The 249,921-nt window shown below is 38.5% G+C and overlaps 11 protein-coding genes across 18 annotated transcripts; 7 read left to right on the top strand and 4 right to left on the bottom strand.

The window, feature by feature from the left end:
• Positions 1–9,210: 9,210 nt before the first annotated feature.
• On the bottom strand, positions 9,211–37,787 carry LOC121507273 (complement C1q-like protein 4). Its single transcript, XM_041783523.1, has 2 exons — positions 37,227–37,787; positions 9,211–9,461 (listed from the first exon to the last, which is right to left on the bottom strand). Exons 1-2 carry the CDS (start codon positions 37,764–37,766, stop codon positions 9,282–9,284), a joined length of 720 nt encoding a protein of 239 aa, XP_041639457.1. The 5' UTR covers positions 37,767–37,787; the 3' UTR covers positions 9,211–9,281.
• A 55,179-nt stretch (positions 37,788–92,966) lies between these two features.
• Positions 92,967–107,178, top strand: pfkmb (phosphofructokinase, muscle b). Of its 3 annotated transcripts, XM_041782789.1 has the most exons (24): positions 92,967–93,104; positions 95,843–95,914; positions 97,156–97,260; positions 100,334–100,407; positions 100,737–100,814; positions 101,110–101,299; positions 101,772–101,937; positions 102,023–102,067; positions 102,240–102,348; positions 102,443–102,538; positions 104,054–104,146; positions 104,270–104,395; positions 104,531–104,595; positions 104,686–104,749; positions 104,832–104,978; positions 105,088–105,158; positions 105,236–105,323; positions 105,435–105,587; positions 105,675–105,839; positions 105,921–105,982; positions 106,057–106,168; positions 106,252–106,351; positions 106,456–106,561; positions 106,910–107,178. In XM_041782789.1, exons 1-24 carry the CDS (start codon positions 93,023–93,025, stop codon positions 107,049–107,051), a joined length of 2,511 nt encoding a protein of 836 aa, XP_041638723.1. In that variant the 5' UTR covers positions 92,967–93,022; the 3' UTR covers positions 107,052–107,178. The 3 variants fall into 3 exon arrangements, with proteins under 3 accessions (XP_041638723.1, XP_041638724.1, XP_041638725.1); XM_041782790.1 differs by lacking the exons at positions 92,967–93,104; positions 95,843–95,914 and adding an exon at positions 97,049–97,089; XM_041782791.1 differs by lacking the exons at positions 92,967–93,104; positions 95,843–95,914 and adding an exon at positions 97,068–97,089 and having other exon boundaries at positions 97,160–97,260.
• Positions 107,179–110,465: 3,287 nt separating this feature from the next.
• espl1 (extra spindle pole bodies like 1, separase) lies at positions 110,466–126,041 on the top strand. Its single transcript, XM_041783165.1, has 32 exons — positions 110,466–110,607; positions 110,762–110,850; positions 111,124–111,426; positions 111,524–112,267; positions 112,402–112,503; positions 112,649–112,760; positions 113,026–113,153; positions 114,113–114,306; positions 114,404–114,646; positions 114,834–114,978; positions 115,098–115,257; positions 115,405–115,544; positions 116,872–117,006; positions 117,104–117,220; positions 117,299–117,470; positions 117,587–117,715; positions 117,816–117,972; positions 118,171–118,280; positions 118,563–119,698; positions 119,779–120,190; positions 120,423–120,554; positions 120,690–120,903; positions 122,674–122,879; positions 123,042–123,169; positions 123,520–123,642; positions 123,762–123,911; positions 124,005–124,172; positions 124,351–124,455; positions 124,551–124,666; positions 124,750–124,833; positions 125,179–125,343; positions 125,549–126,041. The coding sequence occupies exons 2-32, from the start codon at positions 110,770–110,772 to the stop codon at positions 125,748–125,750; spliced, it is 6,513 nt and encodes a 2,170-aa protein (XP_041639099.1). The 5' UTR covers positions 110,466–110,607; positions 110,762–110,769; the 3' UTR covers positions 125,751–126,041.
• Positions 126,042–128,311: 2,270 nt separating this feature from the next.
• Positions 128,312–131,745, top strand: pfdn5 (prefoldin 5). 2 transcript variants are annotated; one of them, XM_041778388.1, is made up of 6 exons: positions 128,312–128,415; positions 128,774–128,876; positions 129,169–129,200; positions 129,317–129,391; positions 129,501–129,609; positions 130,622–131,745. In XM_041778388.1, exons 1-6 carry the CDS (start codon positions 128,350–128,352, stop codon positions 130,705–130,707), a joined length of 471 nt encoding a protein of 156 aa, XP_041634322.1. In that variant the 5' UTR covers positions 128,312–128,349; the 3' UTR covers positions 130,708–131,745. The 2 variants fall into 2 exon arrangements, with proteins under 2 accessions (XP_041634322.1, XP_041634330.1); XM_041778396.1 differs by having other exon boundaries at positions 128,362–128,494.
• An 897-nt stretch (positions 131,746–132,642) lies between these two features.
• On the top strand, positions 132,643–144,289 carry larp4ab (La ribonucleoprotein 4Ab). 2 transcript variants are annotated; one of them, XM_041783028.1, is made up of 15 exons: positions 132,643–133,047; positions 134,785–134,923; positions 135,306–135,465; positions 136,140–136,276; positions 137,525–137,628; positions 137,935–138,045; positions 138,211–138,264; positions 139,029–139,241; positions 139,813–139,916; positions 140,118–140,351; positions 140,512–140,563; positions 140,717–140,881; positions 140,993–141,114; positions 141,207–141,354; positions 141,827–144,289. In XM_041783028.1, the coding sequence occupies exons 1-15, from the start codon at positions 133,045–133,047 to the stop codon at positions 142,202–142,204; spliced, it is 2,124 nt and encodes a 707-aa protein (XP_041638962.1). In that variant the 5' UTR covers positions 132,643–133,044; the 3' UTR covers positions 142,205–144,289. The 2 variants fall into 2 exon arrangements, with proteins under 2 accessions (XP_041638962.1, XP_041638961.1); XM_041783027.1 differs by having other exon boundaries at positions 135,219–135,465.
• Positions 144,290–144,731: 442 nt separating this feature from the next.
• On the top strand, positions 144,732–153,847 carry atf7b (activating transcription factor 7b). Its single transcript, XM_041783528.1, has 12 exons — positions 144,732–144,877; positions 146,006–146,067; positions 146,471–146,567; positions 146,678–146,805; positions 146,935–147,072; positions 147,226–147,383; positions 147,955–148,051; positions 148,185–148,304; positions 148,778–148,927; positions 151,352–151,540; positions 151,641–151,746; positions 151,882–153,847. Exons 2-12 carry the CDS (start codon positions 146,020–146,022, stop codon positions 152,115–152,117), a joined length of 1,467 nt encoding a protein of 488 aa, XP_041639462.1. The 5' UTR covers positions 144,732–144,877; positions 146,006–146,019; the 3' UTR covers positions 152,118–153,847.
• A 4,602-nt stretch (positions 153,848–158,449) lies between these two features.
• dip2bb (disco-interacting protein 2 homolog Bb) lies at positions 158,450–220,173 on the top strand. Of its 2 annotated transcripts, XM_041783012.1 has the most exons (39): positions 158,450–158,721; positions 187,550–187,621; positions 189,775–189,927; positions 194,939–195,064; positions 195,175–195,495; positions 196,100–196,246; positions 196,901–197,020; positions 197,325–197,522; positions 197,772–197,863; positions 198,417–198,527; positions 198,616–198,739; positions 200,127–200,236; positions 200,427–200,529; positions 200,653–200,717; positions 201,468–201,561; positions 201,644–201,763; positions 201,853–201,967; positions 202,239–202,378; positions 204,255–204,391; positions 204,512–204,592; positions 204,688–204,815; positions 205,032–205,146; positions 205,571–205,772; positions 206,369–206,481; positions 206,738–206,761; positions 207,202–207,282; positions 207,388–207,511; positions 207,620–207,741; positions 209,027–209,138; positions 210,801–210,910; positions 211,727–211,857; positions 211,950–212,118; positions 212,621–212,791; positions 212,955–213,016; positions 214,674–214,731; positions 214,841–214,915; positions 215,024–215,198; positions 215,678–215,801; positions 217,188–220,173. In XM_041783012.1, the coding sequence occupies exons 1-39, from the start codon at positions 158,637–158,639 to the stop codon at positions 217,438–217,440; spliced, it is 4,863 nt and encodes a 1,620-aa protein (XP_041638946.1). In that variant the 5' UTR covers positions 158,450–158,636; the 3' UTR covers positions 217,441–220,173. The 2 variants fall into 2 exon arrangements, with proteins under 2 accessions (XP_041638946.1, XP_041638947.1); XM_041783013.1 differs by lacking the exon at positions 206,738–206,761.
• A 2,496-nt stretch (positions 220,174–222,669) lies between these two features.
• atf1 (activating transcription factor 1) lies at positions 222,670–229,654 on the top strand. Of its 3 annotated transcripts, none has more exons than XM_041783762.1 (8): positions 222,670–222,839; positions 223,638–223,741; positions 225,396–225,518; positions 225,645–225,742; positions 225,830–225,963; positions 226,159–226,341; positions 226,566–226,719; positions 228,816–229,654. In XM_041783762.1, exons 2-8 carry the CDS (start codon positions 223,643–223,645, stop codon positions 228,958–228,960), a joined length of 936 nt encoding a protein of 311 aa, XP_041639696.1. In that variant the 5' UTR covers positions 222,670–222,839; positions 223,638–223,642; the 3' UTR covers positions 228,961–229,654. The 3 variants fall into 3 exon arrangements, with proteins under 3 accessions (XP_041639696.1, XP_041639699.1, XP_041639698.1); XM_041783764.1 differs by lacking the exon at positions 222,670–222,839 and adding an exon at positions 222,999–223,420; XM_041783765.1 differs by lacking the exon at positions 223,638–223,741.
• A 92-nt stretch (positions 229,655–229,746) lies between these two features.
• Positions 229,747–231,695, bottom strand: LOC121507438 (methyltransferase-like protein 7A). Its single transcript, XM_041783766.1, has 2 exons — positions 231,171–231,695; positions 229,747–230,034 (listed from the first exon to the last, which is right to left on the bottom strand). The coding sequence occupies exons 1-2, from the start codon at positions 231,666–231,668 to the stop codon at positions 229,798–229,800; spliced, it is 735 nt and encodes a 244-aa protein (XP_041639700.1). The 5' UTR covers positions 231,669–231,695; the 3' UTR covers positions 229,747–229,797.
• Positions 231,696–232,080: 385 nt separating this feature from the next.
• Positions 232,081–234,618, bottom strand: LOC121503340 (methyltransferase-like protein 7A). Its single transcript, XM_041777683.1, has 2 exons — positions 234,021–234,618; positions 232,081–233,311 (listed from the first exon to the last, which is right to left on the bottom strand). The coding sequence occupies exons 1-2, from the start codon at positions 234,606–234,608 to the stop codon at positions 233,078–233,080; spliced, it is 822 nt and encodes a 273-aa protein (XP_041633617.1). The 5' UTR covers positions 234,609–234,618; the 3' UTR covers positions 232,081–233,077.
• Positions 234,619–234,835: 217 nt separating this feature from the next.
• LOC121507055 (methyltransferase-like protein 7A) lies at positions 234,836–239,184 on the bottom strand. Its single transcript, XM_041783197.1, has 2 exons — positions 238,631–239,184; positions 234,836–235,447 (listed from the first exon to the last, which is right to left on the bottom strand). Exons 1-2 carry the CDS (start codon positions 239,123–239,125, stop codon positions 235,214–235,216), a joined length of 729 nt encoding a protein of 242 aa, XP_041639131.1. The 5' UTR covers positions 239,126–239,184; the 3' UTR covers positions 234,836–235,213.
• Between the last annotated feature and the right edge of the window lie 10,737 nt (positions 239,185–249,921).

Genomic DNA, 249,921 nt, shown 5'->3' with positions numbered 1-249,921 from the left:
ATCTCATTTGTATCCAAATGTGTGAAAGTAAAATATCTTATTCCTAAATGTTACATAAATCAACTCAAAAGTAAGAAAATAATGCAGGGTACTTTTAGGATTGAGAGAATCATGAAGAGTGGTTATAGCTGTGTTAGTTTATGGTTGTGCTGGCTCATTTTTATGACAACATTTACATGAGAACAGTATTAGATCTAGAGGTACTTTATCAATGAAGTGATCATATATGGTTCCTTGCCAGTTTATGGTATATATTTAAAAAATCCATAAAGTGTGTGCATATTAAAATATCAGTAATGAAAATAAACACATGTAGAGCCTAATGAGTATTTACTTGCATATTAAACAGTTATTTAAATAGCCTACAACACAATCATTTTACAAGACGTGGTGAGGTTGCCCATAGATTCTGACCTTTTGTATAGGCAGGATATGACTGGCTTCATAATCTTGTATAATGGTGGTACCACCAGTTCTATCTTATACTTCTAACAGGGGCACTAACATAATCACGAATAATGAATTTTAGCTGTGATTAGTCCCACAGTGAAAAAAAGAACTGATTTAAACAAACCACATAAGTATAATTAAACTATTCTAAGTTTTATTATACTCTAAAGAGTGTAAAAAAAAAATCACATTTTTTTACTATCCATACCTTGAAAATTTCTATAAATTGGTCAAATTAACAAGTGGATCATTCTTTATTTATTTATTTATTTATTCATTTTACAAACCTGTGGTAAGATCTAATTAGACTATAGAGTCCATATATAATTACTTATTTGTCAAGAAAATCCTCTTAGAATTATTGCTTGATGCATTGGCCATATGTCTTAACATAGACACCCTTTTACACCCCTAAACATGCGTATGTCAAAATACACTTGTAAAGGGGTGTAATGTTCCTCCATTTTTTATGCTAAAATTTCAGTAACTGCTAGAAATCCCACTACTGTTCACCTTTGTAATGTGAGTTATATCGGCTTATCATGATTACTTGTGATTTTAGGGCCATTTGTTTGGGATCAAAGTAAAAGTAAAACTGCATTTTTAAGTTCTGGAGGAAACAGGAAGTTTGAGATGCTGTGGGCCACTTCTGATTGGTCAGATGGTGTGATATCACTTTCTGTGCTGTTGAATAATCTCCATTGATTGGCTGAGAAAAATCATTTGGTTTATTTGGGGGAAAGGCCACGAAGGTAGTCAACCAAAGAAACCATGTATGGATCCTTTCCCCCAAAGGGTCGTGCTGTGTTATACCTCATGGTATCTAAATCTGTAATAATAAATCATTATAAGAGGCATAAGGATAAGAACTTATTTTCATTAGTAATATTTTTGGATAAAAACTGTCACAGTTCATCATTAATTGTATCAGAGAAAAATGAAATTGTTATTTTTATTTCTAACATTTTAAAGGAATATCTCCAAATTGCTTCTTTTGTCACACTATCATTTTTATATGCATGCATTCTTTATTTAATTGCATAAATACAATTTAAAAAGTGGAAGATCTTTAAATGTAAGAAGTAAGAACAGTTGAAAGTTTGAAATTATGCTTGAAAAAAGACATGGAAAAACTTTAGTAAGATATACATTTTTAATAATCTCAGCAATGACTTTAATAATTGTAAAAATAGATGGCAGTTAATTTTATTTTAAGTGATTCGTCAGAAAAACGTTGAAGCTATAAGATCAAATATATTTAGATCTAATGAGGTTAATATAAATGCAAATTTAATTCTTTATTTTTCTGATGCTTTATAAATGAAAAAGAGCACAGTGGTGAAAGAGAGCTTGTAGAGTTTAGAGAGGTGGAAAAGCGCTAAATAAAAGGGCACAATTTTTCTCCACAGGAGTCAGCATATTTCTCATCTTCAGAACAAGAGCCAACATATCACTGTGTCTGTTTTCTTTTTTTTTTTTTAATCACTCAGTTATTACTGTAATACTTGCTCATGTTTTGTAAGAAACAGTATGGATTGCACGCAGTAATAAAGATGGATTATACAGCTGTGTTATAAAAGAATCACTATTTAGATTTATGACAGTTTGTTACCTGTAACAGGTGTCTTTAGATCAGTGCATGTTGCCTCTGCAGGCAGTTTGAAGCCCCACGTAGTGTTGTCAGAGGCAATTGAAAGACGAGTGTCTGCTTGGAAATGAATTATGATGCCGCCATCTCGGTGCGTTCAGGTCTGTCACTCTCTTCAGCCTCACTGAGGGGGATTTACAGGTTGATTAAACTTTACTGGCTTAAATAGACAACACAAAGAAGGCACCATTTAAATCAAATCAGGCAATTTCCACTAATGTTGAACTTTTACATTTTGTTGTATATCTCATTAACTTGCAATAGTTGTACATAATTATGAGAGACAACTAAAAAGTGTTCTTGGGCTTTTTTATTCTTTTAACAAAAAGAGGTGTTTGGTGTTTTATGTAAATATGACAAAACAGAGAATTATGGTCCTACAGTGGATACTATGATATCCTAATGGTGTCACCTCATGAAAAGATAAATATGCCGAGTTAATATATGTCAAAATATATGATGACAATTTAAGATATATATATTTATAGCCCATAGACATTGTACCCAATAGATAACATTCATGATGTCCATAAAGTCTTATGAGTTGATCCAGAGAAATAATGAAATTAAACTTCAGTATAAAAGTTGTTTTGAAAAAGATTTTCATCAGATGTGAGAGTACAGAAATAACTTAACAGAAGCATAAACTGTCAGAGTGTTTTCATGTCTGTGACCTTTTCACTGTAGGCCCAAATTAACCTTCATTAACACAGGATAGGTGTGTGTCGCTTTGTGTGAGTCCACATGACCAGGGCTAATTTGTGAAAGTCCAAAGGCAACATTTCATAGCACCTTGAACTAGTATTACCCAGACTGTCCGAGTATTTGTGTTTGCTCATGTGCGTGTGTGTCCATATCAGGTTAACCCTGTGTGTGTGTGCTGAAGGTAGGAGAGAGAAACCTATTGATTATTTTAATCCTCCTATTTGTGAGTCTGTGATCCTCTCGGCTTGGCCTCCTCGGGGGGATTGCTAATGGGGCTGAACGCTTCCCTCCTCAGCCGCTCTCTCTGTCCAATTAACTTAACTCTGGAATGTGCTAGGAGGAGCACTGGGACTCTGAGATGGGGGAGACACTGCTGAGAACACCCCCCTCGCTTCAAACCTTTCCTGTGCACCACATTCATCTAGAACCTCCTCATCCAGCATAGTGTTACCTCTCACCTTTAATTAAAGAGTCATCTCTTTGTCTGATCGTGGCGAGGTGAGAACTTTCTTCAGCCAGCGTTTCATTTTCAGCAGTCGGCCTTGCAGGTGCAGGCTCTCCGAGATTTAAATAAGAATTTCTCAAATTAAAATCTGTGCCATCTCTCTACTCAAGCGTCCTTTCAGTAAGAAAAACCTTGAATTAAAAGATGCTGGGGAAAAAAACCTTGTGCTCCCCTTCATTACAGCTGGGGTCACATTATTAAACTATACCTTACTTTTACCTGTTACTATTTTTTTTTTACATCTAGGCTCTATATTGACTGTCTCAATAATGATAAAAATAAGAAATGATGATAAACTATGAAATAAAATAAAGCAAAATAACCCTTAATTTTTATTTCAGTAAATCCTTGTATTTATGTTATGATATTTTTTATTTGACCTGTTTTTAGTGCCATTTACACTTCACAAAGCACAGTTATTCCATATGAATGAGTTTATCAGTGCTCAGGTAAAAATATATTTAACCAAACCTTAATAAAGACTCAAATGAGAAGCTGTATGGTGGCCTGGAAGTGCAGAGCAAAATTACAAAGTCTAATACACTTGTAAAGCTTGAAAAAACTTTGCATCAACCAAAACATTTTTACATTTTGTAAACACAAATTTACCCTTGCAAAAAAACTTTTACAAATGATGAAACAATTTACATTTTACAGAGAAGATGTACAAAAGGTCCATTACAGAATCACAATGTGTTAAACACTGAAAAAAAACTTGAAAGAAATTTAAAAAGTCAAATACGAAACGACAAAGTCAAATATTTTTAACAAAAATAATTTTACATTTATTAAAACAAATTAAAAATAAAAAAGGAATTAAGAATTTTAAATTTACACTTTACAAAACAAATTTACAAAACAATTTCACTGATTCAAAGGAACAAGTTGTAGAACACTTTCACAGAAAGGGAATGTACCTAATGGCGGGGGAAAAAACTTGTTTTGTGTTTTTAAAAATGTTTCAGACTTTGTGATTTTGTATCAGACTTTATGTAAGATTGTTTTTAAAATATATAATTTTTTGTCATTTGTAAAAGTGTTTTGCTAATTTTAATTTGTCTTATGAAATGTAAAAATGTTTTTGATAATGCAAATTTGTTTCAAGTTTTGTAAATGTGTTTCAGACTTTGTAACTTCATAGTGGAATGTTTGTAAATTTGTTTTGTAAAATATAAATTTGTCTTGGCATTTGTAAAAGTGTTTTGCTAATTTCAACATGCTTTATGAAATGTTAAATGTTTTGTAAAAGTGTTTTAAACGTTGTCATTTTATATCAGACTTGGCATTGCACTTCCAGGCCACCATAAAGCGGCAAAGAGTAAGTAAATGTCATGTATAAAGGGAACAGAAAACTGAGTTATAAAAATTAAAACCCAATCTTCCATTATCAGTTTGGGGTATCATTTCCCAGAAGAAAACTCTAAATAAGAGCCATAATAGCTCCATCCCATAATTTCTGATTTTAAAAACCTCATGCATTTACATCAATATTAACATCAATATTTTGCTCTTTTAAGTTGGTTCATCTTCATTTTGTTAGTGGAGTCACACAAAACACCAGCTTTGATTTTTGATCGCTGAAAAGATTTGGATGATTTTAAATCTCAAAACACACTATCTGATAACCAAATCCCCCTTTCATATTTTTCTAATATCTAAAAAAAAATCAAGATCAGGCTTTCAGACATGATGTAAAAAATAGAGGTTGCAGTTGTAATTTGCAGGAGTCACAATAATCTCTGCATCAACATACATGTATTACATTGGGATATGATGCAGTGTGAAGTATTTGATTCTGATCTCATTTAACCATAATTCTCTTCATGACATTAGAAATAAAAGATAACCACGAATCAGAAAAACAAACCTCAAAATTTCAGCTAAATGTTCACTCAGTCTTAGCAATGTGTTCAATAGGCAGCTATGTTATATTAAACAAATCTATCAATATGGCACTGGAAAGAGATCTCCTTTTTTTCCCCATTTCAAGCTTTCTTAGGTAACATAAATTAGTGTAATAAATAAAACTATACCTAATGAAATATTCACAAACTAAATCAAAGTTTACTTCTTTATCAGTCAATGAGACAAATCTAATTAGATAATAACCGACTTGCGTTTAAAGAACTGGATGATTTTTAAACTTGATTTAATAGATGTCTTATTCTTCCCAGGATCTTATGTCACATCCAGAGCAGTGAAACTGATTTAATCAGATATAAGTCTCATCATGATTCTTGATTTTCCTGTAAAAGGGAAAAATAAAGGCTCTTCCAATCCAGCAACAGCAAAACAATCCTGAAGTTTTCTTTCTGTTTTTATTGTTTCATGATCTTCAAGGGCAGAGAAAAAATGATGTTGATTTCATACATAACAAATACGCACACACACAACTCAGCCTGCAGAGTACAGTGAGCACAACGCTTGTGAACAAAGGTAACAGAGTCAGAAAACACACACAGTAGGATGCAACATGGCACAATGGGTGGGTACTGAAAAATAGGGACAGTTAAATATCATCATTTGGCTACATCAATGTATTTAAATATTTCTTAATATATTTTTAATGTCTTTATAATTCTTTAACTACACATTGACATGCTTCTGTTGTTCATTCCCACAGGTGTTCCTCTGAATAGCTGGTCTCCAGTGACTTCCATCAGTTTACATACAAAGATTAACAGTTGATGTCCTTTGTTAACTTACATTATTTCATAAAGAAATCAACAACTCTTGCATGGACATCTGTTTGATACCACAGAAATCAGCTCGTTCACACAGCCTAAAGAGAGTGTAAGGCACAGAAAACCTGGAGGTATGGTGTATGGCAGTAAAACATCAACAGTCACCTGCATTTTAAATAATTCTTCATGTGAATGTATTTGCAATTAACTAAATGAATGAAGATTTCAACACATTGTTTTCAAGAGTTCACCTTAATTTGCTTTATTAAAGCTAGCTAGATGAAGACATTTAAACCACTCTTCTCTGTATGCTACATACAGCCAGAAAGAAGGGGGCGATCCTAACATTATGCCTGGAAACAAAAGTCAACAGCTAGGCAATCTCTTTTTTGTTTCTTATATGCTTAGAAGAAAAAAAAATCTGTTCATCAGACACCTAGGTTTGATAAAGTAAAGTTGTAAAATAATATTTCATGAGCTTTTAAAAGCTCTGGCAGTTGGATTGCATTACCTCCATACAGAGCCTAGCTGTGTCCCTGTGCTTCTTGTGCTGTGTCGGCTTTAACCAGTCAGTCATGTTCCACTCCACAATGACTTAACACTGCAAGTTAAATAAAAAGAGCCAGGGTATGAACTTCCCTCTATATCTCTTTTATATCTGCCACAAAATTTCCCAGTTTTAGATTTTTTTTTAATTCGACTTTATTCACAAGCAAAGTCTGGCAGTTACATTTATGAAATAACCACATTACTAACATTACAGACTAAGAAACATTTCATAAATAAAACAGAGAAAGAGGTCAGATGTCTAATCTGGGATTAATTAAGACTCATTTTAGAGGAAGTTACAGAAACTGTGGCCTGCTTTAACTGTGTTAGCTTTAGCTAAAGCTAACAAAGCTACACTAGCTATATATCAATATCATAACATAAGCCAGTGTAGCCAAGTCGGCTTTAGCTAACGTAGCAAAATCATATATAGCCAAGTAGATAGCGTATATACGTTGCTTATATAGCTTAGCTTTAGCTACTTTAGTTATGTTAGCTAAGCAGCTCTGTTATTTATGTAGCTTATGCAGCTAACAAAGCTACGTAAGCTACGGTTTTTGCTATCATGGAGGATGAGGTTTTTCCTGTAAGCATACTGTTTATTCAACTTTATGAAACATCTGTAATCAGGTTTTTATCTTTTGGTATTCTAACCCTCACCTGAACCCTTACCCTAACCCTGAATGGAAGTTTATCTGTCAGAAATGAATGGTCGGCAGCCAGACAGTCTTAAACAATGGTGGAGTGATAAGCCAAGCATAGACTGTGCAATTTCAAGCCAACTCTATGTTAGATGTGGTGGACTGTCAGCACATACTGTGCAACGGAATCGCTAATGACGCACAACCATTGTGCACAACCTGAGTGCTCACACTGTAGGAGGGAAGACAGGACAAACTGTGACAAAAATCTATGGAGTTTACTTTGAAAAAGTCTGACTTACTGGGGATGGAGACATATCTAGTCCCATCCTCTCTATCTAGCTGTCTCTCCCTCTATCACACCAACAAACAGCTTCACATCCGTGCAGCTGGAAGCGTATTTCCTGCTCGTTTTTCCCTTTATTACAGTGGGGGGCATTAGAAAGTCATTCCTGCTGTTTTCATGGTGATTTGAGATGTTTGGCAATTAACAATGGAAAAAATAACCCAAAGTGGAAGATTCCACACGTGGCAGTGCTTTCACTGCGGGAGTTGTCTGCAGTCGTACAACCAAATATTAAACATGTCAGAAATCCATCTGACCATCTGACTGCTGGTTTGGCTGTAGTCAGGTCCTGATTAGCCATCATATCCCTCTGTATACAGCAGGACAAACAACGCCCGGTCTGACTGAAGGTCAGTGCAACTTCCATGTGAGTCATGCGACTCAAAAATCATGTCTGAATTGGATGATGTTTGCAGTGTACACCCAGCTTTACAGATTGGATCTGACCAAAATGACTCAAAATAAGCCACAGAGTGAGTAGAGTCACTGACGTATCTGTATTTCTTCACTGTGCTGACTGTGTGAGGCCACATGTCTCGTAAACTGCGTGTGTCATATAATGATGTGATGATGTATCCATGCTCAGGCCTGGTTGGGCTTGTAGCAATGAAAGTGCAGGCCAGCAGGGGACAGGGGAGGAGGGACAGTCATGCTTCAGCTCTGGTGCAAGTAAACCCTACAGTCTGCACAAGAGAACAAAGCTAGGACTAAGAGAAAAATTAATGCTTCTTGAACCCACATGTTTTCACTTGCTTATTCTGTTTTCTTCTGTTTTCAGACTGTGTTAATATTTAGATTATCTCTGTTGTTGGCTAAACTGCCAAAAGTGCTAAAATGAAATGGCTGTGCTTTAAGTCATGTCATTAAACTTTCTAAGAATAAAGCAAATGTGTATTTCCTAACATGTCAGACTATTTTACTGGAGTCCTACAGCAGCGATAGGTGCAAGGTGTGAGTGACATAGTCTCATCAGGTCCTGCTCATTAGCAGGACATCATGAGTCTCTGTCATAAGCTCCGGCTCAGAGAAAATCTCAAAGCTAAACCTCAGTATCGACTTACTGTGTGTGTTAAGGGACTGTTACCGACAACTTGACACCCCCCTCCTCTCCTTCGATAGGACTCGGAGATTGTGCAAGCCCAACATAACGGCAACGTGATTTTTTTTCGACACAAACACACACACACATATGCTCACACACAGCATGAAGACAAACATACAACACACTGGATTATGTTCACGGTGTTGGCTGTATTATCAGCTGTGATCAATATATTCATGACTTCTCTGTTTGGAAATCCATCTCGCAGAGGAGGCAAGTGGCTGCAGCCAAGTACACACACTTCGATTTACAGGCTACATTCAGAGATCATTTCAGTCGATTTCAGACCGGTGGCTGAAATGGTCTTCTTGTCTCATCTGAGCAACCAATAGGAAAGGTTTAATTCATGTGTGTGCCTGTGTGTGTGTGTGTGTGCATGTGAAACAGATGTTTTAACATGCTTACACACTGTACATGGCACAGAGTAATGGTTACACAGGTGTGTATCAGAAGTTAATGTTAAATATATACATGACTATATTCATTTTTACACAAATTCTATTTGACTCTATTTGTTAACATGTTATTACGTGTTTTGTGTACTGGACAGCATGAAAATGGGAATTACATCATGGCAGCATGTTGTGTTAGATGCAGAAAGAGCAGGAGACTTTTTGCTTGATTACAGAGTACAGAAATGTGAGTATACTGTCAGTCAGGGTAGATGAGAAAGCCAGAGAAGGTGCTGTATTTGTTGGTGTTTCCACCGTGAACTTTTCCTCCATCCAGCTGCACACACACTTCGTCCCCCACGTCCAAGTGCAGGATGACACTGTTGGAGGCGTAGTCATAGTTTTGATCTGCATCTTGAGCAATTGCACTGGCCCTTACCTGTCACAGAGACAAAGTGAGAGATGGTTACAGCAAACAACAAAAATCTATTCTGACTAGTTTAATGGAAAAATACATTTCACCAAAATTAGGTATTTATTTGTGAAAGGTGGTTGTGTTGTACAAGTTTACTTACATAAATGTACCCCTAACTGAATACAGTACCTGCTTGACTCTTAAAGGCAGCAGGTTAACACATCTTGCTTATACAGTGCCTGTAGAAAGTATTCATCCCCTTTGATGTTTTAGCCCTTTATTGATTTCATAAACCAATCATGGTCAATATAATTTGGCATATTTTGACAAAAGAAATGACAGAAAGAACTCTTTAAAGTCAATGTGAAAATAGATTTCTACAAATTAATGTCAATTTTTTTTAAAGCTTTTATTTAATTTAATAAAAATATGTAAAGCAAAATAAGTGACTTCATAAATACCCCACAGCATGATGCTGCCACCATTATGCTCCGTGGTAGGGATGGTGTGTTTGTGGTGATGTGAAGTGTTTGGTGTCAGCCAAACATAGCCTGTTGTCTGCTGGCTTTGACTCATGAAGAACACTGGGTAACAGTTGCTGTATTCAGAGTCTCTCCCATCTCAGCTGCTGAAGCTTGTAACTCCTTCATAGATGTCATAGATGTCTTGGAGGCATCTCTCACTAGATTACATCCTGATTTAGTCAAATTTACTCATGTGGCATATTCCCTCCATTTCTTAATGGGATGAACTGAACTCCAGGGAGTGTTCAGTACCTTTAACATTTTTTGTATATCCATCCCCTGACTTATACTTATCAATAACCTTCTCTCTGAGTTGCTTGGAGTGTTCTTTTGTCTTCATGGTGTAATGGTAGCCAGGAATACTGATTAACCTGTGACTGGACCTTCCAGATACACATTCACTGCACCTATGTGCGCTCATACTGTGAGACTGCTAGCACCAATTGGCTGAACATCTGTTGAATTAGGTCAGTCAATTTAAAGGAGGTAACTATTTATGCAACTACTGATTTTACATTACATATTTTTATTCAATTGACCTTACTTTGTTGAAATCTGTTTTCACTTTGATGTCAAAGAGGGTTTTTTATGTTTTGTCAAAAAATATATATATATTTACCATGATTGATTTATAAAATCAATACAAGAGTTAAAAATTCAAGGGGGTGAATACCTTTTTTATCGGTACAATTTTAAGAAAATCTGGGAGCCATAACCCCAATATTTCAGTTATGGGAAACTAATTTATTAATCCTGCCCCAAACCTCTCAACTATATTTAATCCCTAGTCCTCTTTAGAAATCCCAAAACACTTATCATCAGAGGTGGAAGCAGCTTCACTATAACCATCTAAATGTTAATAACCAGGTTAAGGCTATAGACATGGCAGAAATGTGGAACTCAACATGACATGAGCAGAGCATGCATTTCACAAAGTAATCTTCTTATTAAACATGCTAAATTGTACTATCCAATAGACTGAGAAGCATTATATCACCTAAAATTTTCTTCAAATCAAATTTTTTATACTAAAGGCTGTCGATAGGTTTTTCTATCTTGTCTTGTCCCTTTTTTCAATCAGTCTTTTCACTCTATCTGGAAGTAACCAGTGCCATTTATTTCCTGTTTCCTTCTGTGATCTTGGTGTAATGTCATTGGTACAGATGTCTTCCCATCCACTGGGTAGATAGATGAGATGTGCAGTGATCTTTGGCCTCAAACCTCCATCTTAGAGCTCAACCTTTTTAGCTGCTATCAATTTTTTTCCACTGAGTTGTTGCTCTCACACCTGATCCACCTGTTGCAAGGAACAGCCTGATAGGTACTGCAATGTCAAATCAGGGAGGACATTGGCTCAATTTTTAAGTTATTACAGCAAACAGTGACAATGCTTTTCCATGAAAAAGTCATCAAAAGTTATTGGTATGATGGTTATCTAAAAGTTGGCACTCTTGGCAGACACATACCACAGAAATAATGGGAACTGCAGTTCAATTACTCTTTAATGCAAAGAAACTAAGTTAAATCTACAGCCAGTGAGCCAATGTCTCATGTTCAGTTGAAATTAAGCACATTAAAGACATTCATATCTTTATTCACTCATGAACAAAACTTCACCGACATTTTAGGCTAAGCTGCATATTTGAAAACGTACAGGCTCATTTTTCACCTGGACTCTACCATTTTTTATGCCACCCCTGTAATTTAATTTATGTAGGAAGTTGGGTTGGGCAGATGTATAAAAGCAGCTGATAACATTCAGGAAAATTCCCCACGAGCAAATATAGGAGGGGACATGACATTTACACCCTGTCACCAAACTTTTATACCTTATTCTGCTCAGCAGTTTGCTCCTCTCCTCTTTTGGGTTTATATTCTGAATATGCCCACTTACACGAAGTGCTAATATAAACTGCCATAGCATCTGGCTCCACTGCTTGTTGTCTGCCAACTTGCCATGTCTTTTTACACCATACCCTGCCCCTTGAGACCTTCCCCCATCTTACAGACCCCTTCCCATCATACAGAGAACTACCTGCTGTTTGTAACGTGTATGAACAAGACCCTCAGTAAGATTTTTCAGGAAGGCATTTACAAAAATGGCATATTCAAGTTTAGACAAACCTTAGAAAACCAGAACTTTGGATATGTTAAAAGCATGCGACATGAATGCTGGTTAAGCTAAGTTGGTAAAGTAGGGGCCCATATACAGTGACTACATTTGACACACTGGCCACAAGTGTCAACCCCTGATCCTGGTGCTGCCTGGTGCATGTTTTCTCCCACTCTCTCTCCAAATAGTTCCCCTCTCTCCAGGTGTCATATCAGAATGAAGGCAAAAGTCCAAACAATAATCTTAAAAAACATGTAATGTAACAAAGAATAAAAGAAACAATTTAATAAAAGATATACAAAATGTGAATATCAAAGCTGGAACTTTTGCATCTGACATCACACATTTGTGTCCAACACAACCCTTGCTTGGACCGTAAAAGATGCTTTTGTTACCTACAGGATGCTAAATAAATGCCTCTGTTTGCCACTGTAATCTGTGTAGTGCACATTTTGAATGGAGAATCTAGAAAGCTTGAAATGTCATTAATAGGTGACTACAAATCATTTCATGGAGTGTAAAATGAAGTATTTTCATAGCAATGTCTTTTCTGTAACAGAAGAACTGAAAGGGTTAACACTAATGCTGACAAACATCAGTATTACAGTATAAAACATGAACCTGTTTACAGTAGACCTTCAACCAAATAAGATGCTAAAAAGAAAACTCATAAATGTCTCTTTGTGTAGTCTGATGAGTATTTTTGACATTTTAATTAAACACTGAAAAAAGAGGTATTCATGTGGACAACAACATAGGTATCAGGGCTTTTATATGCTTTAAGATCACTGCCTGTGTTATCCGAGAAATGCCGTGAGATGAATAGGACACGTTTGTGTCCAATGGGCTGATTCTACTTGGCTACCTACCGTTCCTTTTATTACTCCCAAACACACCCAGAACGTTATTATCATTTAAAATGTACAGTGGCCTATTGTTAACAGCAGTACTATCCAAATTGATGAGTAATAGTGACATGTCTGCAGGGGGTCTATTAATAACATATGCTAAAAATTACAACAATGCTCAAAATCAAGTGAATTGGCCCTCCCCAGTTATGATGTAGGGCTGTCAAAGTTAACACGTTAATATCGTGTTAACTCAAATTACTTTTAACACCACAAATTTTTTTGTGGCACGATTAACGCATGCGCGTTCTGTGACCCATCCCACGGTTTGCCAGATCAGGAAGCGGCGCCGTCGTGACTCGAGATGCAGTGCAAGCGAGCAAAAATGGATACAGGACAGAGACTTTTGAATGGCAAGTTCAGCTTTCAGATCATGTCAGATAAAATGAAGTTATTTGCTCGTACTGTCAACATGAACAGAGATACCAGGAGTTTGTAGAGTCTTAAATAGCCCATACTAGTCTTTGGCCCAGCCCACCGCCAAAGCAGAGAGCCGTCCCCCTAGCCATGCTGGATTGTTTACAGTGGAGACGCTCAGACAAACTCTGCAAGCAGGGACTCGCTATCTGGCATACCGGGCATTTCCCGGTGCATTGATGCACTTTTTGGCCAGTATGATTTATTAATTTATTCATTTCTGTTATGTACCAGCTCCATAGTGGCGCTGACCCTTTATATTGACTGTTGACTGGTCTGATCATGTCTCCTGACTGATGACAGTAATTTCTTACTATCAGCATTTATTTTACATCCGGACATTTTTTAGTTTGAAAATAAAAAGATGATGAATAATAATAGACATTTTTTGAGTAAATACTTGCGTTTTCTCTTGAGTAGGGCAGATGTGTCCACCATACTCACCTCTGACCACATCAGAACAGTGAAAAAAATGTAATCTATTGACAGCCCTAATTAATAATGTCAGTGCATGTACGCTGGACCAGTAGCATTGGTGCCAGCATCTTGGCTAATGGTTACTCCATTTTGTAGCTAAAAGTTTGTCAAGCTGTTATTGGGGTTTGATGTTGAAATTATTAAATCAAATTAAATCAAATCAAGCATGATTATGGAACTGAATTTTATGTTAAAGCTAATCTAAAAAGAAGTCAGAGATCTTTGGTTGACCAGTTAAGAACAGAAATCCTTCCACTGGCTCTCGAAGTTAGCAGGTTTAAAAACGTCCCTGAGGAGCAGAGATTGTGTGAACTATGTGATTTAGGTGAAGTCGAGAATGAATCTCATTTTCTTTTGTACTGTCCTTTCTATGATGATTTAAGATTACCTCTGATGAATGAAATGTCTGTAAAAAAGTCTGAAATATTTTGGAGCACTGAGGATGATAGGATGGAATGGTTGTTTACTTTTAATATTCATAAGTTGGCCTCTTCTGTTGCAAAAACCTGGAAGAAGCGTCAGGATGGTTTGTTTAACTAGTCTACTGTATTACTGAGCATCTACTTTTGGTTTCTGGTATTATTTTAAAGATAATGGTGTCTTGTAACCGTATTTGGGCTGGGCTTATTGTTTATGCATGACACAATAATAAAAGTCAATCAATCAATCAATTAATTTGTGCCACTGTCTAACCTCTTTTCCCCTGTACATGGTAAAACAAATATTAGGGGCGAATGTAAAATAGTAAAGTACCAAGTTTCCCCACTTTTTTGAGTTGAGGGGCCCAACTTAAAACCTCATGTTGCCATTTAGTTGGCTATTGTATGCACATAGTTAAAAATGCAGTTAAAAAATTCATTTCATTTGGCAGTAGTTGCCCTCACTATTTAAGGTGAGTCCCCCAAAGATGTTGGCTCAACTGAAATCTGCATTTTCACTTGGTATTTATCTGTCATTATTTAAGGAAATAAATATATTGTGTTGCATCAATTTGTTATCAAAAATGCACCAAGTTCTTCATATCTTATAAAATAAACATTGCATTTTTTTTTTCAATGCACCCATTAACGCCATTTTTGCCACTCTAATTACTTTTCACTACTTTATCTGGACATTTTGCAAATTTTTGGTCAGTTTTACCCATTTTTGATACCTTATGCCCCTGTTTGCCACTTTTAAACCCTTTTCACAACTTCTTCCACTCTATTGCCTGTTCTTTGAAGTGTAGCAAGCCATTTTTCCCTTTTTTAATCTCATTTTTCCTTTTTTAACCCATTTTGCCACTTTTTAACCTCTTTACACTTATTTATCAGGTCATCTTTGTAATATGTTTGCCTATTTTTAACCATTTTTTTTGCCATTGTTACATGCATCTTTTTGCACAAGGACCGTGCAAAAGATTTCAATTATTTTTATATGTCCAGAGATCTAGGATCCAGAGACTAGTTTTATATCTATTTTAAGTAGGGCTGTCAAAATGAACGTGTTATTGCAGATAATCCATCATCATGATTAATCTGATTAAAAATTTTAACACAATTAACCCATCGACAGCGTAGATTGACTCAAAATCCCTGAAACATAGCCTATCTGGCAATGCATTTTGGGCAGTTTGTTCAAGTAAGTTTACCGTCGAGCATGCTGCTGCACATGCACAAATGGGCCGTTGATCCGGTAGTGACCAACCAACTCGATATGGAAGATGCTAAACAGCACGTTGGCCCTCTCGATGGGAAATTTGAGTACAAACAAAAGAAAACCAATATGGAACAGTCGATCGACATAAAGAGTTATGCACATTCTGCAGGACGGAGTTTTCTTTTCACCGAAGCACTTCCAGCTTAAAATACCACATTAACGGGAAGCATACGTTCGTCGGGAATTCTGCTAGCACTTTGGCAAACGCATCGCCAAGCTTGCAAAATGAATCACGATTAATATAGATTAAAAATGAATGTTATTTAAGCATGATTAATCGAAATTAATCCACAGCAACCCTGTGATTAATATGATTAAAAAATGTAATCGTTTGACATCACTAATTTTAAGGTTTTCTCTTTTGAAGAAAATGAGCAGTAGTATTGTATTCAAATTTAAGCTCAGAGATTGAAGATCAAAAAAGCAGTTTGTTTTAATTGAGACATTTCCAACAAAATATATATTTTTTATATTTAGCATGTTCTCTTCCCAAACACTTGATGTGTAACATTTTTAGTTATCAAAACTGTTTATTATAGTATAGCCAGTAATTGAAGAGTGTGTCCCACTGACTCTCACTGAAGCATTAGAGAGAAGGAGACTCAATAAAATTTGAGTTGTTAACAGTGAAAACCTATATAGAATTGGTAAAGAATTGAATTGATAAGAAGAATCGATTATGGCATGGATATCAATAAAATCTTATTAGTTCCCATTCCTATGGTTCAGTCAGTGTACCCATCAACATTTATTACCAAAAAAAGTAATTCTGTTTTAAGGGGTTTACATTTTGTAAAAATTACTGCATAAAGTAAAAAAAAGAAAAAAAACAAACATTTTTGTTGCTTTGATAAGTGTCATTACTCCAGTTAAAATAAAAGATGGTTACAATGGACCATGATTTTGCTGACCTCTTCATGGGCTGCTCATTTGGCTGCCCCAAGAGTCAATCATGTGTGTTAAACTGAAAAGCAACACACACAGGAAGGCACTATCTGAAGGACACGCTATAACCTGAGGCATTCAAAAAACAATTATTACATAATAATTGTCTAATGCATCATTCCTCACTCTTTCATTCACATGCAGACATGTTTATGTGAGGAGAATCACACTCCCTACATGATGCTGGCTCTTTAATGGTATGACCAGTCATTTAAAAGAACTCATTACATGTAACGACCACTATACAAGTTTACATACCAACCAGTGAAAACATATCTAATAATACTCTTTTATTCTCCTATCATTATACTCCAGTTTATATGTTGCTTTAGTTGATGGTGTCACAGTTGTTATTATAAAGTCAGGTTTCCTCTTTAATCAAAGCAGAAGAATGATCTATTATCATACTTTGATCCAGCTTGGGTTCAGTGTGGGTAAACAGCTGTTTTAATGGTGAGTAGTGTATATCTATTCATCATAACGTAACTACTTTTTTTTTTTGCAGCCTAACATTTTTAGTCCCTGAGTTGTTTTGGCAGCCAGTAAGCAAATCAGCTTATAATAAATGGCACCATCATTGGGTAAGTAACCAACTATTCGAGCAGGCAATCCATTTAATAGAGGGAAATAAAGTACACAAGCGCATACATATTAATGAATGCAAATATGATCCCCTCACTCCATCCTTGTCTCTCGCTCTGGGTCTGGGTCTGCCTGAGGATATGGTCCATCATCTCCACCAGTCATCAAGCCCCCCTGACTTTCCCCTGATCACCAAGACAAATCAGACAAGACTAAACTTCCCATTTCTCCCTGTCCTCCATCCAGTAATGAGTCTTTTTCCCCACCCATGTCATCAATTCAGCTCTCCATGCAAGCGTTTTGTCCATGTTGCGAAGGTGAACATATTTATCCCCCACCTCCAGACACAAATGAATCGATACATTTCCTTTGTTTAATTCCACTCACATCACTCCATTAATTGTTGTCTCTCCCTCCACACCTCAAGACCCCCCTTCCATCATCCTGCCCCAATTGCTACACCATCGCTATCTCTTCATTCTGTGCCCATCTATCCATCTTTTTGTGTCCTTACACCACAATGAGATGCAGGTCACGCTCGCATTTTCTCCCTCTTCTCTCCGCCATGGCAGTGCTGGCGGGAGAGGTGACTAAGTGTGTCCCTGTCCGGTCTAAATCGGATTGATTAACGTTGCGCTGCTGTGGCAGGTCTCCTGAGGAACATCCCCGCCCCCCACCCCCCACCCCTTCTCTACACACTCGACCCCCCTTTTTCCTTCCCCCCTTCCGTGCCTCCAGATGCGTCGGGGCAAGCCATACACGGCTGCAGGCTACGGTAATTGGTAGCTGGATGGCCATGGCAGCTCCCGGGCCTAATAGGTCCAACTCCTCAATAACTCCATACAATCACAATAAATGGGGGCACAGGATAGGCTACAGTGGTCAAATAGGCCCATGAAATACTAGCAGGAGGTCACAATGAGAGCACAAACACACACTCCACTCGCTCTCCCGAAGAGCATTCCTCTTTGTTTTTATGAATCTCAAGTGAACACCTGAGAAAAACCACTTGGCATATAAGACATTTTGTTGTTTGATACTGTTAGACTGCTCTGCTCTGAAGGGACTGAACAGCTCCCCTGAGAAGGCCTAATAGGTTTTGGGAAAAATATAACAGCAAAGAGAATCTGACATCTTGTACATCCAACATCTGTCTACATGGTTGAACGGCAGGATTCCCCTGATAGCATCTTGAGTGGAGTTACAGGCTGAAAGGCTGCTATGACTTTCTACAAAAACAGTACAAGATCACATTTGTCAGTGCAATTATTTCTCTGTATCTTTGAACAAGGATATCATAATCCCACATATTTAAAAGTGTCACTGAACTGCATGCAGCACATTAAAAAAAGAGTATACAGGCTTCTGCTTATCCATCACCCTTGTTTAGGAAGCAGAAAAAAAACACTGCAGCACTGGTATTAATATGGTCTCATTGAAATGGCCTTTTAAACGTGAACATCAGCTAATTATATTTACCAGCCAAAAGGACACAGTGTTATTTATGGCTCTTTATGGCTGACTTCCTTATGAGACACACAGGTTTATTTAGCCTTGCCCCAGACAGCGAAGATGCTGACATTTAATGTGTTATGTTTATGATTAATTCATGGATGCATCCTCCTCCTGTATTTACTGTAACCCTGGGTACAAGCTAAACATTTTATGCACATATTTTTAAGAGTGTGACATTTAAAATATTATCATAGTCATTATCAATGTAACTGCTACAACAGTGTATAGGAGCATATCTATTTTTTAATTAGCCATATGATTTGATCTCTTAACGATGGAGAAAGAAATGTGATACATGGGAGTTCATGTGTAACTGATTGATTTGTTTTTATTACTTCAAACTAAATCCCCAGCCTAGAACATGCTTACAAGACAGCATATTTAGAAGATACCAAAAAAACGACAGTTTGATTATAAACAGTATTAAACAAATAAACTGTTCTATACTTAAGGCCCACAAACACAGGATAGGCAAGAATAAAGTAAGCTTAACATCATCTTCTGAGGTTTCTACACACAATAAAGCATTAGCAAAATATTATGTAATAAATGCATGGATCATTGTCTTTAAATTTTTAATAACTAATTTATCTGTTATTTATAAATGAATGCTTTATTGATTGATCCACAAATATAGGAGGGTATAAAGTCTGTAATAATGAAGTCCTGTTAATGCATCTCCATCTATGATTTTGAGGTTGAGTTTCAGTAACATTTTACAACAACAAAACATTATAAAGTATCAGTACATCAGTAAAAAGAATGAATAATCAAATCATCATCTGTAAAGCATTATGAGCTAATTTATGCTATTTGTCACTTATTCTTGCAATCTTATATGTTTATTGAAACATGGGTAAAGTGTTATTATAGACATAACTTGTATAAATCTTTACTATCTAATTCAGTGCTTCCCAAACTGTGGTCCACTGGTGGGCCCCAGAAATACTGTAGGTGGGCTGGAATAGGTCACAATAAATAAAAACCATAGAAATGATTATAAAACAAGTTTCAATTCATCAGAAAATATTTGATTACATGTTATTATTTTAAGACTCAGAAGTTAAAAACAGCTAGAAGATTAAACTCATGCCATCTTTTATCATTCATTTGGCCATTTTGTTTTAAAACCAGTGTCGAAGTTTATCTGGTCATGGACTTACTGATGACACTCTTTTAAACATTTAAGAATTCATCAGTGTCTTCAGAGACATAAGTGCTACTTGGGAAGAGATGGGCCATGCAGTACATTGGCAGAGATAAATATTAGAGAAGAAAATCTAAGTGACTTTGCAGATGCCTGATTAAAACAAAATAGATGGTGGGGGCTCATAAATTGTACTTTGTGACCCCACAAATACTTTCTGATTAAGTGTTAATGTATCTGAAGGCAAAGCTTTTGCATAGAAATTTCCTGTTTATGAAACAAAAATATGATAAATGAAAGATGAGGGTTTTAGTGGACCCCAGAAGATTTTCATGTCCCAGACTGGGCCACAGCATACTGGAGTTTGGGAAAGGTTGATAAAGTAAAAAAGCAACATTTATTAACACAGCTATAAGACAGGACTGTTTCAACATGAGTTAAGAATCACAGTTAATATCAGAATTTCTATAATCATGATTAATTTCTCTTTTTTGTCACATATTAAAATTCCACTATTTTGAATACAAAACCATTTTTTGTTCAATTTTGGATTTTTGTACTGTCTAATATAAAGGGTAATTAACATCCTCTTTGAATACAGACCTGATTTTATTTTGAAAGTAAAAGAGGATTTTCAGGTTGTTTAAAGATGATGGCATTAATTTAGCCATAGAAAAGGGAACTTGTTGAGACTCCAAAAGTAAAATGAGTTAACAGTAACAAGATAAATGTTTGATAACATCAGATGCAGAGGACTTTTGACTTGCCACTGATCTGTCTGAGAGTTTTAAAGTAGGGGTTGACTGATATTGGTTTTCATGGCCAGTACAGATCACAGATACCAGTTATTGGTAGTCCATGAAATTGATAACTGATAATTGGAATCAATACGAATTTATCATGATGCACAAAATGTAAGCAAAATTGCATAATCAAAAAAATAAGGGGAAAAAAAACAATTTTGTCCTGGCATGAGAAACAGCACAAAGCAACACAGTAACGGGAAGTGATGCCTTACGCTGAGTGATGATTGGCTGGTACTAATGTGATATCTACCCAATCAGATTGTGTTGTATAAAGGATATTTGTTAAGACAGTGGAGAGTGAAAATACAGCCAGAGGGGAAAACACACTTTGCAGTGGAACCAAAGTAGTGCACCTTTTGGTTAATTAACTTTTTCAATTATTGATTGAATAAAATGCCGATAATACCGATAATCGACCAAATGCCAAATATTGGCATCTATAATCAGTCAGACTGATAATCAGTCGACCCCGGTTTTAAAGTGACTTAAGACATTAGGGCACAGTGGTGTACTTATTTTATTTCACTACTGCTGAAGGGAGATGTTGCAGGGGCTTAGGAAAAGTGTTCTGAAAGAGACAAAACACACAATTAATGTAGTTTTTCAAAATGCACTAATGATGGGCCTTAATTAATAGCCATTAAATAATTAATGCTGACAGTTCTACTATGAATGCTTCAAATAAAGCATTAGCTGATAATAAGCTAATCAATTACCTACACTATTACCTGTTTTTGTCATTTAATGCATCAATAAAGTATCTATAGCCGAGTTTATATTTGACATAAAAACAATTATCAATGCTTTGTACATCATTTGGTATTTAATAATGCTTTTATGCTTTATTAATGCTGAAATTGTTTAATTTTTAGTGCCATGTGCATTTCTTGATATTTCTTCTTATCCAAATGAAAAAAAAAAACATGTTTTTACTCCACCACATCAATCTGATATTTTCATTCATAAATATATCTCCAGATTAATAATGATATCCAAGAATAAAGTATGAATATAAAATGCAAAGCACATTTCTAGGTCAAACTACCCAACGGTATAATTAGTGAAACTTACTTGATACCACCCAGATACAGCAGTATAAGTGTTATTTTATTATCATCTATTTTATTATAATTTATAGGACCATTGCTCTTCCTGAACCTTGTTGACATTATTTATAAATCATTATTTTCCACGTTAGGACATTTTATAATTCTTGATCCAAACTCAATCTTGTGACATCACAGAGCTCTGTGGCCCTGAAAGCAGCTCAGATGAATCTGCAGGTTTGCTGTCAGCAACAATAACAGTGAACGGCTGTGTTCTTAAAGTGGGCGGGAGGCATGGGGGGACTTTGGGAGCGAAAACAAGAGGGAAAGGCAAATCAGGATTATTGTCAACAGCTGCGGAGATTGATAGCGACAAGGGAGTGAATTTCTTTCTGTTGGCCCGACGCTGCTCTGACTTGATCTGCTGCTGGTGGGGAGAGGGTGAGACCCGCGGGACAATGGAGAAGATTACACTGCCTACACTTTTCATTAGGGGGCAACATTAAATGGGGAGAGAGAGGCAGGGGAAGGTGAAAGATAGTTTGAGAGAGACAGGATTTTTACAGCATGGGCATAATTCACTGGTGGTACTAAATGCTCAATAAAATCTACATTTTCAGCTGTGTGCCACTGATTTGTGTGACAGATTTAAGAGCAAATGTACTGTTTATCAAATTTATCTCACCAAAGACTTTTGATTTTTATGTACATCAGGCCAGTTTTAAAGTCTGACTTCATCATGTGTAAGTCTAAGCTTTTCTTCTTTTTTATAAAAATCATGAAAAAAGGACATGAGGTGAGGAGAAATGCAGGAGAGTGAAAATGAGCAGTGAAATTTGGATTAGGACTCACAGAAGGCTGAGCAGGTGCATGCACTTTTAACAGTCTAAGCACAGGATGTGGGTAAAGGAAGCCAAAGTTGAGCGGGGCTTTGAGTGATGGGGAAGGAGCCCGTTGGATAACAAACTGATCAAGCATGCCTGCTTCAGAGGAGGGCATTGAAATGAGGCTGGGGAGGCGGGCTGTCCACGCACGCACTGTTATTTTTTCACTTTTGTTTTGTGTTTCGCAGCAGTGCCTTGATCCTCTGGTAATAAAACTGACAGGATTCATTCACTGTGATGTACAGACCTCTCAGAGCGGAGCGAGGCGATTGAGATAGGGTCTCTTAAACTTACCTGAGGGACATCTAAGGGGGAACTGGGAGAGGGAGAAGAAGGAGGACAATTGAAATGGCTGTCTTTGAAAAAGCCATAGGGTTCTCTCTTTTTGTATACTGACCTGAGGTTTCCTGCTTCTATAATGCAGGTCTACAAATTAACCTTCCACAGGACTCACTCACACACTAATTGGCATGCTAAATGTTAATATTTGTCCTGACACTCAAGACCCAAGGTGTCAAGTTGTTGATTAGAAGGTCTCTAATTGGCTCTAGACTGAAACCTTTGAGAGTGGTGGAGGGGCTCCAAGTGGATATAAATCAGTGTCGTGGATAGTCTACAGAACCTGCAGAACATAAGAGCATCATCTACAAATTACACTATTTATATGAGATGTTTTCTGCAGTAGATAATTGAATCTATGTGTTTTTATGTGCACAAATACCTGGAAAATATAAGGAGAGACACTTGCGTTGTCTTGTAGTCTTACAAAACCAAATCAAGGTTAGATGTAACTATCCCTTTAAAAATGATATACTGAACCTTGTTAATTTTAATAATCCATTTTGTTTTTACCATTGTTGGTGTTGCCTCTAACAAACACTGCTTCTGCGAGAGACAGAATCCTGCTTCCTTGATGAGCAGAAATAACGATATAATAGGGCAGCAAAAGGAAAGCACAACAAAGGCATGACAAAGCACAGTAACAGCCAGCCCAGTCGTTTTAGTCAACAGAATATAATGGCCCCGGCCATTATAACAGAAAAACATATAGTAAAATAATGGCCGTGTGCATAAACATCATTGTGTGAGTGTTCTCAGGGAAAAAGAGGAGCGGATAAACAAGGGTGAACTGCAGGTTGTAGGAGAGGATTCCTTGTCTGAAACCTTTTTTTTTAACAATAAAATGTTCCATCATTAAAATGTAGGACTATTGATTCATGAACTTAGGCAGAAAAATTACTATGAATCATACTATCTACATCCTAAAATGTGTGTGCATATGTGTTGTGAAGAGGAGGGTGGGCAGTTCCAAAAATACCAAAATACAACACACTTGGACAGTCTAATAATGAGTCACATAAAGAACATATTGACACCTTGTCTGACATACTGTAATTAGCAGCTTCCACCTCTCACAGAAGCCACATCACACCTAGCTACTGGAGATGAGAAATTTACTTCTCTAATTGAGTCAAAGCTTGTCATCACTTTAACTATAAGGTGGTATTTCTAATCATCTAATAAGCTCTTTATGCAGTAGAGATCCTGCATGTACAAGCATACAGCCTGAGGACTCAAGTGAAGATGGAGAGATGCACTTTGCATTATCTTTTCAATAATCATGAAGCAATTAATTAGCTTTAATTAGAAAATGACCCATACACTATGATAAAAACCAACACATGCACATTAAACCAACCTTTCACCCAAACCTCTGTTAGGGATAAGAATTTAATGTAGTTTCAGTGCTCGCAAATCTTAATTATCACACAGGGCGCTTCAGGTGGCTTGCTAAGTTATCTTTATCCCCTTGCCCATCAGCACTTCAAATCCTAGCTCTGAATGAAGTAAGAGATGATAATGTAACCGAGGGCTATCAACTGTATGTAAAGAACACATCTATACAGAGCCTTTACTGTCAACTCTTCCATAGCCCAAAACACACTACTCTGAGAGACAGTAGCTAACAGCTACATCTGACTCCATGGAAAGTTCTGCCTCAGAGACTGACATACCTGTCACTTTAGCGACGCCGTGCTCTTTCCTCGTACAGCTGTTCCACTCTAGTAGCTGTTGATAGGCCTGATGGCTTTTTCCCAAACATCATTGGCTCACTGAAGCCTTCTCCTTCCACAGAAATCAATGTGAGCTTATATCCTGCTGCCAGTTTTATCATGAGTAGGCTAATCTTGTTTGCTTTTATCATTACAGTATGTGCTGCACAGTGCAAATGGCTGATGTTTTTTTTTGCCTTTTGACTCATGGCCCTTGAGAGTTACCGTAGTTGTCATTAAGCAGTTGTTGATGCTGGAATTCGGCTTGTTGTGCACAATGTATTATTTTTAGTGCTGTCAATTGATTAAAAAAGTTAATCAAGTTAATCACATAACTCTGCTGTCATTAATAATGGTTAATCACAGCATAGTGATGTGCTCCACTTTAGCTGCCTTTTTAGCTGTCATACGGTTCATGGATTCTTGTGACGGTAGTTCTCACAGGTGTTCTGTGGTACGGGTCATCAGAGGCGACCCGGATGATGTCTTGAAGCCCCTTGTCGTCAACGATGTCGATGGTCTGCAGTCTCTGGCGACCCATTAGCAATCGCATTAGTTAGCTTAGATGTCGTTTTGGGGACAAACCGGGGTCTGCTGAACTCTGCTGGTGTAGCTTTACGTTATGGCTTGATCCCGTGTTGTTGTTAGTGTCTTTGCTAGCATTAGCAACGTTAGCTATCATAGCTTGATCCCGTTTTGTTGTTAGCATCTTTGCTAACATTAGAAAAGATGCGTTTTGCCGGAGCTGGTGCTTCAGACTGGTTGTGCTTTGGAGTAAAGACAGTTCATCACCGCAGTATGTACACACAACTTTTGTTTCATCCAGACTTCCATTAGGCAGCTTTTTCAATCGAAATTTGCTGTGAAGCAGACCTGGGTCTGTCTCCTTACTCATCACTGCTGGCTGTGTTTGACCCGCATTTAACCTTTTCACCCAAGGGACATAAACATCCGCGCAGGAGGACTACGGGAGGAAGTTGTGGTCAAACTTAGTCATATGATTAAGTTGCGTTATTATTTTTTTTAACACTTTAAGCTGAACAGATTAATCATGAGCCTTAATGCATTTATATCAACAGGCCTAATTATTTTCTTACTTTTTACAATTTCTTACCAAATAGCCTATATTCAGTTAAACGAACCCGGGGAGTTCTAACATACATGTACCACCAAACCAGTTTAAATATTGCTGCACTGTGGGTGAGCAATGAAACAATACTCAAGTAATGACAGCAACTATGAGTACTCGAGTACTCGTACCCATCCCTAACCAATATAGTCGTTTCTTCTTTCTTACAACCTTGACATCACTGACTATATATATGACATATCTGCTCCCCCTTCTGATATACAAAACTGACGCTAAAGCACGCTAATGACAGGAACTGATAAATTATGGTCATGATGTCATTTAGAGGCAGGACATTTACAGAAGGAATCTGGCTGATGGAGCAGCGATATTCAAGTCCAGCCCCTTCTGTTAACCAAGCAAACAATAAAACCTAGCTAACCTAGCTTACCAACTGAATGGCACATATTTTTCAAGTTGGTACAATCAACAGTAGAGTAGACTCTTGTCAATCTGAAGCAGATACGAAGCAATGGAAACATTATTTATGCTCCATTCTGCTAATTTGATGCAAAATGCCAAATACTGAATTCAAATAAAACTTCTCACTATGAAAATTGTTTGGACATAAGTCAACGTGATTATAAGAAACCCTAATGACAGAAAATATGGTGGCCTGGGAGTGCAAAAAAAAAATTTATTTGGTCCGGAACCCTTTCATAAAGCTTGAAACAAACTTACATTAACCAAAAAATGTTTGATATGTCATGAAACAAACATACATAAGCAAAAACACTTTTACAATGAAGAAAAAAAATTACATTTTAGAAAATGGACAAAAATCCAATACAAAATTACTGGTTTGAAACACTTTAAACAAAAACCTTTTTAATTTTCATGTAACAAAAATCAAAATTTAAAAACATTTAAAATTTAGACTTACATTTTACAAAACACAGATTTGCTGACACACATTTATAAGTTGTAGAACAGAACCTCTGAAACAAATTTACAAACAATGGTATCTTACAGAAAGGAATGTACCAAATGCTGGAACAGACCCAAATTTCAGGCTTTGTTAATGTGTTTCAGACTCTGAAGCTTTGAATTAGACATTGTAAGTTTGTTACAAGCTTTGTGAAAGTATTTCAGATATTGGATTTTTTTTGTACATTTGTTTTCTAACATTCACATTTTTTAGTCATTTGTAAAATTGTTTTGCTGATGAAAATTTGTTTTATGAAATGTAAAAATGTTTTGGTTAATGTAAATTTGTTTCAAGCTTTGTAAAAGTGTTTCAGACTCTGTAATCTTGTATTGCACCTCCAGGCCACCATACAAAAAACATGCTGGAGTAAAACGTATTTCTTGTGTACTTTGATTCTACATTTGACCTGTGTCCCATCTGTTTACATGGAGGAAGCACTTAACTTAAGATCTACACTTCAGCCACCAAGCAAGACAGCTCTAAATATTTTGGCTTCAGGAAGGAGTTGTGCCATCCATCTTATAAAGTGATGGGGAGAATACATTGTAAAGTATTAAAAAGGCACAGATTTATCTAACAGTCTGTTGCCGATACCACTGCAAGGTTAATGTACGTCCACCGGAGTGATGTCATCTTAAATAGAGAGAGAGAGTGCGTGTGTGTGTGTCAGGACACTACAAACGGAGCAACTGACCAACCAACCTGGATCAAGCTATAAATATTCATAGTTCCCCTCCATGCTCATCACTGCAAAGGGCAAAGTACATATTGGTGGTGAATTATATATCCATTGAAAAGGTCATCCACCTCAACACCAATCTTTTGATGAGTTATGGGACAGGAGGAGCAGGGAAGATTCCTTGTGTTGATTGATTCTGCTCTGCAAACTTCATGTTACTTTAACATCAGTAAGACATCATCACACGTTTCATTAGACAACACTTACAGTGCGATGATTGTCTAGCAACATAAGCCTGATTTGTTTCATATTTATCTGCCAACAGAGCTGAATTCCTTCTCATCAACTCTGCCCTTCAACAGAAGATGCTTGTAAGTGGCATTTTCTCTCATCCTCCTCCACCCATTTTCCTGTGAATATCCATCCATCTCCTTCTCTCTGTCTGCCCACATGTCTGTGTCCTGTCTGATGCTGCTCTCTCCTCACAATGTGTCTTATTCTCAGCTTCCTGTGACAAGAAACTGATCAAAACCGTGCATATCTGTCTGACAAATCCTCTATGTGCACATATCAAGCCATGCTGCAAAACACACTATAGAGAGCCAGAAGACTTAAGGAAATGACATTTTTTGAATCATTTTTTCACTTTAAATCCCACTCTTTGGTCTATGTGATAGCCGGAGCAAGCCTGTTCACTTTGATAAGAATAAAAAAAAATGCTGTCATATTTAAACATCCAATTTTAGACTTGTTGGACAGGATGAGGGGTGTTAATTATGAGCACTAGTTGTAGTTTTAACTTTAGTCAGAAACAATGTTTATGTGGTTGCCTCTGTCATGAGTGGAGACATAGCTGTACGATGTTTTAGCTCATTCTCCAATCCAGTCAAGTCCAGTTTCAGGATCACTGTATCAAATAAAAGCTTATGAACATGATCTGTATGGTCTTATAACTTTCACACTTTCAAAGCCCTTAATACTTTAATGATAGGGATCAATTCATCAAAAAACTGGCAAGTATACAACACATTAAGCAGTTTCTAGGCACATCATCACCTGTTTTCGTTGAGTTTTGCAAAATAAGTCCTGCTGTGTTTGAACATCGCCTCACCCTGTCTTTAGCTAGATTTAACCAGTGGGCTGGCAGGAATAATCCTGCAAAGGAGAAGGATTGGTGGAATTCCATGCCTGTCATCAGGAATATCCATCTTGCAAAGCTTCAAGCCAAAACACTTGTTCACAATTAGAGAATATCTGGACCAGTCAGCATCAGTTTTGGAGAATGAAGAGGTAGCTGTGGGCGTGGCTTAGTGATAATGCTAATTGGTAAACAATGGCTGCTGGTTTAGATTAGCACAGATGCAGCTATAGCAGTTGTTTAATCAAGACTGGTCCACCTTTCTGATGCCTGAGTTTTTTGCATATTTATCACACTTAAATGTTTTGGATCATCAAACTAATTTTTATATGGTACAAAGACAACCCAAGTAAATACAAAATGCAGTGTCTGAAAAATTTTTACATTTTTTAGGGGGGAAAAATCCAAACCTATCTGGACCTGTGTGAAAAAGTAATTGCCCCCCTTGTTAAATCATGAATTAACTGTGATTAACCACAGTTCTTGGAAAGCTGAGTTCAATTTCCCTGGCCACACTCAGGCCTGATTACCGCCAGATTTGTTGAATCAAAAAATCACTTAAATAGAAGCTGTCAGACAAAGTGAAGTAGGCTACAAGATCTCAAAAAGAAATACATCATGCCACGAGCCAAAGAAATTTAAGAGCAAATGATAAAACAAAGTGATTGCAATCTATCAGTCTGGAAAAGGTTACAAAGCCATTTCCAAGGCTTTGGGACTCCAGTGAACCACGATCAGAGCCATTATCCACAAACAGAGAAAACTGGGAACAGTGGTGAACCTACCCAGGAGTGGTCAGCCAACCAAAATGACTCCAAAGAGTGCAACGACGACTCATCCAGGAGGTTCCAAAAGGTCCCAAAACGACATCCAAAGAACTGCAGGCCTCACTGGCCTCAGTTAAGGTCAGAGTTCGTGACTAAACCATAAGAAAGACACAGGGCAAAAATGGCATCATGGGAGAGTTCCAAGGCGAAAACCACTGCTGACAAAAATGAACACAAAGGCTCGTCTCCCATTTGCCAAAAACATTTTGATGATCCCCAAGACTTCCGGAGAAATATTCTGTGGACTGACCAGACAAAAGCTGAACTTTTTGGAAGGTGTCCGGCCCGTTACATCTGGCGTAAAAATAACACAGCATTTCATAAAAATAACATCATGCCAACAGTCAAACATGGTGGTGTCAGTGTGATGGTCAGTGTGATGAATTGTGCAGTCTACCAGAAAATCCTGAAGGTGGACATCCAGCCATCAGTTCATGCCTTCAAGATCAAGCGCTCTAGGTTATGCAGCAGGACAACGACCCGAAATATACCAGCAAGTCCACCTCTGAATGGCTCAAAAAAACAAAATGGAGGTTTGGAGTGGCCAAGTCAAAGTCTGGATATAAATCCATTTGAGATGATGTGGTGTGACTTTAAACAGGCAGTTCATGCTGGAAAACCCTCCAATATGTCTGAGTTAGAAGAGTGAAGAAGACTGGGCCAAAATTCCTCCACGGGAAAGACTCATCACCAGTTATCACAAACGATTTCAGTTATTGCTGCCAAGGGTGGAACAAGCAGTTATTAGTTTCAGGGGGGGCAATTACTTTTTCACACAGGGCCAGAGAGGTTTGGATTTTTCCCCCCCTCTAAAAAAATTAAAAAATCATTCAGACACTGCATTTTGTATTTAATTGGGTTGTCTTTGTGAAATATAAAAATTGGTTTGATGATCTGAAACATTTAAGTGTGATAAATATGCAAAAAACTCAGGCATCAGAAAGGGGGCAAATACTTTTTCCCGGCACTGTAAATGAACTGCACTGCAAGTTTTTCTCAGTAGTAAATATGTTTTTGTTCTTCTACCTAAGCAAGAGTTTGATTTACCGACCGCTTTCACTGATAGTGAACCACGTCAAGCTTGTCTGTCAAGCTTGCACTACATAGTTCATTCCCTTGGGCTGTCTATACATACTAAGTCATGCGTTTTGTTGCTGCCTACAGTGAATGTGACAGAAAGAACGCTTGCCAAATCACCTTCCACAATTTTTTAAAGGTTCTGTCTTTCCCAAACTCAGACTATGGTCTGTTGCCCCAATGACCCATGCAATATACATGTGAAACAATGTTTAAGACATGTCAGATCATGGCAAGAAAAATTCAGAATAAAGTCAGGGATGAAAAATTCTGCTGTTTGCCTTCATACACAGACAAATCATTCTAAAACAAAAGCTTTTTGTGCATGCATTAATTTGTCTGTAAAATAAGAGGATCTAGGTATAGAATACCTGGTACTAGAGAATTAGCATAGCTTAAGTAAAAGAAGAAAACTTGATTTTAATTGGTGGACGAGCAGCCAGGTGTTAAGAAGTCATAGGCTGAAGTAGAGATAATTGAGTAAAGTTCTGGGGTACTTGTACTTTTTCTGAGTACATTTTGAAACCAATACTTTTAATTCTACTTAAGTTTTAACCAGAGTAACTGTACTTTACTTTGGTGATATATTCTTTTACTTTCTCCATCTCTGTTGAGTACACAGCAGCACACAGCGGGAGAATGATTCAACATCACATCCCAAAACAGCTGTTGGACACAGCAGAAACTAGTGTTGATATCTCAGGGTTAAACAATTCGGAATTGATTTTTACTCCCAACGTGTAATTTTAACTCTATTTTGAGTGTTTATATTATTTGGAAGTCTTGATCCACCAGTGTTATGCCAACTCTGCAAAGAATCAACTGATCTAAGCTCCACTCACAGAAATTTCAAGTTGGGGGGATGTGTGGGCAGAGTGTTTAGATGTGTTTTTATAGGTTTAGTTCTGTTTAGATGTTGCATGTTGTACAGTGATCCCAGCTGGAGTTCTTTTGGTCATTTTTTAGGTGGATTGTTGTTATTTTTGATGTGAGGCACATTTGAAGGACATGTAGTGTGTATCAGTATGCATTGCTTAGCAATGAGGTTGATTTTCTGCCAGAGGAGACCCACCTTGCCTCAGATTTTCAAGAGTTTTACTGCAGCTGTCATACTGTAAAATATTAAAAACTTTAAAAAGAGTAGTTTAACAATAAGTAGCTTGACCAATATAGACACTTATAAAGAGTTAAATTTAACTATATATGATTTTAATTAACACTGTCAATTTTGTGTATTTAGTTTATTACAAACCTGTGACTTCACCTGAACAACATGGTTGGAGATCTATTCTCCAACTTCTCCATCTATTGTTTTCTTGCCAAAGGCAAGATCATGTTTTATTATACAACTCCTCAATAGCTTTTAAGTACTTCGTAAATGAAACTTGAAATTCAATACTTTTTTCTTTTTCTTGAGTATATTTATAGACCAGTACTTTTACTTAAGTACATTTTAACCAGAGTAACTGTACTTTTACTTGAGTAAAGCAGTTGTGTACTTTTTCAACCTCTGTATACAACATGTGGAGAGTGCATCTGAAGTATGCACAGTTGTTAAAAGGCAAAGGTGTTGTGCAAAGCAATCAAAGTAATATAACTTTTCCAAATATTGCTTTGGTATCAAATTCTGTACTAAAATGACCATTTAATAAATAAGTTTACATACTTTTGAAGTGAGTCACCTAACATGTTCATTGATGAGCTGTAAAAGCATGTGAATTTGCCAGGCCTTGACACATCCAGGCGAATTGTTTTCTTCTTTCTCTGCAGTTTTTATCCCAATCTTAGCTTAACGAAGCTAACCAGCGAGAAGAATCATTTCTTAAAATGTCAAACTATTTCCTAAATTCAATCTCCTTGCTATTGTGTCATATTGCACAAAACACATTCAGATGAAGACAATATCCACTCAGAAAGATTCAGATCATAACTTATAATGAACAAATGTGCTAGTGAATATCTTAAATGGCCTTTGAATTGACAAACTTTTAGGCACTATCCCAGAGGTTTTTCTCTCTTACTTCACTTGATCAATTTGCTGCCAGAGCATTTGTCTATTCACAGAAAGAAAGACAGGGCAAAGAAACTTTGAGGGCACAGAATTGGGTTAAATAATTTAGTTGATGGAAAAGATAATTAATGGGGAAGGAGTCAATAGCCAGTGTGAATGATAAAAGTGTGTGTGGGTGTGTGTTTGTGTGTAGAGGAGGGGCACAGGTGGAGGCGAGAGGATCTCATCTAAAGGCTATGAAAGATTTAACAGCAGGAGGAGACAGGAATGACAATGTCTGTGAAGGCACGTGACAAACCAAGTCCTCCAATTATACCTGGCATTTAACTGTCAGTTTTCTTTGCTCTGCACTTTAAGCACATGCTGTCAAATCAATAAAAGAGAAAGTAACTATTTTTATGGACTAGATCAGTCACAAAAAATACTTACTACATAATGATGTGTATATGTGACGAGTCAATAAACCAGGAACATTATGGAAAAATCAAATCTCTTCAGAAGAGTTGTTGGCCTCAAACTAGTTTGTGTAAATGTAGTGTGATTGAGACTATTGAGCAAGAAACACAATGTTTCTGCAAAGATAAAAGAATTTAAACACTAACACAATAAGGAGTGGTGGAGTTTGGGGGATGATACTTTTTAACTTTTGTTTAATCCAACAAATGTGTACAACTTTGTATTTGCATTTGTATTTTACGTTTAATATCTTTGGATTCAGGACTGTTAGATGAGAGAAAGTCATCTTGGCCTCCACAAGATTATAATGTGCATTTTTGATTCACATAAAGTAATTTAGCAGACTTTTATTTAGTAGACTTTAGTAGAGATTAACTAAGGGGCTATATCACCCACTAGCTTACAGTATTTCACGAACTAAATCTGAGAGAATATAGTTTATGACAGGTGATCCTGAGAAATGTGTTCATGGGGTGTTTATGCTGGAGTAAAAATTAACAAGATATTAATGTTGATTTTTTTTTTTTTGATCAAGGTATAAACATCCAAAAAAAGCAGAGCTGAAAAACATTTTAAAGGTATCATAAGCGAGGTAATGTGGGCTGAAACGCAGGCAAACGGGCCCATTGGTCTGCACAGTTGACTTGTGGTAGTCAATGTTAAAGGTTTAAAGGTTTAGAGATCTCTATACTGAGTGCTTATCCTTTAAGTAGGGCACAAGTACCTTCTATTTATTTAAAATCTTCTACAATGTTACTAGAGCAGAAATAAAACATATCTACACCAAATGTATCAAGGATTTATGACTATAAAAAGAGAGTGAAGTCAAACTCCCTCTGGGTATGTTTTTCTTAGCTCTGCGTTCACACTGGAAACACTTTTTTCACTGTGTTTATGTTTTACTCAGTGGCTAAAACAGGTTTCATTCAGGTTTTTTTCACATGAATCCCTCCATGTCCAACTGTTAGAACTGCCACCAAGTGAGAGACAGCTCTGGCCACTCAGGCGCACGGTATGTATGAGTTTTCCTCACTTTGACGTTATTCCAAACCAAAGAAATTACTTATCTGTTCAGAGCTCAGTGGACCTTTACTTCTCTATTCACAAGCTTTCCTTTTAGCTGCTTCCTCTGTTCTCTGAGACTGATCCAAACCAACTTTGGGCTGCATATCTGAATGGAGATGTTACACTCAGAAAAGTGAGAGAGGGATGGGGGGTTGGGGGAGAAGATGTGCTGATTGAGTTTTGTTTAGGTCTGAGAGATTCTTGCTGAGGGGAATACTAATCTGTTGGACAGTATACCTTAGATTAAAAAAACTATTCAAGGAGGATCTTTAAGAAGTCTAAGATCCAGTCTACAACAAACCAAGAGCTAATTTCCAGTATCAAACCCCATGATCTTGTTAGTAATGATGCCTCAAGAAGTTACACTGGGTTGCAGTCAACATAATCATGGTAATTTAGACTCTTTTTAGAAATCCAGATTAATTGTCTAATTTTGTAAAAAAGCCAGCTCCCAAATGGCTCTTTATTTGAATAACTTAATTAGTTCAGCCAAATTTAGCTTTATTTTGACATGAAACTGATTTGTGTGTATTTTACTCCAGCTATGCTTACATTGTTTTAATCAATAAAAAAAATGATTTACTGGATTATCCCATCTCCCCCAGAAGTCAGCCAAACCCTGCTCCTTAGCTGGACCATATGACATCTCTAGTATAAGACATTAATGGTACACCATCAAGCATGAGCCCTTGATATGTAGTGTGTCTGTACTGGAGCAATAACAGGGAAAGATCATCCCTTTATTCTAACTGCCAAGTTAAAAAAAAAAATGGAAACCTCTCAAACAGGATCTGCCTCCTGTCGTTCTCCTGAAAGATCTGGTTCTTTTAACAGACTCATTCACAAACAACACATCAGTAAATCAAAGGTGACAGCGCCAACACTAGTTGCAAAAAAGTCCTCCTGATAGGCTTCTGTTTGGCAAGAAGTTTTCTGTAAAATCAGCCAATGCAGGTCATGGCTGTAGCTGCAGCTGTGCATACACAACAAAACAGTAACTACTGCTGCAGATATTTAGAATCTGCTTCAGAAGTGTATATAATATGTATAAAATAAAGTTTTAAGCCTGGTAAATTAAAAACTGAGACCAGTTTTCAGAGCGTTAAGCAATAAGTTGTTTTCGCTGTGATATTTTTTTTTCCATTTTTATGGCTGTTCTTACCTATCTAGTTCAAAAATTTTGCAACCTTACCTTTAAAGATGGAGAATTTTCCTTTTATTTATACCTTTTTTTTATTGCTACACACTGTCTTCTTTTAAACAATCTGTGACTGCTAAATTGTTTTCTGTGCCTGAGTGTTGTTTTAAAGTCCCTGTGAAGTGATAAAAAAATATGAATTTTAGGTTTGTTGTATGACAGGCCACTGTGTTATGAACCACCAGGCCAAATTTCAGTCATGAAAAACATTAATAAGTTTATAAATTAATATTCAAAATCATGAAAAATGAGGCAGTAAAACCTCTAGGATGGTGTGGGCATGTCAGTTGGTCAGCCACACCCACTCTACAATCTTAAATTTTGAAGAATGTTTCTGATCAGAGTGGCTCTGTGCCAAAACAGAGGGACAGAATTTGGGGTTTAAATTTACAGTTTTCTGGTACAAATCTCTCTGTTATGATATTTTTAATGATCTCTAGTCCACCGTGGCTGACAGATCTGGGAAATTTACCTCACAGTCAACAAAAACACAGCATGTAGCTGGCTGTTAACTTTCAATGATGGCATTGACATCAGCTAATGACAGATTGTATTGAGGCGAACTGCTCTGTGATTTTATATGATTGTAGCATTAGGGGGGCAGGGTAATTCACAATCAAGACTGATGATGTTATGGGCTCAGATATTTGTCCTGCTCAAATAAAACCATTTCAGAAAAGTAGTGAGAGACTTTCTATGAGTCATGGTTGGGTAAGGCTAGATAAAGGTTTAGCTTACACTAGGCCTTTATGAACACTGCCTACCAATGAGGAATATGTACATTATGAGGGCCAACTTGAGGCAGTGGAGATGGCTTCATATTAAGCTGTCCTCTGTTGTAATCTTATCTGCTTCTCACTGTATTTTAAGTTATTTTCTATCCAGTATCAGAAAACAGCAGCATGATGTCTGCTCAGCAGCATACTGCTGTCATATTATGTGCAGAGCAACTGCTGCTGTAACATAAAATACCCTGTGTTGTTTGACTGGGCTTGTAACAATGCAATACAAGTTATTTTCATCCCGTTGTAATCCTCAGAACGTCACCGTTCTGTTCTGCAGCACACGTGTCAGAATCGCAGCTCCTCACCACAGTGAGGGCTTAGTACTTCAAGCTTGTCATGGATCTCCAGATGGAAGTGTTCGAGGCTTTTTCCAAGCAGTCATGCTTGTTTATTTATTAGAGTTAAAGTCAGAGTTCCTTGGAGGACAGTAGCCAGCTGTTGCATTTTGGCTCTGTTCCATTGAGACGAGGATTGTTATCCTCCTAAACGCTCGGCTGTCACTCTCTCTCCCTCGCCTTTTGTTTGCAACTTGTACATTTAATCAGTTTTTAGTTCTCCGTAAAGCTTAGGCCTGTATCTGTGTCCCTTTATTATGATTTCCTTTCTTTTGCTTTTCATTAAAATATCCAAAAATTTATTTAATATTGACTTTCAGACATTTTCTGTTTCCTTTTTTACATCCACTGTTTATTTTTTGTGCTCTATATATTCAGGAAACTTTATTTAATAATTACTCCACCAGTAGAAAGCATAGTATCCAATTTAACGCTCAGTTGTAACGCCCTCACCCCAGTGGATGTTTTTATCCTATTCTTTTTCGTTTTTTTTCTTTCTTCTCCGCAAAGTTAATTTGTCTGACTATAAAACTAAATCATCAGTCATATTAGCCAAAGCACAGATGTGAGAATGTTTTTGTTTAGTGGCAGAGCTCTCCAGCAGCTTTTAAAGTAAGTTTATTTCTTGGTTAAAAAGGTGAAGTAGTGTGTCACTGTTTTGTAGCCTCACAGTCTGCAGGAGGAGGACCCTTACTTGAGAGACTGCTGCCGTTGTTCTTGTTACCATGGAAGTTTTGGTTTCACGTTACTGTGACAAAGATTTTTCTCTTACCTTGACCTTGTCAAATCGTTACTGAAATTATTTCACAGGTTTAAGAAAGTTCTCTTAAGCTCAAGTACATTTTAAATCTGCTTGTGTCTTAATGTTGGTTTTTTGTGTCTGCTAAATATGGATTTGTGTGCCACTCTCAAAAAAAAAAAAACCTAAATGTATAACATCCCTTTCCCAAAATTTGGAGGATAACAGTAAAAAACAGAGAGTTTGTTTTAAATGGCAAATTTTTAAATCATTTACAAAACCTTTCAAATCAACCATCTCACTCACCTGCCCGTTCTTCTTCAGGTCAGCCCACATGCTCGTCCCATCCCCTCCTCTCATTAGGACATGGTAAGTGAAGTAGTAGATGCCGGGCAGTGGGCAGGTGAACTTGCCAGTACTGGGCTCGTAGTAGTTTCCAACGTTGGTCACCACGTCGTCAAACTTCAGTATCTCACTGCCTTCATGTTGTTTCCGGAGGCCGGCATAGAAGGCGATTTTGGGACTGTAGAGGGACTGGCCATAGCCACCAGGTCCAGGCCCTGGAGGACCAGGTGGGCCGGGCTTGCCAGGCTCTCCAGGGGGCCCCTTAGGACCTGGAGGACCAGGGAGTCCTGGGCTCCCTCTGAACCCTTGTTTGCCCCTGCGGTTTGGGAAGTCTGGGGGCTGAGGGGAGACAGCTGTGAGCTCTCCCTGTGGGGGGGTGAAAGTGTCACACACCATCTTGCAGCTTCCGAGCATCTCGTAATGCGTGCCCCCTCCTCCGGACCCTCCCCCCTTGGTGGTGTGAACCAATAGGGGAATGGCCACCAGCAGGACCAGGACCATGGCCACGCCAACTCCAGCCCCGATGACACGTTTTTTACGGCTGAGCCGGGAGGCGGCCAGTGTGAGGAAGTCCTCCTCCCCCTTGGCTGGAATGGTTGTGCCTGCCAGACTGAACTCTGGGCAGAAAGTCACACTGGATCAAGACGGTGGCAGGGGAAATGTGCTACTGTGCGGGCCAGGGAAATCAAGTAGGGACCTATTCTCAGAACAAGACCGAAAAGTCTTCAACTGGAGAAATTCAGAATTGAAAGGATGGGGTGTAAAAACATTTTTTCCATTTCGTGATGTCAAGTGTTTGTTTGTGACCTTTAATTTCTCAGTTCACTGTGGTTCTGAACGTTTTCAGGCTATTAACCTATCTAGAAATGATACATATTTTGCAGGCTAAAATTAGCAGAAATATCACTGAGATGTGGGATTTAATTTATTTTAACTCAGCTCTGTGGTAATGGAGGCTCCAGTGAAAGCTTCCAGTTGCTCAGGCAGAGAGCTGTCAGGTGGGGTCTACAGTATTCCCACTGGAGTTCATCTCACCCACCACATATGGGGAAGGGCGCTTTACTTGTCTTTACAGGAATGAAAAGAGGAGAGAAAACTGAAATCTCAGCGCATTTCTTCCTTTCTCCTTTTTATGGTACTTATTGGTGTGCCTTACAACTTTATCTCTCTCTCTTTATAAATATCGATATAGGCGGACTTTGAATAAAATCACAGTAAGAGGTTAATTATGGGGAGAGTACAGGCCAGGTGTGAATACTATTTTCACCAAATAAAATTTTATCACAGTGTCACATTGAATCTTTGAATCTGGAAGAGAAAAAAGACACAGGCACATACAAAACATTAAATTTCTTCTCATTTACAAATGAAAAAGTAGACCCCTGTACTAAAACTCTCATTGGCTTTCAGCTTAAAAAATAGCTGAATCAAATTCGTCCAGTTTATTCAACAATTTAAAGCAAAAAAAGTACTTTATACTGTCTCACAAGTAGTCTAGTTCGGTCATTGTTGATAAAATTAAACGTCAGTAATTAATCATCCAAACTGGCTCATATAGCCTAGCATAAATGTCGACATTTTTACAGGCCTTATTTGATAAAGATTCATGCTTGTCTTCATAAAATAACCCAAAATATTAACGCTACGTCCTTTTAAACACATATAAGGTTGAATTACTATTTTAGACTGCTTACTTTAGAGCAGTAAAGTCAAAAGATGAACGCAAACTTCTAGAAACTTCGCAAAAATAACGAGAACAAACGAGTGGAAATTAACTCACCGAGTCCTTTATTTCCGTCGTTTCTTTTCCATCCGGTTCTCACTGTTTTCGCGCCGGGGGTTCAGATGAAAACGCCGCCGGAAACTGGTCCAGGAGCGGACTGAAATCCTTCCCAGATTTCTCCTTCTCGCATCAGGTAAAGTTGAGCCGAAGTGTCACTAATATTCAAACTTGCAGCCTCTTATCTTCCAGGACTCCATGCAGCATGCTGAGCAGACCGCACCGTGCTAAACGCTCCGGGCAGCGCTCACGGGCAGTCCGAGCGCACATTGACAAAAATATACATTAAAAAAAAACAGTATAATGCGGTGTAAAGTCGCAAAATGCTCCTTCAGATAAAATTACACATTCTAGCGAACGACTTTGACGGAGTTGAGCCCTGAAGAAATCCCGCTGCACGGCGACTTTATTTGCAGAGCAACAGTTCACTCACTTGTTGTATTTTCCATCCTGCTTCTCTCTCCTCAGCATCTGCCTACTACTACCCCCTCCCTCTCTCTCTAACACACTCACACAAAGATTCAACGTCCCATCACCCTGCCTCTGACCTTTTCACAAATCCAATGACTACATCCATTAAATAGTTTCATCAAAGGTTGTCGTTTGCCATTCAAATACTGAAGATTTATTTGCAACAATCACGTTCAAGCAGAAGAGATCATGTCTTCATATTTGTATATTGTCTTTTTGGTTAAATCTGCTGCAACCTTGTATTGTTTTATTTATGCTTTTAACTGTAATACAGGGGCATTTTGGGGGGATTTTGCCATATTTCTATTCCAAACATGTAGCTTTAATTCCCTTATAGACCTGAGCCCCATGCTGGCAGCAGATCTCAGGAAATTAAAACATGTGTCCTTGCTCACATGAATTAAGATTTCCCAGTCTGAATGAGCTTGTAGCTACCTGTTGAGCTGTGCTAGAGAACATCATGAGTAAAGAGAGTGAGGTGTGAGTGCAGCGCTGAGGTTACACATGTGAGACTGACACATATCACACAGGAGGAGAGGATGGTAGAAGTGAAAAGGATAAGGTGAAAGGAAGAGAGCCTTGTTTCTTTGGGTTGTTGTCAATGTCTGTGTTTTTTTTCTGTAGCTTTCAGACCTCGTTAGAGATGAAAGATGTATCGCTGCTGACAAGCCCCCACCCCCCCTCGATCTCCTCCTGGTGTCTTTCTTATCCCTTTCCTTCTATCTCTTTCTCTATTTTTTATTTATAATATTCGCGAATAACGTCAGACATTTTTGTAGCTTTAAAAAGCAGAGATCCCCTGAAATTTCTGAATACACCCCTTACACTTTGGGATGTAACCATACACACAACTCACAACATGATATGTGTTACAATCTTGGGTTCATGATATGATTTCATCATGATTATTTAGTAAATTATTTTATAAAGACACAATGTTGATAAAAAATGACTTTTATTTAAACCTAAGTCAATAAAAATATTAATTACCTTATATTCCATATAAAAATGAGGTTATATCCTAATTAAGCAGGTTGCTTTATTGTTGGTGAAAAAAGAGCATTACTGCTTATATTTTTGTCATATTGATTTAAGCTGACCATATATGCATTGGTTTTTTGTTGCATGCAAGGTATCTTCCCATCCGTTCTTAACAGTGAACATACATCCATCCTTAACTCAGCATGGTGCTGATGTGCTTATTCTATCAAGAAATATTGGTCTAGGGGCCGTCCACATGAAAAAAGCGAATACATATTGTTTAGGAAGCCCCCCTTCCACTAAGGCACTAGTGCACTTGTATGTTCTGTCAGTTCTGCTCTTTATTTATTCATCTTCCAACTTTACTGAGCAGGAAAGTGTAGCAGATATTGAATATGGATCAATAGATCACTCCCCAGAATGCATACTGTCAGCAGACTGAGCCCTAAGGCAGATGCCGAGCCTCTAGTCACATTTGCATTTGGAGATAGAAAATAACTGCTGCTTGTCAGGAAGTGGGAAACTGTGTGGTCTCTACATTTGACAAAATCAGAAACAAAGCATTGAGAGTGAGGAATTTTCTGCTTGTGCTTTAACAGTTAACCATCAGCTTGTATGGTTGCCTGGCCGTGCTGCTTTATGTGCCTTTATTGCGTGAGCGCGAGTGCCTACATGCATACATATGTGCACACATACTCATATAATTTACATGTAGGCTTAGAAACACTCAGAGGCTTCCTGCATTTAAATTATTATTGCCAAGCAGAGAGGACAATTTAGAGAGAATGAGGTTTTTAGAGCCACATGAAATATTAACTAAGCCAATGAATATATAAGCTGTGAGGAGATAATATCTGTCTATGGCTCTGTTTCCTCATGATATATGATGTCATGTTTCTGTCGGCACTGAATCATTCTCTCCTGTGTTTAATTAAAGCGCATGTTTACAGTAAAACACAAGTTGATCTTTAATTCCCAACACTGAATTCATCTGGCAAAATATTAGTATTAAATCTATTATTCACCTGCAAGGTGTTTGATCTTCTCACCTTTCTTTGACTCTGATATCTGTCATTGTCATTCCGACCTTCATGTGTCTGAGCCGTGGAGATACTACTGGTACTATGGCTTTACAGCAACAACAGGCAGAAAAATCTGAGAACTAAAGGGCTACAGGGTTAAGTCTCAGGTGGTAGACATGGCTGTTGCTGTTAACACAAAGGTCTGCTGACCCAACCCTGTCAATAAAACCCAGTAGGAGGAGCGCTGAAGTCAAATGCTGCAGCATAGGATTCTTATTTTGTGGTGACAAAACCCCTGTCCCTTTCTATAGTATTGTTTTCTTTAAGATTTATTTTTGGGCTTTTTATGCCTTTATTGAAAGCAGAGGACAGTGGATAGAATTGTAAACAGGGATGATAGAGGTGAGGAGAGACATACGGGAAAGGGCCACAGGCTGGATTCAAACCCAGGCTGACCTCGTACATGGCGCATGCCTTAAACCACTAGGCCACCTACCCCCTCTTTAGAGTATCTTGAGGTAGTTGTATAGATCAGTGTGTCCCAACCATTTTTCCTTGGAGCCCCCCTACATGTACATGAAAACCAGAGACCCCCCCAGGACCCAACAGAGAAGTAGAAGTGACACACTGCCACCAAAAATCAACATAGATAACAATTGCTTCACTGATGAAACCCTAAAAAAGATCTTGTATAAGCTACTTAATAAATGTTTTATCGTGGTTTTAGTGAATCTTTGCAAATCTAATTTAAGCGGCCTCAGAGCAGACAAAGCTAGCCCCCCACCCCAATTTCTTTGGTGCCCCCCCGGGGGGTCCCAAGCTCCCAAAGCTCCTATGTATCTACTGTATCTGCATAGCTAAGGTAGCTTTTGTTATGTTTGCTAAAGCTCATATTGCTAACTATAGCTATATTATTTCATGTAGCTACATAACTAATGTAGTTACATAGCTAATATAGCTGAAGCTAAGCTCACAAAGTAGCCATGTAAGCTACATAGGTATGTTAGCTATATAGCAACAATAGCTTTAGCTACATTTCTGCTGGAGCTAACCATAACTACATTGACTTATGTAGTACATAGCTATGATAGCTAAAGCTAAAAATAAAGCTTAGACAAGCCACTTTTCATGTAACTACATCCAAAACGGGCCTGTATTAAATTATATATATAATTTAATCCTGGATAAGACCTCCGATATTTTTCTCTGTTGAATGTGAATTTTTGCTTAGTCTTTAATGTTTGCAATATGATTATTTCATGAATGGAACTGCCAGACCTTGAAAAAGTTGTATCTTAAAAAAAATATATATATATATCTAAAACTGGAAATTTGCTGTAACGGCAAATTACAGCACTTCTGTTCTGAGACATACAGTGTCTCAGATGACCAGTTTACAATAGAAGCTGTCAGAGATGTACAATCTGCAGCCAGTCCCCTCTCTATAAATCTCAGTATTTGGCTCCCCAGGACATGACTCCAACATACAAAGTTGTCTGTGTCAAGAGTGTGTAGGCCTCCAGTTTCTCTTTCATAAAGAACAGGGGTGTCTAAACTATGACTCTCATGGTCCATTTTTACTTGGCTGGCAGCAAGTTCTGAAACTGAAATGAAGTGTGGCCCCCATTACAAAGTGGAGCTTTTGCTTTAGTGTATTGCACTTAGTAGATTTGACCAATGTTGGGTGATATATCCCTATCAGAGTATTTTTCTATTTTTAGGTAGCAGTATCACTATATTATAAAACTAAAAGGGATAGCACATTTAACGGCATATGCATTTGTGATGGTTACTCATGTCTGTGCATAAGAATACAGAAAAATAATTCTATAAGTCTTTGTACGTTCAGTTCTCTAAAACTCCACCTGTAAAATAAAGTTTAATTTCTCTCCTGCTTAGGTGTTGAATAAATAACTGTATAACATTTTCTGATGTGGATGTTCAACACAAAAGCACTCAAGCAAATAACAACAAAGGTCTTTTATCATGTAGAACTTGATGGAATTAATCTGTTAATCATTGCTTTAACTTAGCACAGCCCAATACTTTTAACCAACATGGTCTTCTTAAAAGCAAGTTATGAATTTAAACACCTTTGAAACAGTTGTTCAAAATCAAGGTGAGCTGATTTACTGTAGCTTATAGCTTGTGTTAAAGCCTTAGACAGGCCAACAGAGACGCTCTACAAAGCAAGTACACTAGCTGTGTGTCGCTGTTATTATATACATTCAACTTGTAGAGGAAAGAACACACATTTGACCTCAATGCTGGGCTTCACTTCGGAGCTGAGCGGCAGTGTGTATGTATGTATGTATCTATATATATATATATATATATATATATATATATATATATATATATATATATATATACACACACACACACACACACACAGCTACAGTGTTCTTTACACTGTTTTACAGCAAAGCAGATTACCAGTGTTGTTTATATTTTACCGAATCGTTGTGCATAAACTCATCACTACTCTCCAAATACATCATCTAGCAGGGTTTTATTTGAACAAACTAATACTGCTTTATGATAGGAGATGAGAGGCACAAATGGCAGAAGAGTAAGATATATATGAATAATCACCTATTTCATTTTTAAACATATATTTTATTCAAAATTGGCTCATATCCAGGTCCTACCAATTCCTCAGGCCATTGTTGTTAATAAAAAAACTATTTTAGGATGCACAGTAATGACTGACTTGAATAGAGAGAGGAGAAACGAGCGGGCAGAGAGGGGGAGAAAGAAATAGTGCCAATTTAATACCTGGTTTTATTTGGTGTTAAATCGCATCTGATTGGCCACCCCAGAATCTTTAACAGTAGTTAGCTCTTTGTCTCATCAGCCGTTAATAGAAAGCTCTGTTGAAAGCACTTTTTGTGTCTTTAAGCATATTCAGTCACTAAACAAATCTTTTCCCACTCTTTATTGGTTTTACTCTCTTGGCCCAACCATCTTTATATTTTTCAGCCTGTGGCCTTCAGTGAAAAGTGTTTGACACACCTTCTATGGATGCTGGGTTCCTCCACGAGAAATGCAAAGATGTCCAGCCACCATAACTTTTTCCATTTAGTTGGATCATTGACCCACTGATCCAGCAGTGAGCACAGCTCAGGAAACCTCATCCAGTTGTTAAGGATTAGCTTGCCACTGTAAGACAACTTGTCTGCTGCTGCCAAACAATTAAAATAACTGGGGAAGATAACCAGATGGTCTATAACTTTCTAATATGAAATGAATGAAAGCAAACTTTCTGCAACTGAGGTACTGCTCTTAAAACATGCCATCATTGTGTAAATTCACAAAAAACAGTCATATTAGTGTTAAAATCCCAAGAGAAGGCCAAAATTAATCAACTTGAAACTAAAAAAACATGCATGTATAATTTGTTTACCATTTGCACCCTCTAGGATAAAATTCGCTTAAATTACGTAACAACTTTCTCAAGCACTTTGGGGAGTTAGGTGTCTTTGCTAATTCTTCCCAGCAAAGAAGTTTGAACTCAGGTCTCATCAATGTCGAAGCTTCTTAAGGCTCATGGTTATTAAGAAAACAGGATCTACATGTTAGAATGAGTTATTTCAGCATATACACTGTGGCCATCCACATAGCAACCAATGAGGTAGATAAGGCTGGATGTATGTGATTCACCAGCAGGTCATTCTGCCTTTTTTAGAAAAATCACTAAAACCAATCAGAAGTTGGGCAGATGGTCAGCATATGATCACAGATGTTTCCATGATATTTACCAGCTCATTCAAGGTATAGGTACTATCATCACAACTAGTCACAAATGCAGGCAGAGAAGTGGCTGTGCAAAGTGCTTAACCTGACCTTCAATCTTGCAGGTCAGAGAGTGACCGAGATGGAAAAACCGAGAGCCAAAGAGAGCAGGGAAGCAGTGAGGGTAATGGAAATGTAAGGGTCATAGCATCACATGAGCTGCATTTTGCAGAAACATGACATTGTTTCATGTGAGTCCTCCTATAGCCATAGGAAAGCATGAACATTTTTACTTTTGTATGGGGCAGCAGGACAGAATTTGTTGCGGTCAGAAACAAGGCAGAAATAAGTGACTGTTCATCTGCCATTTATGTAAATCTGTCCCAAGTTCAGTTTCATGTGTTATCTTGGAGACAAAGGGCAGACAAAACAAGACAATATAGTGTTTTTAAAATGTGTATTACACAAGCTACAGAGTTGGGTCCCTGTGTCTTTTTTCACTCTCTAACTTTCTTATTTAGTGAAAGAAATTATCTTTAAATTGTCCGTTAACATTTGTTCTGAGCTCTAAGTGTGACAGGTTACCTGCCCTGTCAGTGAACAGATTTTTATTTTGATCTAAAATCAGCACAACTTTAAGACACATTGTTGAGACATTGTGGATTAGCAAATGATAGTCAGTGATAGTCAAAATGATCGATGGATCATACTGAGCTCTTAGTTTGTTCTTAGATGGGAGTTGGATTATTGCTCAAATTTGTGCTCTGTCTCTTGGGGATGTTAAACTTAACCACAATAATCATGGGGGCAGTAGTAGCATCACATGTGATGATCTCTACCCTAATGTCAAGAAAAGATGCTCAGTTAAAAATAGACTCCCATTTAAATGCATGCACCAGAATTAGCATGTTAAAATTTTTCTTAAAACTCCCGACCAATTAGAGAGGACCAGCTCTTATTTGTGTGTGCAGACCACTGCCTGAGGTTGTAACATGGGTCACCGCTGCAAATTAACTATGGGCCATGGTTGAGGAAACAAATAGTATTTTAGTGGACCACCTAATGTCAATTGTACACTGTGTCACCTATTGCTGGTGATGCTGTGTTCTCTCATTTCGTGTTGGCAGTAACAGACAAAAAGGGTCAGAGAATTTTGAATATTCTGTGTTTGATAGACATCCCCGAAGAAGCGCAACAAAGCGCATGTGCCACAAACCCCGAGGTGCATTTAGATGCGAGGGCCCGTTCAGCGCTGCTTGTAGCCCTAGTTTTATTTGTTGTCTTGGAGACAAAGGGCCGACAAAAGAGGGAAGATGAAAACCATAATATTCATATCTTTACACAAATTGAACTTTTTCCCAGTGTCTTGCAAATTTAATGCAATGGGCAACTTTGTATTGAGTTCAGTCATGCCAACTCACGCTGATTTTTTTTTTCAAATAGCCACTGATCAATAGCTGTCCAACCTATCACATACTGTCATTACAGTGGAAATGTTTGGAAGTTAGTCGGCTCTCTAAACATGTGATCTTTATATAGGACATCCAAGATTAGCCTTTGATACAACAGAAAGCACAGAATGAGTTGAGTTCACTGGATAATTCTAAATTTTGATTACATCCTAACAAACATGTAGATTTGATAGCTATCCACAATTACACAAAGCAAGTTAACTTTACTTGATAATCCAGTAAATATACCTATTATTAGATTTTATCAAGTAATTTATAATAGCAGGATGAAGGAAACCATTTTGTTGTTGTTGGGTTTTTTATTGCAAGACATACAATACAGACAAAGATCAAGACATGTAACAGGAAGGACAGGATAGAAAACATACAAGCAGGCTTTTACTATTTTGGGGATAGACGAGAAACAAAACAAAAAGACGCTGTTCTTTGTGTGTATGAGGGTGTTTGTGTGTGTATGGGTCTGTGCGTGTGTGTGCATGAAGACTTCCTCTGTGAGAAAGTTATCGAGATAGTCAAAGTGGTTATTGGTAGTCAGGTAAGAGGGTGAAAAAATAAAGAAAGATCCAGAAAAATGAGGTTGCAGCTATGGTGAATTTCCAGATAATGGAAATAGTTAGTTACTAGGGGGATTGCAGCCCACCCCTCCCTTCAAGCAGCACCATCATATTAGATCTTACTAAGCCAATAAAATCATTTATGCCAAATCAACATATTCTCCCATCTTTTCTTTCTTTTTTCTCCCCTTTCCTCTTAATTTCGTTTTCTGATTATTTGTCTCGAGTGTTGGTCATGAATTAAAGGACCACAAGGAAAAGAGCTAAGGCTGGTCCCCAGACAAACAGCCCCCAGCCCCTGAGGAGGGAGCCTGTCTGCCATTAAGCAGGATGGCCTGTATTTTGGAGTTTATATGTTTGTTGAATTGTTTAAATTTTGACAAGTTTTTTTTTAAGTAAATTCAACTTAAACATGTAACATAGAAGGGCTGGGCTGCCAATTTGCTGATTCACAGCACTGTCTAGTAGTTGGCAGTAGCCAGGTTAAAGCAACACACAAACCATCAGGAAAAGAAGAAACTAAACAGTCTGAGCTTTTTGAGCATGTGCTTGAGCCAAGTTTGCCCACATTGTAAACAAGCGAGGACAACACATCATCTCTGTGATTTCAACTTTTGTAAAGATGTAAACCCCAGAGTCCAGTTAATTTAATAGATCAGTTTTGTAAACTCAATCAACAAAAAAGTTGAATTCACTCAATTATTTGAAATTTCTTTGACTTATTCTTTATTTTGATTATTTCAAACTTATCATTTTGATTAACTATTTTGTGGATTAAATCTTCCATTTAATATTTGCTTTTTATTAACTTGACTTAGCTAAGTCTTTTTGTCATTGTTCTCAAATTGTTTGACAATCATCTCTTAATCTGAGGGTTTTTTGCAGAATGCCTTTTGGCATTGAACACTTTAGCACCATGGGAGAAGTTACTGACTCAGTTAGAGAAGTCCAATGGCTGGTGTGCTGAAGAACAACGGTAAAAGACTTCCTGTTCATTGTGTACCTCACTGTCATTGGCACTTTAAGACACAAAAGTTTAGCCCCTTCAGGTGACATGAATGTTTGATATTTAGATCATTACATGGCTAAGTACCTGCTTCTTAACAAGTTATATTAATTCCATGCATTTACTTACATTTTTTAGGTAATAGGTTTCTTCTAATATTTTAAGTTCTTTTAATTTTGCTGGGGTTTACAGTGTACCAAGGTTTAGTTTACTTAAGATAATAAACTTTAACCTGTTGTGTAATATATCCACTTCATGGATATATTTCCCATAGAAAGCGTTTGGGAAGGGCAGGACTTTTCAAAAAATTCTCAGAAGGTGATTGGGCAAATGTTCTGTCTGTCACATTCATTATGGGCCAATCAGAGCAAGAAGACAAAATAAGGTTGTACACATACTGTCCACAACAGGAAGCTGGACAGGATAACGCTGGGTCAACGGAGAAGAGAAGCATGAAACTCAGCATAAAACGTATTCTCTGCCATGAGGAGCTTTACAGTGTGGCTATTTGCTCTTGTTTCAATAAAAAAAAGTGGTTCAAGTCTGATTACACTGCCACTTTTTGGCAGCTAGATCCAGGCTAATCACTACCTGCTACAGCCCCATTTCCCTGTAGCGATGATCAGTTTGCATGATTTTTTAAAAGTAAGGTTTAGAAGTTGGGTTTTGCGATGTATGATCACAAATATGTGGAGGTCCTCAGGGTTTGATTCATGGGCCACCTCTGTTAAACCTGTTCCAGCTCCCTCCCAGTCTAATCCTGCTTAACTCTCTGGTACCCCTTGAGCCTAAAATGCACTCTGTTGTTATTGTTTGAAATAGCTCTGCCCTCTTTCACAATGAATATTATCATGTATTGTATTTTTTGTTCATTTCTGCACAATTTTCAAAATTCTGTCCCAGCCACAACAATCAGCCCATAATGAATGGAGTGAACCTCTTTTATAGCGTTAATATCCCTGGTGTGCATAGTCCCCATTGAAACCCATTCAAACCACTTTTTTTTTTTTTTTTTTTTTAATCCATACACCATTAAGGCATGAATCATGCATTTTCTGGTGTCTGGGCTACATTTGAGAGTTGGGGCTTTACATTTGGACCTGGACCATTTTGTTTACCCTGTGGCGTCACTTTTACCATATATGGTCAAGGGCAGGAAATACATGTTTTTTCCAACAGATTTCAGTGTTATACTGCCCACTGCTCCACTTCTCACTAACTCTCTGAGGTTTTGTTTATGTGCAGATCAATGACATATGCCAGGCTGCAATAATCAAAAAATAAGTTATCTAATTTTCAAGTAGTAACCTGCAAAAATCATTTTTTTGTGTATTTTGCATCTAAAAATGCAGTCACATCATTAATAAAACATGGCATTTAAAGGGTTAAAAAAATAAAATGAATGAGTGTTTGACATTTATGATTAGGGCTGACCTTAAATGAGAAAAATGTAATTCATTAACAGTAAAACTTTTTTGAAATGTATGATATTTCATAGCATGATTTAAAGGTGTGCATTTATGCACAGGAGGGTGAAAATGTGAGTATTTTAGAATAATTGACCTCACAAAAATCTAATAATGCATTTTAATCAATGTTGCTACTAATCAATGACATATGCCAGCTCACAATCATCCACAAATAAGTTATTCACTTACAGTTGTTCAATTTGTGTGTTTTTTCATTAAAAAAAATGGCACTTAAAGAGTTTAAAGATATGACAATTATTGTGTATCTGGTATTTTTGTTAATGGCACAAGTTGATGAAACAAGAAAAAAAATAAAACAATTAAAAATAAATTAATATATCTTTTTAATTTACAGTAATAACCTCCCTGTGCATTTATGCACACCAGGAGGAAAATGAGGCAGCAATTTGTAGGGATACCAGAGGGTTAATAAAAGTGTTGTTTATAAGACACTGATTTACCTTCATTTAGGTAATTAATCTCTAAAAGGTAGGATTAATCCAGAAAAAACTGACTCTGACACAGCGAGTTTCAAAATATTGCGGGTGACATTTTAGCAACTTGTCATTTTTGTTCTCTGTAAACCTCAGGCTTAGAGTTACACTTATGATATGCAGCTTCATATGCCCTGTTGTTCTTCAGCACCAGTGTTTAGTGCATCATTTTTTAGGCCTGATGTCCTATATGTTCACAGGTAAGCAGGGCTTCTAAAAGCTATTTGGCTGACTTTTCTGGCATTTTAGGTATCCTTGCCTTTTCAGCTCTCAAGTGACAGTTTAGTGCTAAGAGTTCCGTTTAAAGGGAGAGCAGAATAATAACTGGGTTTGATCAGGGTTAACTGCTCAGGACAGTTTAGGCCCAGGGATTTAATGCTGCTGTGGACATTCCTTGTAAGGGAAGGGAGCAACAGTGTGTATGTGTCTGAGCCCCCCTCCTCTTGTACATCTACCTCTGTCTGTGTGCTGATCTGATTATGGTCCTTGATTGCAAGTGACAGTGTGCAGATTGAGTTGCACAGCCTCTCTAATTCTCTCTATTAATGAGTTGCGCTCCACACTGCTGCCCCGGACCCCATCTATTAATCACAATTTGTCATCTGTCTTGTGCTCTCAACGCTAAACCCTCCCCCTCCCCTCTTCCCTTCCGCCTCATCCCCTCCAAACCACGCCATCCTTCCTCTACCTGTCCCTTACTCCCGGCTCCTGATTCCATTTCATCCCTTTATCTCCTCCAAAGATTCCCTGCACAATGCTTGTCTTTCGGTTCTGTTTTTTATGGGTGTTGTGTTGTTCTGTGCTCTGCACCTGTTCTTTCTCCTGACGGGTTTTTCTTGCATCTCCATCTCCAGCTCTTGCACTCTTCTTTTCCCCCTCTTGCACTCGTGTCTTGCTCTCCTTCCTCGGCATGGTCAGCATACTGAGTGGGTTTCCCCTCTGAAATGCACATTTTAATTCTGCCAGCACTCCAAGGTTAAATAAGCCCTCTCACATCGGTAAATAATGATTTATCACTCCAATTGATATCCATATTGGTACTCTGTAATTAGAGATTTCCATAGACACAGCTGTTTGACCAAATTAAAAAATACTGAACATCTACATAAACTCCCTGTCTGTCTCTGACTTCATCTTCTTCAGACACTAGATAAATTTACAACATAATTGTTTTTTAAAGGCTGTCTGTTATACAATAATAGATTTTTAAGCAAGATTAAAACAAAAATACAGGCTGTACAGCTGCAGTGACATGTCAGGAAGTTGAATGAAATCCTGCTCAGTTAAAATAAGGAGACAGAGTAAGAGTACCATGTACAGTTCATTACTTTTGGATCAAAAGTAGCTACAAGATCCCTACTGAGCTACTATGTCAGAAACCCTCCACCACACACTGAACATTAATTAAAGCTCTTGTCTTCTTCAGCAACCTGCTGCTCCCACCAGGCACTCTGTGTTCGGCTTCTCCTCAGCATTGGAAACACAGATTGAGACTGCACTGCATGAACGACATGCACACAACGCTGAAACATATGTGAAGCAATATTTTCAAAGCCATGCATTGAATGTTAAACACTGGCACTGTGTATTCCAACACAAGTCTGTTTTGTGAATTTTGCTGTGAACTTGAATTCCATGTTTGATGAGTCCTCTGATTCACAGAGATCAGGTTTGAGCTCCATAACATCAGAAACTTCTGTCGCAGCTGAATGGCAACTTAAAGAAATATAGAAGTAGATCTGGTGAGCTTTAATCTTTTCAGCTTCTTAAAATGGCATAATATTTTTTTGGCAAGCTAAGACTATGTTTTTATGAAATACCACCTTAATCAGTGATAAAGGATCACAAAAATCGCCCTTGGTAGATATTCCTGAAACAATTTGGTGTTTAAGGCGTTGCGGTACATTGGCAAAGCGCCCAGCTGTGGTAGTGACTTAAAATTGTTGATCTGAAGTATGTGCGCTCAGCAGAGTTTGAAAGCAACTTCTTACATTTACTGAAATTAATGTCATTGAGTTTTTTTGGGGGTACCTTTTTTGATAAAATTTTAAAACCAATACTTTAACTTAAAAAAAGTTTTACCCAAAGGAACTGTACTTTTACTTGAGTACAATACTCTTGTACTGTTTCCACATCTGTTGACTACACAGTAGTACATAACTAGAGAATGAGTCCGCATCACATCTTAAAACAGCTGTTGTATTTTACTTTGTGCGACTTTGGAAATACCAACAAGGAAAGTTCATATTTTACTGTACAACTCCTCAGAAGCTACTGAGGCTTCTTTTGGCAAACTCTTGTCAAGATTTAATCTGAGTTTTCTGTAGTGGCTTTCTCTTGTTTTCTCTCATAAAGCTTTGACTGGTGAAGAACCTGGGCAACAGTTGTATGCAGAGGCTCTCCCATCTCAGCTGCTGAAGCTTGTAACTCTTTCTCTCCAGTCTCCTTCTTGCATGCTCACTCAGCTTGTGAGGACATCCTGATCTAGGCAGATTTACACGTGTGCAATGTTCCTTCAATTTCTTAATGATGGATTTAACTGAACTCCAGGGGGATGTTCAGTGCCTTGAACGTTTATTTGCATCCATTCCCTGAATTACACTTCTCAATAGCCTTTTCACTGAGATGCTTGGAGTGTTCTTTTATCTTCACGGTGTAATGGCAACCAGCAAGACACATTCACTGCACTGGGGTGATCCCCATTTACCTACTGGCACCAGTTGGCTGGACCTCTGTTGAATGAGGTCAGTTACTTTAAAGGGGGTGAATATTTGAGTATTTTTATATTACATACTTTTGTTTGATTAGCATTGCTTTGTAGACATCTGTTTTCATTTTGAAATTCAAGAGGGTTTTTTGTAATTTCTTTGTGGGGAAAAAAACACATTATATTAACCATGATTTATTTATAAAAGCAATAAAAAGATAAAACATCAGGGATGAAATTTTTTTGTGCACTGTACAAGAATAAATATTTCCCCTGACTTATTTCACCGAAAATATTCTATTAAACAACACTAGAGTGTCCCACAGCTGTTTTAGTTCTTTGTAAGCAAGTTATGTAGTGTATATTTTACTTTAAAAGTCACACATAGTAGCAGCATTTACTTTAAGTCCTCTTAGCAAGATGTCGGAATTCACAAGTAACAAAAGCAAATGTGCAAAGCAGACCGCTACAACACAGCTGAAAGTCTTTCTTCCAACAAAGCACTTTGCCAACCATTGTTGAGAATTTAGGGAGACAGCCCATCAGATTTAGAGGGTCTAAATTTAAAACATAATTGCTTTATGTGCTCATATTTAAAACTACATGATGCTCTGATGTTTGTAATAGTAATGCTGGCATTCACTTGCCCTGTACACTAGCAAGAGAAGACAATGATGATTCATGAAAAATGACAGCTCAGTTACTATTGCTGTATAATGAAGGGCTGTTATTTGAAAACCCATTTATGTCTGATAAAGTAATAATTCTATGGAGGATGGATGTGTTTAAAGTGGCAAAAATGGGTCTAGATTTGTGAAGAGTGGCAAAAAGGTGTTAAAATGGCAAAAATGGGTTCAAAGTAGCAGAAAATAGTAAAAACTAATGTCAAAAGTGGCAAAGAGGTGTTCACACTGGCAGAAAAGTGGCAATATGGGTTAAAATTGGCCAAAACTGGCAAAAAGATGTTTCAAATGGTAAAAATTGTTTAAATTAGGCAGAAACAGGCAAAAATGGGTTTAAAGTGGTAAAAAAATGGCCAAAATGGGTTTAAAGTTGCAAAATAAATGTTAAAAAAAGGTATAAAGTGTCAAAAATGGGCTAGTCATGGCAAGAAAGTGGCACAAATTGGTTGAAAGATGGAACATTTTCAGAAAATTGATGTAAAGTGGCATAAGGTGTTAGAAATGTCTCAAAAGGTGTTCACAGTGGCAAAAGAGTGGCAAGATGGGTCTAAATTTGCAAAAGTTGCTAAAAGATGCTTAAAAAGTGCTAAAATGGATTAAAAGTGGCAATATCTGCCAAGAATTGGTCAAAAGTGGCAAAAAAAATGTGTCAAAATGGGTTAACACTGGCACAAAAAAAGGCAGAGCATGCTGCTTGGTGAGCTAGGGAGCATCTTGAAGCAAAGCCTTAATCACCACACAAAAAAAAATCTATAAGGTTGTTCCTGACTGTATCTATTCCTGACCTTTGTAGACTACAGCTTCTACCGTTAGCAGGGATGGCAATGTTTTTCCATCACTCTGGTCGAGACTTTGATGTCCACCTTTGCTTTTTGTTATGTACTTTTTATTCATTATTTTATGCACTTTATTATAAAGATTAATGCACATTTTAATATTATAGTAGCATAATCAACAAAATATGTAGAACCTGCTACATACAAGCATGCCATCATTCTCATTTGAAGATTGTTTTCATGGCTGTATTTTTAGGTGTTCCTTTGTCCAGCCTCATGAATGTGCTATGTGGCTCTAAGTCTTGTTTACAGGTAGATCCACAGGGTCATGAGGAGAACACTGACCTTCTATGTCATTTCAGATAAGCCATCTGCACACTTTATATACCAAGAAAGATGTAGATATTTTTAACAAGATTTCCTAATGTGATATGGTGACATTCGATCTGATTTCTATTTGCAGGGGCCTTTTAGGAGATGCAGCTTCCTGTCACTAAAGATAGAGGCCAAAAAACAATCAGCAGTTCATTTAAACCTACCAAATTATCCAGATAGCCACCCACAGCCTGTCATTCCCATGAAAAAAAGAGCTGTGAATAATTTAGCAGCCGTGCTCAGAGGTCACACAGCCTCTCTAAATGATGACAGGAGATGGATCTGGCAACGCTGTCCCTTGGCTTCTTGCATGTCTGAATCCCTGGGATGGAGTGACAAACCTGAGCTGGTCTTAGACCCTTGTCTTTTGTTTTTACACTTCAGATATCTATCAGCTCCTACTTTCTCAGTTTACAAATATTTCTTTTTTTGTTGCAAAAATAAAGTCAGGCCAGCAGAGTGGAGTTCAACACGGAGCAGGATGCAAGAATATAAAAAATAGAAAGAAATGGAACACAGCAACCCGTGACGAAGGACAGAAAGACAGCCTGGGTTAGAAGAGAGAGCGAGGGATCATCCAGTATGACAGGGGCAACAGAGAGAGAAGGGAAAAGGAGGGAGAGATAGTGAAGCGAGACATCGATGACCTTCTTTTAGCTTTTAAACCATGCTGTTCATGCCATCGCATCACTCAGAGACAAGAACACCTCCTATACCCTGCTGCTGCGACATGAACATGACAGGGCCTGTCTGATATACTGGACATTGCTCTCTAATACACACACACACATACACACACTTACGCAGTTTTCCTTCTGAGGTTGTGTGTGATTACTTATACAGTAAGACATCAGATTTGTATGTATTCCTAATTGACTGGCTTCATTAAAATGGTTTCATGTATACTAGAACATATGGCAGAGACTCTCTAAATCATGTTACAGGCATTGACTTATCTTGCCTTAATTGACCTATACATATTTATAGCCTCTGGATATTTGGCCTCGAAATAGTAAAAATGCATATATCCTGTCAAAGTTGAGATTCTCATTAGGCATCTGCAAAAAATCTGAGTGAACTTAACATTCATAAGAAAACATAGCAAGAAAGCTCATTTTGCTTTTTAGACCTAAAGTACAGAAACCCTAGAAGGACATACATAATTTACAAATTTTAGTTGTTCTCTTGAGATCTTGACATATTTGTGTGGGTATGTCAGGTAAGCAATGCTGATTTTCCCTGTATATTGGAGACAGTGAGGTACGATAGTATAGACTACCCTTCGGTCTTAAGCTGGCTCTTCATCAGCCCTGGACTCCAGTCAGAGAGTAACACAGAACAGGGATACTTTTCTGTTGAACTTTAATTATTGTTGAATGGTTTCTGTAATTGACAACACAAAATAAACAGGGAGTCAGTGCACAAGCATTGATAACTTGCCCACTAAACATACTGGCATACATTAGCATTAGAAAATACTAGCATTAGCGAGTTAGCATTAGCATTAGCATGCTAAATAACACTAGCGGTGGGACATAACCTTCAGCATCAGAGTAGTAACACAGCAACTTTAGATAAACAACTAGCAATAAATATTAGCATATAAGCTTAGCATTAGCTCTTAACATAAGGGATTATTAAGTACTAATTCTACTAGAACATGACACAATCAACATAGAACATGCATTATAAGGTTATGCAGTACGTATTAATTGGCAAAAAGTGATGCAGTAAGCGTCTTTTGCAACTTACATATTCTCATGAACTCATATGCTGTTCAGTCCTTGAAGTCCAGATCAGAAAAGGGGTAACTAATACAATAAAACCTAAGTGCAGCCGCGGGTACCGTACAAACCAGAAGGCTCTCTTAGCTGCCTTGGTACTGCCTGAACAAAGTCTACATTAACCCTTCCAAAGCTTACCGCTGTGCTGCCACCTACTGGACATGGCAGGAATTCAGAACACTGTGATGATGACAAATTACAGCATCTATAGGAAGTATTCACCCCCATGGATGTTTTACCATTTTACTGATTTTATAAATCAGTCATGGTCAATATGATTTGGCCTTTTTTAAAAAGTTGTCTTCACTGTTAAAGTAAAAGTAACAGATGTCTACAAAGTATTGTCATTGAATAAAATCAGTGACTGCGCAAATATTCAAACCCTTCAAGTCAGTATTTAGAAGCTTCACCTTTAGCAGCAATCACAGCACTCTTTCAGGCTGCACAGGGATCTGGCGTGAAACGCCCTTTTCAAGTTCAGCCGCAAAACCTCTATTGGATTGAGGTCTGGGTTATGACTCAGCCACTCCAGAGTATTCACTTTGAAATCAGTGAAATCCAAAGTTTTTGTCTTAACACTCTAGAAATGTTGGAATATGGTTACTGTAAACATGTGAAAACTCTGAGATCTACATGAGACTGAACTCTGGATTTAGGCCATTTCATCTCTATCCTGGCTTGGTTTCATGTGGACGGGGCCAATATGTGGGCTCACGATGTCATGAGCCCACAGTAGAGAATGACCCCACCCCTCTAACACTACAATATTGTGGAAGGAAGCAGTCACCTGGAGCAGGGACTTCTGGTTTAATTTGTGCAAAGGAATTCAGTCTTGTACTCTTGTTACCGTTCTATAATGTTCATGTTTCACTGCAAAGTTATAGTTATGCATGTTTTGTTTATTGGTTCATGTTTTTAGGGGAAAATATTTTTTACAAGTATGACACCATGAGTGAGGGGGTTAATGCTGCAGACTACCCTTGTCCTGAGTGGGTGTGGCTTCAGCTCATTCAACAGACATGCCCACACCATCCTGGAGCAGATTTTACTGCCTCATTTTTCATGGTTTGAAGCTTAATTTTATAAACTTGGAGATGCTTTATGTGACTGAAATTTGACCTGGGGGTTCATAACACAGTGATCTATCATATGACAAACCTAAATACAGATTTATTTTTACTTTACAGGGTCTTTAAACCATTTCTGTGTAGCTTTCACTGTATGCTTCTGGTCGTTGTCTTGCTGGGAAAATACATCCCCATACATTCCTGCATTCATTGTACCCTCTACCTTTACAAGCCTTCCAGGGCGGCTGCAAAGAAGCATCCCCACAGCATGATGTTGCCACCACTGTGCTTCACAGTGGGGATGGTGTGTTTGTGGTGATGTGCAGTGTTTGGTGTCCGTTGACATGAGTTTGCTTCAGCTGGGGCTGTCTCTTTGCCACTCTCCCATAAAGCTTTTACTGGTGAAGAAACTGGGCAACAGTTGTCATATGCTGAGTGTCAGGTTTAGGTGAAAAAAACTCAAAAGGATGACCCAAATGCAGAACTCAAAAAAGATTTAACGAAACAAACTTAAGTCCAACACAAGGAAAAACAACCGAGGACCCACAAGGGAAAAAGCCATAAAACAAAACATACTTAAATCAAAGTCTATCAAAGGCAAAAACACTGGAGGAACGAGGAGTAATACGAGAAGTGAGACTGAGGTTCACACTGGGAAGCTATGCGACAATCTGACAAAGGACAGGGAGAAACACAGAACCTAAATACACAGGGAGTGATTGCACAAGGAGAGACAGGTGTGGTTAATGAGACTCAGGTGAAACTAGTGAGGGTAATCACAGTGGAGAGAAACTGAGGCAGGAAGAAAAACTGGAATCACACACAAAGGCGGGCAACTACAAAATAAAACAGGAAACTTCACAATACACAAGAACACTGGACCAGGAAGAGACACTAGGAGGGGAGCAAGGAAACAAATAGAAACACAGGGATTTAAACTAAACATGAAACACAGGGGACAAGGAACAAATGCCAACACAGTGGAAGAAAAACTAACTCACAAAATACCAAAAAGTACAAACTAGAAAAACCTTCATACAAAGTAAAACCAGAAACATGGAAATAATAGAGAATTAACAAAGAAAAAACACCAGATACTCAGGAACAAGACAAATCAAAATCTGGATCATGACACAGAGTCTCTCCCATCTCAGCTGCTGAAGCTTGTAACTCCTTCAGAGTCATTATAGGTGTCTTGGTAGCCTCTCTCACTAGTCTCCTTCTTGAACGGTCACCCAGTTTATGAGGATGGCCTGATCTAGGCAGATTTACACATGTGCCATATTACTTCCATTTTTCTGATTATGGATTCAGCTGAACTCCAGGGGAATGTTCAGTTCCTTGGGTATGTTTTTGTATCCATTTCCTAAATTATACTTTTAAATAACCTTTTTTTTCTGAAGTGCCTGGAGTGCAGTGTTGTAGTTGAGTCACCAAACCTCAAGTCCGAGTCGAGTCACCAAAGAAAAATCTGAGTTGAGTCTGAGTCAAGTCCCCATTACCCTTGTTCAAGTCCTAGATGAATCCCCTGTACCTAAAACCTAGAGCCAAATTAAACTGAATTATTTATCATTTTTTAGCCATTCCAGCTTTCCAGGTGGGCTTTGTTAATGTGTTTTGTTAATGTTGAATATTTTTGACTTTTTATTTTTTTAAGTTTTAGTCCATAAAACATTCTGACATTTTAGTTTTCACTTCTGGTCACAACAGTTTTTCTCTCAAAAAATAAAAACTAATAAAAAATACATAAAAGCCAAACTAAAACTCAAATGAGCACTCATTTTGTACCATCAATAGCCTACTTGTAATAATCTGAAATAAACTGATATAAATACTAACATACATTGGACTTTTGAGATGAGGGTCATTGATTTTTATTGATATTGATACTCTTATTTATACTCTTTAATGATCACACTCTTCATCGATAATGTTGGTTATATTAACAGGAATATTTGAGTATTCAGGGTGGAAAAATAAAACATGTTTTAAGCACTCAAGCTTACATATATCTTATACTGCTAATTGAATAAATATTACTCTTTTAAGAGGACTGGATCTATTCAGATTTCTCGCTAAAGATTAAAATTCCAGGTTTCTCTGTGTGACACTGGAACACATCATAAAAATGGTTTTTAACCATCCCTCTTTTATGCTCTAAAGTCTGAACTGTCATTAAACACATCATAATTTTACCATATGCCACCTCGTTTAGCTCACTAATCAGTGTAATCTCGCTGATGTTAATGCAGATTTCAACATTGGATTGATATTTTTAACTAACGGGACTCACTACAAGGTTTAAGATTTTATATCATTCTGTCCAAGACTGAGGAGGATTACTACAGCAGCAACAGCAGCTAGTATGAGTAGTCTAAGCTTTTCAGCAGTGAGAGTTCACTGATTCCACGGTAGGCAAACTGCATTTTAGTTGTATTTATTGTAAAGATTACTGCGGGAATACAGATAAGAGCCACAGGTTTACCTATCAGCTCCTCTCTCTGTCACGTTGCTTCACAGACCCAAGCACACCCACTCCTCCTGCTCTCTCTCCGCTAGTTATTTTCACAGACAGCAGGAGTCTGAGTTCAAGTGCAAGTCATCAGCACATCAGTGCAAGTCACAAGTCCCACATGTCCTCCAAATCAAGACTCGAGTCTGACTTGAGTCTGAGTCCTGGACTTGAGTACTACAACACTGCTGGCGTGTTTCTTTTTCACGGTGTAACTGTAGTCAGGAATACTGATTCACCAGTGGCTGGGAAATCACTATGTTGTACTACAATCACTTGAGACACATTCACTGCCCTCATAGTATCACTATTTCCCTAATTGTGAGACTACTAGCGCCAATGTAGACTTCTGTTTAATTAGGTCAGCCTCTTTAAAGGTGGTGAACATTTATGTTATCAATTATTTTACATTACATAACTGTGTTTAATTGGCATTATGTAGAAATCTGCTTCCATTTTGAATCATGCTATGGAGACATCTTTTAGTGCTCGCATTACTTGTTTAACATTTAAAGGTTAGGAGTGCTTACAAAATAACAACATTTCTAACTAGAGTTTTATGTAAACTGATGTGATTTTCCGAGATTACAGAAGATATTTAAAAACCCTTGTGTTTAAAAGACATGATGCCCTTTTTTCAAAGTTTTAAGTAACAGTCTGAAGGTTGTTGTGCCTTTTGTTGATCCGGGGAAGTTTACACTTCCAAACCAAACTTGTAATTAGAGACAGTTACATTTTTCGGTTTTATTGATTAACCTTTCTTTAGAATGTAGTGTCGGCATAGAGACATAGGTACAATGTATTTGTTCTCTGTAGATAAGAATCCACATTATGCACTCAGAAAATGTAACCATACGTCTTTCTCTGTTTGGTTAAATTGTGCAATCTACCTGTAAAAAGCTCTCCATCTTCTAGTCTGTCTGTCTCTGACTGATTCATCCATCTGTGACAGTAACCTGGAGCCTCTATGTGTCTTCTTAGCCAGACAAACAAGCGCTCAAGACACAATTACAGTAGCAACCCCCGTACTATTTCTATTTCCTCCCACACAGCCTCACCTGTTCTCCCTCTTTTCAAGTTCTACCCCCAGCTCTGACTCTCTCTTTCTCCCATTGTTTCCAAAGACCTCAAGTGCAGTGGCCTCATTTGTTTTTATCTTGTGGTTAACAAGGTTTCATTAGGGCTGTGCTTGGGCGGGTCGGTAAACCAAAACGTGGGCTACAGTTGTGGAGGAAATGATCACAGCTGAAGCTTTGGGTATTTAAACTTCTGCCTTTCTCTATGCCCTTTTTTTTTTTTTTTTTTTTTTTTGCTTCCTCGTGACAAAGAATTAGGAGTGATTTGCACCGGCAAGATAATAAATGTTAATTTATAGTCAGCAGTTATCATTATCATCTATGTCAACTGCCTGATGGTTCATTTAATACAGCTTTATTTTAAAGCTGGTTAACAGATGTCAATACTTTATCCTTGAATGCTCATTGGGGCACAAACCACCACCTGACACTGACCCTCATATATGGAGGAACAGCAGAATTGGCATCACACTCTTTTTTATGTCCATTTTCAGATTGTGTTGCAGAAGTTTTGAAACATTGTTATCTCTCATACTTCACTAATCTTTCCTTGAATTTTCTGCCCCTGCATATCAGCTGATTAGTGAAAAACTGCTGCTTTCCCCCATTAGCCCTATTATTACAAGGCAACATAAGCTTCCTTACAGACTGCCTCTGTTTCGGTACTGTTGTGACTTTTAGTTGTGTCAATTTGTCAACTAAAAGTCCAAAAACTTTTAAGTTGTGATATTTTTCTGTATTTTTACTAGGACTGGGAAATTAATCGCAAATTGGATTAAATCACAATATGGCCTGCTGCAGTAGACAGTGCAATATTTCCTTAACCTGAAATGTGTCAAAATGCCAATTCAGTACATTTTTTGCAGCAGCAGCAGTGATTTTATGCTCCTTACATTGTGTAAACAAGTGTCTTTTTGAAATAGTTTACAAAAATCCTACTTTTCCAGTTCATATATGTGATTTTATTGATCAAAATGAGAATAACATAAAAAATTATCATCCCCTTCACCAAAGCAATTGATATCCAACTTACTATATGAGCCAAATCATAATTAGATATATATTTTTTGAAATCTTTCATCCCTAGTTTAATTTATCTAATACTGTGCTGGCTATAATACAGAATGAGTTATTTCTTGTATTTGTTGAACAATACATTAGATGAGGAACCTAAAAATAATCGCATATTAAGAAACATTGCAAGTTTGGGGAAAAGAAATTGCAATTTGATTGTTTTTTTCACAAATTGTTAGCCTTAATTTTTACCCATTCTTCGAAAGCCAGTTTAATTGTTTCCCATTTGAGTGTGAAAAGGCTAAAGGTGACAACAGGTTCAGAAAAGATACTTTCATGCTGCTTGGACGGACACCTGTCTCACGTGAAAAAGCTGCTTTGATGCTTCCTTGGTCTGGACTAACCTTGAATTGTCCAGATTCCATGCCTCCAAAGCTTAAAGCTGAAGCCATGTTCCCTGTAAGAATAACCAGACCAGTCTGCGTCTTTTAAGGACAATGAGGCGGTAGCTAAAGGTGTGTTTAGTTGTACTGCAAATCTGTCAACAACAGCTGCCAGTGAAAAGATAAGCATGGATGCAGCTACAGTGATAGTTTGATTAACACTTCACCTTTGTTTATTAAAAGAAGAGCAAAGAACCTCACTGAAAGGTTTTCTTGGTGGTAAAGATGATTTGCTCTTCTCTGGACCAGCAGAGGTTATTTATCTCCTGGCTCCACTGACAGTGAACAACGGCTGCCTGTTTGTAAGCTGCTTTCCTATGTCATATGTTTTGTTTCTCTGATGAATGTGACCGGAGAAGCATTTGCTCAATTACCCTACACAATTTTTCGAGAGGTTCCGGCCTTCTCAAACACTGTTTATGGGCTTTTGCAGAGATGGATGTGAAATACATCCCATGTCCTGGACATGTGAACAGTCGATCTGGTATGTCAGGTTGTATCTGGACCTGAGACAGAGAAAGTGAGCTTCATGCCACTCAAATGTAAAGCTTGGTGACAGTTACAGGAAAGGAAACAGGGACAAGAATGGGCCTACAGGAGAGAAGACACGGTACATTTACCATGCACAGTTAAGTGCAGCTATGGTTATAGCTTATAGGCCATTTAATTTGACTACTCCTCTCTTCCCTGAATAAAAGCCCAATTAACTTATTAACAGGAATATGCCTGACTTCACTATGGCAGGTAGTAATAAGCCCCCTATCAGATGGTTACTGTCCATCTTTCTTCGAGCTGACTATTTCCATGGCATAGCAAACCTTTGCCTCACAAATCAGCAGGTGGAAAACTGTTTTCTTTCTCTCTGTGCACTGCAATGTGTTTGACTTTTTCAGTTGACACACAAAAAAAAAACAGTCTCCCTGTATCTGCTCAAAAATGCACAGTACATGTTGATACCCTTTTTTTGTGTTCTTCCTAAAAGTTTCTAACAGACTTCACAATTTTTTTCCTTTGTGATGGCACTATGTCAAACTACACAAAAATCTTGTCCTGTGTTGGCTGACAGACTGGCAACACCACAAATGTGGTCCTTAAGTGTTTTGCCAAAGAACACATGGACATGTGATTGTAGGAGCTGGGGATCAAACCAACAACCTTCAGGTTAGGGAACGACCAACTCTACTGTGGTCAAGCTCCCAGTGATGGGGATATCTAGCATTAGAAGGTACAGTTAAATCTTTAGATTATGTAAACAGAGGCAACAGTTGAAAGCATCTCAGAGGAGGAATGTTAAAACGTAAATGCAGCTGTTTCTTAAAAAATGTTGTTCCCTTGGGACCACTGTCAAAAAAAACATGATTTGCTGTAATAAGTATTTCCTTTTCTAGCAGTTATTAGTTAGCCCCTATTACCATTATTAATGTTTGGTGATGTGGCTGCTGTGGGATCCCACTGCCCTTCTACAAGCCTACATGGATAGCGTCAAACAGAAACAGCACATGATCCTACTTTTTCTGTGCCTACATGGAAAGCCTTAGGCATTAAAAAAAGCGGCAAAAACCCCAGAGCAGAGCCGGCATCAGTGACAACAGAATTACATTGATTAAAGTCAGAAGCATAATAAAAGAGCAGCTGGGGTGGAGGAGAGTTGCAAAAGGTGGCTTGCAGAGGGAGCAGCAAAGAGAGCCAGGCTAGAGCAGTTTAAATAAGGCAGCCCAAGTGTGATTAGCCAATAGAGGCAAATCAGCTGGCCGTCAGCTGATGAGGGCTTGTGTGAGATCAGCTGATTTCAGTTATGTGGGAGGGCTTGAATCTGTTCCCTTATCGTCCCTTATTTTTCATCATGCTTTGTGTTAGACTGAATATTACTAAGCTAGGTGTTTTGTTCACATGCAGGATATTAATTTGTTTGTATTATCGTCAGTATTTACAGGATTTGTCTATGCAGTTTTTAGTTTTACGTTACTCTCTTAAAACAACTGAAAGGACTTGCATTTACAGCCAAACTTTGACGCTCTGACTTTTGAGACCTTACGTGTTCGAAAAATGGAGTGAAACTCTTGTGCTCTGTTCTTGACAAAGACGAGGGACACTATTAGCTGACTAGCAAATCTACCTGCACAGGCTGACATTTGACAGTCTCTTCACGGTTCATGATTGTTATGTAGTATACAGTTAAAATCTATTTGCTTGATCTGCTGTGTCTGTTAAATAGCAGACTCTTTAGTCTTGGTTGTTTCCTTGTTCACATTGTACATTACCCTGCCTTTGAAAAAAGCTCCTATTCTCATATTTCTTTCTGTGTACTCAGTTTATCTAAGGAGTGAACAGAGAGGGTGAAAGATGTGATGAAGAAAGCAGAGACAAGACCGCCATGGATTTTAAGGATATATCGAAGCTGCTTAGCAGATGACTTATAATGTGCTGCATTCACAGCCAAGACTGCAAATCTCAGCTTTCTAAACGCTCTCTCTCTTTTCTATTTATCTATCTTTTCAGATGCAGTCTTCCCACATTTCTTTTTGAATCTTATTTATCTGTTTGCCCCCCAGACCTAACTTTTTTTCTCATTTATCTCAATTTTTATCATTTCATGAAATTGCCATAGTAATTATCTACTTATCCCATCTTGTTAGTTCCCAACAGCAACTGCAAAAATACTCATCGTTTTCTCTCTATCAACAGGCCAGATAGATGCTGGATACAGGTTGAAATTCAGGGCTGTCCTTGCTTCGTGTGAGTGAAATGTGGCGCTGAGTACGGTAGGACCTGAATAATTCATACCCGCTTCGACCATGTGTTTTAAATACTGGTTATGGCGCAGGAAGCTATGAATCATTCATCAGAGGCGATTAAAGTCTGGTGTTAATTAACCCTGATCCTTTCACAGTAGTATGGAGGGGGTCAGTGACTGGTCCCTGCCCTGACCTCTCAGACCACCTGCTTACTGTCTCAGTCTCTCACTCCTGAGTCTGACACTGTGATTGTTTGTCTGAGCTGATTAAATGGAGAAGGTTTTTACCAGTCTGATTCACAAAAAAAAAAAAGAAAACATCTTTTCTTAAGCAGAATGACTATAGGCTGTACTGTACTGTCAGAATAAAAGATGCTTTGGAGCATGTTCCAAGAGTACTGAGTATGTTAAATGTTAAATGTGTGTACGTGGGCGTGGGTGTGTGTGTTTGTGTAATTGCCGTGACGAGACAAGATGTTGAGAAGTCAGCGATGCGTGTCATCAGAGCGCTTGAACGCTCCACGGATGGCCCACAGAGAGGAGGTACGAAGGAGAGACAGAAGGGGGTAGAAGGATGAGGGGAAAAGAAAAGGAGAGATGGATAAATGAATAAAAAACAGTTTTTTTAAAATTGTTTGAACAACAGAGAACTTCACTGAGAAATCAGAGGGACAGCTGTGATGCTGTTCATGTCATTAGGTATTTATTCATACTTTTAAAAAAGGGTGCTATTTTTACTGTTGAAGTTGTTTCTTTGTTTTCCTTCATTTGTGTTTTTGAGTGTCAGTTCATCTCGTTCAGCTTGTCTCTCTGAAAAACCATGTTTTAGTTCATTTTACAGGGTTACACAGTAGTCTATACATTGTGTGTGCAACTGTGTGGATATTCTTGAATCTGTATTAAGATTCATGTCGACTCACTGGCCTGTGAATGTGAAAAGAGCATTTCCAAGCTTTTTCTTACTGTCTCCCTCAGTTCCTGAATATATAATTTTTCCTTCTGAGATGAACTGGGGAAGGAAAGATTGTGACAAGACTGACTTGGACAAAGAAAAAGGAAAAAGAAGAAAGATTTTAAAACTTCAGAAATTACTAGGGGGCTGGATATTGATTTTATTTCTGTGAAATAATACAACCACAGAAACAATACAGATTCAGCTGGGAGATGAGATGTTCAATGGCCTGCAATATCAACATATAGCGCTGCAAAAATGTAATTTATTAAGGGTAAAGCCATCCAAATCTACTTGGCCTTATGTGGAAAAAGTAATTACCCCTACCCTTGTTAAATCATGAATTAACTGTGTACCCACTTTTTTAAAGCTTAGATAAGATTTATTAGCCACAACCAGACCTCAGACTCCCAGACTCATTAAATCAAGAAAGACAAAGACAAAGGTCTTCAAAAGAAATGCCACGGTCTAAAAAAGCTCTTAAGTCTTTGGGGCTCAAGTGAACCACAGTGAGAGGCATTATCCACAAATGGGGAAAACCTGGAACAGTGGTAAACCTTCCCAGTAGTGTCCAGCCTTCCAAAATTACTCAGAGGAGACTTGCCCTAAAATACACCAGATACGTGTTTGGTCCGTCTCCGCTCTGGCACAGTAATGGAGCAGATAGGTTTCAGTTTTAGTCAATGAGAGAGCTTCCACCAGCTCCATTGCACTGCGTCTCTACTCCGGCAGCGCTCCGGCAGTCCAGACCACCGCAGCAGATACGCTAAAAATTCAGCACGGAGGAGATCGAACAGGGCAGGAATTGTCTCTGAAACCAAATTAAAATATCTGTTTAAATTTCAGAATAAAATACCCCGTGTTGATGCCAGAAAAATGCCAGACCATATTTAATTTAATTACATTGACAAAAAGTCATAGTGGGGCACAGCAGAGCCCGTATCATCAAGTCAGAGGAGCAAAATGAAGGGCATTTATTTATAAAGCGGTACTGGACTGTGGTAGAAGCAAAAATCTGCATGAAAGGACAAAACAAAGACAAATCAAGGCAAGTTCATCCTACTCCAGTTCAGAACAATATCATCACTAGTGTTTGTTATGTTTTATGGCACTTCAGTGTTTTCTACTTGCACAGCCAGGTGTGATTCTGTAAGTACTGCAAAACGCAGTCAAATTGCAGTGCAGCCCTGTTGGAGCGGAGACGTATCTAGTGTATTTTAGGGGTTGCTCCTGTTGGTCCACTGCCTAAAGCTCAGTGGACCAACAGCAGCAGATGACATGGCACCCCAAACCATCACTGCTTGTGGAGTTTCATGCTGGATCCTAAGCACTTTAGATTCTTAGCCTCTCCAATCTTCCTCCAGACTCTGGGACATTGATTTCCAAAGGAAATTTAAAATTTACTTTCACCTGAAAACAGGACTTTGGACCACTGAGCAACAGTCCAGTTCTTTTTCTCCCTAGCCCAGGTGAGACACTGATGATATCTGTGGTTCAGGAGTAGCTCAACTTTAAGAACACGACACTTGTAGTCCATTTCCTGGACACGTCTGTGTGTGGTGGCTCTTGATCCACTGGTTCCAGTCTCAGTCCACTCTTTGTGAAGCTCCCCTAATGTGAGGGAGATCACACTGGGAACTCCCTGAGTGTGAAGCATTCAGTGCCGTGCCAGGTGTGTGTGTGTTGCTGATTGCCCCTGATTGGGGCCAGGTGTGGGTAGCTCTTAGGTTACAGCGCTCTGTGCTGGCTCATAATCTCACTACCAGAGAAAAGGAGAGCATCTCTTTAGGTTTCCTTAGGTGATTTGGTGAAATTAAGAATCTCCTTCAGCATTTTAGAATCTTTCTGTGAATATATCCAAGGAATTATCAGTTAGAGCTGGAAGCCATTACCCCACCTTTTTGTTACTCAAAAGCACCAGTCAGGTGGCTTTTTTGTTTCCTTTATGTGAGGGCTGAAGCAACCACAATGGTTTAGTTTATATTTAGGAAAACCTCACTCCAAATATGAGATAAAAAGTCAATTATAAATAGAAAAAGCCAAAATATTAGACAAAGGCAAAAATATTAAATAGACAAAGTCAAAATATGATATAAAAAATCAAAATAAAAAATTGAAAAAGCCTTAATATTAGCTAAAAGTCAAAATAATAAAAGTGAAAGGTCAGAACATAAGATAAAAGTCCAAAGATAGAAGTCATAATTGTGCTATGCAAAATTGAAAATATGACATGAAAACACAAATGAATTTCCCACATTTCTTTTTATCAAACAATTCTTACTCTTTAGGCTTATATTTTTTTTACATTTTTATGACTTAAGGATATTTGATTTCATCAAAGTTAAGTTTACATTTTTATACTGAAGGAAATCTGCAGACATCATATTTTAGGACCAGTTATAATAAGAATATGATATTATCTTACGGGCCGGGTATAACTGTACCACAGGCTGGACTTGGCCCCCGAGCCTTGAGTTTAACACCTTTGGAATAAAGTCTAAATTGGACATTATTCTTGTAAGACTCTTTACATCATATTTTAGTGTCGTTATTGTACAGATTGGCTTGGGGTTAAATCTTAATACATAACTACTTACTAAGCTGTTAAAGCTTTTTTTTGTCTCTATATTTTTGGTCTCATTTATTAAAGATTTTATTTTCCAAATGTGTACCAGTTGATAGTTTAAGCTTTGTAAATATCATTGCAAGTGACCTTTTTTGTTCCTTTAATTCATGAGCATAAAGAGAAAATACAAGAAGTGCTTTCTTTATCTTCCCATCCTGAATCAAAGATGACATTTGCAAAATAATAATTTTATTGATCAAAACAAATAAGGCATGAGCAAGAATAGCTCAAATGATATAAGAAATTTCTTAATTTAGTTAACTGTAAAAGCATCAAATCAACACCAAAACATGTTTTATCACATATTATACATTTTAAACAAGACTCCAATAAATTTCATTTCCTTTTCTTCCATCTGACTGTTGTGATATGATTTTCCTGTTGTATTATCTCTGTTTCTTCAATCAATACTCCCTTCTGCTCATTTTGCTGCAGATACATCTTTGAGAAAGAGTGAGAAATGAGAGGGAGGCTGGGAGGAGCCGAGGCCTCTGTGGACTCTGTTGATTTCTTTCAAGTGAGCAGCATTTTAATTCCATGTGCCAAGGCCAGCAGACTGCAGATGGACATGCACACAGAAGCACACTCTCATACTTTGAAATGCACATTGCCTCTGTCTCTGCCTCTCTCACACCTTCAACACACTAACTAACTCTTCAACGACCCCATCACCAGAGCTGTTAACCTGTTAACCTACCCAGGCTTTTGACCTCTTTGCAAAGGAGAACAGTGGGTAGGTTGGCCATTCTATGGACAGTATACCGCTGACAGGTCCTGGGACTGATGGAGCATGTTTATGTGTGAATGTGTGTGCGCGGCTGGCAGTGGGGGAGTGACAGGCAGTGACGGTGGGTACACAGCGTAACCTTTAGAGCAGAGCCACAGGAGCATGACGGCCAGACTCCAAGGTAACAGAGAGAGAGACAGCAGAGAGGTGTGCAGGGTTGTTGGGAGGAGAAGGAGAAAGTTGACAGGTAGGGGAGATAGAAACTTCAATGTATTTGTGTCATCTACTCTTCTGTCTTCTCGCATTGCCATGTCCCTCTACAAAACTGCTCGCAGTCAAGAGGTTACATTAAAAAAGAAAGTTCAACAATTTAGAAAACAAGTTTTCTCTCCCAGATTGAGATGACACGTATCTCATGCCTGTGCCTCAGAGATTGATCAAGGATTTTCTTAGCAAATTTCTTAAGACAACACTCACAAGAAACATTTAAACACATAAAATCATTTTTATACAAAGTTCAACACACACCCCTTAATCAGTCCACAGTAAATTGCAAAAATGAAAGTACTTTTTAATGTCGACACTAATTTGGCAAAATCATTTCTGAAAATTTAGTTTGTTATTCAGCCTCCTTTTTTCTTAACAAATTTAATTCTGTAAAGAAACAATGAGGCTTTTGAGGTATTTAAAATTTTTAATCATGAAAAATCTGCTAACTAATGCAAGAAGTCATTACACAGCTGACACATCTGTAGGATTTGTAATGCCACAGAAATGGAGAGAAAGAAAGTCTGTAAAAGATGTTACAACTTCTCACCGCTAGGTGGTGCCAGCATGCTCCTGACTTAGACTGCAGCAGCAGTTGCAACAAAAACGGGTACTGGGTTTACCCACAGTCTATCTGTTTAGTTAGGAAAGCAGACAGATCCAAACTCTGCCCAAAAACAACCTGAGCAGAAGCATACAAGCAGCCTCCTCGACCATTTTAAAAGCATTTGTTTGAGAATGCAAAGCTTTATAAGTAGGGATGGAGATATTTTTTTAATACTCGAAAATCAATAATGTTTTAGCTTATCGATACTGCTATCAAGTCACACAGGCTCTGTGACGTAACGTCATTTTAAAATACAACTGGTGTTAAACCGTACATCTGTTCTTTTCATGGGAACATAACTGAAAGCACATCAGTATTGTGCATCAGATTAAACCAGTCTGTGGTACTTTCAGCTGTCGGTTTGAGGAAAAAAGACTCCGCCTGCCAGTTACATGCAATCATATCCACCTGCGCTGGGAGTAATAGGCACTCATTTCACTTTCTTCAGCTGCTTCAGGACATTTTTCTTCTTCAGTTGCTCAGATAAACACTGAAAAGTGCTCCCAAACTTTTGTAGCAAGTCCTGTTTGTTATAAGTATTTATCTAGTGTAGAAATCCATGGTGGAATTGGCAGAATTAAAGTTAATTAACGAACTTCATGAGCTGAAAGGTGGAAAATATGATGTGTTCAGGTTCAGGTAAATTAGACGACTATAGCCTATATGTTATTATATGTTTAAAAGTTACATAAAAATGGGAAAAATTTAGTTTTTGATGAGAAACGTCAATGAATACAGTAGTGAATATGAAGAATGTGTTTGTATTTGAGAGATATAAAATTGATGTGACGGGCTGAGTCTTTTTAACTCAAGCACTACTCAGCTTAGACCACTTCGAGTGTAAATATTTGTCCTCATTTTGTCTTTCCACCAAACTATAGAAAAGTATCGATAGTGGTATCAAGAAGGACATGGATCAATAAGGAATATCAATAAGGGTATCCATATCAACAAAAATTTACGATCCCCATCAAACAAGTTTTCATATTTTGGCACACAAAATTGATGGAAGATTTAGAAAAAACTTTTTTCTACAGGTAAAAAAAAATATCAGATTTTATAAGATTAGAAAAGGAAACTGTATCAATGCTAAAGAAAATTATCATGCCTATAAAAAGAGTTGGCCTAAAAAGTCTGTAAGGACTTGGGCTGGGACTCTGAGGGTCACCAGTTCAAGTCCTGGTTGAATCTGGATTTTGGCCTGGTAGCTGGAGAGGTGCCAGGTCACTTCCTGAGTACTATCAGAGTGCCCCTGAGCAAGGCACTGAACCCCCAACAGCTCTTGGCAGCGCTTCAACAGCGCCCATGGACTTGAGCTAATGTTTCAGTCATCTGTATCAGTGAGTGTCGTCTGAGCGTGCATTAAAAGGGGTGCTTGTTTTGTTTATTCTGTTTCTGTTTTACAGGAAGTTGGAGGAGTTACAGTAACACCAGTAGTGAGATAATTATTTTACAGTGACAGTAATGTGAGTACTAAGTTATCAGCAGTAACACTTAGCATTACAGACAAATGCAATGTGATTAAAGTAAGGCGCTACTTTGTTACACCCAACACTGCTCAGCAGAAGCAGTGGAATACACTAGTTAACAAAGAGGTAGCATTTGGCTAACATGGCTAATCGTCTCATCAGCAGAGTGTCACAGGAGTCCAAAACATCGACTGATTTGTTTCCAGACCTGAGCCAGCTCATTGAGCCATGGGTAATGTCTCCTTGTCATCACTTGAACCTTCACTTTGTGCAAGATGGTCTCAATCCTGCTGTCAGGATTTCTCTGCAAACACTGCTAACAGGTGTTTTGGTTCCAGGAGTGACCATGTTAATTGGTGACTTTTAGCCGCCTGTCTTGAAAACAACAAGAGTGTCCGGAAATACTTTTTGTAAACAAAGAAACATTCACAAAAAGGCCATTTAACAACAGTTAGCATAGTTACCAGTTAGTATTGATGGCAGGGCTTAACTTCAGTATTTTTTTGTTTGATATTCTTATCTGTCTAAATTTCAGTGAGATATCTGACTTCCTCATAATTCAAGCAATAACTTTTTTGTAAGTTGGCTTGCTAGGCAGCACCTTGTATGCAAAGTTTTACAAGAAGGCTACCATGGCATTTGTTGACATTCAGTACGCAGAAGGAGAGACAGGAAGTGACATATTGAGGTATGGACAACCCATCGTTGGTGTGTGCTTCACCCCGTTTCAAAATACCACATTTTGAACACAAAACAAAAGAGAAAATGCAACAATGTAACATTTTATCATCTGAATCGTAACGAATCAAATAAAGCAAAGATATGAAAGCACCCTTAAACACAGCCTCTAGGTCAAGGTGTCATTAGAACACAAATAGATTTGCTACTCTTTTTTTTTTTCAGCTTAACAAATGAAACACAGTGTATTGATGTCCAGTCTAGCTTTGTGCTTGTTAAGAGAGTCACATTTCAACTCCAGCTCTGCACTTAGCCCACAGACATGACATAAACACCAGTCTCTTCTCAGTTGTTTGTACTAATTGTTTGCTTTAAAACTTTGGATAAAATGTGTATTTAGTAGACAAGAGTACAAGAAGGTTAAAGGCTTATTTGTGCCAGTGATCTACTTTGTTAAAGACCGTTAAAGAACTAAGTGAATTAGTCTTATTCCACAATGACTTCATTATGTGCAGACTTAATCATTCCTCGTGTCCAGCAGCACTGATACTAATTAGTTTCTCTGTACCCACCAAGCACACTCTAGCACATGCCCTCTACATGTATGTAATGACATGAAGCCTATTTACACATTAAACACACCGTGTGCACACCGACACGGCTGAGAGTCTCCCTGCAACATTTTTCTCATTAGGATCTCTGTCCCATCAGTCGAGGCTTGGTGAATAATTTATAGATATTGGAGCGACGATGGTTGGCAGAGGATGTGTGCATCCAGCTCCAGTCCCTGGTGTGAGTTTTTAAGCTTCCACGTGTCACTGGGGTCCTTCTGCCAATACTGTCTGCCAGCTAAGATCTGCTGTTTATTCACTCTGACAGACCATAGACACAAAGTGAAAAGGCACACACATACACACACTGAGGTATTCACATTAACGTACTGCACATGGGCTGTTATTTCTATCAAAATGACCTTTTAATGCAGCCAATATGCTATGAAAATACAACACATATACAAAATACAGGGGGTGTAGGCTGGCGACAGGGCCGAGGCTGCCAGGGCATCAGCAGATGCTGCAGGGGTGGGGCAGTGAGGGTTTGCCAAGTAGTTATCATGACGGTATCTGCATGATACCTGGAATGGCTTGACCTGGGCCAAATTTCTGTATGACAAAGAATAAAGACAACCATATAAGCTTTTCATGTTCGGAAAGATGTTTTCACTCCTCTGCTGACTTGCTTTGTCATGACTATGTCATAGTTGAGGGGGAAAAAGTAACTTGTTGTGTAAATGCTTGTGTACACTGGCTGCTCGAGGAGCGATTAGCTCTTAATTAATCACAGCAGCACTTTAGTCAAAGCTGGACATTTCTTTATTCAAACAAGCGAAGACAGCAACACTAAAAGCTTTCTGTAACAAAAAGGGTGTTTTTGCTCTTCTGCCAAACGGCTTCAGCGTGAGTGTGAGATAGTTAAGAGGGAAAAGGTTATTTGTTGTGCTTGTATTTACGGCTGCTAGCTGAACTTTAGCTCAGCCTTAGCCAGAACGACACATTTCTTCATCACAGTTAGCACTGAGAGCAACACAGAAAGCTTTCTGCGACAGAAAACTAGGTTGTTGCTCTTCTGCCGTCCTTCTTTGGCATGATTATGGGGAAAGGTTTAGTTGTTGTATACAGCTAATGAGTTGTTGTGTCCCAGCTAATGACTTTAGCAGGCCTGCTCGTGGAGTCATAAGCTGAGACTGAGCCGCTGCGGTGCTTTTGTCTGAACCAGACTATGTGTCTAAATCCAAACAAGCGCAGAGAGCAACACTGAAAGCTTTCTGTGACAGAAAAAAAAAGTTCTCTCTCCACTTCCTGTCTGTTTCGGCATGGCTTTTTGATCATGGGGCTTGTCCCATTTAGTCCACCATTAGCTGTTAGCTTGGACGTTGCAAGCTAACGGCTGTTTACTCTGACCTGGACCACACTGACAGCTTTTCTTGTGCAGAGCGGAGGTTTTTGCCCTGTTCTTGTAGTGTTGTGTCCCTAGACTGGGACTAAGCCGCAGCGGCGCTTTGGCTCAGCCAGACAACGTGTCTAAATCCAAACAAGCGCAGAGAGCAACACTGAAAGCTTTCTGTGGCTTGTCCCCTTTAGTCTGCCGTTAGCTTTTAGCTTGGATGTCACAGTAGGACCGCTACAGTTTACTCCGACCTGGACCGCTGATCTTGTTGAAACCAGGGCAAAGAGCCACACCGACAGCTTGTCTTGTGCAGAAAAGAGGTTTTTGCTCTTTTCTTGTAGTGTTGGCTTCCATTTGCACAAAGAATACAGAGAGCGTCAGCTGAGTCGATGTCTGTCTGTGTTTAACCAATCAGATGCAGTAGAACAAAAGCAGGAGGGGAGGGGTGATGACGCTGCTCAGGGTTCTCCACACGCACAGAAGGAGAGACAGGGCAACATGTAGCTTTGTACATTTCAATAACCACTTACTATGCTTCTGGCTAAAAATAATAAACTACGAACAATCATGACAAATTCACTCTGCCAGAACACACATTTCAGTCAGGCATTTCAACAGGCATTCCAGATAGTTGCGGTCAGCCATATACTAGGTTTTAACCTAGTCTTGTTTTCCAAATAACTGCATATGAGCTCAGTGTCACTGCGCTGGTGCATGTGCAGTGATTAGCCTACAACACAAAAAGGGAAGCACTAAAGCTGTGCCTTTTGACTTGCATAAAATTTAACTGTACGCACTTTTTTGTGGAGCTTTAACAAAGCATCACACAGTGCACCTGCTGTGTGATTCTGGCTACGCAGAGACAGACGCATATTCAAACATACTTATGCAGCATCGGTGACTACAGCTGACAAACCAGCAATTAAACTGTGATTTCTCAGTGACAAATCTGCTGCATTATCTTTTTTTAATATGAGCACAGAGAATTGCCTTAAAGAAAGCTTACTTTGATAGGAGTTGTTGAGCAGCTCCAGTTATTTTACAGTTTTCTATTACTGCTGCTTTGTTGAAAATTGCTACTGCCATGCTTAACTATAGTAGAGTCCATCCCTAACCCTCACCCTAACCCTAACCATTCACCCAGTGTGCACAGTGGCAAAGTATCACATCTGAGCAAAACACCGGCTTACTCTTAGGAGCTCAAAGCAAATAGGACAAATTCAACTCAAGTGTGACTTCATTCTCAGCTCTGACATCTGACTTCTGAGGTAAATGGAACACAGCAGAAAGCCCCGAATGATGACTTGATGCAACATTTTGGGATTTTAAAGAAAAAATGTACATATTTATATTTTTGTATGGCACCAGTTTTGAACCAGTACACCCATGAGTCTTCTGAGAGGTATCGAGGACAATTGGAGCAGCATTATGATGTGCAAATAGAGACAGACAGACAGACAGACAGGTGGGTTATAGTCATAAGATTTCCACAGGAATGAGTGAACTCCCAGTTGACTTGCAGCCACAGCTCCACTTCCTTGTCTGTTTCTTAGTTGGTCTAAAATTAGTTTGGGGCAGCATCTACAGTAACCAAATGGCTGTTACATTGTCTAGTACTTTGTACAGTCCATGTTCTTGAGAGGCAACCGTCTTTATTATACAGTTGTTTGTTTTTGTAAATGGATGCATACTCGGTTATTGTGTGGTTTCCTTTTGGTCCCATGGCTAGTTTTGTTTCTGGTATATTCTTTAAAGATTGATAAATTGTGTTTTAAAGGTAGTTATAGTAGCTCCAGTCAGGGTGAGGTCAATAATAATAATAATAATAATAATAATAATAATAATGTATAATGATCATTGTAACATAACCTTTAATATCTACCATTCCTCCCCATTCCATTAATTAAGGATTCCAGATAAATCTGCCGCCATGCAGGCGTGTCGAGGCAAATTAGCACATTACAAGTACAATTTAACCACACTAACAAAGGTTCCAACATATTCACATACAGTACAGATTCTTTTCCACCTATCTCACACACACACCGATGCACACACACACCGACACACACTGCTTGGACCTAGTCCTGTGACTATGACAAGCCCTGCTGTCTGCCTCGGTCCTCTCCCAGGCTTTGGAAGAGGATGGGGAGGAATGCTAAAGAAACCAGGAGAAGCCAAGCATACAGTTTCACTGCGGGGGTGGAGGGAGGTGGAGGCTTAAAGAGAGAGAGGAGGGCTCGGATGGTGCTCGCCACACCACACAGCTCTCTTTCTCTCTTTCCCTTCCTCGCCTAGCATCTTCTCAGTCTGCAGAGACCCCCTGTGTGTCAGCCAAGCAGTGGAGCATCCCTTCTGTCTGTTTTCACCTATTTTGTTGTTCTCTTGCTGTCTCGCTCTTTTCTGTTTGCTTTTTATGTTTTTTTCCCTATTTGTGTTGTATTTTATCTCACTTAACCAAGTTTTTTTTTTTTGTTAAGTGTGGTTCAGAGCTAAAGAAATCTTGCAGTCCACAGCTTGGAGCAGAAAAATCACAGTGGTGAGAAATTGCAGGAGATCAGACATAAAGAGAATGTATGTTCCAGAACTTTCACAAAAACACACAAAAAATGTATTTGCTTAAGTCCATCGTTGATTCGGATGTGATTGTTTTAGTGTCATTAACAGGCTAAGGTAAGAAGAAGCCTTATTATGGCCTTATTTGTCCTGTAGAGGCATTGTTGGTCATTAATGTGATTTGTCTTGTGTTAAACTTTTCCACAGCTGAAGAAGGAAGATGGCTGCCTGATGTGGAGGAAATAGGCAATTATTGTTTGGGGGCATTTTGTTTTGTTTGTGGAAGCAGCACTATGTGGCCTACTGCTAATGAGCCCCCACGAGCTTGTTAATAATGAATTGGGGAAAGGTGACACACGGACTGACTGAGTGTGTGTGTTTTTGTGTGTTTTTGTGAGTTTGGTAGCGATGGTTGGTGGGGTCATCTCACCAGAGACCATTGACATTCTCTCTGATAGGCTTCCAGTATCACAGCACTGTTTGATATTGATCCGGCGACACACGCACGCTCAGACACACACACTTTTCTCAGTATCTCTTTTTTTTCCTCAACAACTTTGAGATTTTTCGTTCTGTCCATGTCAACCGTGCTCTGATTAACCTCCCTTCCCTCTTATTGACCGCTTTAGCAAAAATGTTCTTTTTTAAGGAACATGTGTGAGCATACTCTTTAAAGCGGGTCTTTATTGTTCTGTTTCCATCTGTAGTGAAAATCTCCCATACCAGGTCAATCAAAACTTTTGAGTTAGAGCTTTGGGAGTGATTACAACCTCCAGCATTATCCTGAGATAATGAGGATGAACAAAACAGCAGGAACATTCACCCACATGGATGTTTTTCCCTTTTATTTATTTCATAAATCAGTCTTTGTAAATTTAATTTGGCTTGTTTGACAAAAAAATATGTAATGTAAAATAATTGGCTGCATAAATATTCATCCCATATAAGTCAGTATTATTCCCATCCTGCCCCCAGAATATGATCAAATTCAAAATATGTGCAGAAGAAAAATTCTAGAGAAAAAATGTTGAGGTAGTTTGGAAACTTTTTTAAAATTTCCATTTTTTTTTTCTAAATCAACACCCTACATGTTTCATCGTTTTTTTTTTTTTGTTTGTTTGTTTGTTTTTGTTTAGAAATCTACCTGTAAGCCATTATTAGCAAATATAATGCATGTTGAAAAGGTTCTCATCAGTTTATTCTTGATTTTTAAAACAGTGTTGTTTTCTATGGAATCTTTCTGCCTCAAGTGTTTTGGGAGCGCAATTTTGCTGTTTAACTTTTTCACTTATCACTACATAGTATATTGGCATCAAACCAAGGGATAGACAACATGACAGCCAAAGATAGCTAAAATGTCTCAGTCGCCCCCTTGTGGCTGGCTGCAATATAGTTTCACTGTTGGAGCCAAAAATTTTAGTATATTTGAAAGAAAATAAAGATATATACTAGGGGTGTGACGAGATCTCGTGGCACTATCAAACCTTCAGGAGATGTCTCGTGGCACTGCGAGGTGAAAATCAACTTGCAAGATCAATATTGCCCAGACACCATGAGCAGAAGCTCTCCTGACAAAAAATAATACCTAACTGGAAGTTATAAAAGATCACAAAGATGCCCTGGAGACTTCAAAAATTGTTGGTTTGCCAGCTAATAAAGAAACGGAGCGGATCCGTGACCCATTCAGAGCACCACTCCATCCCCCACCCCCACCAATGCATAATAAGTTCATCATTACGGTGTGAAATGATTAAATGCTGCTGCTGGAAACCTGTGTAGTCTCCATGAGTTTGTGTATGCGCACAGACTCGCTAAGTAAATTTCAAAATTGTTAGAAAACATAAAAAAATACTGAGACCACACGCCAATACCATAAAATGTATAGAGACCAAATTGTAGAAACATAACAAGATAAATATTTCTATGAAAATCTTTGATGACTTGTATTTCTTATATTTTTGTTTCAAATTAGTGGGTATAGATGGCTAATATAGCCCTTCTATCTGAATTTTAAAAAAGAAAAGAAATTGGTTATGTTGTGGATATTTTAATTCTATATACAAGTTTGTGCTATGATTATTGTTTATTTTATTGTTTTTACCTGCTTAAACATTTTAATTTAATTGAAGTTTCTCCCTAAGTGAATTTCTGAATGACCTGCATACGCCTTTTAAACTGCCTTAAATGTGTAACTTTTGAAAGTTTGTGAGTCCAATATTTTATTCTTTCTTCAAAAGTATCGGTATCTGTATCAGTATCAGTATCGATAAAATTACATCAACAAGTATCGATATTGTATCGAATTAAAAAACATTGGTATCGCCCATCTCTAATGCACAGGCACAGACTTACACACACACACACACCCACAACCATTCAGTAAAAAGGAGCCTGACTTTCAGAAGTTTACAGTGAGCGTCCCTGCAAAAGTCCGCAGTATGAGCCTTGACTGAGATTTTGATGACCGGCAAACTTCTGATAGGGTGAAGCTGCTTGCCTCTCCTTGACTTAGAGACATGGCTGAGGGTTTATCAGTCTGTAAACACAACGATGGACGTGGCAGTTCATGCGGAGGTGATGTAGCATCTTCTCCAATGATGCTAGTGGCACTTGCAGCTACCGCCACGGCAGCAACTTCAGACAACTGATATGCTTCAAATTTCAGATTTATGGTCAGGGTCTGCCACTTTACGGATTTAAATGGTTGCTTTATGGTTTTGCTGTAGCACCCCCCACTTTAAGGGTCTAGTGGCACCTCTTACATAATGCCTCCCAACATTTTTAGAATTTTACATGATGAATAGTCCTGTCCTGATAGCTTGGACTCTCTTAATGCATTCCTGGGATGATCTACATTGTTACCATGCTGCAGCACACTGCCCGGGTTTGCAAACACCCCACTATTCCCACATATCAGCAACTGTGACACACCCCAATGTGCCCGAAGGTTCGAGGGCCCTCCAGTGCTGCTTGCAGCTCTAGTTTTTATTATAGCAGTAGCAACAGCAACAGACTGCATAGTGTTGTAAAATAAAGATGTGGTAGACTATTAAAATGAAAGGTTTGATCTGAAGAGCATTAAAATGTACAGTTTGAGTCAGAGTTAGACAAGATAAACTATGTGTAAGCACTGATAGCCTATTCAGTACAAGAGGAGTTTAAACATTTCTGAATAGACCTGAATGCTTTGCAATTATTTCTTTCAGCCGTATAAAGGACTTTTATTCCACTCATGTATTTTTTTCTAAACATAAAAAAAAGTAAAATCACGTCTCGTCTCATCTCATGAGATAAGAGTCTCGTCATACCCCTAATATATATACAAAATACTTTAATAAGACTATTTTGAAAATTTCTTTAGTTAATTTGAAAGTTCAGCTTCAAAAGTGCCTGTTTAGGAAAAAGCTGGCCCTTGTACAAATGTAGTTAATGACCCCTGCTGTAGGGTGTAGAGTGTAGTGTAGGGTCCAATCAGCTGCCCATCTAAAGCCTGTTTCTGACTGGATGCAAGAGACTTGCATCTTGGCCATGACATGACATGATTTTGATTTAGGTTTTCATAATCACTCAGAGCTTTCAGACTGCCTACATGTGTGCTGCATCTCACTCACCTGATACAGTTGTCTCACTTGTGGAGGAACTAGAGAATAGAGGGCTTGCCTATTTTTTCTGAAAGCTAAATGCCTCTCTTGGCCAAAATAGACAGCAACAAACTCAGAGACTGTAAAGAATTCAGTATCTCTTTTCTTAAAATGAAAACAATTCCCACAATCCTCTGTGTTCATTTACTTCTGCTGTACCATGAAGTGTTTATTCTTGTCTTCACAATGGCATTACTTCCTGGCCATAGGACAGTGGACCAGCTCTTTACTCTAGCAGGGCTTCATCAGGGAGCATGGGAATTAGCGCTGCGCTGAGCCATCAGGGCCCTGTATAACTAAAGTGAGGGTTGTGTTCGCATTCTCAGCACAAAGTCGGACACATCCCCGGTACATGATTGCCTCTGCCAGGGCTGCCCCTTATCTCTGATTCTGTTTGTGATTTTTATGGACAGGATCCTGAGGTGCAGCTGGAGGGAGGAGAGTTTCCAGTTCAGGGACCTCAGAATTCCGTCTCTGCTGTTTGCAGATGATGTAGTTCTGTTGGCTTCCTAAGCTGGGGACTTCCAGCAGACATTGGGACAGTTTGCAGCTGAGTGTGAAGCGGTCAGGATAAGAGTCAGCACCTTCAAGTCTAAGGTCATGGTTCTCTGCTGGAAAACATGGATTGCTCTCTCCGGGTGGGGAGTGAGTCTCTGCCTTAGGTGAAGGAGTCCAATTATCTCAGAGTCTTGCTCACAGGTGAGGGTAAAAGGGAGCATGAGACTAACAGGTGGATTGGTACAGCATCAGCAGTACTGCAGGCATTGTGCAGGACCATTATGTTGAGGAGAGAGCTGAGCCGAAAAGCTTTCGATTTACTAGTCTGTCTACCTTCCAACCCTCACCCGTGGTCATGAACTCTGGGTAAAGTTTGAAAGGATGAGATCATGGATACAAACGTCTAAAAGGAGTTCTTTCCAGAGGGTGTCTGGGGTCAGCTTTAGAGGCAGTGTGAGTTCAGACATTTGGAGGAAGCTAAGAGTAGAGCTGCTGCTCCTTCACATCGAAAGGAGCTAGTTAAGGTGGTTTGGGCATCTGATCAGGATGCCTCCTTAGCACCTCCTTTAGGGGGTCATCAGGGCACTTCTGGCTGGGAGGAGACCTCAGTAAAGACCCAGAATGCACTGGAGAGGTTATATATCCTGTCTGTTCTGGGAACACATTGGAATCCCTCAGAAGGCGTTTGAAAGTATCACAGTGGACAAGGATGTCTGGGTTGACTTGCTCAGCCTGCTGCTACTGTGATCTGGCCAGGATAAGCAAGAGGAAGATGGATGGATGGATATATTTCCAGTATAATTCTATACATATATGCCATATAAAATCCACAACACTTTAAAGTAAAAGCATGGTTTAGCATTTCTTTAGAGAAACTAACTTCGTTTGTGTAGAATACTTTTATTCTGAATTATTCCTGACTCAATTCAGCTAAACACTGAATCAAGTCACTTGATATGCAGTATTTATTGTGGTCATTTAAAGCATGACAGGACTTGTTACAGGACTCTAAGTCTGTTTGCATGCTAACATTAGCATTTTGCTCGACCCGCTGCTGCTGTTTAAGTTTTCATATAAAATAAAAAAATCAGAAGCAGCAGAGGAATATTTGCTATCACAGTGACTTAAGTGCAGTGTAAAAAGTACCAGCTCCCTCTACCTGTTGGTGTCCTGTTGTGGTGTGGTTGTAAGTGTGTGTTTTGTGGGTTAGTGTGACTGTGATGAGTTCCACAGGGCAGAAAGAGAGGGAGAATTATTACTCCCCTCACTTTAGTGTCCAAACGAAGCCCCTCAGATTCCTCCAGACTAACCCGTCCCTGAGGAGCGTGGATCAGACAGGCTGCAAGAGCAATGAATCTGTGTGCATCTGTGTGTATCCCATGTGTGTGTAACCAGCTGCCATGTTGGAGAGTTTGGTTAGCATGGACCAAGGTATCAAAGACCACTGACAGCTTGGTTACTTCTCCTCTGTTACATTTCCCCACCTCCATTTTACTCTCAAGCTCCTGTTTGTCGCTCTCCATCTAAATACATCCAGATCCATCCATTTCTCCTTTTAGTCTTTCAGTGTACCGGCCGACTGTTAATAGCCTCTGTCAACTCCAGCAGTCTTTTCTCTGACTGTCTGTCTGCTCTTTTTTTAAACCCCCTTACCTTTTAAAAGGTGAATACTCTCAGCATCCTGCTTTTGTCTATGTAGCTGTCTGTTTTTGACACTTTCTCCCACTGCTTTATAAACCCGCTCTACTCTCTTGTCTCTCTTCCTCTCAGTGACCAAAATATACAGTCTTCTTTTTTAAAAAAAACACCCTAAGCCTCCCCCCAGTCATTTAGCTCTGCTCTCGTCTCATGTCTCCTTTCATTTCTCTCCCCTTTCTTTTCCTCGTTTGTATCCTGCTGGCAAGAGCTGCAACGTGAGCTGAATTCTCCTCCTAATTTATCACTTAATGTATTTGTCTCTTCCTGTCATCTCCTTCCCCGTCTTCTATCTCCATCTTCTGTCCATCAGACTAATGGACAGGCAGATATTTCAGAGACATTCAACTTGAACTGTCTCATGCCATGTTAAATGTGTCTATGTTATTCTGGATCTGTGACTGGCTCCTTGTCAAACAACTTACATGTAGTAGCCCAGTGGGCTTCTTCTTCTCTTTTCCTCACTCTGACTGTGTTTCTCTCTCTCTCTCTCTCTCTCTCTCTCTCTCTCTCTCTCTCTCGCCCTCTCCCCAGCCTGTCCCTCATGGGTGGGGCAGAAGGGAGCAAATTGGACCACAGCAGCCTCGTCTATTTCCATCCCCCCTCTACACCCATCTCTGTCCCCCTCTCAGACGACTCAGGCAGCCCCCTGGTACCATGGCTGACCCCCTCAGTCAGCTCCCATCAGCTGCATTGACAGCTGTCAATCTAGTGTCTGGGCTGTGTTGTGACAGGGGGGAGCATTGACAGGAAGTCACACTGCTTGTGTCTCATCAACAACACACTTAGCATTTTAATGACAGAGATCTAGGAATGGTATTTAAGCACACCTTTCTAATTTGATGGATATAAATGTATATGGTAGTCAGAGGAACAGCTTTAATTTTTTGATCACATTAATCCTGTGCTGTTGTGTCTTGTTTTTGTGTTGAAGCTATTCCCAGGCAGACTGAAGGTTTTTTCTTTTTAACTATTCAGTTATGTACAAAATGACTGTTCATTGGTATACCACATGTCCTACACCACCAGGAAGCTAACATTTTCACAATTCTGACCATTTAAACCACAATACATTTACCACCACCATAACTTATAATAGCTTGATCATAATATTCCATCAGAAACACCAGCAAGGCTACGTTCACAATGCAGATCCTATGTGACTCGTTTGATTCCTTTCTGACAGTGTGAACAGCAAAAGTCACATTACACCTGATCTTCTCATATCAGATTCAGGCCACTTTCAATTGTTGTACTAAATCAGATGCATATCTGATCTTTTTAAAAAAGACCATAGTCTAAACTAGAAAAGCACTCAGAGAGTGCAGACCTCCACCATTAGCCCTATCTCCCAATAGTCCCAACCAGTTCTTCCTTATGCCATTTCTGACATTTCCTGAAAATTTCATCAAAATCCATCCATAATTTTTTGAGTTATCTTGCTAACAAACTAATAAACAAACTAACAAACCCTGCCAATCACATAACCTCCTTGGGGGAGGTAACAACCACACACAAAAAAAAGAGATCAGATCACAGCAAAAGATCAGAATTGAGCATCTAGGCCTGCAGTGTGAAAGTTGCCAAAGAGTTTCCCAATCCAAATTTATATCCAGTCATTAATTTGTATATATATACATATATATATATATATATATATATATATATATATATATATATATTAATCATGATTAACTATGATATGCAAAAGTCAAATAGATCAACCACTGCTCGTTAATGTCTCATTTCACTTTTAAAAATAATAGCTCAGTGGACATGTCAAAAGTCATCAGACATTGTGTTGTTGAACATTTACCTTGTAATTGTTCCTTATTTTGTTTTAAAGTTTATCTTTCTTAATGTTATAATCTGCAATCAACTTGTAAAAGCAGGTCTATATCCAACAAGGTTGTTATAGTTAACTAAAACTAAAATTCAAAAATCAATTTAGTTAACTGAAACTAAATTAAAACTAAGATCACCAAAAAATATAACTAAAACAAACTAATACTGTATAGTGTGCTTACAAAACTAAGTAAAATAAAATAAAAATGAGACAAAATATCCTTAGTTTTAGTCTTTGACACAACCATGACTGGCACTGACACCCAAGTCTGGGAAGTTTAAAAATTGCCTGATCTGATTGGTTAAGATTTCACACAGAGGTAGTTTTATGTCTGGAGTTGTATTCAAACATCATCATGAAACAACTAAATGATAAGTGAAGAGCAGCCTGTTTTAATATGTTTTTTAAAAAAATATGACGCTCACTCAGCCCCGACATCTATCTGTAAAAAGCTAACACTAAAACAAATAAAAACTAAAATAAAATGAAGCAATTTTGCAAAATTAAAACTAAACTAAACTAACAAACCAGCAATCAAAACTAATAAAAACTAAACTAAAATAGAACACAGAAAGTGAAAATTAAATTTTAAAAATCCGAAACTATTATGACCTTGGTATCCAAACAGAAGCGCATTTACCAAAAAAGACAGTAAAAAAATTACAAATGACACAAGAACTGTTTTGCATTGGAATACTGGAATTTAGAATGTGATATAAAGCAGCGGTTCTCAACTGGTGGGTCTGGACCCAAAAGTGGGTTTGCGGAGCGGTTTTCAGTGGGTAGCGACTCGGTGTCCGTAAAACAAAAAAAAAGGTGACAAAAAGTCCTGAGCTCCTTAGTGGACATACATTGAAACCTTTTCTTTTACCCTGTTTTGCTGTGAAAATGGGTAAATTTAGCACGTTTCATCAATATTACTGCTAATTTATCTTTTTTTTCAATGAAAAATCAACTGTTACTATGATAATGAAGTAGTTTCTCAGGATCTTTGGAAAACAAGAATGATGGGGAAAGAGGGTATGAAACTTGTAAGTTTTGTCCCTTTTATTTTTTTATATCATGTATTTTGGTTCAGTCATGCTCCATGCATTGTTGAATTTTTTTTTTTTTTTTAAACTTGGGTTGTTATTTGTCACAAGACAGACTGGAGAGTCCTGAGGCTGGACCAGTTGAGAACTACTGATCTAAAGGGTGGGATTAATCCCAATTAACTACAGAAATCCTAAGAATAATCACAATTAAAAGTTGTAATTTTTTTTACAGCCCTAATGTCAGCACATGATCCATGCTAATAAAGCTAACTGAATCAAATTAAATCAAATAGAATCACATCAAATCAATGAGGGCCTGGATTGAAGGGAAGTACCCGCCTCTCTTGCGATGTCACCACCACCCCTAGCCATATAATGAGTGGCATGCTACCAATAATATGATAACTGTCAAATTTGTAAGTCATGTCTGTAGTATAAGTGCAGGATGGTATGTTAATGTAAAACTCATATTTCTGTTCCTCCACTATAACTCTTGTTACCTCCGCCAAGGAGGTTGTGTGATCAGCAGGGTTTGTTAGTTTGTTTGTTTGTTAGCAACATAATTCAAAAAGTTATAGACGGATTTTGATGAAATATTCAGGAAATGTCAGAAATGGCATAAGGAAGAACTGATTAGATTTTGGGAGTGCTCCAGATCACCGTCTGGATCCAGGAATTTTTTAAAGGATTCTGTACTATTGGTAGATAGGGCTAAGGGCAGAGGTCTGCACTCTCCGAGTGCTTTTCTAGTTTTTATTATGTCTTTTCAAGCTCATAAATGCACTCTATTTTATGTACTCCTCTATTTCTGTGCCATTCTTGACTATGGACAGAATTCCTCAAAGTGTCACCTGTAGAATCAGAGATGATAACTGTATGTTGATGCATTTGGGAGTAGCAACCTTTTTATTATAGGTATATGATCAAGGCTACCATGGTTACCAATGGTCCTTTTATTTGAGTCTCCAGCGCCTGATCTTTTCCTCATGTCTCACTCCAGAGGAGTTTGCCAGCTAATGCCTCTTAGCTGCAGTCATCTACAGGCCTCTGTTTCACTATAGACACTCAGATGAGGAAAATACATTCTTGTTTTTTCTTAATTACTGACGATTGGACCAAATTAGACCTGTCTGAGTATTGTCCTGATGGCTGCACAGTCATTAAAATTCAGGTGAAAGTCAGCTCAGTTCCTCTTTTCATTTAAACGAGCCTCCTGTATTGTATTTTGTGTAAGTCAAACATTTACAGACCTCGGAGTGTTTTGTAGCCGGTGGCTAAAGAGCAAAGCAGCGAGCATTTCTCAGCTGGCCTCTCTTTGTTGTGTGGGAGCAGACACACCCATTGTTTATCTGCATTATTATTCTCCATCGCCACCAAACCACTAATGACCCAGCATTCACATCAAACCCCTCTATTTATGGCTGCTAGGTTGGATCTTTAGCCTTTTCTGCAACTGTGTAGACTAAGTAATGGCTGAACTGTCATGTAAGAAAGGAAAGAAAATCACAGTTATAAGGTTTCTCTACCAGATCATAACTGCTGTAAAAACGTGGTTTAGACTCAAATTGTGCAGCATAACTTCACACAATGTGTCAGTCAGTAAAGAACACCATAAAGATGTGCTTTGTTCAGGATGATGCTGTGATGTAAGCATCATCAAGACACAAAACAGGATCACATACATTTATTCATGCATACATTACTTAAAACCAGCCTGCAACAGCTGTCCACACAATCCCCAAAGCTTTAGGGCAGCTGAAGGGTGGAAAATGTTGGAAAATTTGAGTCCCAGGATCAGCTGGGAAAATAAAGATGGAAAAATCGAACCTCCTCACTTCCCCTTCCCCTTCCTCTTCTTGGCAGCTTATTTCAGTTCAATTTCTGCTTTTAGTTGAGCTACATAAAAATAAATAATATTTAGTTCTTAAATTTTGGGGACTTGATGAAGCAATATAAAAACTTCTAAAAATCCTACAGAGAAAATGAAAAACAAATATGTAAGTGATGTTGTTTTTCCTCCTGAACAAACATTTTCCTGGTTCAACGAAGCTGGTTTAACAATTCATCATTATGTATAATGAAAATCTTATTATGTGAAGGCATTATAATTAAGACTGTGATTTATATGACTGCAAATTAACATATCAATAAGCCTTATAGGAAATGTCTCATTAATTAGTCATCCCTTAATTGGCCCTGACTGCTATTAGCACGCTGTGTGGGTAAACCAGGCGTTCATTAATAACATTACGACCCGGATCTGCATGGCCAAGCTAAGATTAGTTTAACTGTTGTTGCCCCTTCAGCTGTTGTGTAGCGCCTTGTTTGTGTGTAAGAATGATATGACACCCATGCCCATGCTGAGCCTGGCTCTGCTTTGATCAATGGGGCCTGGCATTGGGGAGTAGGTGGGGGTGCTGGAGGTGAGTTGGGGGGGTCTGAACCTCCCACTGGTGCTGATGAAGACGAATGAGCTAACAAGACATGACGGAATTGCTTTTGCAAAGAGTGGGGTGAGCTGAACGCTGTATGGTGATATTGTGGGTTGATTTATAGTCCCCGCCGCAGATAGCCACCGTTTTACCTCCCCTCCCTCCATACTTATTCACAGGGACCCCTACGCTCTTTAATTACAGCCCCCAGCCTACGCCATTCTCTCATCCATGTCCTTATTAGAGGAGTCATACCTCACATCATATATCCAAGCTGGCAGAGGACAACAGTATATATGAGACAGAGCCTGAAGGATGGAGGGGAGCTTGGTACCCAAAATGTCACTGCCGTGTTGATTTTGCATTCCATTACCACCGTATGGTCAGGAAAACAGGGAAGAAATACAGAAAGTGAGGAGAGTAATGAAGCCAGGGAAGTGAAGGTCAAAGGGAGACATTGAAAAAAAGGAAACAGGAAGCGGATGAAACCAAGAAGAGGAGGGAAACAGGACGATTAAGATATGTACATAATGGGAGAGAGGGACATGGGTGACAAATGGAGAAACGGAGCAATCCTCAGAGAGAGAGGAGGAGGGTTTAAAGACATGTTAAATGGTGTGGGAGGCCTGAGCATAAGGTGGAGCTCTATGGTCCAATCTGATGAATTCATTAAAGCAGCTTTGGGGGAAGGAAGAGGAAAGCAAAACGACAGGAAAATGCAGAATTGAAAATGAGAGAGTTGGAGCATTAGCTGTAAGAAAAAAGCTTGGCCAGAGGCGCTTTTTACCTTGCAGGGGAATTACAAATGAGACTGTTTGTTTTGAAATGAATATGGATAATCCAAGTTTATAATACAAGTCTCCCTAGCACCCACTAAGTGGACAAATAGCTGTGCAGGTCTACATTAGTGATTCTCTGCAGCGAAAAGGCAAAAGAAGGGGAGAGGTAAGGCAGGAGGGGGGCTGGCTCACCCCATATAATTTATCACTGCACTGCCATTCGCTCTCTGAAATATCAGCCTATTAAAACATTCATTGAGATGATTAAACTGCAATAAAATCTAACAAAATTTGCACTGACACTTTCAGTGCATGATTTATTAGGCTGAGGCTGTGAATGTGCTGCTCTAGCCCTGATAAACACAGAGAGACAGAAAAGATAAGGTGCTGCTGCCACCTGTTGGCTGACTGTGAGCTCAGTGCTGCCATTGGACTGATGTTTGCTGCACTGTTTATAATATACCTTATAACTATTCAGTATAATCATTCCTTCATATTGTCTATATACAATTCTCGGTGAAGGCTGGATCCCAAAATTAGAAGTCATTTCATCCTTTCCGCAGCGTTTTTATAAGATAAACAGCCTTAATTAATGCTCTAAGGCCTGAGTTTTGGTTTGGAATGTTATTTTTAGTTTGTTCCACTTATCTGGGATCAGTATGACCTGATAAGTTTGTAAAAACTCAGCCTTGTCAGGCTTTAATAGGTTTTAGAGCAGAAATGGTGTCAGTCATTCGGGGGGGGGGGGGTTACAAAACATTCTCAATTTCTTGGAAATTTACCTCTCCAAAATCAACAGATTCCCTAAAAAGTTCAAAGAAATCCCTTAAAATCTCTGTGAAATCTCTTCTAAAGCATTCTACAAAAGCGACACCCCCCCACCCCCCAGATTTCTTCAAATATCACCCAAATGCTTCATTGACATTTATTCATCAAGCCTAAACATTACAATAAATTATTTCTCATGCAGTCTACATTTGCAAAATTTTCCAGCAATTCCCCAAAATTTCAAAGCAAATTCCTGGTAAAATTCCTTATACATTCCCCATAAAAGTCCAAATTAAATATCCTTTAATCCACGTATGAATTTCCTAAGTGTCCATGGAAATATCTAAAAACAACAATACATTTCCAACATTTCCATCAAACTGCCTGAGAATTTCCCCTGAATAAATTTCCAAAATTCCCACAAAAAACACAAACAAAATTTGGGCGCACAGATGGTCGAGTGGTTTAGGGCGCTGCCCATGTACACAGGCAGCCCAGGTTTGAATCTGGCCTGTGGCCCTTTACCACATGTTTCTCCCCACTCTCTCCCCCTTTTTCGTGTCTATCCACTGTCCTTCCTCTTTCTAATAAAGGCATGAAAAGGCCCAAAAGTAAATCTTAAAAAAACCCCAACAAAATTCAAATCAAATTTCCCCCACACTTCCAGTGAAACTCTCCAACATGTGAAAACAAATTCCCTAAAATTTCCATGAAAATTCTTAAGCAAATTCTCCCAAAATTTCTCATTAAATTCCCGAAAACTGACTAATCAAAAAACTTTTTTTTAAATGTTGATTAAATTCTCTAAGATCTACAAAAATGTTATTGCACAAATGTCCATGAAAAAAAAATATATACATATAAAAATTTCAAATCAAATTCCCAAAAATAAAAAATACATTTTTAAACTCTCCATCTCACTACTTAAAATCTTTCCTCAAAAATTCCTCTAAACAAATTTCCCAAATTTTTACAAAAAAACACAAAAAAAATCAAAGAAAATGACCCCCCAAACTTCCAGTGAAACTCTCCAAATTTACAAACATATCGCAAAAATTTCCGTGAAATACTAGAGATAATTCTCCCCAAATTTTAAAGAAAATTCTCAGTAAATTAATTCCCCAAAAATCACCCCCCAACACACACACATACACACAAAGACATTTAAAACAAAGTCCAGATTAATTTCCTAAAATTTACAATTAATTTCCCAAGTGTTCATGGAAATATCTAAATAAAATGAAACAAAGAGCATTACAAATACATTTCAAATTTCAAACTGCCTGCAATTTTTCACAAGAAAAATCCCCTTAAAAAACCTACAGTCCAATAATAAAACACAGCAAATTTCTCCCAAAACTTTCAATGAAACTGTCTAAAATATGCAAACATATTCCAAAAGTTCCTATGAAAATACTTCAAAATATCGACAACAAATTCCATGAAAATTCTAAAGCTAATTCTCCCAACATTTCAAGCAAATCGCTGAAACTTCAATCCAGACAATAATCTCACAATTCAGACATAAAAATTAAGACTATGTCGCAGAAGAGCTGAAATGTCATGTCAACTAGTGTGCATGCAGAAACTTAGGAGGTTAGTTGTGGCTACATTGTGAGGCTCTACCAAGATTTGTAGAGAAAGAGATAAACACTTTGCAAGTGAACTTTATCTTTACAAGACTTGATCCAAATTGTTTTAATAGGTAAATACAATATTGTAATATGTTGATGTAGATTTAAATGTCAGAGGTGTTTTTTATGCAAATTTAGTTCACATACACCCATTTGGAAAACAATTTGCTGTCATTATCAGCTACTTTGCCTTATTTAAGTCATTATCCTACAATCTAACTATTTTATGCAGCATGGTTTAGTCATTTGTGTTTGTTTCTCATAATTTGAGACAGCTGTAACAATACTTCCTCTACATCTCACTGCATCAGCCAAGGTGGAAGTGTTTTATGTTGAACTGTTGTATTATTGATCCATATGGTTTATTACAGGCTGTGTAAGCGTTAATACTATCCGGGAAAATTGAAAGGTGGGGGGATTACTTGAAAGTAGTGCTATTGATCCGTGTTTGCCTCTGGAGAGAGCTACATGTCGCTCAACCCACCAGGGGGGCACGATGTCAGCAAACAAGCCCCACCTGAGATGTGTGTTTATGACAAGCTGCCTTTTGTCCACAGAGATGGATGTGCTGTAGATGCTGTGGGAGGGTGTGAGAGAAAAGGGAGGGCTGAGGAGTCACTGCCAAGGCAAAACACATGAACAAATAAATAAAGAGCATGAATTTACAGACTTTTTAAATTTGAACAATGCATGTCCTAGTTTGCTTTTTGTTGTATTGCTTGAGGACCAGTTTGATTTTTGGACTTGGTGTGTGAGGGGTTTCTAGGGTAGTGATGGCATTGTAGGTGGCTACCCTTTTTTCATGATTTCCATTCCACGATTTTGCATTTCAGACTGTCAATGTTTCTTTCTTTTTTTAACTGTTTGTTAATATTATGTTAGCTAAGCTCGCAACAGGCCATTGTTTGGCTACAAAAGCTGTGACATGCGAATACTAGAAATAGAGCATATCCAGTAGCTTTAGTTCAGACAGGCCACAGAGTCAAGCCTTGCCATATATTGTAACTGAGATCAGCTGATCTCACGCAAGCCTTCATGAGCTTACAGCCAGCTGATTCACTCTAGGCACACTATTGGCTAATCACACTCATGCTGCTGTATTTAACTGCTTTAGCCTGGCTATGCTTTGCTGCTCCCTCTGCAAGCTGCTTTTTGCAACCCTCCTCCACCCCAGCTGCTTCTGACTTAATCAGTGCCATTCTGTTGTCACTGATGCTTGCTCTGTTCTGGGGGGGGGGGTTCAGGTTCTCCCCTGCCTCAGGCTTTTCTTGTAGGCACAGGAAGGCAGGAAAGAGTACTACTCCCCTGTAGTTACAACAGACCCAGCTGTGTTGAATCAGATTACCCACCATTCTTTGGCAATGAACATCATAACTCTACAATAGTGCTATCAGAGCTGTTAGTGTACAGCGGACCACAGGATGGTTTCCCAAGCAGAGTGTGAGGATGTGGTACCTGGGCGTCCTCTGGGTCCTCTCTGTCACACTACTAGCCTGTCTAATGGTCTGGATCAAGTGGAAAGTGAAAGGTATGGTTTTTTTTGTTTTGTTTTTTTTTTGTTTTTTTTTGGGGGGGGTTGTGTTAATTTGCATTTCTTAAACATAATACTATTAAATCTAATTAATGTTAAGAACCAACCTGCTAGATAAGAGTCACAGGAGTATTACTAATGAACATTTTAGATATGGCCTTGGTAAAATGTCAGATATTCAGAGCAAGAAATGCACAGTTTTTGACATGTTGAATCAAAGGGATGACTGTGCAGTTTTACAGTAATGGTGGTTTAAAGGGGGGCTGGGGGGTAATGTGCAAAGATTGCATCACTGTGTCTGCATCCAAAAGTCATGTTTCTATTTAGAGACAGGTCCAGTCAGCTGCCTGCAATACACAAGTGTCCTTCATTTACTCACACTGTTGGGCAAAAGTATTTGGCCACACTGGATAATCATTAAATTCGGGTGTTTCAATCAGACCTGTTGCCACAGGTGTATGAAACTAAGCCCCAAGCCATGCAGTCAACATTTGCAAACATTTGTGATACAAAATGTGTCTTTTTGAAGAGCTTTTCATTAGGAGACTAATTTGAAAGAAACAAATAATTCATTGCTTTGTGACCAAACCATCTATTCCTAGGTATGTAAACAGCCAGACAACTGAATTTCCATCTGTACTTGCATCTGTCCCTATGAGCCATTTTTTTGTAAATACAATTTTTCAAGACTGCTTTAACAGATTTTTTTTTAAATTTCGCATAAATACCCCCTCTGACTCCTAAATGAACTATTTGGGTTTGGAGGTCAAAGGTCAAGGTCATATATTCTCAGAATGTTTCAAAAGATTTAATTCAAACCTTGCACAAATGTCCACTCTGACTTACCAATACTTTAATTAGATTTGGAGGTCAGTGGTCGTAAGTCAAGGCCCTCACATTTCAAGCCTTTATTTATCCTCGAAAGGACATTGAGGTTTCCCTCATTTCAATGTCGTCGAGATCACAAGCACATTAGAAACTACAGCACAATAAAACAAAGCATACAGAAACAATCACTTAGAACAACATCATCAGTGACAGAGGTAGATGAATTGAAATCAGGTAAAACAGTTGCAATGTGAAACACGGTGGCTGGAAATCAAAGTCCTAAACTCTGAAAGAGGGGGAGCAATGTCAACTTTTGGAGTTCGTTGGAGGACATTCCATGAGCTTGGGGCATCAAATGAAAAAGCTGTTATACCAAGTTCAGTACAAGCTCAAAGGACTTTAAGAAGTAACAAATCAGCAGAGCGAGTCATGTAGCTACCAGGATTCCACTCCAGCAAGGTTGAGATCTAAGGTGGTAATTTTCCAATGAGAGCCTTAAAGATATATAAAAACCAATGTTTGTCATGCCTCTCTTCTAGGGAAGGCTAACTAGCCTTCTCATATAGAGCACAATGATGTGTGCTGTACCTATCACCAGTAATAAATCCAAGCACAGAATGATACACACACATTTATCCCTTACTTGTAAATACAACATCCCAGGAATGCTTTGAGGAATCTTCTTCAAATGTTGCACAAAGTCCACGTTGATTTAAGGATGAAATGATTAGATTTGCATGGAATACGTCAAAGGTCAAGTCTTATGGCCTCATGGTTATACTTTGCTTGTGAACACAGTATCTCGAAAAGTATTTGAGAGAATTTTGTCCAAATTTTCCACAATAATCTACTATGATTAAAAGATAATCAGAACATGATTTTTAAAGTACAGGGTTGATGCTATTGTGACCAAGGCCTGCCCACATAATTGGATGGGCTCCTGAAAATCCAAATGAATGGGCCCTCCCAGATGTGATCAGTTATCCAGTAACATCGGTGCTACCCTCCTGGCTAGCATTCACTTCCTTTTGAAAAGTACGTTCCTAAAAAGTTGCCTCGGTTTCTTCTTTTTTCCTTGGCATCCTTATTTTTGGGCAGGTTATGGTATAGTTTTGATGTGTGCCATTACTAGTTAAATAGTTTAGATCACTAAACTTGGGTTTGTGTTGTCATTACCCCCAAAAAGGCTCATTATAAGGAGATTACATTTTACAACAGGCTACATGTTACTGCAACAATAACTAAGATGTGTGCTTTTGTTGTTTTGATCAAATAGTAAGACTATAGTTTAAAAAGTTATGATTAGAGTATCATTCTTAACTTTAAATCGGACCATGTTTTTGCCCCACGCTCTCTCCTTTTCCTCCCTATATGAGGCCTTGCTATGACCTCATTATGACTGTGACTTCTTGGTAAAAACAAGATTTCTACCAACCTCACTACCATAAAAGCCACCCCAGGCCCTGTTCTTGACCCACCACTCTACTTTCACAGCTCTGTAACTGTATATCTTACAGAGGCATACCTGTCGGTTTGTTGTTCTAGTTTATCTTAAAAATGTTCAAAAAGATGCACAAGCATTATTAACCGGTTTTCTCTCTCAGATGTAGTCCTCAGTCAGCCTATCAGCTGCAGCTCACCCCATGATAACACTGGTGGGTGTGAACAAACCTGCTAGTAACTGATAGAGCATGTTTCACCACAGTAACAAATACTTGTAAAAACATGGAGCGCAGAGAAAATCACAGGGATAATGTTCGAGTATGTTGCTTTTTGTAGAGAAGGTTTATCATGTGAGTGAGAAACTGCCTGATAATCTGGATGAATTATTGTAAGAGTTTCTGTAATAACAGTTTATGATAAGAAGCAGGATGCCTTGATGCATTTGTATGATTCTCCTTCCTCAGGTGGTGATGATGACCTCTCAGCACCTGAGTGCAACAACGATGCAATCTCATCTGGACCAACAGGGTATACTGGTGAGATTAATTCAGTTTCAGATGCCATTATCACTGTATTCTGTATTTGTATACTTAAAGAGTCTCTAATAGGGTGAAAACTCAGTTTTGGAGGTCACATTGTTGCATCTTTCTGTTGCTGAAATCTAAATTATGATAGTATGAGGTTACTTGCTGGTGTTTAGACCAGATTTTTAACTGCACTGGGATGTTAGGGCAGGGTTGAAAGTAAAGTAAAGTGATCGAATAAAAGCCACATTAAGGTCAGACTTCTGTATTAGTGGTCAAACAGCTCACATCCCACTTCTGGCAGAAACTGTAAAATGAAGATGAAGAAATCAACCTGATTAAAGTCAACCAAGAAGTGCTGATTGTGTAAATATTACTCTACTTTAAAGTGATTAATCTAATTCAACAGAGGCCCAGCCAGTTGGTGCTAGTAGTCTCACAATAAGTGAAATGAGGATCACCTGAGTGCAGTGAATGTGTCTCAATGGATGTAGTACAAAGACACCTGTGTCTGGAAGGTCCAGCCACTGGTTAATCGGTATTCCTGGCTACCAATACACCATGAAGATAAAAGAACACTCCAAGCAACTCAGAGAAAAGGTTATTGAAAATTTTAACTCAGGAGATTGATGCAAAAACAATACCAAGGCACTGAAAACTATCCATCTGACAGAGCTTGAGCAGTTTTGCAAAAAAGAATGGAGTTAAAATTGCGGTGTCCAGATGTGTAAGCCTGACAGGACCTATCCACACAGACTCAGTGCTGTGATTGCAGCCAAAGGTGAATCTACTAAATACTGACTTGAAGGGGATAAATATTTATGTGTCACTTATTTTACATTGCAAATTTTTGTTTAATTGGCATTACTTTGTCCAAATCTGTTTTTACTTTGACATTAAAGAGATTTTTTGTTTATTTCTTTATAAACATGGGGTTGAATACTTATGATAAAGACTAAGTTTTTCTATCCATGTGATTAAGTTTTACAAAATAATTTTGAATTTAAAAAATGTAACAACGGATTGGAGATGAAGTAGCCTGAATACTTTAAATAGGCACTGTGTTAATGTGTGTTTGTGTGAAAGCGTTATACAACTATGTGTGCCTCCATGTCAGCCAAGCAGATAGTTAAGCTGCACACCCCTGCTGCAGCTCTTACTCTGCATAGCAGCAGGCTGGGTTACAGGTGAGAGGCTCCACACGCTGCAGCACAAGTGCAGGGATTTTTTCACTAACGGCCTCTTTCCCTCAGCCAGCTCCAGCTCAAGGACCATGGCACAGAAGGCTCCGATTGACCCCACTAAGATGGGAGAGGGTCGGGCAATCGCCGTGCTGACATCGGGTGGCGATGCCCAGGGTGAGTGGAGGGTCTCCGGGGGAATGTTAGTGTGGAGTGCCAATATCAAGCATGTATGCCCTCTGACTGTGTCAGCAGGTGATGACAGGATCTAGTCTGTGAAGTCAATACTAAGTAACTAATAGGGGGTTAAACTATGAGTGAGTAAATATTGTGGAGGTAAACTGAGTCAGACAAGTAGAAATGTAAAATCCCAATCTCAATAAATCTAATATTTACTTTTATGGATGTAATGATTTACAAAGATCTCCTAAGTTTAAACATATCATTCACATTTTAACATTAAAACTGTTTAAAACACCACTTTTTATAAACAATACTGCTTTTTAAAAAAATATGAATCTTCGTTTGTTCATGATTGCAGCTCTCCTAATAGTAAATTTACCAAATTTTTATTTTTCTCTATAAATTTTAACAATACTTTCAAGACTTTCCTAATGCAATGGAGTTATCTCATCTACTGTATCAACCTAAAAGCTATATTTTAAAAAATGGTGGTTCAAATGCCTTCACAAAATGCTGCAAGGACCTCCAAGTGAGACAGACTCTCCTTTGCCCTTTAACTTGAAGAAGAAAATCTTCTCTGTGACCTTTTGAATGTGTGTCAGTGACCTGGCACTTCACTGTAGAGAGTCTCTGACTTATCACTGTCACTTTTCTTACCCATAAACATTTTACTGAATCTCTAAACAGCTTTTTTAATGCAAACTTGCACAGCTTGTTTAGTCAGACTCTAACTGTTTTTCATCTCCCATTCATGACCCTCATTACAAGTCTATCTTTCATTCATCTTGATACCCTTTTGCCCAAGTTTCTCCTCTCTAATACTTCCTGTTCTCTCTCTAATTCTTTATCTGTTATGAGAACTAATTTTAGAAGTATGACCTTTCAGTCATGTGTTGGTAAAGTAGTTTAGTGGAGTGAGAGAGCTGTCTTGCCCCCCCTGTCTGCCCTGTCCTCCCTCTCACTGTAAGTGGAGATGCTTTTGGCACCCTATAAGCTAATCTATCTGCATCTTGTCCTTTAGGTGACCTGCTAGCTGTTGAGGGTGGGCAGTACATGTAAAGACTGCATGCTTAAAGATGAAATCAAAGATATTTTACTCAAAATCCATCCCAAAAAAAATGGACTTAAAACAACTACTGCAAGTAATATGGGAAAAGTACACAAACAGGTGTGCTGATTGGCCTAGCTGTTAGGTTTAACCCATAAACAGAGGCTGCTGACATCTAAGAGTGGGTCCAGGTTTGAGTTTTGACCTCTAGCTCTTTTCACACGTCATTATCCAACTTTTCTAACTGATTTACACTTTATCCACTAAAAGGAGGCCTCATATACCAACACCTTCTTGATTTTTTGTTTGTTCTTAAAAAGTTTCAAAGAGAAAATCTACATCAGATTAATGACGTTTTTAAACTGCCAAATTGTTCAAACCTTTTTTGTAATTTGACGCATGCTTTTTTCTTGTAAGCTGGAATCTCATGGTAATTTTTCCTAATTAAGATTTTAAAAAATGCCGGGTTGGTTCCCATACAAGGGTGTGAGACTATAGGACTGTGTGCAAACACAGAAGACACACAGGAGTGAGAAACAATAGATGTCAGTAAAGCCAAATTAAAATAAACCATAAAAATAATCACACACTTTACTCCAAGTATAAGAAATATTTCGGCCTAGATAGCTCTAATGTGAATGTAATGCTGCCAGAATTAAACAGAAAGAGACTCATGGAATTTGTTCCATAGCACCAGCAGTCAATAAATAAATAAATACATAACAGAAAAATGTTATGACATCACTCCTTCAGATGCAACATGCAGCTGTGAAAAAAAAGAAAAAAAAAAAGAGACACACTTGTGATAATTTAAATAATCTTTCAGTGAGGGTGTGGGTTGGGTCTTTATGAAAACCTAAATTTATTCTTAAAACTGACTCTGGTAAATGATAGTTTGTTAAAACACATCAATATGCCAGCATGTGAAGGTGAGTTTTTAGTTTTAAGCAAATGTTTAATGAAAAAAATTCCTACTAACATACAAAGTGTATAATCATAATTTTTGTACCTTGCAGTTAAGATCAAACATTGCATGGTAGAACCAACAGTAGACCATATTAAAGTCATGTATTTCTGCTTTATCTACGGTCCATTAAGATCATTATTTGGGTTAAAAACTGGTTAAAGCCATCGCTTTCTATCCCTGTTGCCAGCGCTGTCAAAAGCTTATTGGCTCTTTCAGATGATGGGTTTTTTTTTTTATTTTACAGAACATGCAATATCCTCTGTTATACACCAGCTAATCTATATGCTATAACTAATTTATTTTAAAAGATTAGATTAATATGATAAATTTTCAGGGATAACATACTTCAGATGAGTGAGAGAAATAAAAAATGATAATTTAAGATAATTCATTTGATCAATATATATCATTACGAGTTACCTGTAATACATGACTTTAAACTTACCATTCATATTAAAGTAATAAAGTAAAATTTAAAATTAAACTAATTTTGCTGTGTCTGTCGAAGTTGACAAAAATCAGAACACGATAGGCCAAAAAGTCAAAAAGTCATATTTTGGGTGAAAAAATGTTGAATTAAAAATCTGTTCAGTCACACAACTACTAAATGAGCCCGTAGCCTTTACCTAAATCTCCACCTCAAATTATTGTAGTAAAATAGAAGAACAAAGTCAAATTGGAGCATGTTTTCTCTTAAGAATCAGTGCTCATTATTTTGCATGTTCTCTTACATTCAATAGAAATACAGGGACCTAATAAAGACTGTCAATTAAATTTGATATTTAATGCCTACTGTATAAACGTGGGAAACAAACTGATGTGACTTGCAATGGGTAATTTCTGAGGTCCAAATTTCCCTTTTTAAATGTTTTCTGGGGGGATTTTTTTTCTAAGTAAGACTTGAAGAGGCACACGTCACAAAAGAGTCACATGATCGCTGATCTACTGTCATCTCAAAATGAAGCCCACCCCCCAAAAAAACCTTGTATGTGGTCAAAAGGGTCTTAATTTAAAAAAGTATACTTACTTTTACACACCCACTGTCCCTACAGGTATGAATGCAGCTGTGAGGGCCACAGTTCGAGTTGGACTTTACACTGGGGCCAAGGTGTATTTTGTCCATGAGGTAAATATTCCTTTTGATTTTTTTTCATTATTTTTTTTAAATGTTTTCGTTTTTTATTCTAGCATCTTCCAGAAATGCTGCCCACCATTAAGTTCACAGAACTCAGGCTGCAGTCTTAAATTAAACCTTTATCTGTTCCCTAATTCAAAGCCAAAAATAAACTCACAACTGAGAACATTTAACCAGCAAAGCAAAGATTTATTAATCTAATGATGGCATTTGACAGGTCATTTTTCATGGGATTTTGTTGCTAAAAACAAATGTCCAAAAAGTATTCAGTCAGTCAGCTGCAGGTTTCTGATATCCCCTGTGTCTCTGTTTGTTGTCAGGGTTACCAAGGTCTAGTGGATGGAGGTGACAACATTCGCCCTGCTACTTGGGAGAGTGTTTCAATGATGCTACAGCTGGTGAGAACATGTACAAGGATGCAAAAGCATGTTTACTTGAAAGTTTATCATGTCACTTCTGGTTTTAACTTGTCTTCAGCTGGTCACGTGAGTGTGATGAGTGTCATGAATGATGGGTGTAACTTTAGCAGCCATCTGGTCCTACAGTGCAACTCTGTCAGTCAGAAGGTCATTTGAATGCCAAAGTTCCTGTCAAATAACAAGACTAAATGTATCTCAAACATTTGGGCTTATGACAGATAATCTTACTTCTCCTCCTCCTCATGATTCTTGATGACTCTTTGGTTGACATCAGGGTGGGACAGTTATTGGAAGTGCTCGCTGTCAGGATTTCCGCACCAAAGAGGGACGCACCAAAGCTGCTATGAACTTAGTCAAGCTGGGCATCACCAACCTGTGTGTAATTGGAGGTGACGGCAGTCTGACTGGAGCCAATCAGTTCAGAACAGAGTGGAGTGAGCTGCTGGCTAACCTGGTCAAAGCTGGTGAGCAGCACAGCCCCCAGAATTTCCTGTACAGGCCAAATAGAGATAAATTATGGCTACATTCACACTGCAGTTAAAAGTGACCTGAATCTGATTTTTTTTTTTTTTTTTTGCTTACATGTGACTGGTATCTGATTTTTTTTTCTGACAGTGTGAACAGAACAAGTCACATTGAATCTGGCCTTTTCGAAAGAGATTCAGGCCACTTTTGTATCTGGTTCTAAATCAGATACGTACAGTATCTGATCTTTTGGAAGTTGACTGCTGTGTGAACAGGCAAACAACAAAAATCAGATCTAGGAAAAGATCAGAATTGAGCATTAAGGCCTGCAGTGTGAACATAGTCAAAATGTCTATGGGGAGCCATAAACAATGGAATAAGGGAAATAGGAAGTGGATACTTGTCTCAAATATAAGCCCACTTAGGGCTCTAGCATCCTTGTGAAATTAATTTGTTTTAATCTGTGCTTAGGCAAGATCACAGCCGATGAGGCCAAGCGCTCCTCCCATCTAAACATTGTTGGCATGGTGGGCTCCATTGACAATGACTTCTGTGGCACTGACATGACCATCGGCACAGACTCTGCCCTCCATCGCATCATTGAGATAGTGGATGCCATCACCACTACAGCACAGAGGTGCTTTATCCTTCATGTATTTATTTCACAAATAGAGCTGCTTTGTAGTTTTAAGACTCTTGACATGAAATGTTTCATCTTTCAGTCACCAAAGGACATTCATCCTGGAGGTGATGGGCAGGCACTGTGGGTGAGTAAAGTCTGCAAGTCTGCTTACAAACTATTGACACTGGGACACAGTAATGGTACTTTAACTGAGGAGTTAAGTAGTATTTAAAAATTAGCTTTATGTTTTCTGTTGTGCTAAAAAGTAGAGAATGGCTTTCAGAGGGCAGATGAGACTTTTGATTCTTTACATGCAGGTACCTGGCTTTGGTGACTGCTCTGGCCTGTGGAGCTGACTGGGTGTTTATCCCTGAAATGCCTCCAGATGAGGGATGGGAGGAGCATCTGTGCAGAAGACTGACTGATGTAAATGTCTTGCACTGTATCAATCTCAAAACTGGTTAAAATCTGGCTTAAAAACTCTGCATTTCATCTCTAATGCTTTCCTCTGTCCTCTCAGCAAAGAGGCCGTGGGTCCCGTTTGAATATCATCATTGTTGCAGAGGGAGCCATAGATCTCCGGGGCAAACCCATTACATGTGACCATGTCAAACAGGTCAGCCATGACAATATACCAGCACAATAGTTCTCAACTGGTGGGTCTGGACCCAACAGTGGCTCATTGAGCTGTTATCAATGGGCCACAGATGTTTGTCTGGAAAAAAAATGTAGCAAAACAACAATAATTCCTTAGCAGACACACAGCCATATATTTATCTTACTCTTTCAGCTGTGACAACAAGTAATCAGAATCAAAATCAGCTTTATTTGCCAAGTATACTTACACAACAAGGAAGTTGACTCCATTCAGCCTTGCTCTCAGAGCTTTTTTACTGTATTTTTGCACAGTAAATAGCTTAATTAGTGCAAATGTGCATGTGAGGCAAGGCGTTTTACCACAGTGATATTTTACATTAAGCATGTTTAAGGTTCTTTTGAGATTAAAGTTGTACTTTCTGACACTCTGTGACTGTTGAGTGGTCATCAGAGTGTCAGAGTAACTCTGTAACTAAACTTGGCTCTAAACATCTTGACTTATTCATCTCATTATCATGGGTTTGCCGGTTTTGCCATAATATTATGTAGGGCCCTATGAAATCTGTTTTATTTTTTTTCAAAACTCTGTTTTTTTTTTCAGTTTTAATTTTTTGGAATTCCATTTTTAACATTTCCACAAATTTTACCATAAAAAAGAGTGTCTTGATTATGTAAATGTATTAAATGTTCACTAGTTAAATAGAAGTAACCTTAAATTTATTTCAAAAAAGAGCCACAGTTGGCCCAGGAGCCATTTGGATAACCCTGATATAAAATAAATATAACCAGTGTAACAGTCAGATATTTCCAACATTTTAAGACACATCCACATGTATAATCACATGGGTCCTAACTGATGTTTATAATGTAAATTAAGAAATTCTTCTGTCTTCTCAAACACAAAGTGATAGCAACTTAATAAGGTCACATTAAAGTTAAATAGTTAACTTTAATGTATTGAGCTTTAAAGTGTTGAGCTACGTGATGTTTGCTGGTGTTTCGTGCAGCTGCTTTGACATGCTGTTATTGTTCAAGAGAGGTTGGGGTGAGTGGCACAAGTTGTACCACACTTTAGTGATCCACTGGAACATATTCCTCGGATATACATTCCTCTTTCTTAAAAACACAGCATTTTCAGTCAAATTCATTCAATTTCCGCAAATTCCCTGTTGAATTGTAAATTCTGTTTTTATCAGCCAATTCCACAATTCTATCTGCGATTCCATTGACGTGGAAATCATAGAGCCCCAATTATGCTGCTCTTTTAAGATCTCTAAAACAGTTTACATGTCCATTATATACTGGAAAATGGATTAGAATATAATGTATGCATGCATGTGCTCCCAGGGCTTCTGTAATGATGTGCTTTTTGAAAACATGTCTGTTTTGTTACTTCTAAGGTCCACACTGCAACAATTTTATTGAATAAATCTGAGTAATTAATGTCTTAAGAAATACGGGTTGTGATCTCAGAAAGGCGGTGTTGATGGGTCTTGTATGAGGCTAGACCAACAAGTATGATCTTTCTTTCCAGCTGGTGTCACAGAAGCTCGGCTTTGACACTCGTACCACCATCCTGGGCCACGTACAGAGAGGAGGAACACCTTCTGCTTTTGACCGAATCCTGGTATTGTGATCATTGCACTTAATATAGTCACAAATTAATAACACTTCTTGTTAATATTATTCAAAAAATCCCCAGTGCACCCCCTTTTCTAAGCATCTGCTTTAATATATTGTCATGATTTAGTCCAGCAGGATGGGAGTTGAAGCAGTGATGGCTTTGCTTGAAGCCACACCAGACACTCCTGCCTGCGTGGTCAGCTTATCTGGAAACATGGCTATTAGGCTGCCTCTCATGGAGTGTGTGCAAGTGGTAAGTATATAAATATGAACAAACCAATGTCCTGTAGTATGTTCAAGAATAAATAAACATGACTTTAGCTAGCTGAGCTATGATTAGAGGTTATTTAGGAGTTTTTACATCGAATTTTGACTTTCTCTTTTATAGACTAAAGATGTCACTACAGCCATGGCAGAAGGAAGATTTGAAGATGCTGTAAAGCTCAGGGGAAAGTGAGGCATGAACTTTTATATCCATGTGAGGTTCTGAAGCACTGTGATCACTTTTTAAACATGTATCCATTGTGGTAATTTTGCCCATAGGAGCTTTGAGAATAACTGGAACACGTACAAAATGCTGGCTCATGTACACATCCCGGATACAAAGGTCAGGAACTATAAGTCTTACATCCATCTCTAGCAGTAAATCTCGCTAAAAATATAGTTACAAATGTCTTTGTGTATTCTAGAGTAACATCAACATCGCCATACTGAATGTAGGAGCTCCATGTGCTGGAATGAACGCTGCAGTTCGCTCAGCCGTCAGGACTGGGCTCCTCCGGGGCCACCAGATGCTGGCAGTGCATGATGGCTTTGATGGCTTGGCTCAGGGAATGGTAAATCGTGGTTTGAAATAAGCAATAAAGCACTGGGGGGAGCTTTTATTTTCATTGCAGCCAAGTAGACTTACCAGAAAAGCAACTTGTGCAACTTGGTCTTCCACAGATTGAGCCCATTGGTTGGTCTGATGTTGCTGGATGGACTGGAAAGGGTGGCTCCATGCTGGGCACAAAGAGGTGAGATATGTCATAACTTATCTTCCTTTGTAATGTAACAACATGCAAGATATTCATTTCTTTCTTTTTTTTTAAAGATCCCTACCAAATGAGTTCATGGAGGAGATCAGTCTCAGCATCACAAAGTTCAACATTCATGCTATAGTCATTATTGGAGGCTTTGAGGTCAGCGTGACAGTATAACCATTAAAGCTCTAATGTTAAGAGCAAGCATGTACATTACAGCAAAAGTCATTCATTTTTTCTAATGTTCTCCTCCCGTCTTGTTTTCTTTAGGCATTTGTGGGTGGTCTGCAGATGGTACAGGCAAGAGAGAAATATGAGGAGCTTTGTATTCCCCTTGTTGTGGTCCCTGCAACCGTCTCCAATAATGTCCCTGGATCTGACTTCAGTATTGGCACTGACACTGCACTGAACACCATAACCATGGTAAAAACTTGCAACAACATGACACAAATGGCCACCTGTCCTTCCCTAGATAATGCAAATCCAAATCTAACTTCCTTTACTTGTTAGACATGTGACAGAATCAAGCAATCTGCTGCTGGAACCAAAAGGAGAGTGTTCATTGTGGAGACTATGGGAGGATACTGCGGATACCTGGCAACCATGGCTGGTTTGGCAGCTGGAGCAGATGCTGCTTACATTTATGAGGAGCCTTTTAACATTCATGACCTGGAGGTTTGTCTGTCCTTCGGAGACTTAAATAGTGGAGTTCATTAAATATGTGAGGGATGGGGGTTAATATTTGATTCATTGTAGGTAAATGTGGAACATCTGGTGGAGAAGATGAAGACCACAGTAAAAAGAGGACTCATTCTGAGGTTTGCGAGACTTAGAGTCATTTCTATTCTGTGTGAAGTTAAATTCACTGACTAATATTCTACTTCTGTTCCAGAAATGAAAGGTGCAATGCCAACTACACAACAGACTTTATCTTCCAGCTGTATTCAGAGGAGGGCAAGGGTGTGTTTGACTGCAGGAAGAATGTGCTTGGCCACATGCAGCAGGTAGGCAGTTAGGTACAGATCTTTGCGCTATCGTTACTTTTGCCATCAAATACAGTTTTATACAGCAGTCTTTCTTGTATTAGGGAGGAACACCAAGCCCCTATGACAGGAATTTTGGCACGAAAATGGGAATCAAATCTGTGTTGTGGTTGACTGACAAGCTGAAGGAATGCTATAGACATGGTGAGGATGTGGTCTCCCTAAAAACATTGTTTTTAGTGTATTCAGTTGTGGTTTGACTTCTCCCTGTTCTACTTTTTTACTTGTCTTTCACCTTAAACTTCCAGGTCGTATCTTTGCCAACTCTCCTGATTCAGCCTGTGTGCTGGGCATGAAGAAGAGATCTTTGGTTTTTACACCTCTGGCAGAACTTAAAGAATACACTGACTTTGAGTAAGACTACACTTCTATCCTTAACTTTCATCTCCACAGTTAGTTATAGCCTATGTTATGAAAGTATGTTTTTTTCAGTCAAGAGTGGAAACATTAAAATCTGGTGCAAAAGTAAACTAAACAAATGTCCTCTGGATTTCCAACAACTGTTTAGTTTTCATGTGCTAATCAGTCAGAAATAAGTGAAATTAAAGCATATAAACATAGATCTGAGATCTAAAATACTGAAACAGTCCATAAGAATCTCACTGAGAGCAGAGCTTCAGCTAAGCTAACTAGGCACTTATTTGAAATATATATGTATTTTTCTACTTCCGCCTTGCACCCACATTTCTTTTTTCTCCACAGACACCGTATTCCAAAGATGCAGTGGTGGCTGAAGCTGAGACCCATTCTGAAAATCCTCGCCAAATATAAGATTAATCTGGACACCAGCGAGAGAGCTGCAATGGAACACATTATCAAGAAGAGAGGATTGATTCCTGAGTAAACTTTCTATGCAATTGCTCTTGACATGACTGTCTTGACTTTTGTTTAAAGCACTTTGTAAGTGGTCTATCTGAAAAAGTGCAATAAAGATGATAATTATAAATCATTAAAAAGTCCACATTTTTATACACCTAGATTCTGCAGTTTGCTCTCTTAAACCTTTAGTTATTTATTTGCATTTTATGCAGAACTGTTTACTTGCCTTTGCAACATACTGTCCTACAGATTTTTTAAACAATGCAACTCTTTGAGGGTGAGGTTTAAGCAATAGTTAAAAACAGTGCTTTAAGTTGGCCGGTATGTACCCTTGCCCCTTGGCGAACCAGGACTTCTTCCAGTTTACCGGCACTTTCTCATTAAGTGCCGGTATGCTCTCCTGTCCTCTCCACAGTTGACAGCTTTAATAGATGATTCATGACAGTGGCACACGGTGCTTTTCCCCTCTGTGTACCGTGATGTTTTTATATGTACACGAATCCAGGTGAACTCACCTGTTGGAGGGAAACCAGAGATTAATGCTGCGTTCCATTTACCTCGGACATCGGAAGTCGGAACTGGGAATGACGTCACATTCATCTGCAAAAACGGATTTCCCAGCTGTTTGTTCCATTTGTCATAACCACGATAAGTTTGGAAAAAACGAGTGTCTCCATCGTAGGGATAGACCGATTATCGGCCAGGCCAATTATCCGTGCTCATATTCGGCATTTTGACGCATATCGGCATCGGCCTCTCTTTTTTATCCGACGGCCAATAAGAGATTAATTTAAAACTGGATTATTTTGGATGTAGCCACGCCTCTCTGTCTGCAGTCACTACTCTGTATCCAGCATTGTCCCACCCACAGCACCATCTGATTGGTTACAGCACAGGTAGAGCCACAGCACAGGTAACAGCCAATCAGCAGTGAAAGCTGTGCATGCACAGTACTTGTTTAGAGTAGTAACTTTTATGTTTTGTAGTTTTTGAATTGTTAATCAGTCGTGTTTATGTCATAATAATAATGCAGTTGACACCTTAGATGGAGCAAAATGTAAAGGACAGACAGAGCAAAACATAAAAAGTATAATGTAATTTAAAGAACATATAAAAAGCAAATCATTGGAAGAGCCTGGGAAGACATGCGTTTATTTTCTTATCTCATCATTACATTTGAATTTAGATTCCATTTGAGAAAACTCAAAAATGAATGTTTCATATTGGGAAAATCAGCTCAATTATCCCAACATAATGAGACAACTTAGCAGAAAGCCAAAGAAAACAACCAAATTTTACTTGTCACAAGAAATGGGGTAAAATAAACTAAATGGTTTAGTCCATAGGGCTTCCATACATCTCCACCTCTCACCAGTTTTTTTCATTTAGACTCACACTGACCACCCACCGACTCACTTTTGGGTCCCAAACCACCAGTTGAAAACCACTTGTTTGGAGAGTCGTTCGACTTAATGCAGAAGCTGCAGCTCTCGTTCTCTGTCTCGCCTTCATAGTAAAACTTCAGTTCAGTCATGTTGTTTTCTGTGGGTTCAAAACATGGAATGCACTAGATTCTAATTGCATTCTTAATCACATAAAACAACATCTTTCCAACATGCTTTTTAAACCCAACTGTGAACGGGTGGGGACAATGATGTACAGATGCTGTAATGATGCACTTTGAAATATCTTTGTTTTGCCCAATTTCTTTATTTTGTCTGATCGAAGGTCAAAACTGCAGCATTTATTATATCTGTGTGGTTGAAATTCTACGAAAAATTTTGGTCATGATATCTCCTTTTGGAGATGGCAGGTCCTGAGGTTAGACCAGTTGAAAACCAATGTCCAGAGCATGCGCGCGAGAACATGTTTCTGCTGAGGGGTGCTCCAAGGTAAAAGTGTGTCTATTACTGTTTATGTGCAGGTGCTTATACACCTTCAATTAAGGTGACAACTTCAGATACTGCCAAAACAAAATGCAATTGTTAGCTGCTTTAATATCTTTGAAATGCCGTTTACATTGCAAGACCATAAATGTTCTTAACTTTACACACGTGAATCAATCGAAATCATTATTCCTTATTTTTTTTGCAAAGGCACAAATACTGTGCAACAAAAGACTACACATAAACCAAAGCTGTTTCCTGACATTTTCCATGAACACCACATACACACCAGCCACATTGTTCACGCAAGCCCCTCACACACAACTCATACCGTAAAACACATTTTTAACAACTAAAAACAGGCCACCCAGAAAACCCAAGAGTACTTTAGACAAGATGGCCAACATGCATCCACAACTGGAAGTCCGTACATCTAAGGTTAGGCTTAGGCATTAAAACCCAAGTTGTTAGGTTCAGGGTAAGGCAGTGGGGAAGGTGATATATTTGAGATCCAGTACCGAGGGTTAGGCTTAGGCGCTGGCAGCTGAGTCCAAAAAAAATAAGAAACTTCCGCTTGGGACTTCCAGCATGGATTGGATGTATAGCGACACCCATGTCCGCCATCTTGACTGCAGTTGGGTCCCTCTCAGAAAACCCTGCTCATGATTTTTTGACTAATTTCTGATTTTGTTAACAGCTGTAGTCTTTGTAAAAACTTATTTTAGCTTTTCTTTCTTAACTCTTTGAATTGTGTAGCATGCAATTAAGTGCATATTGCTAGGTTTTCCCAACTCAAAAGAGTTAGTTCACTCCTAAACAAAAGAAGTTATGGTGGGCTTACAGTTTTACAGTGCAAAAGGGTATAGAGAAGTGAACCCTACACTAGATAAACTTTGTCATAAAATGTGTGAATGAGTGAAAGAAAATCTTATTTTCAATTTGATAATAAGACATGTAACCAACTGACAATTTAAAAAACATTTATTAGCCTGTTAATAGGCCATTCAACTGCTATAATAGCAATTTACTAACTAGTCATATTTTCAGACAATTATGATACATTTTGAAAACGTTATTCAGATACATTTTGCAGGTTTTCATTGAAAAACACACAAGAACCCAAAGTTTTAACATGTAGGTAAAGTGCCACGCACAAGAAAGCCCAGAAATAGAACTTCATCGTCAAAAACTCTTGAAACTTTTCGAGGCCTGGACACCTGTAGCAGTTTCAGGACCGCAGATTCTTCACTTTAGCTCCAGGTCCCGTGTTTTCCGCAAAAGCGCCAAACAAACAAAGTGGATGAGCATTGCAATTAAAGAAGTTGCAGCAGTTTATGGGCCACAGATTTAGGCACACACAAGAGTAGATCCAGTAAGGGAGACACAGATTTAAAAAAATAAAAAAAAAATAAAAAAAAATAGGTGCGGCGGTTTTGTGAGCTATTGGGATAATAACTACAATACCCAACAGTCCCTTCATTTCCGGTTAAGCCGGAAGTGCCGTCGGATTGGCTATAAAATACAGTTCAAAAACAGTGCGCGGCGGAGCAGTTTCCATGATAGACAAAATTTGAATCCTTCACTGCGCTGCATAAGTTTAACACCTACCGAAACACGGCTTCAGTATGTTTTTATTGAAATGAACTCTTTTGTTTTGTCGATTGTGAATACAATTGTTTTGCGAAGCCGCTTAAAGTAAGTCAGAGTTCAGTCTTTGGTTACATTTTGAAACGTTAACGTTCGTACGTCACATTTGGTTGTGGCTAACGTTAGCCAAGCCCCTGGCTTCAATGCCGTTTTAAAGGAACGCGACTTTCTCCTTGCTAACGTGTTTTTTTTACTTTTACAGTTGTCATCATGAAGTGTTTGAAAGCGGAGGAGTACATTAGACGGACTGCCTCTGTGAAAGACACCAAGCTCCTATTTCAAGAACTAAAGGTAAGCATAATCACACTCTTTTGTAAGAAATGACATTACCTATAAATGCATCAAAAACAATGGTTTTTGTATTTGTACATTTTAGAGGCTTGGTCATAACTATTATATTTACATCAATAGTAACTCTCAGTTCGAATTTTTTATATTATGACTAGGTCTTGTTGTGTAAGATACAAACAATATCCCTGGTAAACATTTCACACCCTGAGATAGAGTCATAAAGTTGTCTAGGTTGTACACTGAATTTTTTTTTTTTTTTTTTACATCTTTCAGGAGTATTTGAAGAGTCCTTCAGTCACCCAAGGCCACACACTGTGTGACAGGATCATTAGAGCCTGTAATCACCATCTTGGAGCAGAGTCCCCAGACTTTGACCATGTTAGCCAGTTGGTGCAGCTGGTGGAGTTGTCCCTCCAGGGATATGATTACTCTGTTGCAGTTGCTGCACAGAGTAGTCCTCTGTACATGGAAAAGATCATTTTCCACATTGTGAAGAAGTTAAGCTCCATAGGAGCACACAGTCAATGCAGCCATGTAGCAGGGTTGCTTTTCAGCAGGCTTCGTCCAGCCCAACAGGTGTGTATCATTATCATCATTTTGCCAGAATTCATGAAAGTTTGATGTGCATTTAGTCTTGGCATTAACAAAGCCACCTCTGTTGCATTTCACATAGGCTGAGGGCTACTTCGTTCTTGTACGGAGCTGCTTCTCAGTGCTCTGGAATGGACTTTCTGTCGCCAGAGAGAGAAAAAGCTTGACTCCTCGTGATCAACTCAACTGCCATATACAAGCTCTGCATTTCCTCCTGTTGTTGGACAAAGACAGTGACGCCCCCTTGATCTCCAAAGCTCCCATTTACACAGAGGATGCCATCAATGGATTTGAGAGCAGCTGTGGAGTGATAACCAAGGAAGATGCTTCTTTACTTTTGCAGGAAATGCAATCACTTTTCAACAACTTCTGGACTGTTGGTTGCGGCTTTGAGGGTGACGGACTCAAACAGTCCACTGAGGCATCAAGTTTATATGTTCTTTCTGAAATGGTGCTGGTTATCGTTAAGGTGCTTTGTAAGGCCGGACACCATGATCTGGCTTTGACCTTCATGAATGAAATTGAACAGAAGGTTAAAGACTTTCCATGTGTAACTCTGGCACTAGGAAAATGGGCTGTAAAAATTCATTATACAATTAAGGCTGGTGACAAAAGCAGCCAGGCATTTAAAGAGTGTGCAAGAGCTCTGAGGTCTCTTTCAGCTGACCTGGGGGACCAAGAAGCTCATGCAGTCCTGGAAGGATGTGGTCTAGTTACATGGGCTGTGGAAAGTGGTAACAGCAAGGGATTCAGTGGTCCTGTACTTCTGGCTTGGTTTTCATTTCTTGAAGAGTACCAAGAACAGATGTTAAAGGTGTTAAAGAAGGTAAGAGCAGTTATTGACCAGAATGTCTTTCAACTGACAGTACTAGGGGATTCACTGCCATCAAAGAGATCTGAAATGAATTTCTATAGGAACATTTTTAAAGGTTACTAACATAAAGTGTTCTTTGTAAATAGAATCCCAAATGCCAGGTGAGGAGCGGCGCAGTGCAGCAGGCCCTTTGCCTCAGTATATACCAGGGTTTTGTGTTTGCTTATGAGAGCATGCTTGCATCACAGGTGAGGCTGACTTTGTAACATCAAATGTCATAGTGCCAATAATAAAAACTATGTTGGATCCATCACACAATTACAGCCTGTTTTCATAGTTTTTAAAAAACTTGGCCTATATAATTTCACACTGGTTGTGATTTGTTTTTCTAAGCTGGAGGACAGCGACACTTTGAACAGAGTGCTGTTGTACTGCCAAGCCAATGCTGGACTCATGATGACTGAACTTCGGAAACTGTCTAGTGAAAATCTTCTTATCAGAGCAGGTAACTGTCTTCTTGATTATAGTATCATGTAGTAGTAGTTAAAGTTTACAATAGTACCACTATTGCATTTTGTAGCAAGTAGATTCATGATTTGATTTATGCTAAATATTGCAATGGTGTCCAGTATAATCGCACATTATTACCAAATCGTGCAGCACTGGTATCGGTGTTATCATGTACAGATGGTGACTCTTAAATTGCTTTGCACTGACACACTTTTATTCAGCAATCTTAATATTTTAAAAATTTTGTGATTACTTTCTAGTCATTGTAGTCAACAACCTAGCTTGTGGACTGAACAACCAACGCCTCTACAATCAGGCCTTCACACTTGTCGAGATCCTTTGTAAGGATCTGTGCAAGAATGTACCTGTCTCTCTCTCTGTCGACAGGGTAAGATTTCTCCATGTTTTTTGTTTGATCATGCACTGTAATGTAGGGCTGGGCAATTAATTGCAAATTAGATCAAATCGCAATATGGCCTGCTGCAATTTACAAATCGCAGAAGGTGCGATATTACTTTAACTTGAAATTTGTCAAAATATCAGTTTAATACATTCATTTCATTCATGAAGGTTCATTTTTGCAGCAGCAGAGATTTTATGCACTTTATGCAATAGTTCAAGTGTCATTTTCTAAAATGGTTTACAAGAATTCTCCTTTTCATGTTTCATGTATGTTTTGTTTTAGACAAATTGAGTGATAAAATGATAAAAATGATAATCCCTTCAATAAAGCAATGGGTATCAAATTTGCAATATGAGCAGAAATAACTAGTTCATTCTATCTAATAATGATGAAGCTTGCCATTAGTTCATACCCCCAGCTGTGGTCAGCTTATGGCCAGCTTCACCTCCTCCACCCCAGCAACCTCCTTTATAACTTAAAGCTTGTTGCATCCTCATATTCAGATTCATGCTACTGTGGATTAAATGCTTCTAAAATAATTTCTTTGTTTTTAATGCACATTGTCATTTATGTATCCATTCATATGGGGGTTTCTAGCCATGCGCTCCCTGAAAAGTCAAAGTATGCTGCTTGATTAACCCAGGGAGCATCTTTAGACCAGAGCCCTCTACACCAAGTTAAGTTATTTGTTAAAAAAAATGCAGAAGTTAAGGAACCTAATAAGAATGACATTAAATTGCAATCGCAATATTTGGAAAGAAAGTTGCAATTAGATTATTTTTGCGAATCGTTCAGCCCTACTGTAATGCTTCAGTTTTACTAAATTCAATGTTGTGTCTGTTAGAAAGCACTTAAAGTGTGAATACACATATTGATCAGGTGGTGTCAGCTAAGCTAAAACACAACTGATCCTCTGTTCTTTGTCCTGTCATCTAATTATCTAGTTGAGTCGACTCTTCATGCTGGCCGTGCAGACGTCTCGCCGTGCAGGACAACTGGAGCGAGCACTGGACTGGGTCATCTTGTGGCTGAAAGCTCTGGGGGACAAAATCACTTCTCACATGGCTGAACCAGTCTCTCTGTGGGTGAAAACAAAGATGGATGCAGCTCGAAACTCTGACGAGGACATCCGTCTCAGGTATAGGCAATATCAAAAAGCATGCTCCTTTATTGTTTTTTCAAAAAAGTAGAATAAAGGGTCATCTCAGCATTTGGTTCATCCCATTCAAAAACAGGACTTTGCATGATGGTTTTGGTGCTGATGTCCCTGATGAGTCAGTCATGCTTTGCCTTTTGGAGGAGGAACTGCGTGCCTACAAGGGGGTGGCAGAAGATACTGCCCAGGAGCGTTACAACACGCTGTGTGATCTGTTGGATATCTGCCATGAGGAGAGCTCCTACACCCACCTACGTGCTGTCTTTCTTTATGAAATGGCCCAAGTTGTGTGCTACAAGGATTTCAGTGAACAGACGGACTGGTAGGAGCTGTATTTGAGTTTCAAGCATTGTTCACTGACACAAATGTGTTTATTTGTATGGATCAGACTCTGTGCTTGGAAACATTTAAGCAGATGATACAGCAAGCTGTACACAATGATCCCTTCTAAGTGCAAATTTTCAGCAGTCTGCTGCTCTAGTTTTGAATTTTTTAATTTTCCTACACAGTACGCCAGTTGATTTTACCCTTGAAGCTTTGCGGCTCTTGGAAGAAGAACCAGAGACTCCTGAAAATGCTGATCAGCTGAAGGATGACAAGGCCCATGCTTCACTTTGGCTCTATATCTGCACTCTTGAGAAGAATCTCCAGGAGGTGAGCTTCATTCCTCCAGTCAGGGTATCATATATATAGTTAAATGTATTTATTTTATTCGCCTTAAATTAATGAAAACTTTAATTTAGATGACTAATGACAAGTTTGTTTTTCACCAGGCGGTTAAGAGAGACATAAAACAGCAGGGGCTACGTGAGCAAATGCAAAGTTTATCCAATCCAATAGGAACTAATGATTTTGACTATGAGGACAAGCAGAAGGCGGAAGACAGCTCTCTGGTCTATGAAGGACTGCACTTCAACCTTGCTGCAGAGAACAGTGAGAATGCAATTTTTTCACATATGATTACGTCTTTTTTTTATTTATCCAGTTAATGTTAGACACCTGTGTCATATGATTGCTATACATCATATCCTGGTATGTTGAATACATCAAACTTAAAATTGATTTCTGTTTTCTTTAAAGAGTTGTCCAAGCCTTTGGAAAGAGCTCTGGATGAATGGTCTGCTCTTCTGCAAAGTAATGCTCTGCCTTCTGTCAGAAACCCCAAGCAGACCTGCAGCTCTATCGCTGTGACTGCAGCCCTCTTCAAGCTCATGGGAAAGGTAACACACTGACTGTGGTCAAAATCATAACCTCGTGGAGCAGAGGTTGCGCTGGACTTTTTTGTTTTCTGTCATTTAAATCTATGAAGCACCCTTTCCCAACTAATATTTAAAGAAAAGTCTTTGAGGTTAAGCATTTTTAATGGCATTGAGAGAAAGATGAACACAGCAGCACAGCATATACTCCTCATGTAATTTTTTACAGTGATGGTGAAGCACAATCCCTGTCTTCAAGCAACTATGAACTGCGCCTTTAAGACATCACTTAAAGTTTTAAGAATATTTTTAATGTCAAGATGTTGTAGTTTGAGGACCATAGCCGATAACAAGATGCAGACCTGTATCCCTCCGTTACGTACTAAGACAGCTTCTCAGTGCGCTGTCAGCAGGCAGTCCGATGCGCTTTAACTAATCTATGGTGTCAAAGACAGTGATTGAGCCCACTGGCTACAAGAATTTTTAATAGATTAAATAACCTCCTTGATAGTCCATGTGTGCAAAATGGAAAAGGTCTACGCATCTGTCTGTGTCCATGTGTTGAAACGCTGACTCCTCCTCATCTTTCCAGTTAGTCAAAATGACTTAAAGCCTTCAAAATTCTCCATCATCCTTCAAAAAATCTATCAAGGACGGAGAATTTACGGTTAACGCTGCCTCTGTTGTAGAGTTAACTAAGAATTACATAAAGTAAAGACTTGTGTTATAGCTCTAGTTAAGACTAGAAGGGAAATGACTTAAGTGTTAAGTTGTTCAAAAGGGAACACATATATTTTTATCCTTTGTACCATGCAGCCTTTCAACTTGTTGCTGGTCTTGGTTTTGGCATTCATCATGGCATAATAGTGAATCTCTCTTTAAAAGACCATTTACAGGAACTACCTCCTTATTTATGTTCTCTACTGACTCCTAAAACTGTTAGTCACTGTAAGCTTCCTTATCGTGGATTCATCATGTATGAAAATCCTTTAGAGCTTTTAATGTTTATGCTCATCATCGTGGTCTAAACTACAGAGTTGCCTTAAACATGAGTGTTGTAATTGTTTGGGAGATTTTAAAACCAGAATTTAGGGACATTTGACCAGTGCATGCACATGTTTTACTGCTGAATGCAGATTTGTTATTGATAAAGCCTTTGTTTGTTATGGCCTGTTATGTGTGGAACTTCTCATGCTGTTGTCCTGGCCAGGACTCCCTTGTAAAAGAGATGTCTGTATCTCAATAGAAATTTACCTGTTTAAAAAAGGGTTAAATCAATAAAATTGTTATAACAAATGTTCACATTAGTTATGGCATTTGCAATTTTTTATCACTTCTGTCTCCTATGTAGCCCTTGAAGGCATTAGAAGCATACCAACTTTCAATCAGACTTCTACAACAAATTTCTGATGCCCATGGATGTGCCAGCTCCCTCTGTCAGTCAGTTATCATCCTCCTGGATATGGGTACCCCTGAGTTGGCCTTGGTAATGTATTTCTGGTGTTACATTTTCAACCATGCTAACCAAAACTTGGCAGCTGTATGTAAATGTAAGATATCACTAATCTTCAAACCATTTTTAGGCCCAGCTGGAGCAAGCAGAGAAATTTCTTACCTCAGAGTCCACTTCTGATGGGCCTTCTTCTCTCTCTATGCTGACGGTTCTGTTGAAAGCACAATACTACTACAACACAGGACAGGTAAGTAACTTTCTCTTTTTTCTTTTTAACCTTGAGTAGATGTTTCTTTTACTTAAATGTTGTTTGACTATACAACAGGTGAATCTCGGGGTGCCTTATCTGTGTAAGGTGCTTAAAGAAGTGAACGAGCAGAGGCAGTCAAAGAGTTGGTATCTGCTGCGTGTTCGAGCACTCCAGACCTGCAGCTCCTATCTGAGTTTGGATACGATTGTACTGCCACAAGCACAGCGAAGCCAGATTACACAGCATGGTCAGCTGAGGCATTTGTTAAACAATACAACCTGATGTTTTTCTTTCTCAATTTCGCATTTTGATATTGTTTAAGAAAAGTTTAGTTGTATCTAAGCACCTGTGATGTTGTCTCAGGTATAAACAACCCAGACACTGCCTTGTATGAGAGCCTGAAGCTTCTCTGCAGCCTGCTGGTGACTTTAGTGGGAAAAGGCCTTTATGGGACAAACAGCGGCAAATTAGAAACACGCTTCATTGACCAAGGTATTTAAGAATCGCATTAAAATTAAAGCTTTCGATGCTTCATAGATGTCTTTCAGTGCTGTGCGTCATGTTTAATCACTCTTCTTTGGTCTGTGACTAGGCGATAACCTGGTGCTGAAGTGGCAGCTACTGTCAGAGTTGTTAAAATGCTCCAAAAGGTATGTGTCTGTGAGGAGCAGCTGTGGGGCCATCAATGATGCAAGGCTACAGTGTCTGGAAGCTCTAAAACTGGCCATCAAGCTGCAAGCACTCAGTCAGTGAGTACATGAGCACTGTGGTAGGTTTGGTGTAAGAAGTAAAGTTGGTTTAAACAAAAAAAGGAAATTGCAGATCCACCTTTAGCTGACTATTTTCAGCTAGTATTCTCTGTAGTGTTGATGCCAAACTTGCTAAGAAATCACAACCTGTTCACACCCAATCTTTCTTATTTTTATCTTACTTTTTGCCTTTTTTAGATGTGTTGAGCTGCTGGTGATGAAAGCTGAGTTGGAGCTGATGCACGGGGAAAAAGAGGAAAGTGGAATTGATTTAGATAAAGTCAGAAACCTTCTGGAGCTGTGCACAGGTTTGTGAAAAGCATACCTCCACCTGTTCAAATATTGTGAGACACTGATTTGGTTATTTTTTCTTAAGCTTTGGTAAATATGTACTGTTTAGATCTGGTCATATAATTCTATTGTTTTTCAAAATATTGCTTTTCATGGTAATAATTCAAATAAAACACTTTCTAGATATGTTTACAATTTACTACTGTTCATAGAGCTTATAACAGGCCAAAAAAATTAAGCCCGACCCTACTCCAGTCTGACTTGCTTCTAAATAGATTGTTTTTGTCTCTATTTCTCAGATTTTTCTGATCAGGTGCAGAATTCGGAAGTAAAAATCAAACCTAGAAAAGGTCGCCCAGTAAAGAAATCAGAGTCTCCACTTCCTGCCATAGAGGATGATGAAGATAAGGGCATCCTCAGCACCAGGTGGATTCCCAAAGAACTGATAGTAAGGGATCAGGCCAGCTCCCCACCGCTCAAAACTAAGCCACGCTGCTGGCTCTCCTCCCTGGAGCATGACTCAGACTGTAAGTGCCACTGTTGCTCTGAGCCCAGCCTGGGTCGTGCCACTGCTCTTTGGGCAGCCATACAGGCAGATCTGATTCTGCATCAGGATCCAAATGAAGCTAGAGTAAGCTTGAAACTTCATTGGGCAACTTTAGCCCGCTGTAAGAGTATCTCTGCCAAACTTGGACAAAAACTGGCTAAACTTTACCCTCATTGTGGCCTCCATAAACCCTCTCTGATGCAGGACATAGTGGGCAGAGTGTATCTGTGCATGGCCCTGTCTTGGCTGACGCCAGGGCTCAACAAGATTGGGAGTATATGGAAAATTCTGGAGGCTGGTTTAGTATTTGTTGATTCCACACTCTCTCCTGAGCTTAGACCTGTAAGAGCAGGGCTACTGGCGGCCAAAGCTGTAGTATCATTGGTTACCTTGGCTGCCAAAAAGGGCTGTACCCCAGAGGAGCTTTTCTCGAATGTTTGGACCTGGAATGCTCCAAAAATGGAGAAGGACCTGAAATCAGAAGTGAAAACTGCACCCTCTTCATCCTGCATTAAGAAGCCAAAAGACATGATAAAAAAACAAGGTATTCCCGAGAAAAACAAAGAGGCAAGGAAGGTGAAGGTCGACAAGCCCAAGATTCAAGTGACAAGTTCCTCCACCAAAGGAAAGGGACTGGTTCCCATGACACCGGTGACGGTAAAGTCAAAGCCCTCTGTCGGGAACCTCGGCTCTTTTGACTTCAACACAGTGGTACCCACTTTGGCCTGTACTCCGGTTCAAAGAGTGAAAGCCCCTGCTACAGTGCAGAAAGCGCCGAAGACTGCCTCAAAACTGCAGTTTCAAGTGTATGAAGAGTTGTCACCAGTTCAGGACAAAGCCCAGCCTGTGCCTGCTGCACCGAGACGTACAAAGAAGTCACGCTATAAGGTGAACATTTAAATAACATTTTAAAAACATGAAGTATTTTTGTTTTTGTATGAAAAGTAGCTTTTAATATGTAATTACAGGTGGAGTTTAGTGATGAAAGCGACACAGAGACAAATAACCAGGCAGAGCACAAAGAAATAAATGATGCCCCTAAAAAGCGAACAACAGCAAGAAGAGCCACTCAAAGCAGCAAAACATCCTCAGATCCACCTGCAGAGAAGGTCCCACCCAAGAGGCAGACAAAGGGTAAGAGGAGCTCTGCAGTTGCTCGGATCTCCTCCTCTGAAGATGACTATGCACTGGTCTGCCAGTCGGCCTCAACAAGAAGAGGAAGAACCAGACGGGAACTGTCCAGACCAGAGGTGGACTTATTGGAAGAGCCTGACAAAATTAGGGCAGTTGATGAGGAAACCACTGAAGTTCTGGACATAAGCATTGAGCAGCTGAGGATATCAGACACTGAAGAAAATCCTGTTTTAGATAAAGATACTGGTAAATATTTTTAGACATGAAAACCCTCATGTAAATTATGAAATTTGAATTTTGAAATTCCACACATTTTATAGTTTCAGAATACAAAAACATGCTTGAAAAATCAATTTATTTTGGGAACTTTTGACGGTAGAAAAACAACAAGGAATAGCCAAAAACCGCATTAAATTTTTCACATAATGCAAGAACATGATAAAGACCTGATCATAACCCCTTTCTGTACTCTTTGAAGACATTTTGATTGAGGTGCTGCGGCGGGACATTTGTTGTGATCTGGAGAGAGACGACCTTTCTGTGCTAAGGAGCAGAGGTCCCCTGAGAGAAGATCCACAAACACACCTACCTCATTCTGACACCAGGCCAGGTGAAGCTTTACACTACGGCAGGGACAGTTGCTTACTTTTGTACTAGATTTCTTTTTTTTGTGTGTAAAATTCACTCTCAAATAGGAGTAAAATGGCCTGTCTGGTGATATGTTTTAATTCATCTCCCTCTTCAGATGATCTTTCCCTGGAAGATGTTCAAGCTCTGCTTCGATCAGCCTGGCTGTCCCTTCAGCACTTCCCCTCCCCAACCATCTTTACCACACTCAGTTCTCTTCTTGCCTTGACCATGGGACAGCAGGACCCTGTAACTACTGCGATGCTGCACACTCAGTCCTTGGGAATCACAGGCCGCCATCGCACAATCAGGCATTTGGCCAATGGTCTCAAGTAAGCTCTTTGAATAGTGTCAACAAAGCAGAATTTGTCTATAGGAACCCTTTGTATTGGAGATGCACTGGTGCATCAGAGAATGAGTTGTTATGAGGCAGAAGAGGTCATGTGTTACAGAGTCTGATTTTTTTTTTTAATAGACTGCTAAAGATATTGACAGTATGGGAATAATCCACAACATGCAGTTTGTATGACATCTTCCAGCAGGGGTGGGCAATATGGAAAAAAAAATCATCTCACAGTTGTTTTATGGCCAAATCACTATCTCGATTTTACCACATTTATTTTCCATTTTGAGTATGAGGCTAATTTGTACGAACAGGAAAAAAATTCCAATAGAATTTTTAAAATGCACAATTGTATTTACAAGCAAAGTCTATTTAGATGGTTAGTACATGAAATATTTACACAGGTCATTTATTGTTTTCACCATCAGGTCAGGGGAATCTGGAGGTTTTCTTCTGAATATTTAAGCACTAAATGTTTCTTATCCAAATTCTGATCAATTTTATGGAGCCAATTTGTGCTTTTTCAACCACTTTAGAATTAGGATTTGTGTGTCTGCTTTTATGTTTATTAAATCGTGTTGACTTTAAGCAAAATCGCTACAGCAGCAGCTACAGATAGGCAACCCTATGTTTACAATAAATTATATGACAGTAAAATTACAAAACGAGCAAATTAAAACACCCTTCAATGAGATTAATTTCTGCACCATGTACTTCTGTATTGATATTACCTTATGTTATTCTTACTGTAATCTTGATTTTTATTCATAAAGAGGTCTAGAAAATATTTATAAAAGAGCATAAAGCGGTGACATCACCTGCCTGCTGCACTCTGAGAAAAAGAGAACAGAGATAGAGCTGCAGGATCAAATCACCTCAAGCAGAGAGCCCTATATGTAAAAAAAGGACTGACCTCATTGGTTTCAGTGTTTAAAACCTTTTTGGTCCAGACATCACCTCCTCCTCCCTCCATTTGGAAAAAAAAAGAATTAAACAAAAGAAAACCCAAACAAACTCTGATGTTAGAAAGTTTCACTCATTATGCAGTTATCCTTCCAGGTAATCCTTGCGTGAAAGGATGAAGAGGCTGTTCTTAGTGAGGCAAAAACGCCAAGACAGCAGAAAACTATCAACTGTTATTATTATTATTATTAATATTACTGTATAAAACAGGATCCCTCACCTACGCTTACTGTTGTGTGTCAAATCTCTCCCCTGTTTGACTCTCAGTAGACTATTAGGGTTGCAGTCTCTTGAGATTGTCAAAAAGTTTGTTTCTTAGTGCAGATTCTGCACATGGATATTTTTTTTTTAGAAAACCGTGTGTGAGTTTCATATGGGGCAGTTAACGCTATTTCAAGCAATTTTAAGACCTGAATGTTATGGCTTACTTTCAGCTTGAGCCATTAAGAAGAAGAAGGGGAGGGGTGAGGGAGCATCAAGCATGCAATATGGTGATTTCTGTGCTTTAGCAGATTGTCAATACATTAGGTCTTCAAGATCTAAGATCATCCTATCGCACACCCCTATGCTCCAATTACATTTTAAGATAAGCTGCACAATTTAGATATAACAAATCTCACAGCTCATTTAAAGTACAGTTGTGCTAAAAGAACATTGGTAATTATTAGATGTTACTTGCATCAGTATCAGCCCTGATTTTACAGCTTGTGCATCTCTGCTTTGCACACACACTGAGAAATGTTGAAAATAGAATGTCTTAAACTCAATGTACATTTTTGGTTTCACATGTTAACAGAAAGTTGAGAAAGACAACTGGTGAGCTGGCAGAAAAGCTGGAATCTCTGAGTCTAGATGAACACAGTCCATGCAGGACCAAGAACTCTGCTGAAGAGAGGCTGTTACAGTTGGAGAAAATCTTCACCTTCCCAACTGTGGATTCTTCTGCTTTCCCCAAGAGCCACTGTCAAGACTTCATGCAACAAATCCAACACCTCCCCCCAGGTAACGCATTCATCACTGGTAGAAATGCAACATGGTGTGTCAGCATTATTTTTTATTTGAACAACCTTTACCTTACGTTAAGGGAAAGCAACTTGATGCTTTGTGCTCTGGAAAAGAATTGTGATATGCTCTCTTTTGCATTTCCTCCTCTTGCCTTTACAGGAGTGGCAGTGTGTGTGATGTCTGTGCTTAGAGTCAAACCCGGTGAGATGGGTGACAGCATCATACTGTCACGCCTTGAAAAGGGATCGCCCCCTGTCACAGTACACATCCCCACCTCTAAACAGCAGGTGAGAGGTTGAAAAATAGAGAATTTCGGCCACGAGTTTGGAACTAGATGGCAGGGAATGCATACTACTTGAAGAGTGACTTGGAAATGCTACCACGCTTTAAGAATTCCATCTATTACTAGCATTATCAAGTAGCCTAGTTGAATAAAATGTCAATATGTTTACTCTTGTCTTTTCATTTTTTAGTAATCATGCCCTATTTTTTAAAATTGGGTTCTGCTAATAAGAAACTTTTTGGATTTAAAAATGTATAAAAGCAATGTTAATTTTGGTTAGACTTTGTCATTTCTTGTGTTTAAGGATATATCATAAAGACACATAATGCAATCCTTTCTCTTTGTGTTATTCAGCGCCCCATTAGTTGGTTGGTGCAAGAAATAGACAGTATTCAGGTAGAACAGAAGATTGTGAGCTGCGTTTCTGAGAAAGCCAAGTGGTGGGAGGGTCGCAGGGCACTTGACTCAAGAGTTGAGGTAAGAAGTGAAAACCAGAGGTACTGCTGGGTATTCTCAATCAGTGTCACAATCACCATTATTCTTTGGTGAGGATATGTTGTGTAAAACTGAAACGAAACATCCTGCCTTTCTTGCAGTTCCTGCTAAAGGAGATGGAGGCCCTGTTGGGATGTTGGAAGAGCTTTCTTCTACCCCTTTCATCAGATGCTGAGCTCTCCAAACAAACGGGACACCTTTGCAAAACGCTGTCTGCTAGAGGTGTGACTGTCAGTGAGGAGATGCTGAAGGTAAGGGATGTTTCGGTTTTGCAAAAGAGAGCTTTACCATAAAATCTGATTGTAAATGAAACAAATGACCCACACTTGTCTCATGTGTTTCAGACTGTGCTCTCGGCCTCTCCTGTGCTCTCAAAAGATGACCTGAACCAGTTTGCTCTGGGAGTTTCTCCACAGTGGGATGGTGATAGTGACCAGCTTCTGCATACATCTGTGTCCCAGCTTGCTGATAGGGATGAGCCCAAAGGTCATGTGGTTCTTATTCTGGACAAGGTTGGTTTCATTGTTTATACTTAATGCCTAAATTTCCAAAAATCAAATTTTCTGATTTGTACATTGATGAGCTTTTTGTAAGAGAAATGACTCAGAGGTACTGTAACAGTGAGCTATTGATTTGTAAGGTTGGAGCCATTGTTCTTGAGTACCAGCTTCTGTATTTTTTTGTTTGCAGTACCTTCAGAAATTGCCCTGGGAGAGCATCTCCATCCTGAGATCTGGCTCTGTCAGCAGAATGCCTTCTCTGCACTCTCTTATTGGACTTAGCATTCAGAGAGAGGTGAGATGTAACTCACACTTTACTGTGCCAGTCTGCCTGAAATGCAGAATTAATTTGGTAGCTACTGCAACTCTTGCTTAAATTTTCCTTTTTAGACCGACTCTAAGTCCATCCTGAAGTATGGTGTGGACAAAAAGCAGGTGTATTACGTGCTGGATCCTGATGCCAATTTGAAGAACTCTCAGGATCAATTTAAGGAATGGTTCAGCAGGTGAGTCAAGTGTGCACAACAATCATATTTTTTTTCTGTCACTGCCATGCTTTGTGTTTTACAACATCACTGTTTTGTTAAAGCAAACTGGATTGGGAGGGTGTATGTGGAGTTGCCCCTGACTCAGGTCAGCTGGAAGAAGCTGTTGCAACCAAGGATCTGTACATGTGAGTCTGATGGTCTTAAGTATGATGTTAGATGAGGACTGCTTAAATTAATTATATCGCTGAAAATATAATAGAATAATAATAATAATAAAGTGGGAATAATGATATATTTGCTTGTTGTCTTAGTCTGTCTTCATAGTAAATAACGTAAGTGTGGGCTTTACACTTAAATTAAATCACTACTAGTTTCCATGAGATTTTTTTCAGATAAAATGGTTTACATTGAAGAATATGCAACATAATGATGAACAACAATGATGAAACTATTGTTCTTATTAAGCCCTTTGATATGCTGACCAATTCTGTCCTCTCTGCCTTTGTCCTCCTTTTCTTCGGCTTTTCCAGTTTTGTGGGTCATGGTGCAGGAGCACGCTTCCTTGACAGTCAAGCAGTCCTGAAACGGCAGATGAGAGCAGCTGCTCTGCTTTTTGGCTGCAGTAGTGCTGCTCTAGCAGTGCGTGGGGATCAGGAAGGACAAGGCATAATCCTCAACTACCTCATAGCAGGATGGTGAGATATGTTTCTCTGCTTCTTTAAATCAGTCAGGTTGGTCCTGATACGGTATATGAATTTTTTAAAGTGGCACATCCATGAAGTGTTGGCAGTTATCTTAAGGGAGCCATTAAGGCAGAGCAAGCAATATTAATAGATACTTTTTTTTCTTTTTTAACTTTCCTGTATGTCTGTGTCTTGACTTTCTTTATCTCCTCCTTAGCCCTTTTGTTTTAGGAAACCTATGGGACGTGACGGATCGAGACATTGATCGCTTCACCAAAGCTTTGCTGGAGTCCTGGTTCTCTGCTGGCTCCGGAGCACCCCTCCTGGATCATATGGGCCCGTCACGTCAGGCTACACACCTCAAACACCTCATTGGAGCTGCACCTGTTATCTATGGCTTACCGATCCACCTGGTGTAAATCCCTCTGGAAAGCCAAAGTTTGCTGGAAACAGGATGTAAACTATTTCTGCAGAATCAATCATTTAATTTCAGCACAAAATCTGGTGAACTTGTTTTTAACTTGAATTTTTCGCCCTTGTGTTTGCAACTTTTTATAAGATTAATTTGCTGATTACATTTATTTATACCAGTTTTTCAATTTGAAAGTGGCATTTTTATATTTAGAATATTTTTTAATATTTCTGAATCCTTTAATACACTTTTAATGTGTTGATTTAAAAACATTGTGAATAAAGGTGCTCTCACAGGCTGCCAGTGTTTGAGTTTAAGCAGAGATTATTTTATAATTAAAGTTGGTTGCAAGTGTGAAATTTATATATAATTTGTTATAGGTATAAAAACCATGTGCTGTAAAGCACAATTAAGATAATTTGTTATTTTTATTTATTTAACCAGGAAAGTGTCATTGAGATAAAGAATCTCATTTACAAGAGTGTCCTGGCCAAGACGGGCAGCAGCACAATTAACAAAGACAGACATAAAAACAGAGCAACTAGTCACAGAAAAAAATATTTCCTTAGTCACAGAGCAGAAATAACATGACACGCCAGATGGATTTGTTTCACACATCCATCTGGGAAAGCTTCAATAGAAAACGTTTGAGAAAAGGTAGAGGCGTTGAAGAAAACTCGGAGTGTGATTGGATGAATTCTGTCCGTCACATCTCTACGGGCCAATAAGAGCAACAAAACACGTGATGTAGCCTCTACTGAGCTGCGCATGTGCAGCTACTGAGGACTAAAGCGAAACATTGTGACTATAGACATGTAAGCACTCAACTTTAGTTGTTTTTGGAAAGAAAACTACTCACTGCTGTTCTTAGTTTTTCTTTTAACAAGGAAATGTCAAGTTCTGATAAAACTGGCGCTTTAGCAGCATCCATGCTAATCTCTTCCTCCATAACTGCGCCAGCTCTTGCTGCTGCTTGTTTACCTCTGGACCCCGCTGCGCCTGAAAGTACTGCCCCTAGTTGCTGATTGGTCCTGTCACTTTCTAACAGGGCCTAAACAGTTCAGATGGGAGCTTTGCAAGATGGATTCACCTGTGAAAAACAAGGAAACGGGCATATCCATCTGCTTTGCAAGGTTAGAGCAGAAAGTCATTAGTCAAAACATCTACAACCTTCTTTACTCTGCCTCCTACAACCTTCCTCTAATGACTTCAATCTACTTTTAAGAAGATTTAAAGAGGCCATCTCCTGAAGACATAAGGTCTCCTTTAGCAGTCTGCAGGAGCAGCATAACTGAAACTCCTTTTACCCTTATCAATGTGGGTTTTGGGAACAGAGCAAAAATAAGTAATGTGACAGAGTGAAAACTAGCTTCCAGCACTTTTCACATCAATGAAGTCACATAAGTTTGATGAAAGCAGTTCAAGTGCAGCCTTATAAATAAGTATATGCCAATGATTTAGCCTGCATGTGACCAATGAAGGCCAACCAACCGGACTATACAGAATTCAATGATGAGGATTTAGGATCGGTTATAAACCTAAGTGTCCTGTGGTGCAGTATCCAAAGATAAAAGGCATTGAGAGGATGCATGCATGTACAAAACATCAGAATCAGAGACATAAAAGTGGCAGCAATAAGCTTCTATTTGCATCAAATGAAAAGCAAGATATTTATGAAATGAAAACCCAGTCCCAGCTTTAACTTTTTTACAAGTTGTTCAGTATGAAGCTTGAAAAACAAAGACTCACCAAAAACTGTTAGAATAATAATTTAGGACCTTCAACAACCTATTTATTATTTTGCCTTTGTTTCTTATCAGTTTCACATGCAACAACTTTGGAAATTGATATTAAGATTTCTCAACAATTTGTTTGGCTTTACATAATTTAAATATTCATTGAAATGTCTATAGTCAGCTGGGATTTGGCAGTTCTTTGAGTCATGTGGAGGCCAAGGTTTTGTTTGATTACAAAACATTGCCATGATTAAGGTAAGAGAACATCACTCTGGACCTTTTATTCTCCATAAAAAGATCTAACATTTAAAGTAAACTTATATTTTTACAAGTTTGATATGCATGACCTTCCGATTTTAATTTTTTCTTTTGATATCTGCTTGGATCTGTTGAACACAAATAATTTGTACTTTTATTACCAGTGTAATAGTAAAGAGACACAAGAGTGTGTTATTAATGTTATTAAGTGTAAACATGTAATGCAGTTATTAAAGATATAGTGGTGGATAATTTGAATATGGGTTAATATAGTGAACACTAATATTTTTGGCATTCTTTTATATAAACTGAAAAATTGCACCATGTAGACAAGCTGCACAGAACATGAACACAGAGGTCCATAATGAAATATGACCTCTAAGTATGTACCTCTTTTATAATATCAGAGCATTTCAGTCCGGAGAATACGTGAAATTTAAAACGATTAAACTTTTTTTAAAGGAAGGAAAAAACACGTCTTCTATTCTGGAGGCAGACCTATCTCCCGTCTTGGCCGCACGGGGGCGCCGCTCCTCACTGAGCCCCGCCCACCCCTATCCCCATCACCCGGAAACACAATCTGACGGGTTCATTTTGCATCGCGGTTTCAACATGGCGGTGAATCTCACAGACCTCTCCCTGCCTCAATTGGAGGGCCTGAAGACTCAGTTAGATCAGGTACGATCAAATATAGCGTTGTTTTTTGGGGTGTTAGTTCTTCTACATCAGATTCATGATAATGGCAATAAAACGTCAGGTGAGTGCAGCACGACGAGGCAGACTGCTAACACACATGCTAACGGTGCCAACGGTACTCTCTATTATAGTGTATCACCTGGCACAAAACAATTCAGGCTTTATGGACAGCATTTTGAAAACAGCAAAATCAGACTGACAGTCTTTGTTAAATCCGTGGGTCTCGTATTTTGATAAGTGCAGTGGATTTGATTTTTCTCAGGTTTTTGTATTGTCTCTTTCAAAAATTGATGCATTTATGAATTGAAGTGTTTATGATAATCATTTTCGTTTATTGCAGGAGATTGAGTTCCTCACGTCTTCAATAGGCCAGCTCAAAGTTGCCCAGACCAAGTACGTGGAAGCAAAAGATAGTTTAAATGTCCTAAATAAAAACAACCAAGGTGAGTTAAATTCTTATTAAAAAGGTTCAGAGTGTTATATGAGCAGTGGTTATGTTTAGGCTTTCCTTTCTCAAATGTCCAAAATGTTTACTGTTTTTATAGATCAGTCTCTGCATCTAACAAAGTCTTCACAGCCTAATCCCTTTCATAAATTGTACTGTTGAATCATCTAAGTACACAAATAAGATAGACAATATACGCAACATGTGTGCATGTCTTCACCACTGCAATGATTTCTCTGCCTGCAACACATCCATAGATTATTCTCATCTTTCTGTCTCTTTTCTTACAGGTAAAGAACTACTAGTGCCACTCACTAGCTCTGTATCCTTAAACAGTGGAAGAAGTGTTTCATGTCCCAGTGAATTTTGTGACTATTTTAAATGTATTTAAATACCCCATCAGAAAAATTGGCATGCCCTTGACATTTTCTTTCTCAGATGTACGTGCCTGGATCTTTAAATGATGTGGACACCTGCTTAGTTGATATTGGAACTGGATACTATGTTGAAAAGGCAAATATCTTTCCTTTAAGAAAGCCCATACATGATTTAATCTTATGCTAACTTTTTTTAACTAAAGTTGAGATTCTTTATTCAATCTACTTCCTGATTCTATGTGTAGAGTGTGGAAGACTCAAAGGCATTCTTCAAACGCAAAATAGACTTTCTCACAAAGCAGATTGTTGAGAAAATTCAGCCGGCCCTTCAGGAAAAACATGCCATGAAACAAGGTGAGATCAGCTATGTCTTTTCTAAACCTCAGTTATTTATTTCCAGTCAACATTATCACATTTTTCCCCAAAACTTGTATTCATTACCCTCGTTTAAGATATAGTGTAGGATTATGTTAAAATCATTGATAAAAAAAAGGTGTGACTCTGCTATATTTGACAGTTTAAATAGTGACCCTTTTCTGAAGATTTCCAAAGAATGCTTTCTGACCATGGCTTATAAGTGCAAGGGCCTATAAGCACACCATGTCAACAATAGTGCCATTCTGTGAAAATGTTTTCATTTCTATAAACAAGTCCAGCCTCCTCAGAGATGGCACTAAGCATCCATTGATGCTTTTGAAATGAAATTGATAATGTCCCTAATTTTTTATGATGTATGGTCCAGTTCTGATGAAGCTGCTGTCGCCATATACTGGCTAACAGTACAACTAAACCCCACCTGTAATGATTGCATAAACATGCCAAAGCAGGTTGGGAGTGGCGTGAAAACATATTTTCCATGGTGAAAAGCTATCAGTGCTGTTTTTTTCTCTTCATTTGATTAAAACATGTGTTCCAGATCTGTTAAAACTACCACAATACTATAGCTACATCTAAGCTAAATGCTACCTCATCAGGTTTGTTTTCAGACCTGACAAGATCGTTTCACATTGGAGTTTTGCAAGGTGGATTTGCCCTATGACCGTATTGGACTCTGGCCAGTCCATCTGCTTTATTGATTTGCCCTCCTGTTGTTTTGGTGGAAAAATAAAATGACTTTTACCATGTGTTGTCAATAATATTTTAAAGGAAAAGAGCAAAAGAGTATTATATTGCACTGCTAATGAAATAATGTCCTACATACTGTGAATGCTAGTATTAAACATGTAAATTGGAAATGCATATTTAAGATTTTTCATTGAAAATATTAATCTTAAATGTCACAGTATTACTTTCAAAACAGTCAGATATGGCCTTGCTGTTTTTAACATAAAAAAAAAAAAATTTAATCAAGTCCTCTGTTTTGCAGCTGTGGTTGAAGTAATGAACATGAAGATCCAGCAACTCCAACAGAGCCAGCAGTCATCACAGACAGTCGGGACCACCAATGCTTAGTGGGAACACCTGTTAGAACTCTACATGACTGAGATGGGGGCTTTCTAAGTTTGTGTACATCTGTAGGTCATAATGCCCTTCACTAATATAAAGAGTCATGTTTAAACTGAAGAATAAAGAATGTTTTTGTTTGTCTCAAGTAAGGGCACAAACCTTGTTGCCAGTTCTTTAAAATGTTGTTGTAATGGTGAACTAGACAGGTGATGTTGCTCCATTTTAAATGTATTTAACTGGATATTCAATTAGTTTGTCCAATAAAGGGGGTTTCTTTGCATTCAAAAACACAAACATGTTTTCACTATATATGCGTCATCAGTCTACTTTACTTTTTTATTTACTGCATTTCAACAACTCTGTTCTCTACTGAGACATTATTTTTAGATGGGCAGACGGTTAATGGAAATTGCACTAATCTAATTTGTACACCTCCTAAAAGTCTAGTGGGATATCTTATCAGCATCACATGAAATCCCCAGTGTGAGTTTACTTTATATTTAAAGGAGACTGGGCAACACGACACAACGTAACCAGAGTAAAATTGAAATACAGAGTGGAGATGATCCTGTGAAAATTATATCAAGCCCAAACCCTTCAAAAACTTCTGATTCCATCAAGACTTGCCTATTACGGGTTGCATTCAAAACTAGGGCTGCCATAAGGATAAAATTAAGATTAATCACAGGATTTCTGTAGTCAATCATGATTAATTACATGTTGTATTGCATTTTCAAATTCCACTATTGTGCATTTAAAACTGTTCTTGTGTCATTTTTATTTTTTCCAGTATTGTCCACCTGTGACTAGGTGTTCCTATAAGACGCATAAAGACCATTCTTCATCAGTATACTGCCTTGCTATGAGGTTGACTGCTTGTTCTTGCCACCAGTTTTCAACAATTACTGCAGCTCTGTAATTTGTGAAACATGTAACACTTTCAAAATAGTTTAGTTGTATGTAGTGTGGACAAATATAGACACTTTTATTGTGTTAAATTTTACTCTGAGTTTAATAAATACTGTCAATTTGCTGTAAAATTAACTTTATTATAGAGGTGTGACTTTACCTGAACAATCTGGTTGGAGATGTATTCTCTTGTTTCAAATAAGGAAATATATTTTACTGTACAACTCCTCAGTAGCTTCTCAGTATTTAAAGTAAACTTAAAGTGAGATACTTTTTACTGTTACTTGTGTAAACTTCTAGATAAGTACTTTCTATTATTTTTTTCCAGATTAACAACTTTTACTTGAGTACAATAGTCATATACTTTATCCATCTCTGGTTGAAAGGGCAAATAAAGCATACAATTAATCACAATTTTAAAAAGTTAGTGCACTGACTGGATCGTAGTGAATCACGTTCAATACGATTAATTTTGACAGCTGTATTCACAACACAGCTTTTTTTTCTTGAATACATTTAAGAGTTTGGTTTCACTTTAACAGTTATTGTTCTCTTATTACGTATTTATAAAATTGGCTCGCTTTTCTAAGCTGGAAACACAAGTTGATTTAATTACTTTAACTTCTAGCCAATACAAGTAATAAAGGCTTATTACTTCAAATGTGTAGTTAGAGCTTAATAATTATTAGTCCAGACTGAAATATGACTAACTGGGAAAAGCATGCAGTCGAAGAAAAACCATTTAAAAAATTAGAAATATAATGATAAAGAATGGTGAAAGGTATGGAAGCATACAGTGCCAGAAAGGTTCTCATAGCTGTCGTTAAATTTGGGTCGTTTCATATCCTCTCATGAAGGGAATAAATAGTGTGTGCTTAAGTAATTATTTTTCATCTTGCGAGTGATCTAGCTGTTACAGGCTTAAGAAAAGTCTCCTTGAGTCGACTCTTGCCGACCCACTGTCCCCAGGAGAGGTCACAGTCGGTCGTTGTTACGCTGTGCCGTTAATGCTGTTGCCTTGGAGGCGGAGAGCAGCCTGTTGGGACGGACGGTTGCAGACAGAGGACGCAGCTGTCACATGCTGGATGAGCGGAGCTTCGAAGCACAACTGCGGGATGAGGATCTGAACAGAGGGGCATATCGTCAAAAGAGAAACAGATGTTTTTACTAAGTAGTAGTCGGTGTCGTAAAATAGAGGGTTTTAAGTTTGGACCTTGCGGACGGACTGTTTGTACCGGAGTACGTTTGGTCGTTTAAAGAACGTTACCGGGGAAACGGTAGTTCAGTGGCGAGAGCAACGAAGGAGCACTTCACTCAAGTGCGGCTGGTGTATTTATAGTGTCGAAGCATTTACTGGAAAAGTTTTACCTGCGGCGTCTTCAATCTCTGGGGAGAGAAGAGGACATCATAAAAAAAAGCAAGGACCAAGGCAGCATGGTGAGTTTTGGGCCTGGGAAGGGGCACGCGCTAGCTAACATGCGACAACCTGTTTGCGTCCTTCCTCCTGTTTGACTCATGCTGTCTGGAGCCTTATCAAGCTGCTTTACTCCGTTGTTAAAACTTTATAACCTTGCTAGTTAGCCTTCATGTGCCGAACCACTTGTTTCATATTCGCCCGGATAATTTCTTAAGTGTATCTTTCAACCATAAAACAAATAAGATATGAAAAGTGGTGTAAAGACAGGCCGGTTTTAACTGCTCTGCTAGTAAACTTAAGCTAGTTAGCTTGAGGCAGGTATTTCTAGAATCGCTTGCCATAATGTGCAGGCGGTGACTCATCAAACATCATTACTTACACAAAAGAGAATGAGAAATTTGTCACATCTTCCAGTATCACAATTATAAATAAAAGACTCTACATTTATTTCCCCGACGCTGCATGTGTTAGAAGTACTACACGTGATTAAAGTGTTAGCTGTTACACAACTGTAGCTAAATAGCTATCAAAGAGTTCCGTGATAAAGGTCATGGCAGTTTGCCACGGAGACGTCAACTTAAGAATAAAATCGGTGCAAGGTTGATTGGGTAATTCATTAACCGAAATCACCCTTTGATCGTCTGTACCTAGTCGGACCTAGTTAAATAGAAATGATTGTTTTAAGTGACACTGGCGCGTTTTCACCATGTGCTCTTTTTTCCCCAACCCCGACAAAGCCTTGCTCGGGTTCATTGAAAAATCCAGAGCGACTGGTTTGATACCAGTTTATGGTGGGCAGACAGGTTGTGCTAATGTGGAGAATTTCGATTCACGTTAATGTAAAGCATTTCAGACAGAGGCACAGTCGAGGTTTTACAATGGTTGACAGGTCAAAATGCCTCGCTCAAGTCACGCTGCTTCAGCTCACCGCCAGACTTGCGCCATGTAAGGCTCCATGTGACCGTGTGATGGGCGGGGCTACAGAGCGGAGACAGCCAATGAAAGCGATGTTAGCGTAAACACAGAAGCTGGGTCACACTGTTTTTAACTCCATTGATTGGTTTGTGTGTAATCTGGTACAGGACGGTGGTGAGTTTTAAATAATTATGGTGCATTTGCATACGTTGTTGAGTGTAAGTGACAAGGGAGTGCGTTTCGATGTCTTATCTTTTGTTATGTCTGCGTGTACGACATTGTTCAGAGATGGATGCTGTTTTGTAAAACTAAAGCATTGGCTTGTGTGTAATTACCTCTGTTTGCAGGTACTTTGAAGGGGTTTTGATCCTCTAATGCTGTTAACGCTGATCATATTACTAAGTTTTAACAATGGACTTCAAATCTTCAGCTTGCAGCGGTGGGAAAAAAGCATGCATGCAAGCAGTGGTTTGTTGGAGGATTGTGGTATGAGTTGAGAATTGAGCAAGACAACACTTCACACAGATTTTTTCGACAAGTTTCATTTCCAGCTTGATTTAAAAAAAAGCTTTAAAAGCCCCCATTTTGGAAACTGTACTGAAGTACTGTGCTTCTAATAAAGGATTTCATTATTGTCTGAAATTCATTGCCAGACAGAGGACTGCACACAAGAGAGAGCATCTTTGGTAATATCTTATGTTTCTTTGTATCACCACTTAAGAGGTTTCAACAGGGTTTTGATTAGAAGACTGCTTTTCTGGTCCTTAACCTTTTTTTTTTTAACAAACTGACAATAAATGAAAAACTAGTCAGTAGCTCAGTATTTCCTTACAATCTCACAGGTTACCACCAAGGGAACAGGCCTGAACCCCAATGCTAAAGTGTGGCAAGAGATCCCTGCCCACCAGAATGACATCCCAGAGGGGACAGATGACTCTCCCTGGCTCCTGACACACTCTCCTCCTGCTGAGATAACTGGAGGTATGTTTTTCTTCATTTCTGGGTGAATCCTCTACCATTTCTCTTGTATCAGTAACATAAATCAGAGCTTGTCGCTTGTGCTCTGCGTACTTGTGTATGAAGAAAGAATGACACGTACAGACATGTATAGTACTTTTTGTACATAACAAAGATAATTACTGAGAGACTTGGTATTTTAGGATGTCTTAGCTCTTGCCCTTCGTGTTAAGCAGCAAGGCTTAAGCATGACAAAGCTTGCTTTGAGCGTAAGAGGATGTTGTCAACCATTTGTTACTGTTTGCCTTTCTTATCTTAGGTTACTCAGATGTTCCCTCTTCAGGGGGTAAAGGATATGACACTGAATATCCTGACAGCACTGCTGACTATGCCCATGTGCCTACAGAGGGAACTGTGAATGGCACTGACCATGCTGATGAGGGCTATTTAGTCTTTGACTCACAATGTGATCCAGCCATGGATGGTGACATTTTAAAGGAACAACCAATGACCGAGGAAAACCTCAGAGAGTCTTTGAGGAAACAGCTTGAGTTCTGCTTTTCAAGGTGAATATTGTAGATTGGAAGAACTTTTTCCAGATACAAGGAAATACATCTGTATATAATGTTCTTTGGATGGATTTTTTTATGGTATGCACACAACTATACATACTTCCACAAAAGTTGCCACTAATTTGATTTGGAAATTGCAATTTTGGGTAATTTTCATGTTCATGCTTTATGTTATATTACAAAGTAAGACTAAATTGCATTAACTGCAGCTAATTGTATAATACTGTAAAGTGAAAATTGAGTTCTTTTGATTGTTGGAGTGTTTGTGTGGATTTTTAACAAATTAATTTATCTTATTAATGAGTTCTTTAGCTCTTCAGTATTTGTTGATGCTGCTCAGGTGCTTCACTGTTGGGTTTTGGTAATTTTTTGTGTGTGCAGTTATCCTTTGTTCTTATTTATACCTTTGCCCATCTGTCAAAACACTTCTGAACCCTTCATTTTTAAAGCACCATACAAATAAAGTTGTCATTAATTTTGGACAGACAGATGGGGTCCAATCGATGTCTTTGAAAAATACACTAAGTCTTAAATTTGACAAATTTATAGTAGGGGAATGAGTGCATTCCTCCATATATTACTGTGATCAACTGTTTTATCTAGTACGTCAGCTAAATTAGTGAGCTTTGAATTTTTTTTTGTCTGATTCAGTGTTTTGGTGTTTTCAGAGAGAACTTAACTAAGGACCTGTACCTGATATCCCAGATGGACAGTGATCAGTTTGTTCCAGTCTGGACCATTGCTTGCATGGAGGATATCAAAGCCCTTACCACTGACATGGGCCTGATTCTGGATGTACTGAGAGGTACCAGTGTTTCTCTTCTGCCTGTATTTGTGAGAAATGCCTACACATTATAGTTCACAGACAGAACATGTGATGTTGCTTGTATTTCTGTTAGCTAGTTTAAAACTAACATGGGCTGACGTCTTACAATTTTTAATTTGCCGTCAAATAAGTTGTTTAACCCTCTGAGGAAGGCGTTATCGTGTACGACAAGAAGAGACACGTTACTCAAAGTTAAATAACGTTTGAACTGTGAATTGTAGCTGCTTGCATGTTTTTTCCAGGAAAGCCCACCACTGTGCCGTTTTAATGATGCTATCTATGCCTTCATCACTCTTATGGAACGTTGTCTAGCAAGCCTGGAACTTTTATTTTTCTGGACTCCGCAGAACTTTCTGGAGCCTTTAAAGATTAAATCCACACCACACACTGGATGTCTTTTTATCCGTTTAGAATCCATTTTTCGATCATTCTTGCAGTTAGCTGGTTACCTTGCCTTCATATTGTCTGTTTGTATCCCAGAATGCATTGCAACCGGGCTGTGACAACCAATGGCAGGCTGTTCCGTCGTCACGTCATGCTTTGCTGAACAGTGCATGTGCATAGACTTTGAAACTGCAGAAGACAGCCTGAATGACTCACAATGGAGAGAAGTAGTCACAGAGAGGCTGTTATCTGTCCCTCAGAGTCTCTGCACTTTAAATAATTACTCAAATTCCAAAAAGTGCAAGGACTTTTTTGTAAAAATTTGATAACTTTGAATACTTTTGTCAAAGAATGATTTTTTTTTTCATTTTTAAGCCCCAGTGAGATTTGAGAACAAGTTTGTGCAAAAAAATAAAAACCTTAGTCATTAATGTTTACTGTATCTATGTATTAAATATCTTGAGTTTTAATTTACGATTAATTTTTCCTTTTGTCTTTATAGTCCCATAACTTTTTAAATTTCAGTTGATATTGCTGCAACACACATACTCTTAAAGCCCAGGTTATCCTGAAGAAATGGATGTTTAAGTATTTTGGCAACATATTAGCAATTCAACTTTCACACCTTGAGAGAAACATCAGAGGATGATGTGTGCGTTTGAAAAGTATTCATAGTTGCCTTCCTGATCAGGGTTTGGTTGTGTCAATGACCACAGTTAGAAAACTTGACAGGATTTGCACTTACCGCCTTTGTGTTTTAGTTATAAAACTTCACATGTACCTAACTGTTTGAGAAGCTTTCAGTTAACATAAAATAATGCTTATGATTTGTCCTTGTCGTAGCCTCTCCTATGGTGCAAGTTGATGAAACTGGAGAGAAGGTTCGGCCAAACCACAGTCGCTCCATCATTATTCTGAGAGAAGTGCCAGAGACCACACCTGTTGAGGTACACAGAGTCACATACTGCATACTGAACAATGTCAACACATCCACCCCTCTTAATGAAAATATGAGATACTGCTACACATTTCAGCCTATTAACACTGCAATAAGACAAAACTGATTGAAATAACTAACAGATGGTAAAGTTCAGTTTGTCAAACATCTGTCGATGTATTTGTTGTAGGGGGTATTTTATTGTTTGTTGACACCTTATTGTCTTAGAGTCTGCTATGTAGTCGTAAGGTAGACTTTTTGTGAGACTGGTGTTTCAGACAAATGCCTAATGTATATTCTGCACATTTTTTTTCAGGAAGTGGAGGCTCTTTTTAAGAGTGAAAATTGTCCAAAAGTGTTGAGTGTTGAGTTTGCACATAACAGCAACTGGTACATAACATTTCAGTCAGATATGGATGCACTGCAGGTACGTATCCTATTTAATAATAACCACTGCTTTAATTTTTTATGTATATTGTTTTAAAAACCTAAGGTGTTAAAAAAAGTTTTTAGAGATATTTTATGAATTAGAATGCTTTGTTTGGACTTGGAAATGAAACAGATTTTTAAAGCTGTTTATTTTTTTTCTTAGGCTTACAGATACCTGAGAGAGGAAGTGAAAATGTTTCAGGGAAAGCCAATCATGGTGAGTCCTTTCTTTCTGCACAACCATTAATTGGCTTTGTTTTTTAGCAGTGTACACAGTTTTTATCTCTGGCTGGATTACAGCTTATTATTGGATCTACAGTAGTGTAGACAGTGTTATAGAAATCCAACCAGTCTTGTGTTATGCAAGAGTAGTCGTGTTGTCAGCCCTCATGCCCCTGTCCCTGGGCTGGGCTGTTTAGTTAAGCTTTAGCCTCAGGAGAGTGACCTTGAAGATTTATGTGTGCACAGACTTGATAAGAATGTGCTTGTGAGAACGGCCATATCTCAAGATTGAGCCTCTTATCAAAATGAGACATTTACATTTTGTATTTCAAGTCCACATTCAGGTGGACTTAAGTTTGGCCTCATGTGCTATTTTTCTTGATAAATTAAATGAGGCTGTGTTCAAACCCCTGTGATGATCAGTATCGCGCTTGGAAGGACCCATATGCACTGTTGCTGGCTGGGGTGAACCTTTCATTCGTAGCTCTGTATCTCTCTGTTGTATCTGTGCCTCTACCCTCACCCTCTACTCATACTTCAGAACTCTTCCTGCTCTCCCCTCTCCTTCTCTCCTTCTTTCCCCTAGTCAGTGCAGTGTTTAATGGCCTAATGACCGTGAGATTATGAGATCTGAGGGGACTAAAGGATTATACACAGAGTTGTAGTACTACACATCGTAGCTGCAGTGGATTTCTGGTTTTGTAACTACCAGCAAATGTACCTGATCTTCTCCCCTCTTACCTTTTTCTCTGCTTTCAGGCTCGAATTAAAGCTATCAACACATTTTTTGGTAAAAACGGCTTCCGCAGTGTGGACTCATCAGCTTACAGCCAGCATGCCCAACCACAGGCTCAGTATGGTTCTCCAGTGTACATGCAGCAGGTGTACAGCCCTCAGCAGCAGTACCCTGTGTACCCTGTGGTGTCTCCTTCCTGGAACTCCTCAATCATGCCTTACTTTGAAACACCACTGGTGAGAAGCTAAATCTTTTGTTCAAAATGTCCTTTTAGGAAAAGGGATGAGTGATTTTGTATTGTCCAAAATAAAGTGCCACACTACTAAGGATGCAGATGTTAGCTTTAAAGTTCATTATCAAATCAGCAGATATGAAAAATTCTACCAGTGTTTTCAATATGTACCAACTGTAAATGTGTGTAAATAAGTCTGTGGCACTTTTTGGAAGGACCAACAGATCTGTCAGCTTAAGTCTTTTTCTTTGTTCATCCTTAAATTTTAAAGTTTGATCCAAGGACTGAAGTTTATTGGCTTGCTCATCAGTAAACTTCAAAATGGGGTTTAAGGACTGAAGTTTTAGGTCCTAACTACATTTAAATATCTGTATTGATTAGTATAAGCAAAAATGAATTTGCAAATATCAGCAAAAAAATCAATTTTGTTCATCCCCACACATTTCATTTGACACAAATTAAACCGATTTGTGGGCGCTGCAGTGTCTACTGCAGATCACTTGATATTCTGATACAGATGTACTTCTTTTAGCACACCCTTTAATTTAATCTCCCTCTGCTCTTGTGATTTTTAGGCACCTTTCCCACACAGTGGATTTCTGAATGGCTTCAACAACACTGGAAACTACAAAGCAAACTCAGGCTCTATCAACACTCAGCGACCCTTGAGCAGAAACCGGTAGGTGTTATTTATAACACAACAGTTGCTCTCATTGAACATTATTTCATGAACTAATCATTGCATTCAGAGCAAATTTAACAGAAAATAAGCTGCTTCTTTCTGTTTCAGAATCTGAACTGTAATTGCAGAAATACTTGGCACATTAATCATAATAGTTTTTAATGGGAAATTTCATATAATGTGTCCTTCTATGTGCAGAAACCCTGTCAAAGGCCCTCCCAGGCAAGGAGACATTCCATCTCTTTTTTCTTTGACTCCGGGGACCCCAAAGGACGGTCTGTCTGATCACTCAAGTCAACAACCCCTCCAGACATCAGGAGCACTAACTGGCACCACTTCAGTGACTGTCTCTCTGCCATCTTTAAGCCTTAAAGACACTCCTCCACAGGCCACCATTCCCAATGGATATCTAAGTGGAGCTGGACGGGGCAGGTGAATGAATATTTCCTGCTCACATATCCTGTCATTTAGAGTTTAAACCTAAATTACAGCTCACACTGATGCACATTCAACTCTGTGGTATATTTTCATGTTTTGTTTGTTTTTGTAACTTTCAGAGCTGTCTAACATAAATCATCTGTCTTAATTCTAGGAGAGTTAGCCAGAGAAGCATGCGGAGGAAACGAGAAGATGAACATAGCACGGTCAGCAGATTTGATCTTTAACACTCGTATATCCTTGTATTTTTTTAAATACAAAACAGTTGTTTATATTGTTTCTTTGATTGTATTTCCATCACAGTTTTACATGCTGTTTATTATCATTAAGATGGGCTTTAACTGAATTTAAAATTGCAGAAGCCTGTCCCTTTGATGGAGACTAAGGTCCCTTCTCCACCAAAGTTTGACCTGGCAGCTTCTAATTTTCCACCTTTACCGGGTTCTGTGGTTGGCATACGGGAAGAAACAACACCAGAGATGCGCCTGTCTGATGTTGTACGGGGCCTGAAGGCAACCAACAAGGTCCATATCTTGTCCTCTTAAAGTGTTTTCTACTCTATGGACCCCTAATATGCAGCATTAAAGTTACAGTTGTATAAATGCTTATCATCTGAAATCCTTTTATTGTTTCAGTCCACTGGTCAGGAGGTGAATGAGACCTGTCCAACAAACACTGCTGAGCATGATGTGAACAAAGGTGATTCTGTTGCTGCACCTATGACCCCACACACAGAGGTGGCACAATCTATTCCAAGGTAAAGATAAATAAATAAGCTAGATAAATAAGCTTCTGGTATTTTAGAATTGAGAACAATTAATTGGATGATAACTTTTTGTTTCTGTTCAGTGTTGGTCCATCAGTAAAGGAAGAAGACAAAGCTGAACCAGTTCCAGAAAGGAAAATCTCCACATCTTCTGAACATGCCCCCTCCACCTGTTGCCAGTCTCTTTTTTCTGAAGCACCTCCATCACCTCCCATTTCTGCATCAGAACAGGTAAAACCTGTCTTATCATTTGGAAAGCCACATAAGCTTAAAGCAATATCAGCTCACAGCTACCCCAGACAATGCCTTTTATTTGTAATAAACAGAAGTTAAAATAGTACCGAAAAAGAAACATTGGGTGAATGGGTAGTCCCCCCATTTTATACCATATTTTTAAAAACATTTTTTCTGTTTTCTTGCAAATATTTGTGCTTAACTTTTCTGACATTTCTAAAAAGAGCTTGTTTTAAAGTAAATGCAAAAAAGGCAAAAAGTAAAACCTTAAGAAGCCTCAAAATGCACTCAGTATCGGGTATAATCCATGTCTTCCACAGACCTTGATTTTTATTTTAATGATGGATCATTTATAAAATAATTTTAGATGGCTTTCAAGTGTGCTGAGCCATTCTGTTTAACATACATTCAAGATTTTTGCTTTGTATTTAAATTTCTGATTTCCAATGTCAAACCCTTCTCCAACTAGGGGTCAAGGAAGCTCAGCTATGCAGAAGTGTGCCAGAGGATGGCCAAGGACCCGCCACCAGCCCAGGCACCCTCTCCCTCCCCTCCAGCCTCTTCAGCCAGCCAACCACTCCAAGAGCTCAAGGTGAACAGAGTTGAGGAGCCTCGACCTAACTCCAGGCGCACTGCAGACAAACCAGAGAAATCCGGACACGGCCGTCCTTCTCGTCAACCATTACGCTCCTTCTCAGGGGCAAACGGACAATCTAGAGTCGCAGGTGCAGGGCAGAAGATTCGGGAGCATCAGAGAGGCCTCAATACTGGCAAACAGTTTTCCCCTCAACGGGGTGCCAGACGCAGTGGCAAAGAACAGAACATTCCCCCAAGATCACCAAAATAATTCAGATGAAAATAGTTGGAGAAATGTGTAAATATATATGTAAATATATAAAATATGTAAATAGAAAAATTGATATATTTTGTTTGACAGAGGTCACTACTCTTAAAAAATGCAAACCTCAATTTGCATTTCTGGCAAAAAAACAAGTAGATCATCCTAAAAGAAAAAATATAGACAGCTGAAAGAGTCACAGACATTTTAGGAAATATACCTAAACAAATTTTATTATGACATCTTCAGACATCTCTATAAATGGACATGTTCTGTAGGGAGATTTTGTGTGTGCTTGTTCTGTATGTGTATTGATGATTCAAAAAATGGTGGATCTCGATAGTTTGAGGTGTAAGGTATTGCAACAGTTGCAAAGTGTTTCTATCCATAATTTCTTTAAGGCACATTTGACGTCTTAGTAAATATTTGTTGGAGGCATGTCTCATCTTGAGCTTTTAATGTTTTTCCCCCCTCTGAAACGTACTGATCATGATCATGGGAGTATGAACTGTTATTAAGGGGGTAGTTTAGGTTTCTTTCAGTGGGATTCTCCACAAATCATCCTTGCTCATACTGTGTTATAAATTTTGGAAAGTTGCATGATGTAAAGATGCTGTTTTGGCAGCAGTCTCTTTGTGATACATATAAATTCAGGGCATGAATTGCCCTTGGTTAAGTATTCAGCCAAGTAGTGTTCTGTTGCTGAGGGAAATCAGGTATAAGGAGATGCAGAATGAATCCCTGCATCTCTAAAGATTAATTGGTTTGATGAAATCTTTGGCTTCAGTGTTGGCTTTTTGCAAAACTGCCTCACTTTAACTAGGAGTTGTTAACACTCTCAAGGGTCACCTTCAAGTCACTGAGATGTAGGATGTGGATGATTGTATATCGTCAGAAAGTTTCTTAGGAGTAGGATGGTAGATGTTGGAGAACCAGCCATCTCTTTGTGACCAGTACTAGATTTGCTTATACATATTAGAGAACCTGACTGGTGTAACGAGCAATGATAGTTAGTATCTGATGGCCGCCACTGTGTCAGCTTTGGACATGGATTCCTGTATCCATTTTGCATTTCATACAGGAGGCTTCTTGTGAATGTATTTCTTCTGGCATGAAACCACTTTGAAGCTCTGTTTAGTAGATTTTTAAGTGGATGCTTACCTTGCTTTTGTTTTTAAAGAATTTCTTCCTGCTGTAGAAAAGTTAAATTTTCCTACAGATGATGTTTTACTTTTTATTGCATTTAGTGTTTGTGTGAAGTTTTCAACTGTACAACTTCTGATCAAGAAATGTTTTACTCACACTTGAATCAGACACCAATCAACTCTTGGCTTAACAGTAAACAGAACATGCCTGCATGTGTAGTGATGTGATTGAAAATGCACTACTTTTTGATCTCAAGGCTTTTGGTTATTTCAGCAGTAAGATTTGAAATGTGTTGTAAAGAAATGTTTAGTGAGTGCTTAACCATGTCACCTTAATTGTCTTGTTTCTGCAAAGGAAAAATGGGAGTAATGTATTTTGGCTTAGATAAATGTTTTGAGTCCCTCTCAATGTTAATTGATTACATTTTAAAGTTTGTTGTATCTCATTATCATTTGTACAGTTGTTTCTTTGTTGTGTCTAACATTGTAAAAATGTGTGCAAGAGAAAAAGCTTCTGCTGAGACTTAATGTAATTATTAATCCAATCCAAACCTGCAGTGCCTTTCCATTTTCTTTCACTGTAAAGGGCAAAAGAGTGAGCACATCAGTTCTTCACACTGAATAAAGCTAGCCACTTGTTAGTTACAGTCAGCTTTTGAACTTGGAGACACTAAACCAAATCCTGTTCATTCTTAATTTCAGTTTCTACTACAAGCAGTTGCAGGGCTTGGGCTGGTTTGAGTGGAGCTTATTTTGTGTGTGCATGCCTGTATATTCTGTTAAGTGTTATCCATTTTTGTAAACTTGTCAATGCAGTTATAGTCTTAAAATTGTGCAGAAATGCTCACATCAAACATGGTATTGATATATGCAGCCAAGTACACAATTGTTATTTAGTAAATTTGTTATCGCTAAGCCTGATGTATGGAAATAAAGATTTATTTTTAAATGTTTGTGTCTTTTTAACTTTGCATAATGTCATATGATTGCATCGACTGCACTTTACATAATAGGTGTGAAACAGAAATCAGCAACCTCACACATTTAGCTTTATTTATTCCATTTTTTCTATTAATCTCTACTGATTGGAGAGTGGGGCAGTGACAGACATGCGCAGTGTCAGTAGTTTGCCTCAGAGCATTAAGAAGGATTTGTTAACAGATTTTTACATGTCATCTGCCAAGTAACCATCCGGAAATAGCCCGAAACATTATGTAACTGTTGTGGGCGTATTTGGCTTGGTCTCGTGGTGAATGTTTTCAATGAACTCCACTGACGCTTAAAACTGGCAAAATAGACTAATTTGTGTGACTATAAAGTGGAGGCGAGGCAGTAACTCAAAGAATATGTAAATATTCATTATCACGTTTACGCCCCCCACTCCTCAACATCAATCCTGTTACGTAACAGTAAGGTCTCGCGTTGTTTTGCTGATGGAAGTGTCAGAGTGTCAACAACGGACGGGCAGCAGCAGCAGTAGCACAGCAGCACTGTCCGGAGCTGGGAGGGGGGAGTCGAGAGGCTGTGTAAACGTCGGGTGAGTAAAGTCAGATCTGAATTACATAACGTTTAATGTGATGTTTTGTGCGGTTTTCAGTCATGATCACAAGGCATGTTATGTTTCCATGCGTCTGTGCTTAGTTTTGAAACGAAGCTTTCTTTAGCATTAGCATGCTAGCGTTCGGCTATTTACTTGGTGGATCCGTTAGTGTGAACAGACGCTATGCGAAGCTTTCATTAGCAGTTAGCGTTAGCCTAGCTAGCGATTTTGTGACTGGTGGCCACTAACATTTTCGCTGTGCGAGGCGTATCCGGCCACACTTAGCCTATAATTAGTTTTCTCAATGGTAGCCTTCAGGTTCGTTGTAATGACACAGCTGTCACTTTTTTCAAAATAAAGTATTTTGGTGTGCACCGCGACAAAGTTAGGCTAGTTAAAGGCCCATCTGTTTTAATGTCAGAGCTAACAAGGTAATATCCATTCTTGATTTAACCTGTATACCACCAGTAAGCTACTGTAAGACAACTAGCACGCTACATAACCGAAACGACCTCGATCACTGTAGCCAGCCATCATCAATGACCTAACGACACTGTAGGGTTGGTTGCATTGTAGCGTTAGCTTGTTTTGGCCCCGCTGCTTCATCATCGCTCACCTTTAAACGCTTGTCCCGGTTATCCTCGACCAAGTCCGAGGTGAATATTCCAATCAGGCTATCTGTCTCTTGACTGATTCCCTCCCAAACACTTCTCAGTTGGTTGTATATCACCATGGTTTCTACCATCTCGGTGAAAGGTGTGGACATGTGGACAATAGCGCTAAATGGATGGTAGTTCTCAACAGGTGCATGGCTGTCATTTCATGTGTAAGAATATCTCAGATTGATGCATTAGTGTATCAAAACACAGACTAACCTTCTTCATGATAAGCAGTCACATTTTAATAATATGTTGTTAGATTATTAATTTCTTAAGTGTTACTATTGCCAGGCGTCTAAGCATTTATTAATACAGTTACTCTAATTAGAAAATTAGGCAACTGTTAAACTATTAGGAGGAGCAATCTTTCTTTGTAAGTTGAGTAACAGCCTGTAAATTACCTGTATAAGCACCTCTGAAGTAAAATAAAACAATAAAGTGTTTTGTTCTTTCCTCTCTCTCACAGCATACTTGTCTGAAATGGGGGATGATCGACCTTTTGTATGCACTGCCCCTGGATGTGGGCAGGTATGTTTCTTCAACCTGACACTTCATATGCATATTTGCAGAACACTCTCCTCCACTCCTCATTTGACAACTTTGAGCATGCAGCATAGAAATCTATACCTAATATTTACCCTTTCCTTATTATTACTTTGGGTTACTGACACCTCTACCTCTATTACAACCCCTAAAATAATGATGATGATGATGATGATGATGGAGCACAAAACAGGCCTTATTTGGGTGTAAGATACCATATTATTGACCTTTTGTACAGACAGGAGGTTTAGTTGTTTGAATCATAAGGTCTTTTTTTTTCAATAAATATATTGTCATTTATCAGCAGTAGAGAACATATGCTTACACTGTACATTGTATTCTTTTTATCAATACTTGCTACAACTCATCTATCTTGTCTTTTTTGCAGAGATTCACAAATGAAGACCACCTTTCCGTTCACAAACACAAACATGAAATGACATTAAAATTTGGGCCTGCCAGAACAGACTCTGTTATCATTGCTGGTAAAACCATTGTAACCTTTTTTATTATTTAGTGCATAATCTCAAGTTTCATGGTTAACAAAATCTAAATAGCTAGTATTTGTTAATATATTAGTTTGTATTTTTAACAGATCAGACCCCAACACCCACACGTTTCCTCAAGAACTGTGAGGAGGTTGGTCTGTTTAATGAGCTGGCCACCTCCTTTGAGCAGGAGTTTAGCAAAGCACACGAAGACGAACAAAGGACAAAACACCCGGTGAGGAAAAAAAAAGGGCAAATGAATGTTTCAAATGAATGGAACACAGTTTCTTTGAAATCCAATAAAACTGCATCACTAGTCAGTACTCAAATGCACTAAATTTCATTATCTCTTCTTTTCTCCCAGGCTGCACCTTTACAAACACCATCTGAAATAAAAGATGAGGATGAGGGCCCTTTACAAGTTGATTCATCCCCTCCTGGAAGTCCAGATTCCTCATCCAGCATGTCAGATGAAAGCAGGGACTCAATGGTGAGAGGCAAGGTACCAGCTGCGCACTTTCCCGACAAGCTGGATGTACTTTTAGTTTTTTACTTTTAAGATGTGTACATCTTGAAAATGAACAATCAATTTCCTGTTCAGGAAGACAAAATATCTACTCATGGATTAAAAAACAACTTTCTGATTTGTGAACAGGAGATCCCAGCAAAGCCTGTGGCAAGCTCTGCCCCAACTCCAACTATTGTGCGCCCAGGTTCTCTTCCACTTCACCTGAGTAATGACCCACTCCATCCAACTCTGCCTTCTCCAACATCTGTCATCACACAAGCTCCACCCTCCAACAGACAGCTTGGGTAAATTATAGAGAGTTTGTGTTGTCTGCATGTTTGTTAGCTGGGGGTTTGAAGCAGTAGTAAAACAACTCAAACCAATGTTTTATACTGAAAGTATTAAATAATATGTAATTCTGGATACTACAGAGACTATTGTTGACCAAGGGTTGTTTGTAATTCAATTCCATTTCACTTGTGTTTTTGTTTATCTGAGTACGGTTAAAAAAATCATTTTCTCTGCATTGATTGTGCAGTAATATCTGTGGAAATGTATCCATTATGCTCTACTTCCTGTCCTAAAGAAACAGGTGTGGCAGATGTGAGTGTAGGCCAACAGTTCTCTACAGCTCCTTATTATTATGATTTTGAAGTGATACACCAAGTCTTGGCTACTTTTAAGAATTTTTATTAAATCTTCTTGAGGTAATCTTTCCCACATAGTTTTCTGTTTCGGATCCCCTTTTTCCCAGATTTCCCAGTCAGGGTACTGAAAGATAGAGCTACTGTTGGAAAAAATAAACACACCGTCTTGCCGTTTGTCAGTGGACATTGAACAGAGGAGCAGCTATTTATAACTGATTTTTATTTACAGATCACCAACAAGCTCGTATCCACGGGTGAGGCACCTCCCTAATGGGCAGACAGTCTCTCTGCTTCCCAGTCCTGTGCAGATGACCTCGGTCATATCTGTGAGTCCTAAATCTTAGTGAACACTAATACAAGTGATAATTAGATGTTTTTGTTTTTGTTTTGGTTTGGGTTTTTCTTGATTTACCATGTATCATTCTTTTTACCTGCCTGTCCTTGTGTTGTGATGTGAAGCTTGCAAGGCCAGCGAACTCAGTGCCTAACATCCCTGGGATTCCAGGACCTCCAGTGGGTGGAGCCAGCAGTGGGTCATCCTCTCCATCTGGGTACAGTCTGCATTCAGAGACTAAGATGGTAAGATTGAGACTGATGAAGTAAAAAACGATTTCTACATAGTAATGTCAATTAAATAAACAAAGTAATGTGAAATAAATTATGGCAAATAATATTCTTCAGCCTTGAGTAGTAGTTTGAAGAACAGCATGTAGGCTCGAAACGTCACTGTTTTATATGCTAATAAAAGCCTGATACAGGAGCTTTTGGTGTGCGGACCTTCTCTCTTAGTCTTCTATGTTGCTTTTGGATCCTGCACCCTATCCACTGATGTGCGTGTTCTATTGCTGATTGTTATTAGTTTTAGCAGTCTTTACACTAAAATGTTGGCATAGATTGATGACCAATGAGGGCAATTAAAACAAGCACTAAGTTAGTGACAGTATTATGGTAATACATACTCTGATTTAAATTCAAAATGGTTGTTGAGTTAACAGCCCATTTGTAGAGCTATACATGAATTTTGCCTTCATGTTATCTGTGTGTCATTATAGCGACTGAAGGCAGCTCTGACTCATCAGGGCCCAGGAGCACAGGATGGGGCTGGTGGCGGAGCAGGATCCATTCCTGCTGTTCCCCAGCGGCAGGAACACAGCCAGCAGCCCTCTCAGAACTCTGATGCACCATCACCTGCCCAACCCCAGGTAATACACACATGCTGCATAGTCTCACATACTGCTCTTTTGGAGAGTAGGACAGACAGAAGTTTGAAAGAACAAGCTTTCTTTCCTTTTCAAACTAGCTTTTTTTTTAAGATAGAGTTTATTAGCTTCTCCACTATAATCCACAGTGTCCAAAGATTTTAAAAGTGAGTGTATCAGTAAACTATGTGAGTGATTCTTATCAGTTTAGCACATACATTCACAAGAAATCTTAGGCAGTTGCCAAATATTGAACTTAAATGCACAGAAACTGATTGCAAGTTGTCTTTTTCTATACCTCAACATGAGAAAAGAAGGGCTAGGGATGAAAAGGGTGCCAGCTTTAATGGTAACTGCAGTAAAATGCTTGATGAGTAATATTGTTCAAATTTAGATTGTAATTAAATGTTTTTTGAGTACCACATATTAATATCACAGCAATAACTGTCCAGACAGCATGCAGTGTGGGTTATTTCACCAAGTTGAAGTGAAAATAATTCCATAGGTCAGGCTGTAAGGGAAAACATGCAGGGACCAACAGACATCGCTGTCTCTATATCCCCTCTGCTCTTTATGGCTGCAGTGCACTGCAGTGTCTGAAGAAGAGAGACGCAAGGAAGGAAGGAGACACATTTTTGCCCTTTTCTGCACATTTGTGTAGATGTTTCTGGATGTAATAAAGAAAAATTCAACTGAATTTAAAAAAGAGAAAATTAAAAGAGAGAATAGCATCCAAAAAAACTGGCTACTAAGGTAAACCCCATTGAATAGTATAGATTCATCTGGATAAATATGCACTATCCACTTGTACACACACAAACATAGTAAAACTCTCAAGCAGTATCTGAGCAGTTTCACCCACAATGTTTTTCATAGAGGCTTTTATTACTGGCTAATTTTGATTTAATTTATAGTTCACTCTTCCAGTTGTAATGGCAAAGCCGTGCTGCTACAATAAAAGGGGTTATTTTAAGCCCAGACTGTGCTTTAGCAAAGTGACTCATAAGGTTTGTCTTCTCACAAGCAACATTGTTGGCATTCTGGAAAAGCCTTTTTTAGCCATCCATCAAGATGTCAAGATTGCTGATCTATGTTTATATATATTCATAGACTGTTACAATGTTGAATGGTTAAACTAAACCATTGCAAAGTTTCAAAACATGAAATACACTTATGTTAATGTAATGCTGGGATTTGTACTTCTGCTTCTCTGAACAGCTGATTATAAGAGTTAGTCCATCCTGATAAAGATCAAATCTCACATTATTACCTCCCTTTCCTATCATGCTCTTGGATAGCCACTTGGCAGCTCTTTCAGATTTCCACTTGCCTGTAAAGTTCATATGTTAAATTAAAATGACTTTCTAGCAACAGAAGTATTCTAGAGAGATGGCCAATCAGAGAAAAGTAGTAGGTAGCTCTTGGAGATGGCTCTCAAAGCGTTTTTAGGCAGAGGCTGAAATGCAAGGTTTTTCATGCACGCCAGTCTAACATAAATAAAGAGGTTTTTTAACCTGCCAGCACTGCAAAGCTACTTAGCTGTCCCAGACAAAAGAGAAAGAAGAATATGAGCACAATATGTCCTCTCAGTGAGTGAAAGTTCGGCGTCCAGACTATGTAATAATCACATTTGTGTCTTTGTCTACTTTTTGCCCATGGCACAGATTTAGTTCTAGATATGTAGCAATGAATGCACTGATACAGTCATTTAAGACTTGTTTTTGCCATATCTTGTATGTGCTATTAGTGCTATTAAAGAGCAAGCAATATCAAAATCTCTCACTTACTAGATGGGTAGATAGAAAGATAATTTATTAATCCTTTTCAGGGAATTGCTTTTTTACTGCAGCAAACCTTCAGATAGCCCGTCATCACAAAAAATACACATATGGTTAAGTATAAGTAGGAGCATTTTAACTATTAGACACTAAGAAATTAACTTTGGCAGTAACTGAAATGGTAATAATATGTATTTACATATATATATATAGAGAGAGATAGAGAGAGAGAGAGAGAGAGAGAGAGAGAGAGATAGATAGATAGATAGACAGACCATATGATAAAATCGGGGAGGGCAAAAATGCACAGACAAAAAGTCCAATGGAGTGTGTAAAAAGTGCTGTCTCTTGCTAATAATTAAGAAAATACATTTAAAATCAGCAATTAAAAAAAATAGTAAAAACAATGTTTCTAAAAACAGCATATATCAGGTATGTTAGAAATAATATTAGCACATTTATGAAATGACATATTGCACATGGCTGCTTGCACAAAAGACTTCCTATACTGTTGGTCCTACACTTTGGGCGATCAGCCTGTGACTGTAAATGCTATATTGAAACACCTCTGGTAAAATGTTTCTGTAGTTCATCATGTTGAAAACATCATGTAAACACACATACATATAACCCTGTCCTCATTCTTCAGGTATCCCCAGCTCAGCCAACAGGAGGCCGCAGGAGGCGGGCTACAGAGATGGATCCTGATGAAAGGAGGCAGCGTTTTCTGGAGAGAAACCGAGCAGCTGCCTCTCGCTGCCGGCAGAAACGGAAGCTGTGGGTTAACTCTTTGGAGAAAAAGGCAGATGATCTGGCCAACATGAATGTCTCCCTCACGGTGAGGCCTCCATTTGCTTGTCGTTTTCCTGCTTGGACAATAATCAGGATGAGGAACACTGGGAATAATTTGTGTTCTGTTTGTTTTTTGGATCCATCAGAATGAAGTAACCCTGCTGAGGAATGAGGTGGCACAGCTGAAGCAGCTTCTCCTGGCCCACAAAGACTGTCCTGTGACTATGATGCAGAAGAAAGCAGCTCTCTTAGGTAAGGTCATGAACTGAAATGTCATGCTCTGTACCATTTGTTCTGACAGGATCCATCCATCACCTCATCCATCTAATGCATTCTTCCTACTCGCTCACCTCTCTTAAGGGTGAATGTTTCTTTCTCTGTCTCTAGCTGCAGGAGGAGAGGAATCCTCCAGGGATAGTCCTGCTGAACCCATCGGCTCCCCGGCTGCTGTCATCCAGCACGGGCCATCACCCCCTGCCTCTGCCTCTAGTCCAGGGGCCACCATCAACGGCATGAGCGTCCGTGCCGCAGAGGCAGTTGCTATGTCGGTCTTGGCCGGCATGGGATCCGGCCAACCGGGAGGGATTGTCATGGCTACACAATCACAGTCCTCTACAAGATGATGTGCTGATGCAGGTGGAAAAGAAGAACTCAATGGCCAGACTGGTGCAAAGTGATTGAAAAGAGGGACCCACCCTCGGACCCCACCGCAGACTAAGATTCCCTCCTCCCCTCACAGCCAGTGATAATCACACACAGACACTTCACAGTGCCTCTGTCAGCCCTCCAGTCCCACCAGGCCCCTGCCCAGAGAAACTCTGCCACTCTGTATGTACATATAAATAACACAGCAGACAAAAACTCTGCAGGCTCTGGGATCATATCCTGTTCAGTTATGATGGTGAAAAATGTTTTCAATAGGTATGAAACGTACGAATGAAAATCTTCGTCAGTTTTATCTTAATATTTTCATTTCATTTGAAATGCAGCTTTAGTCTGACTTTGTCCCACACGCTGGCTGTGATGAGGTTTGTTGCTTTCCAGGCTTACAATATTTCTTGTATTTGGCAATTGTAAAAAAAGATTCTTATGCCTGATACTGGTCGTTAATGTGATGTTTTGCTGATGTAGTGAAAGTAAGGTGAGAGATTGGTGGGTAGATTGCAGTAAAAGGCAACATGGAAAGTGTTTTAAATGCATTGCTTTTGCCTGTTTTTCAACCTGTCCTTCAGCTTTCTCTCTGTACTTCCCTTTGAGTTCTCTCTCCTGTTTAAGGTAACATCTCCTTAAGTACACATGACGGTTTAGTCAGCTGAGTGTTTAACAAACCAAATTTTAGATGTGTGCACAGTTTACCCTGTGAGTGTGTGCCTGACTTTTTTACCATCCTTTTTTAAAGCCATTTGGAGTGGATGTCATGACATTTATCGTGTATGTATAAAACCCTACTGACTGCATGGATTACTCAAGGCTGAAGTATACCACTGTGTGTTCGTGCTTCATCATACTATCACTGTTTATCAGTCTGCTTCTCTTCTGTTTTAAAACATGAAATTATAAATGCAAAAACTGTCCTTGTGTAAGGATTCCATCCTGTCCTATTCTAACACACTTGAAATGGTTAGCTTCAGAACGCCTTTATACGATAATCAAACATAATAGATTTAAAATCCTTTACCCTGGCATTTCAGTTGAGGAAAGAGTAGTGCAATATATTTTTCTATTTTTCTGAATATCAATGTTCTTGCTTTAAGCTGAGGCCTGTAGCCCAGCTGCTGAGAGGGTTTTGTCTGTTTCAGTTGAAAGCGAAAGTTATGAGGAGACCAGAGAAATGTGAAGAGGATTCTTGAATGAATGATTGAAAGATTACTGATTGGTGCACATCTGTTTCAAACGACAGACGTCCTAGTCTCGAGTGCTTTCCAACATTTGAAAAGCCGTCTTGTATCATGAAGTAGACTTGTGTAAGGTGCTTCTCTTGAAATTAAAGTTTTTGAACTGCACATTATTTTATACTGCATTATACTTCCAAGACTATCATGTTGTTTTTTCCCGTTTTCATTTTGTGTTTTTTAATAACGTGGGTTTTTTTTGTGTTTGTTTTCCTCTGTGCATTTTAGGCTTTTTTCTCCATCATGTGAAAGTATGTCTGTTTTATTTTGTTTAAGAGGAAAGATATCTTTTTATTTTATTTGAGGAGATTTAACCACATGAAAAAATGTATTGAAGATCACTGTATGGAGTGTTTGTCTAAAACTCAGGCCTCAAGATGGGAAAAATTCTTGTGTATAGTCTCAAATAATGGCTAAGTTGTGTCTCTGGCAAATAATAAAATAAAATAATGTCAAAGAAAAGGCACCTATAAACACTTTGTGGTTCCTGTTTACTACCATAATAAGAGTCATAGAGCCAAGCATCTGATATGGCACTATATTGGCTGTTGTTTAAATTTAGTTTAGATTAAAATGACTTTTACTATCAGTCAAAATTTTGTCCTATTCACTCCTATTTAGTTTGTAAAATTTAACATTTTAGTTCTGTTTTTGTCAAAAGTCCTTTTATTTTAGTCTTCACTGTTAATTCAAAACAATTCTTTTCTTTTAAGTAGTTACTTAGCCATTTTGTTAAAAATGTTATACATATTTAACCCATATTAACACCCTATCAATACTGGAATTACTCGATGATACACTGAAGAAAATACTGATATACCTTGAATGTTCACTGCCCAATCTCTGTCTTTGCCGATTAAATGAGCAGTGAAGAAATCTTGGGGATTGAAACACCCAACAGTCCAGCACCAACATTTTCTCTCAGTTTAGTCTCCTTGAAGAAAACAAACCTTATTTATAAGTTTTTATTCTCAAAAATCTATTTAAAGCTTCTCAGTCTCATCTTCCTCCTTCAAAACAAAGGAGCATATTTAGTCATAGTTAAAGTCAATGAAATCATCTCTGATCTATTAAACTGAAAAAATAGTACTTTTAATAAAGAAAATGTTCATAGCTGTCTTCATAGTTTACATTATTTCATTGTTTGAACTGATCCTTGAGAATCTAAAATCATATATAACACAGACTTTGTGGTTTTTCTCAGATTCGATATTTTATACACTTAGCGACCACATTATTAGGTATGCCTGTTTAACTGCTAAAGTGCAAATATCTAATCAGCCAACCATATAACAACAACCACAGCATTTAGGCTTCTAGACATGGTCAAGATGATCTGCTGAACCAAACTGAGCATCAGAATGGGAAAGAAAGGCCATTTAAGTGACTTTGAATGTGCCCTCTGGTGCCAAGTTGTATGGGGGGCCCATGAATAATCCCCTTTTTAACCTTTTTGCTTGGCACAAAAGGCTGGACCCCAGTAAATAAAAGAGGCTTAGACCAAAAATAACTTCATTAAAGCTTGTTTTTTTGTTTTTTTTGTCACCTCCAAAAACTGTTCAGGGCTAGGTTGAGGAGGTTAAAGTGATCAAAGAGGCTGAGACACAAGAGAACAGTTGATGTATTTAGGGGGTGCAGCTGCTGTCACATTGGCCAGTTGTAAGGGGATAGTAAAAAATGCTCATCAATTTTTCCCAATAGCAAGACATAAACAATTAATTTTCAGAAAGTATGTTTCCTAGATGGATGCCTTTCCTTTGCGCAAAACACATGAAAGCCAGCTTGGTTTTTGGCAAACTCCAAGCAGGATTTCATGTGTTCTAGACAGAAGGCTTCAGCCACTCTGCTATACACCGCTTTCCACATTATTATGCAAACGACATTTTTCTCTTATTTTCTGAAATATTAATGCAAATGACAGTCAGAGTATTTTTCAAGTCATCAGCCGTTAGAGTATAATTCAAATGTTTTTGAACAAACTTCATAATGATAACCATTTTTTAAAATAAAAACCTCAAAATACTCTGTTCCACATTATTAAGCAAAACAGAGTATCAAAAGATTTTATAGGTTGTGAAGAACTGAAAATGGTCATCCATCGAATTTGCAGCATTAGGAGGTCATATTTACTGAAATCAAAAGCTATTTCAACCAAAAACATCTTAACAGGCAAAGTTACATGTTAACATAGAAGAAATTTGTGGCTGATTCAGAGCACAGACGGGTTCATGCAGATAAAGGCATGATGAGGAAGGTTTCTGACGGACAAATACATCGGATTAAGAGAGCAGCTGCTAAAATGTCATTACAAAGCAGCAAACAGGTATTTGAAGCTGCTGGTGCCTCTGGAGTCCCACCAACCTCAAGGTGTAGGATCCTCCAGAGGCTTGCAGTTGTGTAGAAACCTACTATTCGGCCACCTCTAACCAATGCTCACAAGCAGAAACGGTTGCAGTGGATCCAGGAATACATGAAGAATTATTTTCAAACTGTCTTTTACTGATGAGTGCTGTGAAACCCTGGATGGTCGAGATGGATGAGTAGTGGATGGTTGGTGGATAGCCACCATGTCCCAATAAGGCTGTGACGTCAGCAAGGAGGTGGCGGAGTCATGTTATGGGCCGGATTCATGAGGAGAGAGCTGATAGGCCCCTTAAGGGTCCCTGAAGGTGTGAAAATGACCTCGGCAAAGTATATAGAGTTTCTGACTGACCACTTTCTTCCATGGTAAAAAAAAAAAGAAGAGCAGTGCCTTCTGTAGCAAAATTTTCTTCATACATGACAATGCACCATCTCATGATGCAAAGAATACCTCTGTGTCATTGACTGCTATGGGCATAAAAGGAGAGAAACTCCTCCCCTGACCTCAACCCTTTGGAGCATCCTCAAGCTAAAGATCTATGAGGGTGGGAGGCAGTTCGCATGAAAACTGCCGTTCCGGGAGGCTATTCTGACATCCTGCAAAGACATTCAAGGAGAAACTCTCCAAAAACTCACAGGCTCAATGGATGCAAGAATAGTGAAGGCGGTATTAAAGAAGGGCTCCTATGTTAACATGTAACTTGTCCTGTTAAGATGTTTTTGATTGAAACATCTTAACAGGAGATGTGCCTTGCAACAATCCTATCTCAGAGCTCTGCAGGCAGTTCCTTTGACTTCATGGCTTAGTTTTTGCCTATGCATTGTCAGCTGAGACTTTCTATAGAGAAGTGTGCCTTTCCACATCATGTCCAATGAATTTAATTCAACACAAGTGGATGATCAATGTGTAGAAACAGCTCAGCAAAGATCCAGAGAAATGATGTTTTTGCAAAGTGTGCTAAGTAAATGTGATTTTCCAGTTCTTTATTTTATATTTATTTGCAAATGTTTAAAATTCTATTATATTTTTCTTAGATAGTGTAGATTGATGAGAACAAAACAGTTTTTTTCTTCGACTGTAGCATCAGACGACAACATGTCAAAATTGAAAAAGGTGAAGGGGGTCTGAATACTTTCTAAATGCACTGTAGCCTGTAAAAGTTGAACAATTAAAAAATGAAAAAGTAACATAATTGATAATCATTATCTCAGTACTAAGAGTGAGAGTTCAGTGGTTTCTTTAGATTCGGAGCCCTGATAGTTTTATCTCAGCTGCACTGCAAGTGGGGTTTGTATGGATGTTCAGTGCATTCCCACATTAAAAACTCCTCCATTTTTCCCAGTTATTATAAAGGAAATAATGAATAAATTGACTCTGAATGAATGACATTATTTTGAATTATAAAAAACTAAGAAAATAATAAACTTTTTTTTTTCCAGCAATTCTCAGGTGTCTTTACAACTAACATACAAACAACTCTCCCCACTTTTTTTTTTATCAACTAATTCCATTATCACATCATTTTCAATCACCAAAGAGACAGCTTAGTCAGAGGTAGCCGAAATTTTATTGGGTTCTGGGCATAGACAGTGGTTCTGGCTTACAGAAATTTTGAAGCCTATACAGGGGAGTCCAAACCATGGCCAGGAGGCCTAATGCGGCCCTTGGCCCATTTTTAATTGGCCCACAGAATATTCTAAAGCATAAACATAAATGAAAAAGGGCTCACATTAGAACATGAAGCTTGTGCTTGACTGAATATTTGATCTGTTTTTGTGTTGACAGAGGACTAGTTTTGTGTTACTTTGAGGGCTCATCCAGGAAGGGGACACAAAACTATATATATGTATATCTCAGTTTCAATGTGAGGCAGTGCTACTGTGCTAATTCTGTAAACAAACATTCTGACAGGACAATACATTGATGTGCTTTTTTCGTGGCTTAGACTGAGACAACTCTGTACATTCTCTTGTACATGGAGCATCATTCTCATTCTGACCAGAGTAGAGCCAGTGATAGCAGAGGCCAACCAGAGCTACCCTGAAATATGACCTCCTTAAAATCCTTGAAATGACTGTTTTACTTGTCAGCTATTAACTAGCCATTTGAGCATAACCAATCACTGAGCACATCTTTACCTAAATTAGACTGGATTTGTTGAATTAAGTATCAAAATGGTGAGGAATATGAAAGTGGCCCCACCATCATTATAATATTCTGTATGTGGCCCTCAGTGGAAAAAGGGACTTTGGTGACACAACAGCAACCGAGAGTTAGAACACAACTGGGATTAGTTTTCTGACCCCCGTTTTATCATTGTGTTACCATAGAAAGCTATAAAAAATAAAGTCTATTAGTTTAAACAATAACCGTAATAGAATTTAGATTTTTTTTTTTTTACATAAGCAGAATTTTCATTATTGTTGTTGTACTTTCAAGTGTTTAAAGATAAAAAAATAACTCTTCTTAAAGTACAGACGCTAAGCTAAAGCCCTGTGTTTTTGTCATAAAGGGTCATAGGGATGCATGAGGTGATGGTGGCAGGTGAGTTGAATCCTGAGGAATGCTGTTTTTCCTCCCAGCTGTTAAAACAAACAGCAGAGGGAGCAGAGAGTCTGCTTCATCCCACCATCCTGTCACAGCAATTACCATCAGCTCAGGTCACGTGACTGACATACTCCTCTGGCGAGTTGTTCCCATCTCCAGCAGTCATGGCGGTGTCGCGGACTCAGGAAGATGGAGTAAACACCAACTCTGCTACTATATCTATATCTTGATTTTTTTGTTTATTTTCCTTAATCATAGCTTCATGGTGGTCTGCACTCGCTGTCATCCGAGATATCACAAACACCCCACTGGCTGCTGCTGCTGCTGCTGTGCTTCCAACGATGGCCGACCGCGGCGTTGATCTGTCCGCTCTGCCTAAAGAGGTCAGGGACCAGCTGGCGGAGTTGGATCTTGAGCTGTCTGAAGGTAATGTTTTCACTGTGCAGCGTTTTAAGCAGTAATGAATGCAAATGGACGCCGCGGCTGTGCTGCGTGTTTTCGCTCTCTCTTTTTTTTTTTTTGTTTGTTTCGAGACAGCCCTGTCCTGTATCTGCTGGGTATGCTGCTGCAGTGGATCCGGGCACGACTACAACAAACGATAAAAACACACTGACCTCTTTTTTCAAGCTGGCATTTTTCCATTGAATATCCTGGTTGCCTTTAGTGCACCTAGGAGTACTTATTTCATATGAATTGCTATAAAAATGACACCACTTCTAGTATGTTTTAAGGTATTTTCCCCAATTTTCTGCATTCAATCCAGATTATCTGCCATTTATCCATGTCATACACTACTCATGAGCTCAGCTAGGAAAGCCAAATGGACTCCTGTCTAGGAAAATGGGTCAAGTTTGTCATCCCTGACGCCTTGTGTGAGTGTGTGCAGCCTTAGACGTTACTGAACACACTCAGTGATGCTGTTGCCTCAGTGTACAGCTGTGCTGCTGCTGCTTCCACAGTCTGAACCCAGGAACTGCATCAGATATATATATATATATATATATATATATATATATATATATATATATATATGGAGGGTTGTTTGTTTTATAAGAATGACTGTGGGAAATGGGAATATGGTGCTGGATGTTATGCAAGTCTCCTCCTCACACTGTGAATCACAGTGCTATGGCCTGATTGGTGCGGAGCAGTTCCCAGGTGCCTGGGGGTGGATGAGTAATGTTGTGTTTTTCACATGGAGAGCAAAGCAAAGGGGATGTACAGGCCACTAATGATGTCTCTCGCACCACACGCACACACATAGATACCTGGAAGTGTCATAACCATGTTAGATGACAGGTGAAACTGCACTAAGAAGGCCATCATCACGAGCATGTTTGAAGATTTAAATGTAAGTTTGTGTATCTCAGTTATTTCCAATGATCATCATCATGTCATTTATCAGTGAAATATGCGGTGAGGGGTTGTGGTATGCTGTGACCTGAGCTTCTGTAGAGTCGTGGATGTGCTCTGGTTTAATAATAGACTCCAATTAACTGTGTGATAATGAGGCTGGATAATAGAGGAAGAAGTGTTCACACTCACTGTTCTACTCACTTAACATGGGAGTGGATTATGGGAGAGTGGTGCGTAATCATGCATATGATGTTTACTTGAATTCATTAACTGTAAACTGATAACACACTTTATACCTCGACATTTATTTGTTGGAGATGTAAGGCAGGTGTCTTTAGAGATTGACTAATATTTATATTATAACTGATGAAGTTTCAGGAGAAAAGCCCCATACCACAGGCGTCAGGCCAAAACCTTGTATCTTCAGACACCACTTTTCAGGGAATGAAAGAAATGCTGTTTTTTTCAAAGCATGTAACACTCAGCATCTTTTTGACACTTTTTATTGCTTTAAAATTGGTTAAAACCTGCCGACAGATGTAAAGCCTGGCCAGGAACACTGATTTTAGAAATAGTGAAAAATGGAGAAACAAGGTTTTGACCTGACACCAGTGGTATGAGCTTAAAAAACTCAAGTGCATTTATCTAATTTCTTAAAAAAAAAAAAAAAAAACCTAATTACACTTAGTTTAACTGCATGCACCTCACAAGTACAATTTACTTTATCAAGAACTAGAGCTGTCAAAAATTTCTATACATTTTAGTGAAGTTATCATAAAAAGAATAATGCAGGGTGCCAGTTTAGCTCTGCAGGTTCTTATACTGAGGCTACTGGTCCCAGGATAAAATCCTGGTCCTGGCACACAATTGCCGGATGTCTTTCCCTGCATTGCCTCTCTCTCTTCAGATGTCCTGTCCATTAAAGACAAAAAACCCCGTAAACATTTTTAATATTATTTTGTGGGGCTTTTTGCCTTTATTTTGACAGGATAACTGAAGAGAGACAGGTAATATAGAGGGCGTGGGGGAAGGCTTGCACCAAACAGTGCAGAGACTGAGAATTGATACAGGGCATTGAAGACTATAGCCTCTGTGTTTATATAGAAAAAATATATCGAAAAACAATGATTAAAATGAAAAATGTATGCAGATTAAACACTCTGACATCATCAGACAACCATCCACAGATATGTACATTTGATGAAAACACATGCTAGCAATTCCTGGTGGTCTTTATTTTTATTATTTAGGACATCCCAAAGATCAACACCATTGGAGACTGATTAACAAATGGATATCGGGCCTTGGTTTCTGCTCCTATACACATCTATAACAAGATGAGGGTGAGGCTCATCTAAAATACTGCTACATCATACATCTACTGATGTGCAGTGTTTTTCTAATATAAGTCTATGTTCCTGTTTAAAAGCTTTATAAAAAATGTTGCGGTTCAGATGCACATTCTTTCTGATTGTCTCATGTAGTTGATGACTGCTCTTATGTGTTGAAAATATAGCTGAGAGAGAAATCGAAATTTAGATTAAATCACAATACAGAAGGTTTAATAGTTGTTTAACCTGAAATGTGTGCCAAAATACCAGTGTAATACTTTTGCAGTGGAGATGTTATTTCTGTATGTTTCTTTTAATGAAAATTAAGAATAACAAAAATGATCATTACCCTCAATACAACAATTCACAACCAATTTGCAATATGAGCCAAAATCATCGCGAACAGAGATTTTTTTCTATATTGTTCAGCTCTAGTTTAATCTAAAATTGTGTTAGTTTTAATATTGAAAGCCTTGTTTGTGTGTGTTGAAAAATACACAAGATAAACTTAAGAAATAAGCACATATTAAAATGCAATCATAATATTGGGGGTAAAAAAATTGCTGTAAGATTACTTTCCCAGATCGTTCAGCCTTAATTTAAAGTCATGATTGTATCTGCTGTGTCACCGTTTGCTCCAGACTGCAGCAGCTGAAGTCCAGTCAGAGTCTTCTGTAATGGTGTCAGTGTTATTAGGCTAAACTGTGAGTGAGTAGTAAGGTGATATCCCCTGTGTGACTGACCCTGTGCTGGGGACTTGGTTTAAGAAGATGAAGCCTCCATCATTTGTAACTTTAGATCACAGCAGACTGTTTTACAAATAAAGCGGCTCACTGCTGTCCAGATGCCACCCTCCTGTATCCTCATCTTTGAGGTGTATTTGCCGTCTGCACAGTGACAGTTTTCATGCAAACCACTCAGAGCAGCTGGCCGCCCAAAGAGTCTAAGACCTTCTCATAGATATCTTTTACAAGGCAACAATCAGGTCATTGTTTTTCAAATACTTGGGAGTCCCCAAGCAACAAACTGAAAAATGCAAGTAAAGCTTAAAAAAATGCATCGGCAGCTTATTTTAGCCGTGATTTGCAATGTGAGTGTGTATTTGTTCGTATTTGTGTGTATGTTTGAAAGAGCAAGAGAGAAACTCTGCCTTCTTTAACCTACATGACTGTAAGGACACAAAGGAAGCCATTGAGGGGATCAAAGACTGAGTGATTGAGCTGGACTGGAATTTAGAGCACTAAACCACAACTGTTTAAGCTGCTCAGCACAGGAGTGTGTGGGCATTGTAGTGTCTGAGCTCTCTTTATATTTATTGTGTGTATGTGTGTTTGTATCAAAGAGAGTGAAAAAGACCCCAGTACTTTGTACAGATGTTGTTCACTCAAGAGGACTAATACCAGAGTACAGCTTTAGTATGTAAAAGTATTGCATGTTTCTAGTATCAAATATTGGCTGTTTTTATTGCTTGCTCTTTAATATCCAATATATCATATTCAACATTTAAAAAGTTAGTTGCCTAATTTGGAGGAAAAGTTAGGGAAGCACATTGCAATTACTAGAGGAAAAACCCATTATCTCTTTAGTTGTGAGATTTTTTTAACTTGTGGCTGTAAGATAAGGCTTAGGAGCTAACAATGACAACATACCGGCAGTATTCTGCTATTGTGAGATCCTGAGCTTTGCAAAGCTGATGGCATCTAGCCGTTCAGATTTCATGTCTGTCATCATGCAGATTTATCTTTAAAAGGCTTTAAAAGCTGAAATGCTTGCTCCTGGTCAGATACCCGACCAGTCAGTGTCATCTGTGGATATTAAGTAGGTAGTAGGGATGTGTGCAGTTAAATGGTTAAATTAATGTATCAAATTAGCCGGCACAAGATAACAAGATATACAAGTTGGTTAAAACTAATCATTTTTCATAAACGTTGGCTTAAAATCCAGGACTGTAATGCTCTTTTAAACTGTAAGAAACCTCTCACCACTAGATTCCAATGTTGCTAGAGTTAATGGCCGCTACCGTCCTGTCTGAGCTTTACCCCGGCACATCACCAGATGTAGGTATGAGGAGCTTAGCAGTAGCTTAGCAGTTAGCGTGTAGTAGAAACAGCACTGTATGATGGTTTTTATTAGTAAATGGAAATGAAGCGGTACTTAGGCTGTTTAGGGTGAAACTTATGTATAACGACGCAACCAAAGTAAAAGAAAGTCACATATCAAAGCACGATATTAATCTATAAACAGGAACGAAGGCTAGCAGATCTAGCTGCTAATGTTAGCCATGCTGTGCAAAGTATATTTGGCCCACATGACACCTGCTGACAGAATGGTCCTGTGAGGAATTTGACTGCTTTCTAAGTATTTTCTTCTCTTTAGATTAGTCGGTTAAACGCAATATAGCTACAGGCTATAGTAGCTATAGCTATAGTAGCTGCTGGCATGGTTAAGAGGAAGTAAATCTGTAAACAATGGCAGCCTGTGAAGACATGAGCGACATGCAGTTTTGCAGTTGCAGGTTAATCAGAACTTGACCTTTTTCATGAAAAGAAAAGCACAGAGCAGCACAGAAGACTTTCTTGGTGGAAGAGAGGTTTTGCTTTTTCTCTATATGGTTTGGTTTGAGTTTGATTGTCTAGCTTGCATTATAAAATTTACTCTTGGGTTTGGCACACAGTATGTCACATGTTTTGTTGCTCTGGATGGCCTGTAATGGATGCGACAGAAAGAAAATTCAGTGACACTTAATTGAAGGGGTGTGCATCAAGGGGTCTGACATGACACTGTCAGAATCATGGCATGACGCCTGTGACTGACAGCCTTTATGAATGTTTCTGAACATTGTCATTAAGTGTCATTTATATGTCACCTTTAATGCAATAAATTAAAAGCATACCCACTTCCACACACCACTACACCACCGGACATCCCAAATAAAGAGAGTAAATTTTATGTGTCTGGTGGCCCTGCAGCTTTTTTCCTTTCCTGGAGAGTAAAAAACTGGATCTTACCCCACTCTTCCTTATTGTTTCCAGTCTTAATGCTAGGCTAAGGTAGCTGGCTATAGCCATACCTTACTGTTAAAAAAGAGCTTAAAGGGATCAGACAATGTCAACCTTGCATTAAAAGTCACATAATTGACCGAATGACACTTAATGACACCATTCATGAATGTTCATCAACCCTTAATCATGTGAATGACAGGTGTCATGTCATGATTATGCATTCCTTTTCAAAGTTATCAAAACTTTTTTTATTCATTCAATCACCCTCCAAGTTTTGTAAAGATTCTGCCCTTCCCACACACCATTTGTGGGCTGTCACCCCAGATGAATGTGAAATATATCCCATGCTATGGACAAATGAAACAGTCAATCTAGCATGTCAGATTAATCCTCAGGCACATATAAAGCAATTACTTTATAAAAATGTTTATACTTATGTTGATAGAGTAATTTATTTTGGGATATGAAGTACAAAAAGGCATTTTTTTCCATTTACAATTGCTGCCTGTCACTTTTTTCATCTTTTCTCACAGGTATTGCACATCTGAAAGCAGTCAGCCCATGCTTTTATTTTCAAAACAACCTAACTGGGCTAGACTTTAGTTTTTTTTTACAGCTAAACACTTAATAGATGACTCTTAAAATGCTGAAACTTTTTTAGCCAGCCTACAGAAAACCTTACATTCACAGTATGTTTGCCAAGATGGACTCCCAGATTCAGTTCTTTGCTGTCTGAACAGCTTGTCATCATCAGCCCCTGCTGCTCGTAGGTCTGTATCCCTGCTAAGACTAAGGCGTCAAACTAGAGCCACTCCAACAGCTCTGTGGAGCTACACATGACTTAAATGCTTCTGTTAGCATGCTAACAAGCCAACAGTTGTAAAGCTAACCTGATGGTTTGACTCCTCAGATAAGTATTAATCTTTAAAATGTTTATCATTTGTCATTCAGTCATTCACATGATAACATTTTGCTAATTAGCTGTAAACAAAAAGCACATCTGAAGCTAATGGGAATGCAGTTAGATCTTCAATATTCAGGCACAAACTGAAGTGTTGAATATGCTCACATTTTGATGTGATAAGCTTCTTGAGAACAAGCTAGACAATTTCAGATCATCCTGAGGAGATGTGGTGGTTTTAGCCAAATTTTATGGCAATCCATTCAGTCGTTTTTACTGCTATCCCATGAACTGTCCTGTCATACAGTACATGATTAAAAACACTGTGAAATCTAAGATGTCATATCAGTAAGGAAACATCTAAGGTGAAACTCATACCTAATGATGATTGCTATTTTCATGATGCTACTTTGAACATATGTATGTTCGCTAAAGCCGACTGCTCCACACAGTCTAGAATTATCCCACAATAAGTTTTTTTTTATAATAATAAGTTATTTTACGTTGTTCTTTTCTCTGCTGGATCTGTCCAGATGTGTGACAGAGTCTATCCGACCACCTGTCTGCGTCTTTGCAGAGAGCGATGCACGTTTCATCTCAACAGCCTGTTCTTTACTAAGAGAGAGACAGACAGAGGAATGACAGATTACGGTCCTGCCTGTGACTCTTAATCTAGGTCACAGAGCATCAGGGGGCAACATGCCCCGTGCAGTTAGCCTGAGTCACACGGGGCCAGGACCGCTGCTGGGGATCTCTGTCTCTCCCAACCACCATGACACTTCTACCGCTACGTTACCCCAACTACTATCAATAATATTTTAATTTGAAAGCCTTTCAAAACAAAAGTGATGAATGAAGAGCTTTAATAACCACACCAACAACTGATTTGTATCTCTTTTATATTCATCTCCTGGACTGTCTGCTCCTTACAGTGTTTCCTTTTATATTTAATCATATGTTGTATTATGTAACAGCTGGAAATGGAAGTTTTTCGCACAGGCTCAATGTGGAGTTGAGAGGGAATTGGTTTGAAGGAACTCTGCATGCTCAGACAAATTCACCATATTTATTTTTATGCATGAACAAAACTCACTTAATATCTGCATTTTGAGAAAATTTTACAATACAGTTTTAAATGAACTCATTAGGACACCACAATGTTCTAGTCCTCACTGCACTCTGGGTAGTGTGACATCATAAGGCTTAAGTAGTCCTCTTCCTTTACTGTTCTAAGCATTAGTTGGCCATCAAATCTTTATTATTTTGAACATGATCGCACTGGTAGGGAAGAGAAAAATCACAAAGACTTTACTCTCTGTGTGAATCAAAGTAAATGTAGTCATAGAGGCAGAAAGACGCAGAAAAAGCTGATTTTATGGAGTCTGTATTAGTGCATGCAGGATCAGAGAGAAAGAGAAAGAGAGCCAACCTGAGTGAGCAGTAAGTCCTGGCTGTACCTGTACAGCTTTAAGTACCACTATTTACACCTGGTCTGATCCTGATTATATCCCATGTCTCAGTGATCACCTAACACTTTCCTTCTTATATGCAAATAAACAAGAAGCCCCATTCACCTCCAGTAGCTTTTAAAAACAGAAAACACTGAACACAATCTGTGTGTTAATTAACTTTTTTCCCCTGTTTTTCTTCTTTGATGTGTATACAGAGACTCTCCTGATAAAACATGCTGTTAATCATGAAGAGACAGACTATTAATAAAAAAAGAATGGTGTGGTTCACGCCATTGAGAGACATTAATAGCTAGGGTTTATCTTATGAGCCACTACATATATAAAGAAAACTCACAGGATAAATCCTTTCTGTTTATATCCCTGGATGGCGTAACTCACATAATACAGAGATGTTGTTTCTATTTATTCTTAATGTAACCTGGTTCATGTCTTCAGTATCAGAATTTTGCAAAAATAGCCCAGTCCAGTTCATCTTTTAAATGCTCTCTTTCTACATGCTTAATCCTGTGTTTAATGACTTAAGTTACTGTATATATTAATTTGAAAAAGGGGGTGTCCATGCACTGCTAATGTTTGCATTATGTCATCATTATTTCCTGTTTTAAAGCTGTGAAAGCATCAATGGCCAGGTCTGCTCAGCTCTGAACGCCGTCTTTTGCCTCTATGACTATATTCACTTTAACCTTACGCCAGAGTAAGGTCTTTATGATTTTTCTCTCCCCTACCAGTGTGATCATGTTCATAAAATAATTATAATCATTATGGAAATAATATAATAAGATCTGATGGATGACTAATGCATAGAAAATAGTTTGGGCAGAAGACTGCTTGAGCCTTACGACGTCACACTACCCATGTGTGACATGGCGGCCTCCTGGGAATTTCATAATTTCAAATTTTCTCAAATTGCAGATATCTAGTGGGTTCAATGAGATACACATATATATCCATTAATATGAGTTTTTATCATGTAGGGTTCCTTTTAAGGACTCAGGAAACAGCCATTTTAGTCACAAAATGCAGTACAGTCTTGTATAAAATTATATTATTTTGAAAAAAAATCTTTGGTATGTCGGACATTTTTACATTTTAAAGGATTTTTTTCACTGTTTCATGACAATTTACTACATTTACCATTATTGACATGCCAGAAAACAGTAAAAAAATATGTTTTAAATCGTCAAAGCATTTCAGAATAAAAGCATTCAGGAAACTGAAGATTATACCCACAGGTCAATCAATAATACATTTGATTTCCTGTAGCAGCCCTAGTGGAAAAGTGAAGTGCTGATGTTTAATTAACAAACAATCATGGCACTAAGTGACAGGATGCATATCCACTGATGTGTATCTTAATAGTTGGGTTAGAATAAAGGACTCTGGGAGAGAGGAATATGTTATATAAGCTGTGGACACAGAGCATCTAAGGATAAGTTCATTTCTCTTCTTTCTTTATTTATGCATTTGGCAGCCAACAAGAAAACGAGGAAATAACACCACAGTTTATCTTCAAAAATAATTTGGCTGTGTCATGCTAACATATGTGTCAGCATGCTTACTTGTACAGTAATTGCTTGTGCACAGCATTGACCGGGACAGGAAGAAAGCTGATTTATCTATTTAAAAGCTTATTAACTGTTTCAGAGGAGCTGCACTCTGATCTCAAGCCAGTGCTGCAGGCCACACACTCGAAAAGAGGGACTGTGTGGCCACACGTGTCACACAAAAACACAACAGGATTAATTTTTTTATTTTTTGTAATTATATAACACCTTTTATTTGTAATTTCATCATGCACACAGACCCACTCACACATGGATGCATTGAAGCCTGTGTTCAAAAATGGCTGAATAATTTAGATGAGACTGCAACACAAACACAGTCAGCCAGAGAGCTGAACCATCTCACTTTCATGTCCACAGTGAACTGAAGGTGAGCTCACAGCCACTGCTGACTTTAAAATTAAGCTTCTCTAGCCCTTGTCGAAACTAAAAATCGGCTTTTCTCTGAGCTGTTTGTTGTCTGACTTGTGCAGCTTGTACACAGAAGTAACACAACAGAGAGAAATGACAGAGAGGAGTAAGTACTGGTCAGGTCACTGTGCAGTTCACTGAATTATTGAGAAGTGCCAAGTGGAAGGCGCTGCAGTCAGACTGCATGCTGCACGTGCTTCAGACTCCACACTCCAGAGAGTTCACTGCCATTTTATAAAGCTGGACTGACATTTTTTTTACTTTCTACTTAATGTCAACAAACCAGTTTAATTTGATCTGGATAGTTTTGGTTATTCAGTCAAACAAAGATCCTATTTTATATGAATAGATGCATTTTATTCATGCAATCAACTTTAGGGTCAAATACACTCTGTGTCAATGGTTCTCAATTGATCTAGTCTCAGGTTCCACCATCACATCCTTGCTATCCACATTTCCCAAAATTTTCAACAACTTAAATGTATTCAATGAAAAAATATTGCACTTTTGATCTTGATATGAACTAAAAATGATTGAACAGTCCTGGCAAAAAAAGCATGTTTGAAAAACACATTGTTATTGAAGCAGTAGGAAGACATTCATGTTTACATTTTTATTTTTCTCTGTTAACTGTGCAAAGTTTGCTTATTTTCTACAGATCTTGATAATGAAGTCATTATCTTGGGAAAATCAGCTTTGCTATCACAAAATGAAAGGATAACCAAGTTGAGCTCTTCTTAAGATGTATCTACAGTCATGGACGAAAGTATTGGCATCCCTGGAATTTTTCCAGAAAATACACAATTTCTTCCATAAATTGTTGCCATTACAAATTTTTCTGGTATACACACGTTTATTTCTTTTATGTGCATTGGAACAACACAAAAAAGCAGAAGAAAAAAATCCAAAATTGACATAATTTTATACAAAACTCAAAAGTGGGCTAGACAAAATTGTTGGCACCCTCAACTTAATATTTGGTTGCACACCCTTGGGGAAAAAATAACTAAAACCAATCACTTCCTATAACCCTCAACAAGCTTCTTACACCTCTCAACCGGAATTTTGGACCACTCTTCTTTTGCAAACTGCTCCAGGTCTCTTAGATTTGAAGGGTTCCTTCTTGCAACAGCAATTTTGAAATCTCTCCCTGGGTGTTCAATGGGATTTAGATCCGGACTCATTGCTGGCCACTTCAGAACTCTCCAGTGCTTTGTCTCCAACCATTTCATGGTGCTTTTTGAGGTACGTTTCAGGTCATTGTCCTGCTGGAACGCCCATGACCTCTGAGACCCAGCTTTCTGACACTAGGCCCTACATTGTGGCCCAAAATCTTTTGATGGTCTCTAGATTTCATGATTCCTTGCACACAGTCAAGGCACCCAGTGGCAGAGGCAGCAAAACAACCCCAAAATATCTTTGAACCTCCACCATGTTTGACTGTAGGTACTGTGTTCTTTTCTTTGTAGGCCTCATTCCGTTTTCTGTAAACAATAGAATGACGTGCTTTTCCAAGAAGCTCTACCTTAGTCTCATCTGTCCACAAAATGTTCTCCCAGAAGGATTGAGGCTTACTCAGGTACATTTTTGCAATCTCCAGTCTGTCTTTTTCATGGGTCTTTGTCAGCAGTGGGGTTCTCCTTGGTCTCCTGCCATAGCCCTTCATCTCTTTCAGATGATGACGTGTCCGAGCTGACACTTTTGCACCATGAGTCTGCAGGACAGCCTGAATATATGTGAAAGTTGACTGAGGATGTTTATCCATGGCAATGGGCAAATTTGCCAAAATGTTAAAGTATCCCTTTAAGTCCTCAGACAATTCTGGGCTCTTCTTTCTCTTCTCGATGCTTGGTGTGACACACACAGGCACACAACACAAAGGTTGAGTTAACTTTTATACATTCTAACTGGCTTCAGGTGTGATTTCTAGATTGCCAGCACCTGTTACTGCCACAGGTGAGTTTAAATGAGCATCACATGCTTGAAATAAAACGATTTACCCACAGTTTTAAAAGGGTGCCAATAATTTTGTCTGGCCCATTTTTTGGTTTTGTGTAAAATTATGTCAATTTTGGATTTTTTTCTTCTGTTTTTTGTTGTTTTTCCAATTCACATAAATGAAATAAACATGTGTATACCAAACATTTGTAATTGCAACAGTTTCTGGGAGAAATGGTGTATTTTCCAGAAAATTCCAGGGGTGCCAATACTTTCGTCCATGACAGTAATTATTAGGGATGTGTGAGATTTGCCAATTAAACTCTTAATTATAATTAACTTATAATGATATGTTATAATGTATATATTATATATTTATGATTATTTTAATTTAAAATATAATCACTACAATAAAGATAAGTTTAGAAAAACGTAGATTATATGGTTTGAAAGCTTGAAAGCTTTCATTAACAGTTAATTAAATGAATCGCAATGGATTGTGGGATACATAGTTCCTTCCTCCTTGTAAAGAAATATGCACACAATCTTGCACCTTTGCCTTTTTCTCAGTTTTCAAATGTCATTTTCGGGCTAAATCAAATGTTGTATAGTCATGAGTACTCAGGTAGCTTGGTAGCTTGGTTCATGCATTAAAAGCATTGTTAATGGGGATTTTACAAAATGTGGAGGATTTTTGCTTCTGGCACCAGCCATGCAAATAAAGTGGGTGGTCACTGTTGAGCTTTATTCTCTTTAATCTTATGTAAACAGAAATGAACTGATAGCACTGACAGCATGTCATTGAAACAGCACAGTTAAGCACATTTTTGATTTAGAAAATGGAGATAGAGTTGTATGTTTGCTGTGTCAAGTTATACTCGCATATAACTGAAGCACTGAGTTACGATATTTGACACAGAATTATCAACATTAACCTGCAAAGAGGATTGACAACCGGCCTTACTAGCACTGCTAATATTAGCCACATGCTGTAAGCTAACTTCACACTGTTACCAACTGCAGCTGTGACTTTTGCTAAATAATCATTGCTTTAACTATTTCCTGTTTTTTTCTTGACTTTTGACGAGCTGACTTGACACAGTAATAATCTGTTTTACCAGGTTTGAAATCATTTGCCGAGGAGCAACACGACTCACTATCATGGCAAATAGTGTAAAATAAAAATAAGGATTTATGTCTGTTTTGGGCTTCCATACATCATCTCTTTGGCCAATATTTTTTTGCAGGCACACTTGTGACGCACTTAGAACAGCTCTGCAGCCCACATTTGGATCCAGACCCACCAGTTAAGAACCACAGCTCTTTGTTTGATAAGCTAACATGAGATATCAGCTAACTGACTGACATTTATATTGATGCCTCTTTAAAGCAAACAAGGCCATCAATAGAGACTCATTATTTCTGCATGGTTCATTTTAATGAATACAATCACTGCCACATGGTAAGTGAGTTGATAGCTGAAGAAAGACACCAATGAGAGAAGCTGTCTGACATTTTCCACAGCAAGGAACCAGAGTAAGATACACATTTATCTGTTGAAAGAAAGCAGTATTAGACTTTCCTTCAAAAAAACTGCTTACAAATTTTGAGAACAAAAAACAGCAAAGAGATAAGACAGTGCTGCATCCACAGGGAACACAAAAGTCAGTATAGAGTCTAAAGTTTCCCACAGGAGCTTTAAAAGAATTGAAGGATTCCATTTCAGCACAGCATGAAATTATTAGTTTAAAAAATGATTTGCAAAATGTTATGATGATCATTAGCAGTCTTTAATAAAAAAAATCAATCTGTCTAGCTGTTCTAAATCTTACATTGCTTTGTTTAAATTGTTTCGTTGTTGAGAAAATGCCAAACACAAACCATTCATTTAAAGTTGCTAGGATAAACCACTGAACATTTTCCCTAAACACTGATTTTTTGATGATTTCTCTCTCAGCGGACAGATAAAATTTAACTCTGAAATAAACTAATGAACTTATATTTAACCACACTCTTCTGTCTTTCCTGCTTTATGATGTATTTCATGAGTAAGCAGCTGCCTCATGGCACCAAGCTCTCTTGTTCCCTCATGCAGTGCCACATTGGCCTGGTTGCTATGGACACGGCCCATTTGGTGCCCCTATATGCCCTGCCCCCAGCAACCCCCCGGCTTACATGCACACTTTCGCTTTGTGAAATTCCTATAAACCATCTCCAGATTAGATAGGCCATATGTTGTAGCAACACAAACAGTAACACAACTGAACGCTCTGCTAAGCTGTTGAAACCATTACGAAAGACATATAAAGCCTCTGAGACCCCATCACAACTCATCGACAAGCTTTGACTTTTACATCGGCTGCTCCAGATGTAAACTGTGGCTATTTTCTCATCTGACTTTAAGGACACAAATTGTGAACTTAATGATTTGTAGCTGTTCTTACAGGGTGTTTAAGAGGTCCCAAACAAGCCATCAACTCATAAAACATGAAAGCATTTTTTGTTTCACACATAGTGTTGATTCAAACACTAAAGGATGCACTTAAGGAAGTTGGGCTAAACTACACTAAACTACACTTTTTGTATATTGAAAATGAATAGAAGTTATTTAGATTCATTTTAAACTAAATTTGTGTACTTTTTTGAGTTGTTAAGGTGCATCAATTGCAGGTTTGTCCTTTGTGAGACTAAGCTGTCTTTGTCAGGAAGATTTTCCTGGATGCTGTGGTTTCTGTGGAAAATTAAAGACCATATAAAACATGAAGAGTCTTAGTGATGTCACCCATCGGTTTACTTCTGCTCAACCTAGTAACAGGCAAAGAGCTGCGAGCCAACTAGTCAGTTTAATAAAGCCGTGTTTCCATCTGGGGGTCTGGTTCGATTGAGTACAGTTTGGTATGGTTTGGTATGCTTATCCCACAAATAGTTTGCGTTTCCTGAGAAACCCGTACCCTCACTTGGTGGGCAGGCTGTAAAGGTATGCATGTGAAGTCACATGCAGCGTGAGTCAGCTGGTCCAGCCGCAGAGTTGTAGAAAGGATGAGTGACAGAAATCAGTAGGGAATAAGCATTAAAAAGCTTTTTTTTCAGCTGGAAGTGCTTTTAAAGAATATAACTGCATCTTAATTATGTTAACTGCTGTCAGTAAAGATCCTCAGCTGATTGAATGCGTGTACAGAGACATTTTGAGTCATAACTGTATGTTAATATTAGGCTTTACACAATCAGGATTTTTGGGGCAGATCACTGATTTAAATAAACTGATCACCGATCCGATCACATGAGGGAGCAATATGTCTATTTAAATAACTTGTTTATTTACTGTATATACTTATGTACTGTTTACTGAGTATTCGCAAAAGTATTTTCAAGCATTTTTGCCAATGTTTAACAATCTTTGCCATGCCCCAAACTGACAGAGATGCAAGGGTATGCTGCCTCAAACATTCATGTAACTCCATGAAATTAACAGTCACACTAGTGCAAATAAAAGGCAGTAATGTTGCCCCTTAAAAAATTCATATATACTAGAAAAGCACTCAGAGAGCGCAGACCTCTGCCATTAACCCTATCTCCACATAGTACAGAATCCTTAAAAAAAAAATCCGGATTTTAAGTACACACAAGTAAAATGATTTTAAGTACACAAAGCAGAGCCCAAAGGCTCACATCAGCCTGATCCATCCGCGATGGATGAGAAACAGTTAGATGTTTTGTGAACTAGTTATTTGTCTACGTCTTACGTTAGGTAACCTGTGAAAACATCGCTCTGTGGTTGGTGAATGAGCGTGTAAAACTTCAGGCTGCAGACTATTTTAAAATGAGATCAGAGCACCCCAGATTTCTGACTTAATCTAGTTTGATTTTAACACCAGCTGAATTTTTAATTTATTTTTAATGAGGCAATTCCTCACAGTACAGCTCTAAACTTTCATATTTTGTCGTATAAACTGTTCTAGACTAGATATATTCACATATTAACGTAGCGTTACGACTCAAATCGTCTCTGTACACGTATTCCATCAGCTGAGGATCTTTACTGACAGCGGTTAACATCATTAAGATGTAGTTTTTTGTTTGTTTTTTTTAAAAAGCACTTTCAGCTGAAAAAAAAGCTGCTTACTGCTTTTTCCCAACTGATTTCTGTCACTCATCCTTTCTATAACTCTGCAGCTGGACCAGCTGATTCGTGCTGTCTGTGACGTCACATGCATGTTTCTACAGCCCCGCCCACCCAAGTGAGAGCACGGGTGTCTGTGGAAACTATTTTGGGGTTTAGCGTACCAAACCATATCAAACTGAACTGAATCAAACCGGACCCCCTGATGGAAACACAGCTATAGTGGCAGGGCTAAAAAAAAAAAAAAAAAAAAACTAGCTGTCAGATTCAAACAAACATGTCAGTGCTGTCGGTGCTTCTTCATAGTAAATGAGACAGATAAACAATGCAACGGGAGCATCTGCAAAAAGTTTCAACACGACAATGACGTCATTGATCTGGTTGGCGAATTAAAACATTACAGCCGATCACACAAATTGCATAAAATGCAAAATATCGGCCGATCCGATATAGCCAATCAGATCAGTGGAAAGCCTAGTTAATATGTGAATATATCTAGTCTAGAGCAGTTTATACAACAAAATATGAAAGCTTACAGCTGTACTGTGAGAATTTGCTGCATGAAAAATAATTTAAAAATTCAGCTGGTGTTAAAATCAGACTAGATTTAGTCAGTGCGCTGACTTGAATTTGAATTAGGCTGCTGTCTCAAGTTTTACAAACACGTTCAACAACCACAGAGCGATGTTTTCACAGGTTACCTAAAGTAAGAAGTAGATGAATAACTAGTTACAGTGCAGAGAACGAACTGATCTAAGGCTTCGTATTAAAATACTTCAGAATTAATTTAATTTCACATCCATCGCGGATAGACCAGGCTGATGTGAGCCTTTAGGCTCTGCTTTGTGTTCTTAAAATCAGGTCCAGATAAATGTAAGGAAACTTGATTTGTGGCCAGGTATCAATATCCAAAGACTAGGAAACAGTGTGGATCTCTGTGGCGTCCAAATATCCCAGTTGATGCTGATATTATTCTGTTTGTCTGCCGTTTTCGCCAGCTCCTGACAGAGCAGACTTCTGTGTTTTGCAGCCCGGAGTTGAGCAGCTGTGTCGCGCGCTGAAGTGACGTCAGTGCAACCCTCTATTGTTGTGTGTGTAGCTCCACCTTTTTGGGACGGATAGGTAAGATTGGTACCTCTACAGAAGGGTGCTGAAAAGTTTGATGGTACAGGTCGTTTTTTTTGGGACCCTTTCCAACTTTTGCTATATGGAAACGCAAAACAATGTGTGCCGTTCCACACCGATCTGAGCCAGACTGCTTGGTGGAAATGACCTATAAGCTACTCCCCTAATTATTTAGAACTCTGAGCCTTATTATGATCAAAACAGATGAATGATAAGGATAAAATGTCTACTTTGGACAATTTATCTTCCAAAGACACATATCTGTTCAGGCCCTAGTTATGTTTTTAACCAGGCTGTAAATATGTATAGACTCTTAAACATGGGTGATAATCCAGAGGTTTCCACTTATATTAAAGTCAGTTTTCTGGCCCACACAGCACGGCCTCCATAATGCTCTTTCCAAAGACCCCGATACAACTTACCTACTTGACACTGGAATAATTGCATGAGCCCTCAAAGTTTTCTACTTTACATATTCCAGTATCATTATTTCACTAAATCAGCTCCTGTATTAGATTTTCTGTCTTTTTGTCTTTATCTACTTTCATGCTCTCTAACGCTTTTCTAAAAGCTGTAAAAAATGTCCTTCAGCTTTGTAAATGCCCTTTCATTTCATTTTTTTCCACATATTCCAATGTTATTTCTTGTCCGTCCTGACTGCCTTGGTTCTGTGTCTGTTGTAGGCCTGCCTTTCTGACTTTACTGCTGAAGTTGACATGACTCGACTTGACTGCAGCATCTGCTCACCAGATCACCTTCAGTGACGGTGATAAAACATAGGAGTCTGCTACTTTGCAGGCAGAAGTGTAGACCTTTTTCTTATATGCTAAAACATAAGCTACTAATTTTGTGTTTAGTGGTGAAAAAAAAAAGAATAAAAGCACAACATTCCTGCAGGTTTAGATCTTGCCATATCGGTATCACCTGTAACAATCAGTCTATATTATTTCATAGTAGTCATGGCTTAGACACAGAACACCTGTGCATGAATTCCCTCAAGGGGGACATGCAGTTTGGTGTAGTGTTGCATTTACAACAGCTTTGGCTCTAAGTGTTGAAGTGTGTGTGAAGTGTAGTGTGTCGGCTCTCTCCTCTTTCACTGCTGTGCGATGTGCACACAGAGAGAAGGAAAAATTTGACTGGAAATGATCCTCACACTCCCTTCTTTTTGTTGTTGATCTGCTGCTCTCCTTTCCTTGTTTCCTCTGTAACCCCCATTATTGCTTTCCCTGCCCCTCAAGGGTGTGTGTTAGAGTTCAGTTAATCGAGTGTGTGAGGTGAAACGTGATTCAGTCTGTTACCTGAGTTGGCCACACCCTGCCTGCTTTTCCAGGGAGAGAGATTCTCTTGAGACCTGCACAGAATGCATGCATGCTCATGTGTGAACGTGAGCTTTAGACTTTTTCTTCATCATGTTTCATCACCATTGCCTGTTTTACCAGTTTCATTGTCTAAGTCTCTATGTAAGGCCTTCCTGATAAGCCTAAATAGTGAGAGCATGGTGTGTAGGTAGTTCATTAGTCACATGCGTTTGTTTAGACATTTGCACTTTCACATCAGAGACACAATTTAATCATGACATTTGAAATATTGTGTTTGAACCTTGGACCAGTTGAATATTTCCTAGAATGTATTCATAAGAATAATGCTCATAAATGAGGTTGAATTAGAAGCTGGAACAAACTGATCCTTAACATGCTTAGTCTTGTCTGAGGGTGCAAAATAAGTAGAGCCAGAATGAAATCTCAGCAGGCCAGTATTGTCAGCTGAATTTGGACTGTCCTGAAACATCAGTATGACAGATTTTCTAATAACCCCTTTTCAACACTACACCACACAACTTCACAATGACATACACCCTATTTAGATTGCAGTTTGGTGAGCAACAGACCTAAGTTAGAGCCATAACTGGGGATGGCGACTGTAACATTTTTATTGATACTGATACCATTATCGATACTACTTATCATTTTGTGTCCTTGAAGTTATGTCTATCAATACTTTTATTGTTATATTGTTATTGTTATACAGGAAGGACAAAACAACAATAGATTTTCAAAAGAAGAGATATAAAGAGCGGGAATAATATAGTTTAAAAGGGTCATGATTCCATGTTTTACAGTACCGATAAAAAAATTTTCACCCCCCTTTTATTGTTTTACCCTTTCATTGAGTTTAAAAATCAGCCATGGTCTCTATAATCTGAGCATTCACCTTGTTGTTTTTAAATCATTTCTGCTTTCGCTAAATGCTTCGGGTCATTGTCTTGCTGGAAAATAAATCTTCTCCCAAGCAGTAGCTCTCTAGCAGACTGAATAAGATATTCCTGTATTCAGTCAGTTTACCCTCTACCCTTACAAGCCTTCAAGGGCTAGCTGCTGAGAAGCATCCCCACAGCATGATGCTGCCACCACCGTGCTTCATAGTGAGGATGGCGTGTTTGTGGTGATGTGCAGTGTTTGCTGTCTGCCAAACATGTTTCTTATCTGATGTACAAAAAGCACCATTTGGTCTCATCAGACCAAAGAACTTTCTTCCCTTTTACCCTGGAGTCTCTTGCATGACTTTTGGCAAACACTAGTTGAGATCTAATATGTTATCTCCAACAGTGGCTTTCTCTATGCCACTTTCCCATAAAGCTTTCTACCATGGACTTTGTTTTCAAATAATCTTGCAGGTTATTTCTTCTTCTTTTTGCATATTACCATTGCCCTCTCACCCTGAAGAGCACCTGATCCTGGTTACAGTTCTTTTAGACATTTTTTGATCCTGTCATATGCCAGCCACACGCTCACATATGCGCTCCTGTTGTGCAGTAATGCCTGCCCACAGAATCGGGTGAGCACTGAAAAATAACAGTGAATGGGTCCTCCCCAGTCATGATTTATTGACAATGTCAATTCATGTGTTGGATTAGTAGCATTTGTGCTAGTTTCCTGGCTAACAGTTACCTCGTTTGGAGCTAAAAAGTTTCAAGCTGTTATTGGGTTCTGATGTTGAAATGTTGTCATGATGCCACTTTTTAACCCATTTTTAAAAACACTTTTCTGTACTTTGTTCCCTTTCTGTTGCCACTTTAAACCCATCTTGCTGTTTTGTTGCCACTTTAAATACATTTTTGCCACTCTGCTGCCACTTGTTACCCAATTTTCCTCTTTTTTTGCCACCTCTTTGAATTCTTTTAACACATTTTGCCACTCTGTTGCCACTTTTTAACCTTTTTCTCCACTTTTTTTTGCCACTTTTGTAATTTTGCCACTTATTTTACTGTTACTAACCCAGTTTGACAATTTTTACCACTTTTCACCCATTTTGCCACTCAGTTGCCACTTTTTACCAATTTTTGCCACATTTTTGCCACTTTCAACCCAATCTTCCTTTTTTGCCACTTTAATCATTTTTCTACAATTAACACATTCTGCCAATTTTTGCCATCTTTTTGCTGCTTTTTGCAATAATTTAATAATTTTACCCCTGCAGTTGTCTCGGTTTCTTCTACTTTATTTTGTAGCACTCTCATGTCTGACATTACCTTCAGATGTTTTAGGTCAAATGGCCCGTCCACATTGTTAACATTACCTTAACAAAGGTACTTCTGTTTTAAGAAAGGGGATTTACATCTTAAGAAAGACTGTATTTTATTACACCATGAATAAATAGTATTATTTTTCCTTGCTTTGATAACAGTGGCTATTATTTAGATTGAATATAAAATATGGTTATCACACCTTAACTTTATAATTGACGATAACTTTGCTGACCTCCATGGACTTCCATTATGGGCCCCAGAAAGCCCTCCCCTTTAACCCCCTCTTATGGGCGGCCTTTTTGCTTGACTTTGAACTGTTGGCTTTTCCACACAGCGAGTACACACGGTCTGACTTAGACTTGTCATGATGCCAGTTAGATAGATACAACATGAGTTTATTTGTCAGACCACTTTCACTTGTAACCTTTGTTATAAACACACTCTGTTACACAGTGACACTAATATTTTCCCAATAGAAAGAAAAACTTTGCTGGAAATGCTTCACCAGACGTTCAAGAAACCCCTGTCAAAAGACAAAAGATTGACTACTGGAGATGATGACATCATCCTCCCTGAATGGAAACATGCATGTGTGAGAAAGTGAAGAAGAGAGAGAAGAGTTCACACCTAATTCATGCATCATTACGCTGGCTGTGTTTCACAATGAATCTTTTTACGCTGTCTGTAACATTTTCAGAAGCATGACGTTTTGTAGAATAAGCAGATCATTCCCCAGATAAAAATGAAACTAATCTTGAACTCTATCAGCTAAAGCAGAACTGGAACAATGAGAAACAAAGGGGAACCACGTGTCTTTCTTATCCAGACCTGAGAAGTGTGCCTGTTTCCCTACCCGAGTCTCCATCCCCACTGCCTTGCTGTATTACATAGTGTAGATCTGATAAAAAGAGCCTAATGTGGTGTTGTTACAGTGCCCTACATTCTATCGTCTTATCTTCAAACCCTGTTTGAAGTAGTCTCTTTTCTGAGATAACTGCTGGAAGCTCCTGTTTACCTGGCAATATTTTCATGTGTTTGGGATCCTTTTTGACTGCCAGGTGTTTGACATGTGTTTAAACTGTTTTCTGAGAAAGCAACCGAGCCAGATGAGACAAAGAAGAGGAAAACAGGAGACGAGAGAGAGAATGGAGGTCGGTGACTAATTACTATTCAGACAGCGCCTGTAGGGTGGAAGGAGTAGTCTCTCTGCAGTTAAAATAATCTGAGGCTAGCAAGTGTGAGAGTGTGTGAATAGGCATGGCTTTGATGTTACTGTCACCAGATAGAGAAAATAAAACACAGTTTGTAGATTAGGCAGAAGTACTCTGTGGACACAACTGTAGAAGCGAGAGAAGTTATCACTGTAAGGATCTGATGGTGGCCTCCTCTATTAATACAGACATGACTGGGTCAGTGTGGGAAAGTGGGTTAATGAAAGGGGCCCTCATCACCTCAGGAGAGCTGTGCCTTGCCTCTAAAGCAGAAATCTTTGAATGTTTACATTGTAAGCACACAGGAAAAGATTTTTCTCTTTAGTTTGGTATAATGAGATTATGTGGAGTGCAGCTGGATACAGGATAATTCAGCTCAGCCTCAGCCTAACAACAAACATGTATTTATTATAGAGAGATGCTCTGATTGTGAAATTAGCACCGACACTGATGATTAGAATAAATTTTCAGCTGATCAATGCTGATACCATTTTGTTCAGACCTGAGGTAAACAAAAGAAAGCTTGGTTGACTGAAATTAAACCCTGCCATCTATTGGTTTTGGAACAAAAGCACGCTGTTATAAAAAAAGCCCCTGTACATTATCCTGAGATCAACGGAAGCAGTGACAGTTTCCTGTAACTGTAATAACAATTGATTCAGAGACACAATAAATCTTTATAATAATATTCACATAACTTTAATTGTTTTTTCCTTAATTCATAATGATAAAAATTTACAGGACCCACTTCCAGCCGGCACGTCTCATATAGGTATATACCAGATAGCGTTTATTTACAGAGTTGAACCAAACTAAATTCAAGCTTTAAGTGGCCAAGAGTCCTTGCTGTTTTTCTCTTCTGCTCTCAATCTGCATGTAACAGACGCTTATGCATTTTAATTTGATGATAGTGGGACTTACTAAAAGGTATTTTCCAACTGGTGAATTGAAAAGGCAGACTGTACATCTCTGACGGTCACTCTCACAGACCGTTCAGCTGCTACACTTTAAATCTCAGAACAGAAAAACATGCTAAAACATTTGAATTGAAATTGGATTAAACTTCCATTTAGGGTTAGGGGGTTAGGGGGTTAGGGTACGATACCAAAAGTTAAAGGTGAAAAACTTGACCTGCAAAACCTGATTTCAAAATGTTACATAAATTAGAATAAACAGTCTACTTATGGGAAAAAGCTCATCCTCCATAAATACAGTCTAACTCAGAGAGCATAACTCAGCTAGCTCTGTTAGCTGTGTAAACTAGGTGGATAACAGAGCTATGCGGCTAATGTAGCTAAGTAGCTAACGTAGCTAAAGCTAAGCTCATAAAGCAGCTATGTTATCTACGTAGCTAAGTCAGCATTAACTACATTAGCTAAAACTTACATGAAGCGTACTTAGCTAACATAGATAGTGTAGATAAGCTAGCTAACAAAGCTATGTAGCTGATGAAGATACGCAGCTAACTAACTTAGCTAAATTGGCTTCACTAGTAACATTAATTACATAACTAGTGTAGCTATGGTAGCTTTAGCTAAAGTTCATGAAGTTAAAGTGAGCCACCGCCCATGTAACAACTTCTAAATTTAATCCTGAATTAGACCACTCTCCTTTTTCTCTGTTATATTCATGAATCACAGTAGTAGTTTGTAGTAGTAGTTCTTCTGAACAATGTCTGGAACAACCCATTTTACTAAGATATTCAGAGAGACGTGCACTGTAACCAGCATGTACAACAACTGCTGCCTTCATCCTTAAATACGGGCCACCTGTTTGACACCTGTGTTTTCACAGATTGAATGACCCCACTAATTTAACTCCACAGTTAAATCAGCTGCATGCATGTCATGACTGTTGGTTTTCTGTTACTCATCAATGCTTAATAGTAAATAATTTGCCATGTAAAAATATAATTTCGACCACAAACAGTGCTTGATCTGATTAGAGATGATTGACAGCTGTTAATTTGAGCACATGTAGTTTCACACATACAAGGATTTATCTCAATGTTTAGGTGCGTGATAGTAAACATAGAATTATGGTAAAATAGGTATCAAAGTAGACTGAATGTAACAGAATATCACAAAATATTCACCATTATGCAGTATCTATGTTGTATTAAAAGAGCTCTAGAGATTTTACAGGCATGAGTTATTTGAAAATGCACACTGTTTTAAATTTTAACTCTATAGCTTCCACTGCTGGAGCCTGACTCTGACGATTTATGCATAAAAAGCTAAAACAGATGAATTTCAAACCATCCAGATGGAAGAGTGATTACTTGGAGTTTCATTTAATGCCAAGCCAGCCCCTCCCCCACCGCTGACTCCATCCCTCTCTTGCATTTGCTCACTCGCCCCCTCTTCTGTGTTTTCTGCAGAGAAACTGCCTGTTCACATGAGCTAAAAATAAATCATGTGACTGAGACAGGCCAACTGTACCGTTCATGCATTACTTATGGAAGTGTTTGCTTTTCTTCCATTTTCTCAAAAACAGGAAAAAAACGAAGCTCCCGTCTCAGAGTAGATATTGTGTCAGGGTGAGTTCTCAGGCGATGTCCTCTGAATGTGAGCTCTGACACTTGTCAGCTCCACAGTGGTGAGTCAGCGCTGTTGTGGTTGTGTATAAATTTGCAGTTTGATGAAATAAAGCTGCATTGTCAGCTTTATAAAGGAACTGCTACGTATAGTAAAAATGTTAAAATTAAAACTTCCAGGATCAATTGGCACAACCAGTCACTGGATCTTGAGTCGTATTGAGATTATGCTCGTGCATTTTTGGGACAGAGATTCAAAACTTAATTTGAAAAAAATAAACCTATCCAGACTTTTTGTTTCAAATGATTAAACACTTTTACATTGCTTACAATTGTTAACACACCACAAGACCCAAGAAAGGAATTTTGTAACATATTTTGTGCCCCATTAAGCACAAGAAACCCTTAAACACTTAATATTGGCCCCCACAAGCCAACTGTGCAGACCACTAGATGGCAAAAAGCCAGCACCTCACTGGATTTGTCAAGTGGGGACCTCCAGTCCCAAGGGCTGAACCATGAATCAAAGTAATAGTTTGTAGTAGTCACCACCCACCATACCAACACACAAACGTTATTTAGTTGACCTACAGTAACACGGCCATCACTGCTCAGAAAACATAGTCAACAGACCAAGTCTCTGTCCATGTAAGCTCCAGGTAGTGATAATGCTGATTCCACCTACCCAAAGTCCATGTTGCTCTAATTAAAACCACAAACTAGAAAAGCACTCAGAGAACGCAGACCTCTGCCATTAGCGCTATCTCCCAGTAGTACAGAATCCTTTAAAAAATTCCTGAAAAAATTCAGAGCTGTTCCACTGCCCGCACTCCAGGCTGGCTCCAGGGCATCCTTGCAGCACCACTCCACACTGCTAAGTTGGAGATAGGTTTCTGGCTTATCTTTGGCACTGACCGCTGCGAAACTGCCTCAATCCATGTAAAGCAAATCGATCCAAAGCCGGGAAAAACATAAAATATCCAGTCTCCTTCAAAATACAACACAATGCACTGACTCATGATCATAAATCATAACTTTATCAACATTACATCTCATGAAGAGGAAAAGTTTTTTGGTGGAAAACCATAGAATGTTAGAGAAAACCACAGTTTCTATGTAGCAAACATTAACCTTTTGACTTAATACCTTACTCCCCCATGTGGAAGCAATCAGGGCTGCGCTGTGTTGTGCATCGCTCTAGTGTGCAAGGTCACTTACTTTCGGTTGGAGTAAAGCCGCTACACAGCCGATGTATATGGAAATGACTAGTTAGGCAGCATTGAGTTTTCCCAACTTTGTAAAACAGCTTGAAATAAGTGTGTTGAACTTAAATTAATGAATTAATGCAGTCCGTCCTTGAAGCTACCACATGCAATAACATCACTCATCCTCTGCTGTCACAGTGAACCCTCGCTGACTACCAGCTGTGCTGTGCAGAGCAGTTGAAGCTTTTCTAAAATGTTGTGCACTTAATAAAACTGGTGAAAAATGAGTTAAAATTAAGTCACTGGTGTGTAATCTGTAGACACTTTAGTCTATAGCACTGCACTGTGCCGTATTATCATAGCTTCAGGTACGGTGAATCTTATAACTCCTATATCCATTAACTCTGAAAAAGTTTGAGTTTTCATACATGTCAGGCACAGTATAGAGATTACTAACATGATGGTTCACTTTACAGTGTTCTTGTCGCTTTTGTTGGTGTTACAAGCATGAAATACATCCAAACAGCTAAGCCTTTGTTGTTAGCCTCTTTCCTGCTAGTCGGCTCCATACAAAAATTAACAGGCCCACCAGTACACTGAGAACAGAGATGGAGCACACATATGCTTGCTGTAAACACAGAATAAAGTAGAAATGAGCTTTATGAATTGGCCTGCAGGATTAGCTCTGTGGATAGGCCCTTGTCATGATACTTATGTAGCTATTTGAGTTAGTGTCAGACTGATATCTGGTAAAAGTATCAGGTAGGTACATCCCTAGATACACTCATCAGCAGCAAATATACAAGACACACAGCTTTTCTCCATTGTATTTCTTATCTCATCTCTCTGTTTAAACAAAGCAGCATGTAATCTGCCGAGGGATTTGGGTTTATTCATTTGTTGAAGCTTTCTGCAGCATTTTGTTTCATTGTTCAGTTAATGGGGCCAGAATTGGCTTTTTCCCTAAACTTGCGGCACAATTCACACAGTGAAGATGTAATTTATCAGCTGCTGCATGATTGCACTTTTTAACCACAGCAGGATTTTGACTTAGGAACTGAATAATAAGTTGTTTCAGAATGTCTGACAAATCTTGTTTATTTCAACTTGTCATAGTCTTTTAAATCATTCCCCTTCACAACACAAACAGTGTAACGCTGCTAAATTCTCATTTATTGCAGACACATGGGACTATGACATTGCAAATAGTAGATATATCAGAGTAAGTACCCCAAAAGGCCTTACGGTCAAATACTTTGTCAACTAACCTTAGTTTTATTTAACTTGAAGAAAAAAAGGTGATTAGTAAAATATTACCTTGGTGTTGAAAACTTGGCCAAATTTTCAAGAAAAACGAGAAAGTTTGACAAGTAATGTCCACAGACCAAACTCTCTGTGTTTAGTGTTGTTTGGTCACTAAAATTAGCTGGATTGAATGTCCAATCTTAAATGTAAAGCAGGTTGAATTTTCAATCTTGACTTAGGAAACAGAAGTTTTACAGCTATTTCAGAATGGATGCGTGACGACTGCGTGACGACTGCATGGGGGCTTGGTTTTCACTTTAGTGTGCATGTTAACAGGTCAGGGCTTTTAAACTGCCATATATGTCAAAGACAAGATTAGCAGAGTTTGATTACACTTTGGCCTCTGCTTTTTAAAGTAACAGGCCAATGTGGCATTATTTTGAAGAAACTCAAATTATTTGTACAGAATGCCATTATTCTGTTTTTTTTCAACGCTACGATGAATCAAGTCACTTGTAAGAAGATTTATGTATGTGAGACATCTGCAGAAAGACAGGGCTGTGATAGCAGGGAGATGCAGCCAACACTTTAAGTACCAGAAAAGGCCATTCCATTTCTCCAACTTTCAGAAAATGTGCACTAAAACAAGCCATTCTCAGATTTCCCCTCATGATGTCATGTGGGGAGTAAACCCCGCCCCCAGGTTCGGTTGGCCCTCCCCACTTGGAGCGAAAGTTCCACCCTCCTCTCCTGATCCGAGGATGAGGAGAGCCACATCCATTAAGCTACATCCATTTCCTGACAAGGTTGGAGTCAGGGACGGAGTCAGACAGCTCAGTAACATTTAAAAACACAGACACAGAAACAACTCTTTCTGAGCAGGGCTGAAAGAGAGGGTGTTTTAGACATGAAAAAATCCAATACTGAAGTGTTTTTTCAGCAACAGACTTAACAGGCATGTTTTGGGGACCTCTGAGACCAATATAAACTTGTCTTAAAAGGGTAAAATGTGTCCCCCTTAAGAAAACCAGACCTGCACAGGCTGGAGCTGAGACACTGCACATTCGCCACACAACCAGTCTGAAATGGTCATAAGAAATTTTTGTTACCACAGCCCTGAAGGAGAGGGCTGTTTACATCAAGGTAAACCAGTAATACAGTGCACATTTAAAGGGAAGTATAGGTTTTCCATGACCCTGTCTGCAGCACTATATTGCTTAGCTTTCCTGTAAGAGCTCCACTTCAAAAATCTGAAATATTCCCTCAGTACTGTCTCATGATTGTTGGTTTAAATGCTGAGATTGAGAGATATCTTTTCCTGAACTGTTGCATTATTTTGCAAAATGATTTGATTGTCTGGCTGCTGTTTACTGTATATGCAGGAGGAGTTCATCCCTGTGTCTCAGCAGCCTAATTTGTAATCTGGGATTATTTCTCCAGGCTCCAGGAGACAATACAACTGTACAAGCCTCTGACCATCTGTACATCTCATTACACTTTGACAGGCACTTTTAGTGTCCTGGTTTTACATCTTTGTACAGGGTTCCTCATTCTGGTTTATGCTGCAGGCCACTGTGATCAGAAGAATCTGTGTTGCACAGACTTTCAGTAACATAAAGGTTTTAAAGGGCTTTACTGAATGAATCATCACTTGACACAATAGCCAACATAGTGAATGCAGACTCTCCCAATGGAGTTTTGAAAATCGGACAGCTTTTTCCCACGGAGAAGTTTGGCGGAGGAGTCAGTATATTGCTTCAGGGCCAGTGTAGAGCCCCGTCAGCCCGTGTTGTGTCTAGTGGGAAGGAGGGAGATGCAGATGGGCATTTCATTCTTCCTGTATATTCTGCCAGTCTTGACTAACTCCACTATCTCTCACCCTCCTTATCTTTCTCACTTAAATGCATATGTTTTCTCTCTGCAGCTCTCTGAATCATCTCTGAAATCTCTCGCCCACTCTTCCTTATGTTTCCAAATTTAGTTCTGTTTTGTTTTTTCTTCGTGTCATCTTGACGCTGGAATCGAGCCACATCTTCTACGCCCTCAGCCATCTCTAGAGATTACTGCAGCGCTGTGTGCATCCATCTGTGTTTCTGTCTTCTCCTTTTACTTGTCTCCATCCTCTCTGTTGCTCTTTCTTCATTCTTTTTGTTGGAAGAATTAAGAAAGACTCACTCATATTTGGTCCATAAATTTTCAGTCTATTGTGAAATAATCCACAGTTGACACTGTCCACTGCCCATTGTCCACTTAGACCTATGTATCAAAGTCAAGTTTGATTAAAGTCCCTCTCTCTGTGATCTTTTCCAGGTGACATTACACAGAAGGGCTATGAGAAGAAAAGGACCAAACTTCTGGCTCCCTACATCATCCATACCCCAGGTAAAAACCCATCATGCCTTTACAATGTGCTCCCTTACTCTTAGATCTACAACTTTGGAAAATCTCAGTCCATGGTCTTATTCATAAAATGCATAATCTCACTTTTTTTAAATTGATTTTCTCTTCCTGAGAAAAACAAACAACAGCCTTTGTTTTACTTCATTGTCTTCATAAATTTTATTTCCACATCCATGTTCGTCTGTGAGGGTTTATCTCAGATGTTGTTTAAAAAGAACTCAAAAAATATCGAAAAAAAAAGTAAGTATTTAAATGCAAAAAAAAAAAAAATGTATTATGGGGTCAAACCAGTTTATAAGCTAAGGGCTCAAAATCCACAACATGCTGTCTCTGTCCAGCTGTGTATCTCTTTGAGTGCCATCTGTTTCTGCCACCGGGAGTTGGCACCTCTGCCAGCTATGATACGGTAGTTGAGCCCTCAGCCTGCGGTGAGGTTGACAGACATACAGTCCACAAGTGGCTCCACTGGTCACTCGTTGCCTGAAATTTAGGAGTCTTTTCAATCAAAAAGCTTTATTTACTTATCAGCATGCCTCTGATTTCTTAAAATTCAGGATAACGACCTAATTAATGACAAGAGATGGTAAAAAGTAGCACCAAACCCTGCAAGCCTGGTCTGCATGGGTATATAAGAGCACACTGTGTGCTGTGAAGCAGCTGTGGCATTATGTTTTTCTCCCACTCTCATTTTTGGAGAATTAGATATGCACTGATTTGTGTGAAAATAGGCACACAAGTAAAACTGAAAAAAATGCAAGGATGAAATTGCCTCAATAGCGCCACATTTTGTGATTTTATGAAACACTCATCAAGCAGTTATACCTAGATTAATGAAATTTGGTGTGTAGCTGCAGCTTGGAGAGATCTACAGAAACCCGAGGGACCATGTTTCTACCTCTAACAGGAAATCTGCCATTTTTAATAAGCTGGCAAAAATTTGGGCATTTTGGATATGTTTCAGGGGTCATATTTGATCTCAGTAGTCCAAAAGATTCCATACGATAGACTTGTACTTTGGCAGAGAGCGAGAGAAAACCTTACCGATGAAAGTTCTTTGGAACATTGTCATTAGTCAAACAGCATGGCTGTGGCATCCCTCAATTTTCCATAATTTTTGACAAATAGGAAGTTATTAATAACTCAGCCGGTATGGTCCAATCAGACGCAAACTCCTCGTGTTAATAAAGGTAATTGATAATGAACGGTCCATGCTTGCAGGTATTCTTATGGTCAGCTTTATGATATATATCATAGTGCCTCCCAGTGTTGACAAAAAATGTCAAGGTTTATAGTGCAAGCTGCTCCAGACGATCTGGCATATTCACTTCAAATCAGTGTCATGAAAGCCTCAAGACGTGGATTCCTGTCAGTGCAAAAACTGTGACTTATCATCAGTGGGCAGGGCCTCGGCAGGGTGATAACAAAACAGGAACAGGAAATCGTTGCTCCTTAATTTTAACTCACAGTTCCTGATTGGTTCGCCAAATGGTGCTGAAATTTTCCAAGACAGTTCCCAAGACCTTGACCTTGCATATATATCAAGGTCAAATATATATGTGGTAAAGTGTGGTCTTGCATTTTTTTTGTCGCCAGAAAACAGGATGTAGAATTTTTTGAGTCTCGTGATATTTCTAGAGCCATGAAACTTGGAGCAAAAATTTTCATTGGCATGCTAAGAGGATTGAATTGATTTTTGTGGGTGGGTCTGGCTTAGTGCCTCAGTGGCGCCACCTACAATATTTCAAAAATTCAGTCCCCACAAGAAGAATGTAGTGGTGGTTCATGAAAACTCTCGGAGTGAGAGTGATTAATCATGCAGTGACAGACATTTGGAAGAATTTCACTTGTTCATTTAGCCAATAGTTACAGACAAGTCTTTATATTACCTGTAGCTGGCTAAAATGGATATACACGCCTCTATATTTCAAGATAAAATTATTTTATTTGTTGTAGTTATGATATTGTATCAAATATTGAAAAATATACATCATGACTACCAGCCTTCATCTTTTTGTTCTGTGAACAGAATTGATGTATTTTTTTTATTTTGAAGAGGGTAAAGTCTGAAAGTAAGATAATAAAGAAGTATTTGATTTCCAGTGCAGTTTATTGATCCGTGTTTGTTGTGTTGACAGTTGAGCCGCCCCGTCAGAGTGAAGTGCAGCCTCCTGCTTCCAGTTCTGCATCCAGCCATGCCCCTCCCCCATCTAGCTCATCTCGTTACCGGGAACGCCGCTCCCGCAGGACACATCGGGGCGGAGGTACCAGAGATGACCGCTACAGATCAGGTAAGGATCCCTACTAGAAACCAACAGCAGTTATCAGAAGAGAAACTACATTCACATTTGATGCACCAATCACTGGAGACATACAGTTTATCTATGTCTAATGACTCTGCAGCTTCTACCTTAGCCTCAGTTAGTTCAACGTACTGAGCAAGCCTGGTGTTAAACCCATATTTTGGGCCCTTTCAGAGCAGGAAATTAATTCAGAGTTTCTGTCTGCGTGTGAGTTTGTGTGTCTGAGACAGCCCTGCAGCTGGGGAGCCCCTCAGTGAGGACCCCTTCTCTGTGAAAGCAGTGATGTCACTGCCTTGCTATGTGTGAGCAGAACAGGGGGAATACTGATGTGGAGGGGAAAACCTGATGCTGTCAAGGATAAAAGAAAAAAAAGCAGGAGAGTAGAGGTGAAGGAGTGCGGAGCATTCAGTACAAGGAGAGAATCAGTCTTCCTCAGTGTCTTTTCAACATTTCTTGCCTCTCATATAAAACACCCTCACAGTCCATCAATCTAAATATCAGACTGACTCATCTCAAACCAGTCTGTAAGGCTGGAGTTTGCTAGAAAAAGGCTTCTTTGTCATAGAAAATCTAACTGGAAACAGAATATTTTTATCTGATTGAAGGATTCAGAAGGAGATTGGGGAGGATGATTCAACATGGAGGATTAGGGCTGTAAAAATAGAATCAAAGAAAAAGTCAGACAGAGAAATAGAGAGATGAATGTAAATGGACTAACTGAAGCTAGCATTTCATTGTTTTCCTGCTTAAAAAAATAGTGCTGAAGTAAAGTTTAGTATGACTGTGGTTGAAAGATAGAACGAGACAGTGTGTGGTTTACCGTGTAGTGAGGGTGCCATCCATTTCATTTTATTAGACACAGTAAAAATATGAGCTACATTTTAGTTATGCTGTTGTCAAAGAGAGCAGGAAGGAAACTGTATGCCTTTCTCACTTATGTTACTCTAAATACCATCAAAAGTGAAGTAATACCGTAAAATGTGTGATCCATTGGAACTTGTCTATTGTATTTGGGAGCTTTTTGAGGGTGAACTTTGATTTAGAAGTCTTACACAAAAGTATAGTGCCATTGCAAACTAGAAATCCTGGCATTTATATGCCTCCATTAGATATTTAGTTGCTGGATAGTGAAATCACAGTGGTGGACTAAAAGAAAGCTTTTATTTTCTATGTTTGTGTGACTCATAGAATCATAGAAGCAAGGAGTTACAATGAGGCCTAATGAACTTGACCTTTAAACTTTGACCCCAAAATTATAATTACATCATCCTTCAGACAGAGTGAACATTTCAAGACTTGCCATCCATTACCCTGTTCACACAGGTTTAGTATTTTCTGTTGACCTTTGATGATATAAATGTAATGTAAAATTAACTAACCTGTGACGTCAGAGTTTGGTGTGATGCATTTGCACAAGAAAAACAAAGTCAATGTTAATCTTAACTTGGCATGCCTAATAAACTGATGACCAAATATTTCAAATCTTCAGATAAAATGCCAGAAAGTTAATACAGGGCATAAGCTAAAATACTGCTAGCTTATTTTAAAGAGGGGGTATTATACTTTTCCGATTTTTAAAACATAAATATAAAGTCACAATGTTGGTGTCCATACTTCACGTATGCAAATTTTCAAACTGCAAGATAAGCGTATATGGCAGTAATCTTGGAATTAGACTGAAAACTGATGAAAACAGTTCATTGGGAATCTCTCCAAGATCTCTCCGAGATCTTCCCAAGACGAGATTTCGATGGAGCGAACTGATGAGGTCATCGCAATAAGATCTCCTGACTGGTTCGTCCGTGCTGCAGGCAAAGCGGAACAGACCACCCCCACAAGATGAACACAGATGAATAAATACACCACTAAATGTGGCAAGGGATAAGTCAAACCCATTTAGTAACACAGTAATTAAACACTTAGCAAACAGATACGTCCTTCTCTATCCTTCGCTGCTGCTGGTTTGCTTCTCCCTCTCTCTCCAAACTATCAGGGTCAGACTCCGGGTCATTCAAAGTTTACAAGAACTAGCATAGCAACATAGCCACATTGGAGGGGGCGGGCACAAAACACTGAGTCCTGCCGCTAGCCATCCTCCGGAAAAGGGACGCCAGTGTGAGAAACATGAGGAGTTTTTTCAGCTGTAAACCATGTGAAGCTACTACGTGGGTATCAGAGAGATGGTGTAAAAAAGGCATAATACCCCCTCTTTAAACACATGGCAGCAACATTGAGCTTGATGCCACTTTAATTATGCTACAGTGCCTACTCTGACAAGGTTAACACAATGTCAAATTGATTGACTGTTATGCTAATTATTTTAGTGTGCTTGCTGGTAAGCACTTGCACAAGCTTTAACAAATGCTGCAGAAGGTTGAGAGAAACTAAAGAATCTCACAAGTTTAACCTGATAAGGACCTGGGGATCACCAAAAAGTAGAAGATGTTATTTTAGTTTCATAAATGTTATGAATGAGAGGAAATAATCTTAATGTTACAGGAGTATATTAGTCAAGATATGAACAGACATGCAGGGACTTCCCTAGAGTGTCTAGCACTGCTGAAAAAAGGCTGAATGAAACAAGAGCCCAGAATCCCAGCACTGAGGAATTATTAATAATAGGAAACTCAAAATGCTGCTGCAATAAAAAACAGAGGAAATTACAGTGCTTATCATTTCATGAGCTGCAGGAAACATAACAGCTTTAATTTAATTGCTTTCATCTACTGTTGTTTTGTGTAGTTATTACTTGTATTTAAACACCTCTGTGAATTCCACCACAAGTGTTGTCTGTGTTTTGTAGGCCTGCTGTCTCTTTAGTAACAAATGTACTTCATCTTTTCTACTGTTCATCTGCTTCACATTTGTAATAGTAAACTCAGGGGTGTGTATAAAGGATAATACCGTATTAAAATCTGTAGTTGTCAGTGTGTATCAGAGATAGTTTAAACTGGCTAAGCAAAACGCTAGCCTCCACACACCTCTGCGTGCTTATCACCACAGAGACAGCCTCCCAGACATGTGTAAGGAGTCATCCACTCCTGACGCTCCTGTGTGAGGGTGGACGTCGGCACATTATGAGAGAAGATGATTTAGCTGGGAGCAGGCTGTACAGCAGAATGCTAGTTATGCAATAATGGTCCCTGCTGCAGCTGTGTAATGAGCCATGGTGATGATTTCTATAAACGCGTTGAAGTTAGGACGGAAGCTGTGTCCCCTGATTATGTATGTGATTTGTCAGCGAGTGGGCTTTTGTTGCTCATGTTTTGTTACGCTGTCTGAATGTGGGGCTGCTAACGTGGTCCTTATAAATTGGCCCGTGGGTGTCATCAAGTGAAAGTGTCTGCATGTCTTACCATGTTTATGTGTGTGGGCAAGTGTGTAGGCTATCACACAGTTTGGCTTTCTGTTTCAGTGGGAAAACTCAGTCATCTTCTTTTGTTTCTCTGGTGACTTCTTTCATCATTTTTCTAATGTCCTGATTCATTTTTAAAGGCCTAACAAAACCAGAGCTGTTTTCTCCTGGTTATAGCCTACTGCTTACACAGGTTACACATGATCAGACCATGGAAATGACTACGAAAAGTCATTATTTTGTTTATCTGGATGCCAGCTGTTTAAACAAACAAAATGTTAAGTGTGATCAGCTGTTTCCTACATGCATACAGTCAGTCGAACTACACACGCTGTGTTTTACACATGACAAACAACACTTAGCTTCATGCTAGCTCTCATTCAGCCCGTTTGAACATTAGCCACTACCATACAACAGTCAAATAACATCCTCCACAGAAATTACCAATAAACCATTACAACAAACACCTAACCGACAGTCAAGCACAGATTTAAATGTGTCTTAAACTGTCCCAACAATGTGACATTTATCTAAATGTTGGTTATGAGCTTACCTGTTACCTTGCTTTAGGTCAAAGTCTCTGCAGCCTTATTGTTTGGTTAGCAATACGCTAAAACTAACATCAGCAGGAATAGTGGAGAGATGAGGAGGGAGGCTTTGAAGAGTACCGATAGTAGAAGTGTTACCTGTTTGTTTAACCTCATGAAACACAGAATGATTGTTTAAAGAGGGGAAAGTATGTTACAATTGCTGTAAAGCTCTCAGTTTTTGCTGACTAACAGCTGTCTGTTTAAGGGGTTCCCTGCTTTCACAATGACAAAAGTCCAACTAGTCAACAATGAGATGCCGTGCCATGATATTAATTTCTGTAAGTTGACGAAGTTATCCTCAAAAGACAGATAACTCACATTTGTTTGGTGACTTGTTATTAAGTGCTATTGATATGGTCAAGAGAAAAATAATTTGACACTGTGCACAAAACTATTAAGTAATAATAATGATATAATGGTAACCTAATGATAAATAGTAATCAATCCATCTTCTCCATCATCATCATCATCATCATCTACAGAATGTGTCTCTGTGATATCTGCTCTGTTTAACAAGTTTCTGTCACCTACGGGTGGAGATATCAGATGAAACTCTTGTTAGATTTTGTGTTCTTCAGACATAGGCAGACCATGAAAAAGGAACTAAGTTGGCTTTTTCACATTTTATTTGGTTGGTGTATGCTCCAGATACCCAGAAATATGTGAAAAATATTTGAAAAGTGGGGTTTTCATATGTCTCCTTTAATTACTTATAAGTGGAGTTGCAACTGTATTTTTGTTCTTTAATAGTTGAATTGTAAAAAAATGATCAAGCTCTTATTTTTTAATCTGGTTCCACATCTTCTATTGAAAGTAACCCTGCCTTTTGCCAAGGTACACAATTTTATGAACATAAGATTTTAGAAATGCGCGGTTATATCGGTATGATATCAGTATCAGCAGATATTAGATTCAAAAATAAAATAATTATACTAGTATAAAAGACAAACACAAAATTATTTTTGATAATATGAGTATTATTTCAGCCTCTCTCTGAATCAGATTCAGATTTGCTGTTTTCCCTACTTTAATGTAAACTTTTTCTTTCTTACAGATGTACACACTGAGGCAGTGCAGGCTGCTCTGGCTAAACATAAGGAGGAGAAGATGGCTCTCCCCATGCCTACCAAGAGACGCTCCACCTATGTACAGTCTCCCATTGAAACCCGCACACCACCAGGTAGGACGAAGAGAAAGATCGTCTTTCTCTGTAGTTGAACTCAGACGTATTAACCATTAGAGAAGAGAAGACAGGGCTGGTTAAATTCTCTTATGTACTCTTTTGTTCAGACTCATCATCAGGTTCTGAAGACGAGTCGGCCTTACGCAGGCATTCATCAGTGGTCGCTCCTCCGCCTGTGGTCCATCCCAACCTGCAGAGCCCAGATGGATGGGTGAACCCCCAGGGCTCATCAACCTCCTCCTCGGCCTCCTCCACCTTGTCCCATGAGAGGGAGGCCAGGCCACAGCCTCAGAGCCAGGCTCAGCCTCAGCCTCAGTACAAACCTCAGTACCAGCCCCTGTATCAGCCTCACTATCAACCGCAGTACCAGCCTCAGTACCAGCAGCACACTGCAGCGGTGACCGACATGATGGCTAACAGTCGCATTGGTGAGCCACTCAATCATTTTTAATAATCTTTTTTAAAAAATATTTATGTCCATGTCCTTATTAAGACCTTTTTTTGACAAGTTTTTCAGAGTGAATCCATAAAGCCTCATGTTTTATATGGTTTTTGATGCCTCCTCCCCTCTCTGTGGAAGTATAACATGTCAATATCAGTTTAACTGAGAGGAGCAACACAGTTGTTAATCAGATCAAAATGATTCCCCACAGTGCTTTTTCTGATTTCTGATTGCACTTCTGTGTTATGAGTTTTACTTTTTAATTGCCTGGATGTTTTTCCACAAGGGCAAAACATTATACATTATACCCACCAGAAGCAGTGCACGATTCTGAACTATGTTGAAGAATAAAATCATCAAATATCAATTTATTCATGCTGACTCTGCTTTGCCAGAAATGATGGAAACAACTTCTGTGCCCACAGTACAGCAGCACTCTGATATTTAGACTTAAAATTAATTTTTTCAACAGTTATTTCCAGTCGTTTGTTGTCTTCAAGGCCTTTTGATGTCGTGTGTCTGACACTGTTTTTATATAATAGTTGTATAAATGAGTATGTTCAGACTGTCCTTCCTTTTCCCACCTGCAGCCCCCTCAGAGAACAATGCCCCCCCTCCAGATGTGACAGCCATGGCCCCTCAGTCCCGGGGCCCAAGGGTGGACCTGCCTTCCAATGCGGTGGTCCGGGGCATGAGCCGGGGGCATAGCCGCTCCAGCATGATGGAGACTGCAGATGGTAACAACTACATCATAATACATCCATCTGGTAACATTGGTTTAGATTGTGTGTCTCTGTGGGTGCAGATTCCACTCACAGATCTCTTTTCTCCTCAGAAAAAAAATGTCAACTTCCAACCGTGACATTTCATTAATCAGACTTTACCACTTTCTTTTCTTCTTGATCTTTCTCTGTTTTATTTTGATTTGACTGGCTGATAGGAAGAGGTAATTTCCAGAGTAAGGAAACTCCTTTATTTATTATGTCCTGAGCCTCCTGTGTTTGCTGTTCTTCCCTTATTCTCCCTCATGTTTGTAGTGAATGGTTAAAGAAACAAAAGGAAATAAATGCAATTAAAACAAGGTCCACACACAGAATGAATCCTCACGTGTGATCCCGAACCAACAAAAACAACCTTTACCCCAGTTCTCACTGTGTTTTCCTCGTGTTGTTGCCACCTACTTATGCTGCTTTTCATTCTCAAAGGATCTCACAGTCAGTTATAAATTTAGCTTAAAATAAACACTTCTGTGTTTTGGGATGAAGAGCAGCATGGTGAAAAGATGGGGAGTTGTTTAAACACGTAGAGTTTTGATACTGAATGTTTGATCCGTTGTTTGTGACAGTCTTTTGTCGTGCCACCACCTCTCTCCACCTTCATCCTGTGTGTAGGAGTCCCTGTGAGCAGCAGAGTGTCCACAAAGATCCAGCAGCTGCTCAACACCCTGAAGAGGCCAAAGAGGCCACCGCTCAGTGAGTTCTTCACCGACGACTCAGAGGAGATCGTAGAAGGTATGCAACTAGACCGTAAACTCCAACCAAACTTCCTCATACTTCATTCAAATTTAAACCAAAATGTTTTGTTTTTCAAATAAATTTTGAAGACTTTTTCAAGATAAGTTGCTGGGATCAGGGAGACTAAATTACTTTGTAAATATTGGCATATCAGATATCAAATATCCAATATCATGCATCCCTTAAAACAACACATTGTAAATCCCAGCAGTGATGTTTGAGCTTCAGGCGGTCTCACCAGTGCACATTATTAATTAATTTTATGATTAAAACGTTTCTGTGGTGTCTTTCTCTCTTAAAGTGCCCACACCAGACCCCAACACTCCAAAGCCGGAGGGCCGTCAGATCATCCCTGTAAAAGGAGAGCCTTTAGGAGTGGTCAGTAACTGGCCCCCAGCCCTGCAGGCAGCGCTGGCCCGTTGGGGGGCAACTCAGGGCAAAAGTCCTGCCCTCACTGCTCTCGACATCACAGGAAAACCGCTCTACACCCTGACGTATGGTGAGACATGGGGCCATTCATATGAGGGATTAACAATGTCAAATCAGAAGCAATGAAATAGATGGAAGCTGAAACTGTAAGGTAGTTTGTTTAGAGGTGTTTCTAAGTAGTTCATCCTCTAAGTTCAAGGGTTCATTTGGATAGTAGATTTATGCTTTTTACTGCATTACATGAGTTTTTTCTGGCAATGGTCAGGCACATAGCTCACTCTCCTACACCCTCCTCCCACCTCCACCTTCTGTCTGTTAGGGAAGCTGTGGAGTCGCAGTGTGAAGCTGGCATACACACTCCTGAACAAGCTGGGAGCCAAGAACGAGCAAATCCTCAAACCGGGAGACAGGGTGAGAGAGCTGGCACACAAATACACAAAGAACAGCAATGTGCATGTAATGTGATGTCATTCTGCGGAGTTCACTGAGTACAAAGGGAAACAACATTTTGCAGATTTGCAGCAAAAAGGTGAAGTACTCCTTTAACAAAAAAAGCTGTGCATTTTTCTGCCACTTCAATATGCCCACGAGTAAAAACCCTGATTCTAAAGCAGATTACCTTTTGAATTATCTCTAAAGGGCTCACATCAGACACTAATTTCCTAATGAGGAAAACAAAGTATTATAACATTTTCAGCCATGTTAGCAACATTAATCTAGTCATGAGAATATATGTTTTGGTTCATTATTCCCCACTTCGATTCAGATTGAATATGTGAGCAACTATTAAATGAAGCATACTACATACATGTAGGCATACTATTGAGCAAAACAGACCTGAAACTCAGACAAAATACCTCCTAATACTTTTGACAGTTGTGTAACTTAAAAATGTAAAATCTTCACTGAAGTCTGTTTGTCTTCTTTAAAAAGTGCCTGACCTTAGACTTTCATGTCTTGGTAGGTAGCGCTGGTTTACCCCAACAGTGACCCTGGGATGTTCTGGGTGGCTTTCTATGGCTGCCTCCTGGCTGAAGTCATACCTGTACCTATAGAAGTACCTCTGTCTCGCAAGGTAGGAGCAATCTTTGACATAAGTTTTTCGAGTAAATTATTTAAAGTGGGTTTTAAGTACTTTGAATGTGTTTTGTGTGTGTTTTTAGGATGCAGGTATCAGCCAGGTGGGGTTCCTGCTTGGTAGCTGTGGTGTCGGTTTGGCTCTGACCAGTGAGATCTGTTTGAAGGGTTTACCGAAGTTGCCCACAGGGGAGATTATGCAGTTTAAAGGTCCGTTTGTTGCTTCTAAAATTATTAATTGATCATAAATACACCTGCTGGTTATGAAATGCACAGCCTTCAATTAAATAGTGCTTAAAGTAGATAGTATAATGGCTGCCCATGGTCAACTTCAGTCTCTGTAAATTTATATGCACTGAGAAAAAAATCAAATTATCGTATTAGTCTGACTAAAACTGGGCTGTCAACATGCATGTAAACATTTGAGTTGGACTGAAATCGTACTAAATGAAATTTCTTGAAGTAGGACTAGCACACCTGAATAATGCAACTGGAGATGAATTTACTCTTGCATATAACCTCAATTGAACCCAAACTGAATTAGTCATTCTGCTCATTCTCCACAGCTTCGATGCTGGACTTTGACCCAGAACAGAGTAGCAAAGCATTTTATTGGTGCCAAAAGTAAAGCGTAGTGTAGTGATGGGAACCCAGAGTCAAAACCATCCTTGGTAAAATTTCTGCCACAGAGTAGATTTTTGCAACACTGTCATCACTGGTTTAAACACATGCATTGTGTTGTAGTGCGCACACAAGTCATAACCAATGCTACTGTAAGTGTACTCGAGTGATATGTAACATACAACAGTTCAGTCTGAGTCCAGTCATCAGCATGTTTCACTCCAGGTCTAAGCAGCCAAGCTAAATGTCACCTGTTCGTAATTAACATGAAGCACAGCAATGAGTTTGAAAGTGTTCTTTTTTCACCAAGTTTAATATCTGTAGTAACAGCAACATACAACAAGTTCACTTGCTTTTCAGAGTATTTCTACATGCCTGTCTGGGGCTTTAACACATCTGTGAGCTGACTCAGCTTGTCTTGAGCCTAACACTTACACAGTTTGCATAATAAGAGCTCAAATAACCTTTTTAGATATCAGAGAAGCAGCTATAATCACCTTACCTCTGTGCACTCACTAGAAAAATGGTGTTATCAGTAGCAGCTTGACACACTTCAGCAGGCCAGAAACAAAACTGAAATGTTTGGACCTGTAAAAATTGTCCATATGTTCACCATTTAGTGTAAAACAAGTTAGCTGCTAGCTTACTTATCAGCAAGGTTTTTAGTAACTAGCTAAAAGGGAGCACATCGCCTTCTACTGTAGTGGAGGCAGACATGCTCTTGTCAATAATTCCATTTTCATGGTGAGCTTGTACTAGTATACTAAGACAAGGTCTGTAGTCCAGTTAAGTCACCCAATCAAAGCTATAACAGTAGCTTGACTTTAATGTGTGTGTAAATTTACTGACAATTTGTGCATAAACCTGTAAAGCAGAGAGGATAGACTGTGTTGTGTTTTAATGCAGGCTATGGATGCAGTCAGTAACTCTTTCAAAATGTTTTCACTGTCCTCTCCTGTGACCTCTCCTTTGATAGGCTGGCCTCGAATGAAGTGGGTGGTAACAGATTCAAAATACTTGACCAAACCCTCCAAAGACTGGCAACCGCATATCCCCACTGCCAATACCGACCCTGCTTATATAGAGGTAACTAGTTGCCATATTTTCTAGTTACTACTTTTCACTAGACTATGCTAGAGTATGATTTGACCTCAATTATAATAACACATCATTTTGGAACATAATAAAACAAACAACATGACTTGTCATAAAAGGACAAGTGTGTTCCTTTTGCACGTGTATTTACATTGTTGTCTCTTGCGTCCTGTGTGTGTAGTACAAGGCGAGTAAAGAAGGCACAGTGGTGGGTGTGGCTGTGTCTAAAGTAGCCATGCTGACCCACTGCCAGGCTCTGACCCAGGCCTGTAACTATTGTGAGGGTAAGTGAAGAACAGTAGTGACTCCTTATCCATCATCTGAAGTTTCCCTTTTGTTTTAAATCACTACTTTTGTTTTTTGTTTTTTAAGTCTGAAGTGACTTCTATCTTTTTTTTCTATCCAAGGGGAAACTTTAGTGAATGTCCTGGACTTTAAAAAAGATATGGGACTCTGGCATGGAGTTCTCACGGTGAGTGCATGTGGACATGTGCAGGGCTGTAACTGGATTTAAGTCACATGAATGCAAAGAAAATATTTTACAAAGGCATTAGCTTGGCTCCTTGGCCATTAAGTGTTATGAAAAACCAAAATGTGCCAGTTCTTTGCCTCCGGGCTTTCTTGTATAGTATACTATATTACTATAGTAAATAGTCAAAATAAACACAAAAAATCAAATATCCTTATGGGTTTAGTAATAGGCAGAGGAGTCCTGTGGTTTATTCTTTCAAAGAGCGGCTTTCATTTATTTTAATGCTCCTTTATGCATAGATACTATGATTATTACTCACATTCTGTTATTTGCCTAAGCTGTCTTTCTGTCTTTTAATTGAAAGTTTTAGGTTATTTCTCTTGTTTTATCATAACAATATCAATGTAATGTTTTTCAAAGGTACTCCGATTATTTGATTTTTTTGTATTTATTTTGACTATTTACTATGATTTTATCTGGGTTTTTTTCACATTTGCATAATTTTTGAATTCTTAGAGAAGTTTTTGTTGGTTAGTTCATTCACTTTTTTATGGTAATAATTGTACATCAACTAACTCAAAATAGATATTAATAAACCACAGATTATGTTGTGGAGATTTCATAAATTTTAAATAATCTGTAAATTAGTAACATTATTTCATTGAATATCCCAAAGAATATGTTTCGTCTTAATTGTCAGAAAAATGCAATATTTTTGCAGCAGCTTAATCAGGTTTGTTTGATTTCTAGGCCGTAATGAACAGGATACACACTATCAGTGTTCCTTATGCCGTGATGAAGGCTTGCCCCCTCTCCTGGGTGCAGAGGGTCCACACAAACAAAGGTAAAATTAAACGTTTCTTTGGCTTAAAAGTCACTCAGAAGAAGTGAATGCAAAAACTGACCCGCCACTCTGTCTCATGCAGCTCGTGTAGCTTTGGTGAAGTGTCGGGATTTGCACTGGGCCATGATGGCTCATCGGGATCAGAGAGACACCAGCCTGGCTTCATTACGAATGCTGATAGTTGCTGATGGTGCTAACCCCTGTGAGTACTGTATAATCCCTCAGCTTTGAAGAATGTGTCTGTGCTAATTTGGGTAGAATATCATGAATCCAACATCTCTTGTCATCTAGGGTCGGTGTCTTCATGTGATGCCTTCCTAAACGTATTTCAGTCACACGGGCTGAAGCCAGAAGTTATTTGTCCTTGTGCTACTTCCCCTGAGGCAATGACAGTGGCTATACGCAGGTATGTCACTTATAGTCTTGTGTGTGAAATAAAAGAAATCTAAAACATCTCTAGTCCCACTGATCTTCTGTGTTAACTAATGTAATGATAAATAAAAGCTAGACAAGGCTCCAGGCTCATTTTTCCTTGTAGCTGGTATTTCTGGGATATAGATGTAGGCTGTTTGTCTGTATGCAGTGGTGTACATGGGTGGGTGGGCAGATGGCTAACTGTAAGAACAGATGGGATAGACTGAGGTGTCCATGTTTGATCGAAACCCTCTTCTGTGTAGACCGGGAGTCCCTGGCGCACCCCTCCCTGCCAGAGCCATCCTCTCTATGGGCGGCCTTAGCCACGGAGTCATCAGGGTCAACACTGAAGACAAAAACTCCGCCCTGACTGTACAGGATGTGGGCCACGTCATGCCTGGAGGTGAGCAAAGAAGGACAGACAAATGAGTCAAGAGGATAGCATGAAGACAAATGACAGCTATGTGCTTGTGGGAAAGTCTGACATACAAGATTTGAGTGTTGGGTGCAAAATAAGCATGCATGATCTTTAACACATATTTTTTAGGAAGAGAATCAGAATAAGAGACAGAAATAAACGATTTGGAAAAAGACTGAATTGAAACATAATATTCTCCCAACTACATCAAAACAAGATGATAAAGAAAAGCTAAATGTTTTGTGTGCATATTTTTCAGTCTTCTTTGATTAAAGAGCAAACAGTGGAACTGTCAGCAACATGGTTTCAGTGTTTTTAAAGAGACAATGATCTTCTCAAACCAATACCACTGTTAAGACAAGCCTGTATCCGGACCTGTCAAAACCAGGTTTATAATTTTACTTTCACCTTCCTTTTTTCTTTCTTTCTTTTTGGGCAGTGTTTCTCCACATACAATACATCCAGTGCATCTGGTTTGTACATAGTTCTATACTGCAGCCATACTGCTTTTCCTTGACTATATTGTTTGAAAATAACCTCACAGAGGCTGGGTATTTCCCACAGCTTCATGATACAACACGTATCACGACACACATTGATTTGGGACAGTAAGCATGTCTTAATAAACATGTCCTATACAGAAATCACAGCTGGCAGCTGTTCTTTGTTGTAGAGAGTAACAGCAAATAAATATTTTGGTACTTTTAAGGATCGTACACTTTAAAATGCTTAAATTCAGATCCACCTAGATCTGAAGAATGAATTGAAATATTCTGTTTCCTGTCTCTAAGCTAAGCTTAAGCTATTAACAAATGCAAATACAATAATATTGAACTTTTTAATCTTTTTAATCCTCTCTGTTGTCTTTGTTGCTGTTGTTTTTCATACTTTTCATATAAAAATATTCTGGTTTAACTTCGCTATAAGCCCATTTGGATTTGCAAAAGTATAGAATGGCACTGCATTTTCTATAGTGAATAAATAAGTGGGGATAAAACAGCATGACTAATTCAATAAGCAGCTGCATGAAGCCTGAAGCCTTTGTTATCCACTACACTTCTTGGTTTAAGTCTCTTACAAACAAAGCATTGTGATCCTCTTCTCCTATGTAGAAATTGAGGGAAATTTTTACTCTTCAGCGTCATTCAGTGGTGGAAGAGATGGGGCAAACCAGCTTGGTGTTGATACTGCTAATTAGCTTGGTGCCCTGTCATGTGTAGATGGAGATTGGTGTTGCCACAGCTTTTTACCTTGTTTCTACACAGCTGCATACTGCATGACTCATGTCCAACTTTCCGGTGTTATAAGAAACCCAAAATATTATCTACCTTATTTTATCCATTATCTTTGCTTTTGGCCTTCTGGCAGAAGATGAACTTTCTCATCAGTGTTACAGGTTACTTGTTTTGGTTTTAAGCGTTCGCTGCATCATGCAGTTATAGTGTGCTGCTATCTGTTGGCTTTTTGTTTACTGCACCTTAAGAGATTCGTATTTTACAAAACTGCCATCACAGCTTTTAATTGATTAGATTAGATTGATTCTGTAACATCTGCATTGATGCACGTATTGGCAAAGAGCCAATACAGTCCAGTACAAGCCCAATAAATACTCATTCACACCCAGTCAAACCAATTACTCCAACTGCACATACACCATGTAAAGTTTCAGTCAGTATTAACTAAACCCGATTGTTTACGATCACAAACATCAGAGCAAATCAGTGTGAAGTGTGTTGCCCCAGGCTACGTTGATCTTTTGCTTTTCAACAGGCCAGACGTTAATGTTAACTTCATGTTCCTGTTATGTTATAATGTCCATATAAAGTCCATATTTTTCATGGTTAGCTTTGTGTGTCTCCAGCTCTAATGTGCATTGTAAAACCAGACGGGCCTCCTCAGCTGTGTAAAACTGACGAGATCGGAGAGATTATAGTGAACTCACGTGCTGGAGGCAACATGTACTACGGCCTGCCTGGAGTCACTAAAAACACCTTTGAGGTATAAAAGAATAGTAAGCTTTCCCACCTGTCTGTGCTAATATAAACTATAAAGGATGAAATTTTTCTTTTTGTTTCTTTTTTGTTGGTGAACTGCTGTCCTTTCTGACTGTCTGTTTAGGTTATACCTGTAAATGCTAACGGAGTTCCCATTGGAGAGATCCCATTTGTGCGTTCAGGACTGTTGGGATTTGTTGGTCCAGTAAGTCTCCTTACAGCACAGTATATGTGGTGATGCTGACATTATTACACTGACACAATAATGACCCTGCTGTGCATTTGTCCTCCACTCTGCAGGGGAGTCTGATCTTTGTGGTGGGGAAGATCGAGGGTCTGCTCATGGTGAGTGGGCGGAGACACAATGCCGATGATCTGGTGGCCACCGCTCTTGCCGTAGAGCCAGTGAAGACGGTTTACCGTGGGAGGTAAGGGGACGGATGAACTTAGCTTAAACCAAAGTGTGCTGACAGAGGAGACAAACTTCTCTGCAGTTTAAGTGCAAATTCTTATTTATCTCTACTGACATCTGGTGGTTCAAAGGAAGCACATCAGGCATCAAACGAGGCTTTGATGCAACAAAAGGGTGCAGTAGTATTCGTGTAAAGACTAAGGTTTTTGTCTGTTTTTTGTGTTTGCATCAGGATCGCTGTGTTTTCAGTCACAGTGTTTTATGATGAGAGGGTTGTGATTGTGGCAGAGCAGAGACCAGATGCCAGTGAGGAGGACAGCTTCCAGTGGATGAGCCGAGTCCTTCAGGTGAATTTTTTTTCTTACAATTCATGTGATATCAGAATTTATGTTTTTGGTATTCTCAATGATATTTTAGTGTTTGGTTCTACCTGAAAACATATACAAATGTTTTTAATTCATCCTTTACTCAGGTTTATCAAATTGGCACCAAATTAATGAGCTAGTAGTAACACTGCAGGCTGCTGTTAATGCTCCACTCTTGGTCCCTGCTTTTAATGGAAAACTGTTAATTAGCAGAATCAAATAGCAGTCTGTTAGCAGTTTAATGGGACCTTTAAATATTTTTATGCAAATATAATAAACAAGTTTTTACAAAATTCTACTAAGTCAGTGTCTTTAATGCTAGTACACTGCACTATTGAAGATTTCCATTCAGTTTGTCTGGTATAAAGAGTCTAAATGTCAATTAAAAGTACTTTTTATTCGACAGGCTATTGACAGCATCCATCAGGTGGGTCTCTACTGTCTAGCCCTGGTTCCAGCTAACACCCTACCTAAAACCCCCTTGGGTGGCATCCATATATCAGACACCAAGCAGTTCTTCTTGGATGGCAACCTGCATCCCTGCAACATCCTGATGTGTCCCCACACGTGTGTCACCAACTTGCCCAAGCCCCGGCAGAAGCAGCCAGGTAAGTGGCACATCTCTTTTCTGATTGGTTAAGGTGACGACTGATCATATCTGCAAAGATGGGGGAAATTGCTGATTGTTATGCATTTGAAAGGTTTTAAGCGCTTGTGATTTAAAAGCAAATTTTGTCACATTTATGTGCAAACAGTCTCTGCATTTGTGAGAGTGATATTCCTGCCATGTTCGCCCTGGCTGTAGAGGTTCAGCAAATGTCATAAAACCACCTACACTTAACAGGCTTTCTGAATATTCTATCAAACAAAAATCAATCAGATGGGAACCAAGAGAACGTTAAAACACAGAATACAAAAAACTTAAAACAGTGCAGACACAAGCAAGCAAAATGCATGACACAGTAGTTTACATTGTACGTTTTAATAAACCTCTATTGTTGTCCTGATGTTCTCTGTCAGCTTATGTTCTCTTGTTAGCCGTGTGCTGTAAAGAGCTGTTTGTATATTTACACTGATTACACTGATTAACACTGGAATTTGTTGTTTGACCTCCCAAAATCAAAAGTCCTGTCTAGAATTTTCCCCTGCAAAGGCCTGCTTTAAAAATACTCATTTTCCAAGCTGACTCTGTTTTGCCTTGCAGTTGGTGTTGGCCCGGCATCTGTGATGGTTGGCAACCTGGTAGCAGGGAAGAGGATTGCTCAAGCAGCAGGAAGGGACCTGGGCATGATAGAGGACCAGGATCTGGTCAGAAAGGTAGTTTTTATTCCACTAAGTCTTACTTTTCTACCAGCCAGGAAATCACAACATAATTGCACCCTGAGGCACATGCATATTGATTTCTATTATTAGCAAAGTTGTGCATGTTTCATGATGATGGTAGACGTTTGATTAAGACTTTCCAGTGCCAGTGTTATACCTGTCCATGGTCGGCCACAGCTTAGAATGATAGATTTAAAGAAAAATCTGGACTCTTCTCTTTTTCTGCTCTTTTCTCTCTCTCTGGATGTAGCTCTGTATGTGGCCAACTGTGATGGTAAGGATTATGGCCCCCTCTGGCATCCTCCCCACACCTTTGTTTATTATTCATGCTCTGATCTGTGTCGTATCGTGGCTTTAATTTTGTGTGCTTGTATAAAATGTGACATGAACAAAAGTGAGCATGGTTTCAGTAGATATACGCCTTCTGTAGCCTTAGTACTGCAGTAGTACTGCACAAGTCCTGAGTTATTGTTCATTATTTTAAGAGCTGGATTGGCTCAGAGTCTGTCTGCATGTTGGCAGGACATATATTATACTGGACAGCTTCATGCTGGGTTCCACTTTATTTATTTTTATTTCAGTTATTTATAGTGTTTTTCCATCAGTGAAAACTCTTCCCTGTACAACCCGTCTGTGGTTGTGTTTGGAATAATATTCATACATATAGATGCTATCATTCTTAGTAAATCGTATTATTTCTGTCTTTTATTCCAGCATCAGTATTTATCAGAAGCTTTACACTGGAGGGCACAGACAGACCCAGACCACGTTCTCTTTGTTCTTCTAAATGCTAAGGTACCAAACTGATTAAAATCAAAACATATACTTTGACTTTAATAACGAGCATTAACGTGAGGATACTGCTACATTTGTATTTAGTAACCTTGTATCTGTATTCAGGGTGTGACAGTGGGCACAGCGACATGTGTTCAGCTACACAAGCGTGCAGAGAAGATCGCTGCAGCGCTCACAGAGAAAGGAAGCATCAACACTGGAGAGAACGTTGTGCTACTCTATCCTCCTGGTAGTTAATTTTTTTTGTATTCCTTTTTATTTCATCTATTTGGAGACATGGTTATTGTTCTCTTTTAATTGTGTTATTTAACATCTTTGTCCTCCATCTTTCTCTCAGGCATTGATTTGATAGCTGCCTTCTACGGTTGTCTCTATGCTGGATGTGTTCCCGTAAATGTTCGACCTCCACACCCGCAGAACCTGGCAGCCACGCTGCCCACAGTCCGCATGATTATTGATGTAAGTCTGTGTGCTCTTTTCAGCATGCAGGCGTTATTGAATGTTCATCAGTTAGTGTGTAGATACATGCAACTTTATTTTTAGTGGCCTATATGTAGATACTGCGATAAATAACCTGGGGATGATGGATTACTGTGTTACCTAAAACACTTAGCGAAAGCAATTTTTCACTTGGTGACTGTAATGGCTCATTTTGTTCCCAAGCTGTACTGATTTTTTTTCAACTCCTGAGACATTGTCCTCAACTATTACTAAGGGTGTTTAGTTTACCGGATATGTTTGCAGATAGATGGATGGATGGATGGATGGATGGATGGATGGGCTTTATTGTCTGTCTGAGGAATGACAGAAATTTTTCTTTGACAAGGCTCAAACAACACATAAGAGCTCATTTAAAATCCAAGACAGTCATAATTGGAGGGTTAAAAGGGACGGCTGATTAAAAAAAACAATTATTGTGTGAACTGATAAAAATAAACTCATTTCATATTGTTCAGGATGGTTATTGCAGAGGGAATAAAGTTTTTTTGTAGATATTTTTCCAGGCCAGGGGAACTTTGTATCGTCTACCTGATGACAGTAACTGGAAAGAATGGTGAAGGGTGTGAGAGGGGTCCTCTGTGATCAGGGTGGCTTTCCTGATCACAGAGTGGCTATACAGTTCAGAAAGGGGAGTTTTGGGTAATGATAATAATAATAATAGTGATAAAAATTTTTATTTTTAACACACTTTACATTTAGAAACAAATCTCAAAGTGCAACAAGTTGGTGCATAAACCAATGATTTTGCTGGCCTGATTAACTCATTTGCGTTTCCTCTGTCAAAAGTTGGGAAAATACCAAAATAATCGATCCATACTGCCCTGCTTTTTGGTGGGCTTCTGTCGGGGTACCAACAGGTATCAACAGTTACCCCTGTCACCCAAGAAAGGGTACGGTTGGTTGTTTAAACGATCAAGCTTTACCAGATCAAACCATACTAATATAAACCAGACTGGACTACTTCCTGGAAATGCACCATAAGAATCTCTTTTTGTCAGATGTCCTGTTTAGCACAAAGTCTTGATCACAAGACTTCAAAAGAAACATTTTATAACATTATGTCAGTGGATTTTTTTCATTTTCAAACATCACAAAGATCCAAAGTGTGTCTCCTGAATGCAGAATATGTTGTGTGTTTGTTGATTATTTGTGTATAAATGTGTTTTTGTTCATCTTTTTTTATTTTTAGTTATTTAAAGCAGCTTAATATAAGTTTTTTTTATTCATGATTTTTCTTTTGTAGGTCAGTAAAGCTGCATGCATCCTTACCACTCAAAACCTCATGAGGACTTTGCGCTCAAAAGAGGCTGCTGCTTCTGTCAACATTAAAACGTGGCCAACAATCATTGACACAGGTAAAGTACCAAGAAAAAGTCAGCCTTCTTTCATTTTGACTTGTCATAGTGGGAAAAGCACAGATGGGACCAGGTTTATTACTGACACCTGTGCTTTTCCTGCCCTGACAGCCAAAATTCAGCCAATATACAGTGAATATAGGCAGATTTTTACAGTCAACATGTAGGCTGGAAATATTTGGAAATATCAAGTTTTCATATCTGCCGATACCAATAATTCACTTACCTGCCATACCTGCAAATACTGATATACTGATAAGGCCACCCATAAGGAGGGGGGTAAGGGAGGAGCTTTTTGGGGCCAAGGCAAACTGGTTTTGAGGACTGCAAAACCATGGTCCATTGAAAAGTTAAACTGTTATAATTAAATATTTTTGAGCTAAATAATAATCACAATTATCAAAGCAACAAAAATGAATTTAATTCATTTATACTGTAGTAAAATATAGCCCTTTTCAAAATGTTAAGCCGTTCTCTTGAAACAGAAATACTTTTTTATTGGTGATGAAAACAATGTCAGTGGGCATTCAGAACTTAACAATAAGGAAAGTAATGCCAGACTTTAAAGATAAGCCATGATGTGCACAAAAGTCAGGATGCTAGAAAATAAAGTGGAAAAAACTGTGACGACTGCAAATGGAAATAATTAAGTAATGTTCAAGAGGCAGAAAATAGACAAAGAGAGGCAAAACTAATTGGCTAAAATGGGTAGAGTTAAAAAAAAAAGGTGCAGCATAGGGCAGAAAGTGCTCAATAGGGTTAAAAATGGCATAAAAAGGGACAGAAGTGGACAAAAAGCAGCAAAAATCCTTTAAAAGTGACAAGAAGAAGTTGCTAACAGTTGCAAAAATGGGTTAAGAGTGGCCAGAAATGTGGCAAAAATGGGCAGAACACACGGTGAAAAGAGGTTAAAAAGTAGCACAAATAAATAGCCAGTATGCTAGCACCAGTGCTACTTATCCAACACTCATGCATTGATATCATCAATAAGATTACAGCTTGAGAAGGCCCATTCTCTGGGTTTTTCAGGGGCTCTGCTATTCTCTGAGTGAACTGTATACCGATAACATTGTGTATCCCTACAAAAGTATTGTTCCAGTGCCATCATAAATCTATAGTAAATACAGAATTAATGAAAATTCTCATTCGGTCTTTTATGCAAAGTACTGGCATTAGGAGAAAACGGTACGCCTGTACTTTCTCATAATACCAAAGAAGGAGAATAAAACTGGCTCATGGGTTGGGGTCGGAGTTCATCAGTGCGTTTCAACTTAATATGAGGTTGTCAGCTTTGTCAGAAACACTTGAGTCAGTTTCTGTGTTAGTGTTTGCTGTGACAAGACAAACAGGAAGTAGGACATTTCATTACACAAATCATTCAGTGTGGACGAGTGCTCAGTGTTTTTTCATGTTTGCTGCGTGCAGTTGTAATTCTACTTCCTTTCCCCTTTAGTTAGTTTAGTGTATAAATGTTGTAATTTGACAGCAGAACTCTTCCCTTATCATTAGAATTTAAATCAAAGAAAAAATAGAAAGTGTTTATAGTATCACTGCTTAATAATTGTATCAGGCATCAGAAAGCAAGAACTATAATTGTGCCATTATTGCGTCATCTCATTTTCAATCTATTTTTTTTTCTCCATACCCTGTTCTTGCTTGTAGATGACCTCCCTCGCCGCCGGCCTCCACAGATCTATAAGCCGCCCACAGCAGAGATGATAGCTTATCTGGACTTCAGCGTGTCCACCACAGGCATGCTCACCGGGGTCAAGGTTAGGAATAAAAAAAAAAAAAAACAACCTTCTTGATCCAAATTCAAAATCAACAAGCTTTTACACATGCAGCTAATGAGCTCCTACGTAACTTTTTACATTACTAGACCTTCATTCATGTTTAATAAGAATGATTTTTCAAATGACCATGCGAGAGGCTTCCATCACATATATATATATACATAAATGTATGTATATGTATATATAATTTATTTATCTATTTATTTCCTTAAATTTATGTTAGCACTCACAGTTATTTAGGTTGTATTTCACTCACATCAGCTATTTTTAGCATTAAAATTCCCACTGCACATAACCTGCTCAGCACAAAACAGCACAGACTTTTTTTATTTCGATAAGGGCTGATAGAGGCCAAAAAACATGGTAGAAGTCAGTAAATACTGAAATTCAAGGGGACAGAAACACAGCTCTAAAAAAATAATAACAAAGCTCTGTGCCTCATTTTAATCAGATAAGCTGCTGTTTGCTAAGCGGTCTCCATATAAATTAAAAGGTTAGAATATTTTAGCATTAAGTTGAACCAAAGCCTCTGCATTTAATGTTATATAAAATAAGAGCACCTAAATGACCACAAATAGGCACAAAAAAGCACAAAGTGATGTAAAAAAAAAACTCTAAATGGAATAAAAGAGATACAGAGTTTATAAAAGATAAATCTGTGAGGAGCTGGTTTTATAATCTCCACGTCATGCTTTCATACATTAACCTGGATCCAGAGGGCTTCATTCATGGATGATGTGATACAGCAGGAGGTTTTTCTTTGAGATTCATCTGTGTATTTTTTGTTTTTAATAGATCTCTCATGCAGCGGTTAGTGCACTTTGTCGCTCTGTGAAGCTTCAGTGTGAACTGTACTCCTCTCGCCAAATAGCCATCTGCCTGGATCCTTACTGTGGGCTGGGCTTTGTCTTGTGGTGCCTCGCAAGGTACCATAGACCATCACCTATAATGCATGCTTCATTCGGTTTTTGACTCTTTGCATTACTCATCCACTTGTCTCCTTCTTCTTCTTTTACAGTGTTTACTCAGGTCACCAGTCCATCCTGATTCCTCCATTTGAGTTAGAGAGCTGCTTGTCTCTGTGGCTGAGCACGCTCAGTCAGTACCGCATCAGAGACACTTTCTGCTCCTACTCTGTCATGGAGCTCTGCACTAAAGGGTTGGGGACTCAGACTGAATTACTCAAGGTGAGTGATTGGGGGGGGGCCTTATGGGGCCAGGCCAAACTGGGGGGCCCATGGAGGTCAGCAAAATCATGATCTATTGTAAATGTGATTCAATGGACCATTGTGATCATGAGATTTTGTTTTTTTACCCAAATAATAATAAGCACTCTTATCAAAGCAACACTTATTTTTTTAATCATGTATACTGTAGTACAGTAAAACCTGTTTCAAAATGCAAACCCCTTTCCTTAAAACAGTCAAAATTTGGCAAAAAGTGGCAGACAATAGCAAAAGTAAGTTGCAGAAAGGGGAAAAAGTGGCAAAAATGGGTGAAAAGTGACAAAAAGAAGTTGCACTATTTGGCGAAAAGTGGCAGAAATGTACAAAAAAGCTGGTGAAAGTTTTCTCTGCTCTTAGGGAGCCCAGCCATAAGATGCAGAGATGTAGATGTAGGGGGAATTATTAATTACAGACTGAGATGATTTCTCAAGGATTTCATCATTTATCTCCTGGTGTGTTTCAGGCCCGTGGAGTGAACCTGTCGTGTGTGAGGAGCTGTGTGGTGATAGCAGAAGAGCGTCCTCGCCTTGCCCTCACACAGTCCTTCTCCAAGCTGTTTAAGGATGTGGGGCTTTCATCCAGAGCTGTCAGTACTGCTTTTGGGTCCAGGGTCAATTTGGCCATCTGCCTGCAGGTACAGCAACGCACTTGACCTGAATCTAGACATTGTTGTTCAGGTTTAACCCTCATTTAACCAGGAAGATTTCTATTTACATATTTTACAAAGAAGCCCAGAACAATAAAGCAGCGTAATGGTATACCTAATGCACTATCTGAAACTTCCTTTTGTATTGCAGGGCACTACTGGTCCTGATCCCTGTACAGTTTATGTGGACATGAAGTCTCTCCGCCATGACAGGTAAGAATACCTGCATGTTTTTAACCAGGGTGATTGAAATGTCATAATAGTCCTATAAAAGGCTATTAGAGATTCAGGAGTAAAAATTGATCTTCTCATTTTAACTGCCTGGATTAACATGTAAAATTTTCAAATAATTGAGTAACTTACAGTACTTGACAAATTTATTAGACCACCACCCAAAGTAAGGTTTATGCCACAGCTGCCCTAAATTAACAGTGTTGGTAAAAAAATTGGTAAAACCAAAATCATTTTTTATGTTTCTGCAGTGGTTAATACACCAATATATAGAAGCTCTTTAGCCAAAATGATATTTTTAATGCTAAAATATAATTCTTATTGTTATCCATGAATTTTCAAATTAACTGATTTACAAAAAAACTGAAAAAATAGTAAAGCACATTATTATTTCTGATTAATATGTCAAATTATATAGTTATTTACTTGCATTCCTGAAGAGAAAAATGAGTTTTAGTGGTTGAATGTTATGCTTGATTAATTTCTGACTTCTCAGAGAAGCCCAGTGAGCCGGCTCAAATTTGGGTATAAAAAGGTGAATTCAGTTTGAAATTCCTCATTCCTGTTCAAAATGGTAAAATGTGGAGAGCTCACTGAAAATAAAGAGTCCTCATTAAAGCACTTCATGATGCTTAATTTGGTCCCTGAGACAAATATGACAGGTGGTCTAATAAATTTGTTAAGCAGTATATCTCCAGTATTTCACATTCTAAAAATATGTATCCCTTTCTGAAGTAGTAAATAGACTGATAGATAAAACAGATGCATTAGTCCAAGATTGGTATTGCCATCATCTGTTGGCAAACACTGCTCCATTGGCAAATTATATGAATGTCAGAAGCCAATGTGTTTTTGTTGTGTTGCTTTAATTTAACTCTAGCATCTAGTTCAACAAACTTCTGACAATGAAGAGATTTTTACTGGGCAGAGAAACACACCTGTTGGACAAACTTTGATATATTTTCATGGTCAAACATTAGAGAAATTGTTGGCGTTGTAGTCTTACATCATTCAAAGGAGAAGAGCCGTATTGGCAATCTGCTAAATTATTTTAAACATCAATATCAGTATTTGCCCCCTTTCTCAGTTAAATATATATCTTTTCATTTTCAGATGCTTTGTGAAGGAAACAGATTTTCCAATATAAACCTCATAAACTCCTAACAACATACATATATATATATATATATATATATATATATATATATATATATTAATCGCACTGATGCATCACATAACCAGCTAAAGTAGCTTTGTTACTTTGACTGGAACACATGCAAAAGTTCTCTGGGCCCTTAAATTACAGATTAACTCCAGATTGACTTGTAAGTGAACCATGTGTCTTCAGTCTCAACTTTTGCTGTTTCAAAGTTACTTGAAAGTTTTGAAGCCAGGATATCAGAAGTGTGTCCTTTCTGATTGTTTTCATATTTCTTTAATTAAATCTACCATTAATTCAGTCTTTATCAAATTATCGACATATACAATTATTTGCAATTAATTACAAAGCCGATAGTAATTTTTTTTTTTTTTTGAAATCAACTGACAACATGTTCAGCAGACCTGTGCATTTAGGCCATTGTTGATAAAGAGTGTTTTTTTTCCAAAATAGCATACATCTGCTTGTGTGATTTTGCAGAGTGAGGCTGGTGGAGAGAGGAGCCCCTCAGAGTCTTCCTCTGATGGAGTCTGGCAAGGTGAGATGGCATGTATAGTTGGTTTGCATGTGGTATAGTTCACATGGTGAATTCATTTATTCAAAATTGTACATGCTGACATGGTGTGGCTCTCTTGTTTTCTCTGCAGATACTTCCAGGTGTTCGGGTGATAATTGTAAATCCAGAGACCAGAGGTCCACTTGGAGATTCTCATCTCGGCGAGGTGAGATGAAGCTGTGAAGACATCATGACTGTATTGATCATGACCCCATGGTGTGTCAAGCCTTCTTCCTTTTCAAACCAGCTCATACCAAGTATTTGCTCCTCTTAGATCTGGGTGAACAGTCCTCACAATGCCAGCGGGTACTACACCATCTATGGAGAGGAAAGTCTGCAGGCTAACCACTTCAACACAAAGCTCAGCTTTGGAGACCCGCAGACCTTATGGGCCAGGACAGGATACCTGGGTTTCGTTAAGAGGACTGAGCTGCTGGATGCCAGTGGAGGTATGTAGACCCTAACAATGCTAAAAGCTAGATTTTACTGGATCTTAATGTGTTAATTATGAAATACAGTAGACTGGATATTATGAACACTTTAATACAGAGATTTGTATGCACAATGTCAATAGAAAGTATTCACCCCCTTGGACATTTTACCCTTTTACTGATTTAATAAATCAGGTCAGTCATGTTAGAGGGGGTGAACATTTATGCAGTCACTTATTTAACATTACATATTTTTATTTATTTGACAATGCTTGTAGAAATCGGTTTTCACTTTGACATTGAGTGTGTTTTATTTTGTCAAAAAGCCTACTTATATTGACCATGATTGATTTTTAAAATCAATAAAAAGGTAAAACATATCAAAGTAAATTCAGATGTATAAAAACCAAGTTAACATACTCCTGTCTGCCTACACTTCTTCCTCTACCTTTGCTACACACTTCTCTTGATGAATATTGTTGTGTGTCTGTGTTCAGATCGACATGATGCCCTCTTTGTGGTGGGCTCACTCGATGAGACCTTGGAGCTGAGAGGACTGCGCTACCACCCCATTGACATTGAAACGTCAGTGTCCCGGGCTCACCGTAGTATTGCTGAGAGGTGAGTGGATGCACATGCATTATTAGTGGTGTTTAGGGAATTGAAATGGACCAGTAACATCAGACTATGAAATTTAGAAGATGTGCCAATGGCAATTTTTTTGTATCTGTTGTGCTCAAATATGCACAAGAATTATTCTGATATGTACAGTGCTTAACAAATTTATTAGACCACCTGTCATATTTGTCTCAAAGACCATCCAGCATCATGAAGTGCTTTAATGCTGACTCTTTCATTTTCAGTGAGCTCTCCACGTTTTACCATTTTGAACAGGAATGAGGAATTTCAAACTGAATTCACCCAAATTTGAGCCGGCTCACTAGGCTTCTCTGAGAAGTCAGAAATTAATCAAGCATAGCATTCAACCACTAGAATTATTTTTCTCTTCAGGAATGCAAGTAAATAACTATAATTTCACATATTAATCAAGAAATAATAATGTGCTTTACTATTTTTTCAGTTTTTTTTAAATCAGTAAATTTGAAAATTCATGGATAACAATAAGAATTATATTTTAGCATTTAAAATATCATTTCGGTTAAAGAGCTTTTACATATTGGTGTATTAACCATTGCAGAAACTTAAAAAATGATTTTGTTAATTACCAGTGCTGTTGATTTATGGCAGCTGTGGCATAAACCTAATTTTGGTTAGGGTTATGGTGGTCTAATAAATTTGTTAAGCACTGTATATTCGTAATTACTTATAGATGGAGTTGTTCTATGAAGGGCTGCTTATTTATGGCAAAAATGATAATCATTATTATTTCAATGGATATTGAGATCATGGTTCACACACACAATTACTCACTGATTTTACATCTGCATCAGTTATATTTATTGAACTTTAACATTCAGAACGCTTTAAAAAACAAGCAATATGAGAAAATAAAAAATGTGAAATTACTAATTTAAAATATTATTATTATGAATAGATGATAAATTAACCACATTTTTAAGCAGTGGTGATGTACTCTTCTTGCAAAAATACAATATCACACCCTGAAACATTTACAACAAATGAAAAAATCGATGAACAAAATAAGCACATGACATGCAGGCCAGTAGGCAAGACTAATTTTTTTGTTTTGTTTTTGTTAAAGAATAAAATAATTAAGGTAAAGGTCAGGCAGGGGTTGCCTTACATTTCTAATAGAAATGTGAGTGTTATCAATCTTTTTATGTAATTCTCAGAGAAAAAGACAATAAGTGAATTTGCAATGGTTGTGGGTTTGACTCCTGATCCTCATGTGATTTGGTGCTTGCTATCCCCGAACTTCCTGTCAGTCTCAAGCATTCCTGTCCAGGCAAAGGCCTACAATAAATAGATATTGCTGTTGTATTGTTTTTCAGTGAGCATTGTATTCTCTGATTTTGTCCCCTACAGTGCTGTGTTTACATGGACCAACCTGCTGGTGGTGGTGTCAGAGCTCTGCGGTTCAGAGCAGGACGCACTAGACCTGGTGCCTCTGATAACCAACGTGGTCCTGGAGGAGCACCACCTCATTGTGGGTGTGGTGGTTATTGTGGACCCCGGGGTTATACCCATTAACTCCAGGGGAGAGAAACAGCGCATGCACCTTCGTGACTCTTTCCTCGCTGACCAGCTGGATCCCATCTATGTTGCTTACAACATGTGAGGGCTTGTGGTGCTATGGGCTTCTTTAGCCGTCGTCCACAGTCTGGATGCTTCTCCGTCATCATCCCGGCGTTCAGCTATAGCTTGGCACATGATGAAAAGGAAAAGCATGAGCCACATATACTGCCACCAAGCCCCGTGCAACACCAGCATATCCCGGCCACTGCATGTCTGTGATTGGACCTGTCTGAAATTGTTCACTGTGTTTTTTTAATAGAATTTTGCAAATGGGACAGAAACAATGCACTGCATAAACAAAAAAACCCCTGTTGCACTTTTCTGGGGGGAGAGGGCAAAGCAACACGTTCATCCGAAACACTTCAAAAGACTTCCATGTTAATGTATTCATCAAAATCCATCATCTTGTTGTGTTCCCACCACAAACCTCTTGAAACACTATCCTTTGCGTGCGTCCATGCAGATTTCAAGAGCTACTAAACTTGTATCAACAACTTGAAATACTTCTCACATGCAGCTTTTAAACAAAACAAATACACACAAATGCATGAGCAGAGCCCTTGTCATTCCTCACTAACACTGATGGATAAAGTAGGGCAAAGGAAAACAAACTATTACATAAGAAAGGAAACAGCACTGGTTAGTGTGCACTATTATTTAGGAGGCTTATTTTGTCCCATGATAATGAAGCCAAATAGATTTTCACAACTTTCCTGCCCAAAAATATTTCCTGCCTTATAAACTTCAGCCATACATTCCTAACTTCATTTTTAAAGATCCTGTAATCAATGGCTGTTTATTCTCCTTTGGTTTTGAATATTAGTGGAAATCCTGCTATCTGTAGGGATCAAAATAAAAGAGGAAAGAGGCCATATTCTATACTGTACCTATAAAGGCCTGTTGTATTTTAGATACTGTATGCTAATGTATAGATATTTTTAATTGTACAAATGTATAAATGCTTGACTTGTCTCCCTCACTTGATGTTTAATGGAGGCAGCTGAGAGATAATAAAAGTAGCAGAGAGAAGGTTGTAAATAAGATTTAACAGTACTTTCAAAGCAGAATATTAGCTGTATGATGGAGTATGTGGATGAATAGTGCAAAGCATTGTTTGTCAGAATAGATAACACTGCACTTTCTCAAAAAAGTATATTTTATTATGACAACGAGGCATTAAAGAAATGGTTAAGGAACATATATAATCCTGTGGAATATTCTTTGAGTGTTTGCAAGGAGGGCTATCACTGTTAATGCCAGAATTTTCCTGTCAACAAATTAGAAAAATACAGGTGTGAGTAGAAGGCTAATAACAATATCATGACTGTTTTCAGGCTACCAGGTGTTTTTGTATCTAAAATGTTTGAGCCAGGCCCACAATCATGTCACATCTACTATCCATAACCATTGTACTTAGTACTCACACACTACTCACAGTTTTGTATTGCATAACAGAGTGAGTGTTTGAGGGGATTTGGGTCTTCCCTTTTCCTCTCCACACTCAAAGTTCATTGAATTGTGTTTCGTCTTTGTACAACTTTGTCAAGAATTACTTTGAAATCAAACAAACTGTTGTTGGCACTGTAGGCCTGTAGACGATAGAGCCGAGTTATTATGTATCTGGATTCTTTTCTGTCTTCAGTCACTGGATTTATTAGCACTTGTTAATGCAGCTGCAAAGCTGAGCCAGGATAGAAACATTCTTCATGGGCAAGAAAAGTAGTCATTTTAAATGACAAGGATTAAAAAAAAGCAACCAAATGCATTTGGTTTTAGAAAGCGTGTGCTCTCCTTTGTACTTCTAGCCATAAGTTATAGGGTCTTTGTACTGGATTATACTGTAATTCACTGATGAACCCTTAATGTTAACATGTAAATAGATGGATTTTTAACATTTGTCCTATAATAGCACTAATGCCAAACAACTACTTAAACAGAAATACAGTCAAGTCAATAATTGCACTTTGCACTGGTGGTACTAACAGTTGGCTTATACTGTGCAGACTGATTGATTTAAAAAATGCGGTAATCATTCACGACTTGCCATTGCATTTTACCTGGTTTTAAACCCACCTTGAAGATCACTTCATCTCCGCTTTAACATTGCATCCTATGTTTGCAGCAGAATGTTTGCATGATGCAGCCAAGCACAGAAGAAATCAGCTTGAGGCACATCTCATCTCCAGGGACAAGTGGAGGAGACGTACGTGTGAAATTGCGTATTCAGGGAATAAAACTCACAACACAGGGATGGACCGGATGGTCCCTTGGTGCAATCTGTGAATATTACCCATAAAATGTAGATGTTTTTCCAAAAAAAAAACAATTCTCCTAGGCAGACCTAATAAGCAAAAAGAGGGGTTACTAAGAACCATCCACCATCTACCTGCTTAGCTGGGAAGTCAAGAGGGCTTCCTTTGGTTTCCGCTCTTTTTCTCTTTCAGAGCTCTTACACACTATGCAATCCCAATGACAGTGCAATTTAATTTCAAAGCTTGCACAGTCTGGTGAAATATACATGATGCTTATACATTTTGTACTAAATAAGAACTGAGGACTGATGAAATTTAACCAGTAGTGTACTTAAGACTGCATTGATCTCTCTTCAGTTGTTCTATCAATAATTTGTGTATGATCCTTGGTATGTTGTATATTAATTATTCGGTGAACTCTAAACTGCTCCATGAGGGCATGATTAATCTTCAATGTGAGGGAGTTGTTTTATCTTACATAGTAAAGAATTTAAAGTGGTACACCCCTTCCCAATTTTCTCTTTATTTTCTATTTGGTTTGTTGTACTTTGTTTTATACTTTATGTAAAAGTAATACAGAATAAAAAAAACATTTAATCACTTCAAGTCTCCTGGTGTTTATATGTTTAGGAATGCTGCAATAACCGTCAGAGTATTGACTTTTAGGTATTTAACCCCTTAAAGCCTGTTGTATCATATTTGATATATGATACCTCGTATCATCACAGGTCATACTGCTTTTGTTTTAAGACTATCACACAACAGGTTGAAATACATGAGTGAACCAGGAAAGACGGGGTGGGTAGAGTATTGCAGTCTTAAACTTAAGAAAATGCCTGCCAAAATAACTATTTACAGTAAATTACAAAATGTTTCATGACAAAATGTATAAAATAGTAATAAACTGTGCAGGAAAGGCCCTTAGAAATGCTATATACAATTTTTTATATTGATATTACTTATATAGTATTGAACATAGTGCTCTTAGTGGTAGACACCAATGTTACTAACTTCATAACTAAAACTAAAATGTAAAAATGTTAGTTAACTTAAACCAAATTAAAAACTAAAATTAAAAAAAACAAAAAAAACAAACAAACAAAAAACAAGCAAACAAATTAAAATGGAATTCTGTGTTTGCAAAACTAAGTAATATAAAATAAAATTAGGGACCAAATCGTTTCAGTTTTAGTCTTTGACAGCACCGTACTGACTGACATGACTTCACAAAATGGTCATTTTAGGTCTTGAGTTGTATTCAAACATAAAAACTGAATAAATAAGCTTAAAAGTGAAGGGAAGCCTGTTTAAATGTGTTTTTAACATTTGTATGATGTTAACATTTTCTAACTCTTTTGAGTCTGGTCCCTGACAAGTATCCTGTATTGCTGGAAAAACTAAAACAAAGTTTGGTTTTTTTTTGCCTTGTCTACAACTCCTGCCTCATGAAAGCTCACAGCATCCTCAGGGATCCATCCCACCCTGGACATTATCTGTTTGAACTGCAGAACATTAAAGCAAGAATGAGCGGGTAAAAAAAAAAAAAAAAAAAAAAAAAAGCCATTACCACAAATACTGAATCTTGTGCAATCTGTGCCATAACGACTGCAGTATGTGAACGTGAAATGTCCTGTTTGGGTGGTTGTTATGTGTTTTCATGATCTCTTTAGGCACTTTTTATCTGGCTTTTAGCTCTTTTATTATGGGTTATAATATGGTTCAACTTATCTTGCACTTTTTAACCACTCTTCACTGTCATGGCACCACAAGGATTGCATTCAATGTTGTTGTACTTGTACAATGCTAATAGAGACTATTCTGCTCTTTTTGTAAAATAAAAACTAAACTAACAAACCAGCAGCAAAAAATTAATAAAAATTGATCCGAAATTTAAAATAAAAAATAACTAAACAAAAACAAAAACTAAAAAATGAAAATCAAAAAAAATTTATGACCTTGGCAGACAGAATGCTGATTTCACTCTATGATGAACAATTTCTCTGAATCTTTAACTTTGTCATCAAAAATGAATAACAGCTGTCGAATGTCAGTGAGCAGAGCACAAACTAACAGAGGTTACATTTTCAGTTGAATGTGTTTCTGGTCATCTGACCACCACACCAGCAGGCTGTCACCTCCTAATTTTCATCAGCTTAAGATTGGTTTTGGCTGATGCTAATTTCTTCAACATACTCGTTTTTCACTTACTGAGTTATATGTAAAAGTCACCTAATCCACCCTTATGTCACCTTAATAAAAGTCTTGTCTAAAACATAGCACTGATTTAGTATGTAACTGCCTTAAAGCTAGTGTTAGATGGGCTAAATAAAAACTATCACCGTGTGTTACAACTAACCCTGCTTATGGGGTACAAGGATAAGAGAATGGGAAAATGGAAATGTAATACTAATGAAATTAAAAACAATGTTTCATATAAAATTTTTATTATATATAACCTGTAAAATATACATATATATATATATATATATGTATATATATAAAATAAATTTTGTATACTATATTGATTCTTTCCCTTACATATATATTCTTGCATATTTTCTCAGTAAAAAAGGTAATATCCACATATGTGTAATATCCATCTGTTTTAATCTTTCTATGCTGGGTGAATGGTATGGATAGAACTGTAAGTATGTATCTATCATAGATCTACAAACACTATCTACCTAAACTACATACAGAATATGATGACAGCTATATCTAATTCATTGTGTTCGAAAGGATGTTTCTGTCAAATGATACAACTAACCCCGTTGATATTACAATTAACCACTTCTGTCACTTTCCACGCAATGAGCCGAATCCAAAGTGTGATGTTGTACCCGCTCTCCCCTGAATTCAAACTACTCGAGCATAAAATGAACACTTCTGAAGAGAAAATGTAACCAATGTAAATGTTACTCCACATTTTTTGAATCTACCAGTTGCTTCTAGTCTCTTAACCAATCACAATGCAGAGAAACAATTACGTAATGCGTCTTTACTAACCACCCCGCCCATTTCCTTTGGGAAAAAAAGTAGTCAGCTATTTTTTTAGCTGACATCTTTGTATTTTTAGCTGTTAGCCACTGCTGCTAAGTTACTTTTTAAGGTTTTTCTAGTGTCAAAGTATATACACGAATTTCACGAAGTCCACGCTGTGAACAACAACAGTTCCGCGGCCTTTGAAAAGGTAAAATTGGCTGGCTGGGCAGTACTTTTTGCTCGTCTGTCTGTCTGCTCCGCGGTGACGGTAATGGCGGCTGTTGCTCCGTCAACTTCTCGCCGTTTTACGAAAAGGGAAGGTGTAGTTAGCTTAATGGCTCCTCGTATCGCTGACGTCTATTGACGCGGTAACTTGCGTGCCAGTGACAGAGTTACACATATTTGCTCATTGAGACTAAAGCTCATCCATCCTGTGAACCAGAGCAATGAAACCTGGCCTGATTGTAGCATTTAAACAGTTGTTTTTGATGGTTTAAATAGGTTAATATCCGTTTAACTGAACGTTAGCTACCGTTAACTAGCAATGACACTGTTGGTGAGGTCGAACATTCTAGCAATTATGACTCATAGCACAACTTTGCAATGCATTTCCAGACATTAAACCAGCTTGGTTTTACTCTTCTGTCGGTTGAAAATTTTATACAAGGAAATCACGAGGGGGGAAGTTAATAGTAATGACTGTCGGGCCTAGCTTTTGTTCCGTAACTCCCATGTTAACGTTGGTTGCATTGGCTAACTGAACCAAAGAGGAAGTCGCTCTGTATTTAGGTAAAAGTTACTTGTTTAACTTTTTAAACTTGCTGTTGGCTTAAGTTGTAAACTGTGATTTGACGTCTCCTTAATCTTTTCGGGAGAGTTTTAGACTAATTTATAACATGAAAAGAAAACCCACAGCCTTTTAACAGGCATTCAACCCTGCAACAGACGGGTGTTGTGGTACATTAGAGGCATTATAAAACAGTAATATTTATTTATTTGTTCCCAGTTACTATGGATGAAGTACAGCAAGGCAGCAATGGCACAGATTCACAGACTACCACCATTCCCACATCCATCACAACCTCTCAGTTCCAACAGATAAGCCAACAGGTAACTAATAAATTATAAAGAAAAGGAAAAAAAAAAATTAAAAAACGTTATCATTGATACAATCTTCATTATGTTCTTGCACTGCTAATGTAATTTCCCCACTTTGTATATGAATACAGCCCACTTAATACTGACTTTTGATTAAGTTGTATTGAATAGGTGTTTTTTAACTCAGTATTTGAGTAGGATCTAAAAAGCTTTCAAAGTAATCTAAAACCTTATCCAATGACATTGTGCAGTAAAACTTTTTTTTCATTTATTTTGAATAAGAAAACACAATTGGACCTTGGATTAAATGTTATGAGTTTTTCAAAGGAATTTTGTCCTCTGTGTTCCTATAGATGTTATCTGTGTTGATTGTGAATGTAGAAACTAGCTTGGTGCTTAAATTTTCAATACAGGATATATCAGGGTTGCCTTGCCTTTATGTACTCTAAGATTTCATTGCTCTAACACTGTCAATAAACACAGACTGAAATATTTAGGAATTTTAAAAAAGTGTGTACTAGGGCTGGGCAATTAATCGCAAATTAGATTAAATCGCAATATGGTCTGCTGCAATTTTCAAATCGCAGACAGTGCAATATTTTTTTATCCTTAAATTTGTTGAAATACCAGTATAATACAGTTTTTGCCGTGGAGATGTTATACTCTACACATCATGCAACCATGGAAGTGTCTTTTTTTTAAGTAGTCTACCAGAAGAAAAATCAGATTTTTCTTGCTTTTGTGGAAGTTTTTCTCATCAGAATGACATAAACATAAATACTATCATTCCCTTTAACACAATTCATGAAGAGTTTGCAATATGAGTGTACATAATTGCAATTCCTTTTTTTTTTTTTTTTTTTTTTTTTAATCATTCAGCCCTAGTTGTATCTATTTAATATTGTGCTGGTTAAAGTATAGACTGATATATTGCTTAGGTTGGTTGAAAATGCATAATATGAGGAACTAAAAAAGAAAATGCATATCAAATCGCAAATGAATATTTGAAAAAATAATCGCAATTAGATTATTTTCTCAAATCGTTCAGCCCTAGCATGTACTAGGGCTGGGCGATTATGGCAAAAATCAGAATCACAATTAATTGAACTTTTCACCTCGATTATGATTGATGAACGATTACTCCAACCCCAACCTCTGACTTTGTTTGTTCTGTAAATATTTGTATGATTTTAGAACAAACAACTAAAAGGAACAGGCACAGGTGATCAATTTTGGGTTATTTATTGAGACGTTTGAAATAAAAACACACATCAGCTGAAATGAAAATGGTTTTTTTCGTAAAAATTGACATTTTTCCCAGAAAAGAGGAAAAAATTGAAATAACTGACACAGCAGGTTTACGTATGTTAGAGGCTCTGAATGTCGGTTTTCATTATTTTTTGATTAATTGCCCAGCTCTAGTATGTACACATTTTTAGTCTTAGGAAGTGTATGATTTAGAAATACCAACCCCAGTTATTTATGGATAATGTAATTATGCCCAAATTGTTTAAGGATGTTTTCTTTTAAAATTATAACTCAAAATGTTGATTATATCAGAGTAAGACTGATCCAAACTGTTTGCGCACACTGTTTGACACCTATTACAATAATTAAAAGTCCTTTGCTGCATTGGATTTTAAATCCTATGTTTGGGTTTTTGTAGATGTCACTGGGCAGTCCTTCTGTTGCCGTTGTACAGCTGCCAGGGGGCCAGTTTCAGGTGCAAGGAGTAATCCAGTCTGCACAATCATCAGTCATTCAGTCGCCTCAGGGTCAGACTGCACAGGTGGGACTACCACATTTTGTTTGGATGTTATCTTTGCCTCCAGTTGTTTGCCTCTGTGCTACTTCAGTTACAATACACCATTTTATAGATTTACAACATGTTTTATGTATACCTGTCTCTCCAAAGGCCCAGGGTTCAGATAGTGAAGATTCACAGGACTCATCGGACAGCGGTGTTGCAGCCCAAAAGACCAGAGAAATTCTTGCAAGGCGGCCTTCTTACAGGTAATAGAATAGATATGAGAAATTCAGACACAACAAAAAGAACTGTCAGAATGAATAAATACTAACCCTTATCTTTCCATTCTGTAGAAAAATCCTCAATGAGCTTTCTTCAGAAGAAGTTACACATATTGAGGCAAAAGATAGCAGCCCAGCATCCACAGGAGTGACTGGTGTTACAGTACCCACCACACCAATCTACCAGACCAGCAGCGGCCAATACAGTAAGATTTTCTCCCTTCTATAGTTCTTGTCTGCAAAAACATGCTCCTCTTAGTGGACTGCATTGGTTTTGAAAGTAGCAGATTATGTAAGTTCCTTATGCATGTGTAGGTCAATTAAATGACTGTTAATTGAGATAAGGAATCCTTTTAAATATGCATGTTGGTATTCTAATGTCATCTGTGTGATTATTACAGTCACTATATCAGCTAATGGCACAATCCAGCTTGCGACTCCAGGGTCTGAGGGCATTCAAGGACTACAGGCTGTTGCTATGGCGAACTCAGGTGGAGCCCAGCAAGGTCCCACCATTCTTCAGTATGCACAGACACCTGACGGCCAGCAAATACTGGTGCCTAGCAACCAGGTTGTGGTACAAGGTGAGGAAAATATGGCATATAAAATGTGGCTTGGTTTTAGAGCCAGTTTTATTGGTGCATTCCGGTATGAAATACAGTTTTAAATTATGAGCCTTGGTGTTATGGGCCTTATATTAAGATTTGCAGAATTTCAGCCAAAACATAGTGATTGAGTTCTTTCAGGTGACGCTTAATGTGCGGCAGAACCCAATTAATTTGTGTTTGAACTGTTGCGTTCCTCTCAGGTGCAGGAGGAGAGATGCAAGCATACCAGATCCGCACAGCGCCTACATCCAGCTCCTTGCCTCAGACTGTAGTTATGACCTCTCCTGTGGGATTATCTCAGGGCAAGACTGATGATCCAACAATGAAGAGGGAAATCAGACTCGCTAAAAACAGGTACATGTCCACTAGTGTACAATTTTGGGGAGAGAGAGCAGGCAAAATCTCAGCCATTCTGTATGAATTCTACAGGAAGAACTATTCTTCCTGTTGGATGAATAAATAATTTTTTGTTCAAGACTACTTTGGGGGGAGCCTTGGTGCTTGGTTGACAGGTCCTTATAAACATGCATAAGCTAAACTAATCGCAACTACATTAAAATGCATACACGGATCATATACAGTGCTTAACAAATTTGTTAGACCACCTGTCATAAAAACAAGAAAACTTAATATTTTAAGAAATTTTTCAAAAACTTGTTTAAAACTAAAAATGTTTGGTTAATCATTTGGCAAATAACAAACTGAAACAACTAAACAGTCCTTTTTCACACATAATAACCAAAAAAACTTAAGATTTTGTATGGCCTCCTTTGGCCTTGATAACAGTTTGCATTCTTGCTGGCATTGTTTTATGTACTTTTCCACAATCTTTTTTGTTATTGAGTTCCATATAGTTTGTAGCTGTTCCCACAGACTTGCTTTAGATGAAACTTTTCCTCTTTGTTCAATAGGACTCAAATCCAGACTTTGACTTGGCCAGCTAATCAGTTCCAGTACTCCACATTCCTTTTTCTTGGTCAAATAGTCTCTGCACAGCTTTGAAGTATGCTTGGGGTCATTGTCTTGTTGGTATATGAACCAACGACCAATCAGATTCAGTCCAGAAGGGATTCCATGATGCACTAAGATGTTGTGGTAGACGTTCTTGTTCATGATACCAGCCATTTTCACTAATTTGCCTATGCTGTATCCACAAATGAAACCCCATACCGTAATGGAATCTCCACCGTGTTTCACTGTGGGTGCAATGCATCTGGCATCAAAACCTTCTCCAGCTTTTCTGTGAACATAAACACAACGATGCTGACTGAACAGTTCAAACTTGGACTTGTCCATCCAGAGTACCTTCTTCCAGTCATCAACAGTCCAGTGTTTGTGCTCCCTGGCAAATATGAGGCATTTCTGGATGTTTGCAGGCCTCAATAATGGCTTCTTAGCAGCTATTCTTCCCTTTAAGCCTTGTTACGTCAGTCGTCTGCTTATGGTCATTCTGGAGACTTTCTCAGACTCTGATCTAGAAGCATTTATCTCTGCCTGAAGATCAGCAGTGGTCTTCCTTCTGTCTCTAGTACTTCAAATCTTGAGGTGTCTGACATCTGCTTCAGTTAACTTTGGTTTCCTGCCTCTTCCTTGGTGCATTTTCTAAGTATCAGTCTCGGCAATTGACTCCAAAGCATACTTGACCACACTGTAAGAACACTTTATGTCTTTCCCTATTTGTCTCAGAGACCATCCAGCATCATGAAGTGCTTTAATGCGGACTCATTCATTTTCAGTGAGCTCTCCATGTTTTCCCATTTTGAACAGGAATGAAGGATTTCAAACTGAATTCACCTTTTTATACCAAAATTTGAGCTGGCTCACAGGGCTTCTCTGAGAAGTTAGAAATGAATCAAGCATAACATTCAACCACTAAAACTCATTTTTATCTTCAGGAATGCAAGTAAATAACTATAATTTGACACATTAATCAAGAAATAATAATGTGCTTTACTATTTTTTCAGTTTTTTTTAAATCAGTAAATTTGAAAATTCATGGATAACAATAAGAATTATATTTTAGCATTAAAAATATCATTTAGGTTAAAGAGCTTCTATATATTGGTGTATTAACCATTGCAGAAACATAAAAAAGATTTTTGCAATTACCAGTGCTGTTAATTTAGGGCAGTTGTGGCATAAACCTTACTTTGGGTGGTGGTCTAATAAATTTGTTAAGCACTGTACATGTACATAAAGTTGAAAAATGCTAGGTATTAATAAAGGGAGTTTGTTACGGAGGGCATTATGATTATTCTGTGGAGCACAGAAACGAGTATTTTTTTGTATTTTAATTCATCTTTGTTGTGAAGTATTTGTGAATATTTGACCCTCAAAAGTATTAGTAATTTTCTTGTGAAATTGAGATGATACTGCTCTGTGATTCTCTGTAGCCGCACTCATGGTCTTATTTTTCAGTTTGACTTACTGCACTTTTCTTCCTCTTACAGAGAGGCAGCACGTGAATGTCGACGGAAGAAAAAAGAATATGTAAAATGCCTGGAAAACCGTGTAGCAGTCCTTGAAAACCAAAACAAGACCCTTATTGAAGAACTCAAAACACTAAAGGACCTTTATTGTGTGAAAACAGGCTGAAGTGGCTGAATTTAGGTAGAGGATTGATGCAGAATGCGGGAGCGTCACAACCCAGCCACCAGGACATGAACAGGGTTTCTGGGAACACTTCATTTAAGGCTGAGATCCTCCTCTTTTTTACTGTTTGATATAAAAATGACTAGTGATGGCAGTACAATATACTCGGCAAGCAAAAATTCAACCACCACTTTTCCACCTGCTGTTATTATTGTTTTTGCTAATGCTATAACATTTATAGTTGTGTCTCTTTTTAATAATGGGAGGTTTGAAATTGTGAGCTTGAACTTTGAGTTTCGGTCCCTTCCTTTATTCTCTTTGTGTTCTTAAAAATGTATCTGTTGAAGGTTTTTTATAATCTTCTAACAGCCTATACAGATTTTTGACTGTAAAATTACTACGCAAACATAATTCCTCTTTATTTTATGAACCAGCAATTCCCCTCATTTCCCTCCAAAGGAGATGTTACAACTGTCATTCCTTATTTTTGTGCAATGGAATATAAAGGGTAACAGAACGGCTGACCATGAGTGTGGTTTGTTTATTTTTTCTAGGCAGTTACTTAGACAATCAGGGAAAAAAAAGCACAGTGTCCAGGTAATATTTATTATGTACATCTTGGGAGGGGTGGGGAAGAAGAACAAACGGTGTATGAAATGTTGCTGATTCTTTGAATAAATCTATTTTCGCTCATTGACTTGCAGCAAGTTTGTTTATGTTAGATGTCAATCAAAATGCAGTTAATATGTGGACAACATCATACTTGGTCTCTCATTTTTATATTTCAACATTCATAAATCTCAAGTCCCTCAAGGAGCAATTTTCAGTTTTCTCATTCAGTCATTTTATGGAATATCCCATAATATGCGGTCTTATCATTCGAGACACCTTAGGGGCCTCAATGTGTTTTAGATTTAATTCAGAGAAACCAGCTGCTTCTAGATCCTTCCATGTTGTTCTTGTAATCATGCATCCATCCCCGAGATAATACCAGAGAGGCTCAAGCACATGCTGGAAGAAGTATGTCCAGGAGGAGGGATCATGAACGACATGTTCCAAAAAGTAGAAGGCTCCACCCTGAAGACGAAAGAGAAAGCAGCAGATTAGGAGATGAAATCAGGTTCTGTAACTTTGCTTGTATTTATGTATTTGTGGAATGTGGAACAGGGAGAACTGCAGATGGAAAGACCGAGTTTTTTTTTTTTTGAGCTATGGTGTAAGCATACAAAGTTATTTTATTGCAAAAGGCATGCCCACAAATCCTATTTGACCTGAAAACAAAAAAAGGTGCAAGAATATCACCTGGCTTTCATAGACTGGAGTCCGAGTAGCATAAGAAATATGTATTCATTTCTTTCAGATATTTAAAAAAAAAACTGCACACCATAGTTACAACAAATCAACATAATATCTTCAAATTATGGCTATTAAGATTGATCACATTAATCGTGATTAACTCCAATCCACAATTGGAGCACTATTTATTCTTATCATGTGTAGTTGCAGGCCATATTGTGTATTTCCAGAAACTTTGGTCAGCAACAATGATGTATGTCCACCACTGCTCCTTTATGTCTCATTTCACTTTTAAAAAACTCAGACAGCTCAGTAGACAAGTCAAAGGTAATCTGAACCGTTTGTTATCATTTACCTTTAAACAGTTCAGTTATGTGTAACATTATTACACAAACCTCTTCTTAATGCGAAACGGTGGATTTTTAAAGTGCTATAAATAGGGCGTGATTAATCGTGATTAACTACAGAAATCCTAAAATTAATCGCAATTGAAAATTTAAATTTTTGCAAGCCCTAATTCATATATTAAAACTTAAAACAAAGTCAGATTTAAAACATTAAAATCTAATGTATGCCCCCAAGATAGCTTCACTGTACTAAACTGGAAAATGGGTGGACTGCTACATTTAGATGCAAACAGACAAATAGACGTCCCATATTATTTTGTCTTCTAACGTTAACTTTAAAGTGGAACCTGTCAAAATTCTAGGTTCGATTTTCCGTTCTTTTAGCTAGTTTCGTGTCCACATGCTAAATATTCCTAAATAAGAGCCATGTTTTACATTTTTTTTAATTTTGTTGCCCTCAAAAGTTTTAATTTTAGTATGCCCCTATGGCTTACAGCCACGTTATTCATGTGCATGGAGTCACAACTACAATATTCCCAACAGCACTTGAAGGCAGCATTTTGAACTTACTGGTCTGAGGACGCGCCGCACCTCGTGCAGCACCTGCAGTGGGTTGTTAACAGAGCAAAGAACCAAGGTACAGACCACCACATCCACGGACTCGTCCTTTACTTCCTTCATGTCCTCCCCACGGGCCACTTTAAAGCTGTCATACGTCAAATGTGTGTTGGCGTCCATGCTCATCTGCAGGTACTTCTTAAAGTGTGGGTTGGGGTCGGTGCAGATCACCGTGCAGCCGTAGGGGTAATACTTGAAGTTTGCCCCGCTGCCACAGCCTATCTCCATTAGCCGAAGAGTGCCGTCGGTGTTCGCAAACCTGCTCACGTTTCGAAACAGCTCCCTCTTTATTTCATGCATTTTGTCGTTGTAAGAAAACGTTATGTTGTAGGCAAGCAAGGGAAATAAGCGTTTATACATACCGTACAGACCAGTGATCTCCATTAAATGTAAAGGCAAAGTCAAGACCAAACAAAGTAATCTGCATGATTTCATGAGGCAGGACTTCATGTTTTTTCTCTGCTAATCGTAATCAAAGCTCTACAGGAAGAATCTTCAACGAGGAACCTCAGAAGATCAAAAGATTACGCCCCTAATACCATGAGCCACCAGATCAGTGACGCACTTTCACCGCAAGATGTCGCTAAAGCCCGCAGTACTTACAGTGAAAACACGAGGCTGGGAAATGATCTATTGTCTAAGGTTTTCAAAACTGAGATATATTGATACTGTTCAACACCACGCACCTTAAAACTATTTAACATCTGTTATTTAAAGTATAGGTATTGAATAGTACCAAAGCTTTATCAAACTCGTGATGAAAAAAAAATTGTGGACTAATTGTGGATCGTAGTTAATTGCGATTAATCTTGACAGCCCTCTTTAAAGTATAACACATGCAGCAGAATTCAACCATCACAGTCAGTTTTATTATTGCAAAACATATCTTTATTGATGCAGCCATACAGCAACAAGAGCGGCACAAAGATTCATATGAATTAATGATCCAAATCAAAGCATCATAAGTTGGAAACTTGAAAGTTGGAAATGAATTAAACGTCAAATATTGCATTCTTCTTCACATACAACTGCAAAATCATTAGTGCCAGAGTGTCGTCAAGGCCTGGGCAATCATTTTTTCAGTAATGAATTACTTTTTAGTTAAATGAAAATTTGATTTAATCTCTTGAACCACTTCCACTGCTCCCTTTGGGCTTCACCTGGATGAGTACAGGTCAGACTGGTTGGAAAATGAGAAAATTTGGATAATATGGGCACTGGCTCACAATGCGGATTACTGTAGTTTGAGAACAAAGACAAAAATAAACTTCAGAATAAAGTCCAATTCACAAAATAAATGATCTATCTACCTAATAGGTTAATGTAGCTTATTTCTACATGACTTTTCCCATTCTACCTTATACGTTGAATGTCTCTTTGAGCAAAGTTTTTTGTATATAAATAACGAAGATGAACTTTGTAGTAAATATTGATACATTACAAAATTCAATTGTATTTGAAATTAAATATAATTTCTTATTCCACTCCTTATACTAAGTACTAATTTGGAACTTCAGTTTACTTATTTTAAATGTTATAGAAAAAAGTGTAAAGCTAGATTTTATTCATTTTCTTTTCATTTTTATTTTTCTTCAGCGAGCAAGAAATATATTCAAACTGTGATTATGATCTGATGTGAAAAATCTGATTACATTTTCAGGCCATATGGCACAGTCCCAGTGTGGTCTGTGTAAAGGTTTGATCAAACTCCGAGGTAATTTTTCTGCAAAAGCTGAAGTTTTTATTTGCAAAATTAGAATAAAAGGCATTAACTGATCAGTCATAACAGCAAGATGCTAAAGGCAGGGCAAACTCACTATCTGGTTAAATGCAAGCTTACTAAAGCAAACATATTGAATCTATTTGACAGCATAGCCCATAATGTGTCGTTTAATGAGGAAGAGGAGCGGTGCGTCTACATGGCTGAGTTTCAGATCAGAGAACCAAGCAGACTCCAGATCCTTCCGGGTGTCCCGGATGGCTTGACATCCGTCCGCAAAGTAGTACCATGCAGGCTGGAGAACATGCTGGAGGAAGTGGGTCCAGGTGGAGGGGTTTGCTACAACATGCTCCATGAAAAAGAAAGCTCCACCCTGCAGAAGATTTTTTAATGAATATTGAGGTCATAGATGGAAAGGTCAAGTAAAAATAAGACCATTGTTATTTCATGTTATGTAGCTCTATATTTAACTTCAGAGAATGTAGGCAGGATCATATTCTTATTAACTTAATGACTGATGTAAACACACAGTTGGAGAGTTACAGTTGTGTCCGAGTAAAAGAGAAATCCACTGCTAATAATATAATGTTATGATTAACACTGCATCTGATGCACTTGAGGGGGCTATAAAAGGTCTAGAGTACTGAATAAACCCTGCCAGATCATGGCTTCTTCAGTTACTTCTATTCAATCCCATTTCTGATTTTTGTGTAAATTAAATGTACATTTTGATTTTAACTGTTCTGTCAATGTTATTTGGCTACTGGGAGAAATCTGAGTCCTACTTACTTCACCCAAAGGTTATCTATGACCAGAACAAGGCTGATTTATAGTGAAGGACTTCAGACTCAAAACAAGCTTGTCCTTAAATGCTGCTGAAAGCTAAGAATCATTTAGTTTGTACTTTCACACATCATGTACATTCTTTATTAATTTGCCCAGAGCCTCATGATTGTTCACTTGTGTATAATTCAACTTTCTCTTGCGTAACCGTGGCGGTCTCCTGAGGACAGTAGTCTCAGTGACAGCAGAGTGGTCAGTGTTTTATTAAATGTGGAAAAGGGGAATTAGAGAGGACTTACTGGTCTCAGTATGCGGTGTATCTCTCGCAGAGTTTGTGGGATGTCTTTGACCGAGCAGAGCACCAGGGTGCAGACAACAACGTCCACTGATTCGTCTTCCACTGACCCCATGTCCTCCCCCGATGCCACCATAAACCTCTCATACGTCAGCTGCTCGTTCTCGGTCATGCTGAGCTTCAGGTAGCTCTGGAAACTGGGGTTCGGGTCGGCGCAGATCACTCTGCAGCCTGGTGGATAATACTTAAAATTCGTGCCTGTGCCGCAGCCAATCTCTAGAAGTGTGAGCTGTTTGCCAGCCTTTTTGAACTCCGAGAGACTGCGAAACAGCTCTGTCTTCTTGTCGTGCATTTTCTTGTTGTATGATTTAGAAAAGCGATACAAAAGAATCGGGAAGACGCGTTTATATATTTGATAAAGGCCGACGGATTCCATCAGGTGTAGCGGCAGACATAAAACGTTCACCACTAAGGTGCAAAATCGCATAAGAAAAGCCATTTCCGCAAACTCGGACCCGCGTGGAGTCTGGCCTGTCAACAGCAAACTGTGGCGTTGGTCAACTTTAATAGCGTCAGAGAGCTTGATAGACATTTCCGGATACAACTTCAAAATAAAACAGACCACGCATGACTAGGCACCAGTGCCCTTCGGCATAAGGCATTGTCATATTAAAGCAACAATACATTCAAAATTGATTGCAAATGTAAATGTACCTACATCATTTATAGTTAGATTAAAAATAGACAAAACATGAACTGTTCTCTCCTGTGGGCCGGGAGAGAATGTTAGGATGACATAACACGATGCATGAATCAGTATGAATCACATTTCTTTATTTATCTACTTTGATCACTCTAGTAAATGTACTGGTTTAAATTAAAGCCTTGAAAAAAAAGGAATGTTATTGTAGCTACACCCCAAACCACAAGATGGCGACAATCACTCACAAAGCTTAGATGAAAACATCAGCAAGGGCCCAGGCCCACTTTTTAAGTCTGAAACTCTCTGAATGAGGAGATAAACATGCAATGCAATAAATTTGTTTCATGATAATCACAATCAGCTTTAACTGGGCATATATATATATATATATATATATATATATAAGATATGGAAATAACAAATTGATTGAGTGTAATCTCAAACACCATGGATCAGTCGTTTAAAAAGAGTTACCCAGACCTGACCATACCAATCTATTTAACAGCATAGCCCATGATGTGCGGTTTGATAATGAATACAAGCGGTGCTTCCAGATGTGTGAGTTTCAGATCAGAGAATCCAGCCGACTCCAGATGCTTCCAAGTCTCTCGGATGACTTGACAGCCATCGCCAAAGTAGTACCACGCAGGCTGGAGAACATGCTGGAGGAAGCGGGTCCAGGTGGAGGGGTCTGCAGCAACATGCTCCATGAAAAAGAAAGCTCCACCCTAAACAGAAAAAAAGTCATATGAATTTAAAGATAAAAGTTAAAGAATAAGATTAAGACAAGGCTATGAGTGTGCCATGTTTTTAACATCAGGGAATGTAGACTGGTTCATATTTAATTACCCTAACAACTAATGTTTACACACAGGTTAGATGTTGCAGAAGTGACTTGTTCTCTTAGTGCAGCGCTATTAAATTAGTTTGGAATGGGAACCACTTCCTGAAGAAGCATCCATATGAAAGGTCTGGGAGACATTTCATGATGTTGTGAGAAGTATTCATCTCCATCATAATTTCTTTTTTTTTTCTTCTTAAATATTTGTCACACTGAAATGCTTCTGAACATTAGAACCAACCTTAAAAAGTCTTAAACGTAATAACTGGTTGTTCCACCCTTGGTGGCAATAACTGCAAGCAAGTGTTTGTGATAACTGGCAATAAGTCTTTCATATCACTATGGAGGAACTTTGGCCCACTCTTCTTTGCAGAGTTGTTTAAATCCAGCCATATCACTGGGGTGGGGGCACAAACACTTAAAGGAATCATGGTGTTCATGGGATTCTTTGATATCTTTAATTATTTATTTATGCATGTATGAAGGACAGGGTTGGAAATGAACTTTTTTGCCTTCCGGCCACATCAGGAGTAACTTTAGGACTGTATCATACCAATATTAAGTTTATCTATGCAGTCAAAAAGGCATCCCCACATGCAAATGAGTCTGACATCTGATAGAGTTAACAAATAAATAACCAAAAAATTATTCAGGAAACAGTTTATTGTAACATAGAACATATTTATAATAGGTAAGATTATGTATTTTGGTAAATGTTCTTTATGATGATTGATTGTCCTCCACTGACATACTGATTTTCTCTCTCTTCACTATTATTATCTAAACACACTACATGTCTCTGTCTCCTCCTGTTCTCTCTATTCCTGTGATCTTTTGTCAATACTTCTACGTTTATAAAGTTTGAAGAGTTTCTGTTGTAATCTGCGTGTGGACGAGGTTTATTTACAAGCGTAAATAACAATCATAAATATCGCCAATAGCGTCAGGCGCTATGAGAAACATTGCACACCAGGAATGAAAAGACAAAAGGAATTGTCCTCCAGTTTATTGACCCCTGATGATTGAATGTTAAAATGACTGTTGGGTGACTGCTCAAACTGATCCCCTCCAATATTCACGGCTCACCTGCCCCCCACACACCTGTGAGGGGCCGTGTGAATATCAGCCTGCTGTGGTGAGAAGACCAAGAGGGAATTGGTGCAGACATGAGCTCAACTGTCGCTGATCTTAACCACGTTTCCAACCGGTTTGTCAGTTTGCAGCGTTTGGGGGGATTGCAAGATTTTCCTGCATTACATGTGTCAGACCTGTTACGAGAATTTAATAAATTGTAAATTGTGCACAATTGCTGCAATCTTGTGGAAATCCAGCACTTGTTTAACTCTCTCAGACGTAAAACAGGTGGGGCATTGGTTCATACAACTTTAGAGGATAAATCAGTTGCATTGGAGAACTCTCTCATATGATACTGAGTCAAGCATCCCAGCAAATATTAAACCCCAGCCCTGACACGGGGAGGAGGGTGGGGGCTCTCTGGTCAGTGAGCGTGTGGGTTTGCTCAGCTCTGGTCATGGAGTCAGAGGGAATGAGCAGAAAACCAGGACTCAGAAATGAAATACATTTATGTAAACCAGATAAATAACATAAGGCTATTTAGTGTGTATAATAAAGGGACGATGTAAAGACCTGCTCTATAGGAAAGACCTATAGATGTCCTTAAATGACTTCTGTAGAGAGCTGGCACTATATAGGAAATACAATTAAATAAAACTGACTTGATGTTCAAGGGGGGCAGGGGATGCCACTGGGGGGGCAGGGCACCCCCCCTAATAGAATGGTAAGGGAACCACTGCGGATCTGATACACTGTAAAGTCTAACTTCCTGGACAGTACAACCAGTTAGTCCTTCTTAAAGGAGCAAGCTCAGAACTAGTATAGAGAAGGAGGCCATGGAGGTTTTGGAAATATCTGAGATACTGCAAGACCTCAGTTAAAAAATTATAATATATGGGAATGGTCACTTTTTGAATTAATATAGATATTTGGGGGCAGAAATTCGACATACTGGATCTTTAAAGGGCCACTAACAATGACCTTGGGGGCCTGATCTGGCCCCAGGGCCTCCAATTGAATAGCCTGGTCCTAGTGTTTCCCAGAATGACACTGGTGTTTAAAAGGTGGCAGAAATGGTTATACCATCCTGCCTCATTATGTGGGTGTGATTTTGTGTGTTTCTGCTCTTTTGACAATATTCATCAGCAGTAGTTTATAAAAATACACTCAAATAACATCACTCACTCCTTGAAATGTTAAATTTGATAGTTCATCATCACTGCTGGTGAGTGGCATGTGTGGATGCTTATTTTTGATGCGGTAGCATAGCGCAGCTGTGATCCTAGTGCAGGATAATAGTGGCAGCAAGCAGCTGCAGAAAAATGTTGAACAACAGCATTATAAGCTTATTTGAGCTTATTTTTATACATGAGACATTTCTCCTCAAACAGTGCATGTGATAAAACAGAAGTGGATGCATAGAGGGTGACTATATATGGATTGAAAGGAAAAGGAAAATGATCTCTACATATACTTTGATGCCTATAAATATACCTGGGTGGCTCACCAGAGTATGGTCTATGTGTGGGAAACACTGTTATATTGTCAGTTATGGAATATATCATTAGAAGAAACAGATTGAATGAATTTTTGTAGCATTTTACTTTTAAAAAACACAATATAGTTATATTTTATATGGCGTATTGACAAACCTTTCTTCCTTTTAGGTTCTGAGGGAGGTTTTAAACCAAGAAGTATTGTCATTGAATGTTATCTGCTAAAATTAAGTTTGCACGATCACAAATAATTTGAAAATCTTCCATTGTACCCACAGCTCCAGGTGTATTGTTTTAATGGGGAAAATGACCACATTTAAATGCTAAAATATGTTTGATCTCATCAAACACATTAATAAAATAATTGTTCATTTGACAACTTGTTAAACACTATACTACTATACAGTGCTGCTTGCTTTAAATGCACTACTATACCCTGATGCATAACAACAGTAGTTTTATGAGGACAGCCTGTAATAAGGGAGCTAGAGAGGACTTACTGGTCTCAGTATGCGGTGTATCTCTCGCAGAGTTTGTGGGATGTCTTTGACCGAGCAGAGCACCAGGGTGCAGACAACAATGTCCACTGATTCGTCCTCCACTGACCCCATGTCCTCCCCCGACGCCACCACAAACCTCTCATACGTCAGCTGCTTGTTTTCGGACATGTTGCTCGTCAGATATTTCTGAAAAGCGGGGTTCGGATCGGCGCAGGTCACTTTGCAGCCTGGTGGATAATACTTAAAATTCGTGCCTGTGCCGCAGCCAATCTCTAGAAGTGTGAGCTGTTTGCCAGCCTTTTTGAACTCCGAGAGACTGCGAAACAGCTCCGTCTTCTTGTCGTGCATTTTCTTGTTGTACAGTGCAGAAAGACGATACTGACAAATCGGGAAGATGCGTTTGTAAATCTGGTAGAGGCCGACGGCATCTAAGATGTGTAGCGGCAGACACAACACGTTCACCACTAGGGTGCAAAATCGCATTAGAAGAGCCATTTCTGCAAACTTGATCCAGCGTGGCGCCTATCCTGTCAACAAACTGTTATGTTGGACGAGTGACGTAGATTCAAAAGGCTTTAAGTGGGCTTCCGGAAGCTACTTCAAAATAAAAGCAAACAGTATAATATGACATGCCTTTGTAAAGAAAGCCTAATCAGGAACAGCATACACGTTGAATTCCAGCCATAAATTTAAATTAGTAGCTAAAGATTTAACCGAATAGCTTCGCGTTTACTCAGTAACATGCAGCCGTCCACTTGATGTGAAAAGGCACAAACACCCCTCACAGTGCCTTATTCTGTAGCCATTAACTTTTCCGGAAACACAACTTCAGGAGCACCTGTTACCCAGTGGGTGTGTCCGCGCACCATGGCTGTAGTTATCAAAGCTGGCATTCGGGGTTAAAATTTGGCCTGTAGCTTTTGTCTTACATGGCATTTTCCACTATCTCTCTCCCCAACTTCCAACGCTCTCTTTCCTTTTTTTATCAACTCTCCTATCCTTCGCACAATAACACAACCATAAGCCCACTGGAGGGTACTGTATGTTTTCAAGCCTTTGCATGAAATACATGCAACAAGTAAGTTTAAACTTAATATAAGTGTTACTACAACAAGATGGCACCATCTCTTACAAATCTTGAGATGAAAGCATAAGGCAAGGTCCAACTGTTGTGTCTGCATAATCTCCACTGCTGGACTCAGGACCAAGTGCTCTAATGATTGAAAAGATACTCTTGGATTCTCCTGGTGCATAAATCACCATTGAGTACCATCCAGGGTGCCCTTCCAGTGGACAGAACAAGACCCTTCCATTATAGAATATATGATAAAATGCCCTCTAGGGCAAGGGTTCCCAAACTTTTCAGCCAGCGACCCCCACTGTCCCAAAGACTGGTTGTGGCATAATTGTACACAGCCATTCACATTAAAGAATTGCCATGTGCAGGACTTTTTAAACATTGCTTTGATTTCAGCATAAATCTCAACAAATGATGTTTTTTTTTTTTTTTAATTGAACCAGTTACGACAGAAATGCACAAAATATACAATTTAAAACCATTTAAAAATACTCTCTGTTTCTTGGAAGGCATCTCATGACCCTCACTCAGTGTCTCGCTACCCTGCAGGGGGTCCTGACCTCCACTTTGTGAACCACTGCTCTTACTTATCACTGCCCTTACTGGACGCAATGCAATAATGGACCTTTTTTCACCCTGACCATGCTCCTCAAAAGGTGGTATCAATCAACAACTCTTTGTTTGTTTTGTGCTTAGTCATAACCAAAGTTATCTCAAGACCGTTTACAAAGAGGGCAATGTAGATCGTACTCTTCGTTGTAATATAAAGACCCAGTGCTAATAATCACATAATTAAAATGTTTCATCATAACCTTGTTTTCCAACTATTCAACCATAAATATAATATATTTTTTACACTGGTGCCTCACCATTTACAGCAGGTGCCCTTTTATCTCTTTTTGTCCTTGCCCCTCAAACATCCTTGGTTCGCCACTGATCTCAAAGGTTACATGATAAAGAAAAGTAAACATGAAACTGAGTTCAGTCATTTAATCATGATCACAATCACCTTTTTGGGGTAAATACATGCATTTTGCTCTTTTTTGTCCACTCTTGGAAGGCATAAAAGTAAAGGAAGTATTTTTAAACATTGTTTTATCTCAATTAGTGTGGTTCAAGAGGTCAAAAAGAGTCAGGCCAAGAGCAGGGCATATTCCCATTCTGATCTCTGGTTATGGGAATCACTAACAAAGCCTGAACACAGAGAATTTAACAGCATAGCCCATGATGTGCTGTTCGATGAAGAAGACAAGCAGTGCAGCCACATGACTGAGTTGCAGATCCGAGATCCAGCTGACTCCAGATGCTTCTGAGTCTTTTTTATGACTTGACATCTGGAAATCCAGCACTCATTTAACTCTCTCAAATGTAAAACAAGCGGGGCAACTTTAGAGGATAAATCAGTTGCATTGGAGAACTCTCTCACATGATACTGAGTCAAGCATCCCAGCAAATATTAAACCCCAGCCCTGACACGGGGAGGAGGGTGGGGGCTCTCTGGTCAGTGAGCGTGTGGGTTTGCTCAGCTCTGGTGATGGAGTCAGAGGGAACGAGCAGAAAACCAGGACTCAGAAATGAAATACATTCATGTAAACCAGATAAATAACATCAGGCTATTTAGTTTGTATAATAAAGGGACCACGTATAGACCTGCTCTATAGGAAAGATGTCCTTAAATGACTTCTGTAGAGATCTGGCACTATATAGGAAATACAATTAAATAAAATTGACTTGATGTTCAAGGGGGGCGGGGGTGCCATCGGGGACATCGCCAAACTAGTACTGTGCAGGTGGGAGAACATGCTAGAGGAAGTGGGTGCAGGTGACGTGTTGTGCCAATGACTATTTTTGTGACATTTAATGCTGCTGAATTGGCCTACTCTGAACACCTAAAGATCTTTTTCAATAAACCAAAAATCATAATCAGGTTTTATTTTTAAGGGAAAATTTTATTTTTCATGAAGCCTTAGATATAGACTGCTCCAAATGCTCTCTAAACTTATAATGACTGTGCTGTATGACAGAGATCAAAGGTACAAGATAAAGTCAACATAAAGACTCTGGCTGGTGCATGCAGGAACAAGGTCATGTGTCTCTAGTCAAGGTCTGAGAATTCAGTCCATTTTAACATTAACCAAGCTATTAATCTTCACACAGGTCAAAAGTGGAAGCAATGAGTCAGTAAGAAATCCAGTGGCAACAATGTAAATAAAAAAATGATATGGCTGATGTGCATTAGTTAAAGTCAGTTAAAGTCAAGTTATTCCAGAATCAATTTTTGCCTCTGCACCAGCAACCAGGACCAGAAGCATTATTTTTCTGGTTATCCATACTTTTATACTGTCTCCCTGTATGTCAGTCCAGTCAATACTTATGAAAACAATCTTTCAAGAAAGCTTTGAGCGATTTTCATCAAATTTTGCATAAATGTCTTCTCTGCCTCACAAATGAACTGATAAAATTTTGGAAGTCATTAAGGGTCATTAACCCTCATGTTGATCCCTTTCAAGCGATCCTGATAGCTCAAGAATGCCTTTAGGGATTTTCTTCAAACTTTGCATACATTCTCGCTCCAAGTCAAGGATCAGCTGAAAATATTTTGGATGAAAAGGTCATTGTGACCTTATATCCTAGTGCACATAATATTTATAAGTCTCTCCCGTTGTCACTGCTCCTCACAGAGCAGACCTCCGTGTTTACTTGCCTTGTCGATCTCTGCACTCACATGTCGATCAACCAGTAGGCGAACAGTTCAAACCAAGACACACTTAGGACTGCCCCCGTATTTACATTACATTTCCTGCTGCATTTCATGCTGACAGTGTCTGCACCATGAAATGAATAAATGTGGGAGCAGAGCACTTTCATTTATTTATTGATAATTAATTCTATTTATATATTAATTTTTGTATTAATTTCCACTTTGTTTATTTATTTATTTATAATTAATTTTTGAATCTTATTTTTTATTTTTGTATTTATTTTCACTTTTATCTATGCATATATAGTTTTCATTTTTTGTATTTATTTCCATTTTTATATTAATTTTTGTATTTAATTTTCTTTTTTCTTTCTTTCTTTTTTTTTTTTTTACTTTTATTTATTTATTTATTTTTAATTTTGGCAGGTTTGGTCCTCCATAGAGATGAGAGGGAGTACCACGCAGAAAGACATTTAGAGAGCAGCTGTGATTAAATTTGTGCACTGTCAATGTTGTATAGCTATTTTATACTTAAAGAGTTTACAAATACTTGACTTAAAATAAATGTTTCAGCCCCATCAAAAGTTTAGAGCATTTCACCTTTTATTGTTCCACCATGATGATAATGGCCAAAATGTTCAATAAATTTTGAATTATTTCCTCTCATATTCCCACAACACAAATTACTGTGATGTGTACAATAATCAGTATTGAAGCAAAATAAAGAGTTACTTTTCAAAGTGATTAGTTAGTGTTACAATCCAGTACTTACTTTTTGATAGTAGAAACTGTAACTAGTAACTAATTTTCAGCAGGGGTGTAAAAGTATAATAATAATAACAACTTTATAGAGCACTTTTAAAAACAAGGGTTTACAAAGTGCTTTGACATGGTTAGCAACGCATACGACTATTTTACTCAAGCAAAGCTAGTTTCTTTGGTTAAAATGAAACTAGCTTAAAAACACACTTAAAAGTATAGGGAATGATGATGAATAAAGAAAAGACTTCAGCTGATGTAGGTCTGTTGGTCCAGCTTAGAACTCTAGGCTCTATCAACAGTAATTTTCACATCTGCTGATACCGATATGATGCACCCCTACTCATTATGTGCCACTTTGTGGTCAACAGAGGTGGAAAAAGTACAAGATTATTTACTCAAGTAAAAGTATTGTTACCCTGGTTAAAAATTTGTAAATGTACTTAGTTACTTTACAGCTCTGATTTTCAGTAGTTTTGCTCATCACTGAATACAAGCAACCAAGTATTGCTCTAGACAAATGGAAACATAAAAGAGACAAACACCAGCCTACTAACGGCAGGGTCGTGGAGGCATAAAACTGCCAGGTGCTACATCTTTTTTTAAAAAAAATCTTTTTACTGAGCAGTTGTTTTTGCAGCTCAACCCCTCTGTTCAGAAATTTGACTATGTGCTTGAATGCATATTCCAGGAATGTAATTTGAACGTAGAGTAAAAAAAATAAATAAATAAAATTTATTTTTTAATGCATTCTTAAAAGTAGTAAAAGGGCCAAGGGCACAGGTGGCCTGGTGGTTTAAGGCAGGGGTGTCAAACTCAGTCACAGCAGGGGCCAGATTCTGGATTTAGGTATGACCTGAGGGCCTAACTGGGTCAACATTTAACCATAACTGTCAACCTCATTTTCACCAGTAATAGAATATGAAAAAAGCACTGATGATAAATCATTTGGAAATTCAAAAAAGTAAAAATGATAAGTTTAAAGGCTCACAACAAGAACACAACATTAACATTAGAAAAAGAACGTTTTTAAAGAGCAAATATACAAGGAGAAAGTTGAAATCATAAGTTTGAAAGGTCAAAATATGAGATCAAATTTGAAATAATGAGTTTAAAAGTTAAAATATAACTTAAAATTTAAAATTGTGAGTCTGATAGTTCAAAATGTGGGATTAAAAAGCCAAAATTAGGAGTTAAGACTTCAAAATGATGACTTAAAAAGTTAAAAATATGATTTAAATTCAAAATTTGGAGTTTAAAAGGTAAAGATATGATATAAAATGTAAAAAATAATGTATTTAAAATGTCAAAATATGAGAAAAAATTGAAATCAGGTGTTTAAAAGTCAAAATGTGGGACTAAAAAGCCAAAGTAAGGAGTTGAAAAGGTCAAAATATGACTTGAAATTTAAAATTGGGAATCTTAAAGATATAAATGTGACATATTAAGTCCAAATTATGAGTCAAAAAGGTCAAAATATGACTTAGAATTTAAAATTAAGGATCTAAAAGATACAAATGTGACATATAAAGTCCAAATAATGAGTTTAAAATGTTTAAAAGCATGAAATGAAAAGTCAAAATCATAAGTTTGAGTTGTAAACTTGAGATGCAACATTGAAAATATAAAATAGAACACAAATTAATTTTTTTCCCCCACATTCTTGACGTTTTATGAAATCTTTCTTACTCTTTACTTTTTCAGATTTTTAGCTTAACAAGGATATTTTAATCAACCAAGTTGAAGTTTACATTATTATACTGGAGGAAATCTGCAGACCTCATACTGGTGGGCCAGTTATAACACAAATATGATATGATCTTGCGGGCCGGATATAATCGTTCTGTGGGCCGGATTTGGACCCTGGGCCTTGAGTTTGACAACTGTGGTTTAAGGTGTGCCCCATGCACGTCGTCGGCCAGGTTCAAATCCGGTATGTGGCACTTTCCCGCATGGCTCTCCTCCGCTCTCTCATCCCTGTTTCCGATTCTGTCCACAATCCTCCTCTGTCAATAAAGGCATTAAAAAAGCCCAAAAATAAATCTTAAAAAAATAAATAAATAAAATGGCCTGACAATACTTGTGAATGAATTTATGTCATCAGGCTTTAACTGATGATTGCAAATATCAAAACCCCACAAAAATGATCAGTTGTTCAGTCCAAACAAACAACATTGTTTTGTTTATTTAAAATGCATAGTGTTCTACTAAATTACTTATTTTGTGTAACCAACAGTCCAAAATACAAACAAGTCTTTACTTAAAAAAAAAAAATCATCAATTCATTCTGTGACTACTGCAGCAGTCAATCATCATTTTTCTACTAACAGTATTCCTAGTCAGTGGAAGACTGGATGTTTGATGGACAGGGGCAAAAATAATAAAAAAGAGCACCTGCTGCTCTCAGAGAGTTGTTATACAGTAAATTCATAACTAAATAGTTAGAAACCCTGTTTAAGATTGAACATTTTTATGTGAATACGTATTGCTCTGTAATAAAACAGACATATAATCATTGACTATTTGACTATTTATTTTCCACAGATGCACAAGTGAGGATGTCAGTGTATTTTCTCCACGATTGCATAGATGACCTCTAGGGGGCACTCTATCAAGTATTGTCCATTGGAAAGGCACCCTTTGGGGCACTTAATCATGTGTTTTTTCCAACTGTGAAGCCTTTATTGTGGACACTTTGTCATGCTTTTCCTTTGGAGGTGCACCTCAGAGAGAAGCTCATACTGTTTTGTCCAATGAGAGGGCACCGAAGAGGTCAGGTCAGGCATGGGAGCATATGCTGCTCTGGCACTATGTCTACCCAGGTCCTGTAATGCTCCTGCCTCCTGATGGCCATCACCACAACTGGAAAAATCTGCCTGATGCAACTCCTCAGAGTAGCCAGACCATTGTTCCTTGATGTCCGACTCCTCTGTTAGGATCGTGCCATCAGGTACCTGTACTGCAAAGCAACGCAGAGAGGATGCAGCTTCTTTGAGGCTCTGTATGGCCCAGTAAGCTGGACAGACATTACTTGTGCTCAGGTTGCCTTGTACTATCTCACACTGGTCACAAAACCTAGTTTTTACATCTCAACCCATTGCCCTCAAAGCCTCACGCCTCAGTCTCCTCCCCAGTTCAGTTTTGCTGTCCAGTTTGGCCTTGTGACTTGCCTCAATTAGTATTAATGGTTTCCCCAGAAATGAGCCCGTCCTTGGTAACCTAGGGATGTATTTATGGGCAGCAGCCGGGGTACCAGACCTGAGGTCTCCCTAGAGAGACCCAGTATCTTGAGAGGCATCTGGTGTTCCAACTCACAACTGTGCTTTGTTTTTTTTTGTTTTTTTTTTTTGAAAGCCACACTTGGCAGGAACTGTCAAAATGTTTTCCTCAGAAAGGACACCATTTGTCATCTTTTCCCATCCACTGGGAACCATTAAGGGCACTTTACCACAGTTTCTCCCCGTGAGAACATTTGACTCAAGCTGACTGCAAAGAAGCATTGTGCTTGGTCTAAAACACGGTGAAAAGACCTACTAGTGTCTGTATGTGGTACACCTCATGCAGAGTTTGTTGAATGACTTTGACTATGGTTAACACTAGCATGTGAACATCTTTCACTGATCCAATGCCCTGCGTTGATGCCACCACATATCTCTCCTGTGTGAGCTGCTTGTTCTTTACAATGCTGCTCTTCAGATATGTCTTAAAATTGGGGTTCGGTGCAGATCACTTTGCAGCAATATGGATAATATTTAAAAGTGGCGCCCATACCGCAGCCAGTCTCTGAAGGTGTGACTGTGAGCTGTACAGTAGCTATGAATTAATGTATAATCACATTAAAAACAGGCTTATAGATTTACTGGGTAACCTGTGGGTGCTGTAAACTTATCCATTACCCAAACTTGTCAATCTTTAAGCGAGCTGTAGTCTACAGTCTGAATCAGAAACTATAAATCATTGATTTCACATGCTGCCACATTCAACTGTGGGGTAGTATTGTTCTATTTTCTTTCTGAAAGAATGATCAGTGCATCAAATATAACAAGAGATTCAACAGGGAGCGTCAATGCACCTTTCATTATGGAATTTTAAGCTTTTTACCATCTATTATAATGGCTGCCAAGAAACCATATAGTCTCAGTCCTTGACCTAATTTCTTATCATAATCAATCAATTAAGAGATCAAGATTTAATATTTTAACTATTTGACAACTACCCCATAGTCTGCCAACCATGAGATGTTGCTGAAGTTTCTAAAAAATCCACAAGATGGAGACATTGTTGGGTCATATTGTAAAAACATTGAGAAGACTTTAGAGAAAGGGTCATAATATGTTCAGAGTGACTACTGTCAGTGAGTGACTGCTGTATGTTGCACAACCCTTTTTCCAGCTTCAGACAGACTTAAACATTTATGTCAACACACTAGCACTTCAGTATTGGCATGTAAAACACCCATAACCCATATCAAAAAAATGTATTGTGTTTCTGATTATGACATCCTTGTGTAAAATGTTTTGTATTCATTTAATCGTGAAGGTTATATTAATTATATTCATTCTAGACTTTGAAAACAGATTTTCCCTTTGCATTAAGTTAAGTATTTTTCATACAGGTAGAGCCACAGGAATGCTACTGTGAACCTGATAAACTAATTTGGCGTCAAACCATTTAAAAAGTGGTTCAGAAGAAAATGCTTAGCGACACAATGTCTGCTTTTGGATTTGGATGCAAGGTTTCCTGCAGTTTGTCTCTTTCAGGTATTGGAACAGTCTATGGCATTGCTCAGTATGTGTTTTGCTTGTGTAAGGTGGGGATTTTCAAAACAGGGCACACAACTTCATGTGTATTATTTTGGTCCAATGTCAACATTTTTGGGAGGGCACCATATTCTGGCTGTTAAAAGGATTCGGTCTGTTTTTAGCAGGAAGTGTAATACACTGTCACAATAAAAATAATTTTGTGCAAACAGCAGCTGTTTTGAACTAAGTGAATTCTTATTAACTTCAGTCTCAGGGTGCTGATTGTGCTCGTTCGTACCTTGAGTCATTGAATGTCAACTGATTGAGTTCAGTCTCAAGAAAAAAAATGATGCAATTTAAACACACTTTGCTTTGCTTGTCCTGTTAAATCTTAAATAATGACTCTTAAATTACCCATTATTTCTATTATGTCATGATACAAGTAATAAATATGAGTAGGGTGAATATAGTGGGGCAATTGTTAAAGTGGACTAGTAAAGCCTAAAAATGTTTATCCTAACATTTTTAAAATTCCATAAATATTCCATAAACCAACACTGATGTATCATAATAATGCAGAAGTTTAACAAAAAAAAAAAAAAAAAAAATCCATCAAGTATCACTTCCAGGACTTTGCTCATCATATTCAACAAGCTGGCAGTGAGTCAGTGATGGGAATTAAAAAATTAGGGTTGTCAAACGATTAAAATTTTTAGTTAAATCAAGAATTTTAACCACTTAATCTCCAAATTTCTGTAGTTAATCACAATCAATCTCCCCTTTTTGTAACATTTTGAAACACTTTTAGCAGCAATAAGCATCTGTTTACAGTATCACTAGGCAGAGAGCTAGGCTGAAATGAACTCTTTGCTACCTAGCAGTTTTTATGAGATTTTTCCAAGACTTAATTTCTCCAGTGTGTTGTTTAAGTATCAACCATAGATCCTTCCATCTAAAACAATGAGTTGACTGCATAGACTTGCTCTGCAAGCTGCAGAGCTTCAAGGAGGCTGGCAGTACTACTGATACATCGCCACTGTATTTGTTTGTTGTGAATTAAAAGAATTTATGGAAGTAAAAGGAAAAGTGTTGTGCCATGTGGTAAAACACAACTGATAAACTGGGTGATTGAATTATTGGCAAACTGTGACAGCCATTCAGTTATTGAAATGGAAGAATAGAACTCCCTTTTGAATACTACTTTTAAATACTTCTTTAATTACTAAGTTTTTTGCTACAAGGATGGATGCAACAAGTAAGCAAGGCTAACTACCATAGGTATGATAGCATAGTCATATATGAGCAAAAAATGAAGCATGAGTCACTTTGGCCTGCGGGGTGATGGTTCCCTAAGAGGCTGCATTGATTTGAATTAATCTTCAAACAAAGCATATCACTGGAAGACTTGGAACTTTTAGGAGAATCTAGATCATCAGTGTTATCTGTCAAAAGATACATGTACAGCACTTTTCATGTAAAAAAGCAGGACCTCTATAATTCATGCACTTTCTGGAGAGGGAGGGGAACAGCCTTTTGGAAAGCCTCTTCATATTTTTCATTTAGTGGAACTGAACACTTAAACAATTTATACATTAGAACATACTCGCAACACTTTGTATTTGCCAAATTTAATGTATGGCAAATAAGGTTGCTTTCTGACTTCTAGGCTGTTTGAATAAAAAAACCAACCATGACTGCTGTTATTACTGTTGTTTTTAACTAAGAAAACTGAATGTGTTTTAAGTGTCCCACTTTGCCAGTGGTGCCTGGAAATTGCTTTTGGCTAATTTGTGTTTGAGAAAGAGTACATCCCATGTTAAATATTTTTGTCTTAATTTGTCTATATAGTACTGTAGGGATCTTAATGTTTTTAGTCAAGTGTCATCTTTAGGGCAGCAGCATTTGAACCTTAAAAAAAAGTCAGATGGAAGGTCATTTTTCAAAATGTGTACTATTTTAGCCATATTCACCATATACTTTTCCAACAAACTTCATTTTAAAAGGACATTGT

Source organism: Cheilinus undulatus, linkage group 3 (genome assembly GCF_018320785.1).
Source record: "Cheilinus undulatus linkage group 3, ASM1832078v1, whole genome shotgun sequence".
Classification (NCBI taxonomy): domain Eukaryota; kingdom Metazoa; phylum Chordata; class Actinopteri; order Labriformes; family Labridae; genus Cheilinus; species Cheilinus undulatus.
Note: the sequence above shows the minus strand (reverse complement) of the source record. Positions and strands in the feature narration are given on the sequence as shown.

What these genes read in the sequence shown, in the direction of transcription:
- LOC121507273 (XM_041783523.1), bottom strand. Translation starts at nt 37,766, where the DNA reads ATGGTCCTGGTCCTGCTGGTGGCCATTCCCCTATTGGTTCACACCACC. An exon ending in ACCTGAAGAAGAACGGGCAG is followed by an intron (nt 9,462 to 37,226) that starts GTGAGTGAGATG and finishes TCTCTGTGACAG; the next exon opens with GTAAGGGCCAGTGCAATTGC.
- LOC121507438 (XM_041783766.1), bottom strand. Translation starts at nt 231,668, where the DNA reads ATGAAGTCCTGCCTCATGAAATCATGCAGATTACTTTGTTTGGTCTTG. An exon ending in TGCGGCGCGTCCTCAGACCA is followed by an intron (nt 230,035 to 231,170) that starts GTAAGTTCAAAA and finishes TTTCGTCTTCAG; the next exon opens with GGTGGAGCCTTCTACTTTTT.
- LOC121507055 (XM_041783197.1), bottom strand. Translation starts at nt 239,125, where the DNA reads ATGGCTCTTCTAATGCGATTTTGCACCCTAGTGGTGAACGTGTTGTGT. An exon ending in TACACCGCATACTGAGACCA is followed by an intron (nt 235,448 to 238,630) that starts GTAAGTCCTCTC and finishes TTTTCTGTTTAG; the next exon opens with GGTGGAGCTTTCTTTTTCAT.
- LOC121503340 (XM_041777683.1), bottom strand. Translation starts at nt 234,608, where the DNA reads ATGTCTATCAAGCTCTCTGACGCTATTAAAGTTGACCAACGCCACAGT. An exon ending in TACACCGCATACTGAGACCA is followed by an intron (nt 233,312 to 234,020) that starts GTAAGTCCTCTC and finishes AATCTTCTGCAG; the next exon opens with GGTGGAGCTTTCTTTTTCAT.
- espl1 (XM_041783165.1), top strand. Translation starts at nt 110,770, where the DNA reads ATGAAGTGTTTGAAAGCGGAGGAGTACATTAGACGGACTGCCTCTGTG. An exon ending in TGTTAAAGGTGTTAAAGAAG is followed by an intron (nt 112,268 to 112,401) that starts GTAAGAGCAGTT and finishes CTTTGTAAATAG; the next exon opens with AATCCCAAATGCCAGGTGAG. An exon ending in AATCCAACACCTCCCCCCAG is followed by an intron (nt 122,880 to 123,041) that starts GTAACGCATTCA and finishes TTGCCTTTACAG; the next exon opens with GAGTGGCAGTGTGTGTGATG.
- atf1 (XM_041783762.1), top strand. Translation starts at nt 223,643, where the DNA reads ATGGATGAAGTACAGCAAGGCAGCAATGGCACAGATTCACAGACTACC. An exon ending in CTCAGGGTCAGACTGCACAG is followed by an intron (nt 225,519 to 225,644) that starts GTGGGACTACCA and finishes GTCTCTCCAAAG; the next exon opens with GCCCAGGGTTCAGATAGTGA. An exon ending in ATCAGACTCGCTAAAAACAG is followed by an intron (nt 226,720 to 228,815) that starts GTACATGTCCAC and finishes TTCCTCTTACAG; the next exon opens with AGAGGCAGCACGTGAATGTC.
- larp4ab (XM_041783027.1), top strand. An exon ending in GCCTGAAGGCAACCAACAAG is followed by an intron (nt 140,882 to 140,992) that starts GTCCATATCTTG and finishes TTATTGTTTCAG; the next exon opens with TCCACTGGTCAGGAGGTGAA. An exon ending in CCATTTCTGCATCAGAACAG is followed by an intron (nt 141,355 to 141,826) that starts GTAAAACCTGTC and finishes TTCTCCAACTAG; the next exon opens with GGGTCAAGGAAGCTCAGCTA.
- pfdn5 (XM_041778388.1), top strand. Translation starts at nt 128,350, where the DNA reads ATGGCGGTGAATCTCACAGACCTCTCCCTGCCTCAATTGGAGGGCCTG. An exon ending in TGAAGACTCAGTTAGATCAG is followed by an intron (nt 128,416 to 128,773) that starts GTACGATCAAAT and finishes CGTTTATTGCAG; the next exon opens with GAGATTGAGTTCCTCACGTC. An exon ending in TAGTGCCACTCACTAGCTCT is followed by an intron (nt 129,201 to 129,316) that starts GTATCCTTAAAC and finishes TTTCTTTCTCAG; the next exon opens with ATGTACGTGCCTGGATCTTT.
- dip2bb (XM_041783012.1), top strand. Translation starts at nt 158,637, where the DNA reads ATGGCCGACCGCGGCGTTGATCTGTCCGCTCTGCCTAAAGAGGTCAGG. An exon ending in CATGATGGAGACTGCAGATG is followed by an intron (nt 196,247 to 196,900) that starts GTAACAACTACA and finishes TCCTGTGTGTAG; the next exon opens with GAGTCCCTGTGAGCAGCAGA. An exon ending in GGATGAGCCGAGTCCTTCAG is followed by an intron (nt 205,147 to 205,570) that starts GTGAATTTTTTT and finishes TTTATTCGACAG; the next exon opens with GCTATTGACAGCATCCATCA.
- atf7b (XM_041783528.1), top strand. Translation starts at nt 146,020, where the DNA reads ATGGGGGATGATCGACCTTTTGTATGCACTGCCCCTGGATGTGGGCAG. An exon ending in CTGCCCCTGGATGTGGGCAG is followed by an intron (nt 146,068 to 146,470) that starts GTATGTTTCTTC and finishes TCTTTTTTGCAG; the next exon opens with AGATTCACAAATGAAGACCA. An exon ending in ACATGAATGTCTCCCTCACG is followed by an intron (nt 151,541 to 151,640) that starts GTGAGGCCTCCA and finishes TGGATCCATCAG; the next exon opens with AATGAAGTAACCCTGCTGAG.
- pfkmb (XM_041782789.1), top strand. Translation starts at nt 93,023, where the DNA reads ATGTGGTACCTGGGCGTCCTCTGGGTCCTCTCTGTCACACTACTAGCC. An exon ending in AGGTGTATTTTGTCCATGAG is followed by an intron (nt 100,408 to 100,736) that starts GTAAATATTCCT and finishes GTTTGTTGTCAG; the next exon opens with GGTTACCAAGGTCTAGTGGA. An exon ending in TTAACATTCATGACCTGGAG is followed by an intron (nt 105,840 to 105,920) that starts GTTTGTCTGTCC and finishes GATTCATTGTAG; the next exon opens with GTAAATGTGGAACATCTGGT.